General features: G+C 42.2%; 4 protein-coding genes, 1 long non-coding RNA gene and 1 pseudogene across 11 annotated transcripts in view; 3 read left to right on the forward strand and 3 right to left on the reverse strand.

Annotated features, from left to right (window-relative positions):
- The window catches only part of LOC116489249, a 4,059-nt gene extending 3,206 nt beyond the window's left edge, over positions 1–853 (reverse strand). Inside the window, exon 1 of the long non-coding RNA XR_004253255.1 lies at positions 486–853. This is a non-coding gene — a long non-coding RNA (uncharacterized LOC116489249). The remainder of the gene's footprint in view (positions 1–485) is intronic.
- PPM1K (protein phosphatase, Mg2+/Mn2+ dependent 1K) lies at positions 317–19,530 on the forward strand. Of its 2 annotated transcripts, XR_004253254.1 has the most exons (8): positions 317–443; positions 2,827–3,331; positions 3,903–4,003; positions 11,228–11,393; positions 11,911–12,055; positions 13,029–13,163; positions 13,795–14,068; positions 15,915–19,530. XR_004253254.1 is itself a non-coding variant. In XM_032187470.1 (7 exons), exons 2-7 carry the CDS (start codon positions 2,895–2,897, stop codon positions 13,924–13,926), a joined length of 1,116 nt encoding a protein of 371 aa, XP_032043361.1. In that variant the 5' UTR covers positions 317–443; positions 2,827–2,894; the 3' UTR covers positions 13,927–19,530. The 2 variants fall into 2 exon arrangements, 1 of the variants encoding a protein (XP_032043361.1); XM_032187470.1 differs by having other exon boundaries at positions 13,795–19,530.
- Positions 19,531–29,199: 9,669 nt separating this feature from the next.
- On the reverse strand, positions 29,200–216,411 carry WDFY3 (WD repeat and FYVE domain containing 3). Of its 6 annotated transcripts, none has more exons than XM_032186506.1 (67): positions 216,092–216,411; positions 175,359–175,450; positions 160,004–160,214; positions 154,023–154,146; positions 142,882–142,991; positions 141,680–141,841; positions 139,870–140,062; positions 136,960–137,146; positions 133,831–133,997; positions 130,549–131,016; positions 128,997–129,095; positions 122,376–122,569; positions 119,755–120,212; positions 118,016–118,099; positions 110,335–110,512; positions 109,081–109,295; positions 107,419–107,531; positions 104,864–105,095; positions 102,405–102,505; positions 96,284–96,502; positions 93,221–93,402; positions 91,521–91,752; positions 87,449–87,609; positions 86,755–86,866; positions 86,141–86,331; positions 84,556–84,708; positions 82,265–82,338; positions 81,998–82,159; positions 80,556–80,650; positions 78,456–78,576; positions 78,082–78,299; positions 75,839–76,029; positions 74,465–74,599; positions 72,503–72,694; positions 70,348–70,581; positions 68,714–68,813; positions 66,345–66,505; positions 65,476–65,705; positions 64,563–64,672; positions 63,532–63,714; positions 58,285–58,442; positions 56,814–56,891; positions 55,606–55,833; positions 54,709–54,762; positions 50,389–50,557; positions 50,026–50,189; positions 49,079–49,227; positions 48,694–48,814; positions 48,260–48,345; positions 47,786–47,866; positions 47,179–47,233; positions 46,742–46,861; positions 46,210–46,327; positions 44,892–44,998; positions 43,898–44,051; positions 41,315–41,406; positions 40,766–40,978; positions 39,278–39,425; positions 37,648–37,802; positions 37,037–37,195; positions 35,435–35,614; positions 34,159–34,341; positions 33,741–33,837; positions 32,381–32,710; positions 31,207–31,318; positions 30,783–30,980; positions 29,200–29,945 (listed from the first exon to the last, which is right to left on the reverse strand). In XM_032186506.1, the coding sequence occupies exons 3-67, from the start codon at positions 160,181–160,183 to the stop codon at positions 29,825–29,827; spliced, it is 10,551 nt and encodes a 3,516-aa protein (XP_032042397.1). In that variant the 5' UTR covers positions 160,184–160,214; positions 175,359–175,450; positions 216,092–216,411; the 3' UTR covers positions 29,200–29,824. The 6 variants fall into 6 exon arrangements, with proteins under 6 accessions (XP_032042397.1, XP_032042396.1, XP_032042395.1 ...); XM_032186505.1 differs by having other exon boundaries at positions 72,515–72,694; positions 75,794–76,029; XM_032186504.1 differs by having other exon boundaries at positions 75,794–76,029.
- Positions 216,412–226,402: 9,991 nt separating this feature from the next.
- LOC116488541 lies at positions 226,403–227,825 on the forward strand (annotated as a pseudogene).
- A 14,085-nt stretch (positions 227,826–241,910) lies between these two features.
- Positions 241,911–270,577, reverse strand: CDS1 (CDP-diacylglycerol synthase 1). Its single transcript, XM_032186837.1, is given in 14 exon segments — positions 241,911–244,784; positions 245,967–246,070; positions 247,857–247,976; positions 250,415–250,567; positions 251,331–251,399; positions 253,299–253,386; positions 255,202–255,284; positions 257,243–257,301; positions 258,777–258,916; positions 260,332–260,429; positions 262,867–262,911; positions 262,913–262,964; positions 263,732–263,859; positions 270,491–270,577. Coding segments are annotated over 14 exon segments (1,356 nt in total). The 3' UTR covers positions 241,911–244,654.
- A 10,877-nt stretch (positions 270,578–281,454) lies between these two features.
- Positions 281,455–283,319, forward strand: NKX6-1 (NK6 homeobox 1). Its single transcript, XM_032187052.1, has 3 exons — positions 281,455–282,103; positions 282,234–282,406; positions 282,474–283,319. The coding sequence occupies exons 1-3, from the start codon at positions 281,455–281,457 to the stop codon at positions 282,723–282,725; spliced, it is 1,074 nt and encodes a 357-aa protein (XP_032042943.1). The 3' UTR covers positions 282,726–283,319.
- The last annotated feature ends 5,039 nt before the right edge of the window (positions 283,320–288,358 follow it).

Consider the following 288,358-nt stretch of genomic DNA (forward strand, 5'->3'; position numbering starts at 1 on the left):
CTGGGAACAGACCGCAGCCTGGGCGTCTGCTGAAGCCGTACCACCGCCACCCCGGCCCAGCACGCCTTCGTTCTGCATTAGCAGCACGCTAGGGATGCCACACCCCCTGCAGGAACACAGCGTACCAGCCTGAGAACCAGGCACTCAAAGGACACCAAAACGGTTTCTCCCTTCCCGTCCTTTTTCTGTTCGGATCTCCTTCAGCTGCTCACAGCCCCGCCTGGGCCGGGCGCCCGGCGCTGACACAGGCAGGGTGTGGGCGGCGGGGGGGGCTCGGCCGGCGCCGCCGCCGCCATTGGGCCGGCGAGGGGCCGGGCTGAGGGGGGCCGGGCTGCTGGGCTCGGCGGCCTCGGGGAAGGCGGTCGGGAGCAGCGCCCTGTGTTCGGATCAGGCTGGGGGAGGCGTCGTTCGTCGCCGCCGGCTGCCGGGCACGGGAGGAGGAGGTGAGCGGTGAGGCGCGGCGGGGGGCGGCAGGGGAAGCTCACCTTATTCAGGGCGTGCTGAGGGGTTCGCGTCCCGGTTTGCAAGTATTCAGCTCAGTGGGGCGCCAGGCATGCATTCTTTCTTCTTGGGTTGCGGTGTTGTTTTCCTTTTTTCTTTCATCTCGGTATGGAGACTTTCCATCTGCCGTGAAGCTGCCACCCTGCCAAAGGGGCACCATACAGCTTGAACTATGGCTTAATCATTAACCGCAATTACTGCATGTTCTAGGCTATCTAGAAAAACTATTTTTTGTAGGTTAAATAGGTGCAGACTATCAGGATCAGATGGAGCATCTACAGCCTTGCTGCATGCACTTGGGCTGTAGCACCAGCACTGCCTTTTACAATGCCTTCATCTTGTTTGTCCCCGATAGACTTGCTCAGGGTTTGGCAACGTATCCGCTAGGAAAGTACAGCCTGTGCTCCAGCCAGCTGAAAGCCTAACTATTTACATCACGGCAGTTACAGCTCCATTTCCTATTCCTTGCTTGCAGAGAAAAGCCAGCCATTGCTGTTTGTACTTGCCTGGAGAAAAAGGACTTTTGAGAGATCTGTTTGGTGGGAATAAACACATTAATTAATTATTTTGGATTAATCTTCCAAATCATGCTGTGGATACTGGGAAGTTTAAATATAGCTAGTTTTTCATGTTCTTTCAAGCTGACGGAAGTGAATCTGAGTGCGGGTTTCCTAAGTTGGCAGGCTTTGAATTTTGTCATGCTGTGCTTCACCATACTGTTGCTGTGAGTCAAGGGCAACAGAAAATAAACAGTCAAGAAAGTAAATGAGTTATTAAGCACCCGTGAGTATAGTGAAATAAGGGTGAGATATTGCAGACATCCAGGAATAAAATGGAAGATCACTTGAAATTGACATTGGTCAGTTGCACTCAGCTGGTAGCCAAGGCCAATTTCATCTGTTACAATATTGATTCCCAGCTTGTCTGATATTTATTGAGTGAACTGTTACGCTGTAAATGATAAATAAATACATATATTTCCTCACATAAGGAAGTGTATTCAAGATAAGCCAAGAGGCATCTAGAACTATATGCTTTGAGCTGTGAATGACAGGTTTACTGTAGGCCTGCAGAAAGCTCATGTCACAGCCATCTTCTAATAAAGCAACTGCTTACAAACCTACCTTTGACTGAAAATTTCTGCAAGCACAGATTTTGTGCAGGATTTAAAAAAAAATAGTTTAAACCAGTATTTCAAAACCACAGCTGCAATTGCTGTCTGGAATACAACAGCAGGCTGCTCCAGCCCTGAATAACTGTGTTTCAGGAGTACATGTATTGCTTGCTCTTTGCCGCTGGATTACATCAGGTATTTGTGCCATTTGATGCATTAGCGTTCATCACAAGCCTGTTTATTTTTAATCCCTTCATTACAGTATAGAACATCTTTCACTTGTAATTCTGCCCTCGATAACTACCCAACACACCCACAAACATCTAGCAATAACAAGAGCAATTCCTGGCTGAAAACCTAGCAAGCTTAGTTTCAGGGATCTGGTGGTCCAGTTCAAACTTATCTGGTGCAACAATGTGGACTTATTACCCAAGGCACCCCAGCTTGTTTGACTTTCATCATGTTAAGCATTATTCTGCAAATGGTTAAATAAGATGATCTCTGTATTTTTCAGCATCCTAGATGAATAAGCATTAATCAGTTTCTAGCTGTGCTAAGCCAGCTGGTGCGTTTAATGCATCTGGACCAGAAAAGACATCCAAATAAAAGTCAGTGGAAGAACTTGGTCTCCTTGTTTCCCAAGGGATCCCATTTCAGGGTTGGGTCTGAGTAGAGAACATCAGGCCAGACAGAAAGCTCAGAGCTGCATGGGCTCCATTTTGTGAAGTTCAAGTGAGTAATTGTACATGTCTATGGATACACTCTTAGTGGTTCCTGGCCTGAAAAAAAATAAAAATCACAATTCACTTCCCGAGTCTGTTTTGACAAGTAAAATGCAAGTACTAATGAAATGAAACAGAACGTAATGTCATGTCTCTTATGCAGGAAGTCAGCTCTTGGAACAAAGTCATTATCACTCTCACTAGCTCCATCACAACCTTAGCTACCTCTGAAAATACAGGCTATCCTGATGGAGGATTCCTTACTTCGATTTATCTGCAGCATTCCTTATTAGAACTGTAGATGTCAGCTGATCTGTGTAGGATTGTTTCTCGATGAGTCATGCAGATCGTTCTGTAGTCTCTTCTAGGCAGTGCTGTGCCATGCATGATTAGCAACCTCTGACTGTGAAATTGTTTCCTGAATGATATAACTGAAAATCCCCCTTCCTGTGCTGCTTCTTTCTTGATGGATTCTCTCTTTGTTCTTAGACATTCCAGCCACTGTCTTTTATTGCTGAACGTTTGTTCGTTCCTACGATTCTCTGTGAAGACAAGTTATGTCAACAGCTGCTTTAATCCATTTGGTAAGAAACGGAGGGTATCAAGTACGGAGAGCCCTTCTGACGTCCCGCCTCTTGCAAGACGAGAAGCGTCCAACGGTTGAGTGCTACAGTTCCACCTCTGAACGTCGTGCATCCCGCTTCGATCCAGATGGGAGTGGGCGACCTGCCACATGGGACACATTTGGCATCTGGGACAATCGCATTGACGAACCTATTCTCCTCCCACCAAGCATAAAGTATGGGACGCCAATTCCCAAAGTCAGCCTGAGCAATGTGGGCTGTGCTAGTCATATTGGCAAGCGGAAGGAAAACGAAGACCGCTTTGATTATGCTCAGCTGACAGAGGATGTCCTGTACTTTGCAGTTTATGATGGACATGGCGGGGTGGCGGCAGCAGACTTCTGTGCTAAGAACATGGAAAAATATATCAAGTAAGCGTGGGTTGAGTGAACATGTGGCAAATGACTTACCGTAGAGCTTCCTTCTTTAGGGCCAAAAACGAACTGTGGATGACACGCTGCTGCTAGTCATCCTCTGTTATACAGCCACTTAGTCCGAAAGGGGCAGCAGAAACACCAGATGGTGAACACTTCCCTTAACAACAGACATGGCATCGAGTACTTCTCTGTGTACTCCCTGCCCCATGGAACAAGCCTGCAAAAATGAGAAAAGAGAATGTGATTGTATCCACCTTCCAGGAAAGGGCTGGAAACACAGAGCATGTGAATTGTCCCTTGTCAGGTGGGGGGCACTGCAATTGCTGACCTGCACAGCTTGTTGATGCTCCTCTGGAGCTCCATGTCACATGCGTGGGTGTTGGAAGAAGCACTTGATCTATTTACAAAATTACAAGATGGTGCTTCCAGTGCAAGTTGTTAATAAAACAGTATTACCTTTTCAGTGTAATCCAGCATTAATCAGGGAGGAAAGAAGTCTACAGAAGAGATCGGTTAAGGTGAATATTTCTCATAAAAAAACAGTAATTCTTTTGTTTGTTTCCAGAGAATTTCTTGCTCAGGAGGAAAACTTGGAAAACGTTTTGAACAATGCTTTTCTAGAAATAAACAATGCATATGAAAGGCATGCTCATCTGTCTGCTGACGGTAGGTAAAAAATACTCTGTTCTCTTAGAGGTGTGGGGTAAGACTATTTTCTTACCTGCTCAATAGTTTTGAACTAAGACATCCTAAAAACCTCTTGAAAACAGTTTTATTTAACATATCTTTTTTCTCTATTCACTTACTGCAAACGAAACAATTATGCTTTACCTGCATAAAAATGAAAAAGCTGTAAGAAGTCTAGGTCAAATTTACTGGGGAAGTTATTAATCTGAGTTTCGGTATAATCTTAACTGATTTTTTGTTACTATGATTCTGTCCAGAAAAGCATTTCTCAAGTTAGCAAGCAGTGATTTAAATTAGCAAGCAGCATAACTTTCCTGGGTGATAATTTTTTCATATATTTTTTGTCCCTGTTGAAGAGCTGTTATTCCCTTGAGCTGAAAGGAACACTGTCAAAAGTTCCCCTTTCTGACTTGGCCGTTGCAGTCAAGGAGGAATGTAAGCCACAATTAATACAACCAGTACTGCTTCTGCACAGAGAGAATCAACAGAGTAGCTGAGTATGAAAGGGAAAACAGCAGTCAAGAGGAAAACAAGGTTGGCTGTGGTAAAGCCAGCACTAGCACTTTTAGATTTCTTAGTCCTGGCTGTTCATCAAGTTCTCCTGTATATGTCTAGAGACTACACACGTCTGAAGTTCCAGTTAAAGCTCCTGGGGCTTATCAGGAGTAATTTGGGAAGGTCCTTGTCCCATTTCTGTCACAAGAGTTTCCTCTGCAATACGATACTACTTCAAGAGTTAGTTCACCCACTATGTTAAAAAAAAAAAAAAAAAAAACAACACCACAACAAAACAAACAAAAATCCAAACAACCAACCAAAAAACAAAAACCACCACCAACAACAAAGTGTCGCAGAGAGCTGCTGCAGATGCTAGTGATACAGCAGGTGGTTCTATAAGAGCATAAATGGGAAAAGCTTTCTGTCCAAGAAAGACATAAAACCAACAAGTCCTTTAGGAACTAAAGTTATACCATGTTTTTGGGCTACTTCTTTAAGCAAGTGAAAATAATCTATTATTGGAGTGGTTTCCTGCACTTAAAGTTCTACACAAACCTACTTAGACTTAAACATCTACTGGCAGGGCAGGAAGCGTGGCTGTTGCAGCACTATGAGGGAAGTACATCCTTCCTCTTACCTGATGCAAACTAACGTACCAGGAAAAGAAGTCCCAGGTTCTGAAATGCAGCCCTTAAAAAGGGTGGAATTTTATCTGTCAAGTTATTTTCTCCATTATATTATATTTTATAGTCAAGACAATCTCTATTATTAAAAAAATGTGGTAAAGAATCCCAAATGATTTTTGACCTATCAAGTCAGTTTCTGCAGAGCTAATGCGAGGCTTATCAGTAGAGCCAATAAGCTTTTGCATCCAAGAGTTTCCTTCCACATTATATTGGAAGCCCATTTTCAAGAAAACATCTGAATACAAGCTTATGTGCTTCACTGGATTGGGACCTTTCTGTTTTTAGTAACATGGTAATTAGTTTTATTTGTACTCCACCCCAGCCCTTCGTTATTAAGACAGCTCTTGGTTTTCCTCATTCCTGTGACCATTGTCAAGTTTCAGAGCAACTCCTTGACAAGGATGTTTGGCAACCATACTGAGTATACTATACTTTGTTGTTCTGAACACAGTTTCTGATTATAGCATTTTGTAGTTGAGACTTGAAGAAATGAACAAAGAAAATATTTGACATACAAGTTGTGCAGCAAGCTGAGCATTTTGGAACTACTTGTTGCATTTTATCATACCATTTAACTCGCTAAGTAGGGCACCTTACTGAAACAACGCAAATGCCAGCAAATTTATATAACAGCTATCAAGACATCAAACAAACCCTCTTTATTAAAAAAAGTTCAAGGTTCAAAAACATGAAGGGGAAAAACGATCATTTAACATCTGCTGTGGCCGTGTTCTGCAAAGTACTCAGCGTTTCTTAGGTAGACTGAATGCCTGCATGCTCTCACAGGAGCCAGCAGGATCTGGAAGTGCCCAGTGCTCTCGGACGGTTGCCCAGCTGGAAATCAAGCTATAAGGGAAAGAGTGGAGCAGCACTGTGCACAGACAAGTGCAGATTTATGAACAAGGCATGCTTTTTGTTTATCTTCATAAAAAGTTCAATACTCTGATGACTATTTGGTGGTTATGTTTTTGTTGCTGCTTCTGTTTTTAAAGTTACATAAGATTCAATGCTTTGCATATATCCTTGTTAGAAGACTAATTCCAAACTGATTTAGTTTCCTGGCAAAAAATCCGAATAACCGTGGCTATTCTAGAAGTGATGTTCAAGAGAGTTGCCCAAGTTTTTTGAAAATGGTGGTTGGTTGCATAACACCAGGTATCTGGGATACGCTGGATGCTCATCAAGACCAACCTCTTTATGAATCTCTGCCAGAGCTCATCAAGTGCAAAAAATAGCTTAGTCTTGTTTCCACTGATATGCCTGCCAGAGTTTGTACGCTCCTTTTCACTGCATCTGTGAAAGATACAGCACTTGGTCATGATCTTTACTCTGCTTTGAAAACATCTAACATGTGCCTGGCTGTTACAAGGACCATGATTCCCAGGACAAACCTCTAGAGCCAAAATTGCATGGATTTTGGCTAGCACAACGTTTATAATAATATTTTGGGGGGGGGGGGAGAACATTTGGCACACATGTAATAGGACTAGAGACATGTGTTGTCAGAAAATTTAGCTCTGTGTTCAAGAACACTGCTGCTTGAAGTTATTTGCAATTATAATTGGAAAATATGTACAGTAATACTTTCTTTGAGCTTTCAATAAAAAATACAGGTGTACGTATGCGTTCCAATATTGCTGCTGTGCTTGGCATGCAGGTTAACTCGTGCAGCTGGACTGCTATACTGACCTGCAGACCGTTCCAGTATCCCCTCTGACAGTTTTAGACAAAAGCATAAGGAACTTCCTCTGGCATATCAGGGATAAGCTGTCCCCCACATAAATCATTTCTCATAATTAAGAGCTCAGAGATATGCCTGAGCCTTGAAGCACAGTGTTTGATATCTTATTGGAAACTCCCTTTATTTCACTTCCACACATTCAAATATATCCAGTCACTGGTAAATCCCAGCTTATTTAACATACAGTATACAGTAAAGAGAGTTCACAATGAACAACCATATCATTATCCATGTGACAACCACTAACAGAGATGGACAGAGTTTTCTGTTACTTTTGACTGGTATAAAAAAAAAAAAAAAAAAAAAAACGTAAAAGCTGAATAGCTTTCCTGAGCAGGGACAGAAATAAACAAGTGAACCATGTGCTCGAGGCAGTTAGAACATCATTCTGGAGAAACAGGAAACAAACCCTGTCCCAGCCTAATACGGTCCTTTAAGGTACTGCAACTGCTTCTGTTGACTGCAGGCACAATCCCCCATGCAAAGAAAACAACAGGCCAGCATGCTTTCCATCGCCCTCCACATTCAGTGCACCCAACTCTAATCACATTGCTAGTCACTTCTGGAATAGCCATCTTAATAAAACTTAGTCAGGTATTTTCTGATGATTCTATATTTGAAAGGCACTCCTGCAACTTACTGAGTAAACAGCGTGCTGAGTAAACAGCGAAAGTCTTAAAAAAGAATTAAATTTAAAAAGTAGTTTTTTGTTTTATAATTCAAGCACGTGATTATTCTTTCTTTTAATATGTTAACCTGCAACACTGAGGAAAAGGGAGAGCTGCAGAAATTTTGCTTAAGTATTGCATAACATCAACAACACAAAGACAGCTTTTTTAGCCAAGGGTTAAAACTCTTATCTAATCGAGGTAGAAGATGCAAATTACAATATTACAGGGGTGTTTCTTTGCATTTTGGCCAAAGGTCAGAATAAGTCATTCAGCACCCTTCATTAAAATGGCTCCATTTTAGTTGGTACTGGTCTGAACTCTCCATTTTTGTTTGATATTTATTTTTATTAGAAAACTACCTTGAGAAAACAGATTGGGCTGTATTTTGTTCTGAAAATTTTCTGTACAGTGGCTGCTGTTACCATACATGAGACAGCTACATCTTACACCAATGTATTTGTTTGGTTGACTTAGCAATTGGTTACTTACCAACATCCCCCCCCGCCAAAAAAAAAAAAAAAAAAAAAAGCTTTGTTTTGGACTGAAGAACAACTGGTTTTGACACACAGTTTTAGTGACAAAGCAAGAGTGGCAGCAATTCCCATCCCTGGGCAAAATGCATGTGTAAGTCTCAAATATGGCCAAACTGGACTTCACACAGCTCATCAGGACTTCCTGTATACCCTGCAAAAGACCGCGTGGGTAAACCCAAAGTCACTACCCTCCCCTGTTTTGCAGCCCTTATTCTTTCATCTCCAGTGTTGCAGGTTTATTTTGTTTGAACAAAGTCCCTGGGTCAATTTCCTATTTGCCTCTGTGTACGTGTTATTTGTGGCAGACACTGTACCTGGTCAGCAGCTCTAGAACTGGAGGCCCTGGACACTATATGCTGGGCTTCAGTGGAAAGAGAGATCTGCTGAATTTTGTCCCAGGTGAAGGAGTCTGGCGGTTCCTAGCCTGGACTACTGGAAGGTTCACACATCCTCTTTGTCACATTAGTTGAGATGACTTGCAGTAAAAAATGTCCAGTGAGTGTTAAAAACCTATTGAAAGATCTTAGTTTTATAGTGATACTGTTAGGTAAACAAGATAAACCCTTTAATTTTAAAAAATGGTAGACGTGCTGATGCAATATATTTTTGTGTTATTAAATAACCTTGCAGCAGTCATAGTAAAGCATTAGAAACGTTACCCCATCCTCACTCCTTTGTTTTGGAACTGTGCAAGAGATCACATAATCCCTTTAGTCTAATTAGATCCATGTTCTTCAACCTTACTCAGATCGTGAATTGGTCCCAGAGAAGTGAGCAGGAGTGGCATTTATTTTTCTCAAAGAGCCATTTAGCTCGTACACATTTCTAAGGAATGAGTCGCTATGACCATTACTGCAATTCTGTATGGTATCTTCGATTGCTCTCAAGTACCATCCCTCTGCTTCCTCATAGCAGCTCTTTTGGCTTTGATAGTTGGCACTGTAAAGATGCAGATTCACCTGAATGACCAAATATTTGCAGTCAATCATGAATGAACGACTATGGATGGTAACCATTTCTGAAACCATATGTGTTTGTCAGCATACTTCCAAAATAAGTAATGAGATGGGAGACTAGCAGCATTAATTTTGATGTCTATATAAAATCTATTTTCTTTGAAATAAACAAGGTCGTTTTATGTAGGTTCTTCATGTCGCTTCTTTTTGCTGTTGGCTAAAACAGGTATTTTACTGTATCTACAAAAATTTCTGATTACACTGCTACTTGTTATTACCTTATTTTCATAATATGCCTCAAAGTGAGCCTGTACCAGACTAGTCCTTGCTTCCAATTAGAAGCAAGATGTCAGTGCTGACCTGAATACTCAGATGCTACGGCCATTTGCATGGTTTTGAATACAGTAGTCTGCATCGCAACTATAACGTAGTCCAAGATGTGTTCTATGCCACCATGGTGGATGTTTACCATCAACTTGTTGCTTAAGTTGGTTAACCAAGCCATCGCAGCAGTAATAATACCTGTTTTAAGTAATAACACAAGCTTAGTTTATATGGTTTTGAGAGGTTGTTTTGTTTCATGAGCTCTCTGCTTTCACCTTACAACAAGGCTCCATGCATCTCTCAGGGCCTTGTATGGTCCTATCTCAGGTTCATGCCACCACCCTGGGGGCCAGTGCTGCAGGGCCAGGGGCAGGAGGAGCGCACATGGTTGCAGCCGAGTTCTACAGAAGCAGTGGTGGGAACACCTTCAACCATTACTCATGTGAAAGTAGGAATATAAACCAGGGATTTTCATTCCTAAATTAACACAAAAATTCTCTGTGCAATGGGCTAGCTTTTAAAACCAATTTCTAGAAAACGCCAGACTACAAGAGGCTTACAGAGGGCTTTCCAAAGGGATTTGCATTGTGAATTTGTGGCAATTGCTGTTCCCAGCCAGGTGTTTTACTTACAGAGCTCAAGTCAGCAGGACTTCGTGTTCTCCAGCCAGCTCTCCCTAGCCAGCGTTGCATGTGATACTAGCTGCAAAAGTGCACTTCCCTTCAAAAAACATTGAAGTCCAAAATGAGAGCTAGGCAGTTCTTCTGGCATTTCATTCACCGCAGATAAAACCTCACATCTATTCTGAAATTAGGCAGACTGGTATTTTCTAGTTTAAGCATGTTCTTCCCCCACATCCTCACCCCTTGTAAGAAATTGCAACAAGAAAGTTTGCATTCAACAGTTAATCCAACCTGGTCGCTGAACACAGATAAGATCACTTCCTTGCCCTGTCAGAAGAGGAAGACAGCAGCTAGAGCTCTGGCTTGCCCTCTAGGCAGCAAAAATCCAAGTGATCCCACCTGTGCTGAGGGCAGATTGCCCAGAGGCAATCACCACTGCCAGGCGACCACACTTGTTTGCAATGTAAAGAAAGCAGAATGCAGCTCTGGCTTAGTACTGTGACCTCCGACAAATCTGTGTGGTCTGAAGAGAGCTGAGTCCCTTTCTCAAAAAAGCCAGTGCCTGCTGGCTGAACCCTTTGTCTCCTGTCAAACCTGGGGTAACTAGAAGTAGATTATTAATAATTCTGACAGCAACTGGAGAACCCTACAGACTGCAGTAGGGAATGATCTGGAGGTTCTCTTCTGGTGAACAACATGCAGCTACAATCACAATTACTCAGTTGCCCACTTTACCACCTAACAGAAGGAAAGAACTGTCAGCTTTATGGTGGGCTATCCATGCAGTCACTGTGTCCAGGGATAAAGACAATAATCCTGTATCTGGAGAAGAACCAGTGGAAAGTAAAACCTATTTGCTACAGGCTGAAAAGAAGCCACTGCACCTTATACTGCTTTTACTCCACTAGCCCTCTTTACATGGAGCCATGTTGTTGCACAGAAATACTTATCTTTTCCACTTCCTCTCTCTCTCCCCTACCTAAATCCTATATGCATGTTTACTCACTGTATTTTTAATAGATATATAGCTTTAGTTTAAACTTAAAAGCAGTTACTTACTGGTAACGTAGAGCACAAGTCTTTGGTTTAACCAATTGGCACTGTTACTGTCTTGTAAATGCTCCCATGCTTTAAGGCAGTGTTAAAACCTCTCTCTCTCTGATGTTTGTAGCAACTCTGATGAACTCTGGGACCACTGCGACAGTGGCCCTGCTCCAGGATGGTATTCAATTGGTTGTGGCAAGTGTGGGAGACAGCCGTGCCCTGCTGTGTCGAAAAGGAAAGGCTATGAAACTCACTATTGACCATACGCCAGAAAGGAAGGAGGAGAAGGAAAGGTACCTGGTGGATGATATTGTGGCTTCTTGGGGAAGGGCTTCAGTCAGTCTGTGCTGCTGCCAGGTTGGACCTGGGAAAAAGACTGGAGATGAACATAACACTCCAAGCTAAAGAGAAAGTGGCACAGCCTCTGTTACGTCATTTGCTTCCATTTAGGGGACTGGGTATTTGTAAAGTCCTATGCGAACAAAAACTGTCACAGCAGTAAGATCAGCATGGCTAGGACTGGGTACCGAGCCATGACCACACAGTTCAAAGACTTGTGCAAGAGTGCCAAGTGAAAGCCAAGACCTGAAGAACATACTGTGGTTCTCAGGTCAGGACAAAGCCTTCTCATTCCTTCTGTGGAACCCTTCAAACAGAAGAAAACAAATCTCAGTCTTTCCACTCAGGTCCTCAGTACCCCATCCTGCATTAGCAGAGAGTGGCAGAAACTGCAGCTAACAGACGGGGGAATCAGTAACTCAGTCTGAATCAGTAACTCACATTTGCTTTCTCTTTTGTGCCTCTGGACAGGATCAGGAAGTCTGGTGGTTTCGTTGCCTGGAACAGTTTGGGACAACCACACGTGAATGGTAGACTTGCAATGACGCGGAGCATAGGAGATTTGGATCTTAAGAACAGTGGTGTGATAGCCCAGCCAGAAACAAAAAGGGTTCAGGTAAAAGAAGGCCTGGTTAACAGGGACAGCAACATTTGGATTAAGGGGCAACATAGATATTTAAAGCATGTAGTGGTAACCACTCAGTGTACACAGGTGGAACCAATCTTTGATTTTTTTTTTAGTGGTAAAGTAATGCAAGACTCATTCTAATTAAGTTATTTCAGATTAACACTTAAAGGCAGAAGACAATTTGGACCTAGTAGTAAATTCAACCAGGAACCAGGTTAACTTCTAAATCCCAATTATCACAATATAATATAGGATAAGTGAAGAAAGACCATGTGTGATATCCATTACTGAAATACCAAGGTGTCAAATGGTTTGGAGCTTGCGGTCAGATACCTAATTTTGAGGATAATACTGATACAAAGTCATCACTGAGAACAGTGCAATATGTAAAGGGTCATACACCTGGGAGGAAAGGAAGAGGGAAGGGCAGTTACGTGCGTCTTAACATAGCTCTACAATTGTCCAGAAAACAGGTTAACAACTAGGTATTCAGCACAGCTGCATTCATGTTTGCATGAAGAAAAAAACAAGGCTCTCATCTTAGGTCATATTCTTTTTCATATTTTTCCCCAATGCCCATCCTGGGGCATGAGGAACTTTGTGTTCATTTGCTCTCAGTCCAACACAAAGCAGTGGCTTGAGGGGCTTAGGAGATGACCGCAGCACTTAATGTGTCTTTACTGAAATCCTTAGTTTAAGGAAGCATTTTGTTTACTGAGCAATGTATATAGCATTGGACTTTTGGCCTCAGTGTATTGGGAGGGCTGCTTCTTAGAACAGTTAGTTCTCATGCACAAAGAACAGGCAGAACTCCCAGAAAAATTGCTTTGCAACAGAAGGTAAAAAACAAAACAAACGCAAAAAAAACAACCAACCAAAATCAACCGAAAAAAATCAAGGCAACGGTTTTACCTTGCAGCACTCTCTCTACTGTTGTGCATACTTTGTGCCTTTATTTCAGTTACATCATGCAGATGACAGCTTCCTGGTCCTTACTACAGATGGTATTAACTTCATGGTGAACAGTCAGGAGATCTGTGACTTCATTAACCAGTGCCATGATCCTGCTGAAGCTGCCCATGTTGTTACTGAGCAGGTAATGCCAGGGTTTCTCGAAGCACCAAAGCTCTGCTGCAAAGGTAATGCAGCTGACTGATGACACAGACTGCAGGTGCTCAGTGTGCTCCGTTGGGTCCTTTTCAGCACATGGCAAAGACAAAAGCAGAAAACTAAGCTATGAAGAAATGGTTGTTTGCTCTTGGTGCACTTGTTTTTTTTTTTTTGTTTTTTTTTTTCTTTTTGTATTTCAAAGAGAAAAAAAACACAACCATGCATTCAGTAGTGAATTGAACTATTCTGGTTTACATGGCCAGTAGTCTAGTTGTCTGGCCTTTCCTTCCCAGAGTCTTGCCATATCCTTGCCAGAAACATACAGACATTTCAATTGATGCACTTAGTTCATGAGCCACAGAACTGTGCTGGACAGTAACTGCAGTTTACTGCAGTGCTGAATGTCATCAGCACAGACAGAAATGGTCAGTTTCTCACTAAGGTTCTGAATGGTGGCATATCCCATGGAAAGCTCTGAGGTATACAAGAACCTGCAGCATTAGAGATGGGAAGAAGCAAGGAAGTGTCAGGTCTGAGAGCATGCTGTCCCATGTGTCAGATACTAGTTTCCCTTTCTAAGCAAGATGATGATGCTAACAACTTGTTTCTTCTCTCAGGCAATGCAATTTGGCACTGAGGACAACAGCACGGTTGTCATAGTGCCTTTTGGAGCATGGGGAAAGTATAAAAACGGCGAGATCAACTTCTCCTTCAGCCGCAGTTTTGCCTCCAGTGGGAGGTGGGCATGAAGTCCTGCCACAGCTATCCTTTCCTGCAATAATCTGGACACAGTGTGCTACAAGAGAGCACATCCATCTGTTCATAAACTGGCTGAATGTCTTGTTCATCTCTCCTGTCTTCAGTGTTACGAAAGATGCCACCGCTCCCTCGGTGCGTAATGTCACATTACTGCTTGCAGTTGATTGCATTTTACTGTGCTTGTTTATTCAGATTGGCATTGAGGCAGCTATTTCTTTGGGTTTCTAGTCCCAGCAGCTCTTCACACCTCTTGGTTCACATAGACAAGTCTCTAGGCCTCCACCTGAGGCTGGAGCTATTGCACATTTGTTGCACACCAACCTGTATTACCTAGGACTCTTAGTTACCTGGCAGCTGTGAAAGTCTGAGACTGAGCCATGCACCATCTTCTTTGTACATTAATCCACAGGGGAACAAGCACACAGTTTTCCTAGCGAGACAAAAAGAGGTTTTGTTGTTTTCCTCTGCCGTACAGCCACCCAGAACTCCCCGTGTTTCCAGAAGGAGGTGAAACACAAGGGGGAGGTTTCAGAAGCAATTAGTCTGTGGTTATATTCTGGTGCCAGTGGCATTCAGTGTTCCTGAACAACATCCTAAGACAGTGCTGCTTTGCAGGGCTTTAGGCTCTCACTGATGTTATCTGCCATCCTTCAGCTCCCAAGAGACAGAGCAGGCTACAGCCATGTGCTGTTGGACAGAGAGGAAAGTCTCTCAATTGGGTCTAAAGCCTGTACCATCTCTGTGGACCATGCAGCAACCCCTTGCACCGCATTGTCTTTGGTGTGCCAGTGGCTTAACAGAAGCGTGTAGGAGGGAAAAAGCAGCACATTTTTTGAATTGCTGAGACTCCCATCAATTTCCATGTCCCTTTTTTTTTTTTTTTTTTCTGTTCTCCTTTTTTCCCCCTAAGAAAAAAAGAAACATTTCAAAGAGTTTTCTATTCAAGATTCCTTAGATGTCTAAGAAATGAGTTTGTTTATTATTTCTTCATAAATATATGAGCATTTTCCTGCCCTCTGCTGAAGTTTTTTTTCAGTTAGTCAGGATGTCCTGGGTCTCCTCGTGGTATACAGAGAGGTGTAAAATGCTCAAAGCAAGAAAGCTAGAGAAATGAGTGAGCATTTTAATAACGTACAGTAATCTTTGTAAGTTTGGGGGATTTGTTTCTAGTGGGTGTCAGATATTGGGACACCAAAAGGTAGTTTTGTACTTAAAGGAAATGTATCTGCTTCCCTTTCTGTTGGGAGTCTGTGTCCAGCAAGGCCAGAGCTCTGAGCCAGCTCAGCTCGCCACTGTGACAAGACTGCAGGTGACGTGTCAGTGTGTTGGCAGCAGGCGAAGAGCTGTCCCAGCATGGCTCTGTCAGACCTCATTCTTCCTCTGCTCAAAATCAGGCATGCAATTCCTGTGGCATCTGAATCACCCTGCTGTAAGGAAATAAGGGCAGAGGAAAAATCAGGCTCTTCCCACATTTGCAACAGTAGATTTTAGCTGTTTCCAACCATGCCATTTTACATACCAAACAAACCAGCCAAACAAAATGAACAGAAGTGAGCAAAATTGCCTGATACTAAACCACCTTACAACAAGGAAAAATATTTCTGAGATGCCTGGTCTGATTCTCATTTTTGAGTGTGACATAGGCATCTTCATTATTTTTAGCCCTTTGCAGGTCCAGGGTTACAACACAGATAGTCATTCCACATGTTCTTCCTCGCCTCTGGCTGCAGGCCTAGGAGCACCCTGCAGAGCTCAGCGTTGTACCGACAGCATTAATTCTCTGTGTTTAAAGAGTATGCTCATTTTGTCCCATTGCTTGGTGTATTGTATGGTATGTATAGTGTCAATATTCGGTTCATAAGTATAAAAAACTCATGAATCAGTATTTGTAAATCTCTGTTGTATTTGTTGCTGTTGCCCAGGCATCTTGAATGAGTGTGTCATTGGTTTACAATTATAATCCCTTCTCTCTCCCCAGAATTGCCCCAGCACTGGGGTTCAGTCTTCACCTGAGATCAACATGTTTCATCCTGGGCTCAGCCTTGTTTGCGTGAGGCAAAAGGTCACTTTTGATTGAGAACTTCTAGTTCCCAGCCTGTGGTAGGTTTGAAAATCGCCACAGCCTGTTTGTAGTAAAACCAGCAAGAGACAGCCTCTCCTGATCCTGAGCACTTGCAGAGAGGAAACACCTAACAGAGGTTTGGAGAGCTGTGCTGGCAATGTGGTTTTGACCCATTTGCACTGCAACCTGAACTGGTGACTCCCACTGAGGAGCTAACCTGCTGAAATAGCAAGTGCGATAGCTCTCAGCTGAGGGTTAGCCACAGCATGTAGCCATCTTACTCTGGGCAGAGGAAGGGTTAGAGTCAGTTCTGCAGAGGGAGTTGCTGTGGAGGCAGTTTTGGTGTCAAGTGTCAGACAGGCATGAGCAGCAGCATAGGGATTTGGACAAGACCCATCAACACATTCAGTGGCAAACGCCAGTATCCAGACAGAAGATGTCAAGGGCGCCGGGGGTGTTTGTGACAAGTACGTGTTTGGTTTTTTGAGCAGTACTGGATACTTGCCAAGCTGAATGCGTAGTATGAAATGCAGGCTGGTAATGAGTAACACTGCAAATAAAGAGCAGGTGCTCTGAGGAATAGCCTGGCAGTTAAAATAACTTCCAAGCATTGACCTATATGTAAAATGAAATCATTTTTATACTAACTGGAGATTTGGGGGCAATTTTTGTTTTTTCCCTGTCTGTTAGAAAATTTCATAGATAACGAAGTTGTTGGGCACTTTTATTTCCTCTAACAGACTGGTTGTCATCTCAGAGGAAAGATCCATCCATAACTGCTTCTGTATTATAGAAAGGAAGGGATAAGACAAAGCTTTCCAAAATACGAGGTGATTAGATATTACTGCCTTTATACAATCACAGGAAAACTTTGGCTACAAAGTTTATCTAGTTCAGTGTTATCTAGTGCAGCCTCCTGCTCAAAGCAGAGCTAATTTCAGAGTTATATCCTGCTGCAAAGGGGCATCTCCCGACACTGAAACGTAGTGACTGAAAGTGGATGGGAATAAAGATTTTAGCATGCAGTGCAACCTGCCTGTTGAACCACTAAAACACATTGAAGTTGAAAGATTACCAGTAGGTGAAAAACAGGCACTTTGTATAGCTACCAGTGAATTTCACAAATCAATTAGCACATGTATCTAACAGATACTAGTTGTTTTGCTCTATGCAAAAGTTAATGAGCAACTGACAAAAGACTACAAAGATGCATTTCTTATGCACAGGTTGTTCCCTGCCTGTTCGCTCTAGTTTTCTGCATCTCATTCTAAAGTAAACAAACTACCAATTAAGACAAAATTCCTTGCCAAGTGGCACAGTATTCTGCCCAGTCCTCTCTCCATTAAGCACAGAGGCACCTTCACACTGGTTTGTGGGGATTTCTGACTTCATTTTTTGCACTGCCAGACTCTTAAGTGCCAGTCAGAATCATCATTTTGTACAGACACGCCACTACCAGGATCTTTCTCCTCAACAACATCCTTGCCTTTTCCTGCAACCATGACAGTAAACTCCCTTGGGATTTAAATGGCAACTGTGCCAAACTTTGTTTTTTTCAAGGAAATCAGGCAAAACCTGCAGTGTCCTCAGTGATGGGTTCTTCAGTCATTTGACACTTCTTACTGAAGAGTCGTTCAAATAGTCCCAGCATTTCCATTTTAGTTTTGGGGCTATTTGGGCACCAATAGCACATAAACAGAGTGGGCTTCGCCAACGCCTTCAGTGGGACTCAGTGTATGGCACTGAAAATCTTTTGCATGGACTATGAAAGTTGGAAGAATCAAGTTATGTCATGGTAAACACAACTGTCTTGTCGTCGTGGCACCAGGGGATCAAATTAGCAGCACCCTGGATAATACCCAGCAAAGGAACCTCTCAGCACCTGGTCCCCCACCAGAAATACGTACTGATCTGCTCTAATGAAGGTGTGCTTGTATTTTTTTTTCCTCCCTAGTCAGCAGGCCTCCTGCTACTTACAGCAGCTCTACAAATTATCAGATTGAAGCCACAAAAACATGCAAAATTATCTTGCCTAGTAGAGGGTTTCTTTTAACCTGAGGGAATAAAAGCTAATTGTCTACAACAAAAAAGCTAATTATCTACTGTCTACAACAATAGTTGCCTATCAAAAGGGTTTATTATTGCAGGATCTACTTGTATCTTAAATTATGAATGAAATTCAACAGAATCTCAATTTGCTCTCTAGCTCTCTTTCAACTGTTGTATCAATTAAAAGAATGATTTTTTTTTCTTAAATTGTAAGCTCAACTGAACATTAAAGGTTACCTACTGAACAAACCACAGCAAGTTTTTTTTTTTTATTTTTTCCTGCCTTTTTTGAGCTGGATTCTGAACTCTGTGAGATCTATCTAGTAAGCATTATTTTCTTGCCTGAACACTCCTCCTGGAACAGTGCTACTTCTCTAACATACAGGTACTGCAGGAGGGTGGTCTGCAGGTATGGAAAAGCAAAAAATGTTGTCCAGCTTGTTACTTGTTTTTATTGTGAAGACTTGGAAGGCACAGGAGGCCTGTTGGTGGAGAATTTACTAGGAGAGCTGTTCAGACTGCAACTGGAGTTGCAGCCTGGTCTCTCTACCACCCAGAAAGTGGGGTTTCATGCTTCATAGAGGGAACTCTCTACAGTAGAACCTCATTTGCAGCCATGATAGAGGAAAGCAGGTCTGTCTGGAAGGTGATGGTAGTGCAAGAAATAGAAATGAGGGTGAGCTGTAACAGCTTATTTAATGCACTGCCCTCTTTAACAACTAGTCCTGTTTTGTTTGAAAAGTTCAGGGTTGGTGAATAACCATGTAGCACTGTTTGTGGTTGAGAGTGGGGATGAGAGAGAAATTAGACATTACTGCCTTTTATGTATTTGGGGAAATGAAAATTCTGAGGAGCTGAGAATCACCACAGGATTCTACACGAATTGGGGTATCAGATGACCTTTTCTGTCTCAGCAGGCATATGTGCTGTTGTCAAAGGCATCAGGGTTTCTAGCTAAGGCAGTTGCACAAAACAGTAGTTAAACTGGTATAATAGTCATTTCTGTTAAGGAAGATCACTTATGCACTTATAGGTCCATTGATCACGTACCGAACCAGATGAACATACATTGTAGCAACTCCCCAGCTTGGTTCTGAAGCTGCTGTTTTTAATGCACAAATACCCACTGGAGTTCCCCCTTTACCCAGCACATCAAATGCTTGGGCAGTGGCGTGTGTCATAACTTTCTACAGACAAGTAGAATTGCATATGTTCATTTCACAGTTTGCCTTAGGACTGTCTGTAATTCCTGAGGTTTGATGTTTATGTTTGGTGTAATCATTGTCCATGATTAATCTACTTCATTTTATTGAAATAATAATTTCCCTTCCCCCACCTCCCTCATTATTTGATTTTTTTTTAAACAACATCTGTCTTCAAATTTGTAACTCATATACTCAAATGTACAGTGGGACAGAAAGGCTGTACTGGAATGCTTGAAAAAGATCTTTAAATAAAGAATTTGCTTCCAGAGTTGTATCACCACAAATGTAATATTCTTTTCCCCACCGTACACTGCCAACTATTTGTTTTGTTTTTCAAGCTCTGTTGTGACTGTCATGATAACCCCAAGCCTTAACCTCTGCCATAAAAAGCTTTTGATAAGCAAAGCTATGCCTACAAAGGCATTCAGCCAGCAACAGCCCGTGCAAAGGCCGTGCAAAACATCTCTGTGCTGTCAGCATCCTCTGCCGGCTTTATTTTGTCAGGGCCAGTCCTTTTCAAAACAACTTTTCATTGGTCAAACAACTTTGCATATAACAGCAACAGCAAACACCCAGAAACTTCCATGCCTTAATGGCTGGAGAACAAGCAACCCCAGACGGCATGGAGTCTCCTGAATCACCCTTCTTTGTTCCCTCTAAACTCTTCACATTCCTGATGGCCTCATCGTTAAGAGTCTAATGTTATCTCAACCACGGGGCTTTCCAACCCCCATGGCCACATTCCCAAAATCTCCCCCTTTTTTTATTAATATCAACCATTTTCTCGACACGAATTACCACTCCATATATAACAGTAGTAAGGGTCTTGTAATCACTGCTTCAAGTAAATTTTGGAGACAGGGTGTTGAGAAACCTGGTGGACAGTTTTGCCCTTTCCTCATACCTGCCCTTTTGAAGTAGTTGCGAAATGGCTGCCAGGTTAGTCTGTAATCAGAGCATTTGTCCCATAATGAGTGTCCCTGTGACCTGCTGGTTAATTTACACCATCTGGAGAGGAAGGAGGTGGCTGTGTTCCAGCAGCACCATGGCAGTTCCCTGCCCAACCTCACCAAGATAGTAGTGGGAGAGCAAAAAAGCAGTGCTTGCTCTGGCATGGCACATTCAGAGAAGCTGGGCCGCTGGGAAGGGCTGGAAGCTTTTCACAGGAGCAGAGGGCAGCCTGCATCAACGTACTCTCCATAGCCCACCTGCACAAGGGGTCGTGGCTGATGACACATGGGTTTCCTCACTGCTGTTGGGCAAGAGCCTTGCTCTGTGTGCAAGCACAGACATACATCAATATTTGCATTCGTAACCTATGCTCCCCCAGAAGATGTTACCTGTCATGCAGCACTTTAACCTCTCTGCAGCTCTCCCTTGAACTGAATCCCTGCCCCTGGGAGGTCCCTCTGCCCCACAGAGCTGCAATGGAGCCCAAGGCAGGCATGATTGCAGCGAGCTGTCATGTCTCTCACCAACTGTGATCTTGTGCTGGAGAACTGGATGCTGGATGCCTGTTGAGGATTTTATGGCTCCAACACCAGCATTTGAGCTGCCCTCAATCTTGCAAGACACTATTCTCACGGACCCAGGTTTACAGTGGAGAGTTCACAGAAGGCTGTGGCTTTGCTATTGCATCCTTAGCAGGGCTTTTGTACACCACAGCCCCAGAGCTGCCCCCTGTGCCACACAGGATGTTGCCTTGTAGGTCTGCTCGACCCATGCCACAAGCCAGTCTCTCTCAGCCCGCCCCCCTACCCCCAACTCCCAGTACCCCTCAAGCCCCCAAACACAGCAGGAACCACATCACTGCTCCCCACATGGATGTGCTGCTTGGATGGATAAGGCTCCTTCCACCCTTCTGCCCTTGCATCCCAGAAGAGAACTGATTTAAGCAAAATAGGTTTCAGTGCCTTCCCTCTCTCCCCCAAACCCCCCCAGGAATGAAAGATGAGGCTCTAAGAGAATCACTCGGCTCCAAGACAACTTGCCACATCTATTCCTGTCCCAGCAGCTATCCTTCTCACCCAGACAGTACCCCTCTTGCCAAAACAGCTACTTGTCACCTCTCTGCACTATACAGTCACAATCACTTTTAATACTACTCTAGCTGTAAGGGCAATAATTAATAACACAACATTTTCTGAAAAGAGTAGCATCCATTTCTTTCTGCAGCCTAAGAGCGGTATTTGGTTATACTGAAACCTGCCTGATACAATGAAAAATCCAACTTAAGCCATCTCCTCCATCCCATCGTGAACTTACATTGCTGAATCCCAGACTAAAGCTTTTTGGATAGACCTGTGCGGTGCCAGGAGTTAGACTTGATGATCCTTATGGGTCCCTTCCAACTGTTATAAATGAAGTCTCAACTCAATCTGAATTTTGTAATATTTATACTTATAAAAGGTATAGAAGGCAAGTAAACAGCGCGGAGTGTGCGGGGAGTCTACGCTCCACCAACACGCACACACAAACATCAAACATTCTAAATATACAGAACATTGTTTTACATACTAAACCTGAGTATGCCTATACATACATACAACCAGGAAAGGTAACAAACAATCCTTTAAGTTCCATGACTTAACAGTCTCCATTTTCCATTCCTTTTGAGCAGTATGTCTTGCTTTAAGTTGTCAAGCAACTCAGCCTTCAGGCCTTACGTATCCCGTTCTTCCCAGATCGAAGAAAAGCGTATCCATCTCCTTTTCAAGGCCATCGAGGCCTGGGTCAAAAGGCACGTCCAGGTCACCAGGGGGTGTAACAGCAAAGGCCTGCGATGACAGTAGCGGTGGGGGGGGGGTGATGGTGTAGCAGTCAGATCAGTAAAGGAGCCCGCAGCTCCCTCACTGTCTGGCAAACCACACGTTTGTGATTGTGGCCTCACACGGCTCTTTAAGGCCTCAGAGACTGCTCGCCAGGTGCCGAGCAATTCCATTGCAACCTTGTCGGTTTTAGTTGCAGAGTCCCACACCTTGACATTATTTTGGTCCCATATTTCAGGATCATAAGCTGTCTGATTGTTAATAAGGAGAATAAACTGTAAGGTTACCAGGACAGTCTTTGTTTCTAAGGACGTATGATTCCCCATAATGCGCAGCTGCTTACCAGCGAGGGGCAGTTGTGTGCATGGCTCCACTTCTCTCAGCGTGAGCTTCTTCCCAGCTCCGCTGCGCCCATTTCCAGCAACTTTCAGTACGAGCTTCTCTGAGCAGTTTGCCGAGTTTGGCCAAACCGATCTTCATGAGGTGATCAATGTGCCTGTTCCCATCCTGGTCTCCGTTCCGCTAGCCTGTTCCTTTTCATTCCTTCTTTCTGCCTCCCCATTGACGACATAGCTTCATTACATCGCGTTGCCTTTTTTTTTTTTTTTTTTTTGTCTTGAGGACAGGCTCCTCTCTTATACCCTTCTCTCCACAGCAGTTCTTTTCAAAACAACTTTTCATTGGTCAAACAACTTTGCATAAAACAGCAACAGCAAACACCCAGAAACTTCCATGCCTTAATGGCTGGAGAACAAGCAACCCCAGACGGCATGGAGTCTCCTGAATCACCCTTCTTTGTTCCCTCTAAACTCTTCACATTCCTGATGGCCTCATTGTTAAGAGTCTGATGTTATCATTAACCACAGGGCTTTCCAACCCCCATGGCCACATTCCCAAATCTCCCCCTTTTTTATTAATATCAACCATTTTCTCAACACGACTTACCACTCCGTATGTAACACAACTTGGGATATTCTATGATTCCCACTCACTTTGAAACCAGACGGGGGCTGGCTTTGCCAAACCCTTCTCCGTGCACAGTAGCAGTCAATATCAGCATCCTTCACTTCCTCTCCCTGGTCACCAACACATGACTACAGCCATTTTTTGACAGGACCGGGTGGCCCTGGAAGACAGAAAGCGGGCTGAACTAACAGCTACCTGGCCAGTGTTCTGGCTCATGCTCAAACTCAGTTTGCTTTTACCACTTGCAGACCTTTCTCTGCTCTTTACCGTAAGCTGACCAGAGCAACCTGAGATGAATTTCACTGCAGTCAGGAGAAAAAAACCAATACATTCAAAGCCCACAGCATTTGCAGACTGAACTTCCTGTGAGCTTCATGCAACAGGAGCCCGGTAGTTCAAAGCCCTGCTTTCCCACTCCACCTTTGGTGGCGTTACACACAGCCTGGGACCAGCAGGAGATAGTGCAGCCCTAGCAGCGGGAGGCTGACCTGAAAACTGAGAAGAGGGACCCTTCAGCAAGGTGGGGAGCACCATCACTGTCTAAACTGAGATAGGGAAGAAATTAAACACAACCTGCACATGCTTTCCCTCTCTTCAGACTATGCCTCAACAGGACTTTGACTCTTTATCAGAGAAATGCAAAGTTTTCAACTATTAGGACAGTGGATGTTGTCCATTGCAAATCTTGATTCCCTTTGAAAAACGTTTTTCACTTTCTTTTTTCTTGAAGAAAAAAAAAAAAAAAAAAAGCCTGTTACACATAGCTACGTGCTTGCTTTCCATGAAAGCCACTGGAGGTCCCCACCAGAAGCTAGGGAGCGTGGCAAGCCGTACGGTGAAGTCTTCCCAAGGTCTGTGGGTTGGTGGGTGTGAGCATCAGAGCTGCTCTTGCCCAAGCCACACACCCTGAGGCCACCCAGCACAGGCAAAGACAGGGCTGGGACCCTAACCCTCCAGAAATAATGCCCAGTGCACTCCCCGGCAAACACAAGTGACCACCCGCATTGCCTCTGTCATTTTTTGGCTAAAAGGAAAAAAAGATCCCACAAGCACATAGTAATGTGTATTTTCTGTAGGTTCTGTGAAAGACAAAGTGCTCACTGTAAATAAACAGCCAAACTCCACTTCTGGCTTGACACAACTTCTAGGAAGACCAAGAGACTGCATTTGAACTCCCTTTGGGTTTATGTCCTACGCAAGTAGCCTTAAAGGCATCTGCTGATGGATGATCAGACTAGTGGTTGTCCTCATGAGGATTTTATGGGCTGCCCAGCATCAGCAGGACTGCAACTCATCATGCCTCAATCCCAGCAGTAATGCAAATCCGCATCCCAATGGAAGGACACCGCCTGGTTCAGTCCCCTACCAGCTGGCTGTTCAGCATACGCTAGCAGACTGTCCACCACAATGAGCTGAAGTGCCAAGGGAAATAGAAATTCAGTTATTAATCGAATGGGCACGGCTCAGACTAACCCCTTCCAGCTGACTGCAGGCAAGTGCAAAGGAATGCTAATCCCCCTGGTCACAGAGGAAGGCCTGCTGCATTTCCTTACACTAATAAGGACCTTCCAAAGCAGGTGTTAGCTCACCTTCATTTATCCTTGCATGTTGCTCAGCCCTACCACTGAAGTTACGGTTACGAGGGCCCTTTTTTAGGCAAACTGCAGAAGTATCTACTGAATTTTGATCAGAGGAGCTTGATTTTTTCACCAACTTTTCAGTCCGGTGCATCTTATCAGTTTCAATTTAAGGTCAAAAAAGAAGTTTACAACAGATTTCACACAACACTTCTTTCCCACAGCTAGAAAAAAGTATCTATTATAATGCACTGAACCTTTCTCAAGCCTTTCTTCTTATTTAATTTACTTTGAAATCAGATTATGTAGCCAGTTCAAATAACAATATTCACACAGAGAAGACTACAAATTAGACAGCTGTGTGGCTGTGCTCCAGTATTATCTCTCACTCCTACCACCGCTTACTCCACCAGACACTCAAGCCAGCCAGGTTCAAGATGAAGACTTTCAGCACCCAAAGCCTCATCTTATGAGCAGGGTTTCACCAAGTTATCACACAGCCATCAGTAAAAGCTTTCAAAAGAATTCATCTCCACCAGCAACAAACAAAACAGAGACTATCCCCAAAAGAACCCATAAGAGACTAGACTGAGTTCATAGGAACATACGTCTTGAAGACAGAAGAAAAGCTCTAAAATTTTTTTACGCAACTAACCACAAGTTCTTTGCATCAGTCAAAATGAAATTAAGCACAAGTTTTAACCAATCTATGAAGAGAGCTAACTCATTTTTGCCAGTGAGAAAAAAAGGTTTAAATATCATACAGCGAGAGGTTCTGCCACACAGACCATCCTGGAACTAAGGGTAGGAGGGCATCTCACCCTCCACGGAGAGGGCAGTGACCCCAAAAGAACCAGTACCCAAGAGCACACTTAAATACACTCTGAACACCCCGCCCCCACACACACACACCACCAAGCCTTCATGAAATGAGTTCACATTTAATGCAGTAAGCACAGACAGTTAGAATCATCAGTAGAAATGACTTTTACAGCCAAATAATACACTTACTGATAAATACCAAGAATGCAGCATGAGTTCTAGTGTTAATCAGCCAAGGAACACGGTAGATCCAACTTCATCAAAGCCTGGTTTTTAAGTAGAGAAAAAATGTTAGCAGCCAGCATTGCTATGTAAGTAACTACCACAGTGAAAACCCACCTTCTTTAGCATTACCAAGTCAGAAAATAGTTTAAAAATGGTTGAAGAATTAGTAAACATATATATTTGGGGATCTTAATCTGTATCTCACCAGATAAGGTCAAGTTCTGCTTTAGCAGTTGTCCTCTCCGTGAGGAAGATGATTTAAGTTTTTAATACTTCCTCCTCTTGCCACGTCATCATGGAGTTTGACTTTAATCATTCTTTACTGTCTGCCTTCCCTGGATCTATACGGCCTACTCTTATAAACACTGTCAAATTCTGCTGGCTTCACAAACTAAAATGACACTCATAAACCAAAACCAATTATACAGAGATTCACAATATCAACACTGCATCACTGTGGATGAATGTACTGGTGTTCAGAAAACAAAACTGTATCAAATGGTAGCAATTTACTCTTTCTGAGGATAAAGAAACATGGTACTCATCAATTACCACTCCCATTTTAAAAATGTTTATTCAGCTGCAAATGTTGCTTCTTTCCAACAAATGCAAAACAGCTTTTTGGTGGTAAATAGCAGTTATTTATTTGAAATGAAAAAAAATACTTAAGTACCTGAACTATTGCATTTAATCATGTATTGTAATTGTGTTACTCTACCTTTTTGCATTGGAGACAAATATACAATGAACATTCAGATATCACAGATTGCACACTAGATAGTAAATCGTCAGGCCTTTTACATAACCACCAAAAAACAGATATTAGATTCTACAATATAGTACAAAATTCCACACTCCAGTCTTAGCCAGTTATCTTCAATTTACTCCTGATGCTGTACAAATAAATGGTCATTTAACTAGGGCTTACAAGTTAATAACAGGACAAAAAAAATATACATTGTACTGACACAAAAAGTCAGCTCTGTTAATAGTCATGCAACAAGTAACCAAACTTGCTGAAATTAAAAATACTTTCTAAAAACAGTTGTAACTGCATAAATATTTTATACACAGTTCATTTACTGAAACAAAAGAAGTCTTTAAATGATACAGAGCAAATATAAGTATCTACCAATTTTATACATAAGAAAGTGCAAAATAACTTATCTAAAGTGTTTTGCTATTGAATTGATGACTGTAGGCTGGAGGCAGCCAACTCCTCTCATAAGCGTGACATTACAGTTGCACACTACATATGAATGTTAAGAGTACATGAGTAAATATCCTACAAAGAACAAGGCAGGTGAAGATGTGTGAGGTACTTGCAGAGATTACAGTCTACTGATGTTAGTGTACATGAGTATATTTTTGCGCAACAAATTTTTACATGGAAAACAAAGTATTTGCATTAGAACCTTGAAAAGAAAAACCACTCCCAAGTGAACAAAGCGGTTGCCCACAGCACCAGTTGCCAGAGGGAATACCAGCAGGTGTTTTGTTTTGTGTTTTTTTTTTTTTTTTCCCTTCCACACCTCTTACTTGTGAGAATGTGTATTTGGAACAGCTCAACCAAAGAATTAAGTCAGAAAGCCGTGGTTATCAGTTTGCAAAATGCAAATTTGAACTAAACTCTATGTTACAGACTTTGCAAGGCATAACAACCTTGATTTTAGCACGCTGACAAAAGTAAAACACCCAGATCAACAACCATACAACATGCCTATGTGGTCAAACATCATCAACCATATCACCACCCACAGCCCATGATCTTCATGAGCCTGCACTAATACTATCTGTCAGATTTTTCTTTCCATGTTTAGAGTATATCAGAGTTACTGTCACAGTAGCCCTGTTTTTATTAGGGTTTAATAATGTGGGTGTAAAAGCTCTAGTCTGTGGAAATTAATTCTTCCTTAAATTTGGTTTTGATTTGAAAACTGGAGGCAGGGAGAGGGAATCTCTGAGTACTCTCAGAGAGTACTCTCTGAGCATTTAGTAGTTGTTAAAATAGCCTTTTCTTCCAACAGAAAAAGTGTAGGCTACCAGCCTATCTTCTGAACTATGCTGGTTTTGCATCATTTTGTGAAGGGTCAAGGCAATGTTAGAGAGAACATCTGGATACAGACATTCAAACACTCCACACACATTTGAGGACTTCCCCCCTCTGGTTTTAACAATAAATCTGCCAAGGGAGCCATGCAATGTAGCTACTTCATCATCATCACAGTCCGGATCCAGAAGGATCTATTTGGGTCAGCTCATTTAATCAAACCTGTTTTTACTCTAGAGCCCTTGCACACTGCTGAGTAGTCTTTCTGTTCATTTAGGGACCTAGTATACATACCAAAACAGTAATTTATCTCATTTTACAGACCAGCACATACATAATAAACAAACTTGTATCAAAATACATATTTAACCTTCAGTGCATAAACATGTGATACCAGGTTAAAGAGTAAGTGGTCAGGACTAACAAATTATTCTCCGCCCCAGTCAAGAGAAGACAGTGTGCCCCCTTGGCATTGGCAACCCTCTGGAAGTTGCTCATGCTACCACAGAGGATCCCATATTTTCCATGCTGCAATTCCAACAATAGCATTAACCACCTGCAGTCCAGGGACCAGAGTCCACCCAATTCACTCCAGCGAAGAACAATCTCACCATCTGGAGCAAAGACACTCAATGACATTCTAGCGGAGCCACTTGTCTTCTGTTGGCTTGGGTCATATCCTTACTGTTATTTAGAAGAACCCACTGCCAACGTACCTAGATCTATATCAGTTTATCACTCATTTACAAAATACATACATATACATTAAAGAAACAAAACAAACAAACAAACAAACAAAAAAAAACACTGTCAAGACCTCCTTTGGAGAGTAGTCCATGGGCCTATCTGATGCATGTGTTCCAATCTCAGTGGATGTCCGTGTCTCTACTTTATCCCACATGTAGTGCAAAACAAGTGAGAGTAGTAAAAAACAAACAAACAAACAAAACCTGCAATTTAATTCATATTAAAACTTTAAAAATGGTAATGGAAATCTACTGCTGTCCTCGAGTTCATGCCATTTGCTGACATGTGAAGATAGCTCTGAGAAGCATTTCTGCCAGGACCAGCACTAACCTGTTTCAGAGCAACAACTATGTTGTTCCAAACATTTTTTTGCAAATAAGCTACGGGACAGGAGGTTAAATTATATGCACAAGAAATTAATTCTGTACCTGTATGCAAGCCAATTGCTATTCATTTAAATAAGGTAAAAGCTGGTTCTTGCACTGCATGAATCAGCTGCTAATGAACATTAAGTCATTAACAAAACTTTAGCTCTGACATATGTATAAAAGAGGCCTTGTTAAATATGAACAACACGAAGTGGTAAACAATTTGGTATAAAATGCAACCGAAGTGTACAATTTTAGTTCCTGGTTATCTTACAGCTAGAATAAAATATTCCAAGTACTATTTTCAAAATTTTTTTTTCTTTTGAAAAAAACAACATGTAATCCCATGAATAGCCTTTTTTTTTTTTAAATAAAGATATTGTGGGCAACAGAAAGAACAAACATGCACAGACTGGATTTTTAACTGAAATACACATAATGCCTTTGAGTTTTCTTTTTTTGTTGTTGTTATTTAAACATTCATATTTAAGTTGATAGATGAGATAAAGATGCCACACAAAGTATAGCGGTTAATCTGAAATCCCGTGTAACAGGCAGTTAAGTTCATATTTAGATAAAAAGGCCATTATATCTATTTACATATAATATAACTGTGTATCTAACTACACAGTTGCTTGCGAAGAAGGCAGATTTACAACTATCTTCTAAAAAGCCTTCCCCTCCCCTCTCGCCCCGGTAAAGGTAACTAGCTCTACAAAAACAAGACAAGAACTGATGTTTAGGATAAGTGAGGATTTTCTTTATACCATGTCAACAGAGTTAGAGGTTGACAATTCTATTATATTTGAAGTTATCAACTATGTCTTACTGGGCCTTGCTCTCACTTAAATATGCCGTTAACCTCATCATTCACCTTCCATCAACACAAATCAATTCAGTGATCCCTTATACTTTCAGTGCTTAAAAAGCAGTATAATCTTAAGTGTAAACAGACAATATTCTAATCCCTTCTGATCACAGCACAGTACTCTCATGAACTCTTGTAGTGACTTTGGGGCTGGATGGGCTCTTCGTTTGCCGATACCCTATCAATTCCTGGGCCCCTCCTCCAAACCCCGCTCGTGCTGCAAGTTGTAGAAACAGTTCTGGCAGACTCTGACTGGAGATGAAATCTTCAGACGCTTGATTTCAGACTGAAACCGACTGCACCTGTAGAGGAAAACACTGCTGTGATCTCTGGTCCTCTCCCAGACAGACCATTTTTTTTCCCAGTTGAAAAAAAAATTATCATGACTTCAAATACCAGAACACCATTCAAACAAATTCTGATGTAGAAATAGAACGCAGCCTGGCAGAATAAGGATTTAACTTGTACGGTCACCACAGCATCAATAATATGACTCTGCACGTGAGGTAGCTTCCAAAGAATCATCCTTACTATTTTTGACTCTAAGTGTGGCTGCATAGATGAAAGTACTGTCTCCAACCCCCTGGACAAGAAAAGAGACTCCCACCTTTGCTCCTGGCTAGGGGGAGCTCATGTATATCCTGTGTTACATGCTTTGCTGTCTGAGGCTGCATGTTACTGAAATCAGCATCCTTACAGTCCTGTGCACTGTTTGCATTTTGACTGTGTTGCTTCTAGACTGACAAGATGAGCTATTTGCCGAAAAAGCTTTTTGTTTGTTTTTTTTTTTTTTTTCCTTTGCTAAGATACTATGCCTAGAGTTCAAGACTTTGTCTCCCTAGATGGGCGACAGGGAACTTTCAAAACTGGCACCAGATTTCATTCTCAGTTGACACTTATTGTCAGCTGAAATCTTAACTGTTTTTTTTTTTTTTTTTTTTTTATAAAGGGGCTTATCTGCCTTTACCATCTCCTGCCTGGAAATTTCAAAGCACTGATGGTTTTTATTCATCAGTTCTGTTTTGGTAAGGGAGTGGAAAATGTCAGTCTGTTAGCAGAATTTGGTGGTATGCAATAACTTTAACCAGTCTAAAATTCTATATGGAAAAGAGTCTGCAAGAGACTTGTGGCTGACTTACTTTTGGCAGAAGAGCTGTCCACAGTTCCTGCAGTGGTGACGCCTCTCAGTGAGTGAAAACCGGACAGCGCAGCCGGAACAGCTGTCTCCCCCCTCGTCCTTCACCCAGTGATCAGCTGCAGATCGGCCTGGCTGATCGCTCACAGACCAGCTGAACACTCTGCCACGACCATCACCAATAAGAATTCTGCTGTGATCCCTGCAAGAAAAAAGAAAAGCATTCCCTTAACAACTAGAGCTCACAGACATAAACAGTTGATTTTAGATGTCAGAATATTAAATGACATTTTATGACCAAGATATCAACTACTGCTCTAACCTAAAGAACCATAGAACAGCATTATGCCAAGAATGCTGTCTGCTTCATACTACATCTCCCAACAATGCCAAAAAAAGCGTCAGGTAATCTTTTGAGAGATACTCACTTAGAGATGCCGAGTGCGGTGATTTCCGCTGGATGTGCATTGTCTTTGCGATCAAATGCTGTGTGCATAGTTAGTTTGCTTCTAAACACTAGCTGACGCTCCCATCTGTATCCTAGAAGTGAGCAGGAAGTAGAAGGTGAAAAAAAGCAAATTTGCTTATTCTCGTTTTTGTTACCCCCTTCCTCCCCAACATAACCAGACATGTGACTCTGGAGAAAGGAATAATCTTTCTCTCTCCAGAGACTGACAACTCTGTGAGACTCAAGTTTCACTCAGGGAAAACAGCTGCTCCTTGATGCATGCACAAAAGTAGAGAACACAACATAAAGCCAACAGCTTCACATTTCCCCAGGTCCAGCTGGTAGTTGCAAAGAAGGTGACATATACAGTGAAACCCAGACACAAAGCCTGACAGGACAGAGTGTTTTACCTGCAATAGCCCAGATTAATATTTCTGCCTGTGGTTCATTTTTTTTCATAACAGCCCATATCGTGCTGTGCTTTGGTTATATGACTAAAATAGCATTGAAGAAACACCAGTGTTTTGGTTACTGCTGAGCAGTACTTGCACAGTGCTAAGGTTTTCTCTTTTTTCCCCATTCTTCCTCCTCCCACCATATAGTGTACTCCCACCAATAGTCTGGGGGTATGCAAGAAGCTGGGAGGGAACAAACACTCAGCAGCTGACCCCAATGGACCAAAGGGATACTGCATGTCAGGTAACACCATGCTCAGCCATAGAACTGAGCGGAGGGCACTTTTTAGTAAAGCAGCCATTTGCTCTGGGACTGGTCAGGCATCAGTCTTCTTGTGGGAGGTGGCAAGTGCCTTTGTACCACTTGTTCTGTTTTTTCTTCCTCTTTACTTTACTTATTATACTATCCATAGCTTGACCCATGAATTTCTTTGCTTTTGCTCTTACTATTCTGTCCCCACATCCTGCTGCAGGGATGGTGAGTGAGCAGCTTAGCTGCCAGCTAGGGCAAATCCACCGAAGTTTTGCAGGGGAAAAAAAAATCAAACAAAATGCAGCCTCAGTAAATAAACTTTTCTCTTCATTGATCCTTTTGTAATTCATCAGCCAACACTGCTCAAAGCTGCAGAGACACTGCCTTTTAGGTCAATGCTGACAGCATATTTTTCTGACCAAGGAAGCATGCCCAATTTGTTTTACCTGGTTTAAGCTTGCTATAGTGCCGTGCTTCAGCATAGCTGGGGTGCGGGTGGTTAACCTGAGCATGGGGATGCATTTTTCCTTGTCCCTCAGAATAATTCACAAAGATAAAGCCATCTTTCTCATCCAAGCTGAGCTGGTCTGACCAACGCCTGGAGTCGTCAGAGCCACTGTCTGCTGACCATGCTGCTGCCACTCTATTTGATGATGACCTAGGTCTGTGGCTGGTGCTGCCTGGTTGACTCTGGCTCTCTTGAGCTTTCACATCCTGGTCGATGCACGGATCATCTGCGTCGGAGTCGCTGCTGTCCTCTTCGTGGGCTTCCTGCCCTGGATTCATGCAACAGTAGAGACGATGTCGTTAGCAGGACTGCTTATAAAGTGAGCTTTTATCCTGTTCTGCTGCTCCACTACAGACAACCCAACAGGTGCCACTACAGCACGACCAGAGGGAAACCACATGCTGAAATCTCATAGCCTTTGCAAGAGATCAGTCTCCCACCACTGTAAATACCAGCAGGAACCACTATGCTGTTCATCATTTTTTTGCACTGGTCTGTCAGAATACAGCATTCCTTAGCTGTAGGTAGTTACTACAATAGTTCTTCTGCAGTATGCTATGAAAGAAACAACGAGCAAAACTTTCAAAACTACTTTAGTTAGGAAAAAAGGTCCTCCTGCTACTAAGGAAACTTTACACAAGTAAACATCAATAGAGAGACTTGGGTTGACTGAAAACCATCATGCAGACATATTAACAACAAGCTTTGCTTGTAAAAATGCAACTGTCCCAGATGCTGATATTCCCAGTGACACTGAACATCTGAGCTTTATTTATATAACAATTACTAATGAGTATCATAGGATCCACATCCAGATCATATCCTCAACATGAAGACGAAAAGAGAAAGATGAGTTAAACCAATGTCCATAAAGCACAGATCAAGTTCTTAAGCTCACAGAAGCCAGCATTATTTGTCTGATCTACTGACAGAACATTGTGTTGTTCTTAACTCTGCTGTTGTGCTATCGTTTTATTTCAAGATAAAGAAATGTATAGCTTTGAGACGATGGCAACATACATCCACTGGGTTCGCTGACAGAGAAATAATCCAAGAAAGGACCTTACCCCCCCCCCCCCCCCGAAAATAAAATAAAGGGCATGATTACTCATTACAATATGAAACTACCATAAGAAAGGTGGTGAATGAAAACTCCAATTGTCTGTTATGCCTAAAGGACTTATATTCTCCACTGAGAGAAAAACATCTATCATCTGTTCTGCACTACATAGGATTTTACCTACATATAGAAGTGATCAGTTAAGAAGGAAATACGAAACTGTGGGTAGGAGACGTACCTATCTGTGCTTCCTGACAATCCTCTTGCATTTCCAGCACCTCCGCAGGCTCTGGAGCTGGTGTTTCTGGTACTTGCAAAAACTCCATCCGCCAGAACTGGAGGGACAGAGGATAAGGCAACTGACACATACTGAACTCTTAAGAGTTCTTCCTAGCTACTTCTAGAGTTAAGAGGAATTATGAGAATCAAACACTGGTAGCACAACAGGCAGGTCACATCACCATTTTAAGTCCTGTTTTCAAGGGGGTATAGGAAGACATCTATGCACGTGCATGAACTGTACAGGTGGAGCATACCAGTATAGGAGGACTACTTTTGATACTAGCCAAGACCGTGTCTTGGATAGACGTGACTTACCTATTTACTATTACAAAGGCATAAATTTATTTTTCCAAACAGTGATTCCTGGTACCTACCCTGACAACTCCATCTGAATGTCCCGTCACTATGACATTCTGGGTATCCCACTCATTCATCTCTGACACAAAGCAACACATGATTTGCTGGCTTCGACCAGTGAAAGTGTTCACACTTGCGGTAGGGCTGCCGTTAATACTCCATACATGGATATAAGTGCCAGCACATGATACGATATCCCCCTAAAAAGACCAGTAACATCTTCATATTTCAATACAAGTCTTGGGTTTTAATTAAGCAAAAATATAAGCTGAATTTATTTATTAAAGCATCTCACCAGGAACTTTTCAGTAGTTCCTGAGTTTGACCACCTAAAAAAACCTTGAGAACAATATGCATTTTTAAAAACTGTTTGTACAAAAGCAGACCTAGTTACAACCAGGCCATTGTATTTACAGCATATAATGAATAGACCAATTCCTCCATTTTTCATAGCAGAAGCAGCCAACAGTATATTTTAAGTACTTGCCATTCCCAATTAAATGACCTAGCTCATGGTGCCTTCACTCTTTTTCACTGATACATACTGCCTTTAATTTAATTTGTTTCTCTATTGGAAGAAGAGCAAAAGAAGGCCCAACTTCAACTAGTGCAAAAGGAATATGGTAGCTGTGGTTTACTATACTGGCAACACTACAGCAATGATGAGCAGCTAATAAACTGTACCTCTTGCTACCCCCCTCTTGGCATTTCAGCACCATTTTATCTAGATTTCATCCATTAGATTGTTCCAGATGAAGCATGGTCCATCCAGATCAGATGGACCAACTAAGAAAGGTTTCATCTCAGGCAAATGTTTTGATGCTCATGGGCACTGGATAAATGGCAAAATGCAACTTATAGGAGTTTCAGAGAGAGGAGCTCTTAGGATATGTCTGTTTCTGCTATAATTGTCACCACAGCTTCATCTAATTCACCTTCTGCTTCCTTTAAATTAAGCCTAAGAGAGCAGAAATCACTCAAGGTCACATATAATAGTCTCCTCGCTCCCATGACAGGTTTGACAAACCACTCTGAACACTGCATTAGTTACACTGCTGCCAGCACTGTTAATAAGCTCTGCCAAGCTTAAGTCGCTCTGCATGGAACAAACCCATGTGCTCCTCTGGACAAAAGATGCAGATTATTCCCTAAACCAGGTCATTCATTTTAACATGAATTATCAAGTTTCCCCATATTAACGGAATAGCCTAGTCTGCTTTTCTTCATGTTAATAATTTCTGACTCTTGCCTACTGCTCCCACCACACTTGGGTGAATGGTGCTTGTTTCTTACCGTTAATTCATTTATACAGAGTGCTGAAACTGGAGCCCTGTGACCTCGAAGCTGCGTTAGAAATGAGAGTTTATTCAAATCCCAAATGATGCAGGTGCGATCCCGTGATCCACTCACAATTATGTGATAAGCTAGTGATGCTGTTAAGCATGTGACAGTGTCAGTATGACCCAGTAATGCCTGCAAAACAGAACCAAGGAGGAATGTAGTGCAATCAGGAGAGAGCACAAAAATGACTACATTACACCTGAAGAGATTCAGGTAAAGTAAACATTAATAACCTATCAGAAGATCCAACTGGACTGAGACTGGAAGTATTTAGTTGCAACTACTTCCATAATTGAAATTAATAGGAGTCATTTTCTGAAAACAGGATTTCACTGTAAATATCAAAAGGCTCCTATTTAAACATCTGTTGATGTTTGAGAGAAGACGAAGGAAGAGAAGCCAAAATTATAATCAAAAAGTCAAGGTTAATTGCAAGGAGGAGAAAGTTACAAGCAGCTGCTTTGAGAAGACTCATCTTTTAGATTTTAGGCCTCAACTAACCATTGAAACAGGAGTCTGGAATACAGTTGGATTTTTCGCATTTATCAAGTTACAAGTCATCAGATAAGCTGCAGCGACCAGTCTTGCATTTACTCTGACCCCACTGCTGCAAGAAGATGAAAGCAAAGCAACTTAATTACACTACCCTGAAACTCAGGTTATGATGTTTTATCTTGCATAAGCAAAAAGCTTTGGAAACACAGCTTTGGACAGTCATTGTTGTAGACTACTGTTGGGAAGTTCGTTAAAAATTCTCTAAATTTCTTCTGATTAGTTTGAGCTGAAGCTTTCCACTAGGAAAAAAAAAAATCCTATTTTTAAGATGCTACCAGGAACAATAGCTCTTATAATCTGACTACATAGAACAAGGACACACACACCTAGAATACTTTGAGATTTATTTATTTTTTTGGTGGTGGTGGGTTGGTGATGTTTTTTTTTTTTGTTTTTTTTTTAATAGACACACAAGACTTCCTCTGTACCTAACTGCAACTGACAAAACCACAGGTACTTGTTTGTTGTATAAAAAGATAATGTCTTGAATTAACAAAGAAACAACAATATAAAGTTATCCTGAACAAGTATACTATGCTCAACAAATACCATATTACTGTCAGAAAGCGCAAAGTTTTGACCAAAAATGTAATTTAAACATAACAACTCCAAAAGAAAAGACAGAAGTACTTAGAAAAAGGAAAATGAACAGTTGAGACAGTCTCCTTCACTGCCATCCCTGACAGTTTTCAGATGGGGGCAGCACTACAATAACACAGATTATTTCACACAAAATACATCTTTATACTGTTGTTAACATTGCTACCCAAATTCCCTGCATCTCCAAAAAGCTCATAGTGGTCAACTATCCTCAAACCAATGCAATTCTAAAGACACAGTTTGCCAATTTTCAATGCAGATCAGTACCGTGACTACTTAGATTTCCAAATGTCTACTTGATTCACTGTTCCAAAGCTTACTGAGCACGCAATACTCCTTTCATACTTCCTTGGATCTTGGAACATAGTTTGCCTAATACGCAACTTCATTGTACTTTACCTGTTTTAGTGTGAGGGCTTTAGCTTTTTCTTTGGAGATGCCCATTTCCCACACACACACAGCTGTGCTTGTTCCCCCAGTGATAACTAGTTTGGGGTTGGGACAAATGGCACACAGTATCTGACCCCATTCTGACAAACATTCATAAACAATTACTGCCTGGAAGTAAAGAAAACAAAGAATTACTCGCAGAATTGGAACTTGGTAGGAAAAAATAAAAGCCCGAGTGCCACCCAATGAATGCTGGACCATTAAGTAACTAAGATATCGTTGCTGTCTCTTTTACATTTCCCACAAACAGAAGTAATTCCAGCTTCAGCCATAAAATGGCTCCTGACAGAACACAAAAGGTGAATTGGTGAATTTTACTGGCATTCTTTAATTTGATTTTTTGTTTGTTTGTTTTTCAGGCTTGTTAAAAATTATTATGAATTAGCTTATGTCATTCTGCTCATGTTCTCATGAAGACAACCAGATGGGGGCAATAAAACATACACAGTACAAGCAAATATTATTTCATTGACATGCAAACTAAGTTTCCATTCCTGGATTTCTTTCACTATTGAATAGTTGATTGCTTTCAGCACTAAAACCAATTTCAGATGACAAACCTTGTCTGACTCGTAGGTACCCAGTCTACAGCTGAGGTCTGCATAGCCCCAAGCAAAAGTTTTATTCCAAGTAGGTGGGATGAGAACCTTATTCTGTTCTACTGCCAGAATGCCTTTATCAGTACACACGATCTGTCCCACAGGCTCCTTGAGCTCTAGAAAAGAAGAGTTATCTTTTATTGAATGCAAAGACAGAAACTATCTGATCCCATTAAATACCTGATGCTCTACAAAAGCCAGAGATTATACAATTGCTCTGGTCCCACCTGCAATGCTGCATGAAGTATCCTTCAAGCTTAACATCGCACAGACATTACCTCTTTGACATTTCTCATTAGAAATGATTGCACCATTTTCAGCACAATTAAAATATTATTTTTTTTTTTTTTTTTTTTTTTTTTTTTGGTATTGATGCCAACATCATTTTGGGACCCTCGCTACAAAAAGACATTGAGGCACTGCAGTGTGTCCCAAGAAGGGTAACGAGGATGGTGAAGGGTCTAGAACTAGAAAGTAAGCCTTATGAGGAGTGGCTGAGGGAGCTGGGGTTGATTAGCTTGGATAAAGGAAGGCTCAAGAAAGACCTTATGGTACTTTACCATTACCTTAAAGGATGCCATAGTGAGATGGGGATTGGGCTCTCCTCCCAACCTCCAAGGGATAAGATAGGGGGAAATAGCCTCAGGTTGCACCAGGGGTGGTTTACATTGGATATTAGGAGATATTTCCTTACTAAAATGGTTGTATGGCACTAGAAAAGGCTGCCCAGGGAAGTGGTTGAGTCACCATTCTGGGAGGTCTTTGAGAGACATGTAGATGTAGAACTTAGTAACATGGTTTAGTGGGCGACTTGACAATGCTAGGTTAGAGGTTGGACTAGATGATCTTAGAGGTCTTTTCCAGCCTAGATGATTCCATGATCTTGGACAAATATTCCCACAGTCTACATTCCTAATTACTTACCTATTTATTTATCTAATTTTGCAAATACAGGCTTCCTGTTTCCTGTCCTCAAGTATAGCCCTGCTACGTTCTGTGTAATGGTACATCCTTTTCTTTTTACACAATACACACATTCATTTAAACATCTATGACATAAAACACTGCATAGGATTTACCTACCTCATGGACAATTAACTTTTGTTCACTGCAATATCACGTATGAGGTCAAAACCCACTTTTTTGGTCTCACTGCAGCAACCAACCTTTCCTGCCGACATTCTCAGTATTTGTTGGCACTGAGAAAAACAATCCTTCTGCTATAGCAAATAAACAGTGAAGCCTCTGCTGGCCCAGAAACAAAGTACTCTGAATATCCTTCAGACACCTTTGCAATTTGCTTCAAACACTTTTTTCCACATTAAAACTTGAAAAAGGTGCTTAGGCCCCATTTTATCCGTGTCTTTTAAGAAGTTACTGCCAAATGGCACAGATTTGGCACTTTCCAAGTATACTTTAAGCTAAGTAATAATAACCTTAGACCATTGTGGTATTTTAAATTTCTTTCTCTCAAATTTACAAGCATTATGAATAAAAGTTAAAACTAAACAAAATATTGAAAAACACTCTCTCATTGAAACTCTGAAAGCTCTGTGAAAGAAACAGAAATAAGTGTTGTGGTTTGTTTTACCTTTCACTGGTGCAAGAGATGGTCGTAGGTTGTCTAAATGATGGAAAAAAATCTTGTCACTTGTGGAACCAGGGGGTACAGAGGTTCCTACAACCTCTCCATTCAGTCGGCTTCTAACACGCTTTGGAGGGTGTGGTTTTTTAAAAAGCTGAAATTCATCAAAAAAATTACTTATGATCACAAATTACAGGTTTGCAAGAGCACCGTCTTAAAAAGATCAGTAGTGTCCCATTCACCTTATTAAAATTCTACAGATCAGTAAATTCTACTTAACTGCCCTCAGTGTTCATGGACTCACCACTATTCAGTGTTCATTAATAAATTATAGTAAACATTTTGATGAGACTTCACCAAATAATACAAAAAACAACTAGGATATAATGAGCAAATTATTTTTAAAGCTACCTCTAGCTGCAAAAGCAGATGACGTAAAGCAAGCAAGGATGCCAAAAGTGATTCATAAGATGATGTCGAATTCTGTTGCAGGTTTCCTCCAATAATTTCAAGTGAACTGGTCAAAATCAGGTTCTCATTTAACACCCTAACATTTGCCCTCTTGTCACTCTTATCACTACTGTACTGTTTATTTTTGCCACATTGCCTGTTCTGATATATCTTGTGGCTCCTGTGAAATCATGTGCTTCTGCTACAGTCTAGAGCTCCAAACCTGCATTTGTGTTCCCAGTGAATTGTTGAATTTATCTGTAGTTTCCACCAGGTCAAGGATTGGAAAAATTAACTCATGACATGAAAAAAAATTAACTTTTATCATTCGATAAAAGACAAATAAACAAAAAATCCTACAGCAACATCTAATTCAAGGGAAAAAAAATCCTCCCCAAAAAAATAAGAATTCAAAGCACCACTTCATTAAGTATATTAATTTAGTGTAATCTCACTTAAAGAGTACTCAAAAACTTTAAAACTGCACATAAAAGATAAATCTATGCATGAGTATTACAGGACCTTTAAGTGTCAATCCTTGTAAAGGAAATACTGAGTGCTTTTTCAACAAATTCTCTCAATAAAAGACGTGGTCAAACCCAGTATCTCCTAGAGCTGCTTTAAAAAATGTACATATAGAAATTATTTTATTACAGGATACGTCGATATACCTAAATACCAGACTTTACCTTAAAATGTTGTTTTCATTTTTCCCCTCGACATTAAGCGGTATGCTTCACAGCAGCAACGTACTCATTTTTCCCATGTCCTTTTTTTTTTTTTTTTTTTTTTTTTTTTTAAATCGAACCATAATTCATTTCACCTTTATTTTGAGAGTGCAAAATGGAAAAAAGACATTTCCATCTCATGAGCAAAGCTCAAAATTTATCTTAATTGTATCTGTTTTGGAGATGCAAATGATTCAACGTCCCTGGAAGAACATTTATGGACATACACTTCCAGGAAGTTTTGCTCCTCCTTTTCTCTTAAATGTATTTCAACTCAAGCACCATCTTGCAAATAGAAATTCTGCAAATGGTGTACCTGCTTTGGTATCTGTCCGAAGTTATTAATGAATCCTATAGTAGCTGTCTCTTTTAATGGATCATTGATGTTGTATATGTCCACTTGCCCCTCATAGAAGAGATGATGAAAGACATTTACAGCTTCAACTGCCGCAGGACCTTGCTGTTTATAGCCAAAGATCAAGTCAATCCACTCATGCAGATGTGCACTCACAAAGTCGCATTCCAGAGCCTGAAATTCAAAGTGCATACATTAAAAGTAGCCATGTCAGTCATTGGTGAAGTATACTACACCTGCCACAAAGAAAGAAGCAGAATACATTGATATATTCTCTTTTTTTTTTTTTTTTTTTTTGTTAAAGCTGAAGCACCTGTTGTCTCAGCTTACTCTCTAGCCAAAAATGAAGTGGAGTAAACACCAGCTCTGCAGCCATTTGTAACAAACAGCCATCAACCCAGAACACATGGACTGGCTGGTAGCTGTGACGGCATGAATCAAGCCAGGCTTCATTCACAGTGTAATGTCACAAATGACATTTTCTACTTCCATTATTAAAACTCAAATTACCTCCCGATGAACTCTGATAAATTCACGAGGGTCTCCTTTTGCCCACGGGGGAAGTATTACATCTCCAAGTTTAGTGCCATTTTGTTTGCAACCTGTAAAAAAAAAAAACAAACACAAACAAACAAAGATTTGGAGACAACCAGTGAAACCACATAGCAATAGCAACAGTTAATTAACAACAACAAAATTTAACACCTTTCCTTTATAAAGAAAGGCCTTTCAGACTTTTATTTTAAATACTGTCTAATTTTTAAACATCAGGCAGTAAAACCTGAAAAATTCTGACTTGGTTATTCAGGTGTGATAGTCAGCAAGAGTAGAAAATGAAGAACTCAAATATTCCTTGCAATGGCTTTTGATGTTGACAATACTAGTTCAGAGTATGCTCTTCAAAGCAAACAATTTTTCTAGCTTGGGGAGTTGATTAGATTACTCAGTTTTCTTAGTTTCACAACATAGAAGTCTGAACTCAAAACCTTTACATTTCCCAATGAAGTGCTCTTTGAACACAACTTCTTGTCTTAGTATTTCTAGTTAGGTACATTTCTTATTTCCTCTCCCTACCATAGGAAAGACCTACTGTAGCATGCAAAAGATCATGAAAACAGCCAGTCCTGTGGTCTTTTGTGGCCACTACACAATCTGAGTCCCATACTGCCAATTCAGCTTGCACAAAAGCAGCCAGTCCACCTACTGGAAGTTGATGCTCAAGAAGACGTCCATCTGGTGGCTACAGCAATCACTGCACCACAACTCAATGCTGGTCATTTTTTTTTGACTTGCATGTTAGAAATTGTTTCATGAGGTAGACATGAATAAACGCTACAGACTGAATTTTAGTGAGGAAAAATATTCTGTACTTGGCATCTGTGTGTATACAGCAGCAAACAAGTCAACTGGGTTTATTTTAAAGGCAAATAAATCCTGTAATGAGACAGCTTAACAGCAAACTGTACTGGGAAGACTTGGTGGAGCAGCTCTTTGGCTCCAAGTTTATCTTCTTTGCAATAGAAACAATCTGCATTAAACAATGACATTGTTGTTTTACCCATGGGAATGGCTACACTATGACAGTACAGTACTCATGCACTGACCCTGTCAAGCTGCCACAAACTTTACACCCAAGGACGGTGGTCATTCCTCTTGGCATGTCCTGGACACATACATTCATCACGATCCTAGAGAGATCCCTTCCCACCCAGAATATTAAGTGGTGGCATGTTTCATTTACTGAAACCTTAGTCCTTACAACTTCCCACTCATATTCATGTGTTGTCATTTGTCACTGAGAGACAATCCCACGTTTTGTACTTGCTCAGGGCAAGCTTCCAAATTTACACAGGTGCACAAGTAGTACATTTGCCCAACAGACATTCCTTGCATAATCTAATCAGGCTTTGAATGTTTTCCTATCTCCTTGTTTGGGAGAAAGGGATTGGAAGGGGACTGGGATAATTATGAAGTAACACAAACTGAAGTCTCATGCAGGTTTTTAGCTTTACAGTAGGTCAGAACAAAGCCTGTCCTACTGTTGTTCTAAATGTTGATAGAACTTGTAGTAATCAGACATATCCACCTAAAATTAGGAGATACAGAACTAAATGAACAAGACCTCAATATTTAATGGTAATGGCCACACCCTTCTGCCTGAAGAATACTCAGGAGATGTGTTTTGTCTTTCCCTACTTTTTTTTTTTTTTGCTTTTGGTTTTGTACATTTGCACTTCCAATCCCTAACAACATTTTGAGGCTATTGAAACACACCACCCAATTCATCTTTTTTGTTGGTATTAGATTCCCAGCAAAGAGCTGAGAGAAGCGTAAAGCTGCTGAGAAGAGTGACATAAACTCATTTATCTCCTATGGACAACGTCTGTGAAACTTGACTCGTTAAATAATTACTGTCACAGAAGTCAAGTGCCACATTACAATAAAAGCTTTGGAAATCTTTAAGAGGAAGTGAACAGTATCAAACAGATTTCCCAAAGACTAAAAATGGCATAAAGAAAATTAAGAGTACGGCAGCATACATTTCTCAATGCTCTAACTTTCAAAACCCTGAAAAAAAGGTTATAAATATTTTTTGGGGTAATAAAAATCTTTAGTGAAACTGAGAAATGTCTTCTTGTTGTGTTTAGTTGTGTTTAGCACTTCTTAATTTTTGAACCTTTTCTTAAGGCTTTTAAACCTAGAGTTATATTATTTCCATTACCATCATAATGCACTGCAAGACTTGAGAGATTCACTTAGCAGAGATGTATTCTTTACTGGTGATTGCTCACACCATTGTACACCGTTGATCTGTTTTGCAGCTTTGTAAGCTTCACTTAGTTAAAGCAGAGGTTTAGAATTAGTTTCTTAGATTCTTGTTATTATCTGTCACCCACACTCCAAGCACTTATTTCAAACTGCTATTGAGTCTTATTTTCTTTAATGGATGAAATCTGTGAATAATAGACCATGTTTGGTCTATTTTACATATGTGAAAGTAAAGTATATCTTAAAATAAATTATCAAGATTTTAACATAATCTTCTCATAGGAAAAATGAGAGGGACTTTTGTCATGGAGTGTTTTGGCCTACCTAGATCAAAATTGTTGGAATTGAGCAGGAACTCAGGGAGGTAGAAAAATTCCGGGATGAGCTCCTTCACGTCTGCCATGTTGTGCTTTGACGCTGAATACCAGGCCTCCCGGACACTGTGAAACATTCGGTCAGCCAGGTCAAAGTGACCACCCTGTGGGACAAAGCAAGATCATCGGAGTAGCTTGGACAGATTTGCTGTGCTGCAAGAAGGCAAACCAGAACATACTCTGCCTAATAAATACATCATAAAACATAGCATGTTTCTTCCTGTAACACAAAGAATTTTAAATGCTGCATTATTTTATGCTGTGGAACACAATAATAGTGCACAAAGTATGAAGACAGATCTACCAGATTTGAAGGAGTTTCAAAGTTTACTACTTCAAAGTTTAGTCTCTTCTGGTGAAACGCTGTGCCAAAGGAAAAAAATTATACACACACACACACACACACACATATATGTACATATTTTGCCTGGTGGCTTCTGTCCAGGAAAATACTGGAAACAATGTTTTGAGCCCAGTTACCTGTCAAACTGCCAAAAGATGCCAGGCTCTGCAAATTTTGGTTTACTTTAACACTCAGTACTGAATTGCATCTTGGGATAGAAGTATAGGTTTTAAATTTAGCATCTTTCAACACCTCCATAGTAAACTGAAGAACTGGTACAAGATTCTTGCAATGGCAAACAAATAAAGCACAATGAGAAGTGTATTTGTCTTTATAATAAAACCTTTGTTTTTTGTCTGGAGCTATTTTGTTCCATACATATTTCTAAATGTTTGAACAACATGACGAAATGTGAATTTCATTAAATCTATTACAAATAAACATCAAACATCCTAAAGGTTTTTGGACCTATCCCACCTGCGATCACTCAAGATATTTTTTCTAATGTATTTCATGAGATCAGCAGACTGATCACATTTTTCACGTAGGTCTCAAAAGTACAGCAGGAAAGCAACAGGAAATAAGGTCTTGTACTTCTTACCTGTAGCCGTAAAAAAATCTGTGTAAAAGGCTCCATCCGGACAAGGTAAGAAGCCACTATCATGGCAGATGAATAGTGGGTCCCATAATGGTAAGCTGGAGTTTCACCTGCCAAAAATTAAAAATCATCAACATAGAAGAAATAAAGAAGTTAAGTAACAGTAGGTGACAACAGTTACTGGTGACAGTACTAACTAGTGATGCATTGTATTTACTCTGTCACTTCAGACACATTTAAAATTGGCATTTGTAATTTTCATTCTTGGGAAATTGAAAACATTGTGTTTTGTCATGGCCACCACTTAAGTTCTAGCTGCAGTGCAGTAGCTTTAATTCAATGAGCTGTCCAGTAAGACTGCATGGTTACTCATTTTTTATTTTAAATATTTCAAATGTTCCAACAGTGATTTTTTTTTTTTTTGGTTGCTCTGGAATTAAAGGCTCAGTCAGAAATACATCTCAGAATTGTTGGCTACAGAATTTGTAGAGCTTTCACTGTCATAATTTCCTGGGAAAAAAAATCTTCATAAATACACATAGAACACGATTCATTTCTGAAAATGACCGTCTTAGCCACCTGCTGTTTGACCCAGAACAGCATTACAGTAGTTAAACAAGCTTGTGCTGCATATAAAAGCACAGAAAAATAACTATCGTGTATTATAGCTGTTTTGACAACTCACAAGTTTTATTTTCAATAGATTCAATAGATAAGGAAACTCTAAATGGAGAATACACAACTCAATTGCTTATCATTTGGAAGCATTACAAACTTAAGAACATAACAGTACATGTATTTCTTTTGGGGGGTGGGTAGCAAAGAAAAAGATGCTTCCTTAACACAAAAATATGCAGTAAACCAAGAAATGAAAAAACTACTGCCCTGATAACGCAAAAGTATTCATATTCCTCTGTACAATTTATTGTCTTACAGCAGCATTCAAACATTAGTCAAAGAGACAACTGACCGCATGCTTAGTATGTACATGCCCATATCTAACAATTAGTCAAGGTTTAACAGTTCTCAATATACAACTGTTTTCTCTTCAATTTTGTGTATAAAAACATGCCGTTCAGATTTTTAAAAAACAACAATGGAACAACAACATACATATCATCATCACCACCCCTTTGCGTCAATTTAATACTTGTTTCCAAGTCACAAAAAAAAAAAAAAAAAACCAACCCACCCACATGGTAGAGCTCTGTATATCCAAATCCAGAACTCTTGACTTTATAATGAAAATCCATGACTCCCTCCCCATCACATGGCAGGCATGTGCCCCTCACTTTTTCCTGCAGGATATGTTGTTACTTACCATTGGGATCTTCCCAGTCTTTGTATCGTTTCTTGTACTGGGCTAACCGGTCTTCTGTTTGAGCTCCCATGGGCTTGGCCAGGTTTCTGAATGTCCTGGGATTTGTAAGGTCCAATTCCTTTTAAAATAAAATGAACATCAATTCTATTTAAAAATGAATGCTTTCTCCATAGGCATAACATCCTTCAGGATGTAGTGCAGAAAACTACTGCAGACTTACACAAATCGCTGCAGTCTTGTACATTGTTACATGAAGGAGGAGCAATTGCCTTAGAACATGCCATGCACTTGTGCACAGCCCAATAGCAACTGTAAAATGAGGATGGGCAAGGACCCGCCTTCATGGGACAGCTAAGCACCTCTAATATCCTACTCACTGATAGCGTGGGCTGGACATTGTAAAACAGATAAAATCTAAAGACTGCAAATAAGGATAAGACTATTTTACCAAGGCAGTGCAAGCCAGCTGTAGTATTTACAAGCATCAAATGCATAAAAGTTTACTACTAAGTTGACAAGATATTTTATTTACCTCTGAATCATAGTCTGCGAGGATCCAGGGGAAGACAGGGTACTGCATAAGATCATTATATGATCTGCCCGCCAGAGTGTTTAAGTGCATCAGGTACTGAAAGTTACTGATTTCTCCTCTCTGAAGGAATACATAACAGTGTTGAACAGTTCACTTGGCAATAATCAACTAAGCTGCCAGACTTTCAAGATGTTCAGCTCTCTCCAAATATATGAAACTTAATTCAATGTTACAATGCCTACTCTAAGCTTACATTTCTACGGTAGAACCATTTACTATTTGATGATGATATCATGAAATATAACCCATTAAAATACAGAGATACATTTTCTAAAGCAGTATATTCCACTTGTTCTAGCAAGAGCATGCAACTTACATGCATTAATTATATATCGCTACAAAATGTGCAATTTAATATAAAAAGAATTTATACTTACCTCCCATCTTTGAGTAACAGATTTTTCTCCCACTAAAGTGCTAAGCAATCCAGACCTAACAGGAAGAAGAATTAAGTACATTTTCTAACTTACCAATAAGACCTGTGTTAAACCTTTACAAGACAATTCAAAGTGTAAAGATTAAAACCTGTAAATTTTTACATTTAAACAAATCAGACTTAGTTCCTTTTTGCATTAGTAGTACTTATTTTGTTTCTGAACACAGACTGACATAATAATGCACATTATCCATGCATTTCAGTGCATATACAACTAAAACTGATGGGCTGCTGTTGAGGAAAATATGTTTAAAAACTTGGACAAGCCAAATGGTTTTGGTACTCCAGTTCCTTTCAGAATGTACCTGTACACCAACAACATTAATCCTGGTAACATGTATTTATTTGTAGGAAGGTATACCAATGCTGCCAACGATATTAAAACATTTAAAGTAGCTGAACATAAAATCATTGTTTTCTTATTTATTTGGTAATGCCCAGTTTTAAACAGAGGTTGCAATACTCCCCAGGGTAACTGGACCCTAACATAAACATCATCTATTGGAAACCATTAAGCTAAAAAGCTGGTGAGGAATAGTATTGCTTACCCTTGTTCTACACTGGTATTTGGCCTCTGTCCAGACACTGACTCCGAACTGTCAGTTAGAGATGGCACCACAGCCAAAAACCTGCATCAAGAGTTAAATGGAGTTTAAGGTTAGCGTGTCTGTTCCAGGTTTGTCTCATACTTAGAACACACTTGGTACAATTAGTGATCTAATTTTGAGCAGCTACATAACATCTTCAGAAACATTGGAATAGACCTTTTCGCTCTAAACTCACATTCACTGAGTCGTATATCTCATACTAATTACGTACAGCAAGTTTGGCGTGAAGTCATTAGTGCTTCCTAGTGGCTTTTCTCTGCAAGGTACAGGATTTCGCTACAGGATTATGCAGTGTCTCACACCACTTGCAACCTACTTCTCATTGTCAGATTACTGGAGGTTCAAATATTGCTCAAAACAGATAATGGCAAATAATTCAGATTAAATATTGTAACTTTAGTTATTTTACAATACCTTTGATAAACTTTATTTCTAACCCCCTTCTGGAAAGCCAGAAGATAGTTCCGTCCATCCCCTGAGAAAACTTCAATTGCAATTGGCTGAAAACAAACAAGACAAACATATGTCACCACTAACACCTTTGCTTGTCATCTCCTGAAGGTCAGAAGTAGGCCAGTTTAGTCATACGAAGTGACACATGATTCAAACTTATTGCAACACACGCTGCTTAGTGCGGCCAACCGTTCTCTTTTCAGAATGCTACAATTCACTAATTCACACAATAAACTACAGCAAGCCAAACATGGTTCAGATCAGATGCTAGGCTTAATCTCTTAAATTTCAACACAACAAACAGTTTTCACTTGCCAAATACTCATCTGATACCTATTTTACCTTGTTAAAATTCCACAGTTGGCATCTCAATTTGAATACTGTGTCCAAGTTACCTGCAAAAGGTATCTCCTTTTATGTACTTCCTTGATATCTTCATAGGCAAAAATGCTGCACGTTCTTTTGAGTTGACTTGGACCTTGCCTTGCTCCCCTAGGTATGATAGGCTCGTGCATCCTGTAGATGGGGTATATACAGGAAAGTGATTAAAAAGAACATGAATTATAAAAGTTATTTTTTTCATCTTTGTGAGAGTCAAGTTATTGAAAGAAACTTATTTCATGATACACCACACACCACATTTTGCATTTTGTGAGCAACAGAAGAAACTGCTCCTGAGATCTTCCACAATCTGTTTTTGTAATTGACTCAAAATAAATTCATTAAACACCTGTTGTTCACCTTCTAAAGACTCATGAAACTCTTTATTAAACCACTCACTTTGGAGGCAGTGTCTCAATATCCCGTATTTCTCTGGTGGCAGTCATGGTAAATCCATCAATCACATAGAAGTGCTCTTTCCCAAAGAGAAGAAGCCCTTCGCTAGTGTCAAGGCCCTGAACTCGAGCACAGCGGTACATATGCTGAATCTAAAATGAAAAACACGCAGTGAGCAGAAGCAGGTCAGCAAGCTCAGACTCAGACCATTGCTTTGTCAGAACAAGACCTAAACAGTGCTTTATTACTTGTGGATACAACAAAAATTCTGCTATTTTTCCTGTTAATTGAGGTTGTATGTCACCTTTGTGATCATTGATTTTAAAGGTAGTTTAAATAAAGCCTCCATCATATAGAATAGATTTTTATGTTTACTGACTTTTCCACTCTCGCTTTGCTTCTTGGGCGTATTTTGCAACCTGGAGCCCTTTCAACCTCGATCCCAAATCTATTTAGTGGTATACTTCAGACAGACAGTATGAAATACTAAGTAACCAGAATAGCCTTTGAACACAGTTCATGGGGATAAAACATTCACTGTCAAAATTTTTTGGTTTTAATGATTACAAGAATTACTTAAAGTCTATTGTGTGCAGTATTTACATGTTCAACATATATTTCCTTTATGGGGTCTCATTAGGTTGACGGTGTAATAATCCTTGTAATAATCACAGGATAGCTTGCAACTTTAGTTCTACAACAGGTTGAATTCTCCACAGTAGGCAGAAGCAAAGCAAGAACGTTTCCAGTACAGGGGTTTTGGGCTCAGGACCTCTTTGAACTCAAGTACACATTTGGTTTCAAGGATGCTGCAAGAAGAAGCTGATAGAATATTAAGCAGGTGCAGCTTTAGATCAGGGAAGCTATTTAGGATGTTGATTTGTGCTTGCTACATGCAGGGCAGAAATTCCAATACAGTAAGTGCTTAGTCTGTTTGCAGTACACAGTACCTTCTCTCCTTCTTCAAGAAGTCGAAGCAAAGTTGTATTGTCAGTCTTCTCCTCTTCATCAATTGAACTCCCCTCAACAACTTGATCTTGTGATTGCTCCTGGTTCTCATCATCTCCTCCATCAGGAGCAGAGCGAGATCGTTTCAGGGGAGGCTTCACTAGGCCTGGAAAAGAAGAACAAAAATGAATAAAAAAAAAAATTGCTGTGCAAAACCTTTTGAAGTCTAAAACTGCTGATCCAATGCTAAGACAGAAAATAGAGTCCCACAAGATCCTTATGTTTATTCCAACATGAATGCAAGAGAAGATATAAAGGCAGATATATTTAAAGAGAATAGTTTGGGACAAAAGAAATGATCTAACCTCTGACTCTTGCAATCGTGTCTTCTCCGTGTTCTGGCTCCTGCTGAGTGGCTTCACCCACTGTATTTTCTTCTATGGTGTCCTGGAAGACTGCAGGGTTTCCAGAAGCTAGGCGCATGTAGTACTCCTTACTGTCATAACTTATAGCCCTCCGGTAGCGAGCAGGTTTCTTAGAAATAATTGAACACAATCACTTAGTCAGTCAACTCCTTGCTTGCTTCAGTAAACAAGCTTCAGGAACACTGTGTGCAGCACAGGGCATGCCCATGAAATGCTTTGTGCATGTTGTGGTTTAACCAGCCGGCAGATAAACACCACACGGCCGTTCGCTCACCCTCCCCCCTCCCTCTCTGGGATGGGGAGAGAAATGGGAAAGTGAAGCCTGTGAGTTGAGATAAAGACAGTTTATTAAGACAAGAAAATAATAACAACAATAATAATAACAACAATAATGATGATAATAGTACTACTAGTAATAATGCGTACGAAACAAGTGATGCACAATGCAATTGCTCACCACCCACTGACCAATCGCAGAATCACAGAATTGTCTAGGTTGGAAGAAACCTCCAAGACCACCTAGTCCAACCAATGACCTAACACTAACAAGTCCTCCTCTGAACCATATCACCAAGCTCTAAATCTAAACATCTTTTAAAGACCTCCAGGAACGGTGACTCCATCACTTCCCTGGGCAGCCTGTTCCAATGCCTAACAACCCGTTCGGTAAAGAAGTTCTTCCTAATATCCAACCTAAAACTCCCCAGTGCAACTTTAGCCCATTCCCCCTTGTTCCTATCACCGGGCATGTGGAAAAACAGACCAACCCCCACCTCACTACAGCCTCCTTTAAGGTACTTATAGAGAGCGATAAGGTCACCCCTGAGCCTCCTCTTCCCCAGGCTGAACAACCCCAGCTCCCTCAGCTGCTCCTCGTAAGACTTGTTCTCCAGACCCCTCACCAGCTTCGTTGCCCTTCTCTGGACTCGCTCAAGCACCTCCATGTTCTTCTTGTAGTGAGGGGCCCAAAACTGAACACAGTACCCAAGGTGCGGCCTCACCACAGCCAAGTACAGGGGGACGAACACTTCCCTAGAGCTGCTGGCCACACTGCTTCTGATACAAGCCAGGATGCTGTTGGCCTTCCTGGCCACCTGAGCACACTGCTGGCTCATATATTCTGCTGACTATCAACCAATATTCCCAGGTCCTTCTCCACCAGGCAGCTCTCCAACCACTCATCTCCCAGCCTGTAGCTCTGCTTGGGGTTGTTGTGCCCCAGGTGCAGGACCCGGCACTTGGCCTTGTTGAACTTCATACAGCTGACCTCAGCCCATCGGTCCAGCCTATCCAGATCCTCCTGCAGAGCCTTCCTACCCTCGAGCAGATTGACACATGCACCTAACTTGGTGTCATCTGCAATCTTACTGAGGGTGCACTCGATCCCCTCACCCAGATCACCAATAAAGATATTAAAGAGGACCGGCCCCAGTACTGAGCCCTGGGGAACGCCACTAGTGACCGGCCTCCAGCTGGACTTGGCTCCATTTACCACGACTCTTTGGGCCCGGCTATCCAGCCAGTTTCTAACCCAACGAAGTGTGCGCCAGTCCAAGCCAAGAGCAGCCAGTTTCTCGAGGAGAATGCTGTGGGAGACAGTGTCAAAAGCCTTACTGAAGTCAAGGTAGACCACATCCACAGCCTTTCCCTCGTCCACCCAGCGCGTCACTTTGTCATAGAAGGAGATCAGGTTCGTCAGGCATGACCTGCCTTTCATAAACCCATGCTGACTGAGCCTGATCACCTGGGTGCCGCATGATGACACTCAAGATAATCTGCTCCTTGAGCTTCCCTGGAAGCTCCATGAGCTTCCCTTGACCAAAGCCCAGCCCATCTCTGAGCAGCTCCACCCCCCATCCCGGCGAGCCACCCCTATATATTGTTTAGCATGACCCCAGATGGCATGGAATATCCCTTTGGCCAGTTTGGGTCAGCTGTCCTGGGTCCGTCCCCTCCCAGCTCTTGCTGCACCCCCAGCCACCACTGGCAGGACAGAATGAGAAGCTGAAACGTGCTTGGCTTGGTGTAATCACTGCTCTGCAACAATTAAAACATCAGCGTGTTATCAGCACTCTTCTCATCCTAATCCAAAACATAGCACCCTACCAGATACTAGGAGGAATATTAACTCTGTCCTAAGTGAAACCAGGACAGTGCGTGTGCAGACATACAGCAAAACATACAAAAACAGACTCTTCACTAGATCCAGTAAATCATCTAATTTGCAAGGGAGCTTTTGAACCACTGAAGTAATGATGGGTTTGCAGAAATGCCTGCTGCTAAGCCTACAACACGGAGACGTATTAAGTGTGGTCAGTATGTTATCAACTGTCACAAAAGACTGCTGGGATACTTTTGCTCTAAGATTGATAGATCAAATTGCCATTTTACCACCTTTCATCACTCCCTACAGTTCATTCATTGGACAGCCAAATTCATTGCTAGGTGTAGTTTGAGTAAAAATTTTCCTCAAGACAAGATGAAAATAAGTGGAGGTTGATATGAACTAGAAGCAGCCAGAGACCTGATTTGAAGGCTCAAAAATTCTTAATTCTTTTTTTTTTTTTTTTTTTTAATAAAAAAATACAGATTTTAAAGGCCTGCAGGCAGGCAACTGGCACAAGAGGATTATTTTAAGTGAAGTAATTCATCAAGCATCATTTATATCCTTGGGTTATCACAATGGATTATGGTATGTTTCACTATGGTGATGGTGTGTTGTTGGCTTTCTTTTAGCAGGTTAATTCTTACATTCCTCTTTTGATTATGGAGTTAATATTAGAAATCAAAGTAACCACTAAATGAGGACAAAGTCAGCAACATCACTGGAGAGGCAGATGGGGATAAGAGCTATTACACAGCCAAGAACTTTTCCAAAATTAAAACAAACTGATGCACCTGGACAGAAGAAAACTCATTGTTTTTATACTTCAGTCAAAAATCTTCTTCTCTGAGTACTATTTAATGCCAACACCTTAACTCTAGAAAGCTCAGTTTGTGAACATGCTCAGCTCTCCATCACAAAAATAATTTGTTACTTTGTAGCAATATACCCCATGAGTCTTCAAATAAGATTGAGATAATAACGGAATATCATAAATTCAGATAAATGCTTTAAATTATGTGCAACTGCAGAATATTAGTTGCCGTTTCAATTAAGATTTCTCCTTGTTCCCCTTCTGCAGTTGTAACTGCAAATACATAACATGTGATGTTCCTTTTTTTGTTGCTGTCCACCTGTTTGATGATGTAGCAGGAAACTAAGTGACCCATAAAAACAAAACAGCTTTATTACAAGTAGATGTTTGGGATGACTAAGCAATTAAGAGCAGCAACATGGAGATTCCTTATTTCAGGTCAAATTGCCTGCCCCAGAAATCCAAGATGTACAGCACTGTGATCTGATTTGCCAAGTTGGGCTCTAATAAGTCTTCACTCTTTAACACCTCTGTAGTAACGTAAAGTCTACAAAGAAAAATCCAAACTAGCACTGCTAACATAAAGAAATCAGTAACAAATTATGTTTCATTTTCTGTATAGCAATTACTTTCATTTATGTGTATTAGTTCATTGCCGAATGTAGTTCAAAATCAGTGAATGCACTGTGCACTATACTTAGTGATGGGCAAGACTAACTGCAATTTCATAGAGAAGCCTCGTAAGAGATAAATGCTTGCAGGACAGTCAGTTCCTAACAGATCTGGTACTTTTAAGGTAGGATTCATATTTTGAAACAACTGCGTACGTATCATTAACAATAAAAATGAAGACCATCAGGAATGACAAAATTGGGTTAACAAATGTGGTGCTAACAAAAATAGGCCTCTTTCAGACCGTTACGATTAGAAAGGGGAAAAACACCTGTTCACCAGGTCCCCTTTGCAAACAACATCCATTTTCCTAGCAGTGCTTCCCAATGATCATGTTGCCCATTACTAAACATGTTCCGTAGACCATTAGTTCAGACCCCAAACCACAACTCTGAACACAGTGAGAACAGTGACAGCACAGCCCAACACAGCCTGTTAGTGTGCAGCAAAGAAGTGAAGATCTACAGAAAGTTATATTAGGTGAAGGCTGAGGAGAGCACAGTAACATCTTCTAATGTGAATTCGGAAAACACCACCTTCAGGCCTGGAAATACTGAAAGAGCAAGTTGAAAGCCAAATGTAGAAGCATTGATTAAGGTTGCCGAACATGCAGGAGAAACTGTAAAAGTTGTGATTATTTTACATTCTCTCAGTGTGTGTGTTTCTTTACCTTTTGAGGAATGCCATCATCAGATGTCTCAGGAAGTCTACTTGAGAGGTCATACTGAAAACAGGGCATTAAGTATACGCATCAGAAAAAGAACACTTTTAGAAGAAGGCATGATGATATGTTCTCCGCTTTCTGTGAACTTAACTGTTGCTAAAACTATTGTGTGTCAGGTAACAAGTAGACAAATATACCTAATGGTGTAAAATTAGCTGTACAGTATTTTTTTTGTTTGTGCTTCTTAAGTACCATGGCTTTTATTCTTGATTTGAGGAAAAAAATCCTGCACGCATACATACATGCATGCCTAAAAGACACAATAAAGACTGCTCCATTTCCTCAAGATGCTGTTCCAAAGCAAAGAGAAACGAACTGCCAAGCTTTCCAAGGCCACATACATTTCTGCCCAATTAGCCGATGTTCATATTCACAGATTATCAATGAAAGAAGTACATCCAAACAAAGGCCTATAGGCCTATTTGGTTTTTGTTTTTTTTTTTTTTTTTTCAGATCTGTTTCAGTTGTTATGTAGCACTACGCCAAGAACTCATAGTGAAACCTCCCATCCATAGGTATGGCATTTCATAACCTTTTGGTGCTCATGAAGACACTTCTGGTGTTCACCAGCATGCTTGCTTGGCTAATGCATACACACCATGTTTCATGCTGGAACTGGTAGAGCTTTCCAATTCACTGTTTTGAGTGGTGAGCAGGTCAGTCCCGCCCCTAAATATACTACAAAGAATAACTGAACCTTACCAAGCATTTAGGGCTAACAGGCATGTTGGTAAACCAGCAGAGTAAAATAGGCTTAAGAGAAACTTTTTATATATAAAAAAAAAGAAGTGGATTTTACAACTGGGCATGAAATTACTCATAACAAAATGCTGAATTACTTACCAGCAAGTTTGTTTCTTGCTCAGCTTCAGGCATGTAGGGATACTGAATATAAAACATGTCATTTCGAACCATCTTCTTCCTCATTCTACAGGGACCCTCTGTCATCTCCAACATCCACTTGTCAAGATGGGAACCAATGGGGGGACCCCACAAACCTCGCTCTCGTAGTAACTCATATTCAATTTGAGACCACTCTTCTGTCACATATTTTAATGCATTCTGCTGACGCTGAATACAAAGATATTTCCATATGCATTAACAGTGATGTTTTTAAGCCTACATCTGATACAAGCAAAGTCATTTTCACTACATTACAGAAAACCTTGCAATTGAAAATTACAGTAGCATTGTATTATGCACCCTAATGCACTTTCCAGTCTCAGCTACTATAAAAGCAAGATTCACATTGTATTCCTCTAAGCATAAGAGGAAAAAAACAACAAATGAACTCTGCTTTTGATTTTTACCTATAAATGAATGCATTCGTAAACAGTAAATATGAAAAAATGTAACATTAATATACTGGGGATTTTAGGAATTGAAAAAAGATAACTTCAGATGCTCTTTCTGCCTACATTTAAACAGAAGAGGGAAACTGAACAAAGCAAAGCTTATCTGGTGGATTTTTACCTGTCACTTTCAATAACTTGAACTTCTGGGAAGCTGATTTCTTAGACTTTTAGAACACACCTCAGCAAATACTTTGAACCAAAGGACTGTGGGGATGCTTGAAAGAAAATGCAGGGTGCAATGATTTTGTTCTATAAAACACAGAGCATCATTTTTCTATTGCTGCATAATGATGTGAAAAAGGTGCCTTAAAATTGTTTGTACTACTATAAAAGTAGCATTTGTACACAATGCTTTCCCATGTCTTCTGCTTTTTTTTTTTTTTTTTTCAAGAAGCCTAAGTACTCTTTTATAATAAGAATAATAAGAAAAAGGTTGAAACATGTTAGAGCATGCAGGCTGTTTAAAACAGCATGCGAAAAACTTAAGATTTAACTTAGGTACTACTGCTGCAATTAAATCAAAATTAGCTTTATTTGACTGCATTAAAGAAACACCCCTAAATAACAATAGTATCTATATATTTAAGCATTTAATCACCAACCTCCTAATATTTTATACGCCACATACTGAGAAACAGGATCTGTACAGCCTAACATGTCAAAAATACCAGTTTCAGGTAATCCTCTAAACCATACCTCCTGATATTCCTTATACTGCATATCAACCAGGTCCCGAACCACTGCAATGTGGGTAAACATCCACTGGGAAATTTCCTAATAGGAGATAAGGAGACAGACAGAACCAGACTTTATAAATCAGGCTTAGATTTAGTTTGAATTGAAAGCCCATGAATCACCTTGCTAACTTGTTCAAAAAGACTAGCTTCCTAAAATATGTTCTGGATTAATTTCAAACTAATCCATGCAAAAATATTTTTAAGGGTGTTTTATGCTTTTTGTTTTATTTTGTTTGGTTGTTTTTAAGGCAGCAAACTCACGTACAAGGACGTTATTTATGATAAACTGGCAAACAGTTGGCAAATATTGAAAGCACATGACTAATGGATCAGAAAATTCCCAAACAGCTAAAGAGAGACAGTAGATGACAAAAATTACTACTTTTCTCCATTTCCAGGTAATATTTTGTGGATGCTGCCCAATTTGATGGAAACCTTTACAGCTCTCATCATTCTGTACTGACACACACCTGTTTTCACACCCTGCTCCCTTGCCAATGTGCCTAACAACCATTCCTGTCAACTCAGTTTTTGGGTTTCTTCCTTTTCATTTTCATGTGTTTGCCAGGAAAAAGACCAAAAACACTAAGAATTCTTTATTGTAAAGAAGTCCACTGCATGACTTTCAGACCAGTAAGTGAAAAGGCAAGCTATTTTTCAACTTACACAGGACACCAATAACTCTTGATGAAGTCAACAGCAGTTACAGCATGTCTTTATGTCAGGAATACACCTGCTGTCCATGACCTAAAGTCTCCCTGCTGTTCCAGGTGCTAATTACAGTAAGAACTCCATCCTACAAAAACTTTCAGACCCGTCTTTCCTTTGTTTTCGATGCCTAAAGTATTGTATATTAACTCCTCACAATGCCCTACTAAGTACTTTCTGACAGAAATCACACAGCTTTAACCCTAGAGTCTTTTTTCTTTTAATGCATGCAGGTTTGAAAAGCAAATGTACAATTTCACCATCACATAATGTTTTGCTGAGCTCTTTTCTGTAGTACAATAAAAATAGGGAAAAGCAGTATTTGTTTAGTCATGATACATAAAATATACTTATAAGGACTTTCAAAAAAAAAAAAAAAAAGCACATCATCTTGGCTTCCATTGAAAAAGGAAAAGCATCTATCTTGGCTTCCACTACAAAGTGGTGTGGCAAATTGAATTAGTACACAGACTAGCAAAGCAGTAAAGCATTACAGATATATAAAAGCTTAACTCTCCTTTTAAAGTTAAAGATAGACAGCTGTGCTTGCTGGATTAGGACACGCAGAAGTGAGAATGCTCAGTCTCAATATTCAACAATGAAAAGAAACGAGCACAAGATCTTACCTAACACCCTGAAAGATCATTTATATTGCAATATTTACCATAATCTCTGAACATACAATGCTGGATTTTAGATTGCATTTTACTAAGTGACATTACCTGTGTAGAAAGATTGTGTTTATTGAGCCCGCTCTCCTTCCGGTTTCTCCTGGAACCAGTTAGTTTAGAGAGGCCAAACCCACTGCTAACTCGTGAAAGTTTGGACTGTGTGGTCGGAACCAAGGCCTCCCCTCTACTGATGCACTTCTTCTCATGGGCTGAAAAACAAAGATCTTATGTTGTGGGATGGCTTTTTTTTTTTTTTCTCTCTCTCTGTTCTCACTGTCATTGCCATTTCACTAAACAGAGTAACCTTTTCTATTGTTGTTTCTTTTTTTTTTTTTTGTGTGTTTTTGTTTGTTTGTTTGTTTGTTTACTTGTTTTTCTTGTGGTTCTGGTGCGTGGTGGTTTTTTTTTCAGTTTTGGTTTTGAAGGAAAGATTCCCAAGAGAAAATCGTGTTTTAGTTTTTTTGTTTGGTTGGTTGGTTTTGTTTTTAATTTTGAAAGGAAACATGAGGAGCAGATTTATGATTCCTTTCACTGATTATCAAAACCAGGGTCTAACAGCTGTGAGTGCTGTCCTCATCTGAATAAGTGAAAAATTGGCACATAGAACAAAGTTGTCACCTCCCTTTCCCTCCACACCCCAACCAATTTCCATGTTGCTGAATTACATCCCTTAAAGACCAAGAGAGCAGTCAAAAGAAGGAAGACAATGTCAGATGAAACAGTTTCTTTCAAAACAGTTACAAAATAAAGAAATCTATACTATTTGTTATTAATGGCAGACACAAATGAAAAGTAACCCAGTTGAGCATGTCATCATTGTGCCCCTCCCTACACCCAAAAAGGGGCTGCATCATAACACTGCTATCTAGTCTGTCAGCATAAGTATGCCATTTTGAGAGGAAGTTAGGTGGGCTAGTGCACCTTTTTGTGAACATACAGCCATTCCAGTTGATTGTCAAGTCCAGAAACACTAGCATGTTTACTTTAAAACTTTAGTAAAAATCACAGATTAGTTTGGCTCTCAGAATTTTCATGTTCTCCCCACACTCATCTAATGGACCTCACTGTATATCCGTTAAATTTGATTGAAAAAAAAAAATACTTCCATTATTTTCTTCTTTTAAATCCACTACTACTTTCTCAAACCAATATATTCTCCAAAGATCCTCAACTCTGCTAAAAACATTTTATTTTTTTTTAAATACTGACTATTAGCTAGATAGTGGAAATGCAAGCAAAATTCAGCCAGGGACAAAGCATATCTAGAAATACATGGACCACAAAACCAAGTGCTGTATATTTCCAACAATGCTTTCTGTATATCCAGATTAACCTCAATTACAGAATCATTTAGGTTGGAAGAGACCTCCAAGACCACCTAGTCCAACCAATGACCTAACACTAACAAGTCCTCCTCTGAACCATATCACCAAGCTCTAAATCTAAACATCTTTTAAAGACCTCCAGGAACGGTGACTCCATCACTTCCCTGGGCAGCCTGTTCCAATGCCTAACAACCCGTTCGGTAAAGAAGTTCTTCCTAATATCCAACCTAAAACTCCCCAGTGCAACTTTAGCCCATTCCCCCTTGTTCCTATCACCGGGCATGTGGAAAAACAGACCAACCCCCACCTCGCTACAGCCTCCTTTAAGGTACTTATAGAGAGCGATAAGGTCACCCCTGAGCCTCCTCTTCCCCAGGCTGAACAACCCCAGCTCCCTCAGCTGCTCCTCGTAAGACTTGTTCTCCAGACCCCTCACCAGCTTCGTTGCCCTTCTCTGGACTCGCTCAAGCACCTCCATGTTCTTCTTGTAGTGAGGGGCCCAAAACTGAACACAGTACCCAAGGTGCGGCCTCACCAGAGCCAAGTACAGGGGGACGAACACTTCCCTAGAGCTGCTGGCCACACTGCTTCTGATACAAGTCAGGATGCTGTTGGCCTTCCTGGCCACCTGAGCACACTGCTGGCTCATATATTCTGCTGACTATCAACCAATATTCCCAGGTCCTTCTCCACCAGGCAGCTCTCCAACCACTCATCTCCCAGCCTGTAGCTCTGCTTGGGGTTGTTGTGCTCCAGGTGCAGGACCCGGCACTTGGCCTTGTTGAACTTCATACAGCTGACCTCAGCCCATCGGTCCAGCCTATCCAGATCCTCCTGTAGAGCCTTCCTACCCTCGAGCAGATTGACACATGCACCTAACTTGGTGTCATCTGCAAACTTACTGAGGGTGCACTCGATCCCCTCACCCAGATCATCGATAAAGATATTAAAAAGAACTGGCCCCAGTACTGAGCCCTGGGGAATGCCACTAGTGACCGGTCTCCAACTGGATTTGACTCCATTCACCACAACTCTTTGGGCCTGGCTACTCAGCCAGTTTATAAGCCAACGAAGTGTACAGCAGTCCAAGCCACGAGCAGCCAGTTTCTTTAGGAGAATGTTGTGCAAAACGGTGTCAAAAGCCTTACTGAAGTCAAGGTAGACCACATCCACAGTCTTTCCCATGTCCACTTAGCACGTCACTTTGTCATAGAAGGAGATCAGGTTCATCAAACAGGACCTGCCTTTCATAAACCCATGCTGACTGGGCCTTCGTCTTCCATGCCAGCTCGTCTTTGGGCACATGGGGACAGACCACTCCTAAGCCTTTAAGATTTCCTTCTTGAGGTGTTCTCAGCCTTCCTGGACTCCTCTGCCCTTCAGGACTGCCTCTTAAGGGACTCTGCCAACCAGTGTCCTGAACAGCTCAAAGTCAGCCCTACAGAAGTCCAAGACAGCAGTTTTACTGGTCCCCCTCCTGACTTTGCCAAGAATAGGGAACTCTACCATTTTGTGGTCACTCTGCCCAAGACAGCTCCCAACCACCACATCTCCCACTAGTCCTCCCATTTGTGAACCGAAGGTCCAGAGGGGCACCTCCCCTGGTAGGCTCACTAACCAGCTGCATCAGGAAGCTATCTTCCATGCTCTCCAGGAACCTCCTAGACTGCTTTCTCTGAACTGTATTGTATTTCCAGCAAATTACTTCAGAACCATTCCATTGTAAAAGGAACACGTCCACTCAATTTTAGATGAACTTTGAGTATCTGCTGTCTGAAATCATACTAATCATTCCAACAACAGTTGGCCTTTTAATATAGGCACACAGCTAATGAGCTTAACTTGTCCACCAGGTCCTTTTCCTGTAAAGCTGCTTCCAATGTTGAACTGACTTCACTGCCAAGGAAAAGTCCGAGCATTGCTGCTGCCATAGAAGTGATGTTTGGTAACACATTTCCAATTTCGTCAACCATGGGGATAGTTTGTAGGCTGCACCCGGAAATGTTCAAGATGGGTTCCCTTCCTGCCTGGCACATCCAAATCTCAGTAAGGTCTAATAGGTCACAGAATCACAGAATTTTCTAGGTTGGAAGAGACCTCAAGATCATCGAGTCCAACCTCTGACCTAACACTAACAGTCCCCACTAAACCATTTCCCTAAGCTCTACATCTAAACGTCTTTTGAAGACTTCCAGGGATGGTGACTCCACCACCTCCCTGGGCAGCCTGTTCCAGTGCCTCACAACTCTTTCAGTGAAGAAGTTCTTCCTAACATCTAACCTAAAACTCCCCTGGCTCAACTTTAGCCCACTCCCCCTCGTCCTGTCACCAGGCACGTGGGAGAACAGGCCAACCCCCACCTCACTACAGCCTCCCTTGAGGTACCCATAGAGAGCGATAAGGTCGCCCCTGAGCCTCCTCTTCTCCAGGCTGAACAACCCCAGATCCCTCAGCCGCTCCTCACAGGACTTGTTCTCCAGGCCCCTCACCAGCTTCGTCGCCCTTCTCTGTACCCGCTCAAACACCTCCATGTCCTTCTTGTAGCGAGGGGCCCAAAACTGAACACAGTACTCGAGGTGCGGCCTCACCAGAGCTGAGTAAAGGGGGACGATCACCTCCCTAACCCTGCTGGTCACACTGTTCCTGATACAAGCCAGGATGCTGTTGGCCTTCTTGGCCACCTGAGCGCACTGCTGGCTCATATTCAGCCGACTATCCACCATCACTCCCAGGTCCTTCTCTGCCTGGCAGCTCTCCAACCATTCCTCTCCCAGCCTGTAGCTCTGCTTGGGGTTATTGCGCCCCAGGTGCAGGACCCGGCACTTGGACTTGTTGAACTTCATGCAGTTGACCTCAGCACATCGGTCCAGCCTATCCAGATCCTCCTGCAGAGCTTTCCTACCCTCAAGCAGATCGACACATGCACCTAACTTGGTGTCATCTGCGAACCTACTGAGGGTGCACTCGATGCCCTCGTCCAGATCATCGATGAAGATATTAAAGAGGACCGGCCCCAGCACTGAGCCCTGGGGAACGCCACTAGTGACTGGCCTCCAACTGGACTTGGCTCCATTCACCACGACTCTTTGGGCCCGGCTATCCAGCCAGTTTCTAACCCAACGAAGCGTGCGCCAGTCCAAGCCAAGAGCAGCCAGTTTCTTGAGGAGAATGCTGTGGGAGACGGTGTCAAAAGCCTTGCTGAAGTCAAGGTAGACCACATCCACAGCCTTTCCCTTGTCCACCCAGCGCGTCACTTTGTCATAGAAGGAGATCAGGTTCGTCAGGCATGACCTGCCTTTCATAAACCCATGCTGACTGGGCCTGATCGCCTGCTTCCCCTGCAAGTGCTGCATGATGACTCTCAGGAGGATCTGCTCCATGAGCTTTCCTGGCACTGAGGTCAAACTGACAGGCCTGTAGTTTCCTGGGTCTGCCCTCCGGCCCTTCTTGTATATGGGCGTCACGTTTGCTAGCCGCCAGTCGATTGGGACCTCCCCCGATAGCCAGGACTGCTGATAAATGATGGATAGTGGCTTGGCCAGCTCCTCTGCCAGTTCCCTCAGTACCCTTGGGTGGATCCCATCCGGCCCCATCGACTTGTGCACATCTAAGTGCCGTAGCAGGTCACCAACCAGTTCTTCATGGATAATGAGGTCACCACAAGGCAAGTGCTCATGAAAAGGTGCTAAATAAAACAGTCCTCTGCCACTGTAATTCACAGGATGCTATTTGGTACACACTGACACACAAACACAGGAAGCTGCTGAGATCAGCAAAACTGTTGACTAAAGGCCCTCTGTATGGCAGAGTAAATATATCCCATACCCGGTACGATTTCACAGATGTTCAGCTATAACAGGTTAAAGTATTTACACATACTCAAGAGGTAAGTCCATACTGTAATATCCAATGCACATGGTTCCCTTTGGGAAAATCTAACATCTGGGACAGGTAAATCCTCAGTTGCACTTACCCAAATGATTTTGCCAACACTTTAAACTTGCTTCCTCAATTAAAGGTCTTGCAACAGTTATATCCACTTGGCCACGATCATTGACAGGTAGCATCACTTTGAAAACTTCTTCTAGCACCTGTTTCTTACTGTGAATCAACTCTGTCCATACTCTGTTTATAGCTTTTAAAAGAAGCTGGCGACCTGTGTTAAGTACAAGACCATAAACAGTACGTTTTCTAAGCTGCTTATTGAATTTGTATTTTTATAGTAGCAAAATGAATAGATTAAGCAATTACACTCCACATTCTTCCCTTCTTGTAGGACTTGTGAAATGCATTTTAACAACCTGTCTTTTTTATCATTTGTACACTATTCGTACACATCTAGAATTTTAAAATTCTTTCCTCTGCGAATCTGAAACACTGGCTCTAATTAGTTGCAATTCTTCTCCCATACCCATGCGTACATTAACTACACTAGATAAATACAAATCTTACAGATATACACAGTCTATATAAAAACATACAATTCCAAACACAAATAACAAATGTATTTTTTATATCTGTATACACTGATAGACACGTACGTAAATATTAAATGTATACATATAAGAAGAGCAAAACCACGATCCTTTCTTCTACCAGCTAGTTCATAAGTTTCTCTTAAGAGGAAGATCCTAATGGTTCCAGTAAGTAATAATTCAACATCTTCTAACAGTTACGTCTTAACTATGCTCCTGTAAGATTTGTCAGATAGAGAAGCATGGCACACACTTAAAAGCATCCATTTACATTGCATTCAACTCAGTACACATCAAGGAATCTAATTCTAGTTCATGTCCAGTAAGAAAAATGAAGTCCACTTGCTGTATTAACAAAACACTAGCTTATTTTGAATGTATCTGTTTTGGTGTTTCAAGTGTTTTGTTTGTTTTTAGTGTTTATACACACACATACACTCCTGCCCGAAGTGTAACTAGGGTAAAAGACTACTGAATACAATAAAGCAGCATCATTAGCAGACATCTGTGGATTCATCACTCAGATTACCTTCACTGACATCTTGATTGTAGACTCCATCTGGCTCTATATCAGAGGGGATCATGATGTGCCAAGTAGTCATCCTGGCTTCTGCTTCCAATCCAAACCCATCAACATTGCTACAAATACACAGTGAACGAACAACCACCAGAAACAAATAAAAGCGCTACAAAGAGTAACGTGTACTGCTACAGCAACTATTCATTTCTGTCCACTTGATTTCTGATGATCTGCAGTCACAAGTCAAACTGAAGGTTTTTAAAAAAGGACATGACATGGACATTAACGTTGCTGGAGGAAGCAGAAATATTTCAGGAAACACCAGTGTGGCCAAAGCCATGAATGGCAAACACTAGAGTTTTTGTGGATCATGTTTCCCAACTGTCTTGGGATAAAACCCAAGTCCTAAAACTCTTTGGAAAGAAAAATGAAAATGCCAGTCAGGCTTTTGTAGCAATGCAGACAAGCAGGTGTTACCAGAATTTGTCATGTCCATCCAATTTAATTCTTGACTTATTCGAATACATCCAATTACTAAGATACCGAATACATATTCAATAGACCCTAGGTCTAGTGACTGATCCCTTTAACTATTAATTATTTCACACCAGAGCTTCCTTGTACTTAAAAATATTTCACACTGTCAAAGCATAGTAATATAATGGTTGATCAGCACTTGTGTTAGTACTGTAAAATACCTGTTTAACAGGAGGTAAGACTGTTCTCTAAACTGAGGCTCTTCAAACCTCATTTTATTTCAAAATGTATCACTACAGCTTGCTTCCATTTCACTGACTTGAAAGTTATAAACAGTTGTCAGGAATTTGCTGACTTATTCACAAGGTGTCAGAGCTGAGAGGGAACAGGTGATTTTTATGTCACTATCCTGATTCTGGAACAAACTTCTGTCTGAGAGACTTACCTTCCCACATGCAAGTTAATCAAGCAGTGAGCTAGACAGCTGATGAACTCTTGATCATGATTTCCAGGTCCCAAAATTAAGTTTCTGTTCACAGTAAGGACCCTCAGAGAATCAAGGAGAGCCACTTGCTGAGGAACAGTTTTGTGGGCTCTTGAGAACTGATACAAGATGGTCCTGTTCAGGCAGTGATAAATAGCATCCAGTGATAGTCCCTGAGATCTTCTTTTTGACTAATAGAAAAAAAAAACAAACAAAAAGCCCACGTATCATCAGATGTCAGCTGAAAAAATTTACAGGCAGATAATCTTTGCACAAATTGATCCATGCTGTTTTTTCAAAATAGGTAGTGTCAATTCCAGGGATTTCAAGGGCCAAATTGACACTAATAGATGCTGATGCACTTAAAATTTGAACATCTATAATAATCAGCCTATTTTCATTCCCTCTCATTTCGAGCAGCAGAAGTCTTCAACAGTCTCCAATAAAAGACCACAAAGAAGCTTTCCAAAAATCTCCTGAGGTGAATTTAGGAAGCTTTCCAGGATTTTAGAAAAATAATTTCATCTAAAAGCAGTTTTAACTCAACTGTCCCATAATAAAGCATTCCACACTGACAAGATATGCTAGGAAAGCTCATTAAAAAGTGAAAGAGAAGAAAAAAAAAAAAAAGGCATACTTATGAGCTAACCAAAGACAGGCCACCAGCACGTGAACAATTACAATCTTGGAGTGTTAGCTACCCAGACTGCACAATTAGCAAAAGGCGGAATCCAAGTAGTACACAGGCTGCTAAGTGACATCACTCCATGGATTTTATCATAAATAGTGAAAATGTTTTTTCAAGTAGGCTAATAGGAGAACACTGTTACCTGTGCAATGAGTTGGATTATGAATTCCACAAGAAGTTTGGATTCTTTGTTGAACATGCCCTGCCAAAGCTTATCAACCACACGCTGTGTAAAATAAAACACATTGTTCACCAGAACGTGGTAGCTTCCTCCACTTGTTATAGGCAGAGATGCATCTTCACCTACGTAACAGCAAAATAAAGCTTCTTCAGTAAAAAGAAATAAGTATATTGGCATTAGTCTATGCTTTCTACTTCTGTAAAAGAGAAGAGTCAGACAGTCAAGCTAAAGCCTAGTCAAAAAGCTAAAGCCTTGTCATAGAATCATAGAATGGTTTGGGCTGGAAGGGACCTTTCAAATGATCTACTTCCAAATCCCACTGCAATAGGAAGGGACACCTTACACCAGACCAGGGTGCTCAAAACCCCATCCACCCCAGCCTTCAACACTTAGAGGGATGGGGCACCCACAACTTCTCTGGACAGCCTTTTTTAGTGCCTCACCACCTTCAGAGTAAAGATTTTCTTCCTTATATCCAATCTAAATCTACCTTCTTTTAGTTTAAAGCTGTTACACCTTGTCCTATCACTACAGTCCCTGATGAAAGGAGACTACAAAAGGTTTTCTGTAGTCCCCTTTAGACACTGGGAGGATGCTATAAGGTCTCCCTCGAGCCTTCTCCTCTCCAGGGTGAACAACCCCAGTTCCCTCAGCCTGTCTTTACTAGGAAAGGTACTCTAGGCCCTTGATAATCTCTGTGGCCTCCTCTGAACTTGTTTTAATACATCCATATCCTTATTGTGCTGGGTCCCCAAAGCTGACCATAGTACCACTCCAGATGGGGGTCTCACAAGAGAAGGGCAGAGGGAAATGATCACCTCCCTCATCCTGCTGACCAAGCTTCTTTTGGCGCAGCCCAGGGCATGGGTGACTCTGGGCTGCAAGCTCACATTGCTGGGTTATGTTGAGCTTCTTGTCAACCAACATTTCCAGCTCCTTCTCCTCAAGGCTGCTTTCAATCCATTCTCCGCACAGCCTGTATTCGTGGTTGTCACTTACCTATGCTGATCTTTGATGGTAAGTAATCACTGGAAATTGACAGTGAAAAGACCAAAACGAGAGGGACAGGTAACACACCAAACACCCTAGAAAATACATTGCGCAGCTTTACACTTACCTAACTTTTTGCACCTATCTAAAAGGAAAATATTTGACATAGAATTAAAACCCAACCTGCTTACTGAAACTAGTAATATCTTGTGCAAACCAGGGTGAAATATAAAAATCTCTGTGGATATTGCTACTGGCTCTTGTTTACCATTTGGAGAGGTATATTAACCATCAACATTCTCAAATGTTTCTTTTCTGGATTCATGTCTGACAGAGGACTAAACATCACCTGAGACTGTTCAAGGTAGACTGTACTTTGTGTGCGAGTACACTCAATTCACAACTTGAGACTCACCGCTTGGATTACTGCTTTCACAGAAGGATGCCAGAGAAGTCTGCTCCACATTATTTCTCACAGAAAAGCAGCAGGTACTGATTTTGCCTGAGGTTCACTTAGATTTATTAATTTCTGGCACTACTTGCACACAAAGTGGCTGATTGCATCATACATGGAAGAAGCTAGACAAAACTTGGAAGAAGAAACACCAAGGGAAACCAAAATTGTGCTCCTAGTGTACATAAAGTACTAACAAGGACTTCTATGATGAATACAGAGCAGACTGATAGCTCCTGGCAAGTCCAGCAGGCCACCATGAAATCAAAGCAGGCACCTGAGCAGAGATACTCCAACAGGCCACCTCACAATCATCTATACCCATGCTCTGCTGGGTCAGCCCATCCTACTGACATCTAGCTTAAAAGCTTTTCAAACTCTTCCTGAGCATTTCTTTGGTAGGTGGTTCAATGAAGTACTAATCCCAGACAACTTTTCTGGGCTGCTTCTACAAAAGGAAGAAAAGAAAACTGAGGTGACTTTTAAAAACCTACGTCCCACCCATAAGAAATTGACAAAAGCTCCAGATCATCTGCCAAGGCAAGAAGGACAAGAGAGATAATTCTGAGATAACAAGACTCAGTTGCATTTCTTTCTGACACGACTCAAATTTGTCAGGTTTCCATATCCAAAAGATTCACCTAATGCAATTTCTTTTTAGAAACTCTTGTTTTATAGCTTTGGCACAATTGAGACTCAGAGCGAACATGTAATTGTAGCAGTGCCATTTACACATCAAAGGAAAGAAAAAGGGCAGAAAAAAAATATGAAGGCATTAAATTTCTAACAAATTAGGTAATTAATAAAGAAAAAATAAAATTAATATATATATCAAAAAACTTTCCCTCAAGTCAGACAGACTGATAATTAAGCATTGCCATATTACCCAATAAAACATCAGCTGCAAGTAAGTGGTCCATCACGCTATCCAAAACATACGTCTGAAACTCCTTCTGCTGTGTTCGTGTTGATCTTTCAGGGGAAGCCTGATTCAAGAGACACAGTGAAAAAATAATGAGCATCTCTGAGAGAGCAAAAAGGAAGAGGAGGTGTTATAGGTGAATTTTTGTTCTTCTTAAGTCTCATGAACTATCATTTATTTTTTCCACAGTAATTTATCTCCAGTAAGTCTTGGCTCTATCTAAAAACTTAGGGATGGACATCAGGTATACATCAGCTGTATGCAGTCTTACAGTGAGCGTTACTCCAATTTCTACCCAGTATATTTATTTTCTGCCCATCTAGACCAGTAACTAACATTGAAAAACTGTGACAGATTAAAATAGCAGCAAAGCAACTGAAACAGAATGACCATGGTCTCAAATATGCTTCCCAATGTCCATGTATAAATGCATCTCTTGAAAGTTTATTTATTTATTTATTTATTTAGCTTTATGACAGCAAAGAGACACCTAGCTAACTCAGGAACTTTTAAGATTATGTATAAGCATGCTCTAAAATTCCTGCAGCTATTGAAGAAGCCAGGGAGACACATAACAAAGCATAACAAAGAGCTAAGTCATAGGAGAACATGGACTCCTGAACTGAACATTTCAAAAGACAGTCTGAAGAAGGTGTGGATACAGTAGTGCAGTTAAGCAGCAATTGAACTCCTCATTGCCAGCCTAAGCATTACGAGAATGCTGCTTTCCACACGCGTCACCAAATTTAACAGAGAGTTTAACAGAAAGATTATGTAGTAACTCCGTGAATTTTTATAGCGTATGACACCAGATGTCCTGGCACTTGTTTTTCTCTAACACAAATAAAACTGAGACATTAATATTTCTTTAGGGATTGGTAGGGATTTTATATTTTGAGCAAAACTAATACAGCTGTCCCAGGCTAATGGAAGTAAAACAAATGAATCATACTCTGCAAGAATAAAACTTGAGGAAAGCTGCAACTTTTCATGCTGCACTGTTGAACATCGACTGTTGCAACCCACTTCCTGCATTTCCAGACAAATGGAGTTAGTGACTAAGATGACAAAACAATAGCTCCAAAAAGAGCACAAAATATAAACCAAACCTTGACACAGCGTACTCAGTTACATGCGTGGCAACTAACAGAGCCATTTGACTACCCAAATGAAAGCTACGGAGTCCACAAACATAACTGATAGTAGGACTCATGTGGAGGGAAGAACACAGCGTAGAAAGAAAAAAAAAAAAAAAAACAACAAATGTCTGCTCAAAAAAAAAAAAAAATTGTCTGCTCAATCATTTCAGGTTGTCACCAATACATGCAAATGCCAGGAGGAAGAAAAAAAGTCCAGAAAGCATTCTGAAAGCAAGGCTGAGAAAAACAAACAAAAACCTCTGGTGTTTGCTTTCTTAGGTTTTCCAAAGTATTGACAACAGCAAGCAAACTTATTTATGAGCCAAGAGCGTTCCAATTTTCTAACTCTTACTTCATGACTGTTTTTAAGATTCCATTGAATGGTAAGGTGAAGATAAATAGAAATATTGAGGAGAAAAAAGGGTTACACTAAGTTCAAATCATAAAAATCAGATTTACCTCTAGCAAAAGATCTACCAGTGGAGTCTGTTTGCTGGCTGGTGTGAGACATAAGTTATCAATGATCAGTACCCGCATGAAGTCAAACACAAACTTCTTGGCAGGATGGTTAGTTAGGTACGTCTTGGTGCCAACATTGCAGTATTCTGACTGGCTCCTGTTCATGCCAGAATCAGTTGCAAAGGCTTTGAACTCTTCAGCTGGGGACCCAACTTCATCATCAAGATCAGACACCTGTGAAAAACAATATGTCAAAACTCCAGAGCTCAACAGATTAGCAGCAGTGCTTTTGCTCTTCTATCCTTTACATGTCTTTCTATGGCCATTCACTTCATATTTGGTTTCCTAATAAACCTTTTTCAGCAAGATTATGTTCAGTATCAGGTGCCCAATATACAACATGCAAAACATTCAAATTCTAGTTTCTAATTGACGAGGAAAAAAGAAATCAGTAAAGGCTCACACAAGTTACCTGAACCAGAAATCACATATCACATGGGAGATGCTTACCAACAAGAACTTCTGGAGCAATTTCTAATTTCTACGCAAGAATACAGATTCTCATAGCAAAAAGACAGAAGTTTTGAAACAGTTAGCAGCTAAAGCAGTGAACAAAAAACCACGATAGAAGCTGACTGAAAAAGGCTATCAAGTTTGTGTGATAGAGTAGCAAAAGCAAACTCACCCTTTTTTTAATGCAGTACCTTCATCAGAGTGCAATAATGAGTAAAAGCTACTTTCCCAGTACTGAAGATGATCATGTCCAAAAGAAATTAAAAGGAGAAAGTATTTTTATGTAATGCCTTCCTCCAGATACAAGAGGAGACAATGACTTCCCTGAAAAAGACTTATTGCATCACCAGCTTCCATACAAAGTAACCAAATGTTCTGAATTTTTGTCTGCTTCAGAATGAGAAAATTCCCAAGAAATGAAGAAAAACCCAAAGATGTAGACTTTCTGGATTTAATGGCACATCTGAGAAAGGCTGGAAGATCAATCAAGAATTTTCTCTCAATGCTGAACTTAGGTTAACGTGTTTTGTTGCTATACTTAGCATTTATTTCATATGGAATTGAATAGTCTACCTCATTTGGATAGACAAATGCTGGAGAAGCAAAAAGATTTGGAGTCAGGAAAGCCTTCAAATGGTAGAGTTCAAATTGTCAGACAGACAGACGAAGTTTCACCTGTGCACTTAGTACTGAAAGGACTAAAAAACTACTTGGAGATATGCAAGACTGTTCTAAATTCTTTACACAGGTCAATGCCAAGTCAGCATTACAAGCTTGAAAATGGCACTTTCCTTTCTTTTTTTTTTTTTTTTTCCTCCAAGAACTCCTATCATCTACTTCAAGTGCAAAAATCAATAATCTTATAAGACTCTTCGACATATATCTGTAAAAACTGATCATCTGTTTCTATTCATAATAGAAAAGACAGTATTTCAGCAATAAATATTTTCTACAGTATTTTATCATTATCTTCCCTAGTTATAGCATTTGCTAACCAGTCAGCTATCTGTCTTAGTGCATGGATGCTCTTAGTGCATGGATTACTTTTAGATGCCAGCTAACAATAACAGTTTATTTCTTTCCCCTTCATGGTCTAGAAATAGCAGCGCTTTTCAATAACACTTAAAGTATATGTAAATTAATAACCTGTAATAGTTCTGCTTAAAGCGGCAATGCAATCAAAGATGAACTCACACCCTTTTAGCTTGAACTCAGCAGTTACAGGTCAGATAGGAATATTTTTATTGGATAAGCTCCCAACAGAAGTAGGAGGAGAAAGCATTTTTCAATTTTATCGCATCTTCCAAAATAGAGAGGAGAAAGACAAGCTGACTCTGTCATTTTCCTTCTGTAAATCTGAGCTAATTTGATTCCTGTATATGAAAAAAATGGCCTACTAGAAAAAAAGAAATGGTATACATTCCCCCTAAAATGAAGTTTCAGGTATCATTGTGCAACAACAGTTGAGCATGCACCCTCTCAGTTTCAAAACCCAAGTACAAAATTTCCAGCCCAGCCTTTAAGACCACCCTTTTCTGCATGGCAACTAGAGCTTTATCTTCACATGACTATTAATTGGTCTATCTTCAAAAATAGCATCCAAGGGAAAAGAAAGGGAAAAAAAAAAAAAAACACAACTCACTGCATTTCCTACCATCTCAGAGTAAGGTCTTATGTTGAAAGGAAACACAGTTGCTGCCAATGCACACAGGAACTCTGGGCTCATCCATAAGGAAACGAGGTCCGGCACATTGTGATACAAATAGCGAAAGAACTGCATCAAGGTGACAGGATATTCTCGAAGCCAAGAGCCTTCTTCCTCAGACTGCCAAGGCTGGGTTGAAAAACAAACAGCACGTTAACATAGATGGCGTTAATCGAAGAATACTCATTTCAGAAGAGAGACATGGGAGGACGACTGGTAGGATCAAGTATGCCAAACACATTGTCAAACATGCAGTTAAACACATCATCAGAGATGGGATGAAATGTGATCAAACATGGTCAAGTGCTTGTTCAAAGAGAGCAGAAATGTGTCTGGTTGCCTGCTCAGTCACATGTCAGTGTCCAAAACCAGAACATGTCAAACATACCAGAGAATGTGTCACAACACATGGCCAAACAGCTGCCTAGAAGACATGACTGAAGACATGCTGTTCAGACACCTGAAGTGATGTCTGATCAAACATGAACAGACTATATGCCTGTGCATCTAACCAACATGTGACAAATGAGTTGCTAACTGTGACAAAACACTTGTCTGGGCACATCACTGTATGATAAACACCTGACCACATGTGACCAAGCATACGTATACAGTTTTTAACACATGAGCTTGCAGAAGCCATGCAAACCGCTTTTCAAGAACATATGTCCAAGCCTGTCAGACATGTCACCGTGTCATGAAATCATAAGAAGCAGAAGTGAATGACAAATGTGACAAGAAAAATGTAATGAAACAGGCCAGAACAGGTTGCTACCACATGAAGAAATGTAATCAAACATGACTAAATGTGATAAACACACGGCAGGAACACATGGCAGCCCAACACTTGACAGTAACCTCTACCTCAGCATGTATTCAAGCATGTCACAAGGAGGAGACTGAACACATCTATGTGGCTAAGAACACGTGTTCTAGGGTGATGACTCAAAATACGTTGCTAAGCATGATCTGAATCGTATCAAACAAAAACCCAACAGCACATCTAAACATATATCAACTGGTACAGAGCAACACAGCAGGGCAAGAGACAGCATGTCTCTGAGCAGGTCAAGAGCATCTGCAAAGTGGAGGACCAAAAAGGACAGAACAGGTTGCCAGCAGGACACAGAACAAGTGTCAATAGCAATGTGTACCCCCAGCACATCATTAGATATGCTTTCTACATGTGTGTACTGGTCACACCTGGATATGACAATACATGAGCAGCAAGTAGTCAATGCTTCCCAGAGGGTTTCACAAATGTGATGACCAAGCAGGTAACATCTAAACAGGTACTACTTGGGAAATGTTTCATGAGATCTTTTTCAGCAAATCAATGCTCTAGTTCCCACATAATACAAAATTTTCCTACTGAGAAACTAACTTTGACTACATTGACACTAGATTTAAAAAACAAAAAGAACACACATTTTTCTGGCAGTTAGTTCATTTCCTCCAGCATGTGGCTATTAATAGTCAGGGGACTTCTCAAGCACAAAAAAATCAGCATCTCGCATTGCTCTGAGCAGATGGGACAGTGAGTCTAAAACATTCCCCTGTGATGTTAATCAGGGAAGTAATTCAGTCATCTCTGCCAAGCATTTTTATCCTTCTGATCCCTTGTCTTGCTTTACTTGCAGCAAAACGTAAAGCTTAGCCTTTTTGTGAAAAGCACTGCTAATTTTATGGTCAGTAATATTTCCACAGATAATGAAAAACAAAATAAGATAAGAATAACCTCATTACAATGTTTTCTTTTTACACACGTATTATGAGTAACTCCCAGATGGGTTGGTTATGATAGTAACAAAAAATTCACATTTCTAATTTGGCTTCTGACCACATGGCAGACCCAAGCAATTCCATATATACAAATATGTACAAAAATTCTATTCTTACAGAATTCAGCATGCTCCTCAGCATTCCCAATAACAAGAAGGCAGCTTCTGTGCAAACACTATGTACTGAAGAGGTAATGGTGCCACACGAGGCAGGAACTCCAAATATAAATGTCCAAATAGAGTCTAAGTCAAACTGTAAAGGATGAAACAGAAAAGACAAACACTTTCTGTAGTGCAATTTGATACTGCTTTTTATTACATCTATAACACATTCATTTGACAGTGTCTAAACAGTAAAGGTTAGAGGATGTGAAAAAATTCAGCCCCTACAACTTTATGGAGAGATCACGTGTCATGAGGCACTGAAGAACTTCCTTTCAACCATGGACAAACTTAACTGCAGCTCTCACCTTCTCAAGGTATTTAAGCCTTCTGAAACAAGAAGCGACCTGTCAGCACAAATGCTGCACCATCAATACTTGCCTTTGGCACATCTGCTAACAAAACCCACATGGTGTCCCACAGGAAAAAACATGAATGAAACAAATACACTACACTGTATTTTTCAGTAATTAAACAACAACAACAAAAAGCCATTAGATGTAAGAAAAGGAAAAACTGCCAATCTCTAGCATTAACAGCTATATATTAACTGCTATATATTTTAGGTAGTTGCATTTGATTTCAATTTAGCATTGCTGTACTTCAAACACTATAAGCAGAAGATGACCTTCATGACTCTGCTTTCCCACAGCACAGTGTTGCCTGTGCTGTCTAGTTCCTCTTGAGAAAATAAGCAGGCAGAATACTTTCTGGTCTATAGTTTTCACCTTCCCTTTACCACCAAAAAACAGATGTTAGCACTGTTAGTATCTGTTCTAAACAGGTACACTGTAAACCTGGAGTGTGGCTTTTCTCCATAAAAGACTACACTAAGGCTTCCTAGGTTTCTGTTGAAGACTATTTATTTACATACAATTAAAACAAGTTCAAAATCAACCTACACAAAATGCTAATACACTTTTATTTTTCCACTGAGAACTAAGATGTCTCCCTTAAACCTTTCTGTAATAAGTACCCTGTTTTTTTCTGTAACCTTGTGAACACTCCTTAATACAGTAACTCCCTGCTCTTAATAAATAAATAAATGCTCCCTTCCATGTCACCCTGGCTCCAGATCAGACCAGAAAGAAACTAGCTTCATCTATGCCATACCAGGCTGGCTTCCACGTACTCCCACCATATCTTGTCCTCCCACTCCTGCACAGGGCAGCACAAAACAAGTTGTACTGACTTCTGTGTCAGCTGCTGGGGACTGGGGTTGTTAATCCATAATTTCTTAGATGACAGACAGAATTACACTTACATCTTACTAGATAATCCCTACCTGGGACCCCTGATTACACTGGCTGCTGATGACAGGTGCACTGACCTGCAGGTTTTCAGGCAGTTCAGTGACTGGCTGCTGCAGGAAAAGGGCCATGAGGAGGAAGTAGAGTGCAGGTACATTAGTATGCTTAGGGAGAAGGGACTGCAGGACAGGAAAGCCCGGGAAATGACATGCATCCCGGTTAATCTCCCGGACTGTTGATCTGCCACCAGCGCTCCTGCCAACATTGAACCCTGAAATAAAAAGACAAAGAGCCAACAATGTTAATAGAAAAATGCTTGCGAAGCTCATTCTTAAATCAAGTATTGAGCTCAAGAGGGTACCTCCACATAAATCTAACACTGTAACAATGGAAAACTTGCATACTGGTTATCATACATATACTATGCAATTCACTTCAGGTATCTAATTATTTAATTACTACGACAGGAAAAAATTGCCTTCCAGTACCACACCACGTAGATAACCCTGCACTATGAAGACTGCTTAATTCTGTTCCAGACACACTCAGATTCATTTGTTGACCGCTACCAGAAACTCAAGATTTTTAAGATACTTCAGCTTCTGAAAAAAAAGTTATTTCACTAGCTGAGAGGAAAATCACACCTTAATCTCTGGAATTGAGTAGTTCATTTAGGTTAACAACCAGCAATCCCACAGCTGATTTAAGTAAATGGGCTGCTGAATGATTTCCATGCACGCTTCACAGGGATCTTGCTTTAGCTGCTTTGTTACTGATCAACCAGTATGAAGCACCAAATGCTCTTATTTTTATCTTAAGTGTTGCCAGAAACACAAAACACCTTTTGTGACCCTTTTGTACTCAGTCATTTCGTTTCCCCTTTGAACATCACATAGAAAGTGCAGAAGTGCTCATTTTGCAGTAAGTACAGAGGCAGGAAGATAACAGTCTCTGGGTCAATGCAGACCGCCAGATATTTTTTTCTGATGTTGCCAGAGGTAAGGTTGGTCAGGCTGTTTTTGTGAGGCTCTAATACAGAGATGGTTCTCAGCAGAAACTGACTACTTAAAAGAATATATATGAATTAAATTCTTGCCACAAAGCCACACTTAACTCTATCAGTAAGCTTAAACAAAAATGGCTCTCAGATGGTTTCAGGAGAAGTCTCAGAGCCAATGTTTTGCAAGGCAATAAAAAAAAAAAAAAAAGAGCATAAAGATTAGGTAATCAGATAAGTCATTGGCATTTGATGAGATACAGTTTTAGAATTATCTTGTTCATCACAGTCTAGCCTGGCATCAGTTAAATTGATGTTATAATACAAAACCAAAAAGGACGACTACACACATTCTTCAACTGTGATTGCACATCTAATTTAGAAAGATTCTGTGGACTGAAGAAAATTATGTTATGGGACATTTGAAACAAATCTCAAATAAAAAAATAAAAAAGTCAGTGTCCTAAAGTATCAGTGGGATTAAAATTTTAAGACATGTGCATGCAAACTGAGAAGCATTTGTAAGATTTAAGACCTGAATCGGTAGCTAAACAACAGTTGCTACAGTATGTTAACAATACATCTTTGCACACATAATATGGTTTCATAAAAAACTCTGCTGAAACTTTTGTAGTTCATTATTGATGCAGAGAATCATGATATATTGCTTAATACCCTGAGAGATATATTATGGAAAACCAGTGCAAAGAGACTGACTTCCTACAAAGGTCTAATAACCTAATAATAATGCTCTAAGAATCCACAAAGAAAATCCTTAATAAGGGCCAAGGGGGCCAACATGAGCCCAGGAAATCACGAGAGCAAGCTAGGCAGAGGAAATGAAGGACTGAGATGATGCTTTGCACACACAAATTCCCAAGGAAGAACAAATCCCAACTGGTGTATCTACTGGCACAGAATTCACTAGACAAAGCAGCACAGATTTAAAACTGCATGATACTATGACTAATGTAACAATTACATTTTTCTTAATTAGTTTGCGTGTAGCACCTTGCAACAACACGTGTGATGCTATGCTGCCTTAGCATTTAGGTCGTTATGTGCCTGCCCATGGGGCTTACTTAACTATACATTGATGGTGACATGACACCAATTGCAGTTCAGCTATGCAGGCTTTGTGCAGACAAAAAGCTAAGACTGAACTGTAACAATATCTGTGCAATGTCAGCTGAAGGGCAGTTGCTCTCTTTTGCTTAGCAAATCTAACTCTTAATTCTAAGGAAAATGAAGGGCAACATCATCTGATCAGAGCAGAAACAACAGTAACAGAAAGGATGTATCCATCTGAGAGTTTTCATACTGTACCTAGCACAGTACCAATCTTATTGGTCAAGACTGAATCCGTCTGATCAAGCCAGCCTCCACCACTGAGACCTTCCTTAAATTTAATAAGGATGGACTGATTACTCAACAAGACCACAAGAATTCGCATGGCAGCTGTGACCGTGGTGGAATGCAGATGTTCTTCCATGAACATCATAATCCAATCAAAACCCAGGGTCTTGACCAGTTCTTCACAAGCCCTAATAAAGGGGAAAAAAAAAAATCTGTGTAAATGCTTCAACAGTTCCTATGAAATTACACAATTTAACTAGTGAATAGAGTGTGGACCGTATAATTCTCTCCTTTGAAATTAAAAACATAATATCGTTTCTAGATCTAAAGTTTTTTGTACTTACTGCAAATTAACAGCTGTCTTCTCTTTAGATGTATATAGAAGTTTCAGGAGTATATCTAAAAGCCTGTTCCGCAGGAGAATAAGGTTAGCTGAAACAAGTCCTCCAAAATCATCTTCTGTTCCTAGACATCAAGTACAAAAAAAGTTAAGCAAAATTAATGTGAATTAAAAAAAAAGAATTAAGCAAAAAAATTTTTTTTTAGAACTCCAACCATTTAAATGCTATTCATAAATTCCATACACAAGTAAACTCGATATGTTCCTACTCAGGTCAAGAAAAAGCCATGCTCTATTGTGGACAGCTTGCTATGCTTGACCTGGCGCACACTGCCAAGGAATGTTTGGTGCCCCATTATCGTTGTCACACAGCATTTGGTCGATTTGAAAGATGGGCAGAAGGATAGCACAGACAGTTATCTAAACTGAGGCGGTCCACATTAGCTAAGCCAGTTGGTTCCTGGCAGGCAGATGCATAAAAACTGACAAAGGAAAGGGTGTGGAAAAAAGGGGATTCATAAAAACTCCAAACAGTTGGCTAAACATTATGCAATCTGGGATAAAATAAAATAAAATAAAATAAAATAATAAAATAAAATAAAATAAAATAAAATATAAATAAAAAAATAAAAAATAAATAAAATAAAATAAAATAAAAAATAAAATAAAATAAAATAAAATAAAATAAAATAAAATAAAATAAAATAAAATAAAATAAAATAAAATAAAATAAAGCTAACATTTTCTGGCTTATACAAAATGTAAGAAATGGAAGAACAATTAATTTCCTTTTCAATCAAGTCAGAACCCGAAACCCCTTATCAGTCAAACACACTTCTTCCAAAATGTGCTAATACACACAGCTCAAGGTTAACTTCACTGCTATTCTTTAAATCCCTCTACTAGTACCTTACTTTATGTAAGGAGGAGCAGGTTTTCCACAATGTTAAAAAAAAATTACTACTCAAGCGGAAACACGCAAAAAAGGAAGACAGATAAATGGACACATACTGGGCCAGAGATCTGTGCCTAAGTCACAGACAAGAAAACAAAGCATCTTCAAAGGCAGCAATACAGCATAACTGATCAAGACCAATAACCTATAAATCTACTGTCCTTTGCCTCAAGCTTCCCTTAGCACTCCTGACACAGTGTGCCTTTCTCCCCATGGTTCTCTAGTGTCCCTGGTAGACAAAAAGCAGCACAAGCTCTGCTTAGCTTAGAAAAAAAAAATAATATGGCCAGCCTGTAGAGGGAACATGAATTTGGATCTCTCTCCTATACCCAAGACATTGTTTTTTACTGAAGAAGTTGTTGGAATTTCATCATCTCTGAGAATGCAATGACAGAAAGTGTTCAGAAAAAGGAGAGACATGTGAATGATAAATGTGCAGATCACCTAACCTTGTTCTTCAGGAAACAACATGAATCAAGCTAACTGTGCAACAGAAACCCTGTTCTTCTCTCTGGTCCCTGCCTACCTGCATTGCAAGAGATGCAGAAACTTAGCATCTTAGAGCACCCACTTGAGTTATTTGGTTCAAATCCACTGCTGGGTTAAATCATTTGGACTAGGGGAGACTAATCAAATCCACAACTGTAAAAGCTTCTTTCCCTTAAAGAAAAAGGTTAGAAATGTTCTCAAAAAATAAACAGAAATACTCTTGAAGTACGGATATATATACATACATATTATATATATATATATATTTAAGGAGGAAAAAAACACCTTACACTGCGTGAATTGTTTTTCCCATTTCTCCACATGTGGAGGGCACACCTACCAGATGCACCTACCAAACCATTCTCTTTTCTTTTTTTCCCTCCCCATAACAAAACTGAGATGCAAAACTGATAGGAAAGAACAAGTGGGTGAAGCAGAAGGACAACATTCAGTATTAAGTGAAGGAAAACAAGAGCGCATTAATTTTGCACCGCTTTGCATGCAATACACAAATCTCAAGTTCCACAGTTAACCTGGCAGCCATATTATAACTAAAATGCATTGCTGTTAATGATACTGTTGTACATTTTAAGTATTTAAGTACAGAAGAGATCATAAACTATTTCTCTTCTACTGCTTCTAAGGCATGCAATGACTTACCGCTGTCAAACTTTTCTTCATTGTTTATTTCCATGACTACAAACTTCTCACAGACTGCAAACGTAGGTAAAGTGGAAGAGATGAACTGTCCAAACCTTGACACACACAGAAATAACATCATGCATTGATATGACAGATGAACTCATATCTATGAATAATTTCCATCTAATGTAAAATCACAACACTAGTGAAAGGGCATTATCCAAAAACATCAACTTTCCAACACCTAAAAGCTGATAAAAATAGCCTCAGTCTAAAGTTACTCGCCCAAAACTGAAGTAATGTACAGTAATTAATAGAGTCTTGGCAGACAAGTCTGTAGTTACAGGACTTGACAACTCTGAAATTCAAGAAAGCAAATGTGGAGATACCTCCAAGTCCTAGTAAAATGAACACCACAAGTTAAAGAACAGAACAAAACATTGTTCTTCAACTTTTACAGCCGAACAAGTATTACATCCCAAAAAATCATTCATCTGGTATAACATTCACGTCTACAGCTACAGGTGATATAACAAGGTCATGGTTTTCAAGAACAAGATGATGATATACTATGAAAAGAAAGGAGACTGAATACATTCCTCTTTGTTCTGGAAAAATCCTCAACACGTCCTTAGTTACGGTAACTTATCTCAAGTTGTAAAATATGTTTCATTTTTATTTCCAGGAAGCAAAAGAAGTTATGTCAGAACACTCAGATTTGTATTGTAGAATCTATTCCATCGTAGTTTAAGCACAACATCTACACTGTTTATTCTTGAATTACTCTCTGATGCTTTCAAAAACCTTTAATTGTACTTAACATATGAACCTGAAATTATGACCCATTCATACACAAGGAGTATCTAAGCCTGGCAATATTTTATTCATTTCCATTATAATCAAACAGGAGATGAAAAAATTAAGTTATCAATGAGTTTAACTTGTTTAAAAGGAATTCAAATACTCCTGTGTGTATGAGTTGCAACTATTAATGTAATTTTCAGTCATAATTAATAGTACTATAACTGACAATCTTAAATATTTTTCTGTAGTCATAATTTAGAAAAAACATCTTTAAATTAGCCTTTAGTGAGAGAGAGTAATCAAAACTGCATTTTAACTGAAGTATTCTCATATTCCACCTGAAATAAAAATCAGTATTTAAAAGTGTTCAGTATGTCACACCAACAATGGATAGCATTAATGCTACCTGCCTGAAAAACACTACGCCAGTTTAATCATTCAGTTGTATTAGTTGAGATATAAACTGAATTTAATAGAGAAATCAAGGCATTACCAAAACTATTATACCTATGCACTCAGTCACTTAAAATAAAATATTCAGTACATAAACATTTGACATTAGGTACTCCACAATAGTATTGTCGCTAAGTACTTTTAACCAAGGTCAGCAACATAGTAAGAACACATAAGCCAGAATTAACATAGGTGTGGGCTACCTGAGCAAGTCGTAGCTGCTGGGGAAGCCTTGAAGCAAAAAGCTCAGCACATTACTAATTGCAGCAATAGTAGGCTGGGACAGAGACGTATCTCGAAGAGTCAAGAGCAGTCTTGGGATAAGTTGGAATTCCCTCATTAACTTAGCATTCTTCGCTGCTTCACTGAAGGAAGGAAGGAAGGAAGGAGGTGTCATTTGAAAACTAGAGCTCCCTCTAAATATTACCTAATCCTGGAAATCTCACCAGTACACCGGCATCAACTTATACCTGGACTCTGTGAGAAGTTCGATGAAGTGCTCAAATAATGACAGATGAAGCTCATAGGGTGCATGAAGCCAGACCTGAAATAAATAAACAACATTAAGTTTGGCACACAAATCCAGTTCAAAATTCAGAGGTGACATTTGAACTTCATACAGTGAAAGTTATGAAAAGCTTGAATAGAGTAAAACTTGTTGCCTATGTTACTATTTACCTGGCCTGATTGCAAGCCTCTCAATTGTTCCTTCTTCAAATTCACTTGTCTGTTAAACATACTAGCAAAGACTAAAGAAACACACATCGGTACCCATTGATAGTCTCCATAAATTTATTACAGTAGAATGTTAGAGTTATAGACAAAAATGTTTATCACTTTCTGGAATTCTTCTTTAAAGAGGTGGTACAATGCCACTAGCTCCAAAGGAATTATTAGAGATTTACAGCACTGATGTGAAATGCTGAATGGGACCAATATGATGATTTGGCTGAAGCAAAGATTCTCTTTGTGAAATTGACTGTCTTCTGCCAGCACTGAACTCAAGGCGTTCCCTGATTTTTGTTTTGTGTGGTGTTTTGTTTCATCCATTTTAATCTTTACCCAGAAATTTCTGCACAGCATTTTCAACAATTTAGATCTACTAGCAAAAAAAAAAAAAACAAAAAAAACAACACACACACACAAAGAAAAAAACAGCACCCCAAACTATTATTCAAAAGTAGTAATAAAATACATCAAGTCAGAAAACGCCAAGTTATAATTTAAAATCTTAAAATTGGCTTGCTATTGAAGAAAGTATAATTAATATTTGTGTTCAGGTGTGTAAGATAGTCTGAAATGAAAGTTTCCTTGCTTTTGCCGTTCTTTAAATATTATCTAAAATGATCAAAACAATCTTTCCTTTACCATGCTTAGCATAAGATTAAGAACACCTAATTTATCCAATTTTAATGAAATGTTTGGTTCACTGCTTTCTAAATACATAAAATTGAAAAATGGGAATTATAAAAACACAAGTCAGAAAGTGTGACTTCCTGATGCTTCTCAAAAAAATCTTCCTAATGAATCACAGACATATGACTTGCCTTAACGTGTGTGTGTGTGTGTTCTCTCTCCTAAACTGTTCATCCAACTTAACACCTCTACCACAAATACTACATCAGGTACATGTAAGAACTTCTATTAGATGTACATTTACTTCTGCTCATTAATAGCAAGCACAAAGAAACCATTGTTATTTAAAAGATTTGTTTAAGAATAGTTTTTTTTTTTTTTTTTAATACTGAAGAATTATTGTTTAAACAGCATTAACTTATTTCTAGTTTCAATGTTCTTTATCAAAAAAAAGAAGAAACTTGAGCAGTTTTCATTTCCTGATTTTTATGCTGTAATTGTAGTGTATTACCAATCTTGGCAATAGTTTTTTCAGTTGTGTTCAAGTCTTCTAAACTCTCAAAGTTAACAAGGCCATTTGATTTTGTTAATATGAAGGCTATATTAGATGGCAGGCATTTTTTCAGAGGGAGGACACTTTAAAGACTCCAGGAGTGCTTTTACATACTTAAATGCATATATAAAAACAGTAAAATAAATAATCCCGCGTTTTAGAGCCATTTGTGAAAAATGGACACGTGTCATTAATATCTTGTAGTTGTATCTTTTGTTTATTTGAAGTGTATGAGAATCACAACAGTTTCACTCAGTCTGTGTCAGATACAGATAATAAAAAAGGGACAAACATCAAATGGTGAGTTCTCTGCATTAACACTGTCAATCAGCCTCTTTTACACTAGCATTTCATTTTGAACTTGTCTACTTTCCCCAGTTTAAAACAAGAACACTTCAATATTTCAATAGGCTGTGCAAGCAGATTTTTAACTACCTTATTATTAACATTGCAGGAGACACATGATGAAGTGATTCCCATGTGCTATTTTGAAAAATCTACCTCCTACTGTTACTTTCAGTGCATCTTTCACACCTTAATGTATTTACTGCAGTAGAACACACAGTTAAAGGAAATTACTGTGGAATAGAAAACTAAAAAACGTCTAGAACAACAAAAAACATGAACATGCTTGGTACACATTAATGGCTTGTAGAATGACTCAAGCCATTTCAGCAAGAAAAATTACCAATAATCTTGCTGCTGAGCTTCTGTTCTGTACAATATACAGAATAGTAAGTTTGCAGGATAACAACCTCATCTGCTGTTGCTCAGTATTTAATGCATGTTGTCAGTTTACTCAAGTACTCATTAGCCAGTATCATGAGGACTTCTCTGCATAGCTTCACATACCTCAAAATCACAGAGCAGATCCTGGAAGGCAATAGAATTTGGAATAATGGAGGTCTCATGCCCACTGTCAACAGTTCCCACCAAGGAAAAGGTGAGATGAAGTATGTGACTGTTCAGAAGGGATCGTTTCTTCTTTAACAGCATCGCCAGCAACTTGAACAAATAAACAGATAAGGAACTATTACCCTATTAAAATGCAAGCACGTAATCTACGCATAATAAAGCATGGGTGGAATGGCTGCATCTCTTTTGAGAAGGCCCATAAATTACCTCTGATGCTTGAAATTTTTGGTGAAAAAGCTTGAAAATGGCATTACAGTTGATTAGAACAAGAGTGTACCCAGGATCCCCTCCAGGTCATGATAAAGTTTCTGTTCTAAACTGCAGATGGTATCTAGGCCCTGATAGTTAGGCACATGCACCTATCAGCTCTCTGGTAGTTACCCACAGCTTAAGGCAGCATGTGATACAGGCTCACATGTGTGTTCCTGGAAAGCAAGACACATGCGGATACGGCTGTCTTCAATAGACCAGTCTGCACCTCTGGAGCACCATAAATACAAATGAGAGGTACTCTGTCACTGAAGAAAAGTATCCATCACTAGATAGATCTGAATAACCCCAACTTTCTGTCCCATTAAGCGACACACTAGAAAAACAAAACAGAACAAAACTCAGATCCTTGCTACTTGTCAAAAAAGCCAAGGGCATGAGCTAAATGCTGGCTTGCTCTGCTCAACTTCACCATCCACTTCAAAACAACAAGTAAAAAACATACAATTTTCCATGACTCTTCCCCAGACTGTGCTATTTGCTGAGGTCAATAGAAGCAGAATATAAGTTTTGTGATGATCCACAGATCATTTACTATGCAAGAAACATTGTCTAGATTTTTTTGTTCAAAGTCAAGGTCCACAACAGGCTAAACAGAATATTAGGTTTCAACATAACTATATGTAGCCATTAGCATTACAAAGTTTGTAAATATGCTGCCTAAACCACACGACAAATTTTCACTTTCAATAAAGTCATCTTCATGAGAAACAAAGTTCACTGGTCATGAGAACACCTTTTTCAAGTCAATTGAATAACTCTTTTGCATAATTGAATGTACTTTCTTCACCCCAATGGAGATTTAACAGGTGTTAAGTTGGCAAGTGAACACCACCACTAATTATGAAGTCTGTGCAATCTCCTCAGAATAACAATTCTAGGAGTCTGCTTGTTTGGTTTCCTTGATGTGTCCAAATCCTTCTCTCTTGCTGGTAGACCACTGAGACAGAAGCTCCAAAGGCTTGGAGCTGCGGGCTCACATTAACAGGGTAGTACCATTAAGTTGTGCTCTTCCTTGCTATTAATGAAGAGTCAGATTCAGCAGAGCAGCTCAATAGACACAGATACATAGAAAAACTTTCCACCCTGTTCCTTGAACGCTATCCTAAATAACTCATCTATGTTCTGAGCCGAGACCTCAGCAAACTTAAGAGCAGAAACTCAGGTTACCATGACACATTCCAATGGGACTTGAGAGCACAGACAATGAAATTCAATTAGCCTGGTCTGTTTAAAGACATTTCTTACATACCTGATAACCTCTGATTCTTTCCATTTCTTTGCTGGCTAGTGGATTGCTTTTTACCACGCAGACTAATGCCTTCACAGCTGCATACAATCCTTCTACATCTGAAGCCATGGCTACAAGTCCTAAAATAGCAGCAGCTCCACCAATGTACTGCAGTATAGTGGCAACAGGCTTGGGGACAAATGTTCTTACTCCTGAGCACAGGCAGTGGAAATATATTAATTAAAATCAAGTCTTATTCTGGTATAAATTAATTGGGAGTTCAAGCAAATACTTTGCAGTCTACCCCGCTTAATTTATTAAAACAATATCACTGTATCATGACACCTCAGAAGGAGAGGTGATGGAAATTTTACATTGGAAAATAATTTATGAACTAAAATCAATTAAGTGCATTTCCACAACAGTACTTACATAAACAGAAACAAGCATCCCATATCAGTAAAAAGAAAAAAGATGAACGGTATGTCAATAAAGTATAAAAATGTAAAATCAATTTAACAATGTACCAGAAGAATCACATTGATCATTTACATGATTCATCTTCTGGTACTAAGTTCTTATTGACAAGTACTTAATGATGTTTAAACCTAATAATTCTCAGATACTCAACTCACCCAAATATCCTATCAAAGCTGCACCAATGGAGCGTGCAGGTCCATTCAAGTGCCCTGCTGAGTTATGTACCAGCTTCACAGGTGTGGCATTTTCATGAGAAGAAATTGCCAGCTTTAATGAATAAGAAAAAAAAAAAAAAAAGGAGGATGAAGGAAAGATTTTTTTCCTGTATGAGCCTGAACTCAACCTATTTTCTTCCTGTGATAGAGTGAGTAACACAAAATAGAATTAAACTATGCTGTAGTCATTAGTACATTCTCTACAGTGAAATCCGGACTCTCCAAAGTTTAAGGATGATTAATCTAATTAAAATAAAAAATCCAGATGGTTCCTTACTTAAACGAAAAACATAAACCAACACAGAGATTTCCAAAACTGAATCACAGTTGGAAGACTAAGCTATCAGTTTTGTTCATCTGCAACTGCAGTTCAGTAAGTATTGTTCAACTATATCATCTTAGTACCTGCTATCTACATTAAAAAGACGTAACACCTCCAAAAGAAGGCAAGCTACATCACTACTAGTAATTTGAAGAACAAGAATACATCTACAATCTCACCACTCTGCCCCCCACTTCTTTTTAAAGATTTAAGTCATTGTAGGCAACTCTGACAAGTACATCACTTTTCCTAGTTTCTATGAGTAAACTGACTTGAAAAGTCATACACCAACCAACTCATTTTCCAACGTACCTGTTTAGCAATGGCTTTACTATCCAACTTGTTGTAAACTTTCCTTATTTTTGCAACTGTAAATGAAGAAACCGAGAGAGCATAGAGACCAAAAGAGACCTTCTCTTCAGGTACTAAAGATACTGGAGATGGGTTGTTTCCCTCACATTTGGAATCTTTGCCTTAAAGACAGAATAAAAACTCATTTTAAAAAAGGAACTTATTTTCAGTTTTAACAGTAAAATTTGGAAGTTACATTTCAGAACATGCACAGAAGAGAGCTTTTATAGACATCTGAGATTTGATACTGCTTTTGTGTATTTGTTCACCACAGGCAAAACTAACATGATGGCGTTCAAGTCTGCTGATGGCATACATGTCTACTATTAAAGTTAAAAGACAACATAAAAAAACCTTCTCCTTTCAATAAGTTCTTCTATACTAACACATAATGGCAACTGGCAGCTTGTGGCTTGGCCAAGAAGTAAAAGACACAACTCTTCCTCATCTGAATTTTTGGCAACATTACTCCTATTCTAGATTAGTGTCCAGCCTAAGGGCTGTTTACTTTGCCATTCTTCAGGTGGAAGTGAAAGGGACTACTCAATAAACATGATATTATTTGGTCCATTTGCGTGTGACAACAGGCTTTATACAATGATTTGCTAAGCAAACTGCATATAGAAAATGGTACAAGAGATACAAGAGTGAATAAAGATCAAAAGGATCAGGCATTGCAGAGAGGTATAACCCTATCTTTTTTTTTCTTTTTAAATCTACTGCTCCCAGACCGAAGGCTTCTTGTGAGGCACTGCAAATACTACAAGCGACGGTGGTGTACAATACTTAGTGCATATGACATAGCACCAGAAAGCTTCACAAAGAGATTTGCTTGCTTCTACATCATCATTCCAAGTCAAAAGGTGTCTCCAACACCAGTGAAATATATTAATAAAATTGAAAAAGCGTGAAGTTTCCTCATCTAACACCAAAATAAGTGACAAAAATGGGGGTCTACACAATTTTTCAATACTTATCGCATCTCTGTTAAGTCTCACTTGAGTGAATTCCAAATGTCTCAGTTTCCTAAAAAATGAAATCCTAATAAAATCTTCTGTTCACAGGGATGCCCTGAGAACACTGCCGCATTTCAGCAAACAAATGAAGTAATCTATTCTCCTGAACTAACTGCTCTTTGAAGGCTCTTTACAAGGCCTGACGAGTATTGGCTTTTTAACTTCTTAGTTTAAAGACAAAAGAAATTCTCAGAAGATGGCAATCTTGCTTACTGAAATAGGGGAGAGAACTTTTGAAACAAGTACAGCACAGGCAACTAGGAAGTCAGATATAATTTACTTGGAAAGTGGACAGGGAGCAGAATGTGGCTCTCAATCCACGATGAAATGGTTGGTGACCTGCTACAGCACTTGAATGTATGCATGTCAATGGGGCCGGATAGGATCCACCTGAGGGTACTGCGAGAACTGGGGGAAGAGTTGGCCAAGTCACTCTCCATCATTTATCAACAGTCCTGGCTATTGGGGGAGGTCCCAGTCGACTGGCGGCTAGCAAATGTGACGCCAATCTACAAGAAGGGCCAGAGGGTATACACAGGAAACTATAGGCCTGTCAGTTTGATATCAGTGCCAGGGAAGCTCATGGAGCAGATTATCTTGAGTGTCATCACGCAGCACTTGCAGGGCAACCAGGCAATCAGGCCCAGTCAGCATGGGTTTATGAAAGGCAGGTCCTGTTTGATGAACCTGATCTCCTTCTATGACAAAGTGACGCGCTTAGTGGATGTGGGAAAGGCTGTGGATGTGGTCTACCTTGACTTCAGTAAGGCTTTTGACACCGTTTTGCACAACATTCTCCTAAAGAAATTAGCTGCTTGTTGCTTGGACTGCCGTACGCTTCGTTGGGTTAGAAACTGGCTGGGTAGCCGGGCCCAAAGAGTTGTGGTGAATGGAGTCAAATCCAGTTGGAGACCGGTCACTAGTGGCATTCCCCAGGGCTCAGTACTGGGGCCAGTTCTTTTTAATATCTTTATTGATGATCTGGGTGAGGGGATCGAGTGCACCCTCAGTAAGATTGCAGATGACACCAAGTTAGGTGCGTGTGTCGATCTGCTCAAGGGTAGGAAGGCTCTGCAGGAGGATCTGGGTAGGCTGCACCGATGGGCTGAGGTCAGCTGTATGAAGTTCAACAAGGCCAAGTGCCGGGTCCTGCACCTGGGGCACAACAACCCCAAGCAGAGCTACAGGCTGGGAGATGAGTGGTTGGAGAGCTGCCTGGCAGAGAAGGACCTGGGAATATTGGTTGATAGTCGGCTGAATATGAGCCAGCAGTGTGCTCAGGTGGCCAGGAAGGCGAACAGCATCCTGGCTTGTATCAGAAGCAGTGTGGCCAGCAGGTCTAGGAAAGCAATTGTCCCCCTGTACTCAGCTCTGGTGAGGCCGCACCTCGAGTACTGTGTTCAGTTTTGGGCCCCTCGCTACAAGAAGGACATGGAGGTGTTTGAGCGAGTCCAGAGAAGGGCAACGAAGCTGGTGAGGGGTCTGGAGAACAAGTCTTACGAGGAGCAGCTGAGGGAGCTGGGGTTGTTCAGCCTGGTGAAGAGGAGGCTCAGGGGTGACCTTATTGCTCTCTACAGGTACCTTAAAGGAGGCTCCTTTGGTGTGTTCTCCCACGTGCCCAGTGATAGGAACAAGAGGGAATGGGCTAAAGTTGTGCTACAGAAGATTTAGGTTGGATATTAGGAAGAACTTCTTTACCGAGAGGGTTGTTAGGCATTGGGATGGGCTGCCCAGGGAAGCGGTTCAGTCACCATTCCTGGAGGTCTTTAAAAGACGTTTAGATGTAGAGCTTAGTGATGTGGTTTGCTAATTACAACTTGCACAGATCCAATGTGCATTCTGGGAGAAATAGTAAACGACTAGCAGGTAAGTAAACCCAGACTTACTTGGTAGGTTTGACTATCTGTCAAAAAAGCCAGCGCAAACACAAATCTGCACACAACTTAATGCCATTCCCACACTTTCTGATTCAGGATATGCAAGGAGAACCATCTACTTGTCCTGAATACTTTGGTCTTTCGCTGCCTCAACACTATCTATACTTGCAATTTTTTTCCATCACCACTCTGAGGAAAACATTCACCATTAATGCTACAACTGTGTGTTCTCTTGACATACTTTGTTTCTTAGCACTCTGCACTTCCTTCCTTGAGTTGGGGATGGTTTCTCACTGGAAGAGCTAGAAAGCATGAAGGTGCTCAAAGGAAAACACAACCCAAAAACAAGACAACTTGATATGTTCCCCTTTTCTGTGTCTCCATTAAAGGTCTAGTGATATCTACATAAAGCAATGAATGTATACTGATATTGGTGAGGAGAAAAATGTCAACTGCACAGAAAGACAGGGAACACTACAGAACAGGAAAATCTTGATTGTGACAGCTCATCTTACCAGAGTCATTCAAGAATCTATTGCCCCAGTTGCACATTTCCATACCTTTTTGCATTACAATACCTTAAGTTTCAAATAAGAATACTTACAAATTGTAATGAAATCAACCAGAATTTTTCCAAATACATGATTTAAGATTATCTGCTGCACTATAATCCCTCCTGTTTCTTTTTCCCCTCACCCCTCAGTTGACTGATCTAGGCCCTACAAACAATTTATTTCAAGACAGCTGTGTTTAAAGCACAGAACAATTGGCAGATGTGTAAATAAGCATGAGTGCTATAATAAAAACTGACAAGTTCAAATGCCTTTCCAATTTCACTTTTTTACAGATAAATACAATATACAGCATGAATAATAACAGTGTTTAAGTTTTCTAACTAGTTTAAAACCCAGGTGAGGAATACCAGCACTTCTATCATACCTCAGTATCAGAACCACCAGAAAAGTATGTTACAATGGTAATTTGGATTTATATCATCCCCTTCAATAACAGCTAATCTTCTTCACATGAACAGCTTTGCCTCTCTGCTATTGCGTATTCTTTTTTCTCACTTCTTCTGTCAATATGCATGCAAAAGACTTAACTAAGTTGGATCAAGTTACATGTTACCATTGTACTTACACGGTACGTATACTGCTTGAAAGCTTCCAACATAATTTGGTCCCAGCTCATAAATGGTGCTAACACCTGGGGCAGGCAAAACATCCTCCAGGAAATGTGTAGGGCCCAAACGCCACACCAACGAAGAGAGCTGGCGCTGTGCAGGTGGTGTGCCAATATAGGCATAGACAGTGCTGACTACAGGAGGATTAGCAGAACCAGAGCCACTAGGACTACTATGAATATAGTGAAGCTGTAAGGGATAAAAATTCAGAAAATCTTAGTGAAGTCACTGAGAGTGCCGGGGTACCATCAAAAGCAAGCAGATAGATTAGAAATTCAGGCAAGCAATTTGCAAACCAGGGACATACAAATGATTGGTATGTAATGCATAGTAGCCTGACACCATATGGTAAAAGTTAGTGAAGAGCACTATCCAGAAGGTAAATGCAAAGATCAGAAGTGGCTTTCAAACATGAAGGTGTATATAGAAATACCAGACGAGAATGTGCGAGTTCTATGCTTAAAAACACTGAACAATAAGGCTGCCTCATTCTTCTAAAACCATGGTCCTTTCTGACTGTCACTGTTGTGTTTTTTTTTGTTGTTGTTTGTTTTTTTAAATCAATACTGCTACCTCAAAACCTGGTGTCCTTTCCCCCTCCTTCTTCAGCTTGTGAAAATATGCCTCAGACTATTAATTAATGCTGTTTTGTTCTCAAGTGGATACCCAATGAATTCAAATCAGTAAGATTGTCAGACAACACTTAGACAAATGTATGGATAAAATGTACATATGGATAAGATGCTGGCATATATATATATAATGGTAGCAAGAATTGTATGGGCATTTTCTATCTACCATGTTAGAATTCTATTACCAGCTATTGAATGTAGTCACATAGAGCCAGATATAATTAGTATATTATAGCAAGTAGCCTAACATTTAATATAATGCTCTATTAAGCAATTAATATAATGCTATATTGAGGTATACAAAAAAGCAAAATTTGCACGGCTAAGTATCATTCTATGTATAGCAGCACGCTAAACTACCTAATTTGCACCCCATCACAGGATTAGCTTACTCCCTCCATAATGGCCAGGTGCCAAAAACTCTTGTAGTTATCAGTTACAGGTCATGAATACAGAGCAACTGGTGGAGAGGACCAGTGCTATTCCATGATTTGTGGATGTGGCCTCCTAGTTTGTTCCAGCTAATAATGAAATACTGACCTGTACAACTGTATTTCATCCACAGTCAACTAGTAACAACATTAAACATCTCAGTGGCAATCAATTGACAAGGGCATGCTATCTCTGGGGTTGCAAGACGGTTGGGAAAGGAACAACAAGGAGAAATTTTAAAATGTCTCTTACTTTGTAATCTCCCCCTCATTTGAAAGCTATGTATCTACCAGGTGGTCCTGGAATGTGTCCTTTTTAGCTTTTTGTTGTTGTTCTAACCTAGTCGTCAGCATAGCCATGCCATACTTGCTTCACATGCAATGCACCATGCCTGCTTCCCCTGAGCACTGCACTGCTCATTCAGTATCGTGTTCATTATGTTCCCCTGTTAACACGACTATGGCTGGGTCAAAGCTGTGTAGTGAGCAAAGATTTCTTTTTGCAAGGCTCCTCTTGTTTTGCACACAAATATATATGCTCAGAGACGAGATCACTCCAACAAGTAAAAATGATCATGTCAGGATTTATTTTACCTTAACAGTGTTAACAAGCTGTCCATCAAGGTAGAGCGCAGCTGTGCTGTTCTTTAGCATGCCTTTACTCATGACCAGAAGTAGGTGATGCCACTGGCCTTCTGCAATGAGCTCACCGCAGCGAAAACGGGCACAACAAGGAAGAATTTCGTAAAATGATGATTCTTCACTGAAGTCATCAACTAAAGGGAAAGTACTACTTAGTGAGCAACAGCAGAAATGTCATTAGCCTGTTTTAAGGTTTTTATGTCATCAGACTTAATTCAAAAAAATCTACAGTGACATGTTAAAGCCAAAATTTCAGAAAGTACATACATAACAAAGTCACAAAAAAACAATTAAAATCATATGAATTGATACAATTGACAAGATAGGAATAATCTCTTAAATATTGCCTTTAAAATTTCAAATACAAGAACTAATTTTTGAAAAACCATTCAGAGCACCTTATCACAGTTCAACAGGCTGAACTTCTGCAAATACTTGCATATAAGCTGACACGTATAGTTTTGCTGGTATCAACAGCATGGTTTTTACTGGTTCCGTTGGTTTTGTTTGTTTTTTTTTTTCCTCCTATATTTTATCCAATAAAATTCTCAGGATACTTTTATACTTTTGACAATTATATTTTACTTCTCCCCTTCTACCTTCCAATTGAAATTCTACACGTAATTCCTTTACTTATGCTTTTACTAACTTTCTAATGCTACCACATTTAAGTCACAAAAAGATGTTTTAGAGAAAAAATTTACAGAAGTAGTTTGCGGGAAATAACATGCCACTCTAAATCTTCAAAGCTATTTTTCACCTAACTCACACTGTAGAGAGAAAGATACCCATACTTCTTGTACTACCTCTTCACATATTTCCCTGCTCCACCATGGCTTCCTCCATGTGTTCCTCTAAAAGGACTGCAGAGGAACCTGTGCTCTGGACCCTGGAGCATCCTCCTGCTCCAACTTTAATGTTTGCAGTTTCTCACCATTACTTTTCCTTACCCCTCACTCCATGCAGTCTTTTGCCTTTTTTTTTTTTAAAAGTGCTTTCTGGGAGGTGCCATCAGCCTGGCTAATTTGATCAGCTGTCCTGCAGTGGGGACACCATGGAGGCAGCTGTGACCATACATGGCTGGCATGGGGCAGCCTTGGCCTCTTCCCACAGAGGCCACCCCCTGGACTTTGCTTAACAGTCCCATCAGTGGTGCCTGGGCCATAGCACAGCTGATCTGAGGCGAGCAGCTCCTGCTGTGGGGCAAGGTGATGTGCATCCACCGCTCCGTCAGCTCAATCACCTACCTGTGCACCAACAGCAGGACAGGTCAGAGAGATATGCCTGCCTTTCAGCCAGAGGAACCCATTCCCAGTGTCCCAGCAGGGACTGCACATCCCACATTACTGACCACCCATCACTAATTATTCACCTACCTATACTCTTCACTATTTCCCATGTCTTTCTTCACTAATTGCTGCGGAACTATCGTCTTCTGAATATTTCAACACACTTCAGTTTTCCATACACAATTTTAAAATTTCTCTAAAACACATCCTTAGATTTCACACCAGAAGACATGATTAATTTGCAGCACTCAGGTGTGTTATTTTCTCCATTACAAACCAGAATCACCCACACTCTACTCGAAAGCAAAAAAAAAAGACAAAGCTTGAAATTTCTACACTAGGGAACACTTCAACAGAAACAGAACAAAACAAAACAAAAAACAGAAAGCAGGATCTTCAGATCTCTCTTTACTCTTTCATGTTGAAGGAAAAGAATCCACTAATCCTCTTACTTCAGTAATGGAACATACCAGGAGGACACTTGTTTCTTTATAAATAGCACAAGGAAAATGATAAGAGCAGAGTACTTAGAACTTTCAGATACAAAGATAATCTTTCCTCAATTTGTTTTTCTTCAGCCAAACACCTTCAAGTGCGATTGTTGTTCGCAAAAAGAATCCTTAAAAATGCTCTCTTTATTCTCACAACAGACTGTCAGCACTTTTGATCCCACATGCTGGCGGGCCTGTTATCTCAGTTCTTCAGGTACCGACAATCTCAGGACTTGACAGTATATCACCAACTACTAGTAACCGTGACAGGGCAGCAGCCCACCACAACATAGTACCCCTTTCAATTAAAAAGGAGTCTCTGTAGTCAGAGGCCTTCAGATCTTCTATGACAAAGGCCCTTCAAACCCAATCTCCTTTCAAGTGTTAGGCGTATGGGCTTACAAACTAAAAGCATACAGTTTACTGCTCCAATGCAGGCTAAAGCAATTAATATTAATGTAAAACTATTTAATTCTTTCTTTTAAGAATTCATTTTTTTTCTGAGAAAGAAAAGCTATCTTGCTAATGTATAGTTTTAGTTATTCCCTTGTAAAATGGGTCTTCAGCTCAAGTTTAAGGTTTTGAGCAATGACTTGGAGCTTCTGCTTAGAAGAGAAGGAGAAATAATGTCCATGTCCATTGATCATGACAGGAATATTCTATAACAGCCTGCATAGGTTTTTGGACAAATTACAGTTGTCAAGAAAAATCTTTATTATTAACTATTACTCAAAAGGAAAGAACAGATGAAGTGTATTGGTCTGGTAAAGAGTTAAGCCTAAAACTCACAGGCGGCTTCTCCTCTCCCCTCAGCTCCTCCACAGTCATGACCCGTCAAAACTGACCATTTGGTTTGGGAGCTCTGAAGAAGTACAAGGCAGGACAAAGGAGATGGCTGAACCTGAAGCCCCTGATCACACTTGATAGCTCTCACTAGCAAATTCAGTGGCCTCAACAGCTTTGCTTTGCTCTTCATAGCACTTCACTTAATTTCAGTCCATCTCAGATGACAATTGAACCTACCAAATCTTTCTGCAAACTGATCACAGCATTAAAACTTAAAGCAAATGACCGAATGCCTTCAAATAGCGGGCCAGCGAAGCTAGTCAATCTGCAAGTACTATCACACACAATTTCTACACACACAATTTCTACACACTAGACTTCCATTTAGTCTAGAAATCAAACAATCCCAATATTGTCAGGATTAACAGATGACACAATACAACTCTTACCATAATTCTGAAGTAATTCTTCTTTAGTTGAAACAATTAGTGATCGGTCTTTTGCTGAGAGGACAATGGCAAGGCACACATAATGCTGCTCTGAGGAATTTGCACGCCGCACTACAGTAAGAAGTCTGACAGGATGGTTATTAGGAGGCGTACTAAAATGTTCAATGCAAAACCAAGTTGAGTAGCTTAAACCAGATGGTGGTGGGAAAAATCGTTCACCTGAGAACAAAAAGAAAAACTCATTATTTAGTTGGAGAAGCACTACTAAGGACACCTACATGTTCCTAATCCTTTTGTCCACAACAGTTCAGTCCCTCAGTTGATACCAGTTACAACTTCTCAAGTTTTTTGCTTTGTGGAATTCAGTGTTACTTCTTTCTTTTTCTGACTGAAGCCTGGACAAAAAAATCACATCAACCTCACTCAGAGGGGTTTCACAGAATCACGGAATTGTCTATGTTGGAAGAGACCTCAAGATCATCGAGTCCAACCTATGACTTAACACTAACAAGTCCTCCACTAAACCATATCACTAAGTTCTACATCTAAAGGTCTTTTAAAGACATCCAGGAATGGTGACTGAACCGCTTCCCTGGGCAGCCCATCCCGACCCTCTCAGTAAAGAAGTTCTTCCTAATATCCAACCTAAAACTCCCCAGTGCAACTTCAGCCCATTCCCCCTTGTTCCTATCACTGGGCACGTGAAGAATAGACCAACCCCCACCTCGCTACAGCCTCCTTTAAGGTACCTGTAGAGAGCAATAAGGTCACCCCTGAGCCTCCTCTTCACCAGGCTGAACAACCCCAGCTCCCTCAGCCCCTCCTCGTAAGACTTGTTCTCCAGACCCCTCACCAGCTTCGTTGCCCTTCTCTGGACTCGCTCAAACACCTCCATGTCCTTCTTGTAGCGAGGGGCCCAAAACTGAACACAGTACTCGAGGTGCGGCCTCACCAGAGCCAAGTACAGGGGGACAATTGCTTTCCTAGAGCTGCTGGCCACACTGCTTCTGATACAAGCCAGGATGCTGTTCGCCTTCCTGGCCACCTGAGCACACTGCTGGCTCATATTCAGCCGACTATCAACCAATATTCCCAGGTCCTTCTCTGCCAGGCAGCTCTCCAACCACTCATCTCCCAGCCTGTAGCTCTGCTTGGGGTTGTTGTGCCCCAGGTGCAGGACCCGGCACTTGGCCTTGTTGAACTTCATACAGCTGACCTCAGCCCATCGGTGCAGCCTACCCAGATCCTCCTGCAGAGCCTTCCTACCCTCGAGCAGATCGACACACGCACCTAACTTGGTGTCATCTGCAATCTTACTGAGGGTGCACTCGATCCCCTCACCCAGATCATCAATAAAGATATTAAAAAGAACTGGCCCCAGTACTGAGCCCTGGGGAATGCCACTAGTGACCGGTCTCCAACTGGATTTGACTCCATTCACCACAACTCTTTGGGCCCGGCTACCCAGCCAGTTTCTAACCCAACGAAGCGTACGGCAGTCCAAGCAACAAGCAGCTAATTTCTTTAGGAGAATGTTGTGCAAAACGGTGTCAAAAGCCTTACTGAAGTCAAGGTAGACCACATCCACAGCCTTTCCCACATCCACTAAGCGCGTCACTTTGTCATAGAAGGAGATCAGGTTCATCAAACAGGACCTGCCTTTCATAAACCCATGCTGACTGGGCCTGATTGCCTGGTTGCCCTGCAAGTGCTGCGTGATGACACTCAAGATAATCTGCTCCATGAGCTTCCCTGGCACTGATATCAAACTGACAGGCCTATAGTTTCCTGTGTATACCCTCTGGCCCTTCTTGTAGATTGGCGTCACATTTGCTAGCCGCCAGTCGACTGGGACCTCCCCCAATAGCCAGGACTGTTGATAAATGATGGAGAGTGACTTGGCCAACTCTTCCCCCAGTTCTCGCAGTACCCTCAGGTGGATCCTATCCGGCCCCATCGACGTGCATACATTCAAGTGCTGTAGCAGGTCACCAACCATTTCCTCATGGATAGTGAGGGCTGCATCCTGCTCCCCATCCCCTTCCACCAGCTCAGGGTACTGGGTATCCAGAGAACAACTGGTTTTGCGCTGAAGACTGAGGCAAAGGCATTAAGCACCTCTGACTTTTCCTCATCTCTTGTCGATATGTTTCCCCCCGCATCCAGTAAAGGATGGAGATTCTCCTTAGTCCTCTGCTTTGCGTTGATGTATTTGTAAAAAACATTTTTTGTTGTCTATAATGGCAGTAGCCAGATTGAGCTCCAGATGAGCTTTGGCTTTTCTAATTTTGTCCTTGCACTGCCTCACAACATCCTATCGTCCTCCTGAGTGGCCCACCCTCTTTTCCAAAGATTGTAAACCCTCTTTTTTCTCCTAAGCTCAAGCCACAATTCTCTGTTCAGCCAGGCTGGTCTTCTTCCATGCCAGCTTGTCTTTGGGCACGTGGGGACAGACCGCTCCTAAGCCTTTAAGATTTCCCTCTTGAAGAGTGCTTCCTGGACTCCTCTGCCCTTCCGAACTGCCTCCCAAGGGACTCTGCCAACCAGTGTCCTGAACAGCTCAAAGTCAGCCCTCCGGAAGTCCAATACAGCGGTTTTACTGGTCCCCTTCCTGGTTTCGCCAAGAATACTCTATCATTTCATGGTCACTCTGCCCAAGACAGTTTCCAACCACCACATCCTCCACCAGTCCTTCTCTGTTTGTGAAGAGAAGGTCTAGTGGGGCACCTCCCTTGGTAGGCTCACTAACCAGCTGCGTCAGAAAGCTATCTTCCACGTTCTCCAGAAACCTCCTAGACTGCTTTCTCTGGGCTGTGTTGTGCTTCCAGGATATGTCTGGGAAGTCCCCCATGAGAACAAGCGCTGATGATTTCACAACTTCTGTCAGCTGCCTGTAGAACTCCTCATCTGTCTCCTCATCCTGGTTCGGCAGTCTATAACAGACCCCCGCCAGGATGCTTGCCTTGTTAGCCTTCCCGCCGATCCTAACCCAAAGGGACTTGACCTTATCATTCCCAGCCTCAAGTTCCACAACATCAAAACTCTCTCTGATATATAGAGAGCCACACCACCACCCCTTCCACACTGCCTGTCCCTTCTGAAGAGCCTGTAGCCAGATATTGCAGCACTCCAGTCATGACAATGGTCCCACCACATCTCCATGATGGCAACCAAATCGTAGCCTGCCTGCGGCATGATGGCTTCCAGCTCCTCCTGTTTGTTACCCACGCTGCGTGCATTACAGAATCACAGATTAGTGTAGATGCGCTTCAGCTGGGGCACTGCCTTCTCCCTTGGCCTTGCCATTGTTCCACCTGGCACAGCTCCAACAAGCCTTGTTTCAGCCCCATCCCCCTTCTTACCTAGTTTAAAGGCCTCTCAATGAGCCCCACCAGCTCCTGGCCTAGGATCCGTTTTCCCCTTAGAGATAGGGACCTGTCTGTAGCCATCAGGCCAGGTGCCAAGTAAAGCGCCCCATTGTCAAAAAACAAACAAACAAACAAAAATTCTGTGTTGGCACCAGCCTCTGAGCCAAGTGTTTATCAGGTGGGCTTTCCATGTCCTCTCTGTACCCCTCCCTGCCACCACGGGGATGGACAAAAACACCACCTGTACTCCCGCTCCATCCACTAACCACCCCAGTCCCCTAAAGTCCCGTTCGATAGCCTTCAGGCTTCTTTCTTCAATGTCATTGCTGCCAGCCTGGACTATCAAAAGGGGATAATAGAGGGGTGAACCAGGTTGGGAAGCTTTCTGGCAATGTCCCTGACCCTGGCCCCAGGGAGGCAGCAGACCTCCCTATGGGTAGGGTCAGGCCGACAAATAAGGCCCTCTGTTCCCCTGAGAAGGGAGTCACCCACAACAATCACCCTTCTTTCTGTCCTGGTGGAGGCAGTCCTGAAGCATGGAGTCAACTTCCTTGCCCTAGGCATCCTCCAGGGTACACTTTCTATCTCATCCTCAGCTACCAGTCTCTCAAGCTCCAGGGCCTCAAACCTGTTGTGTAAGGGCACCTGGGAAGGTGGGGCTGGTGTGGGGGGTATCACCTGCGATGACGATCACGGACCTGTCTCCATTTCTCCTCAACTCCCAGGTCCCCTCCCTCTGCCCGACGGTGACAGGGCAGGGGGTCCACCCCCATTTGGGGTGTCTCACCCCGGTACCTTCAGGCCCTGCAGGGAGTTGCTCCACCAGTCTATCTCCCACTCACACTCCCTGATATCCCTCAACCTCTCAACCTCGTCCTTGAGTTCTGCCACCAGGCAGACCAGGTCGTCCACCTGCTTGCACCTCACGCACACAGTCTCTCTGCCTCCCACAGATGGCAGCAACAGGCTCAGGCACTCCCTGCATCCAGAGACCTGAACTACTGCATTTTTTGAGCGGGCAGTCAGTCTGGGTGTGTACAGACTTCCTAGAGAGAGCACTGTGCCTGGTGGAGACCATTGCAGCTTAGCTAGCGGTAGACCACTTGTTCTTATGGGCTGGGGGGGGGGAAACGCTCTGCCCTTCCTGCTCGTCCTGCCTGTGCGAACTGCCACGCCCCACCCTGTCTGCCTGCCCTGATCTCCACACGCGCCCTGGGGGCAGCTTTTGAACGGCCAGGGAGGGGGCACTGCTGGCTGTGCCTACGCCTCGTTCACCTCCCTCGCAAGGGCTGCCGGGTCCTGGCGGCTCCCTCAAGTGGGCTCGATGCCGGAAAAATTAGCCCTGCCTATCTGATCCCCCGCTCCGCTGCAGAACACATCTGCCCCGGAGCCAATCGCCTCGGCAAGCGGCAGAAGTTTCTTTCAAAATGAAGTACATCAAGAATTGTATACTATTCACACCTACTCTAAAGACAAAAATCAAGTCTAAAGCTCAGAACACCGAAGTTTCAGTTTCCTAGACCAAAAAAAAAGGGGGGAAATAGGTCAGACCCTAAGAGAGGGTTAGTATCATGATGAGATAGGTGTGTCTCAGTTAGACCCACCCACCATTCCTTGATGAACATCTCTCTCCCACATGCACCTGACCCCTTTTTGTTTCTAGGGGAGCTCCCACAGAACAACAAAGAACTCACAGAGATCAATTACTGTTGTGGGAATATAAATGTTGTTTTTACAGTTACATTGTTTAGAAGGAAGGAATGTGGTACTGAGATATGCTTACAGTGGTAAGAAAGCTTAAGCAGGCGACCTTGTAAAATGCAGACAACCAGACTCCTTAGGACAATTAGGTGAAAATCACAGTGTTAAGTCAAGTCAGGTAAGTGAAGAAACATTACCACTTCAAACAGTAAAAATGGCAAAAGGGAACTGAAATTTAACAGGCCGGCTACTGAAGGCCATGCATTGTCTGTGAAGCATCAGATAGATTGTGAACCTGGATTACCCACTCAGTGGGGAGACAGGGGAAGGTCCTGTCATCAAAAAGTATATCAACTGTGTTTTGGAACTAGTAGGCGCGCTCTCCTGCTTGTGGGCACCCGCCATTGCAATCGCAAATAAAATTGCTGCTTCACTGAGATCCTTGCCTGAGCCTAAGTTATTGGCTACGGAGTGTTTCTCACACTGTGTAACACTAATTCCACTTTACTGCAGTGAAACTTTAGCTTTGTTTTTAATACTTAACACTTATTTCAATTAACAGATCACATTCAGTTAGCACCACAGCATACCATAATGTATGTAACTACATCTGTAATAAATTCAATAGAGTTCAGCAGAACTAAGCCACAAGGACAGCATTAGAACCCATCCCATGTTTCTTTTGCTCTGACCACTGGTACCTCAACTTGTTTTTAACACATCCAGATTCTTTACACACAAGCAAGCGCATGAAAACACAAGAACAAAAAGCAAAGGAGAACTGGCCACATACTCCTCTTTCTAACAATATGACCTTCTGCTCAAAGCCTTGTATTTTCAAGCCATCATACATTTGTATTTTATATTGCTTTTCATTCACTCAAGGGCAAAAATTGACAGCAACAGAAACATCAAGATACACAAAGGTCTCAACTATTAATGTGCAACATCCAACACCATAACATCACTTCTTGTCTTATGAAGAAATAAAAGAGAATTAAACATTATCAGATAGAAAATACTGCTAACAGTAACAAGACTTGAATACTTACCAGTTCCAATACCACTGACGACTGCACCATCAATAAGTCCTGTTGTGACAGCGTTATTGGTAGGTGCATTATGTGGAGCCAAACTTGGCAAAAACAGGCAGCTGTTAAATACAAGATGAGCAACAAACTAGTTTATCAAAGTCAGCATAACCAGAGTTTAATACAAACAAAATACAGCCTAGAAAAACATACCATAACCATATTATCACTCTCCTTGAATTTATATGGAAATGAATCCTCAAGATTTCTCCTTGTGAGGTAAGACTATCTTCAATACAGAGACTTTTGGCAGCATGTGTCTTTGGTGCAAAGGCACAAAGACTTATGCTTATGCTGCTCCACAGCATAAAATGTTCCGTCCTGCGGAACCATAACAACCATAACTCTCTTTGCAGCCTTCAAGATGTTCTGCTCTCTCTGAAAAACTCAGTTAGTTAAAGATTCAAAGGATTTGGGAGATGTCTAGAATGGTGTCCTTATTGTAAGTATGTTTACTCTCACAGTGAGGCCATGTTTTGCAGAACTATAGCTAAGTATGGTCGTTACAAGAGCCACCGCTGCTGCAGACACAATGGGAACAGATATAAGGAGTACCTCCCCTAGATACCAGAGGATTTTATGAGCCCAGAGGGTTTCACTGATCAGCCTACCCGTGGTGAAGTGAACTCCCATGGGAATCATCACTTTGTTGACATATACCCTCAGTCCATTGTTCTGGTCATAGCTATCCTCATCTTGATTACAGTTCTCATCATACACTTGTTCCTTCATCCCTGAAAATGTCATTTGCAGGGCAAGTCCCCTACCATCATTGGCATTAAAAGCATTGCAGGGGTCCATCAAAAAACTATTGACTCTGTTGGGCTCATGAACCACCCTGGGCACTTGAAAACAGACCAAAATATGTTTACATCTTTTGATTGATTAGGGCAGCCTTCATAGGTGACCCAGTGAAATTACAAGCGGTAACAGGTGCCTTATGTGGGTTACTTCTGGGTGTGTAAGCAGCAGATGCAAATCTCCCAGAGCAATCACAGTGGCAATTAATCTTGCAAGCCTAATTCAATTTGTCCTTAGGAGAAAAAGTTCCTCTCTTTTTGAGCAAATAGAGCAGAATTTTGACCAACATTTGTCTTGGAGATTTTGGAGTCCCAAACTACCCAGGCTAGCCTATGCTCTCACACCAGTCATCCCTAATAAACTGGAACTTCAGTACTCGGAAGCAACTGGTTCTGTCAAAGGCCATATCAGAACAGAAAAAGACACAAGAAAAAGAGTAACCTAAATACTAAATCTGGGAAGAAAATGACAAGAGAAATAATTCTGTCAGATGGTGCTGCTGCTGGCTCTATGAAACTGTAGAACAGCTCTGGAAAACAGATGATTTCTGCCTTTCCCAGAATTATCATAAAAACAGACTAAAGTGAAAAAGAGGAGCTGCTCTTCTCATATTAGAATTTGTTATGCTTTTGGGTTTCACACCATCTTCCATTATTGTTTGTTTGTACAACTAAAAACACCTTTCACTAAAATATTCTAGTCAAGATGTTTTCTCTTTTAATCAAGCTTCTGAACAATTCAGAACAATTACTTATCATTCAGGATTTCATCCTCAATCATCTGACTTGAGTGCACCTGACAACACTGAACTCTTTGAGATACTGTTTTTCCAAATCTCTTCTGCCCATCTATGGATCAGGTCACATGCAGTTAAGGAATACCTGTCTTATCATAATCTCAGCCTGAATTTCGACAGCAGGTCTGGAGATATTTAGTGCATAGCATGGGACAAAATGAGGATTTTAATTTTTTTCTTCTATGCCATTTTGGAAAATATTTGGCTTAAATATATGCTGACAAAGGTGTGATGTTTTAATCTTCTGAACAGTTGAGTTAAATCATGGTAGAAAAAGCAAGACATTAGTGACACCAGGTGCTACAATATAAAAGGAGTTAATAAGTGTTACATTTACATTACACCTCCAGTTAATTAACAATTTTTCCACTTATTGGGACTCAACATAGTTTCTGCTTGACATATCTATCTGCTTTTCCTGCTTCCCCATTTCCAAGTTCTTCAGCAATTTTAAGCAGGTTTCAGAGCACCTGGGCCATTAAGACATTGGATGGAGATTCTAGCAGCTACTGTGTGCAAGGGTATATTATCATCCCTTCATTATAAAAGGCGCACAAAATCTAGATCCAAGAGGGTACTATCAACATTTACATATGTATGGGCTTACACTTGCACACATGGCAAGCAAGTACTGGCTTGAAGTCATTAATGACAGAATGGAAGTTTATGAAGCATCAAGTATTCCTGTCTTTTCTTTAAAGAATTGTTTTGTTTCCAGTTTGAGAATAGTTGAGAATAGTCCCTTAAAAATTACCGTGAAGGAAGAAGATAATGAAACATGGCACTGTGCCCTCTGCTCCTCGAGAGGCACGTGTTACCTTACCCGAACCCCTCAAGAGAGGTGTCAAATTCGATGAAGGCAGGAGTAAGGGATGATCCATGAAGCCTGATGTCGTGTGGTGTTGTCATGGACACCAGGCACTTGACTCTTGTCAGGGGCACAGTGCTACCTTCTGCTGGCTTGAGCAGACTCTTGCTTATCCGATAGTGGCTGTCTTCATGCAAACCAAAGACGCTGTCTGAACCCAGACCTTCCATCGAGGTAACCATGCTATCTACAGTAAGAAGCCAAGAAACAAAATGTTGCAAAAAGGAGGCATTCACAGGCCACTGATTGGGACTGTTCAGGAACTGCTTCCAGTGCAGCGGCTGAACAATCAATGTCAGGTTGAGCCTCTTGGTTAGGAGATTGGGAGTTGGGAAGCACTGATCTTGTTATCAAACAATTCAGCTGACACCAAGAGAGGAACATCTCATATGATGGACAGCACAGCAAGTCAGCGGTAGTGCCAGAAACCGAGCCAACAACCCACCTCATTACCTCGCACCAGAAAGCATTCCTTCCACAAGCCTTGGAAGCATTCCTGTTACATGGCCTAACCAACAGGAAAATCTCTGCCTTGTGTTTATCAGACGTAACAGCTCTAAACTCAAAGTATCGGAGCTCACAATAAGCAGGCAGACTCAAAAAGCTGTGCCTAGTAATTTAATACGGTAACTGCTGGTATATCCAGAGAGCTAGCTTTGCCTTCCCTCCCCGGGTTAGTAACTTTTCCAGATCACACTGTCAGTTTTCACCATTTACTCCTCCCCTGCACTGTCATAATACCCTGCTAAACATAAATACAGAAATGCAGGGCTGACATAGAGACAATCTGAATCTCTCGTCTCTTTTCCTATATATACCTAACCTGATGACATCACACACACTGGAGGGAATTCAGTCACATTTTTCTACCTCAGAGATAGAAAAGAAAGTATCAGGGTTGCATACACAGTGGAGGGAAAGTACTGAATGCTTCTAGCTTAGCACCATCCAGGACACATGCTAGTTCCTTATAAATAATCCAAACGTTTCAATTAAAGTAGTTTTAACAATGCTTTACGACTGGCTGTATGATGACCAAGACAATGTCTTATTTATCAAAACAAATATCACATGCTTTGGAAACTTAGCAATATTCTCCTAGTACTACCACCCACTGTGTCTTTCCTCTACTACATGAGTGGCTGCTCCCAACCTTTACAACAGATAGATAATAAGAGGGAAGAGCGGGTGTGAAAGAGATCAGATAGGCCAGAAGAATCCACTGATATTCAACTCAAACAGCCCATTACAGACATTCAGGACAGCTTACAAGGCTGATTCATTTAGTATCTGGAAAACAGATGTAATTATTCTAGTGCGATAATTGTAGCTGACGAGCCATTGCTGTATGAGGAATTCTATACGACAGATAGTGACAGGAAACCCCACAAAGGTATAATGAACATTTTCACAGTGCATATGCATCTATGATCTAACAATGCCTATTGAGTATCCTGTCAAAATACATTGTTAATACCTTCTCTCAAAGTTAATTACATGAGTAAAACCAAAGCTGATTTTTTTTTTTCCCCAAGGATGGTGTGACTGTGCTTTCCATTAAAATCTTTACCACTCCCTTAAAGTGTAACATGGTTACCACATAATATTAAATATCTAAGTTTTAATACATTAGGGAAGTAAGCATATTGAAAACAAGCAATGAGGGAAAACATAAATATCTGTTACGAAAAAACAGTGAATGGTTAAAAAAGGGAATTGCTGAATTTTAAGTAATTCAGAGTGGATGCCCCCAATCCAACTTCTACCTCTTTTTGAGAAATCATTATGAAATTGAGATTCTGCCATGTTTTTCTTGTTGGGTTACAAAGAAATACGGAGAGTTTAAAACTCATTACTAGTGATGCTAATGATGACCCAAGTTCTAGAGCGTAGCTAAAATCAACACAGTTGTGCTTGCATGTAGCAGTTTCAGTTACTTTATTTGCCACTTTGCTGTACCTGTGAGAGAGGCTACACAGATGTCATGAAATGACGGGCACATAAAAGTATCTGAGAATATTTTTTCTTCTTACTGTTAAATAACTACAATTTCAGCATTTATTAAAGACCTAAAAAGCAATCTACTACCATGGAATCACAGAATCTGCTCAAGCAGGGCAACCTAGTACTTAGCCCAGGAGCACATCCAGGCAGCCTTTGAGTATCTGGAAGGAGTGGAACTCCACAACCTCTCTGGGCAACCTAACTTGTACCAGTGCTCCATCACCTTCCCAGTAAACAAGTGCTTCATATTTAATAGTTAACATTCATAAAATCAGAAATTATCATTACCTCACTGTATGTGTATGAAATAAATTACCATGGTCCCTCCATGTTTAATTCTAATCTAACTGTCCTGATGATTTCACATTCACACAAGGCTGGGGCAAAGTGAGGTCCTTCTCCATGTTTATCTATGCTTTTTTTTTTTTTTTTTTTTAATATATGTAAGTATGCAACAGAGGGATATCATTGATCATTACACAAATTTCCAGTACTTTAGCACTTACTTCTCATTTCCGGTTCAAAACTCAGTGAACTTGGTTTGTGCACTCGGTACTGCTTCAACAGCTTTTTGTCCCAAGCTCCGCAATTTAAAGGATTTCCCAAGCATAAAAATTCCCTAGGAAAGAGGATTAAAAAATTACAAATTGTATCGTAAAGATTTTAACCCAGAACGGCAACAAACCAAATAAAACACCACTCAAACAAGAAGATGACAATCTCTTGTATTAAATAGATTTTTAACCAAGAAGCTGAATAAAGTAATGAATAATTCCAAGAAACACACTTGATCCATCTGGAACAACTCAAATTTTGAAGACATACTATCAAAAGTTGCCCTTATTTCAATCATTATTTCGTTACCATTATTTCAATAGTTGAACAAAGCACCCGATTTCTTGGCAATAAGGCTACCGCATTCTTAGGGGTGAGGATCAGGATGTTCCCTGTTGCATACCCAGCAAGCTGAACTCACCTATAAGTACAGGCCACAGGCTGATGTGAGAAAGCAACCTGTGCATTGGTTAACCCATCTGTCCCATTTTAGGTAGAGGATAGTTTCGCAGCTACCAACATCTGTGTTTATGTATGTCTCTAATGTCTGTATCTACAGTTATCTGTATGATCCATATCTATGGTTTGGGGAAGATGAAGTCCCTGTGATGAGATTAACAACACGCATGCTCACTGCAGTACCACAAAATGCCACTAAAGGGAACAGACAAGTTGTTCTGGCTACAGGTCAGCCACTTAGCAGCCCCCAGGAGATTATAAAATTAAATCCTTCCTTATGCTAGTTGAGATCCAGCAAGCAATTCAAAGTATCATAATGCTGCGTGTGTACTTATCAAATGCTTCCAAATACGCTCACAACAAACTTTTCAAATGTGCTTCTCTAGAAGCAGCACGGATGTAAAAACATCCAGGATGTTTTTAAAATGTTTATACATTTTTTAAAAGATGAACTTTTCAAAGCTATGCATCACTATACATCAATTTATGCAAATTTTTAACCTAAAGCCACTTCTTTTACTTATTCCTTTGTCTGTTCTCAGAAAATGTTACTTCACAACAGAGTTTGTCCCAAGTAAGGCCAGACAGCACTACCAAAGTTGAAGAGGAGAGCAGCAAGCCCAACTCTTGCTACAAAGGCTTGATTTTTCCAGACATTTCTTCTATAGCAATCCTTTGTTCCCTTCACACAAAGTAAAGGGCCAAATCAAACAGCTAGCCTGAAACTTTTGTTATTTGAGATATTTAACATTGCACAGAATCTAGGAATCAATTCCCTTCTATGGCAGTATCGTTTTACATTCATCACGTTTCCTCTTCCTTACAACCTGGCCAGGAAAAGCATTTTGGATAGCTACTCATTATTTGCAGGAAGGAAAGAATTACAGAAGTTCAGTGCAACCTCTGTGGAAAAAAATAAACATATTTCCCCCCACCACACTCCTCCTTCCCCTGGTGCCCAACATCTCCAGGGGTACACAGCACTTAACAGAAGTGAGATGGTCTATTTAAGAAAATGTAAAACAGGATTCTGTGCCATCACTACCACACAAGGTCATTTATGCTTTCTAACAATCCAAGCAATTTACAGCCAGACAGCCACAATGAAGGCACAAGGACTCAGCTCTGCAGGAGTTCAACGGCATCTTTCTGACCTCAGCACCATTGGCTGCAGGGCCTGGGAAGCCAGTCTTTCAAACATCCTCTGAAGTGGGGGATGCAGAGAATGGTCCTCATCAGCCAGAGCAGCACTGCATCTTTGTAGAAGTCGTGCATGAAGCCCGGCTTCGCACATGACTTGCTGGTTTCGCTCCGTGTGTACAAGAGATTGCAGGATATTGGCCACTGCTAGCTGGAGGTCCAGCGCATGCTGAAAAAAAGGAAAAAGTGTGTTTGAGAGGACACAAACACAGAAGACAAATAGAAGGAAGCCTTTATGCATCATAACTAAAGGAAAACTACCCTTAAGCAATTGATACACAAAATATCCAGTCCTCAGATGCATGTGCATCTTGCAGGAGCGATGAACGCTTCCATCATTTTTTGGAAGAGGAAAAAAAAAAAAAAAATCATTGATATGAAGGACTACCACGGCCCTTGTGAAGAAAAAAAAATGGTTACTGATGGTTACTCTAACCTCTACTTTCCCCAAGAGAAGAGAGTCAGTTTAGAAGCTCTGCTTAAAGTGCACTAAATTATTTTTCTGACAGAGAAGCTATTTTTACTAACCTATCAGCATTATTATCCGTAGAAAACAAGGTATACACAACATAACAGCCAAATTAAAACCCTGAATACACAACATCTCCATGCTCATCACCAGTAGAGGACAACATAAAAGGCCTTGTAAATTCTTGTAAACTTTTCGAACTTTTTTTTAATAGAAAGTGTTCTTCAGGGAAGTCATCTCAAATATAAAACATTAAAGCAAGTTTTTTGCTAAAAACTTGCAACAAATCCTTCACATACAAACCACCAGTAGGGGTTTGGGATTGGGAGTTGTACAAAGCAGGTAGTACCATTCAGAGACAGAACTTATTCCAGCTATTTCAAACAGATCGTATGTTACCAAGCTGCAATGTCCAACCCCATGTCCTCTGCATACTACACATTAGGGCAAACAGGCACTCATCACAATGCTTGGAAGCATATCTGACAGCCATTTCAGACAGTATTTTTGAACTTATATATCTTTGCCAGGCATTTGAAAGAAATAAGCGAATCCAAGCTAACGTAAGAAAATTTCTATCAGACCTCTTCCTATATAATCAACTACATAACTTGATAATTCTGTGAAACATATTAGCTTCTTGGCATGAATTAAGTTTACACCACCTCTTTTCTACTTTCTGTAGCCATCCTTTAAACTAGTTTCTCTCAAAGCTGAAGACAGCAGATTTTTTATCTACCTCTGGGTGTGTAGTTGATCCAACAGAGGCCAGGAGATCCAGCATTGCAAGCATAGCACCAGGGTGGATAACAACTGCGTCAGAGCTTTGCACAGACGTGGAACCTGTCTGGAGTTTCACATCAGGTATGTTTTTCTGAGGGCAAACAGGAGGCGTCGAAACAGAATGATATGTGTGCCTGCAGGACAGAAAAACAAATCACCATTACAACCCCATGTATTACGAGCTTTGCATTTTATTTTATTCTTCAACAGCTGCTGTGAAGTTAGACTGGTACGCAGACATGCCTCTCCTTCTCCTTCCCTCAGGGCAACATCCCAAGCACTTTCTTCTTCTCAAACCTATTGGATGTGTTTCCCCAAAGACAACCCAGAGGACTCTTAATTTACTGCAATCAAGCGTCTTTGAGAGTCATCTGTTCCCTAGGTGCTATAAAACCTAAAGAACATAAAAGTTGCCTAATCTCTTCCTTGTTTCCACTCTACTTGCAGTGGCAGCATGCAGAAGCTACCACCCTTCCTGTTCTCTGGAAGGGATTCAGCTTGCAACATAGTAATCCCCGTTTTCTTTAACAAATACTTATAAAAGACACTAACAAACAATTGTAGGCAGCCTCAAACTAACCTACGGGAACCAAGTTTGTCTGGGTACACACTCCCGCCAGCAGCCCATGTGAAGGCTAAGAGCGTTCCAACAACTGTTACAACAATCTCGTTTTCTATCAATCTTCTATATTGCATACATAGTCCAAGTATTTATCGTATATGCTTATTCCTAAGAAGGAAAACATACATCTTATGCAACAGTTTAACTGAGAATTGATCCGGTAACTCTGTGCACAGACCAAGGTAGGAAATAAGTATTGCCTTGGGGGTCGGGTGATCTGGTGTATGGTAAGCCCTTGCACGGGGAAGTGTTGGCACTACATCAGGGGAATCTGGTGTACGGTAATCCTTGCACGGGGAAGTGCTTGGAATACACCAGGGAATCTGGTAAACTCATAGGTGCGCGGTAACGCTTGCACGGGGAAGTGCTTGGTGGTACACCCCCATTTTTCAGAACGTTAGTGTGTGGTACACTGCAGAAGGGAAATTTCTGTAGCAACATACTGGCGATGGCTAGGAAAAATGGGAAATATGAGTTCCAGGGGACAGGGAGATATCCCTGGGGGAGTGCCTACTAATAGTTCTTCCTGAAGAATGAAAAGAAATTGGAAACATAATCCCAAAATTAGAGGGATTGTAAAAGAAAAACAATTAAAAAAAGGTTAAATATTGTGTATCAGTCTGGACAAAAGAACCAATTAAGGAAACAGCAGTATTTTGACCAAAATACAGGTCTGATGAAAATTCAGGCTTTAAATTTATGTGTAAACAATAAGATTCCTTTTTCAGAGAAGGAGCCAAGTTATGCTCCCTATAATCCTAATATTGTACCTGTGACAGCAGTAGTCACTCCAGGAAAGGAGACATGGACTGTAATTAACACTGTCCCTAAAGAAGGATCGTACTCTAGGCTCTGGCAAGAATTAGAACAAGGTAGAAGATATATTGAGAATTTTGCCTTCCCTGATACTAACAGTACTAACACTAACTATGTATCCTCTTAGATGAACTACCCCCCCCTCCTTACCAGCAGAGAGGTTAGGACTTTTAAGAAGGAGAGGAAGTCTTTATTTGAGGACCCCAACAGCCTAGCTGAACAATTAGACCAGTTCCTACGACCTGACATATTATACTCTTGGGGGAGGGAATTATGTCTGTAAGTATGTTGTTTACAGGGAAAGAAATGGGAATGATCAGGAGGAGAGCTGCTATACAAGAATGGGAAAGAGCTCATCCTCCAGGACCAGGGGTAATACCGGCACGGCAGAAATACCCACTTGCCAATCCTGGCTGGAATAATAATAGTGTGCAACACAGAAATTATATAAGAGACTTGGGGTCAGAATGAGAAAGTGCTAGGGGATGAGTCCGTATATTCACCTCTGACTGGAAAGACCCTGAAATGGGGGCGGAAGCAACAACATAGGTGGACAATTTTACCTCAGGGGTTTACAGGGCCACCTATCTATTTGGGTAAGTTCTAAAAAAGATTTTGGAGCAATTACAACCTCCCAAGGAGATATTAATGTTACAAATATGTGGATCATTTTCTATTGTCAGGACAGGAGAAAACAGTTGTAAAGGAAGCTACTAACAAGCTATTCAACTTTCTGGGAAAGCAGGGCTTGGGAGTATTGAAAAATAAATTACAATATGGAGAAAGAGAAGTCAGGTATTTAAGGCATCTAATGTCTGAAGGAAAACGAAGAATAAATCCAGAGAGGATTCAGGGAATTGTTGAAAATTAAGAAAGAACTAAAAAGTTTTAAAAGAAAGATTTTTTAAGGAATCAGGAGTCATGAAGTCTGAAGGAAAATGGATACTCCCTGATGGGAGAGAAATGCTGAATAAAGTGATAATGAGGCAAATATTAACTGTTTTACATCAGAAGAGTCATTGGGAGATGCAAGCAATGTGTGATGTTGTGCTAAGAAAGTATGTCTGTGTAGGCATATACACTGTAGTGAAGCACATATGCAGAGGATGTACCATACGTCAAAAGGTAAATAAAAAAAGTCTTCTGTAACCCATCCAGAAGGGGACGGGAGCCAGGGCTTTGACCTTTCCAAAGTATACAGGTAAACTTTACTGAGTTACTTGTTTGTCCTAATTGACCGTGTGACTGGATGGGTGTAAGCTTTACTGCAAGGGTTAAAGCAGGCCTTAGAGATTGAGTGGGATTTTCACAGCCCCTGGCACCCCTCTTCTTCTGGGAAGGTGGAGCGAATGAACCAGACATTAAAGAAGCAAATAACTAAATTAGTGTTAGAAACCCAACTTCCTTGGGTAAAATGCTTACTCCTACAGGCTCAAACAGCATCAAGAAAGGATATAGGAATTTCACCACATGAGATGCTGTTCAGATTGCCCTATTTGGGCAGAAGGGATGAGATACCACAATTCAAAACAAGAGAGTTTTCTTAAGAACTGTATTCTGGGGTTGTCCTCTTCTTTGTCATCTCTCAGAACCTGTGGGTTGTTGGCTCAAACCCCACCTTTGGGATTCCCCATTCACCACCATCACCCAGGAAACCGGGTCCTGATTCGGACCTGGAACTAGTCAACTCTGGCCTGAATGGGAAGGACAATTACTAACCACTGAAACAGCCGTAAGAACTGTGGAAAAAGGTTGGACTCACTATACTCGAGTGAAGGCATCCATCGACGCTAGTACCTGGGAAGCTGTTCCTACAAAAGACTTGTTGGAAGTTGAAATTGAAGAGAAAAATCTCATAGTGGACTCTGAGCAGGATAAGAGCTTACAATTGTAAACTAACCTTTTATTTTCACAGGTAACTAACGACTGTGACTTGTGATTGAGAGAAAGGACAGACCTATAGCGAATTGCAGTGCTCCCAAGGGGGGGTTGTTACAGTAGTAGTGTACATCTTATTCTTTGTATAGATAATTATTTGGAAATATGTTTGTATATTTATTTGTATATGTATATTTGGAAATATCTTTGTATAGATAATTATTTGGAAACCTAAGGTTTGAAAATCTTTACAGGGAAAAATCGATTACTAATTTTGTTTTTAGTGATTCTAGGCCTCAGAGAAGGCCTCGGTCAATTGGCAACTTGGAAAAGGCATGACCAGATAATAGCAAAAACGGGATGCCCCATCAAAATATGGGTGACTGTGACAGAGGGTTATATACCACAAGCCGTCACGTTTGATGCTTGTGAGGTGTTAGCTTGTGGAGATTTAAATGCCCAACGACAATTGAGCAGAGAGAACAAATAACTGGGAGAGACCCAACAGCCAGATTGAGAATAGATGTACGGAAACAATCCTCTATTGCCATCAGAGAAAGGGAGAAACTCAAGGAGAAAACAGGAGGCCCTCTGAAATGTGGCAGTTCAAACATTTGAGATTCAAACAGGGTATGGGGATGTGAATGCCTGGATAGAATGGGTCAAATATACCGTCCAGAGTCTCAACTGTAGCTACTGCTATGCTTGTGCCTCGGGATGACTGATTGCCCAGATAGTGCCCTTCCCATGGGGGTGGACCAAAGACTCCCAAGGGATGCGATGTATGACTGCATTGTACCAAGAAAAGACTGCCTGGGGAAATGAGGCCTGTAAGTCTCTCTTTACTGTTTCTTGCATGATAACAATATCATGGTTCCCCCTGTATCCTCCACAGCTATAGGTAACCGTACAGCTTGCCTCTCACGGCAGGGTGTGAGTGCTACCTGGCATCTGGGAGAATTTGCCTTGTGCTACCAAGGACTTGATGGGAAACTGCTCAAGACTTGAGATCCCCAGGGGAGATCTCTGGTGGTACGGTGGAGGGAAGATCTTATGGTCCACCCTACCATCTGATTGGGAAGGCACTTGTGCACTTGTTCAATTAGCTATACCCTTCACCCTGGCATTTGAAAGAGAAACATCACAAATACCCAGAAGAAGTAAAAGAGGCTTAGGAATATCATTTGATGATAGAGTATACATAGATTCTATTGGGGTACCTAGAGGAGTTCCAGATGAACATAAAACCAGAAATCAAATTTCTGCAGTGTTTGAGTCACTGTTTTGGTGGGTAACAATCAATAAAAATGTGGATTGGATTAATTATATCTATTATAATCAGCAGAGATTCATCAAATATACCAGGGATGCAATGAGACAAATTGCTGAACAACTAGATGCCACCAGCAAAATGGCTTGGGAAAACAGGATATCATTAGATATGATGCTCGCGGAGGAAGGAGGTGTGTGTGTGATACTGAGCAACCATTGTTGCACCTTTACACCCAACAATACTGTCCCAGATGGCTCAGTAACTAGAGCATTGCAAGGGCTTACCACCCTTGCCAGTGAATTGGCAGAAAAAGTAGGCATATTTACATACTTGATTGTAGTTGTTGTAGGAGTTTTGACAGCCATTGGTTGCTGTATTATCCCCTGTGTAAGAGGACTAGTACAGTGGTTAACTGAAACCGCACTATTGAAACAAATGACCATGGAGCTACCACCTTACTCAGATAAGGTGATAATGAGGAGATGGAAAGCAAAGAAAGCAAAGAAGAAGAAATCTACCAAATTACACCTTAGAAAAAGGTTTTGCAAAAATCAACAGTTTATAAAAAAAAAAGAAAAGGGAGGAAATGTGGGAATAGAAATGTTGTTTTTGCAGAGTTACATTGTTTAGAAGGAAGGAATGTGGTACTGAGATATGCTTACAGTGATAAGAAAGCTTAGCAGGCGACCTTGTAAAATGCAGACAATCAGACTCCTTAGGACAATTAGGTGAAAATCATGGTGTCAAGTCAAGTCAGATAAGTGAAGAAACATTACCACTTCAAGCAGTAAAAATGTCAAAAGAAATTTGAAATTTAACAAGCTGGCAACTGAAGGCCATGCATTGTTTGTGAAGCATCAGATAGATTGTGAACCTGGATTACCCACTCAATGGGGAAACAGGGGAGGGTCCTGCCATCAAAAGGTATATAAACTGTGTTTTGGAACTAGTAGATGCGCTCTCTCCTGCTTGTGGGGCGCCCGCCACTGCAATCGCAAATAAATTACTACTCCACTGAGATCCTTGCCTGAGCCTAAGTTATTGGCTACGGACTGTTTCTCACAATTTATAGCAACAGGTTTAAGAAAAAAAAATTATCTGTACAAATCAATTTTCCCAAGTATTTCTACAAACTCTCTTCCACTAATGTTTCAAATGAACTTTGTGCTTGAAATACCAGGTAGGTAGAAGTAGTCGTGGTTTTCTCTTTGAAACTTAAATGTGATTGTTGTATATGGAGTGGTAATTCGTGTCAAGAAAATGGTTGATATTAATAAAGAAGGGGGAGATTTGGGAGTGTGGCCATGGGGGTTGGAAAGCATCGAAGGCTTTTGCTGTTATACCCCCTGGTGACCTGGACGTGCCTTTTGACCCAGGCCTATTGGCCTTGAAAAGGAGATGAATACGCTCTTCTTCGATCCGGGAAGAATGGGATACATAAGGCCTGAAGGCCGAGTTGCTTGACAACTTAAAGCAAGTCATATCTCTCAAAAGGAATGGAAAATGGAGACTGTTAAGTCATGAAACTTAAAGGATTGTTTGTTGCCTTTTCTGATTGTATAGGCACACTCAGGGTTAGTATGTAAAGCCATGTTCTGTATATTTAGAATGTTTGATGTTCATGTGTGCATGTTGGTGGAACGTAGACTCCCTGTGCAGCAAGTGCTGTTTACTTGCCTTTTATACCTTTTAGAAATATTTGTTTTATAAATATTACAAAATTCAGATTGAGTTGAGACTTCATTTATAACATGATTAAGTAGTGACAAGTTGTTCTGCTCTTCTATTACTCACAGTAAGCACCTTAACCCTTTTCACCTTCTTAATGCTGAGATGGAAATAAGGGCCATTTTTTTTCATGCATCCTAGCAGCGGTACTTGAGCAAAAATCTTCCGACCCACATCTGAACAAGAAAACTGTTGCTGCTTTACAACATCACCTTGAGAGCCTCAACACAAAATTTACAGGATACAATTCAAAAACCTGCTTGTGTTTAGCAAAGTTCTTCAGTCTAATGAAACCCCACTCCAAGATGCTCTGTAAGAACAAACTTCCATCTACTTTTAAGCATAAATTTTACTTGTACACGTCCTAACCATCACTATCACATCAACCTCATTAAATACACTTGGAAATTATAATACAGCAGTACAGGGAGATCCAAATTAAACTCCAAGTCGATACTCCCTATGATTCACAAACAAGCAGATGGTCAAACTGCCTGCCCTTCAACACTGCATACAATGACCTGGAAAGGGGATACCCATCACAACCAGACAATTTGTTTTTCTGTGAGCAATATAGCCAAAAGGTATAACCTAAAAGCAAACATTAATTGTATGTTTTGCACAGCATTTTAAAATTCACTAACTTCCCTATGTAGTTTTCCATGTAAGAAGTACTTTCATAAAAACAGGGAAAACAGTTCAAAAGCATTTCCCTAGGCAGAGAAAAGAACTCAAAATTCTGCCAAACTGTTGATCAAATGTTATCTACCAATACGTCAGCACCAACTGCAAAAAATTCATTTACCCATGCTTATACATTACTCGTATCACCCCGCTAAGGAGGGAAAGGAAGCAGTAGACAAGGTAAAAAGCCCATCTGACTGTTATGAATGAACACCCTAACAAGCCATCAACCTTCTGACTGAAAGTACCTCTTCCTGAAAAAAATTAGTTAGGGGAAAAGAAATCCTGCTCTATTACTTGATAGACTAGCCTTGTCTGAACTTTTTCAAGCTGCTCCTGATAATGTAATTTATATCTCCCTTAGACCACTTCTTATGCAGACCTTGTTCATTTTCAAACAGGAACTTAGCTCCAAGTGATTCAGGTGTATGGAGATATTTGGATATTTGGATATCACGTATTGGCATCACTACCTACAATTTACTATGAAACATACCTTTATGTTTATTTTACCCAGGAAATATAAAAGCAAAAACATACACCTCATAAATAATAGCCACTTAGAGAAAAATGAGAATGAAGAAACAACAGTGAGAAAACAGAACTGAGATCAACTGATCTTAAAAGGTTCAGTACCTTTTCCTGGACAAAGCTGGCGTACCCCAGGGAGAGGGGAGAGAAGTCTCATTTGTCAGGCAAGGAGGGATCTGTTCTGCACGACTACAGACAAAACACACAGGGGTAGGACAGAAAGGTTAGAGAAGAAACCAGAGGCCAAAAGCTTGTTAGTTTTCCACAGCCATCACCAATGAAGTCTTTTCTAGGATCTGTTCTTCAGAAACAACACAGACGACAGAGGACGCTACTGAGCAACATGCACCAGGTGAACACGCGGACCTGTAAAAGCATATCCTTGCTGTGTGGCATGACCCTGCAGCACTTGGTCAGTATTCGCAGAGTTTATCAACATGATCACGCTTACAGAACAGAACACTTTTACATCAGACAGCAGAAATGAAGGAAAGTAAAGCCTGAGCGAGTATGATCAATGTGGTTACGAGGTAAAAGCAACATGAACTTTACAAGAACTGAGCATCAGAAAATTGAAGAAGGGAAAAAGCAGTCACTGAAGATGACAGCAAAAGTAAAAAAGGAAATTAATGATGTAGCTTATGCCCGAGCACTATGGGATTTACTTACCCCATTGAATCCTCATACTCTACTGTTAGCCAGTATTACAATTTACTAAAGCATGTGCAATGCATTCTTAATACACATTTTTCTCCCTCAATCTGAATGTTTTAATGATCTTTCGAAATGAGAATAAGAAATTCATTTCTTTACTTGGTTGGTGATTTCTTTGTTTTGTTTTTGTCACTGTTGTTTTGTCTTTTTTAAACTACAGATGATAATTTGATACTTTGGAAGCAAATTTTGCATAAACAAAACCATTATTTTGGTATGTTACTAGTCACCTACTTGAAGAAAGCCTGACCAACCTGCAGATTTATTAGGATTTCACCATACACATTCACACCTGCCACGCTTGGAAAATCAGATCCTTGGTTTGATTCTAAATTCAATGGCACATCTTTGAGAAAATAGAGTTATGTTCATTAATTAGCTGGGGTGCAGAACCTACATATAAAGCCTATGTCTATATTTTACTTCTTAGTACCTTGTATTTTAAGTAAGAATTACCTTCAGACAAGTAAATCTTAAACACATACTTCAATATGCTTTGTTGTCATTTTTGAATCAACCTAAAAGACATGCATTACTTTTCATTCCTCATGTCAGGTGTCATTAAATTCTACCTGCTTAAATCTAGGACTGTCTCATTTTTAAAACAATCTACGACTTGTCTCATTTTTAAAACAATTTCAGGCTAGGTAGAGCTTTGTAGAACATGCCTATCCATCTAAAACAAAGTAAATTCATCATATTATCCAGTGACTTAGTTTCCAGTCTCATATATTAAAGCAAACAATAAGTTAAGGTGTCACGTTCGACAACCAATTTTTCATTTGGCTTAATAAATGCATAAAGTTCCAGTCGTTTTATATGACAAAGCAACCAAGTAGTCTGCGTATCAACCAACGGGCTGCTTGAAGTCAGCAAATATAATCACAAACTGACATCTGTATTTTAATTGCTACCATAACAAAAACATTCAACATCAGAGGGAATATTGCATACCCTTGAGAACACCAGCAAGCTAAGTCAATATTTGGTCAGATGCAGACACCTTATTCCTCTCACTGGAGTAAAGGAACAAAGAAATAGATTAACATGGGTATATAAAAGCTTGCAATGAAGACATTTGAAGGAAACTACTTAGGGGAATACCAAGGAAAAAACAGCAAAGGTCATACCTGTCAAAAGAATCTGTTGCTACCTTGTAGAGGTAAATAAAAAGTTTGCTGCAGTGTCTTAACATAGGTGAGACAGAATCCAGGGGTATTAGGTCATCCTCCAATAGTCTTTGAAATAGTTGTGTATTTGAAGGAAAGACATTCAATGGGCTTATTTTTCTTGAGTCTGAGAAGCAGCCAAGCAAGCGAACAGCATCTGCCAGTTTTTCATACTGGATCTCTGTTTTGAAGAAATGAGAGTTGGCTGGCTCGTAGCGCATTGCTGCAGTCAATGTGCAGAACACAGTGTGGAGCAGTTCAAACACTTGATTCTGGTTTACTTTCTCCCAGCCATTCTTTGGTGGTGAGCACAAAGATTTTTCCATAGCAACTAGCAGAGACGTGACATACACAAATCCACCAACTTTTCTAAAAACAGTTCTTGTGCGGTGGCTCTCTCTTAGCACAGAGAGTAGGGCCTACATACAAAAAAAAAAAAAAAAACATCAAAACAAAGAAGAAAAAAAACCCTGCAGCATTACTAATAGCTTGAAAAAAACACAGGAATATTTTCTGTTGAGATACAAGCAAAATTATTAGTATTTGTCAGAATTTGGTAATGTATCAAGTCTCCAGAGATCTTTGTAAAAGTCCATGTAATCAAGAGGTTACAAAACAAAAAGACAAAGATTGGAGGAAGAAGCAAAGCATTATCCCTAATTTAGAAATTAGATAGTAAGGACGTAAATGATCCAGCCAACAAAAAAGGCTTGACTACATCTATAATGGACCCAAAATCACCAAATAATTCTCTGCCTTACCACTAAGAGACTACAGCTGTTAGAGAGGCATCTGCTCTGCCACCATACTTCACAAACAATTTGAAACAAGAGCGGGCAAACTACTGCCTGTAGCTACAAGAAATCAAACCACTTAAAACCTTGGAGAACACTAACATAGGCTGTAAAAATATATGAAGTATAAGCACTTGGCTAGGTACTACAGGCACTCAAACACAACACAACAGCAAAGATTTAGCAAAAAAAAAAAAAAAAAAAGCACAAAAATTCTTAGATTTAGCCTCTCTCTACAATGAAACCCATAAATCTTTGAACTGAATGAAACATAGCTTTAAAAGAGCAGTCAATCAAAAATAGCCTGAAATGGAAACAAATATGTAGAAAATGTTACTGGCTGAATGAACACAAGGCCACAGTATGCGTGATTGTAGAATAATAATAATAAAGGTATCACAGGATAATATAAATACCTCTGTGAAACCAGGGTGAATGGGGGCAGGTACAAATCTCACCCAACCAAAACAAGCCAGTTGTCATGGGAAGTTTGACCCACATGTGAATAATGAATACCAAAAAAATCCTTTCTATAAAGGATCACAGACAGTAGAAAGCCATCTCTGGTACAACAAACTAGGCTAGAAAAAAATAAGTCTTCCACGGCCCAGTGTTTATTTCTTCAGAGTCATGCTGTTTTGAGGAGTAATGAAACAGACTGTTTTTCACTCCTTTGAGGGCATTATCTAATTTTCCCTGCCAAACCTGGATAATAGTTAGGGACATATCACTGCACATTTTTGGGCTGTCAGTTCCATCACCAAAGCTTCTGAACACAGGACAGACGGCAGGCAAAAACAACAACAGGTCAGACAAAGAGTCAGGAACCTTGACATACTACCTTAAATCCAATGGGAACTGCAGTAATTTTTCTCTGCCCTTAAGTATCATGAATGAGACACACTTAAAAATTAGTGAAGACACTGATATACAAAAAATGTAAAATGACTCATTTTATTACCTTTCCTTTTTCTCTTGCAGAATAATATAAGGCTGCTCCTCAGCTAGAGCAACACTGCAGCTCCTTATAACAGAGACGAACCTAAATGTGTGAGTTCTTTCCAGTAAAATTCATTTACCTATTACTACTTGCCATAGTTTTTCTACCCTCACACAATATCATCATGTTAATTTTAAAAATAGCATTAGCTATTTTGAGAAGAAATTGTGGGTCTACATTAGCAACCAAAAAAAAACGTGTAAGAAAGAACAGTCTTCTCTTCCTCCACTCCCAGTCTTCCTTTCCAACGTTTCCACTGTTTTGCTTAAAAGTGTTTTGCTAGTTTTGTTTTTGTTCTCCCCCCCACCCCCATGAATTATCAGTTACCATGATTAACATTTATATTGATTCATACCACATTACATTAGTTCTAAATGTTTAATAACAAAGCAAGTCTGCCTCAAGAAAACACAAGCTAGTGCTGAAAAAACACTTGTGTATTACATGCTTACTTTTTTCCCCATGTATTCTCAATGTATTTAACTGAATAATACCCTGCCAGAGAAGATCATCATAGTCGGAGAACCTCATTTCCTAAGGCTGATTACAAGTGATTAGCACTAAAATCACAAATTCATTCACTAGCTTTAATATCTGTGATTCTGAAAACTGCAATGGACGGATAGAAACCAAAAAATGCATCAAATGTACTCATTTTAACACCATAACTTCAGTAGTTCAACATCATCCATCCAAATCCCCTTCTCAGTGTATTCTTTTTAAAAACAAGTATTAAAAAAGGGAATGAGTGGCTTTGGAGTAAACGTCCTAAGCAATACTTCATTTACCCTCAAGATGTCCGTTTTCAGCTGCAGTTCCATAGGTGGAGCAGAGTGCATCAGTCCCAACAAAGTGCCCATATCATCATCTCCACTAGGTGATAACACCAACTGCTGAATGATCATCAGTGCGTGCTGTCGACACTGGGGATACTTCACAATGTTGTGCACACATCTCGCACCACCAAACTCCCTGAAAATACCTATGCAGATTGGGGGTGGGGATGGGAGTGGTGTAAGGATAGGAGCATAAGCAACAACAACAACAAAAAATACAGTCAGTAACAAATAACAACAAAGAACATGAAAAGCATTTAGTTTTACTTCTTAAATTGATTGACAGGGTTTTAGTCATACAGATTTTTAACAACTTTTACTGCTGTTTGCCTCTCTCAGGCTAAACAAAACAGAACTGCAATGATACTCTTCTTGCAGTGTTTTTCACTAAGGCTGCTGAAAACAAGGGTACAGTTACAGAATCACAGAATTTCTAGGTTGGAAGAGACCTCCAAGATCATCTAGTCCAACCAATGACCTAACACTAACAAGGCCTCCACTAAACCATATCACTAAGTTGTACATCTAAACATCTTTTAAAGACCTCCAGGGATGGTGACTCCACCACTTCCCTGGGCAGCCCATTCCAATGCCTAACAACCCTTTCACTAAAGAAGTTCTTCCTAACATCCAACCTAAAACTCCCCAGTGCAACTTTAGCCCATTCCCCCTCGTCCTGTCACCAGGCACATTGGAGAACAGACCAACCCCCACCTCGCTACAGCCTCCTTTAAGGTACCTGTAGAGAGCAATAAGGTCACCCCTGAGCCTCCTTTTTTTTCCCCAGGCCGAACAAGCCCAGCTCCCTCAGCCCCTCCTCGTAAGACTTGTTCTCCAGACCCCTCACCAGCTTTGTTGCTCTTCTCTGGATTCTTTCGAGCACCTCCATGTCCTTCTTGTAGCGAGGGGCCCAAAACTGAACACAGTACTCGACTTGCATCCTCACCAGAGCCGAGTAAAGTGGGAAAGGCACTTCCCCACCCCTGCTGGCCACACTGCTTATGCAAGCCAGGATGCTGTTGGCCTTCCCGGCCACCTGAGCACACTGTGGGCTCATACTCAGCCGACTATCGACCATCACTCCCAGGTCCTTCTCCGCCAGGCAGCTTTCCAACCACTCATTTCCCAGCCTGTAGCTCTGCTTGGGGTTGTTGCACCCCAGATGCAGGACCTGGCACTTGGTCTTGTCGAACTTCATACAGTTGGCCTCAGCCCAAAACATGGAGGGGGTTCAGCACCCAACCAAACCCCAAGCCCACCATGGTGCCCACCCATCCCTGTTCTAATAACCTCCTCACCGTTCCTATCACTTCAACAAACATTATTCTTTTTGTGCTAGAGTTTGAAGACTCACAGACAGAAAGAACATAAAAATGCAACAAAATCTGTATCTTTAAGGAAGACTGTTGGCTATTTTGCTTAAGGATCGTGTTTGTATTACATTGTGTTCATTGCCCAAATATAACTGGGCTTCTGAAAAAGAGCAGCCAAGCTTCAAGCACTGACTGAGCACCAATTCACTTTATCCATGAGGATTGCAGGACAGTGCAGAAGTTTTCTTCTGCCACGATCCATCTCAAGAGTGATAGAGCTTAAACAAATCATTATTCTCAAGTTTACTGGATATGCAGAAGAACACGTGCAATATTAATTGAAAATCCATTCTGAAAACATAATAAACAAGAAATGGAAATTTTTACAGAACATATAACAGGTATTTAGCACAGCATTAATAGCAAGAGTAGTGGCCTGTGCAATTACTTAAGGTAAGAACAGAGTAAGCTAATGGAACGATGCTACATTATGGCATCAAAAGAGATCATTTTCTTCATAACCGTAAATTACAAAGGCAGTTTAAATTACAAAAATTATTAATGAACTAGTCAAGACATTCACTCTAATTTATATATACCAATTTGCATGATTCATTTTCAAGTTTTTGCCTCTTGCTTTCTCTTATGTTCTTTGGATGAGATACAGACTTGGACATGGCAGAAGTAGAGACCTCAAACCCCGAGGCAGTGAAGTTGGTGGCACCTCTCCATAGGGCAACTGCAGCATCTCCTGCTGGAGTTATCTTCTGAAGAGACCCCAGGAGTTGGACTTGATGACCCCTAGAGGTCCCTTCCAACCCAGGACTATCTATGATTCACAAATAGCGAGGTAACATTTTGTAATTCCCCCGCTCTCAGTATAGATTTCTGACCACCCTGTGAATCTGTCTGGGTCTGGGGACACCTAAATTCCTCATTTGAATTTCTCTCATTAGTTACTGAATATTCAAGAAACCTTAAGAGACACAAGAGTTTAAAGCCAGAAACTAAGCTTTGAGGCTTTGAGTATGGGATGAAACAGCACAAGGCTCAATAAAGCCTGTTTGTGTGACTGTGTGTGCTGACCTAAAACCTCTGCCAACCTCTGGATACGTTACCACTGTGCTCATGTCCCCATCATACTGCACTAACAACAAACACAACTTTTCTGAGTAATGGTTTCTTACCTCTTTCTCCTGTACAGCTCTATCATACTCCTGAACTTGGAGCCCCTGATCAAAATGTGGCTTTTGAACTCTGTGGTACTTAGAAACAACATCTGTAGTGCCATACCACACCTCTGATGTGTTTCATGCACTTTCTTTCACTTCTCTTGGAGTTGAACTCAGTACTGAGAAGTAGCAAAGAGGAACTGATGTTTGCTTCCAACTTCCCTGGTGAGGTCAGGATGGCTGCTTAACAGCAAAGAGAGACCTGCCACTTATGAATTACAAGGCAGTTTCGGTCCTTCAAAGATGTTATCACATATTTACACCACTTCCTCTCATTCATCTTTAGAAATTAAACTATCCTCTTTTTTTTTTTTTTGTTTTAAACTCTCCTTATGTAGAAGCTCCCATACGTAACCTTCCCTTTGCATCACTCCTTTCTGATTGTTTTCCGATTCTGCCTTTTCTGTCATGGGAAAATCAAGGCTGAGCAATAAATGCAGAAGTGTATAATGGATTCACATGATTCACCTGTCATCTATGCTAATTTCTCTCTGGAAGCTTATTATTTCAGCCTAATTAGCCCATTTCTTCAATCACCATTGAAAAGAGTTATAAACTAAAACAACAGTATTGTGTTTTTTTTTCCTCCCCCTTGACAGGATAACTAGTTCAGTGGGTAAAAGGAAAGCAGCCTATGCAATGTATCTCAGCTTTAGGAATGCTTCTAGTAGTGTTATCCACAGCATTCTTACAAACAACCCAACAAAATAGCCTAAATGCAACCATGACAGACTAATAACTAATTGAAACATCAGCTCAGAGTTATGCCTGCTTCTCTGCTATGCCTTTCTGATTTGACAAAGGACAAACCACTGGGGGTTATCTTGAGTGTTGTGAAAAATGCCTTTGCTGACATATTAAAGAGCATACTTATCAAGTGTGTGGACAAAGCCAAGCTTGCAGACGTAAATGTTTGGTGGACAGAATGCCAAAGCCATCTCTAAAAGTGACCTCAAACAACAAGCTTGGCAGAACTTGAAAACAAGTGCAGCAGTGAAATGGCTTAGACATGGTTTCAGAGGATTGCAAACATATTACAAGACAATTAAGTCTAAATATTGCACAGGAAGAAAAATGCAAATTAATACCACAGGATATTAAGAAGGGTGCATATTGCACCTGAGACATAGCAAGAGAATATAAATCATCCAACCTACATGTGACCATTTTAAATATATTAATGATCTGCTGCTGCCCTCCAAGAGCATCAACAATAGGATAGATGACAAAGATTTCAGCTTAACTCAAAACAGAGAATGCATTGTCTGTGAGGAAGAACATCGACAAGTGATAAATCACTAGGACCATTGAGGTAGGAACACTGTATAAAAACCTTCTGGGTAGGTTTTTCAATAGCTACTCCGAAGATCTGCTCAGAATGACCTACACGCAGATGGTCAGCCTCTGCACAGAGCTAGACTATATGAATTCATGCCTTTCCAAAAGCAATATTGCTAATTTTGTTACACTTGGATAACTCATTCAAAATATACCCAGACAGGATTTTCACTCCTCCAGAGTACACTAACATGCAGTTAATTGTTCTACTCTGAATCTCAACCACTAACCATATCGGACATGTTGTCACTCAGTTCCTGGACTGCAGCAGACAGAGGAAATGTTTTTCACTTGCTTGCACTGATAACAGTCACTCTCATCCTACCCTAGCAAGATTTCAACTCCTCTGAAGGATTTGAATAATGAGACAGAATTAAGGTATGCAAGCATTTTTACCCATAAAACAAAGAACTATTATCTGCTGGAATTGCATTAGTCAAAAGCTAGAAGAAAGAGCTTTTCATTGCACATGTACTCTCCCATAAAACAGGAAAATTATAAATAAAGATGGGAGGAGAAAAACTGAAAACCTTTTTTTTTCTCCTGTAGGTCACAAATAACAGCTGCTATATTCTGATACGAACTCTAGATTAGCTTGCCAGAGATATAAACAAATCATGGATGGTTTCCTCAGTAAAGTCATTGTACGTTTTAGCATGTTATTTTGTACAGAAGCACATTTTAACTTTTAACTTGATTTCTTGTTTCATTGCTGAAGAAAGACCATAGGATTCAGATTAACACAAATACCTTTTCACACTTCCCTAAAAAAGGAGAGGAAGAGATGAAGCCAATTCTCCCTTGCTTTTTCTTAAAACACAAGACTCTTCCCTAGCACTTCCTTCTTAATCTGGAGCAAAGCCCTCAACTGGTCTATTAGAGCTGCAGAATCCTTCAGCAACCTTAGACTTAATAGCAAGAGACTCATTTTCTTGATGGTTCTTTAAAGTCCCTTACATCAAATCTGGTCTGTGGATTACAGGTACAGATCGATACCTTCACATAAGCTCTGAGGCACTTGAGAACATCTCCCTGCTCAAACACTCCCTTGAATTAAGAAAGAGCAAACCATCAACTCAATGGGATTTATTTATTTATTTATTTTTTAGCAAGCCACTATGCTTTCAATGACCATCTTGTTGGATTTAATAAACAAAGCATAGCAGACACAATGCGCATAACTTGCCAAAGGCAGGAAGCCAAAATCTGTCAGAAGGCTCATGGTAGCACAGAATCTCTTAAAATGTGAAAGACACCAACTAAGGCTTAAAGATGGACCCAATGGTTGGACCGACTCCCTACTGATTGCCTATTACTTTTTAATTTGTATTCCATTTTAAAGCAATACCTTATTGTAAATATTACTTTACCTTGAGAAATATTAGTTCACCCATCAGTTCTCTATTATGACCAACTGGACTGCTTTCCCAGCTGTGGTTATTCAGAAAAATCACTCAAGTATAAATTAACTCACCTGTATGAGGAAGAACATTGTGGGAGAAAAGCTTACAAATAAGAGCAAAACCTCATTTGTTACAGAAGTTTGTTCAGCAAACTAGTCCTACTTGTCTAGCAGCTATTGAACACTGAGCCTATATTTAGAGAAAATATTTTTCCCAAGCAAAAGCAGTAAGAAAAAAATTAAAAGCTTTCTGCTATTAGACCAGGAGCTATCGTTAAACAGCAAGTTGTCAGCTGAGATGGACAGCTTTCACAATTTTGTTCTTAAACACTTGTCATGGATTCTCATCTCTCCTACTTGAATGAAAGCAAACAAAACCAAGGGGTAGGAAGCAGACTAAACCAAGGGGTAGGAAGCAGCAGCCAGAACTGAGAAAAAGAAGAAATAAACTGATGAAAGAAGGATGTCTCATGGCCTCCAAAGCCACCTCCTGTGGCTCCTCAGGGTGGTGTCCCTTCCCTACCCCTTCTCCTTTTCTTCTTCCTCTAATACAATAGAGTAAAAGGTTTTAAGAACACCTATTACTTATATATATATATATATGTATATATATATATATATATATAAAACTTTTTTTTTTTTTTTTTTAAGTTCTAAGAGATAGCTTGTACTAATATGAGATAGACACATTGTCTGTGTCAATGTTACCATGCGTTGGATAATGAAATAAGGCATAAACTAATATAAATCTACCTCGTTTAGAGAAGGACGCTTGCAAGTGAGCCCTATTTTTATATATATATATATATATATATATATATATATATACACTGTTTTTTTTATATGAAATGTATACTTCTAAAAAAGGAAAAGCCATCTTCCATTAACAATGGCACACATTTTTAATCTGATTTCAGTCCACATGACATTGTCAACAGCAAATTACATGCCTAATTAAGAGCTTAAATTTTTCAAAATACTGTGTTAAAAATACAAGCTACCACAAATTATTATAGTATTGTTTGGGGAAAAATGGGGGGAGGTGTGGTTCAAGTAAAGAACTCCCAAGAATCTTAATTTAAAACAACCAACCAACCATCTGAAACTCCTTTATTTTATGCATTCCAGCTTATTCTACTGATTCTCTTATAGAAAGAACTTTGCAAGAAAAAAAGAATATTTCAGTGTGACTAACTGCCTGAAGATAGAAAATGAAGACTCTCTTGCCTGTACGCAAAGTTCTCAGTAACATTTTTATACATGACTTGCCAGTAGCATCTCCACTTACCTGCATTAGTGTTTGATCCTTGTAATAGTATCATCAGGGTCTCCATAACCAACAAAGCCAGCTGCTTTTGGTCCTCAAATGAACAGTTTCTTGAATCCCCTAAAAATAATTTCATAAGCCAAAGACAGTAAAAATCACTCTTTTCTAAGATGTTGCTTCATTTTTTTCCACAAATGCTTTCATTTTCTTTGTTTCCCCAAAGAAAACACAGACTAACCAAATTTCAAAACAAGTAATGTTTAGTCTACACATGCATCCAAGGGAAAGCTTAATTACAGATTGTTTGAAAATGCCCTTTATAAAAAAAATATAATTTTAACAAAAGCTTTTGAGCAGTGTGAGCTGAGTTGCTGACACTGCAGCTATATGTGTAGTTTCATATCCCCAACTGTTGTTGCTTCAAGCTACAATCAGTGAAGACTAAAAGTATCTGTCTTGTTCTGTACTGAGTACCTGCAAAGAGAAATTCTACACAACAACACAGAACTACGTCTGCATAATTACTTCAAATGTGCTTACGATTTGACAGGTATAACAGATGAACCAAGTTGGCACACAGTATTTTAAACACATTGTAACAGTCCAGAAAATAAATAAATAAATAAATAAAATACTAATAACTACCAAGCAACAACACAAGGGCAATGTCCACCCCAGGTAGCACCTTAACCAGATGACATCTTGGTCCATTTATTGAGAAGCACTTGAGCAACTGTGTGTTTTCCAACATAGTTGCTGGCAGCACAGTTTTCTACCTCTAATTAACAGCTACAAATCAACAGCAAAGCTTCAAACAATAAACCCAGGTGAAACAGCCAACAACTACAATTAAGAAAAATGTCACTGACACACATTAACTCTATTCCTTTTTGAGTAAAGGATAGAAAAAAAGCATACCTACACACATATGGCTTGCACTTGGCAGTGCTTGCTTTGCAGACTAAACAACTACGTGGCTTATCTCAGATGTCAAATCCTGGACTTGAGAACGCCAGATTTTTTTGTTGGTGGTGGTTGGTTTTGGTGCCTTTTTTTGTAATGCTCTTACAAAAATGTAGACCCAAAGTATAAAAAGAAGTTGCTTTTTTTATATATATATTTTTTATTTTTTATTTTTAACTTGGAAACAAGTTCCTAATAAGAGCACAGATACATGCTTGATAGCACTTTTAGGTGCATTTCTGAAATGCCTAATCACATTTTTTTGAGAAAGACAACTTGGTGCACAGGAGTGAAGCAGGTAGTCTATGTATTGCTCCTTCATTTTTTCTTTTGATGTAAAAATAACTTAAATATTAGGAAAAATACATTAAAAAATCATTTAAGAAGGGAATTATAAACTTCAAATGATTTTGCATTTGCACAACCTCAAGCTTCTTGCAGGACATAAAGAAAGAGGGAATCCCAGTGTGTTTTCAGGATGGCACAGCAGTCCAAAGTAGAACTCTGCTCTTATGATACACATTCAAACTTTATTGCTTTTTTCTCTTAATCACTAGCTTCCACCATCCCCAAGAGACATGCAGTAGTAAATTGGAAGAGCACACTCTACCTTGATCGTTCAGAGCCTGAGTGGGATCTTTCAGAAGCGCTGCATATTTATGAAGAAGATTTACCATCACCTCCAAAAGTCCCACCTCCCTGAAGACATCTTTAAAGATGTAGTCATGACGGGTGAATTTCAGGAGTGTCTTCATGGCTACGATGCTACAGTGATGAGAAGTGCTGGATTTTAAAAGGATGCTCACACTGATCAGTTCTTTACAGGGTATGTAGTTCAAGCTGAAGACAACAAATTCCAGCATCTCGAAGTATTTGGTCTGTACTTCTGGAAGCTTAGAAATTTTCTCTGCAAACTGAGACAATGTGTGCTGTGATTCCAAAATGAAGTAATTGGCATTGTCAGCCATATAAATATTCATGATGGCATCGAGAATAATTTGTGCTAGATAGCTAGTTTTTGCTTTCAAAAACGCATTCTGAAGGACGGAAAATGCTTGGATATTCCTCACACTGTGACCTGAATTAGGAAACAAAGTGAGATGGGAAGAAGAAAGGAAAATGAAAGTTCTGAATTGTTATAAACAATGAGCACAGTCACTAATAATGATCCATGCGCTCTAATAAGCGTGATTAAGAATGTTATCTTTTAAAAATTAAAACAGACTCTTTAAAAAAGCATTTGCATAAGCAATTATATTGCAAATCCTATGATCTACTATTCTTTCTGATATGACATCTTCATCTCTGAAACTGTTTACGCATGCAGCTAAATGAATGATCAATTCTTTCAAATGGATGAGAAAGTTGACCTATTTTTAGTATGTGCAACAGGATACAGTCATAGAGAAAAATTAAAGCCTGCACATCATCTACATGGTTCGTAAGAAAAACACATTACAGCAATAGTCAAGCATTCTGTATTTCATAATACGGAAGGCCACTATGCCCTTCACAAGTATTAGGTAGGCTACGTTTCGAAGAACACGCATCTGATGACCCTCATTAAGCAGAGCAATAAGCAACAACACAGTCTTATCAGCTGGGTTCAAAGCTAAACAGCATGCACAGCCTCTGAGCAATCCTGTTTCTTCCGCTCATTGGATGTCTTGTATGAGAAAAAGGAGGGGAGCTCCTTACAAAGAAACTTCACAGGGTTTTGCAAGGCCAGCAGAGGCCTTCCTTCAAGAGAGAGCATGCTCTTGCTCAGTTCTGGATTAGAAATTTTTATGTGAATAATCATACTGGAATCAGGTGACGGTGTAAGGGTGGCTGTGGCAATCAGGCCTGGGAATAAAAAAAACAAACTTTGGCAAGGTCAAGTACTGTTAACAATTCAGAAATTAAAACAAATGGGAGAAGTTGTAAAGCACAAAGCAGCCATATTATTAAAATATAAAGACCTCACATCTTTAAAAGTGGATCAAACTTCTCCTAAGTATCCTTAAGACCAATAAAATCTCATTCACGTAGCCCAAGAAGGCATCACTTATGAATGTTCCCTGGATTCCCCTATTTTTTCAGTGAGCAGAGCATATATTCCACTAGAAAGATGCTGCAAAGGTAACTTTTCCAACTTTTGCAAGAACAATACAACTCATAGTAAACCAATCCCATTATACAAGAAACACCTCATGACAAACACCCTTTAAAAAGTTATAAAAAAAACTTCTAACAATTAAACCTCATTTTCAATCAAGCTAAAATCAAACAATTAGCATAAATCAAAAACCTTTCGTAAAAGAAGAATCCCAATTTGTTGCACATGTTCTGTGGAATACTGCCTTATTCCTTTTTTATAAATTAAGTTGTTCAATTTAAAAGAAAACTCAATTATTCCAGTGTCTAGCTTCACTGCTTTCCCTGGTGTATTCCTCCAGAAAGCAACAAGAAACTTCCTTGAAGAACTACATGCAAAAATTTCACTTACTGGGAAAATACTAATGTTAAATTGCAGATCGCATTCATTTGTTTCTAAAAGCAGGCTTTTTACATGCTTTCTTAGTAATGAAACGTGTCGGAAAGTAGATATAGTGCTCAACAAATATGACAGGAACAGAGGCAGTGACCGATACAACTAGGTATGTTCTAATTAAGTATAAACAGTTCTTTCAGGCAATCAAGCAGGTTAATGAATTATCTTTGAATGTTACAAGGACCCCTGAAGAAACCAAATCTTCACCACCTCTACAGCGTTCAAAACCTAAAAAAATTTAAATAAAATCAATTAAGAAAACGTGTTAATATGTTCTCCAAAGAAAAACAACTTGTCAATAGAATGAAAAAGCAAGTAAAAGGAACTGATCGATGTCAGGACAAATGCCAGCAAATGAAATAAAAAGATTTTATTTTGAAAATCAAGAGATGGTGGTTATCTCATGCTACAGTATCAGAAATCTGATTAGCTTAGGAAAAAATCATTAAGTTAGAACATGGACAAATTCAACTCTATAACTATTATCTTCTTCCTCTGTTTAGCACAAGGAGAAAACAGTTCCCGTAAACAATGAACTTTCTCAATACCAGAGAAAGGAAGTGATTGTCCAAGTAACTGTGATATGTGAAAGAAACAGTGAAAACAAATCCATTAAATATAAATCTATAAAGCTAACTCTGTCATAAAAACTTCACAAGTGCCTCCAGTGTTATTAAAACCCCAAAGAAGCCCAAGCAGCAAGCTCACTCCACACAGTCACCTGCTCAATTCCAAAGTACTTATTTACCTACAAAATCAAATGGAATTTTAAGTGTCTAGAATCTTAGGTTGGTTTTTATAAAAACCTTTTCCTCTTCAGACTTAGTCAACCTTATCTCCTCATCAGAATTCACTGTGGTTGCAAGTACACCACAGATTATACCACTGTATATTCACTGCTGCTCAAAAAACATATTACAACTCATAAGATACACTTGCATGAGCTGATAAGAGCTCACAGAAGGCCCATCTGTGTGAAGGAAAATGAAAACAAAAACAAAAGAAGCACCACCAAAGCAGTGCATCAGCCTTCCACATCTGTTTAAGATCAGCCTAAAACACCATAAATCAATTCACTGCATCTTTCCACACTGATACTCTTTTTAAAATGTCCACACAGAAGCTATGAGCTCTGCAAACATCTCAGTAGAGATGTTTGACTTGCCCTACAGTCCTCAAAGTTAAAGTTTGTTCGCATGCTTCTGTGAGTACCAACTCCAAAGAAGAAGGACATATAGGACAAGCATATTTGATATGCAACCTTAGTAAAAGAACCTATACTCAACTATGAATGGTTTGTGTGGTATACAGTTTCTCTTATAATTAAAAAATACATGGAGGGAGAGAATGAACACTCACCTTTGCCCACAGGCTGTGGCACTGCAAATCCAGGTAGTAGGAAAGGTACTCCAGTGGTAACACCAGCTGGCTTCAACTCATTAACACCATATGTTGTTAAGGAAGTAATCAAATTAACTAAGTCCTTCAAAGCATCCTTAGATTCAGCCTCTTTTGCCTGTTCTAACCTAAAGAAAACAAGTAGCTTATGTTAGCAAAAGTCACTTGAATGACTTTAATCACACATCTCTTCCATTTTTCTTTATTAACTTCGAGAACATGCTTTTATTGCCCTGTACTGGCAATATTTTACATGTTCTCCATTAACATTTCCTACTATTAAGTCAATCCTTAGTAGGACTTAGTACTTATTTCCTGTAGACATTAACTTCATAAATCTTGCTGTGAACCCCAAAATCTGCTAAAAAGAAGCACAGATATTAAAAATTACCTTTACATTCCTCTTACAAACACAAAGCTTATAGGAAAATACGTAGATAGTCTGCCATTAAATAAATCTGCACTTAACCTCCTAGACTACATGTGCCACTTTCACAGTTCATATTTTGTGTTAACAAAGTGGTATCTGAATAGAAACATAAAGCCTAGAAGAGCACAACAAAATATCTTCTTCAGAAATACAGACCCCCCTCTCTGAATGCAAGAGGATAGGAACTGTAACGTCTGATCCTTGTCAGCATTCACTGCTAGCAAGTCAGTCACAACAGACCCTAAAAGAGGCTAGTAAAACAAACTATCCTCCTTTTCTTGGCAAGCCAACATGTGCTCCACCCCAACCCAGAGAAACCCAGATTATTCTCTTCCATCCACATCAACTGTTCACATGTCCCTGGGCTGGGGAGGGCAGCAAGTGGCAGCTGGGGCCAGTGACAGGAATGGTGCAGACTGTTCTCCACCAACACATCAGCCTGCACAGCACAGCTGGGAACCAGCTGAACAGAATGCCCAATTTTATACAACACATTAAAACACATCTAATTGCATACTAGCTCTTAGTCTCTACAGATCTCAGGAGACAGCCAGAGACCACAATCTCCTATTTGCTCACGCAATGCAAGATGTGTTTTTCTTCCTTGATCAATGACAGTGAGAGCCTTTCGAAGCATTCTGCATCCTGTGCCTTTTCCCCACAGTGAGACGTATGGTTGAACCTTACAGAAGCATGTGGCTCATCTATTTCCATTCCATGAATCCTCTGTACACCCTGCACTTTCACATCATTGAGTTCAAAACATATGCTCTCTTCTTTGTTCTTCACAGGTCTCCAGCAGATTCTTATTAAGTCACCATCTTCACAAGTTAGTCCATGTTACCAGCTCCCAAGCCTTTCTTCATTGTGGCTGGACTCGCAGCATCTTGCAAACGTACTGCATACCTGAAGAAGTCTCTGTCATTAGTTCTGAGCCACAACACATCCAGGGAGAATGCAGCACTATTGATGATCACTGAACAATGCCCAGGCTTCTCTGAGATGATTGCTTTTTTTGAAACAAAACTATAGTGAATTTCATGTTCGAATCACAACTTAAACAGCATGTGTGTTTTGAACTGTCTTCCATCTCCTCTACAATATACAGATTGCTAGCAAATACAACACGAATTGCTGTGCCTTGTTCATCTTCTCCCAAGTGTTCCCGTGAGGTTCTTAGCAATCAGCTCTCAAACAAGTGAGGATAAGGTATTTCTGTGATTTAACACTGTAATGATGTCAAATGACGAACTGATGTGCTGTGTGATTGTGCTCTCCTTTTTCAGAGACGCACACCCCTACTCTTCTCATACCACTGTCAGGGAATTCCCATTCTTTGGCTGAAAGGGTAAGCAAGCTCACAAGAAAGTCTGCTTAAAACACGTGATGTACAGAGGATCACTGCTGTACTTGACAATGAAATCGCTAATGATAGCATGTTCCCCAAATTCTACCTAACCTCTTGCTGTCAGTTTCTGGAAGACAACCAATTTTATGATGTGTACTGGTGTGTTTCAAGTAATATAATTCATACTCAAAATAACCATTTATACTAGAAGAAAAATAATATAGCATGTATTGTAGCAATTTTGGCACAGAAGGTAATTTATGAATCATTTTAACTGTTATTAAGAATTTCACATGCCATGTCTATGTCTGGCAACCGTAAAAAAAACAAACAAACAAAAAAAAAACATAACATCTCAAAGAACATTAAGTTCTAATACTTGGGTACCAAAAGCTAGCAACCTAGCATCCAAAATGAATGGCCAGAAAACCGGTCAGCAATGGAAGCTCATCTCAGTTATGGCTATTACAGCACTACATCTCATCATCTTTGACCCCAGTACATGATAAGATGCACACTCATCTTTCACTTCAAAGCTGGCATCTGTGTCCTGCATTTGAAAAACACACATGCGTATATCAACAGCAATGCATGCATCTTCAGAACTTCAGAAAAAAATCAGGACATATCTTAGATTTTGCACAAGTAACACAGCAAACATACTCATTTTCTCACTGTGAAAGAATAAGCGACATGTCCTTCATGAAAAAAAATAAAATCATGAGTTGTACTTCAACATTTACTTTTGGCAGGCATCACTATATTCTGTCATGTATTAGCAGGTTAGCAGTCCCTTCCATAAAAAGAACTCAAATTAAAAAAATGTGTATCCACACTGATACCCTAGTAACATGGGAGTTCTCTCCAGCACTCCGTGATGGACAAAATGGTCTCTTCTGCTTATGTACAAAATGATCTCTTCAACACCAAGTAGCATGGACGAACGTTTACGATTTTTCAGTACTTTCAATTTGTTTAAACAAAAAGGAAACAAAACCAAACCCATCAGCTGCAGTGAAAAAATATTTTTGTGAATTCTTAAAAAAAGTAGCACCAGTTGCTTTAAACACCTGCTTTCCTACAACATACAAAAAGATTGAGTAGTAAACAGTACCAATGAATAAGAAGCTAAACAATGTAATTTCATAAGAGGAGGGAAGCACATCATTTTATGTTTTGGTCCTAATGTCTTCCTTGCGTAGCAATCTCTAATAATTTATTCAGTCAAATCTATTGACCCATTCTTTAATAGGAACTCTTTTTGGAAAAAGCTCAATCATCTGTCTACATCCCTTCAAGTACTTTTGCATACCTGAGGAGGAGATCACAGAGGAAGTTGTATCCTTGCCATATCCTAAAATCATCCAATAGCGTTTGAGACACATCACTGGAATCTTTGAGAAAACAGGAAAGCCCAGCAAACATCTCAACTATTTCAAGGGGAGAAAGGTCATCAGACTGTTGCATATTCTGAACACATGTGGACAAACATTCTTTTTCTGAAAAGAAATGTGATTGAGAAATTTAGGATTTTACTGACATTAATGATTCTTTTTCTCCATTAGATAATCTTTACCTCAGGTAAGAAGGAGACTGAGAAAGCAAAACCAGATTAAAAAAAAATAATAATAGAAGTAAAGTTAAATCAGGAGAATCAGCAGAATAAAAAGAAAAATATGAACTGCTATAGTAACTCTAAAGCATCCTATTCCATACTGAAAAACAAAGTTACAGAAAGCACTGAATGGTACTATGGTACTGGTGTTAGGTAAAACTCAACACAGAAGACTTGATATGATGATTTCCTTTGGCTGCTCTTGTCAGCGATTCTTTGGCTGGCATACTTGCTTGCTGAGGAAAACGAGACAACTTGTCTCATTCTGCATCTCTCCCATGGTCCACCAATACATTCTGAAAAGCTTTCCCAAATCTGAACTCATATTTCAGGATGCAACCCTGTTTCAAAGACACTCCCTTAAATGGCTTCTTATAAATTTCCAACATTTGCCAGAGAAGTGCAAGTATCTCCAGCTAGGCCAATTACAAAAGGTCCCAGAAGATCATGTCAAAACATGAGATAATGAAAGGATGTTCCTTTGATGGGATAAAAAGCCTTAATTTTTTTCTTGAGTACATAACAAACCTCCCTGTACATGTTATCATCTCTTAAGTCAGGTTCATTTTTATCAAGAAGTGAGGGGTCATGCTGAGTGTTTTTTAAGATTTTCACTTATTTACATTATAAAGAATTTAGAGTATCTTTTGATATGCCACCCCATGTCTTTGTGGACCAAAGCAATAGGAAGCAACAATGGTAGCAGTTGCCATACATTAAATGACAGAGTCAGGATTGGGTTATTTTATTTGTTGTACTTTATAACCTTTCAAATATATATGTACACCTTCATTATAAAGTCATCAGAAGGCTGCTACAGATATATGTAAAATAACCATCACCTTTAAAATCCAATTTGAAAGTATTTAACTGATGCCTATTTTGTGCTTTTAAGAGATACTGTACATTCGCTTCTTTCTTACTGGAATTAGAAAGATGCTGCTAGGGCAAGAAAATCCACAAACTAAAATTTTCTGCCTAATATGTGGAGGCATGGTGCCGTATTTCATAAACTGACAAAAAGTTTTTGTGGAACTTTGTAAAAACTTGCTTTCCAGGGTGTGGGGAAATAGTGGTTTGGTTCTTTCTTTTTTTTTTTTTTTGTCACCAATAATGCTGTACCCCTAAAATTTGTAATAAGGCTGTTAGCTCATTTAAATAAACATTCCATTTTAAAAAGGACTTATGCATTTAGATGGTGCTACAATCTGGAAGTCCTAAATACATCAGAAATATATTATACCAAATTTCACATGTCAAATTCCAAATGCCTAAACACACAACACAGCTTTAAACAGCTGCAACAACAGTATTTTCAATAACATATTTCTTCACAAAGCTCTTTCCATGGATACTATCCTCTCTGACAACAGTTGTCATCTTGCTTTGTTTTCACAAATCCTTTACTACTAACCCACATGGCAGTAGCCCTTCCTATACAAATGACAAACAGAACCTTGTGAAGATCTATTGTAAGTAAAGCATTCCTTAAGTTATCTTCCAAAACCTCTCACCACCTTCAGTTTCCATGTTCCAGACAGGATAATATTTGTCTCAATAGTGAACCTGAATGAGTCTGGCTGATTTAGTCTATTGGTGGCCGTCGCACTGGTGGCACCAGTACTTAGAGACAACTTCTGCTGGGCAAAGGACTGGGGCACTGCTGATCCAAGGCAGAAGGCTCTAGGGACAACAGCCTTTGGTTGGGAACCCCACAGGGAAGCTGGGCTGGACCATGGGGCAGGGCACAGGCAGGCTGTTCCAATACACCATCAGTAAGCACGTGGGGGCTCATGCTCAGGTGCTGCTGTGCCCACACACCAAGCTCCCTTGAGCATTTGCTACTACCTGCATTACCCAGGTTTTGCTCTTGTTGAATATTTTAACTGTGTATCCATCTGACCTGGTCTCTTCCTGGAGAAGCAAATGTCTGTGAGAAAGAACATTATCTCTGCAATCTTCCAGATTAGCTCTCCCTGGTAAGCATAACACACCAGTATTTACTACAAGGCTACTGCAGAAGCCTACTACGTGGGCTTCTGGATAGCTCAAAATGCATCAGAAGAATGCATGGAGCTGGCTCCTCTTCCTGTGGCTTCCTCAGATGTCCCGACACTTGAATTGCCAGCCAGAGCATTACCTAAACAAGCAGTCATACATGAGGCACTGCTAGCTTACCTTGCCACTGCAAGGGACTGCTGCTGCTAATCCAAACAAGACAGGAAAAAACATCTTCCCCTTAAGGGGGAAGCAAAAAATGACAGACCTATCCATCTGCCCAATGACTGCTTTTCAATACAAATATTTACTGAAGATGCCCAAATAATAGCAAGAATTAGACAGAAAGCACATCCTTTTTTTGTCATCGTAAGCTCTACAGCAAAACATTAGGGGAAGCACTGTTGTTCAGTGTTCATTTGACATGTGGATTAAGCAGACTCAACTGCAAATACAAGTGTTTTGAAATCTTACATGCATGTAAACACTTACATAGCCAAACAAAGAGCCTGTAAGTTTTCCTTGATCTGTTATTTTCATGCCTATTTTGTAACTACAAGAATAATCAAAGAAAAAAATTATAAATTAATACTGGATAAAGAAACGTACCATGAATGTATTTCACTACATTGACACTAAGGCCATGACGTGATATGGTCATCAGTACTTCCCCTGCACTCTTCCTCCAAGGCAGATTATAGGGAGGGCACCATGAAGTTATTGCACTGAATAAAAGCTGCAGATCATCCTTTTGAGCCAGTTCTTCCGCGGGGGACACATAACTGCACAGTTTTACCAAGATCTGAAACAGGAAGTCATTAAACATCCAATATTAAAATTCTACTATTGGTATTAGTGTTTCTGACTAAACTTAGCAAAACCCAAAACTTTCTTCCATTTAGCATGCATGTTAAGAGCAGCAATGTATATCCCTCTACATTGTTTCTCAATTTTAAATTCCATACAAGCTTATTTAACAAATGGATATTTCAGGTCTTGATTCTGTTAAAAATGACTAGAAAAGCATTAGCAGAAGAGTTCAAATAAATCTCTCAGGCTGACACATCATGCTTGTTTGGGTACCAGGATATTCCTTTCTTCCAGAACCTTATTTTTCGCTGATTCAGATGTTCAAATCCTGCAGCAGGGCAATGGTTATGAGAAAAAAAACGTTAAACTCCTTCCTCCTGCAGGTAAGCTAATTGATGAGTTATTGGCAGATAAACAGCCATACCTTCTCGGCCAAATGAAAACAGCTAAAAAAACATAGCAGAAAATGCTACAGCAATGCTATAGCACTACCTGAATGTCTGTCACCTGAATTTGAACTGACAAGTTACCTTAATTAGGAAAAAATGCAGTTATGCAGCCAAAGCTGCTACGCTGTGCTCCCTTCTGTGTGTGTTCTGAAGACACTTGATGTCACAGAATCATTACGGTTGGAAGACACCTTAAATATCACCTTGGCCAACCAGCACAAAAGTCCATTTTCTATCTCCTGCGGGAAGCTGAGGCTCTCTCCCAGAAAACCATAAGAATATTTCGTAAAATTGCCTGCATCTAGAGGACATTTATACGTTAAATCAAAGTAAAAGCAGAGCCCAGGAGATATGTGAAATCTCACCTGTTCCAGCTAACTCATTTGAGAACACCACCTGATGGCCCTCAATGAGGGACAAAAAAGAGCAGAGAAGCAGCATATTGTGGGGAACTGTAACTGGTAACTTTCATCAGATGTTTGCTACACAGACACTTCCAGTTTGCACTTGGAAACTGGCAGCATGACTGTCGACCCCTTTCTAAAAGTAACTCTCAGCTCCTTCTAACAGTTTAGTCACAAGAACATATGGAAATTCCTTCACAAGAACTCTACTGGAAGCTTCAGAAAGCAGGAGTCCTTGGTCTCCCTGGCAAATTGAGGGAAAACATCTGGAAAAAAGTCTGAGGGATAACTCTAAGAGGAAATGCAAGCTAAGATGGTTCATTCCCACATTTAAATTACTCATTTCAAAATGTATGGTTTACTCCGTAATTAAACAGAAATAATTACACATTACAATAATTCACAGATTATTAACAGTACTAATCATTTTTACTATGTCTATTTCTATCAATAATGGCCAAAGATACCAAACACTAACACCAGTTTGATTAAAGCAGAGTAATAGCCAACGTGTTGCTCATTTTAAGCAGATGCATGGAAGAGTTCTATTCATTTTTGTGGATTCTTGCTGAGAACTAAAAAAACACAGGAGAAATGGGAATTCAACTTCAACTGTGCTTTTAAGAAAATCCATCTTACTCTAAGATAGCAGTTTGTGAAGAATCAAGGAAGAGTGATTTCTGGAGAAGTTGGTGCCTCAACTTGAAGCACCTCCACTCTTTCTGCAAGTTGTATTTTCAATTTTACCTTGCTTACCTGTACAAAGACTTTCTGTAGTAGTGCTCGGCGCTCTGCAAGAGGTAGCTCATTCTGTGCTCCTCCAACTACCTCAGGCACATGTGGAAGGTCAAAAAACAGATATAGACATTTAACGAGTGTGGAAGGCACAGACATTGTAGTCATGCAGTCCACAGTTTTCTGGGGAGAAAGAAAACATAGCAAAAAACATAGTTCAGCATATTACTATATTTAAAAAAGTCACACTCCTGTAATCAAGTTGACTCAAATGCTGGCATTTTCTTTTTAATACCTTTCCAAGCTGTCCACATGTCAATACAGATTCACCATCTATTCCTGAACGCATATCTAAATAGTGATCTTAAGATAGCATCATCATATATTTATGTGACAATAGCATCTAGCAGCCACAGTTAAGAACAGTCACTGCACATGACAGAAACAAAAACTGACAGTCCTTGTCAATAGAAACTTACGAATTAATTACAAAACCTTCAGCCAAGCCCTCATTAACCATCTATTCTTTGCAACAGTAGAAATGGGAGTGGGAGGACAGTCCGTCAATTCATGCACTTGCATGGCAAGAAGGTACAAGTAGGTATAAGGAGCATAGCAGAAGAAAATATGAAAGCATCAGTGGGAAGAAAAGGCAAATTGGAGTGGAGGCTGGTGACATACTAAATGCATATAAGATGACGTGCTGAATTATAATGGCAAATTAGAGCAGAAAGAATAAACCACACAGCTGTTCAGTACATTGCCACAGAACGGCTCTCTGATGCAGGCAGGGGGGAACCAAAAACAGAGGCAGTAAATGTTCATAATATCATCCGCTTGTCACTGCTATTGTCTTCATTTTCCTGCAATGCCTCCTACACAAATGGGGAGCCCAAGTATTGAGACCGAGGGATTTAGGAGCTGTGTGTGACATACCTCAGAGGCCAAGCAGCAGCATGCACAAGAAGCATTTGGGGAACAGTAATAATTGTCTGTGTAATTCAAAAGAACATTCTAAATTCATGTTCCAAAAGAATGATTTTTAGGCAACTGAAACCACAAGGAGCTAAAGCAGAAGTTCTGTGGCAGTGTAACAGAACAGGGCCTTAGCACAGAAAGCAAAAGGTAGTTAGAACATATTTTAGTGTGTGTTCTCAGAGTTTATGACTGTGGTTCTTCCGTCTTTGACCCCACAACTTTTTTTAAGCCTTGTTAAGACTAACCTGTCCCGATGAAGCTAATAAATTAATTGTGGTGAGCAGCATCCAACCTCTACTTGCTTCTTCACTTTGGTTGACCTCCAGAAACTGGACAATGGCACGACTTGCAGCCTCTGCAGTGGGCAAAAAGAAACAGAAATTCAATTTCAACGTCTGCAATATGCAAAACATCTTGTCAACAGTCCATATACTAAGCAAGAAATCAGCTCTGCAGCACTGCTTGGAGAACGGAAAAATAAATAAATAAAAAATAAAAGGACTACGTTCAGGCCTATAGCCTCCTGACACACATTTCATTCTTCCACACGCACTTGTCTTTGAAGTTACAAGGCTGCTAAAAGTACATTTTTTGGTTTCATCTCATAAACCACTAGACAGGTTGTGCAACAGCACGCAGCAACTTGTCTTTAAGTATTTTGGCTTTACCAACACAATGTACTCTGTTCCAAGCGTCTTAAGTCAGCACCACTTTGGGGGGGTTGGTGAGAAAATCTTATATTCAATTTATGGAAAAAAAAACAACACTGAAAGAACAGTATGGAGGATAATAGAAAAGGATTGAAGGGAAGATGAAGAATAACAGAAGGAATAAAAAACGGAACAAAAACGAAAAAGAAGACTAAGACCAACAATTACCGTATCCCCATCTTACTTTTTTGTTTTTTTTTAAATTAAGATGAAAATGCTAAAAACTTATGGCTGATTTTATGCAGATGGGACCACTTTCAGAATCAGCAGCCTTTCCATATCAATGAAAGACGAAAATAAGTGTTCTGCCTATGAAACAAATTATCAACACCAATAAAAATGTACAACTACAAACACGAATAAAAATGAAGAAAAAATGAAATCCTAACACATTGCTGTCTAAATACACGTTAAGATATCTGTAATGCCCGCCATAAGGACCGCCCATCATGCTTAAAGAAAATTTAAAATCATTTTTCATTAATAACTCCACATCAATCATCTTCAATGCTTCCTGTGTCAATCACAACAGAAAAAGAAGGTACATAATATTGTTTAAGAGTGGTGATAATGGAATTACAAAACAAGAAATAAATCTGCAATTGAAGAACCACCCATTTTTCTTCTTATTTTGTCTGCTTCGTCCACTGCAGATTTCCCACAATAGACTGGTGCACGAGTTCCTTCTAATGTAAATACATTTTATATGGCAAAGTACTTATCAAACTTTGAACATGGAACACTACAGAGATAATTTCCTGGAGAATCACATTTGCAAGCCTATGAACTAGCTGGTCCTAAAAGGCTTCTACTATTGTTGGATTTACATTTGTAACTGAAGTGTTACTCAAAAGAGGCTAATACCTTTCAGGATCAAAGCCATCAGCTCCTACATCCATCAGTGAATTGATGGAATGAAAACCAGTGTGTGAAGAAACACTTGTATTAACAGAAGCACTTGGATCATTCACCAGGACCCAACATGGGAAAGACAAGGACAAGCAGGAGCTTGCTCAGCAGAGGGCCACCAAGATGTGGAAGCTGGAGCACAGGCCCAGTGAGAAGAGGCTGAGAAACCGGGGCTAGTTCAGCAGGAAAAGAGGCAGCCCCAGCATCACCCAGCAGGGAAGCTATGGAAAACCTGCAACTAGGCCCTTCGCAGCAGGAGACACGTGGCTTCAGCCAAACTGGGAGAGGCTCAGGCTGCCCTACGGAGCCTCTTCCCTGCTGCATACAGCCTGGCACTGGGACAGGGCCCTGCAAGGCTGCGCTGTCTCTGCCCTTGAAGGTTTTCAAGGCCTGACCAGATGGAGGCCTGCACAAGCACAGCCCCTTCTAACAGCTGGCCTGGCTGCAAGCAGCAGGGGGCCAGAGACCCCTAAGGTTCTTTCCAACCCTTGGTCCTCTGCAATTTCCTCTTTTACAGCAGAAAGTCTAAATGATGTCTCATTCAGAAGGATTTAACATCAACTGTACTGGCATCGGTTTCATTTCCTTCTGGTGCAAATAACATGCATTTTTCCCTAAAATCTGGAAAAAAAAAACAACAACATATAATCATGTTCCTAGAAGAACACACAGTGAAAGAATGATTGAAGGCAAAAATGAACACTTGTTTCATGTTTATAATGGCTATTTTCCAAGTTTGTTTTGCAACCTTACTGGCTTACTTTTGTTTTTTATACAAACCACTGGGTTTTCTAAGTCTGGTATAAAATAAGAGGAGGCACCTAGTAAATCCCCTGCATGAGACTGACATAAATAAAAACAGCCTAGAATTTGCTCCATCTTGCTATTTCAGCCTTCAGAACTGTATCGCAGAAATGCAGGCGCACGAGCTGCCCAACGTGCCAACCTGCAGTACTGCCTGGGGAAGCAGTTTGTTTTCTAAAAGTCAGTCCGCAAAATTGGCTGGATAGTTGGGTACAAATAGACAAACTTAGAAAGCGCATTGGAGGTGCCACAGCTATATTTCCCACATCTAAGGTCTACCTTAGACGCCAGAATTAATGACAAAAGCCACTTTCCAAAATTCTCAGGGTCAACCGTGCCCAAAGCACATGCTGCTTCTGCAGTGGCAGTGCCCCACCACATCTGACCAGGAACGATGTGAGAGACCCATTCCTTTTCTACCTGTTCTCTTTTGACCTGAATACAGATAGAGTTATAGAGTTAGGCCACCAGTCTCTGCTTAGGGACTGATATAAAGCAAACAGGGTACAAACAGTCTCCTTAGGGCATGGTTTTCACAAACCACCAAGGCTTGTGGGCTCCTTTGGTATCTTTTAAAGTGAGACTGAGAGGTTAAGTATATGCTTCTTTAAGAGTTGTCATGCTACTGACATCCTCAATGGCATAGCAGTCAAACACTATAAATAGGTGCTTCAAAACTGTCGGACTTAATTAAGCACTGCCTAAAACACAGATGGCATTATGAGCACAGGAAGGAATTCTCTTGTCATCTGCTCTGAGCAAATTTGATAGCACTACCATTCATTTTTCTTGTAAGCACTAGCCTTATTTAGTTTCTTTGGAATTTTTCCTTGTTTTCAAGTGCTCAAGAAATCCTTTCGATATAATATCCTCTGTGACTGGCCCAGATGTCCTTAGTCCTTCACCTCCTGCAGAAGCAATGATGAAATCCAGCATTATGGATGTGATAACTATTAGAAACAGCAAACGAGCAAAGAGACAAAGAACTATAAGGTAATATCTATATACATCTATCTTAATAAGTCTGCAAGCATGCACGTGTAACATGGCTAGTGCCATACTGAGATCTTTCAACATTGATTATGTAAATAAGGAAGAGAGGCTTTGTAGAAACACAACAGCAGAAGGCTGTTCACACAGAAGAGATAGAGATGCTTTGTGTCCTGGATTTCAGAAAAGCAGCAAATGGAAAGCTACAGAATATAACCTATTCAGATCATTAGCATAAAGCAGCACTGCATTACAGGCAACGTTACTGCCTATAAACATAGCAGTAAGGACAAATTCAGCATTTAGTTAGATATTCTACTACAGTAGACAGAATTGTGTCATTGTACTTCTTTGTAGTGTATTGTTATCTTAAGTAGGATATTATGGGCAAAAGTCCAGGTAAGACTGATGGGAAAGATATCTGTGTATACACCAAAAAGCATGTGTGCGTGTGGGCAGGGGGCACAAGCCTTCTCTACACAAGCCTCCAAGAAGTCTCAACTACTGTGCATGGAGAATACCTGGAAACACAGACAGATACCTGGAGTTAGAGGAAAATAATAGTTTCAATTGTCATGCTAGTAAAAGGAACACCTACCAAAACCAAAATGGAAAGATGCCTTTGTTTAATCAGGAGCAGTGCTGTCATCACAAACAGCAGATACGAAGGGGCTGATGCCTTTGCCATGATACAGAACAGGAGGAATGCTGAGCAAAAGATAAACAACTCAACTGTGCCAGCATTTAGCCTCACTAAACCAGCTGATAAAAGAACAAGCTTTCTAGGATGTCTTGGAAAGGCACTGTATGGCACTACACTTGCCTCACATAAGGTCTGATAAATAGCATCTAAGATTAATTCCAGGTTAATAGAAAGTAACAAGATTCAGCAGCCATTGGTCAAGAATCACTCCTCAATGCTAACTGATCAGACTCTGCTTCCCCTTTGGAGCCACTTCACTAAATTCAAAATAGAAAGCTGTGTGAAGATAAGTCACCTACAGCGCAAGGGAAAAGAAATAACAGTGAAGAAAATAAACATGGCCACAACAGGCTAGATCACTTCTAACCTCCTCTCCTCTCCATACACAAACAGTTACCTAACATACCACAAATTCAGGAAGCAGCCCCCAGCTCCACTGTTCTTCAGTGATAAACATCCCCAACTCTTCAAAGAGAGGCAAACATTGCAAACAATGCTACCAACAAAACTTCAGACTCCCATGTGGGAGGAGCATGAAAGGCCACTGGTATAAGATGAGCTTTCTTAAACTACCACGTTTATCTTCTACCAAATGCAAGATGCACTCGAATGACACAACACACAAAGAAATAAATCTAACGTTTGCCAAATTAAAATAAATATGAAAATAGTTCTGCTGATAGGAATAGAGGTTAACTGCAATAAAAATACAAAATAAAGGCATAGTTGATAAATTAATGGAATTTAAAAATGAAAAATAAAGGCAGATATTGTCACAGGCTGAATATAAACCACTGACGTGTTTTTCTGCAATGGTTAAATATTATGATGAATATTATCAGATTGGCATCCCAATGTGTTTTTTTAACTGAGATAATGGTAGTCTTTAAGCATATTTGTTAGAGAAATGGCTAAAGAGGTTAAAATATTTTTCACTGGCTACGCAGTATAATTAAAATGGCGGGGGGGGAAATAACAATCACACAGTATAAATAATACATGAAAAAGTTACTTCTGAAGGGAAGGAGGATTATTTGAACAGTCTAGAGGCATGGTGAGATAAGCAGATTTAGCGTGACATAGTAAATATCATGACAGATTCACATAGAGCATTCCAAATATAGAATGAAACTTGACTAATATGAAGAAAGTAAGACAAAACAAAATTGAATTTAAAAGCTGCCTAAAACAGTGTTGTACACAGAGCAGCATGCATATCGAATCATTAAAAAAAAAAACAAAAAAACTTTTGAAATTGTCCTTAACAGAGGGTTGAAGTGTTCCAGCCCTACAATGAACCCTTTTCTCATTCTTCTATTTTACACCCTTCTGTGCACGTTTCACAGGTTTTCCCCACAACCACTTACATTCTGACAGGGGAAGCACTTCTCAGACTCCAGATTTCTCTTCAGTCCAGGAACCATCCTGTGACAACCAAACATTTATATTCCCTGAACACGTTAAATAACAGGAGTTCTCAGTATGTATTTTGGTGTATTTCAGATGCAGACAACGTAGGACTGACTCAGAAACCAGTTTTAGAAAACATGCAAAAAACATTCCAAGGTATCAAATCCCATGTCTGCACACCTTCCAGTGCTGAAACATGAGCAGCTGTTATCAGTCAAAGAGTATGGTACACTCTTATACTTGCCCCATTTCATGCTGTGTGTCTGAGCATCCACAACTGATGGCAGTCAGGAACACCACACCATGTTTCCCAGATTCACAGTTTGAGCTGGGGATGACAGCTCTATGCCATGATAAACGCATCAGTATCTAGAATCTCTCGGGTAGCAGGTTCAGGCATCCACTGAGACAAGAACCCGAGAAGTGCCGGGCCACTCAGCCCATGCTGCAGGGAGCAGCTCTGCCCAGCCCATGCACAGCCACCTCCATGCAGGGGATGGAGGGAACCCAGCACCAATGCTGCTGCACACCTCCAGCTTGCACCAAGTCCTGACATCTCTAACAGAGAGATGGCCCAGCCGATTTGCATTGCCATATGCTCACTTTTGCCCTGGTCATAAATTATGATAGGTCAAATACACTAGGGCACACAGCTGAAATATATACAATACACAAGTTCTGTACTTATTTTAACTTGCAGTAGGGGCGAAGAGGAACCACTTCCATCCAAGGTATGTGTTTTGTAAAATATGAAAAAAAAAAAATAAAGTGTTGCTTCCTTGCCAGCATCAGTAGCCAAAGTTGCCATTAGCAGACACATTTATTCTACCAAGATTGCAACAGTCTCTGCACTTTGTTTAAGCACTCTGTCTTTTTCAGCTGAGAGCCAGATGTACTCAATCCCAAAACCAAGGCTTATTGCAGAAGAGCCTAAATTAGAAACAGATGAGTTTGACTGTCCATTCTAGCACAGTGCCATCATGATCTTTTGATTAATTTAAACATGAAATAGCATGTACTTGTTGAAAATCTGGCAGCTAAAACTCTCAACAAAATAGAGACAACTATCTTAATTATAACCTTACCATCTTACAAAACAGGCTCGGTATGACAAAGCAAAGGAAACCATCCATGTATCCTCACAGGGACACTACTCAAGTCACCTGCAAGCCATCACTGTTGTACAGCAAACACCTCAATGTGGAAGATACTCTATCAATTTTAATTTCTTCATTTTTCTTACTGCAAGGTTACATTTGCACTAGAGAAACAGTACAGTTGAAACGGTAGTTGAACACTACAATGGCAATATTAAGAGACTGTTTAAGATAGGGTGCTGGTACAGTTTCTGCTGAATCATCTCATGCTGTTCTAAGAAAACCACTACTGTTTGTCAGGAACAACTAAGACGTGTCCATGATGGCAGACATTCACATAGCTGCTAGCATAAATATTAAAAGTCCCGATAAAAAGTTGTGCTGTGCACTATTATCAAACAGTCAGAAAAAAACAGGTAACATATATAATATCACATTCCCCTCCATAAAGTGCTGACAATAGCATTTACCTCTTCAGAGATAAAAAGCAAACTCGTTTATATTTCTTGTTTTTTGTTATCTAAAAGGGAAGGTCACTTTAATAATGATTGCAGGGAAATCTTGTCTCTTAAAAACAGGTTTGGTAATTTCATTTACTTAAAACGCAGCACTTGACACCATCAGGAATTTACACTTGGATACCAACAGAGACATTTCCTGCATAGAGCTGTTAGTGAATTTTTTCACTTATGAAAACTTTCTAGGAGATGTAATTACCTACCCTAGCTATTGAGATGCACTATAATTTTGTTTGGTAGGAAAAGGGCATTCTCAATAGGTAAGCACAATTATTTCATCTCTACCATAAAAAGTACTCTAAAACCCCTAGGTTTTCTGCTTCTGAATACTGTAGGGAACATTTGTCTAGATCTGAATGGTTTATCATGGAAGTGCACCAACAATGAATGTTAACAGCCTGTTAACTCAATGTTTACAGAGAGCAAAATGCAACTCCCTGGTCTGGCTAAGAATCACAGCACAACTTCAGTACATGGAGCAACACTAAAGCTAAAATAGTTTTATTGACTGAAGTAATAGCAATCCTGATAACCTAAGAAAAATTATTGCTTTCCTTCTAATAAAGCCATTGGTACTCATTGTATGAAATCTTATAGAAGTATCAAACTATCTTTTTAAGTCACTGTGGCTAAGTTTCCTTGTGGGGGAAGTAAAAAAAAAAAAAAGAAAGAAAAATTAAAAAAAGAAGAAAGAAAAAATCCTCAAACACAACAACAAGAAAATTTACCTCCAACATCTGAGACTGCAAGGATTAAAATTGGGCTACCTTGGAGAAACTAGGTAGAGATATGATTTAAGTACTATCCAAAAATGGTCATTCTTAACAGAATGCAACTGGCAGGCGGAACAGATGTTCCCCAGGAAAAACAGAAGTTCAAACCAACACCACCATTCTGCCTGCTGGACATTCATTTCCCCTAAATACCCCAAAACTGCGTGCTCTTGTTCCCCCATAAAGGACAGGTTTCATCTACTTTAATCTGTTAGCCATCTGGAATGTTTCCCTGTTAGTCTCTCCACTTAAAATGGAAAAAAATAGAAATAAAACCATTTGTGACTCTTGACTTCAAGCATAATAGTTAGCACAGCCTTTTCTAGCTCACTGTTTCCTTATCTAAATCCACACTGTGAAGCCAGTAGAGAATTTAAAATCACCTAGCAGGCAAAAACTTTATACTGCTCCAAAGACCTCTCCTCTTTCCACATAATAATAATGAGATAATAATAATAATAAAAAGAGAGACAAAGAGGAAAGCCTAAGGCAACATGCCTCCTCACCTCATTGCCCTCTTTTACACAGCTCCCAGCAAGTGGTCAGGGTTCAACACAGAACCAAATCCACCCCTGCCTTTTAATAAACCGAGTGAAACAGAAGCTTAGAAACATTTTCCTAGTGTTGGGGGTGATGGTGCTCATGTGTGGCTCACCGTACTTCCACAGTTTTTTATTCTCTTCTAGGCCTACAGCTCAGTTAAATGTACTGTTTTAGAACCTTAACATATCTGAAACACAGCATCAAGAGACACCTCATGCAAGATACAGCAGCTGTCCACATGCTCTTCTGTTTCCTACTATTACAGGACTCAACCTTGCTCACTCCTCTTTGTTTTTGGCGTGTTGTCCTATTGTGGAACTTCACATTCCAAACTCTGGGCAGGAAAATTCTAGCTGTCTACTTCTCTCTCTCAGCCCAAAGCAAAAGAATGCATGGTCCCTGTGAAGAACTCTATTTCAGTGTATTCACAGTTTTTCTGGATAGCAGCACATCATATTTCCCGGAGAAAGCAGTCTAGGAGGTTTCCGGAAAGCATGGAAGATAGCTTCCTGACGCAGCTGGTTAGTGAGCCTACCAGGGGTGGCACCCCGCTAGACCTTCTCTTCACAAACAGAGAAGGACTGGTGGAGGATGTGATTGTCGGGAGCTGTCTTGGGCAGAGTGACCACGAAATGGTGGAGTTCACTATTCTTGGCGAGGCCAGGAAGGGGACCAGTAAAACCGCTGTATTGGACTTTCGGAGGGCTGACTTTGAGCTGTTCAGGACAGTAGTTGGTGGAGTCCCTTGGGAGGCGGTTCTGAAGGGCAGAGGGGTCCAGGAAGGCTGGGCGCTCTTCAAGAGGGAAATCTTAAAGGCTCAGGAGTGGTCTGTCCCCACGTGACCAAAGACGAGCTGGCGGGGAAGAAGACCAGCCTGGCTCAACAGAGAATTGTGGCTTGAGCTTAGGAGAAAAAAAGAGGGTTTATAATCTTTGGAAAAGAGGACGGGCCACTCAGAAGGATTATAAGGATGTTGTGAGGTTGTGCGGGGACAAAATTAAAAGGGCCAAAGCTCATCTGGAGCTCAATCTGGCTACTGCCGTTAAAGAAAACAAAAAATGTTTTTATAAATACATCAACACAAAAAGGAGGACTAGGGAGAATCTCCATCCTTTACTGGATGCAGGGGGAAACTTAGTTACAAGAGATGAGGAAAAGGCGGAGGTGCTTAATGCCTTCTTCGCCTCAGACTTTAGCGGCAATACCGGTTGTTCTCTGGATACCCAGTACCCTGAGCTTGGTGGAAGGGGATGGGGAGCAGGATGTGGCCCTCACTATCCATGAAGAACTGGTTGGTGACCTGGTACGGCACTTGAATGTGTGCAAGTCGATGGGGCCAGATGGGATCCACCCGAGGCTACTGAGAGAACTGACAGAGGAGCTGGCCAAGCACTGGTTCATCATTTATCAGCAGTCCTGGCTATCGGGGGAGGTCCCAGTTGACTGGCGGCTAGCAAACCTGACGCCCATCTACAAGAAGGGCCGGAGGGTAGACCTGGGGAACTACAGGCCTGTCAGTTTGACCTCAGTGCCAGGGAAGCTCATGGAGCAGATCCTCTTGAGTGTCATCACGCAGCACTTGCAGGGCAAGCAGGTGATCAGGCCCAGTCAGCATGGGTTTATGAAAGGCAGGTCCTGCTTGACGAACTTGATCTCCTTCTATGACAAAGTGACGCACTTGGTGGATGAGGGAAAGGCTGTGGATGTGGTCTACCTTGACTTCAGCAAGGCTTTTGACACCGTCTCCCACAGCATTCTCCTCAAGAAACTGGCTGCTCTTGGCTTGGACTGGCGCACGCTTCGTTGGGTTAGAAACTGGCTGGATAGCCAGGCCCAAAGAGTCGTGGTAAATGGAGTCAAGTCCAGTTGGAGGCCAGTCACTAGTGGCGTTCCCCAGGGCTCAGTGCTGGGGCCGGTCCTCTTTAATATCTTCATCAAGGATCTGGACGAGGGCATTGAGTGCACCCTCAGTAAGTTCGCAGATGACACCAAGTTAGGTGCGTGTGTCGATCTGCTCAAGGGTAGGAAGGCTCTGCAGGAGGATCTGGATAGGCTGCACCGATGGGCTGAGGTCAACTGCATGAAGTTTAACAAGGCCAAGTGCCGGGTCCTCCACCTGGGATGCAATAACCCCAAGCAGAGCTACAGGCTGGGAGATGAGTGGTTGGAGAGCTGCCTGGCAGAGAAGAACCTGGGAGTGATGGCTGATAGTCGGCTGAATATGAGCCAGCAGTGTGCTCAGGTGGCCAGGAAGGCCAACAGCATCCTGGCTTGCATAAGAAACAGTGTGACCAGCAGGGCTAGGGAAGTGATCGTCCCCCTGTACTCAGCTCTGGTGAGGCCGCACCTCGAGTACTGTGTTCAGTTTTGGGCCCCTCGCTACAAGAAGGACATGGAGGTGCTTGAGAGAATCCAGAGAAGGGCAACGAAGTTGGTGAGGGGCCTGGAGAACAAGTCCTACGAGGAGCGGCTGAGGGAGCTGGGCTTGTTCAGCCTGGAAAAAAAGGAGGCTCAGGGGTGACCTTATTGCTCTCTACAGGTACCTTAAAGGAGGCTGTAGCGAGGTGGGGGTTGGTCTGTTCTCCCACGTGCCTGGTGACAGGACGAGGGGGAATGGGCTTAAGTTGCGCTAGGGGAGTTTTAGGTTGGATGTTAGGAAGAACTTCTTTACCGAAAGGGTTGTTAGGCATTGGAACAGGCTGCCCAGGGAAGTGGTGGAGTCACCATCCCTGGAAGTCTTTAAAAGACGTTCAGATGTAGAGCTTAGCGATATGGTTTAGTGGGGACTGTTAGTGTTAGGTCAGAGGTTGGACTCGATGATCTTGAGGTCTCTTTCAACCTAGAAATTCTGTGATTCTGTGATATTCTGACCAATGTGCAATTCACACTGGACATTACACAAACCTCAAACTTGTGCCCCATGCAATACCTGTGGATTTATTTGATGCTCTCCGTCGAATCTCAGTCACCATCAGTCGTGACACTTGAGTAGTAAACTGCAGGAGATCAGAAAATTTTTCTGTCATTGTACTTGGAGGAGCATTTCCAAACACCTAAAACAAGAGGAAAACAGATCAATTAAAAAAAATTGTCCCACTTAAGTGGTTCAATATAAGCTACTACCACCACCTCACTCCCCTGCAGATAATCACTACTGAGATCACATTCTTGTTTTCCTGCTGCATTATTCATCCAGGTACTGCTTCCCACAGTGCATGATGTAAAAATATATTTATAATGGAAATCATGTCAACTTACATGAATGAAGGAGGAAGAGAGCCATGAATTTTCTTGCACGACAAAAAACCTCAAGAGTTGGAAAGAATGAGATTGCACGTAATGGACTAAGGACTAGATTGCACAGTAAATGCTCCCACATGACTTCTGTTTTTAAAAGCAAATGTTTTACTATCTGCTGGACCAAAACATCCTATGGGGTGAACTCCAAGTACAGAGCATGAAACATTCCAGAAGGAACTAGGCAGCAGAACTTCTCTGTTAAGTTTTCCTTGATAAATGGACTATACCAGGAAGCCTCAGAGGTCAGAGCCTTCACATGACCCTATTCTCCTTTCCTGAGATTCTCCTTTAACATAACAGCAGAAGTTAATTACTTGATTTTTTTTTTGATTGTCACTCAATTCTACTAACTTACTCTTTATCATTAAGTATTGATTTGATGACTTAATCATTTACTGAATCACATTTAACTCTGTGATTCAGTAAATGACTCTGAGAAATTAGTTACCTCTACGGTATTGTGCTAAGTTATAGCATGTGATGTGATCTTGAAAGGAATTGTATAGTTGTTGAGGTAATTCACTTCTCATGCAAGACAGCACACAAAAAGGAGTCTCTGCTCACCTGAGGTAGTCCTTTCACTAAAACGGTCTCAGTAAATGATGTTAGACATTAGCATGATGTTAGACATTAATTATTTAAAGAAACATGAAATGCAAATTCAGTTATCAACACTTGTATCATTGCTGAAAAAGAAGAGTAGCCTCCTGAGCACCTGAATAATCTTAATACTTCTCTGTCTGCTAATTTTTTTTCCCCTTTGTGGCTAATTGCATATCCTGCAAGAGGGTCACTGATAAGCCAGGATGTGTACTGGTTAACAATTGTTTTAAAATAAACTTTTTTTTATTAATACGTTATTCATACCTCTCAGAAAGGGAATGCAATCTACAACAGTAGATTAGGACTCAAACTGCTTCACCCTCTCCTCTTACTCTGAACCACCCAGTGTGCTACTTTTGCAATTGTGCTTCTGACACACTTGACAGAGGTCACTTAGTCTAAAGAACTCCAGGAACATACACAACATTAGAGCCTACAGGGATGCAAGGTAACTGCATCACTGAATTACTTTGGAACCACCAAATTACTGAAAAAAAGTAAAAATTGTAAGAATTTAGAAGATAGAATGACCTTTGTCTAAGTTTTACTTCTTACTCTCTTCCTTAGTGTCAGTTGCTCTGGCACATTATTGAGCAGACAAAAATATTTTTCCTGCCTACTTGCATTTCAAAGCCATGTTGAAACAGAGCCAGAAACACAAAAATAAACAGTCGCTTTCCTCACTGTAAAAATAGTTTTCACCAGAAACCAAAGTGTTTCTCACATAGGAAAATGCAATTGGCATTATCAATGAAAAAGGCCAATGGGAGCCCAGAGGCTAGAGGTGGGTGGCTGTTTCAGGCCAAGAAACCTACTGCTCACTGCAATTAAAGAGGAAGCAACGTTCCACATGGAGGCAATCCACAGAGCTCCTGTACCTTTCACAAGACTTGCTTGTATAAGCTATGAGAAGTGCAGAGGCTCCGAGGCATGCCTGTTCACCGCTATAACCTAGCTAAGACTAGCCAGACTGGAGCACACATTGGCCGCTATTAGTTTATCTTCCAAGCTCTCATACTCAGACCACAAAAACAGGTGCTTATAGGCCCACAACCTGTCCTAAGCTTCACAAGGTAGTCAACAGTTAACAGGAAATGCACAGAGCTCACAGTTGCACTGAAGCATCTGCATTGTGCATTGGTATAGTCTTCGATTAAAGGCAGTAAAAACACAGAATAGGATATGAAACGTTTTACCATTGAGTTATCTTTTTAACCACCAAAAGCATGGTTCTTCCAAGAAAAACTAAACAGCTTACCTTATTCATAGGCCACTTATTCTACATTAGAATACATAGCCTCTCCATTCTTCTGTTCACTTTTTTCATATATTGCAAAAGCTTTAGTAAGACACTGGCACCACAATGCATGACACTGCGAGCTGCTTCTGAGAACATTGTTCGCATGCGTGCAGACCTCCAAAAGGAGTCTTCTGAATACTCAAATAGAGGACAACAGAGGACAAGTATTTTCTGAATTATGTATTCATTTAGTTTTTCATTGTTTGGTGATTCAACATCTCACAAGCCTTCCTGAACAATGAGGAAACAAACCCTCTATGTACCCATTCATAAACAGAACTAGCAAGCATGTCTGAGACATGCTGTATCTATAAACAGAAGAGTGATCAAGCTCCTCTGGATTTACTGATTAATAATCCTCAAAATAATCAGAGAGAACTGTATTCTACACAAACCTTCAGCCTTCTCTGCCAAATAAATAAGTAGATAGATACACAGACAGACAGAGCAAGCTTAGATGGGAAGCAAAAAAAGCATTGAAAACTCCAGGACAATATGGATATTTAATTAGCTGCCTGCTGCTGGCCATTTGGATGCCTGTGGGAAGCACACGAACTTTGGTCACCCTAACACTCTACTACATTCAGTAAAAATCAGCATTGTAGACTTGGCTTAAGGTAGTAACACACGAAGTACTCCATCTCACTTAAACCTATTAGAAGAAATCATCTACTACGCAATCATCACTACTACGCAAAGTAACTGAGGGATTCAAACTCTAAATTCAAATCAACTTATTAACTGTTAACTTTAAACGTTTGCAGCTAAGCAATATCTTTGAAAAACAAGAATGTTTTATGAAAGCAATGTCTGGCAACATTTTACCATTTCCTTTCAACACAAGTGGGTCTCACAGGAATTTAAATCTCAGAATTTAGTGTGAATCAATACTTATCAGCTTTTCCACTAAACATGTTATTATCTAAGACTTGTGAGAGAAAGAAGTATTTCTCCCCTTCTGCTTCTTTTTCCCAATCCACTTCAGAGCTTGCCTTACTGTGTCTTGTGAGTAGCTAGACTAGCACGATCATTCCAACACAATTCATACCACAGACAGCTGACACTCCAGAAAACATCAGGCTATGTAAGCCAAGAAAGCCACCACAGATCTGGTGTGTAAATCTCAAAAGAAGAAAGTAGCATTAACCAGGAACCTAAACAGGAAACCTGGAAACTGTGGAAGTCAAAATACACAATGACATTGCAATTCCTCAGCCTCTTGAACACAAGACAACAACTAAGCATTTGTACAAAAGTCAAGGAAAAAACACCCAAATAATAGGGACAGATGAAATTTGACTGACCAAGAGAAGTATTTTTTGTTTGTGCTACACTAACTGTTCACAACTGGTAACGGTTATCAGTGACTATAAAGTAAGGGAATGATTGAGCACAAATATACGAGCTTCCATCATCATGCCAAACTAGGATTCAGAATTTATATTAGTTGGAAAATGAAGTGACAATGTCTGATGAGCTTATATTTGTGCCAAGAAGGACAGCTCCTAGAAGATCAGAGATTAAAAATAGAGTTTGAGGATGGTGTTTAAGTTAAAGCCAAGTTAAAGACAAAGTTAAAGGCTGAAGCCAAATGAGGAAACAAGAAGGAAGAGGGAGAGAGACAACCACAGCTAGGATCCAAAAGCAACATATTCCTACAGAGGAACACATCTTCAGCATGAAGTTCGCCTGAGGCAAGAAGGGAACAACAGGCTGTCAAGGATTTAGAGAACTAAGAGCCCATCAACAAAATTTGGTGATGTAGGCAGTGGAGGACAGGCACAGGTAATTTGGGGAAGGAAAAAGTATGAAAAAACAGGTGTAAAATGGGACCTGCGGATTAGCCAAAATGTCCTCCTACAGATCAGAACAGCAGAAGCCATCAAAGAAGTCTAAACAGCATCTGAAACTAGTTAGGCAAGAGCTGATTTTGAGTAGAAATAAGACTTGCAGGTAATGATTTCTTTTTTCTCCAAAATGTTTGATAACAAAGCTGAATGACCAACAGTGAGCAAGAACAAACAGTACAAAGACATAAGACAACTGTAATTAAGATTCAACAGGGTCAAGAAGAAGGACAAAGTATTTCAACAAACCCAGAAACCGGTATTAAGGGTAGAAAAAAAGTGTAGTAATACAGAACAAATTAAAAGCTAAACCTGTTTTTCATCTCAAGTCTAATCAACGTCTAGAGAAAGATTGCTCTGCAGTATTTGTGCTGGCTTGCTGCACTAGTTTCCCACAAACCCAGCTCTATCACACATTGTGATTTCGACAACTAAAGCACTACAGAAAATGCAACTAATTACTACTGGGGCAAGGAAAGAACACCACCTGCACCCGCAGATTACCATAGAGCACTGCAGTGCATACAGTGGGTATGCTCTTCAGAATTATCAGCCACCTGTAACCACCAGATGGAGAATTCCCAGTATAACAGCGTCCAAGTAGCATTCATGTTCTCAAGCCAAGAGAACTCCACCGTGCTAATTTGTAAAAAAAAAAAAAAAAAAAAAAAAAAAAAAAAAAAAAGGAAGCATGCACAACAGATTACTAGCAGAACCAGCAATAAAACCTTAGGGCAACAGAATAACATTTAGGGGATTTATTCACTGTAGTATGCTGCCTAGTAGTCTGGAAATCCTATTAGTACTATGCCTTAACTAGAATTGCTTTTTCTACACAACATGAAAGTGGTTCAGTGTGCTACACCACCAAAAGCCATACGTTCAACAGAACATAAACCTTGGAAAAGAAAGCTGAATTGGCTTCCCAGGCAAGTTTTTGCCTTTATCCATGATCCCAGTTCTTCACAGTAGCATATACAACCACAATGCCATCATTCAAGAGGAGCTTGAAAAGCAAGCGTTCAGGTCACAGCAGGGAAAAAAAAAAAAAAAAAAAGAAATCTACATTCATGCATTTACTGCTCTTTCAAGAGCCTAAAACCACCACTGAAGTTGTTATGCTCACTGAAGTGGCAGAACAAATGAGTGATATGTGTCAAGAGGATTTAGCTCCTCTTAATACCAATGCCAGCGGCCACAGCCCTGTCTCCAAACAAGTTCTCAGTGCCTGAGCACTAGGGGGTAGTGAAAAATGAATGTCAATGTTCATGCAGCTATTACTTCTCCCCTGAAAAAGGCCCTTGCTCAAGTAGAGCAAATCTGACTCCACATGTAGGGAAAAGGCTACAAGGACAATCAGAAGAGAGAATTTATCATGAGAGGAGATAAAAAATTGTTCGGCTTGCATAGACTTGCAAGAGTTATTTAGAGTCAAGCACAGTGTTGGCACAAAAACAAATGGGTATAAACTTGCTACAAGTAACTTCAGGATAGAAATCACAGTTAAAAGAGGAGAAAAGAGCACAGCAGCAGACAACTTCAGCCTGAAAAAGGTCACAAGGGGTACTCTGTTCTCCACAGCCAAGAGATGACTATCAAAACTGCAAGCTCTGCAGAAAAGCTCTCTGGCAGTCCACTTCCTACTGTGGATTTCATCTCAGAAAAGTGAAAATAAAAGGAAATATCCTTAGATGGGTTCATCCACTTGCACAACACTACATGAAGAAAGAGTGAAACAAGTTACAGGATGCCAACAGTACATGTAACTTCTACTATGCTAGAACTGAAGGTCTTGGGAATACAAAATAAGAGCAGTCATTTCCAATAAAGCAAACACCTCTCACAGGTTCTCTAGCTTACCCTGTTGAACACTGGCAACATCATGTACAGTTTTTCCTCCTGTTCTTTCTGGGTCATATGCCGTGGAGGATGACAAAGCTCTGTAAAGAGGCGGCGCAGATGCATTAACCCCAGCGCATTATCCTGGGGGCTACACTCCTCCTGCCGAGGCCGGCCCATGATCCTCTTCACCATATTCATTTTGATTGACTTGCAGAAAGTCCCTCGTATCCTGTTCAGAAATGAAAACAAACTCGCTTAGCACAGCAGATTCAGACACAGCTCCATCAAAACCTTTAAACACATAGCATCCCCTCAGTATGAAGTACCATGCTGCAGTTAACACCATTAGGTAATTCTATATGCTAGGAAATTGATTAGTGTGTGCCTGGAAGATTTCAAGCTGACAAATTCCAGCAGGAAAATGTCCAAGACTCTTCAGCATAAAGCACAATTGATTTCTCTTTAAACATGGCAAAATGCTTTGGTACAGTTTATTAGAATCACTTCTGTGATTCTTCGATGCTCATTCCACAACATTTATGGAAACATTATGTGGATATTGCAAAGTACTCAAAATAACTCTAAAAATTAGTTTCATTTCTATACTTGTAATAGAACGAAACATTCCAACACTCTTGGATATCAGTCATATCAATACAAACACATGCTTCATTTTTTGCCCTAGCTTCTGCACAGTAAATAGACACAGCTGTCATATGGAGCTATCATTGATCTCACACCTCAGCTATCTGGTCTGCAGGAAAACTCCTGTCTTCTTACTCCTGAAGCACAAGAAGCTTGTTTTGAAACATCACACTGATATAATGTAGCATCTGTATGTAGCCCTGTACCGTTCTTCAAAAGAACACAGACTGAGTCTTCGGAATGTGAGGCGGAAGATCGCAAACAAGGAACTCAGAAAAGAATTGAGAGGTTCAGAGCAGGTAAATGGACTGCACACTGCGGCAAAAGGGCCTATTGTTGCACTTAGATTCAAGGGAAGGAGTAAAGGAGAACAGGAAGAAAATTTCATGTCCATACATTAAATTAGGGAGACCAACAATGAAAGGCTCAATCCACAGCCTGTGGATTCGCATATTTGATTAATCATACATACAGCACCAGAGATCACAGTGCAAGGGCACGTACTGTATGAACTTTTAATCTCAAACGTGTCCCATGGGTGAAGTAGATGGATTAGTATCATCACACGTAACCATATAATCTTACCTCTCAACCCTGTTGACAGAGCTTCAGGATCAGAATCCCCAAAGACCCGCAGAGAGTCGCGGGGCCCTGGGAGGCCTGGCTTTACATAAGCAAAGATGCAGTCACTTGTGAATTATAATGTCCACCTCTCTATGGTTAAAGACCATCAGAAACTGAAGAAGGTCAGCAAGAGCTATAAAAATTATTCAAGGGTAGAAAATGCCGTATGGTGAGAAATGTCAAGAACTTGATCTACTGAAATTATTGAAAAGAGTTTACTTTGAAGGGTCAATTATGAAAAGGAGAAGTGATGACAGCAGAGGTACTGTGATTAGAGTAGTGGAGGGAAAAGACCAATTACTAAAGAAATATTAAACTCAGAGATCAAGTCATAGGAAGAGACAGCAGTTGGGAAAAAAAAAAAAAAAAACAGGAAAAAATACCAATTACAAACAAAGATAGTGCTTTTAATACTCAAGATAATTAATCACTGATAAGAAGTATTAACAAAAAGAAATAATTTACTTCCTTAAGCCCAGATGAAATACCCTTCTGCAATGTGTTCATAAAACAGCGTTTCACTCAAAGGAAAAACATAAAATAAACAAATCAAGGACTGACGATAAACATCTTACCATAACACAAAATACAGCTTAGGAAACACAAAAAAGAAGTTAAACTTCTCTAATATTCAAGCCAGCAACCAACAGCCCATGCTGGAAATATGCATTGACTTTTCCCATTTCAAGAGAAATGAGATGGAGCTGGCTGTCATCTTGTACTGTATTATCCCTAAGAAATAGTACAAGTAATATGCTTCAGGTCAGGAAGACTCATGCAATTAAAAATGAGGAAACCAAAACTTTTCCTAAACTCTTCAGTCAATGGATACATTATGCTGAAATTGGTGGTGCCTTAATCATTAGGCTGCCTAGTCAAAAGAAACTCGGGGAGCGGCTAATCCTGTGATGTTCGAACCCTTTGTTTGAAAGGGTGTTTGTGTTGAGTCCCTCAGAGACCAGCTCACATCCTTCTCCCCATCAGGTTCTGTCCCCCCAAAGCCGGACACCCTGGATGTAACAGCACAAACAGGAGGAGAGGATTTCGTTCTCAGGAACAGCAGCTCTCTACAGCCTCCCCTCTCCATCCTGATGCCTTCCAGCAAGCCCGCTGCTGTACAGCCATACTCTTCACTACACGGCCCCAACGAGTTCCCCAAATAGATGCTCTGCTTGCAAAGACCCATTGAGTTTGACAGTCTGGCTGTCAAAGTCTTTGACTTCCTTAACATGAGTAATAAGTTGAAGCTAATTTTGAAAGAGCAAACCAAAAAAGCAGAGGCTTCATCACTCAGCATCACATTGATGGGCAGATGGCTTAATCAGGAGGGTTTGAAACAGTTCAACCCACTATACAGACCTTTTGTCACTCCAGCTAAAAGACTATTGCACGTGCATAGCATCATGCTCTCTGTGGGCCAAAATAAGAAACCTGATCAGTAGATTTCTAATATGCACAGAAAAAACAACAATAAAAGTACTGTTCTTGTAAACCACCTGTTTTCTCACAGTGCTAGGAGAAAACTCTCCCATGAGGAGAAATCAAGTGTGCAGTAACACCCCAGCCTGAGAATACTTGAACAACCCGTCCAGTTTCTGCCATTGGCTGTGAGACAGCAGCATGTTTTCATACAAGCAAAGCAGGGCTGACACATCTGAGAAGCCCTTGTGTAGGCCCGTTCGTGATGTTCTTCACTTTTCTCTTGTAAATGTACATGGGAATCATACAAGATGAGCTCATGAGGGTCTCAAGAAGCTTCACTCGAGTTAATGCAAGAGATACCTTGTACCATTCAAAATAGTTTTTCAGTGTTTTCTACTGTTAGCAGAAACTGTTGGACAAGCAGTTGAATAGTAGGCTACATAAGTCATCAACAACTTCCAAAGCATGAAGACTGACACTGTAAGAAAACCAGTATACACAAACATGCAGGATCATGAACACAAGCCCGGGTATGATAATGTACAGGTACCACTATTAGAGCTATCAAAACATTTGTGAAGGAACAAAGTAGACAAACAGAAGCTGCATGAAACGCAGACTTATTTTCACAGTAGTTATTAGAGGTCCCAGCTATGCATCTAGTTCCAAAAGGGTGTTATTTAAATAAGCAGCTAGGTAATTATCTGCTTTGTTATTACAGTCACAAACATTTCTCCAAGCTTTACAGTGGTATTACATCAGTAGCTTAAAAGCATAACAGAAATCAACTGATTTCTTTATAGATTACTATGGGAGGCCCACATAAATTCACACAATCTATCTCAAGGAGGAGAAGCTGAAGGTAAGTCTTGGTGCCAACCATCACAGAAATCCATTATGATCTATCATTTCCATACCTATTATTTCCCTCCACACTCCACCTGCTACTTCTTTCCTCATTTTAAGATTGCCTACCAGCACAGTCGATATTAACGTTCTGAAGATGAATACATACACTGTTACATACACTATTAAAAATGACCTTTTTTGGCCTTTGAAAGAAACAGTGAAGAGGTGTTATAGGCTGGGTACACATTCTTTCAATAGGAACTGAATTGGAATAATAAATCTTCTTTGCATAAAAAAAAGCATTAGCAAGAGGGGAAATGAGAAACAGAACTACCTCCCCCTTCTCCGCCCCCCCCCCAAACCAAGTTAGGACACCACAAGGAAAATGATGCACAAGAAAACTGTGTTGCTGATAAGGGGGCCATCAACTCTCCCCAAGCAGCCTGGACTGGCATGCATTCATCTCAGGAATACTGCCTGAGGCCTGCTGAACAGGACTTGGCACAAAGCCAGCATGCCAACCCAGTAATAAACATGCTCATTCCTTCACTAAGCTTCTCTTGTTAATCAACTAGTCATGTGATTACAAGAGCAACTTTTTTATTGAGAAATCCTTCTAAAAGGAAAATACCCTCAAACCCCACTCCAGTTTTTTATACTGTAAAGTATTATTAAAAACTGTTCAGGCAAGGATTTGCAAGAACACACTATCATTTCAGGAATTGTTGTTTCTTTTTTTTTTTCCCCTTTTGTACCTAAGTATTTTAAAACGTATCTCCTGCAACATTATGTTATCATGAGAAAGCTGACATTTATGTAAAAAAGCATATTAGGTGCTGAATCCAACCTGAGGAAACACTGTTCTTTTTCTGCAGGTGAAAGAGATCATTTCAGTTCAGGGGTAGTGACCAAACTAGAGAATTCAATGCAGTTTTCTGTTCCCTGAAGAAAGCTCAGATTAGTATTTAAAGATAGAATTCCTTTGTTACCTGCAACATTAAAAACACTATTTTTATAGCCAGTCCAGCCTTTATGCCTTGACATCACTGAACACAAAAATTCTCAGCACTTCAACAGACACCATGTAGAACTTGATACAACTGGTCAGTAAAAAAGACAGATACTAAACACAGACTATCAATGCTCTTTCTAGGTCCATTTCCCACAAATTATTAATGATAATGATACATTATAGCAAATGCTGAGAGAATATATTTCCTGTGGTTTGTACCCTCTTGAAGGTTAATGTTTTATGTTCACTGAAAGAGAAGGGCAACAATTAAATAACAGTGATACTTCTGACCTACCCTGCAGGGATGGGGGAAAGCTGTCTCACTAAGAATAAAAATGCATGGTTTTTAGTCCGATGTTTTTTGCTTTCTTGTTTGTTCTAGCATTATTTTAAATTAAAATTAAATTTAGCTGTGTTTTTATACCTCATTTTGTTCTAATAAGAAAGTCAAGTACTCTTTTTTTTCTTTTTTCCTTTTTTTTTTTTTTTTCTCTCCTGAGTAGAGCAGAAGAAAAAAAGCATATTTTTTTCCTCCTCTTCCATGAGACACAAGTGTAAGCTTATGCCCAGGAAGACTACATTATCACTGTGTATTCTTGTTCTCAATTAATAAATACAAACACCAAATGAATTCCAGAAATTTAATAAACTATTTCCAAGCTACAAAACTTTTGTTCACCACCCCAAAACATAAATCCTCATTAAGCAAAGTATTAAATGCTACCGCAGCTGAAAACACTATGGTTCTGACTCCACACCACAGCTCTGATTGCCTCAGTTGTCTTTGCTGCTATTTCTCCACACAAACGTCAGGATCTGTAGTGCAGACCCACTACCCATTTCAACACTGTGACTTCAGAAACTTCTTCAACTTGGTTTGAATTGCAAGAGGGCTGGACCAGCATTACCTAACCTGAGAGATGAGTGAAGCACATGCAGAGGCAAGGGATGTAATGAAAACATGGGATGTTGATGGACATCTGGGGATGACTTTTGCTTAATAAAAGAGGAAGGGCATGCAAGGCCATCCTACACAGAGCAAGAAGAGAGCATGAACGAGCAAATAAGCATGTGTGCTTTCCTTCCCTAACAGGAGCACAATTGTAATGTGAGCCTAAAAAAAGGAACCTGGCTTGGGCTGGATGCTGATACGCTTACAGCTGACTTCCTACTCTCGGATCTGTAACCAGAATAGGCACAATTCTTAGTGCTGCTTCTTCTCCAACAAGCTTTTAACAAGACTTAGGATGCCTGTTTTTCTGCTCAGTAATGAATTAATAATCAGGCTGAAGGATTGCAAAAGCCCACTGAACAAACTGCTGCTAAGTTCATAAACAGGCTATTTAGACTAACAACACATCACTTAGCATGTCTTCCTTTGCACTGTTTACTCTACATCCTTTTCATCAAATGAAATACCGTTTTTCACTTCCTCCTGAACTACAACAACTGACTCCAAGAGAAACGGAACTTAATCAGCTATAGGGAACACTTGAATGGGTACAACTAACATTGGTTTAAAACTGGCTTTTGAAAAAGGTCAGGAACATAGCACAAGTAATTGTCACATTTCTGATGCCAAATGGCACATAATAAATAGTACATCAACAAGCAAAAAGAGGTACAGAAAAATCTCATCTTTAAGGCATTTTCGACACACACAGTCCCTCATCTCTTCACAAACCAAGACCAAAAAATACAGCTGAGCTCTAAGACTACCTGAAATTCTCATGTAACTACCAGGTCCTACACAGCTTCATTTGCAAATTTCAGAGTGAAACATCTAAGTAGTTTATCTGCATGTAACGCCACATTTGATCGCCATAATCAGTTAGGATTTGCTAGCCATGAAGAAAGCCTGAAATTCCATGCCACAAGCAGCTGCTTGTTCTAGGGCATTTCCTAAGGAGAAAATGGAAAAAAAAATTAAACCATTTATGTTTTTTTAATTATTATTATTATTAATAATAATAATAATAATAATAATAATAATAATAATAATAATAATAATAATAATAATAATAAAAAACACAATTGCCACTGCAGGGCAGAGGACCAAATGAAACTCTACACATCTAAGAGAAACCTGTCTGCTTTAGGAGGTGAGGAATGTTTTTTCCAAGAAAAAAAAAGTCATCAACACTAGTCATTGATTATAATAAAGATCAAAGTATGGACTCTGTACAGGTATTATCCTTACAGGAGAGACCAGTGTTAGCACGTTCAGTTGGCCCACTGACATCCAGGCTCAATGAAGCTTGCCCATGCTTGTGCAAAGACACTCCTGCAGCATTTTTTCCGCTCCTCTGATCTTAGGGTTACAGTACAGTCTCAGGAAGGAAAGCCAGCCCTGGCTTAGTTCAACCAAGTCTGAACTAGTGCCCTGTGCAGAAGTCCTCAGGCCCTTCCAGGAGAGCAAAGGACATTGTTTGATAGGGAAACTTAGTAACTGAAGCAACAGAAACCTATACAACACAAAAATACCAGCAAGCAGAGCAAGTGCAAGCTGGCAGGAGCACAGGCACAAAAGATAATGACAAAAATAGGAGATGTTTCTCTACTGCCACTTCTTTTATGGAACACTCATTTAATATTAAAATCATCCCAAATAAGGTAAAGTTTCAGGATAAAGAGTAAAAACTTATGTTTTCAGTAGTCTCATATGGGCAGATGATTAATACAGATAGCTTCTGGAAACTAGAATTTATCAGATTGGTGTTAGCAATTAGTGTTGATTCCCAGCCACACCAGCTTGATGGCAAGACAAAATAAAAACAATCTCGAATTATGCTACGAACCTCTAGAGGTACTGCTATTAACACCTACAGGTGAGAAACTCTGGAAAAGCAACTACTGAAACAACATTCTGGTTGTGAGTCTATACTCAGGGAACTGAAATATCTCAGAAACACTGGCATTTCAGCAAAGAAAAAAATCTGAACTGGAGGAATGAATAGATTGTTCAGTATCAGGACATGACACCTAAAGCATATAAAACAATTACTAAACTGCTTAAATTAACAATGCATACTATTAGTGCTTCCGTTAAGAAGATAACCAGTGGTGATAAACTTTAAGCTATGCAGTGTCAGGCAAAGTGTACTAAATATTATAATAATCAGTATATTATAATGATCAGTAACAACTGCTAAAAAAAAAAAACTAACACTGAATGCACTATTTGTTTTCTCAATATTTTTGGTGGGCAAGTTTTAATTAATGAGCTCTCTCCACATTCCATAGTAAAATGTCTTGAGCATCTTTGAACACTTGTTTCTTCTGTCTTGTTTTCCAAAGCAATGAATAAACTGATTAGCATTAATTGGATGAACAGAATGCCAGTTACAGTCTGTCAGGAATAGAGCAGAACTGAAATTTTACTTTGCCAACCTGAACCGCATGGCAATAACTCAGGTGTGTTGATCAGAAGATGAAATGCTGCTAAGAAGCCCTTGAGAAGGGGTGGCAGAGTGGGAGAACAGAACAGCAACAGTGAAAAAAAAAAAAAAAACATGAGGGCAAAATAACCTGGAATTTGAAGAGAAACCTGTGTGCTTGGTTAGCATCCAGACATCAACCAAGGCACAAATGAAAAATGTTTACTGCTAATGCAAGAGCCATGCTCCACAATGGGTGAAGTAGCAAAGCCTTCCCTGAAAAGTTATTCTACCAGAATCAACAAAGAGCCGTTATTAGGAACAGGGATGAATACTCTGGCCTACTTCACTTTGCAAGCAACAGAGGGAGATGGGGAAGGAAACCTGTGAACTGCGAGCAAAGGGCAGGCTGTTACAGCTAAGCAATGAGGCCATATTCTAAACGTGGTGGTCCCATACAGCCTGTTCAGTAATCACAACAGTGAATATAACCACAGGACGGATACATTTCACTAAATAGTCCACCAGATGTTTTAAGCAGAGGAGGCTATTACACAAAATGGGCAAATTCTGTTTTCTTTCCCCCCAAGAGCAACCTAAAGCATCAACTATCTCTAGGATCCTAACAGGATTTTACATTCCAAAAGAACATTTTTTTTTCTGCCTTTAGGAAATCTTCACATGAAGGAACACCAAGTGGAAGCTTGCTGTCTGTGAAAACTGCCTTGATAAAGCTGCCTGCATCTAATAACCTGGAAAAGAGATGCAATAAAGTCATCCTACTGGCATGTGAATGACTGGTGCAACACGATTCAACTCTCTACTACAATAGTCAGAAAAAGTGCATCAGAAAGAGCAAAGCATCAAGGAGGGGGAGACAAACCCTCAGCCCTCCCAAAATCAGCATTAAAATCCTGGTCACAAACACTTGCTTATTTCTGAAGTGAGAGGAACTAAACAAAGGTGAATGACCACAGCTTCTCTTAAGCTGCATGGTCAGACCCATTTCTGAAGCCTCTTGTGGAGTGAGGAGCAAAGACCAAACAACAGGTGGCAAGTCTTTCCTTACAGAAAGCAGCTCGGGCTCCTCACAAACTCGCCAGAGCCTCTGCTGCTCCCTGACTGACAGGCTGAGCCTGTAGGAGGGATGCCAGGCTCACAGAGCGGTGCCGGGATGGAAATCACGGAATCACAGAATCATCTAGGTTGGAAGAGACCTCCAAGATCATCGAGTCCAACCTCTGACCTAACACTAACCAGATTTAGAGCTTAGCTCTAAATCTAAATGTCTTTTAAAGACCTCCAGGGATGGTGACTCAACCACTTCCCTGGCCAGCCCATTCCAATGCCTAACAACCCTTTCAGTAAAGAAGCTTTTCCTAATATGCAACCTAAACCTCCCCTGGCAGAAATTTGCAAGTTCCCCCCCGCAACAGTCTACAATTACTGGCAAATTCTCTGAACTTACAAAGGAAGAACTGATAAGCACCTTTTACTGGCATCTATCTGCTTATAACTATCAGCTTTTCTCCACTGAATAAGCATCAGGATAATATTAACATTACCCATCTCTCTATCTTTGCAAATTACAATGGAAATGCCAAACCACAAAAGTAAGACAAACCAAAATAACCTACCCCTAAACAAAACCAAACCAAAAGAAAAATACAATTGCAGATGGCTTTTCACATAGAAAGGCATGTGAGATGCCTTGCCATCTTCTGTTCATGACAACCTCCCCAAGAGTCTCCGGACTCTAATAAAGCATGAAGTGATCCAAAGTCTTATCGTTCCATGATATCATGTTCCTTAAAAAATGTAATCTGAAGACCACATTGTTCTTCCTTTAAAAAGATGACCACTGTATGATACAGAAATTTATATATGATGATGAAGATTCTTAAAATATGGGCATATTGCAGGACACGGCTCTTCTGAGCTAGTGTACCACATCAGAGCCACAAGACTCCAGTCCCCCATATGTCCAAGTGCCACCTAAGCGATTAAACAGCTACAAGTAATTAAATAATCTGCAATGCAGATTAAAAACTGCAGACCCGTAAAGCAATACTAATTGCTCAGTAAATGCATTCTTCAGGTTCTCCCCCGTTCTTCATTTGAGTACTTAGCACTGCTGAAATTGGTTTCTGGTATTCACTTGCAGACTGGCTAAATGGCAGAAGGGGACACAGATATTCTTGGGCAATAATGTTGGTCTCTCTCATACAGAGAGAAAACAGCAACATAATCTCAAAACATTCCTGCTTATCTAATTTCTTTATCACAGAATCACAGAATTTCTAGGTTGAAAGAGACCTCAAGATCATCGAGTCCAACCTCTGACCTAACACTAACAGTCCTCCACTAAACCATGTCACTAAGCTCTACATCTAAACGTCTTTTAAAGACTTCCAGGGATGGTGACTCCACCACTTCCCTGGGCAGCCTGTTCCAATGCCTAACAACCCTTTCGGTAAAGAAGTTCTTCCTAACATCCAACCTAAAACTCCCCTAGCGCAACTTAAGCCCATTCCCCCTCGTCCTGTCACCAGGCATGTGGGAGAACAGACTAACCCCCACCTCACTACAGCCTCCCTTGAGGTACCTGTAGAGAGCAATAAGGTCACCCCTGACCCTCCTCTTCTCCAGGCTGAACAAGCCCAGCTCCCTCAGCCGCTCCTCGTAGGACTTGTTCTCCAGACCCCTCACCAGCTTCGTCACCCTTCTCTGGACTCGCTTGAGCACCTCCATGTACTTCTATGCCCTTTATGCCAGCACTAATGAGTTGGTATACATACTATTTACCATAACTACTTTCAACACTATTTTTCTTATCCTCTCCTTTCCCCATATTCTTCTCCTGGTTAGCAATAGTGCAAAAATTGGAGTTGCATTTCACAGTAAATAAATGCTTTCTTGAGAAAAGTTTAAGAAATACGCCACAAGATAAAATAGGACAGCTAAGAATCCCAAAAGAGTGAGATTCTTTTGAATAAAGAAAAAAGCAAGCCTACTGCAAGCAGATATAGACAAGTTACTATTGTAATATGATGTTTTTCTCCAACACTGTTTCATTTCTAAGAAGTGTCCAACAGAAGCTGATTACAAATCCTCACAGCAGGACTACTGCACTTGAGAACAGCAGCTTGTATTGGCTGCATTTTGAAAACTCTTCACATGACCAACTTAAAGACAGTATTTTCTTTCTGAGATAGAACACTAGGTCTAATTTACCTGTTTTTCACTTACTTCTTAACAGTCAACAGCCTAAACAGCTAAAAATTATGCACAGCTAGTTAAATATGCATCACTGTACTTGGACTGGATCTCAGCTTGTAGTTAATTTCAGTTTCTCTTTATACAAGTATGGACAACTCCAGAAGAGACTGGCAACAAGAGATAAAGCTTACCAGCAGCACTTCATGTAATTACATGTTAGTTGGGGATGAGGTGGGTATGTGGGGGGTGTTAATGCCAACAAATGCCAGTAGCTTGTATTTGTTCAGTCTTTCCCTACCTGGACTTCTTCACACTGAGCACAAGCATCTCAGCTTTGGGATCCTCTCCTCCAAAGGCATGAGGTGCAGGGGACAGGATGCTCTGCTGCGGGCCCCCCATGAGCCCCCTGGCTCATGGCTGGGTGACACCTGCCTGCGAGCACAGGGCTCTGCCACCACATAATGGGCGCTGCATGGACGGGCAGAAACAGGCTTCCTCCGCTGGCCTCCATCCTGTCATGGCCACCTTCGGGAGCAGAGGCAGCAGCAGAAGGAGCCGCACAAGGGCAGAAGGACAGCACTCCTGGCCGGGAAACACGCCGCAGATGAGAACCATGCACCACAGCTTGCAAGCCCATCTGTACGGCAGCATTGCCTCCCCTTTTCCTCATCCCCAAGTAAAGGAAAGTTACTGAAATAGCAGTTAAAATAAACTGATTTATTTTGGAAAAAATAAAACAAGTAAGATGGTGTGTAATTTCTTGTTTTGAATTCAATTTTCTATATTTATTTATGCACTTACTATTCCAGCTTGCAATACTACTTGTATGCACAGCATCAATAACTATGCAGCAGCTGATTTAGACTAACACTGACAATTTTTGTGCTTTTTAATAAAAAAAAATATTAATTCAGGTGTTATCATTTCCCAGAGAAATGCACATATCAATATGTTTACTCATGTAATGTCTCCCCACTTTACCTGCTCATTCCTCCAATAATAACCTCAGGTACAGAAAGTAAATTAGGGCAGAAGCCACAGCTTCCTGAAAACACTCTTCCAGTCACTGGATATCCATCTGTGCCACAGGAGGTACTTGGATTATTATGGATCAGAAGAGGGCTATGGCACAAAGCAGAGAGCTGCAGTCTCTTGCTGGCACTTCTGTCACCTATCACACAAGCAGTGGAGTTGATGTGTTTTTGTTTTTTTCCTTTTTCTTTTTCCTTCTCCTTCAGGTGACCTCTTAGCAATGCCAAAGAATTAACATGATTTCTTACAAACTCTCAATCTAAAACTGCAATATCGTGTTATGATATGCTATATATGCTAATGATATGTTATATCATGTTTTGTTGTTATTTCACATGGAAAAATTGCTACCCATCAGAGTTTGGCCTCCTAGCACTTGGAATAGTTATTGCTGCACCTACAGCAACATGCCTTAGAGATTTCTTCAGGCAGATTTTTGTGTTATAATGGAATCACAAAAACTCTCAAGCTAGGTTCACTGTGCTTCCAAATTGTTTTAACTAACTGGACATAAAGACTTACCCAGGTACTGCCTAAAGCTCACCCTGCACAGACTATTGCTTATCAACAGTAGCTCCTCCCATACCTTCTACTGGGGACATAAGATGCGGCACAGATCATGCACAGCATCCTCACTCTTCCAATTATCCCTCTGGTGCACAAGGTGTCTGCAGTCTATCTAACTTAATTTGCAGTTTTGCCAAGAAAACTTTTGCAAGGATACCAGAGAGAGAGAGACATATTCCAAAATGACAAATAGAACAGCAGCAGGGATTACAGAATCAGAGAGCATCATCTCCATGAGATTAACCTCAATAGAGATAATTATCCCCTCGCTGCACTTCACATCTGTAAAAGATTATGGCAGCACCAATAGACAGGAATGCGTCAGACGGTCTTTCAGGCATTAGTCCATCAGTAGCAAAAATTATTGATGCAATGTGAAATATTGCTGTTTACCTCAAAGGCAGTCAGTAAATCCATCTTCCAGCAAAAACTGACAACTGTGCAATGTGTGCTGTGTATGCAGAAGCACAGCATGCAAACGTCCCTTTCCATCACTGGGAGGTTAGGACAAAGCAGCACGCCAGACTTCTCCAGACCCATCCCATATAGAAAATGTGGAGGTTGCTATCTTATTCTATGAAAGCTCTGTAACAATACAATCGTTCCTCCCTGGTGTTACATTTTTGTTCTGTGACAGACTAAGTGAACTACTGCCAATCAATAAACGTTAGGTCAAAGTCCTATAGGCAAAAAGGCATAAGATGCTGAGTGAAGCTCTGGCAACTCCTACAGCAACCTAGCAAAAAGGATGCTTAAATCATTTTTTCCCTCACACATACATCCTCAGCTAGACAAAGAAACACATGTACCATGAGCACCCCATGCAGTTCTTCTCTCCCCTGGCTCCACCCTTCATGACCCTCCAGCAGCTGCTGGGCAGCAGTCCGGGTTCTGGACCATGCACGCAGAAACGCAAAAGGAGAAGCAAGGCTGCAGCAGCAGCCCACCCGCGGCTTCAGGAGTCAAAACAAACTGCTTGAGCTGTATTGCACAACACAAATAGAGGGAGGCAGCCCTGGCAAGCAGGCAGGAAGAACTGCCCACTGCATGGTGCCTGCCTTCTGCTCTGACACAAGAAGAAAATTCCTTGACTTCCACATGTGCATCTCTGTGATTTCCAGAATCCTCAAATTAAAATGCATAAAAGTTAACATTTAAAAAGTTAATGACATGTCGTGGTTCCGCTCGAGTGGGCAGCCGAGCTCCACCACAGCCGCTCTCTCACTCCCCCTCCTCAAAGAGGAATGGGGAGAAAATATGTGAAAAGGGGCTCAAGGGTTGAGATAAGGATGAGAAAATCACGCAATAATTATTGTAACGGGCAAAACAGACTCGGCATAAGGAAATAGTAAGATTTATTGCCTATTACTAACAAGCGAGAGAAGTGAGAAAACAAAGGAAAAAGCAAACCAAAAGCACCTTCCCCCCCATCCACCCTCTTCCACCTCCTCCCCCCGAGCGGTGCAGGGGAACCGGGGAATGGGGGTTATGGTCAGTCTACAGCACTTCTTCTCTGCTGCTCCTTCTCGGTCACTCTCGTCCCCTGTGCTGTGGGGTCCCACCCACGGGATGCAGTCCCTGATGAACTGATCCAGCGTGGGCTTCCCACAGGCAGCAGCTCTTCCAGAACTGCTCCAGATATGGGTCTGTACCACGGGGTCCATCCCTCAGGAGAAAACTGCTCCAACCTGGCTCCCCTACGGGCAGCAGCTCCTGCCAGATCACCTGCTCCTGTGTGGTCTCCTCTCCACGGGCTACAGGTCCGGCCCGGAATCTGCTCCGGCAGGGGTCTTCCACAGGCAGCAGCCTCCGTCGGTGCAGGGCCACCTGCTCCACCGTGGTCTCCTCCACGGGCTGCAGCATGGAACCCTGCTCCACTGTGGTACTCCATGGGCTGCAGGGGGACATCCTGCTTCACCATGGTCCTCACCACAGGCCGCAGGGGACTTCTGCTCCGGCGCCTGGAGCACCTCTCCCCCTCCCTCTACACTGACCTTGGCACCTGCAAGGCTGTTCTCTCACTCCCGGCTGCTGTGTGGCGCAGCGTTTTTTTCCCTGTCTTAAATATGCTCTCACAGAGGCGCAAACAACATCGCTTATTGGCTCAGATCTGGAAAACAATGGGGCCCTTCCCAAACGTGGGGCAGCTTCTAGATCTTTCTCACAGAAACCACCCCTATGGCTCCCTGCTACCAAAACCTTGCCACATAAACTCACTACACGACACCACCTCCATTCAATAGTAGGTTTCAATGCTTTCTGTAATTACTAAAGGACAGCAAAGTACCATAAAAGAAAAGGACATGGGAAAAAGAGGCCATCTAACTCACTCAGCTAAATATACCTAGGTTTCAGACAGTGCCTGACTTACTGTGCTACAACAAATAAATATCAAGCGATTCAAGTCAACCAAAAACATGCAAAGACTTCTACATAAATCAACAAAAGCCTTAATTTTGGTTGAGTAGAGCAACTTTAAACCATCAGCATTCAAAGTATGCCTATATTACCTCTTTTTCTATGACAGGCAAATAAATCGGTTCATACAGAATATGTTAAAGAGTGTGACAAATTACAAATCTAAAGCCAATTTTCATGGAAGCACTTAAGCATTGCCATCACTAACCTCTACAGCATTCCTGGGATCAGGGCAAACAGCTTCAGAACAGTGCCCATTCCTTTTTGAGGTTTCTCTTCAACACCAAAGCTCTTTGTTCGCTAGAGAAAGTAAGATGAAAACAGGTTAGAATACAAATATGTCAAAGAAATCAGAGCTCTGCCATTTTGAAATCAAAGATTAGTTGCTCCTAGAACAATTGCAGTTTCACAAAGCTAAGAAATGTTTAAGTAACTCCTGGAAAAGGAACTGTAGCAAACACGAAACTGACACTAGCATTATCATCCCAGTTTCATTAAGACATTCAAAGCACACAAACTGCTGAAAGAGTTCCTGTCAATTGCAAGGCTGGTAAGTAATGCAACAGCCACTGATCAGCAAGAGCACCCTTCTGAGCAACTAGGCGATTCCTCATCATTATAGGAAGGGAACAGGAACTAAACTGAGCAAATGTGACACTACTGAACTGAACTGACTTTCCCTTGCCTTTCCTAGTTTTTCTGCCTCATTTTGCAGAGGTATAAAATGCTTATTGGGTCATCTAGGATTTCACAAGTGGATGCACACAAACCAGCAACAGACAGAGTCTCAGCTCCTCCCTGTGTGGCTCCAGCAAGCAATCACATTGAGATGTTCCAGCTAGCCCAAGTCAGTTGATAGAGGCAGCAAATATAGCTTAATTTGCTGTTGCACCTGGCAAATAGCTGGGTACCTTGGTGATATACTGTGCCTTGGTTAACTAGCTATGTGATAGCAGACTTATTTCACCCGTGATTCCTATCTGCTAGTTTGGCAGGCAGTAACACAGGTGTTTCTACATTATGGTATAATTACAATACAGACATATCCTAAATGAACAAGGAAAACTTAATATAATTAAAAAAAAAAAATCTATGTCGTTAATTTTAGTTTGTATAGTAAAAATAACAGGGAAGATCTAGGGGGAAAAAAAAGAGCAGTCAGAAGAAGCAACCACACTATCACTGTACCTTAGAAAGGCTTTGCAAAAGAGGTGGCATTAATGTGACTCATTGCCTGGAGAAATCTTGTATATGCTAATAACTACAAGTTTTGTTACGACACTTGTATGCATCCAAAACTAAATTAACTTGCTAGCAGCCCCAAGATTTCAGCATCAACAGCCAAACCAGTCAGTTCTCTTCTAACTTAATCCTCCATCCCCATAAAACCCCTGCTACTCCTAGCATGGGAAGGGAGCACCACTTGGGACTCTTGGGAGTTTTTGAACTGTGTTTATTTCAGGTAAGACCTGAAGCCCTTGCTTGCTGAGTAAAGCCTAGCTTTCAAAAGGGCACTTGTACTTTAATCTAGGAAGTGGAAGAACAGACTAGAAAAAGATAGTGGCATCCACCCACCGAACAGGAAGCCAAGTGTATGAGTTTAATTTCCAGTGGGATGCATTTCAGGCACTGCATGCGCTCACCCAACAAGCATGCTCAACAGCATCCTCACAGCTTCAGATCATCTGCACCTCCCCTTCACAGCCACAGGGCAGCCACTTACAGTTACCATTTCAGGAGGTCAGCTCCAGCAAAACAGCTGCTGTTTGACACAACCTTTTTCTGCTACGGACTATGAACTACATTAAATACTATCCACATTTCTCCGACACGGTCCAGCTCAAAGCAAGTACCCTGTGGCTTTCCAAACCACTGGCCTCTGCAATGCTTGCGCCTCCCAAAAAGCAGGGCGTGAAGATGCGAAGCAGATGCCATCCTTTCAACCCAGCTGTGTATGTCTGCACTCTCCTGATAAACTAAGGCCAGCATACTGCAGATACCGCAGAACCTGGTCTTGCGTGCATCACTACATCCATGCTCCCAGTTCATGCAGTTCTCTTGGACACTTCTTCACCAGTGCCAAAGGCCAGGCTCACACCAGGCCCAGGGAGAAGTGGACATCCACAGAACCACCCAACAGTATCCTGGCCTTGTTAAAAGAGGGAAGGCCTCCCTCTTTTCATTCCACCTGTCATGCCACCGCTCACTTATATGCCACCATCTTGCAACTGTTTGTAGGAGAAACATCAATTGACAGCCTGCACCAAACACTGCATGCACATCAAGTGTGAACCTAGAAATTGGACTGCAAAACTCTGGCGTGCAAGAAATAACGCGAGCAATTTTATTTTTACCTCCACAGGAGCCTGTAAGTACTTAAACTAGCGGTATAAACAGTTGTCCCTTCTGTCATGGGAACAGTTACTGGGACTGGGTCAGCAATAAATCTCAACACAGATACTTCACTGCAGTTTCTATTACAGCTTCAACTGCATTTCACTCTCATGAACTTTAGTATATCACAAATAACCTCTTAGGTTCAAAACCATAGATTTTAAAATACAGACATAGCAAATCTCCTGTATTGGCTCCAAATCAGACCAGACTACAATTATGCCAGCTTTAATTAACACTTACTATATTAGCAAATCTCAAATGACCAGTTACACTACTAGTACCCAAAAACCGCAAGCTTACTTGAGCAGAAATCAAAGGGCAGTATCAGCAATTCCTCCAGCTTAAGTTTATTAAAAAAAAAAAAAAAAAGAAGAAGAAAAAAACACAGTTAGGAAGTGAAAGCATGGAGACAGCTTCTACCCCCCTTCCCCCCTTCCATATGCATTGCTTACTTGGTGTAACAGAAATAAGAAGAAATCTTGTGAGAGCACTAGGGAACCAGTCTTCTAACCAGGTCTGTGAGAACCAATCTGCCCAGTTTATGAATATTGCCCTCATACACGTGGAATATTTTCTCTCTTTAAATCTTGATTCCCCTACACTCACCCTGCTTCCATAGTATAAGTTCATCAGGGCCACAATGGCCTGAGAAACAGTTCATCACAAAATGAGACCGCTCTAACCTGCAGTCCCAAAACTCACTAGAATGGGGCAGGAGAGGCTGTGTAAACGTTGTTGACAAGAGCTAAATGCTTTCCTCGGTGCCAGAAGTAAACCACTCCTCCTTTAATTACATCAAATCATTTGAGCACTGGCCAAGCTCAAATTCTCTCTGTTGTCATCAGCAGAATTACCAAAAATGAGTTCAAACCCAACGGTACACCCCATGTATTTTACAACAACAACAAAAGGAGCAAGGCAGCTCAGAAACTTTTCAACCTTGAGTATGCCAGGATGCTGACATCAGCAGAAGAAAGGTAACTAAGCCAAGTAACTGAAGAGCTCATTTTTCAGCCTCCTAGTCACAAACAGTGATGCTCTGCAAGTGCCTAGCAGAGTTCAAGCCACATCAGGCTCCTCACTTCCCCCCCAAAATGATGCGGCAGGCTCAGAAGCATCCCACAACATAGAGAGCAGAGTCTGAACGGGTCCTTCAACTGTACTACGCTTGGACAGGAACCGTGCTGCAAACTCTGAGAAATTAGAACCATTTCTTTCCAGTCTCAATAGCATGGCCGATCTTGGTTACTTCCCACTTGATGAAACCTCCTCTGCAAAGGATAAACACCTCTGGGAAATCTAATGGCACATAAAGTGCAGAAAAGAAAACCTATCCTTTTTGTTTCTGAGAGATGTGTGTTCTCCAAACAATCAAGACCCAAGCTGACCTGTCTTACCAGATAGTTAGGGCACTCAGCCAAGAGGCCTGTGTACACCCTCCTGACCCCACATGTGGAGCACACCTCCTCTGACCACATGGTGAGCACACCAGGGGCAGCACGGTTGCTCGCCCCACCAACCGTCCCATGCACTCTCCTCCACAGCCGGGGCACAGGACAGGCCCGGGAGCTCAGGCTGCTCCAGGCAGGCGGCGAGCACACAGGCAGCTCCTCGCTTTCCCACTAGCAGCCTGCTCAGACCCCAGGTGTCCCAGAAGTTGCTGAAACCCAAAAGGGCAGAGAAGCACAGCAAAGAACCAAGGTAGCCATTTGGCACTAGGTGCCTTCTCATAACTATTTCAGAATTGTATAAATAGCTATTACATCATGAAAAACTAAGTGATGAGCAACAGGTACTGCCAAATGCCACCACATCTCCACCTGCAGTGCAAAACAAATACCTTAACGATGCCTCAGCCACCAGAACACATCTGCACTTACGTACACATACACAGTGTGCAAGTCAGCAGACACCAGCACAACCAAGAAGCCCCATAACCACGTCCTGACTCTCAGCCACTTCATTTTCATGACCCACCACTGAACCCTGGCAGCAAGCACATCCATTGTTTTCCAGACCATTCAGAAAAAAAAGCTTGAGTCACTGAAAACACCTCCACTCCCACGCCAGCCTTACATAGAGCTCCCTGCTGCACTGAAGTGCTTCTTTTAAGTTTAAAGGGTTAACGTATTTTCAACTGTCTTGCCAAAACATAATATTAGGGTGGCCAGCTTGAGCATAACTGATAAAACCTCAACCGACACTTCACAGTAATTATCACCAAATTTAACAAGTATTTTCTTTTTCAGAAGAGTCCTGACCTATGGGCATTCCTTGAAGAGTTTTTATATGTAGTCTGAATTATTATGTAGGATTACAATTATTATGCAGGATTATTCCCCCCACCTGCAGCAGAGGAATAAATTTATTTCTTTATTTAAACTAGGCAATACATTGAGTCAGCATGCATTACAGTAAACACAATTTTTGTTATAAACATCTTACCTTTTGTTAAAACAAGGTGTATAGAAAATTGAACTTGAACTGCTGCACTTCCCAACATTGTTCTTTAGAATTGATGGCAGTAAGCATAAACCCATTTTTCATGATACAGAGTCAATTTCTGATTTGGATAATTTCTCTAAGCAGCCACTGCTTCCTTCCCCTTGTTCATTTAAGTACTTGGCTTGCTAAGACACAAAACATTTGTGCTCTGGCACCCCACTAAATATTCTACCCAGAGTTTTAGCTGTGTTTCTATTTTTATTTAGACTAAATATCTCAGTGCTTTCTAGACAGCATTTCTGAAGTTTCACAAATAAAATACACTTTGCTTGCTTCCCTTGCCAGACACCCTGCAAAAAGATCTGAATAAAAAAATCTCAGCAGTCTCAAATCATTTGGTTCCTGGAAAGAAGTAAATTGAGCAAATAACACCACAAAATCCACTCATGTTTCCCTCTCACTTCTTAAATAAATAAATAAATACAAACACCACAAAGGTTTCCAGCTTAGCTGCATTCCCCTCACTTAAGATATTTTGTGAATATTTCTCTGTGGAAAAGGTACATTTAGTTTATCAAGTAGTTACGTACCATACTGGTACATACGTGCTTACGTAACATACAATATAAAACTAAGAAAGCATCAAATTTCTTCTGTTACACACTACAGGCACTCAAGAGAAATCAATTCAGATCTCAACAGCATTTTTTCTACCTATTACCATGTTCTGCCAAGTTACACAAATGACGTACATGTTATGTCAGAGAAATGTTTTATTACACATAAACAAAGTGTTTCAGCAAGAGGTTAACAAGGCATTGATGTTGAAGCCTAAATCAGCTGCTGATAGAAATTAAATACAGCACATGAGTGCTGGTACTTCTTGTTCGAGAGAGAAAGATCTGCTTCTTACTGGAAGAAACAAAAGGGAAGACAAGCATCACATCTGATGTAAATCCAACTTTTGCCCATTATAGCAGAGGTGTGCATTCAAGCACTTGCTCCTTCACATGGTGAACCACTGGCACACTTTCAGATGCACCACCAGGGACATCAATGCAAAGCGCATCTTCAGCCAGATGAGGTGAGAGGTCAGCACCATGCGCTGCCAGCCAGAGCTGGTATCCTAATTCTCACATAATTTATTTCTTATCATTAATGAAGGTAACAATATTTTTGTGCTGTACACAGAATTTGAGAGAAGGGATGTGAATGTGAACATCACCTTCCCTATGTACCTCCAGCTCCGTTTATTTTAATAGCAGGATTAAGTTGAAAGTTATTTCCATCTGGGAAATTATTTTCCAGAGATTTCCCTCTGGGAAAGAATAGACCTTAAAAGTCCATAAGAAGGTCAGCTGTGTTAGGTAAATAACAGAGCAGTTCAGTCCCTGGCTACCTCCAAAGCCCTCGTTCTTAACGTTTTCTCATTCACTAGTGCTGCTAAACCAAACTCTGTCAGGAACATAAAGTACCTAGGTATTGCTACAGTGTTCGGCTTTTTGTTTTTAAACCCAAGTGTTTGCACTCTAGCCATACTTCCAAATGAATATATACTTCCAAATTAAGACTCCATTAACCTTCCCTTGCTCAAAAAAAGATCATAGAATCACAGAATCATCTAGGTTGAAGAGACCTCCAAGATCACCTAGTCCTAAATCTAAACATCTTTTAAAGACCTCCAGGGGTGGTGACTCAACCACTTCCCTAGGCAGCCTGTTCCAATGCCTAACAACCCTTTCGGTAAAGAAGTTCTTCCTAACATCCAACCTAAAACTCCCCAGTGCAACTTAAGCCCATTCCCCCTCGTTCTGTCACCAGGCATGTGGGAGAACAGACTAACCCCCACCTCACTACAGCCTCCTTTGAAGTACCTGTAGAGAGCAATAAAGTCACCCCTGAGCCTCCTTTTATCCAGGCTGAACAAGCCCAGCTCCCTCAGCCGCTCCTCATAGGACTTGTTCTCCAGGCCCCTCACCAGCTTCGTTGCCCTTCTCTGGACTCGCTCAAGCACCTCCATGTCCTTCTTGTAGCGAGGGGCCCAAAACTGAACACAGTACTTGAGGTGTGGCCTCACCAGAGCCGAATACAGGGGGACGATCACTTCCCTAGCCCTGCTGGCTGCACTGCTTCTGATACAAGCCAAGATGCTGTTGGCCTTCCTGGCCACCTGAGCACACTGCTGGCTCATATTCAGCCGACTATCAGCCATCACTCCCAGGTCCTTCTCTGCCAGGCAGCTCTCCAACCACTCATCTCCCAGCCTGTAGCTCTGCTTGGGGTTATTGCATCCCAGGTGGAGGACCCGGCACTTGGCCTTGTTAAACTTCATGCAGTTGACCTCAGCCCATCGGTGCAGCCTATCCAGATCCTCCTGCAGAGCCTTCCTACCCTTGAGCAGATCGACACATGCACCTAACTTGGTGTCATCTGCAAACTTACTGAGGGTGCACTCGATCCCCTCACCCAGATCATCGATGAAGATATTAAAGAGGACCGGCCCCAGTACTGAGCCCTGGGGAACACCACTAGTGACCGGTCTCCAGCTGGATTTGACTCCATTTATCACAACTCTTTGGGCCTGGCTACCCAGCCAGTTTATAACCCAATGAAGCATGCACCAGCCCAAGCCAAGAGCAGCCAGTTTCTTGAGGAGAATGCTGTGGAAAACAGTGTCAAAAGCCTTACTGAAGTCAAGGCCCACTGACTGGGCCTGATCTCCTGGTTGCTCCATGAGCTTCCCTGGCACTGAGGTCAAACTGACAGGCCTGTAGTTCCCCAGGTCTACCCTCCGGCCCTTCTTGTAGATGGGCGTCAGGTTTGCTAGCCGCCAGTCAACTGGGACCTCCCCCGATAGCCAGGACTGCTGATAAATGATGGACAGTGGCTTGGCCAGCTCCTCTGTCAGTTCTCTCAGTAGCCTCGGGTGGATCCCATCTGGCCCCATCGACTTGCACACATTCAAGTGCCTTACCAGGTCACCAACCAGTTCTTCATGGATAGTGAGGGCCACATCCTACCCCCCTCCCCTTCCACCAGCTCAGGGTACTGGGTATCCAGAGAACAACTGGTATTGCCGCTAAAGACTGAGGCGAAGAAGGCATTAAGCACCTCTGCCTTTTCCTCATCTCTTGTAACTAAGTTTCCCCCTGCATCCAGTAAAGGATGGAGATTCTCCCTAGTCCTCCTTTTTGTGTTGATGTATTTATAAAAACATTTTTTGTTTTCTTTAACGGCAGTAGCCAGATTGAGCTCCAGATGAGCTTTGGCCCTTTTAATTTTGTCCCCGCACAGCCTCACAACATCCTTATAATCCTTCTGAGTGGCCCGTCCTCTTTTCCAAAGATCATAAACCCTCTTTTTTTCTCCTAAGCTCAAGCCACAATTCTCTGTTGAGCCAGGCTGGTCTTCTTCCCCGCCAGCTCATCTTTGGGCACGTGGGGACAGACCACTCCTGAGCCTTTAAGATTTCCCTCTTGAAGAGTGCTCAGCCTTCCTGGACTCCTCTGCCCTTCAGGACTGCCTTTCAAGGGACTCTGCCAACCAGTGCCCTGAACAGCTCAAAGTCAGCCCTCCGGAAGTCCAATACAGCGGTTTTACTGGTCCCCCTCCTGACTTTGCCAAGAATAGTGAACTCCACCATTTCGTGGTCACTCTGCCCAAGACAGCTCCCGACCACCACATCTCCCACCAGTCCTCCTCTGTGAACAGAAGGTCCAGAGGGGCACCTCCCCTGGTAGGCTCACAGCTGCGTGAGGAAACTCCTCCACACTGAAGGAGGAAAATGCATCAAGGCAAACAGTTCAACTTCTCATAGATCCAGCCTACAGGTTCACATCAGGAAACAGCAAAAGTGACACAGGAGTCTATTGAAATTTACTGACACTATATTGACATTTGTTACCACAGACTGGTTAAACATTTCTTACCCAAAATTACTCTGTTCATCTTCAACTTAAAAGAGAAAATGACCCTCCATAACTTGGTGTTACACCTGCTCTTTCCAAAAGCAAGCATAACACAGAAAGCAGGGAATGCAACAAAAATGATGCCAGCTGGGGCAGGCAACAACCCTACACCCCTCAGCTAACCACCACCACCTAAAACACTGTTTTCTGTGTGTGTAAGGGGAAGATCTTAACTGTAGTGATCTACGTCACCAATGCCTCTGCTGTATGACTACATTGCCAACAACTAGTGGTTTCCAGAAGGGGGGAAAAAAGCAAGATATTCCACCCTGCATCAATATGCCAAACCCAGTGCCAACAATCAAAACATAGACACCTCCAAGCTCCATGCAGATGGGAGGACTCCAACAAAAGGAATCATAACAACCAATGATTACAGCTACCTTACTAGATACAACTGCTAAGCATCGCTCCTTGCCATTGAAGTCACCCAAGAGCTAAAAGCCATTAAAATACAGAAATCTTGAGATCGTATTCTTGCAGCCAGACAGGCACTGTGACCTCCCACACCTTTGCAACATCAGTTATGTCTTACCAGAAAAATTCTAGCCTTCTATGGGTTTTGCTTCAGCTAGATTTGTCTCAACACTGTAAAGCCCTGAGAAGATACATGTGAAGTGCCAACAAGTTGACTAAACGGAGCCATCACCTTACAAAAACTGCTAAATTGCAGCTGTGTTGATGTCTCCTCTAGAAGCATCCTATACACAGAGAGGCAGAACAACAGAACAACTTGAGCAGTTTGGCACAAGGTACACTTGACAAGCAGTTCAGCACCAGCAACTCAGATTGTTTTTAAAGCAAAGTGATTACAGTCATGGAAACAAACCCAGTTTTGTTCAACATAAGCAAGTTCTGTTGGAGACCTCGAGTCTAGCTTCAGTGTTAGCACAGTCATTTGGAAGAGTCAGGAAGATCTGATGCAGTCCCTCATTTCTGTGCCACTGGAAAGAAGAAACACTTCTTAAGTTGAGCATTTATGATAAGCCAAGGCCAAAATTACACTGGAAAAAGAAAACAAGAAAATTTAGTGTACACTTTAAGTTCCATTGCTCTTTAATTACTTCCTAATTAAATTTACATGCTTTGATAATATCTACTTTTACAAACTGATGCTCCAAATGGAAATAAATGCTAATTTCCCCTCAAAATGAACCATCAAAAACTTGTACATTTAAATAAGTTATTGAAGTTAATTTAAAGTTGTCTTCAGAATATTTTCATGAACTGTGTTCGATCCCCAGTTTACAAAACTCTGCCAAGGATGCATTAATCCACCATCACTCATCAACTGTCTTCTGCGCTTATTAGCAAGAAACGTGCTTCTTGAATAAATAATGCAGAATCTGTCAGTATTTAAAAAATCACCACCAGATGCTCCCTATATAGACATGTTCAACTGACTTGCACATCACTTGTAACATTAAAATAAAATTAATTACAATGCATTAAGTAAGCATTATCTTTTTATGAAGAGGTTTTCAAATTCAGTAATTAGGTCTTAAAGTTAGAGCACTGATTCATATTACGGAAATATTGGATATTCTTTACGCTTAAGTACAGAACAATATAGGCTGGAAGGCATCTATGAAGGTCATATGGTTTAACCCTCGTACAGATCAGCTTAGATCAGGGTGCTCAGAGCCATGTCCAGGTGAGTTCTGAGCATCCCTAAGATGTATTACCTCTCTGAGATGCATGCTCCAGTGTTTTACTACCCTCACGCCGTTCAGTTTGGCCCTAGTTATAATTTACTTCGGTGCAGCCTCGGTCAAGTGCCTCTCACCTATCCCTGTTCCTCTTCTAGAGGCTAAGGACAGTCAAGCTTTCTACAGTGGTCCTCTCTTCTGAAATAAAGATTAGTGACATACATACTGGGAGCTGATCAGATATCTACAGACAGGCCCTTAATTAGATCAATTAAATATACATTCAAATAGCAAGTCTGTGTTTTTCTTTTGCGTATGAAAGAATAAGATAAATCTTCAATGTGCTAACATTTTCCTTCATCAAATCTGAAACAAACTAGTGAAATAGGGAGGAATTCTCTCTTTATTTCAGAAAGCTAATGCCTTACTAATCCCTTAGCTCACTACAGGAATTTATACATAAACCTTTTGGATACAGAGACAAACCCTGATTATCTGAATCGCCGGTATCTACATTTCTGAAATCTTAAGGTCAGATATGTCCCCTGAGGACAGATGCTCTGGCAGACCTTTGGATTTCAGAAACTAATTTGATGATAACAGTTGTAACTCAATTTTAAGTGCTATATTAAAATGCCTTGGATCAGAGTGGTGAAGTTTTTCTTTGTTCTAGTGATAAGTGTTTAAGTTGTTCCAAATAGTACACACAAACATAAATAAAGATTTTCCCTCTTGATTAGTGTCAACACGCTAGTTTGCTCAATATAGTGACACTCGGTGGTGTTATATTACATAATGTAATCAATATATCACTCTATCATCCCAGCCATTCACTGGAAACTCATATTAGCTTTTATTTACTTTAATTAATCACAAAGTTACCATCTCCTAACAGGACTGAAGGCTGACCTATATTAAAAAGCCCCAGGCTGCTGGCAAACCAAAGATGGAGCTACGCTTTTCACAGCAACACATGGTGGAAAGACAAGACAACAGACACTATTTGAAACAAAAGAGGTTAAAACTGAGTGTAAGGAGAAATTCTCTTCACAAGGATGCAGCCCTGCAAAGCGGTGCTGTCTCCAGCCTTGGAGGTTGCAATGCCCTGCACAACCCAGTCCCCTCACACAGCTGGCCCAGCCACAAGCAGGAGCTGTGACCATGGACCTGTCAAGGCTGGTTCACTTGAACCATCTTGAGATTGTCTCTTCCAAACTGCTATGTGGGGATAGTGGGTCTCATGTCCTGAGTCTAGAATTCAAGGTGCAAAGTCATTTGACTTACTGGCCTGTTTTCGAAATCTCTCAGTTTCATAATTTCTTCCATGCATAATTTCTTTCTGCAATGACTGGCTATAAGCTCTTCAGAAGGGACAGGCAGCACAGAAGGGGTGGCGGTGTGGCTCTCTATATTAGAGAGTCTTTCGATGTTGTAGAACTCGAGGTTGGGAATGACAAGGTCGAGTCCCTTTGGGTTAGGATCAGCAGGGACAACAAGGCTAGCGTCCTGGTCGAGGTCTGCTATAGACCGCCGAACCAGGATGAGGAGACGGATGAGGAGTTCTACAGGCAGCTGACAGAAGTTGCGAAATCTTCAGCGCTTGTTCTCGTGGGGGACTTCAACTTCCCTGACATACCCTGGAAGCACAACACAGCCCTGAGAAAGCAGTCTAGGAGGTTTCTGGAGAGTGTGGAAGATAGCTTCCTGACGCAGCTGGTTAGTGAGCCTACCAGGGGTGGCACCCCGCTAGACCTTCTCTTCACAAACAGAGAAGGACTGGTGGAGGATGCGATTGTCGGGAGCTGTCTTGAGCAGAGTGACCACGAAATGGTGGAGTTCACTATTCTTGGCGAGGCCAGGAAGGGGACCAGTAAAACCGCTGTATTGGACTTTCGGAGGGCTGACTTTGAGCTGCTCAGGACAGTAGTTGGTGGAGTCCCTTGAGAGACGGTTCTGAAGGGCAGAGGGGTCCAGGAAGGCTGGGCGCTCTTCAAGAGGGAAATCTTAAAGGCTCAGGAGTGGTCTGTCCCCACGTGACCAAAGACGAGCTGGCGGGGAAGAAGACCAGCCTGGCTCAACAGAGAATTGTGGCTTGAGCTTAGGAGAAAAAAAGAGGGTTTATAATCTTTGGAAAAGTGGGCAGGCCAGTAGGGAGGACTATAAGGATGTTGCGAGGTTGTGCGGGGACAAGATTAAAAGGGCCAAAGCTCATCTGGAGCTCAATCTGGCTACTGCCGTTAAAGAAAACAAAAAATGTTTTTATAAATACATCAACACAAAAAGGAGGACTAGGGAGAATCTCCATCCTTTACTGGATGCAGGGGGAAACTTAGTTACAAGAGATGAGGAAAAGGCAGAGGTGCTTAATGCCTTCTTCGCCTCAGTCTTTAGCGGCAATACCAGTTGTTCTCTGGATACCCAGTACCCTGAGCTGGTGGAAGGGGAGGGGGGTAGGATGGGGCCCTCACTATCCATGAAGAACTGGTTGGTGACCTGGTAAGGCACTTGAATGTGTGCAAGTCGATGGGGCCAGATGGGATCCACCCGAGGCTACTGAGAGAACTGACAGAGGAGCTGGCCAAGCCACTGTCCATCATTTATCAGCAGTCCTGGCTATCGGGGGAGGTCCCAGTTGACTGGCGGCTAGCAAACCTGACGCCCATCTACAAGAAGGGCCGGAGGGTAGACCTGGGGAACTACAGGCCTGTCAGTTTGACCTCAGTGCCAGGGAAGCTCATGGAGCAGATTCTCTTGAGTGTCATCATGCGGCACTTGCAGGGCAAGCAGGCAATCAGGCCCAGTCAGCATGGGTTTATGAAAGGCAGGTCCTGCTTGACGAACCTGATCTTCTTCTATGACAAAGTGACGCGCTGGGTGGACGAGGGAAAGGCTGTGGATGTGGTCTACCTTGACTTCAGCAAGGCTTTTGACACCATCTCCCACAGCATTCTCCTCGAGAAACTGGCTGCTCTTGGCTTGGACTGGTGCACGCTTTGTTGGGTTAGAAACTGGCTGGATAGCCGGGCCCAAAGAGTCGTGGTGAATGGAGCCAAGTCCAGTTGGAGGCCAGTCACTAGTGGCGTTCCCCAGGGCTCGGTGCTGAGGCCGGTCCTCTTTAATATCTTCATCAAGGATCTGGACGAGGGCATTGAGTGCACCCTCAGTAAGTTCGCAGATGACACCAAGTTAGGTGTGTGTGTCATAGAATCATAGAATCACAGAATATCCCGAGTTGAAAGGGACCCATAAGGATCATCAAGTCCAATTCTTGACATCGCACAGGTCTACCCAAAAGTTCAGACCATGTGACTAAGTGCACAGTCCAATCTCTTCTTAAATTCAGACAGGCTCGGTGCAGTGACCACTTCCCTGGGGAGCCTGTTCCAGTGTGCAACCACCCTCTCTGTGAAGAACCCCCTCCTGACGTCAAGCCTAAATTTCCCCTGCCTCAGCTTAACCCCGTGTTCCCACGGGTCCTGTCACTGGTGTTAATGGAGAAAACATCTCCTGCCTCTCGACTCCCCCTTACGAGGAAGTTGTAGACTGTGATGAGGTCTCCCCTCAGCCTCCTCTTCTCCAGGCTGAACAGGCCCAGTGACCTCAGCCGTTCTTCGTACGTCTTCCCCTCCAGGCCTTTCACCATCTTCGTAGCCCTCCTCTGGACACTCTCCAACAGTTTCATGTCCTTTTTATACTGTGGTGCCCAGAACTGCACACAGTACTCGAGGTGAGGCCGCACCAGCGCAGAGTAGAGCGGGACAATCACCTCCCTTGACCTACTAGTGATGCCGTGCTTGATGCACCCCAGGACACGGTTGGCCCTCCTGGCTGCCAGGGCACACTGCTGGCTCATATTCAACTTGCTGTCTACCACGACCCCCAGATCCCTCTCTTCTAGGCTGCTCTCCAGCATCTCATCGCCCAGTCTGTACGTGCAGCCAGGGTTTCCCCGTCCCAGGTGCAGGACCCGGCACTTGCTCTTATTGAACTTCATGCGGTTGGTGATCGCCCAGCTCTCCAACCTATCCAGATCCCTCTGCAAGGCTTTTCCACCCTCATTCGAGTCCACAACTCCTCCAAGTTTGGTGTCATCAGCAAACTTGCTCAAAATACCTTCTATTCCTACATCCAGATTGTTTATAAAAATATTGAAAAGTACCGGCCCTAAAATGGAGCCTTGAGGGACCCCACTGGTGACCGCCTGCCAGCCTGACGCAGCCCCATTTACCATAACCCTTTGGGCCCTGCCCGTTAGCCAATTGCTCACCCATCGTATGATGTTTTTATTTAGCTGTATGGTGGACATTTTGTCCAGTAGGATTCTATGGGAAACCGTGTCAAAAGCCTTGCTGAAGTCCAAAAAGATCACATCAGCTGGTTTCCCTTGGTTCACCATACGGGCGATCTTATCATAAAAGGAAATCAGGTTAGTTAGGCAGGACCTACTCTTCACAAACCCATGCTGGCTGGGACCAATGACTGCTTTGTCCCCCAGGTGCGCCTCAGTAAGTTCGAGAACCATCTTCTCCATGATTTTACCAGGCACTGACATGAGACTGACAGGCCTGTAATTGCTAGGGTCTTCTTTCTGACCCTTCTTGAAAATCGGCACAACATTTGCCAGCTTCCAGTCTACCGGGACCTCTCCAAATTCCCAGGATCGTTGAAAAATAATTGAGAGAGGTTCCGCGATGACGTCCGCCAGCTCTTTCAGCACCCGGGGATGAATCCCATCCGGACCCATGGACTTGTAGGGATCCAGGTGGAGTAGCAAATCCCGCACACGTTCAGGGTCGGTTGGGAGTTTGTCATCCCCACTGTCCCGGTCCTCCAGCTCAAGGCACCCTGGGTCCCGAAGCCCATCATCGGCACTGAAGACAGAGGCAAAGAAGGCGTTAAGCGTCTCTGCTTTGCCTATGTCATTGTCTGTGAGGAGACCTTCCCTATCAAGGAGCGGCCCTATGTATTCTTTAGTTCTCCTTTTTCCATTCACATATCTAAAAAAACCCTTTTTATTTTCTCTCACAGACACAGCCAGCTCCAACTCTAGGTGTGCTTTGGCCACACGAACTTTCTCCCTACAAACACGAACAGCATCCCTGTATTCTTTCCATGACACCTGGCCCTCCTTCCAGTAGTGAAACACTCTCTGTTTCCGCCTAATCTCCATTAGAATGTTCCTGGTCAGCCACGCCGGCCTCCTGCCCCGCCTGCCTGACTTGCGATATTTAGGAATTGCCTGATCTTGTGCTTCTAGGAGGCATCGCTTAAAGAGTGACCAGCACTGGTGGACATCGAGGCCTTCAAGAGCAGTTTCCCAGGGGACCTTGCTGACTAGTTCCCTGAGCAGCCTGAAGTCCACTTTCCCCATATCTAGGGATGAGGTTTTGGTGGCACTTTTCCTTCTGTCACCATAAATTTTGAACTCAACCACTTCATGGTCGCTATGACCGAGGCGGCCACCAATCACCACATCTCCCACCAGACCCTCTCTGTTTTCTTTCAACAGGTCTAGGAGGGCACCTTTCCTAGTTGGCTCCGTTAGCACCTGCACCAAGAAGTTATCATCTAGGTGCTTCATGAACCTCCTGGACTTGCTCGTGTCAGCCGTGTGGCACTCCCAGTTAACATCTGGCAAGTTGAAGTCCCCCATAAGGACAAGGGGAGTTAATCTCGAGGCCTCTCTTAGTTCTGTAAAGAATAATTTATCAGCGCTATCGTCCTGGCCAGGCGGTCTGTAATAGACTCCCACTACGACATCCCCTTTATTTGTTCGTCCCTTGATCCTTACCCAGAGGCTCTCAACTTTGCCATCGCCGACCTGAAGTTCGGCGCAGTCCAGCCCCTGCTTCACATACATCGCCACCCCACCACCTCGCCTACCCTGCCTGTCCCTCCTGAAGAGCCTGTAACCATCTATCGCAACACCCCAGTCACAGGACTCATCCCACCAGGTTTCGCTTATGCCGATGATGTCGTAGTTGCGGGACTGAGCCAGGACTTCTAGCTCATCCATTTTATTCCTCATACTGCGTGCGTTCGTGTAGAAGCACTTCAGGTGCGTCTCCTTACACTCAGTACCTTGTGGATCTGACCGAAGGACCTCACTGGCACACAGCCCCTCTGATTCTACCGTACCATCCCTTAGGTCTTCACCAGCGTGCCTGGTTTTAGCCCCTTCCCCCTTCGACTCTAGTTTAAAGCCCTATCTATCAGCCCTGCCAACTCCTGACCAAAGATCCTTACCCCTCTCTGAGAGAGGTGCATCTGCTCAAGGGTAGGAAGGCTCTGCAGGAGGATCTGGATAGGCTGCACCGATGGGCTGAGGTCAACTGCATGAAGTTTAACAAGGCCAAGTGCCGGGTCCTCCACCTGGGATGCAATAACCCCAAGCAGAGCTACAGGCTGGGAGATGAGTGGTTGGAGAGCTGCCTGGCGGAGAAGGACCTGGGAGTGATGGCTGATAGTCGGCTGAATATGAGCCAGCAGTGTGCTCAGGTGGCCAGGAAGGCCAACAGCATCTTGGCTTGTATCAGAAGCAGTGCAGCCAGCAGGGCTAGGGAAGTGATCGTCCCCCTGTATTCGGCTCTGGTGAGGCCACACCTCAAGTACTGTGTTCAGTTTTGGGCCCAACGCTACAAGAAGGACATGGAGGTGCTTGAGCGAGTCCAGAGAAGGGCAACGAAGATGGTGAGGGGCCTGGAGAACAAGTCCTATGAGGAGCGGCTGAGGGAGCTGGGCTTGTTCAGCCTGGAAAAAAAGGAGGCTCAGGGGTGACTTTATTGCTCTCTACAGGTACTTCAAAGGAGGCTGTAGTGAGGTGGGGGTTAGTCTGTTCTCCCACATGCCTGGTGACAGGATGAGGGGGAATGGGGTTAAGTTGTGCTAGGGGAGTTTTAGGTTGGATGTTAGGAAGAACTTCTTTACTGAAAGGGTTGTTAGGCATTGGAACAGGCTGCCCAGGGAAGTGGTGGAGTCACCATCCCTGGAAGTCTTTAAAAGACATTCAGATGTAGAGCTTAGCGATATGGTTTAGTGGGGACTGTTAGTGTTAGGTCAGAGGTTGGACTCGATGATCTTGAGGTCTCTTCCAACCTAGAAATTCTGTGATTCCAGCTGTGATCAATATCCTTCAGCTTCCTACGCATTCTGTCAGTTTTTAGGAGGAATGGTAATCAATCTTTCTACCAGTAGGCATTCCATCTGCAATGGGGATCAACTGCCCGATAGATAATGGAAAGGCAGCTGTGCTTCCAGGCCAGCAGCACTAACCTACAGGCATCCTGTGATCAGCACCCTCACCCAAAAGTCCAGAACAAGGCTTCACATCAGTCACAGTATGGAGCAGTTGGTTCAGTACTACACAGCCCTTACCCAGGTGATGCTGGGGGGAATTAATAGCTTTGCAGAGGAAGCTGGGTTGCTGGTCTGCGAGACAGGCCCTTCTGGTCAGTGACTTTTGACTAGAAGCTTTTAAGGGCATATATTCCAAGAAGTTGTTTCCTCGCTGCTAAATAAAATGCTACTCTTCTTGGAAGGTCACACCTTGTTTTGCTAGTTTTGCCAGCTCAGAGTCAAGGCAATGAACAGCCTGACCACTGATCATCACGTATGTAAATGTTCATGCATATGCTGCTGTTCAACGTTGCTTCACAGCACTGGGTGTAGAAATGGCTGCAACTGAGCAAGCCGAGGGTGATGATACACACAAATCCTAAAAATAAAAGTTTCCTTACTTGTTCTACCACGTGCTACACCAGAAATCATCAGCTTTGATTTCAAAAGCACTTGTGCAGCTACACAAGGCTTCAGTTTCCCAACAAGCATCGCCAGACTAAAGCAATACCTAATACTCCAATGACCACCTAAGCCTGAAGTGTAAAATCAGAGGAGTGTCCAAGGGAGAAGGTTGTCTTTTCATTTAGCAACCCCCAAGTTGAAGACTCCTACTGCCTTTTGGGGAGGGTCAGATCTAACCATGCTACTCATTACTGGCACTCACTTTATTTTGTATTTATTTTGCCTTTTCCTTCAACCGAAGGAAACTAAGGTGCCACCTATCAAGGCCTAAAGCCAAGTAAGAACCTATGTGGAGTTGCTCTGAAAGTCATCTACAGAAACTCTATAGGATTCTATAGAATTTCTGCACAATGTGTTTCTTCCTTCTTTTATGCAAAGTAGCAGTCAGCAGTTTGAAAGTGGTAGTCTAACTTTCTGAAAAGTACTTCACTTCCCAATTGGGACATACCAAAAGAAAGCTGAGATGCTGGGCTTTGATTTGTTCAGGTACTGCAACTAACTTTTAACCATGTGCGTTTATAAAAGAGTCTCCACACAGTGGATCTCATGATGTTAAATTCATATTCAAATTTCAAACCTACTTTCCTTACTGCCTCCCCTTGACAAGCCTCATTTGTTCCTCATTTCATTCACCAGCGGCCTCCTCCCCTTTCCTCTGAGCTGTTATAAAAGACAGATTCCTGGCCCAAGTTCTAATGCACATTTTTGATCATTATTACCTTGGATCAGACTCAGACCAGTAAAAAAAAAATATCCATTTTTATTCCCCTGTTCTCTGTGTAACTCAATATATACTGCCCAGCAATCCTAAAAAGTGCAAAGCACGATAATGCAGATAACATTTAGTTTCCAATATTTATTTCTGTTAAAGCATATATTCCATACCAAGAAAACATGTTCTGCCAAGATTCCAGACATGTATGGCATAACAAAATATGGGTGAATTAAAATCTTTGCTTCAAAACACAAGATCTCTAAAAAGAGATTCAGCAAGAAGTACGTTTCAGACACAAATGGTTTCAAATGGGTACATTTTGACACAAAGAAAAAAAAAACATCACTGAATGACCCAAGTCAAGAAAACATCACCTTCCAACCTGGAATTACGATCTGTCTTCTGACATCCACTAACCTCACTACTTGAGAGGTCTGCATGGTCATCACCAAGAGAAATGTTAAGGGAAATGTACCAGCAGATGAACAGTTCAGCTTTCCACTGTTCAACAACAGCTCAAGATTTCCATTGTTATACAGTTCTCCCTGTTAACACAGACACAGAATCACATCTTAATCAGTCATTAAAGGATTTGCAGTTATAGGGTTTGTGTATGTGTGAACTTCAAGTTTGGGCCTGAAGTTTTGCTTTGGTTGGCTGGGGGGCTCCCCTCTGCATTTTTTTTTTATTTTATTTTATTTTTTTTTGCTGATGGAAGGAGAGGGGACAACTAATTCTTCAGCAGAGGAATGCAGCAGCTGACTTGGTGATACAGTTCCTTCCCCTGAATGTATTCTTACTCAACTTCCATGAAATGTATTTTGGAGAATCTGTTCCTCCTTAATCTGTGAACCCCAATCCTTTCTCTTCTTTAACAATTTCCTTCTCTACTACCCATCTGCAGTATTTAACAAATGAAAAAAAAAAAATCCTCTGTCTCTTCTACAATGAAAAATCACCACTTTGGTTTTGTTCCTGATCAAATAATTAAGTGGAAACCAGCTTTAAGTAGCACGATCAAGTACTACTCTGATAAACAATTATTCTAACATCTATTTAACTGGTAATATGAGTGAGATTTACAAGAGAGAAGATGCAATGGACTAATACATTTGTTCAGTCCCTCTTTTAAGATAATTAACATTATGGATATGTTCTTTGTAGTTAGTTATGTAACAAATTTGAACCACGCTCCATAACAGACTGATCAATGAAGACTATTGAGTATGAATAACCTGTTCTTCATTTCCAATGTCCCTTTCACCCTAAAATCAGTGCTAATCCTTACCTGCAACTTGTCAGAAGGCTGTATACAAATACCCCTTTAATTGTCTTCAGCAGAAAATAAAATTTCTACTAACCAAACTCAACAGCACACTAAGGGTCAAGAAAAAGCAAAGATTGTGACAATTACAGCTTGGAAAATAAATCATCAGATTTGAAGAACAAAAATTAAAACATCCGTTCTCCAAGGCAGCCAAGAAGCCACTTCCTCCTGAATTGCTCAACTTCTAAGATTTCTGCCTCAACTGCTGACTATTTTGGACTCAGTATAAAAAGCAAAAAAAATAAGTTACTATTCCATATCAGACCTCATGAAGTAGATCACCATGATCAAACAGTTTTGCTCTCAAAATTATGCATGCTTTGTTGTATTCATTAAAACTGCTGTATAGTGGTTAAATCCTTACTGGGGAGCATTACCAAGAACCATAGGTAAAAGCAGACATATGGAAGCACAAAACAAACCGTATCACAACATCTTTTTTCAAATAATCATCTTTTTCTCTTGCCACAGACAAGGTAGACAGAGACTCCTTTTAAGTCACTCAACTTGAAATTTTGAAAGAAAAACTATTACTTTTTCTTTCAGTGAAGTTCTTATGCAAGTTTCTGAACCAGCAATTTTATTTCAAAGTATATCTGACATGCATCACAAGTCCAAATGAAACCATACATACCAAATTCCATTTCACTGTCCTTCAGGAGTTTGTTTTGGTAGCTGTAAACACCGTATGAACAAATTTGCCACAAAGAAGCTTTGTACAGGACCATAAGACCACACTTTGTGGCAGGTCTTTATGAGCCATCAAGTAAGTTAAAGACTGATTTTAAAATTCCTTCAATTACTGCATCAAATAAATTTTGTAACAATAATACAACTGGACTTACGGTGCTAGAATTGTGGGGTTGAGGTGTGAGTTCTAACACAGTCTTCACCAACTGCAGAAATAATGGAATATTCAAGTGACACGTGGCCATAAAAAATTGATTGAACTCACTTAGCTTGATAACTTCTTGAGAACAAGACCCTTCTCGAGAAGCAAAAGATAGAAAGCCAAAACTGATGTTTCTGCCATGAGAGATTTGGGGGTGGAAGTACAAGTGGAAAGGATTGAACAGACGTCACACACCGAGTCTTGTAGTCTCAAAAGAGAATGTCTTCTGTACATAGGGTCTCTGTAAAGCAAACTGAATCATACTTTCAGTAATTCCAACAAGACAGCTCAAGCCAAGAGGACCACCATTTCCTGAGTGGTAGCACTTGTGCAAATCCTAAGACAACTTGTCATCTACTCAAATGCTCATCCATGGTACAGACACTGAGCAATAAAACACACCCTGAGCAGTCCATGCAACTCCTTAGCAAAACACTTGCCATCTCAAAAACGTCTTTAAAGCCTTTATGCCCAAATTACTCCCTGGTATAGGGCACTAAGTGCTATAGCTGATTTATGACTGATATGGATCACATTTGCTATAGAAATATAAGAAATATAGCAAGTCAAGTGCTGTACAAATGCACCATTTTTCCTCCCCTATCAGGACCACACATGCTCTGTTGGTCTGTAAGTGGAGTCTGGTGTGATGGGTTACAAGGGCCCCTAGTCCCATCAGCCCACACCATACGGCCACATGTCCCAACACGACCCACTCATGGGCACTCCAACTCTGTGTAACCCCAAAACAGAAGCAGTATGACATAAAACTGTGAGCTGAAAATCAAGTGCAAATAGGGTGAGATTTACAGCACTTTTCCAATTCACTTAGCATGTTATTGTACTGCAGTGGTTGCATTGCCTTTATTACACCGCAAGAAGATCACCCATCTGTAAAAGCATGAGATTTACAACTACCACATCTTATGCACAGTACTACTGTACATTGTCTGGTGCTCTGAAGCAGGGCAGGAGAGAGATGTTGAAAATCAAAATATCTCCCAGACCCATCCTCTGAAGGATTAAAAAACAACAACAAAAAACACATCTACTTACTTCATTTTAATTTCATGAAAACAGGAAGTCGTAACTTTTGACCTTTGCTTAGGCAAAGGCTGTTTGCAGTAAAACTTGACTTGGATCAAAGCAAATGCCTTTATTTATTTAAATATTTCTATAAAGTATCAAGTGATTCTGTCTCATGAAAAAATAAATTTCTCTATACATTTTGTAGTTTGAATAATACAAAAGGGCAGTTGCATTTTGCAGCATACTGAACTCAAGAATAAACCCAAATGAGACACTGACACTGGGGAGAACTGGAAACAGCAACACAAGCAAGAAAATAACGAGTTCACCAAAGCACTAGGCTATGGGGGGAGAAGATGATTAAAGCAAAGAAAAAACAACAAGGCACAGCCAGAACACAAGCAGCTGGTGCCCAGGGAGTAGGAAGGACTTGGGCTCCACAATAACAGGATCAGTTGCATAATCCCTGCAGCCTGAGAAGTTACACAATGTCCACCCCTCTTCTCATCACAGAAACAAATAAGCAACCAATACATCCTTTCAGTGCACAGTGCCAAATAAATCAATTACCACATGTTAAATACTACTCAAGACAGGGGCCTCTGTAGTTTCAAATGCTACTTTTTAGCTTACTTGAGCATAAACCATTAAATTCCATGTTACTCCTTACTAAAAATACCTTCTTTTCCCTAAAAACATGTCCTAATGCCACTGCCAAGCCACAAGAATTTACCACCAGCTTTTCAAGCCCTACTCTTGCAAGACACGTTCATGCTGCAGAAAGCTGTATGCAAGGCTAGGCTGCATGGAACAAGACCTGTCCTGTCACCACAGAACTCTGTGAATTCTGTGCCTGTTGTGACATTTGCACTGAAAAATCCCAAACATTAACACACCTGTTGCACCATGGGTGGATATTGTGCAGACACTTAGAGCACAAGTAGCAAAACATTTGTAACAGAGATGAAGCAGTTTAAGAGGAAGCACACACAGACAAAAAATGACCAGTGCAGAGGTTTTCCTAAGTGATTGTGTGTTGTACAGACCCGTACACTGTGGCACTGCACACAGAATGAAAGAGAGGTTTGCCTCAAGTGTGAAAGACCCTGAATATGCTGCATGCTGATTAAAAGGCAGTAGACTTTTAGCTTGGCAGCACTGAATCAATTAAGATAATTCTGGCCTAATTACTGTTCTCTAGTTAAGGACTGGAACCAAAAGAATACAAGTTTTATCTCCCAAAATCTGCATTTCTCTATGATCATCTCTCTTCTCCTCTCAGTCTTGTCCATTTGGTTCTTCCTACTTCTGGGTCAGAAGGTTTACATCTTACCGCTGTGATATGGGCTCACAGCCCAACACTGCTGCATTGCAGAGTCAGCAAAGACATGATGCAGTGATATTTTTGAACTTCTTTGGATATGAGAATAGCTGTCATTGCTGCCAAACCCTGAGAGCCATCCAGACACAACTCAGAGACCCCACGGCACTTCAGAAAAAGTAAAAACCCACAACAAAGATGCTGAGGAGGTTGTCTCTGCCATTTCATGTCCTGTTGTTATTTTCTACTTCATGCCCTAATATCGCAGAATTCTCTGATTGTGCAAAGAGACAATCATTTGCTAGCCTGCTCATCTCTACTACCCCAGGCAACAGCCTCTGTTCAGCAAGGATGACTACCAGCAAGAATCACAGGCATCAGAAAAATGGTAGAGAAGCTATTCAAGCTCCTCTCAGAAGAGCAGATACAGACAGGCTCTGTGGGAGACACAGGATGACACGTGAAAGGAAGGACTGCCAGCACACCAACTGCCCAGAGACTATGCTGACTACAGCGAACACCCTGCTTCCAGCCAAACCATCTCCACATTCACTCCACTTTCACTTCATCACCGAGTAAGGAGAAATGGAAGTTAAGCTAAGGCCTCTCTAAACATATGGCTGTCGACTACAAGCCATGCCTGTAAATCTTCCTCTCTGCACTTCCAGAACACAAATCAACTTAAACTTGTTTGCTCGAGGTGAGTCACAGTGGTGTAGTACGATGGTCTGTTTGGCTGGACTGCCCTTGTTTTGCTTCAGCGAGTCCTCAGGGAAAGGTTCTCCCTCACTTCCCTCCACCCCGCTCTCCCAGTGTCTCACTGCACTGCTCACAGCACAGCAAGGGCTCAGTTCCATTCCTGGGAGTGCTCTGCAAGGCGCTCATGCTTGGAACCTGACCTTGTGCAACAGCCCCGAATAGGAGCTGGAGAAGACGGGGATTTGTGCTTACAGGAGGTAGCTCAGCAGCTCCTTCTCTAACCCAATAGCCTGCACACCAAAGCTGAGTGTGTCTACCAAAATAATTCCATTACAAGGTAACTAGTAGTCTGCAAGTTCTCTTCCCTCCCAAAGTGTCTCCTAACTGCATGTAATGGACACAGCAGTAAAAAGCAAGCCACCTCTCTGCCACACAACTCTCTTGTTGCTGCTACACCTGGTGCAGACTGTCCTGACCAGCTACAGTTTCAGAGGCAGTAACCATGCCTTGGTGACATTTCAGCAGCAACTAGCACCATAGCAAGGAGTAGCTCACTTAGAACTTGGCTTTTTCTTCATATAATGGATTGCTGCAGCTGGTAACAATCCAATCCTTAAACCCCCTTATCATGAATACACTACGAAGCAGCATAGGTTTGCCTGCAATATCTTGACTGTGAATTAAATAAGCCACTTATCTTCCCTAATGCTTCCCCAACAACTTGGAATTTCAGTTAAAGACCTGTTCTGCACCCAGTGCCCCTTGTACCAACAACGATCCGCAGCCCCCTCACTCCCCTCCTGGCAAACACCTCAGACACTTCCCACTTCCAGGACTTAGGCAGCAGCCAGGGCAGCCGTTCCACACATGTGGAGCAAAGCAGCTCAAGCCCACTCTTAAAACAGTTCTGTGCACTAACACTAGCGCCACTGGAACAGCTAGTGACATCTGAAGCATGATAAAACATGGACAAAAACAGGAAGATCTGATAAGCTCTGTCCTCTATTGCTCCTCTTCCTTTCTTTCTTTTTTTTTTTTTTTTTTGGCTGCTAAGGAAGGAGAAAAGCCCAGAGCAGTAGTACTCTAGGACTCCAGCATTCAAAAGCTGACACACTTCATAAACTCACTTACAAGACAGATACCCGAACATGAAAAAACAAGTCAGTCAAAAATCTCACAGCTAAGCTTTCAGTATTGTTGAGTTACCCACTTCCTAAACCACAGGAAAATAGTTTACATGAAAATGCGCAGCTTACTAATAAGTGTACACATCTGAAAGACCATTAACTTAAATGACTCACTTTTTAGCTGTCAAGGGTTGTTCTGTAGTTGATAATTTCCATCTCAACAGCTTTATGCAAGTACGATCTTGGTTGCCATTCCCTTAGATGCTGGTTTTGAGTATGTGCAGAATGCCATTACTTCTTTCCCAGCACTGTAGGGCCATCCTCAACATCTGTTTTGATTTTGGACAGCTAGGTACTCTAGGCTAGATGAGATGATGCGCGCCCTGTCTGGTTTAGTTTATGAGCTGTTTATTTAAACTCAGTAGCTTACTATCAGCTATTAAATCCCACAACTCTTCAACTACCATTTTTAAATGAATAATGGGCAGAAGATTAACTTAAACTCATCACAAAGCCCCTCCTAAGCCACTGGTGTTATTGCTTTTTAAATATAAGGTTAATTTGTCTTTAGACTTTACAAATATAGTCAAAACCTGTTCTGTGTCCTAGAAAGGTTCCCAAGTCAATTAAAAATCTCCTTCTGTGAAGGGGATAGAAAGGAGCAAACCAGAGAGGAGAGAAAAAATTGTAGAGTAATTGTGAGCACAGCCATTATCAATCATGTGGAAGGAAGATAAGATTAAGATGGCAAGTTATGTATCCAGAAGAATAAAAGAAGAAACATCTGGAAGACAGACTGCAAGTTTGAGGACGCACAGGTCCAGAAAACTCATCTACTTAAATCACTAGAAGCTCAAATACACTTGTTAAATTCCAATTATTCTTGCTTTATAACCATGAAGTTTAGCATAGAAAGAGGTCCCCCAAAATAAAGCAGCACTAGCACACAGCAATAAAGGAGAGATAAAGATTTTTTTTTTCCCCTTTAAACCACTGAAAGGCTTTTGCCAGCTTTCTCAGTAGCATACTCTAGGAAATCCCAAAGCTTACTCTGTTTTAGCCTAAGAACACCACAAACATGAATGTACTATTTCCAAAACTTGTCAAAGCTCAACCATTACTCCCCTGCCCAGCAAAATAAACAAACCTAAAACTTTCATAGAATCATAGAAACATGAGGTTGGAAAGGACCGACAAAATCATGTAGTCCAACCGTCCTCCTGTCACCAACAGGACCCACTAAGCTACCAAATCATATCTTGTAGCACCTTGTCCAGGCACTTCCTGAACACTATGAGGGACGATGGCACCATCACCTCCCTGGGCAGGCCATTCCAGTACCTGACCACTCTTTGAGAGAAAAAGTTTTTCCTGATACCTAATCTAAATCTTCACAGGTGCAACTTGTGGCCACTTCCTTGAGTCCTATCATTAGTTATCTGGGAGAAGAGGCCGATCCCCTCCTCATCACAACCTCCCTTTTGGAAGTTGCAGAGAGCAATGAGGCCTTCCTGAGCCTCCTCTCCTCCAGCCCAAACACCCCCAGCTCCCTCAGCCGCTCCTAACAGAACTTGTGCTCCAGACCCCTCACCAGTTTTGTTGCCCTTCTCTGGGCATGCTTCAAGGCCTTGATGTCTTTCTTACATCATCCCCATGACAATGATTTAAGCAAGTCCTGATTTTGTTTCCTTGGGTTACTTATCTATATAGAAAAGTGAACTTCTTGAACTTACTGATCATCCAACCTATGGGCAAAAGGGAATCGATCCAAATTCTTTTTGTCTGTAACTATTATACTGATGACAATTTACTTGTCCATGTATATACTCTGAAATAAATCTAAGGGCAAAAAGAGTTCCGTTTTAGAAAAAAAAATACGTTACTTGTAATGTCAATGCTACCCCACAGTTGGATAAACACAAATCCATCAGAAACAATTCAGAACAAAAAGAACCTAACGCTCACTGTATTTTCACTTTGCTGCATAGTGATAATTAACAAAATGTCCATATTAAAAAGGTGGGGTCGGGAGTGGTAAAGAGCATTAAGCAGGGGCTCAGCCCGTCACCTCCATGCTGTTGTCCATAGTTTCTCCCCTCCTCTGAAGCATTTCCAGGAGGAGACCAAAGAAATACCTCCACAGCAATCTTGTTCCAACCAATATTTTGGCATTACTGTAGTCCATTTGCTTTAAAACTGAAGCCCAATGTACTGTATCACCAACAGACATCTAGAAAGTCCACAGAAGTTTTAAAAAAAATATTTCTTTTAAGGGCAGATCAGGAAGGCCATATAATTGAGATTATGACAAAGACAAAAACAAACAAACAAACAAAAACAGCAGGAAAGGCAAATGAACTCCCTGACAAACCAAGACACAAGCACACAAACACATTCTCTCCCTTGCCTCATCCCTCTATCATGACCTAAGCTTTTTGAATGAGCAGAATATCTGAACAAAACAAAAAAAGGAGGTAAAAAAAAAAAAAAAAAAAAAAAAACACTTGTTTTATTTCAAGCACTCCCAGGACCAACAGTACCACACATGGCAGACTTGAGGGGCACATGCCACAAGAAAAACACTAACAGGCAGAGGTTGAGTTCTCTTCCTCTTGGCAAGCTAAGACAGTCCCTTTTGCCCTTCCTGTCCAGACATGCCAGCACACCACTTGGAAGCAGCTGAACAGCTTAAAATAACGTTGATGTAGTAGAGTGTGTGTTTAGACAGCACCTGCACCTCTATCAGAAAAAACAGTTACTCTACAAAACAGCAAGATGTGCCCAAGAAGGACTGGGAAGAAGGGAACAAGGGGCAGGACACCACTGACCAGTGAGATGGACAAAGGAAACAAGAGCAGGAGCAATAACTTGGGTTAACAGAGGAGCATCAGAGGTGTAACACAAACATCCCCTTCCCCAATTCCACAGCATTTTCCTCTGATGAAATGTCAGGGGGCAAAAGCTCTGTGCAAGTCCAAATGAGGCCAACTACTACTATTTTCTAGAGTAAAATGGGGTGGGGAAAATAAAAAAGAATATTGCATGAAATCGCAACGCCATTTTCTTTGGCTCTCAGGGCACTGGCACAGTCTCTGTAAACAGCCTTCCAAGAGCTGCTCCTGCACAAATAGCACCACTCTTTTTCCACTGCCAGCTCCCTGCCTTGGTGACAACACAACAGGCAGAGTGTAAGAGAAATGCTTTGTTTCAGTACTAAGGGGACCTCATATTCCACAACTGCCTGTCGTGCTTAAATTTCCAAACACCAACAAATACCTGGAGTACTTGCCTGCCATGTAGCAACTTAGGAAACATCAACCTTGTTGAGACAAAGTTGTAGGTGACTACAATATTACTGCTTAGACAAGCTGTTTTAACTTACATTTTACAGACTTCTTTCTTGAAGACATTTTTGTTTGCTATTTCATCCACATCATTAAATTGTTTGGCTTGAGACAAACTTGGTCTCCTAACACGGATGTGTTCATTGACTACTCAAGCTGGTATGCCCTGCTCAGCATCATTAAACTGCCATCTTCAGCTCAGCAGCTTCCCTTCAATCACATGAAAGGCACACCAGGTCAATAAGCTAATGCAAACAATAAACCAGCAGAAGACAGTAACTCATGCAGTACGCTGACTTACCTGGATGGTAAGCAAACTCACTGTCAGCCTGGGAATAACAAGCTTAGGACAGTGATGATCAGCCATGGCACATATCACTTGCCATTCAAGGCTTCTCCCTAGCACTTTCATAAGTGCATTACATCTTAAAAAAGACACTTGGATTCCACTGAAAGGTGTTGGAAGCAGTGCAGCGATGTCTTACTGTTTGTGTGGAAAGATTTCTTGCTATGAAAACTATTACAATGATCCCAAACCCACTGAAGTGCCAGATCCTTCATAAGACAGTTGTTTTTAACTAGGAAACGACAATACACAGAAGGAAAAGATGTCATATATTTCGATGATACTGCTCCAATACACATTTTTCCTCCTTCTCTGGAACTTAACATGTTCTTGGTCCCTTCCCATCTCCCTTTTCCATGTCATTTTATTGAAAACCATGTAACTTACGCTGAGCTAATTATTCTTCAAGACGCAGACCTAAGACTTCGACATGTAGATTGAGGCCTTGCACAACAAAATAGCTTATTCTTATTCTCTGTTGTAAGTGGGATATATTTTGAGACAGCATTTCATTTTTAGCATGAGCCAGCAGCCAACCCTGAAATTTAGCCATCTTCTTCCCAGCCCTGTTTAAAATACTGTTACATTTTGGGAATCCTGTCTCAGGAAGATTCATTATGAACAGTATAGAGAAGAATGAGAATCTTACTGACATCAGAATACTTGAGCATAGAAATAAAAAAAAGGCAAGGGAAGGTGAGACTACCCAGGATGTCTCTGTAAGAGACAGAATGAAGTGGCATTAACGCAACACAGAAAATCATGTACCGATGTATCCTGCCACAGACTGCCAGTTCATAAATAGAAGAGGGAGACACTGAAAATGGAATGCAGGAAGGATAAATCAGAATAAACATATGTAATGAAACTCACTACTGCTTTTGCAGGGTTTACTATCATTAGGGAAAAGCATTACTCTTTTACTGGACACAACGAATGCTGCCATACCTCCAATCAACAGCTTTAAAAACAACCATAAATCCTCACATGTCGAGGAGACAGGTTGCTTAGGCAGCAGCTTCTTCTGCGGACAATTTCACTTATCAGCCACAAAAGCTGTCCTTCCTTGATCCTGTGAACTACTTGCTAGTGGCCACTGCCAGACTAATAGCATACCATACTATATTATTTCCTTGATGTGCAAAGCCTGGAAAAGTGTACTTCTAAGCACTAAAGCTCTATTGACACTGTTCAGTCTGTCTAAGCTTTATTCTGACAGCACTTGATGAAAAAGCTGGAGGGAAACAGTAAACTGCATTTTTAACCAAGTGCTCAGAGTTACAGTCAACTGACATACATGAAAAGAGAATCCTACAGCCCTAGCATTTGCTTGCCACTCTGCATTTTTGTTCAGTTCCTACAAAAATACTTAATTGTAAATAACCAAAGAAATGGAAGGGGGGGGAGGGAGGCATCATGAGAAGGAGTTTATTCTACCATTTTTACTTTTGATTGCCAGATTTTACTTGTTAACCAGCAAACTGGTCGTGGCCATGTCAATAGTCGTTAACACAAGAGAAAGACAAAAAAGAACAATTTTACAAAATTCTTCAGTGTATCTGCATACAAACACCTCTTCCCCAGTATATGTAAGTGGTAGCAATACTTGTATTAATGGGAAAATAACAGACAAAGAATAAAGGTCTTTCTCAGGCCTCCATTTTCTATTCATGTAGACCAGGAAAATAAAGCTACAGAAATTGCTGGAGAATACTTTTCATATATGAACATGGAAATGCTGCTGCGCACCAATGGTGCTTTTTTATCTTCTGAGCTACCAAGACCCATAAATCTTGAGCAATACGTCTCTTCTAGAAACCTGGGTTATTCAGAGACTGATTTTGCCAAATGCAATCAAATGCTTCAACAAGCAAGTATTAATTCTGACTGATGTTCCTGATTGAGCCTCCACCCCCTTACTGATTAACTACATGCTCATCCCTTTGAGTGTGAACCCTGAGTAAAGTAAAAGGGTCAGAGGACACCTGGTTTATAGTTAATTTGCTTAAATTCACAAAGGCAAACACACTTGTAAGGACACCTTTATAAAGGCCACCTGTGAAAGAGAAATAACAATACAAAAACTGCCTACATCCCTCTCTCTCTCTTCACACACAAAGAAACAGTGTCAAACTGGAGCAGAATCTGATACCACTTAGTACTACTTTGCACAGAAACAGTTGTGCAGACACTATTTCAATAAAGCTCCTAAAATCAACGTCCCTTCTCTCATAGACTACAGGGAACTAAAGAACAAGGGATACTTTCTGGTTTTGGACACACCGTTGGGCCCTTTATCGTAACAGTTTCAAAGGCAGGTTAACTTCTGTGGTAACCTAACATGGAGCTACTGGGAAAACGAACCCAAAGCAAAAAAACACATCCATCAACAGGGACCCTGAACTGTCTGAGGCACGGGAGTTTCCCCTCCTTCCTACTCAAAGGCAGCATTCAGAGCAGACCGCTGCAAAAGGCAGACCACAAGCAGATAATCACTTAAGGATTTCCACTTCTCCACCACAACCCTCAGCATGAAGCAAGGGGACAGACCTGACCTGAAATCCTCTCAACATGAACAGCTACTAAAGATTTCAACACTTTTTTTTTTTTTTTTAAACAATTGAGACAAGCTCATTCTTGTGTGTTGTGCTGTTACTGGCTTTCATCTTTTTAATTTGAAATGTCTGTCCTTATAGAAACCCACAGGCTGCAAGTTCATTGCCTAGGAAAGTGGAGGAATGAGGCTGATGTAAGAGAGCATGGGCAGGAAAGACGAGGACAGCTTTCATCTTTCAAATTGGTTCTGCCTGTGCCAGAGGAAGGTAAGGCCTCATCTTGGTATGTTGTATGCCAAATCCAAGCCAAAAGAGAAACATCAACTACTGTGATGAGATGCTGTCCAGATCTCATTTTAAAAAGAAAAACAATTTAAAGACACACACAGTTTGATTGAAAATGTTCTTCCAAGGATGTGACTCGTAAATACATACACCTCCCCTGCTTTCATAAAAAAAAAAAAAAAATCAGATCATTGTGTGCATTTTACGCACATACATATACACGTGTTTCACTGAAGTAAAATTGGGTTATAGCTGCCGGTGGTTTAACTGACCACTAGGTTCTGCCAATTCACACCAAGGGCCTAGGCAAAAGAACAAGGAAAGCCAGTTCTAATACAAGCATATCCAAACTTCTTTCTCCTTAAGTGTGGAGATACCCCCAGTTAAATTGCAAAGATTTCTAACAGACAGCAAGGAAATTTTTTTTTTTATTTTTTTATTTTTTTTTTAACTCTGATCCAACACTGCTAGAAACACGGTTACATTCCTGGTAAGAAACTGAAAGCAAAATATTTCTGTCTCCAAAAGTTACTATGGTCAGAGTAACAAGCGTTGCCGCTCTACTTTTCAACTCTAACACTGAAAAGCTAGAAAAGAGACTCCCTGGTTACCTCATGACCCACTGAAAGCCTAAATTAAACATTCTTCACTAGCTTATCCTCCTTCACCACTCAGAGCTGTGAAAAGAACCTTTTGCAAACCTAATTAACAAGCAAATTAGCATCCTCTTAGATCATGTCCACTTGGTTTTTACATTTCTATTGTTGCTCACTACAGAACTACTGACTTAAGTACAAGCATTTGAACTGTGATACATCACCTAAATTATTTATATGCCTATTCCATGTCACTGCTTATAAAGACTGTTTACTTTTGTCTGTTCAAAGATGCATCCTTTCTTCTGCAAACCCAAAGAAACTCCCCAATAAAATGAATTTCACTTCTCCATTACTTTCTCAGATGGGAAACCAATGGTAACAAAACCATTGCCAGCTCTGACCATATCCTTCTAAATCTCATAAGTGCCACAGCCCAACTCCTAGCATTTTGCCATGAGAATATACCAAATCTGTTCTAGCTCTCAGAGTTGTGGGGAAAACTTGCGAAGACTCAAAAGACAAAAAGGAAAGTAACTTATTCCATGTTTGTGATGCTTTAAAAGCCACTGCTTAGGCAAATCTCACAACTTAGGGTCTGCACTGTGACGTACCAACTCTTAGGTTAGCAATCCAGAGAACATCAAAAGGCTAAACTTTTACAGTAAGAAATTCACTCCACTTACTTTGTCATTCTAACACATGGTACATTCTTTACTGCGTGCACTCATGCAAATACAAAGCAGGGCCTTGATCTCATCCATGGCTCTCTAATGAAGACCTGAGAACCTCCATAACATGCCATTAGAAATAAATAAATCCTGTCAAGAACACAGTTGCAGAGAGGAGGCCTAAGACCACAAGTGGCACTCTGAATGGTACAGAGGTGAGTCTTGGTGCAGAAACAGTAGAGAGCAGCTGTTCTGTTATTATCAGCCTGCAGTGAAAGCCGTCTTCTTTCCTGTTCCCAAGTCAGAACATCAAAGCCCACCCTCTCCCATTCCATCAAGTTTCAACAGCTTTTGGAACTAAAACAAACAAACAGGGGAAGAAGAAAGGTCTTATAGGATTATTCTACTGTCAGAACAGTGAGGCCCTGGTTCAACAGTAAGACAACTTGAACAGATAAACAGGCTTACAGCATGCAGACTGAGGGAACTGAAAATTCCCAGCTCCTTATTCCCATTGCTCTCCTGGCTATCCTCAGACATCTGCTTTGTTTCATTTCTGCAAAAAATAAGGATAACTTCTAAGCATGACACAGTAACAATCACCCCCACCAGTTTTCTGCACTCAGGGTGCAGAAGCAGTGTAAACCAGCACGGCCACTGAAAGACTCTCTGAATAAAGCCAAAAGAGCTTCCACCAGTGCAGTACAGAAGACCTGCTATGAACAACCCAAACAGTAGTACTGCAAACCAGTCTAAAATCACAGAATCAAAGGGGTTGGAAGGGACCTCAAAGATCATCGGGTCCAACCCCCCTGCCAACACAGGTTCCTCAGAGCAGGCTGCCCAGGTAGGCATCCAGACGGGCCTTGAATACCTCCAGAGAAGGAGACTCCACAACCTTCCTGGGCAGCCTGTCCCAGTGCTCCATCACCCTCACTGTGAAGTTCTTTCGCATGTCGGTGCGGAACTTCCTGTGCTCTATCTTGTGGCCATTACCCCTTGTCCTGTCCCTGCAAACCACTGAAAAGAGGTTGGCCAAATCCCTCTGCCTCCCACACCTCAGGTATTTATACACATTGATGTATCTTGGATGAGATCTCAGACCGGAACAGAGATGGATTCTACCTGATTTATCTTAGGTGTACCCGCTTCAGGTATTCTAAACAGTCCCTCTCCCTTTTGATATTTTCCATCATCCAAGCACTTGAAATCTCTTCTTATAAAGTTCTCCTACTAAGACAAATGGATATTTTGTCTTCTTTTTGATTGAAAAGCACGTGCAGTCTCTAGGTATGTGTTTTGCTTTCTGTTGTTGTTGTTTGTTTTTTACTTTTTTTTTTTTTTTTTTTTATAATTTTTAATACCATGTGCTTTCTGCACCCTGAGCATTCTCTTAGCCCTGCAAATTCTCTTCCTCTTTCCACAATGTCAACTTATTTGAGTAAAGGATACACTTACAGTGCCAAGTAACCAAGCAGAACTTCAGAAAGCTTCTGCTGTACCAACTCCCTCCCTTTCTAATACAGTTCATCTGTTAGCTTACGTTTTGGTTCTTGGGAAGAGTTATGGCCAGCAAGCAACATCTATGTCTCACAGTGGCATTCAAATTCAGCCCACCTTCTGCAGAAACACACCGCCAGCTACTGCTTTACACAAACCAAATCAACCTGCTTTGAATTATAAAAAGATCTGTAACGGCTTCACTGGAAAAATAATACATCTGGAAAATTAAGAACATAAATCGTGATTCATTTGCACCCACAGTCCATCTGGCAAAGCGATATTGGAAGAGATATAACAGCAAGACAATCCAGGTAGAACTACCCAGGGATAAAAAATAAGTTGTACCCTCTGATACTCAATGTATTGTGATACCACTGCCTGTAGTGCAAGATGAAGCCAGAAAAACCTTTTGCTCAAGAGCTCCTCATCCACCTTCTTACTCCAGTCACTTTCCCAAAAGTGAAGAACCCTAAAAAAACATCAGAGAATAATGCAGAAATATATTCCACTGCTAGACATGTACCTAAGACTTTCCTACAAAATTATCAGTGCTGAAGGTTTTGCCTTTATGCATTGGCTAATTTGTCACAGCAGCTTTGAGTTAAGCACTGATGTTGGTAATTCTCCCCCTGCTATGAAACCCTTCAACATAAAGCTTCAGACAGATGCAAAACAGAAGCTGCAATGTCCATTTGAGAGGAAATGGATGATTCAAGAAAGGGAACAACTTTTCCCATCAGCTACGGAATTATTCTAGTAAGTTGCTGGAAAAAAATAGGCAAAAGCAAGGTCTAAAGGGTCTGACTTCTCTAAATTAGTATAACAATTGAAATAAGAACTTTAAGTTAGGCATACAACTGCTATATACCCATCCAATCTGAAAGAGTTGGACTCTTAGATACTTCTAGCGTCGTATGTAGTTTCTCTAGAGCAGGTGAGAAAGAGATGAAATAAAAATATCTGGAAAATCCACTTCTTTGACTTGTCTTTGAATTTATTATTGTCTACACACTAAGTTAGCCACTCTGCTCAGAGCTTTTTCCTTGTGTTGTAGTAAGATGCATGACATTTAAATAACAATATTTGCAGAAGTACAAGAACTATACATGCATGTCTCGTTGCTATAACTGAGATGCATTCATGTCATACCTTGCTCCTATATTCCTTAATGTTTACCCCAAAATTTAAAGCAATGTGCTTTCATACCACTCAGAATTAACTCATCATTCATTTCCTGTATGCATTTATTCTTTCCAAGCACAACAGCACACCATTGCTTTCAAAACATCGGGAAGATCCTTTTTACACGTGACAGTAAGTTCTGCAATTTGTTCCTACTCTGCAATATGACAAGAACATTTGTAGTCACATGCCTAAGACAGGCAGAAATCCTGCACAGGACACCGATGAAACACCAAAACTAAAAAAAACAACCAAAGCTAATTTCCCTTAAAAGAACCTAAAAGATGATGTCTAGCTTGCACAGGAGCAATCCACTTTCACCTAAATGCCAAGCTTTTTTTCCTCCTCCAAATCTCAATATGGACAGTCCTACTTCCACACTCAGTGTTGCTCAACATGTTGGGGAAAAAAATAATTAAAAAAGGTTCCTGCTGTTATCAAGACTCCAAGAACGCCAGCACAACTTAAAACAAACAAACAAAAAGCTATTGCACATTCCTGCTCGGAACAGAAATCAAGAAAATTTGCCCCAATGCAGTTAGTGGCAGAAAACAAGACGTGTATGAAACCATCGGTCACAAAAGACTTGAGGAAAAACAACAAACACAAAACCACATCTCCCAGACAATATTGAGCAAATTCCATAGAAAAAGAAGTGAGACCTGTTCTTCCTTCTTGGCAGGCACCGGACAAAGCTGAGCTTTGCCCCTCTTCTGCAAGCCATGGTGTGGGCCACGAGCCCCATCAGCGTGAGCCCCTTCCCTGATGGAGAGCAACACCTGAGCGAAGGTGCAGCCTCCCCACCAGCTGCTGTCTTTGAGTCCACTTTTCTAGCAACTTCTAGAGGGAAGCTTCTGATTAACCAGAGCCCTCAGGAATAGGAGGCACACTGAGCTGGGAGAGGGCAATGTCCAACAGCCCTCCAGTACCCCTTGGCTAAGTCAAAGACCAAGCAGAAAAGCCCAGCTCCTGCAGCTCATGGTTCTATGGTTTAACGCTTTAGATAATCCAATCGTAGTCCATGTGCACATGAAGGTCATTCCCCTTCAACACTCGTCAAAAATTATTTTTTATTACATGGCTCTGAAACACAACCTTCTTCACCTCTAAAACACAACAATTCTTCACCTCTAAAGCTCTGATACAGTATAATTTAGATTATAGATCAAGAAATACATGTATATGCAACAACTACACCACAGATCTTCTAGCTTCGCTTAAATCATCGTCCCCCTCATCTGATGGGTGACCCAACCGCAGACAGCCTGCAGGTACTCCATCATCTGCAAGCGTCAAGAAAGGTGGTGTACACACTGAGCTGTAACACCTCAGGAGAACAGGGGATACAGCCAACAAGCAAAAGCGTGACGTACTGCAAAGCAAAACATAGGGTCTTTGCCAGACACATGCTTGGAAGACCTGGCCACACAAAATGTATTCAGTCTCACAAAGTTTGTGGGGTCATCCCTGCACTACCACCTGAGCCAAGATGCTGCTCTCAAGCCCACACCGATGACTACAGGTAAAGAGAGACAAGTGGCTAGCAGGATTTCATGTATAGCACCGGATGCTTTTGCACAGTCACACAGGAATGCAGAAAACAGCAACACCGTCTATGTTGTCTGTGGGGCAGCTGATTAAAACAAGTATTTATAGGAGCCTTATAATTATGTCACGTATTATCCAAGTGAACAAGGTGTGAATGGCCAAGCAACAGGACATAAAATGTCAAAAAGAAGTCAACAGTAGCGATACAAGAGTGCAAATGTTTATTTCAAGATGAAAACTGCAAAACAGAGCACAAAGTTAATGAAGCCTCTTCAAGAAGATGTGCCAGGCCTACACGAGTGTGATGTACAAAGGTTTAGTTATGACTAACGTTGTAGCTCCTTCAGAATATATTTTCTGAAAGCAAGTATTTTCTGTAAACAATCAGCATTGCCAACAATTTGAAGCAATGAACACTGTAAGTATTTGTCACAAGCCGGACATTTCAAATGCTTTATTACTGCCGTTAGCAACAACACCAAAAAATAAAAAAGAAAGAAAATAAATAAAAAATGAGCAAACTAGTGAAATTAAAAGCTTTATTATAAAACTATGCAGAAATCAATTTTCTTCCCTACACACATACATGGAAGCTGTACTATGGACCAATAACACATTCAATTTACCATTTCAAAATGCAAATTTTGTTATGGTAATATTATAAAAAGAGGTTTCCACAATTCTAACTGTCAGGAAGATGAGCACTGGGAGGTACATTAAGAACAAGATAGACAGTTTCTCACAGCGAACAGCAATCCCCCCTCCTCCTCTTGAAAATATTTTTATTTTGAACAAATGATCTAAGACTTCCTTAGAGCAGGATGTCCTGTAAGTCAGAGGCCACTCCTGAGCCATTATTTCCAGTATTTTGCAATAGGAACTTCAAATCACTTACGAACAGGAACAGAACTGCTGATCAGCATCTGCACATGAGTCCTGCAGGAATTTTACAAGGGACACACTACTGGCTTTTCCTTGCATAACTCTGCTTAGCATACCTTCAGAAACCCACGTAAAACCCCGTAACCCAACCCTACAAAACACTTAACATTGATGTTTGGGAGGTGAAACACAGCTGGATCTCCAAAATTACTTAAGTCTCATGACAGTCCTAAGCATTTCAAACAGTAAGCAGACCATCTAACCCACGCTCATCATGTTCTCTGCACAGTAAGCATCCCAGAATTTTTACCCTTGAAGAAAACTAGGAAATAGTTAAAGGAAGGCTTGCAGATGTGAAATAAGTTGCTAAAGTCTTCTAATAACAACACGCATCTGTGCATCCTGAAGACAAGTTTGCCATGTATGCTATTTCTGACAGTTGCCCTCCAGTAACCCAGAGCTAAACAGACAGGCTTTCATACCTACCCAGAAGGATGTTAGGGTACTTTCTCAGCTGATACAGGCAGCAAGATGAAACAACACAATGCAGCTTCCTAAATTACATTTGTTATTTCCAGGTTGAAAATATTAAGATTTTTTTCTTAGTACCTTCTCATTGCTGTTCTCAAAGCAAGAGATAAGAGTGCTTCCTCTCCACAGTAGCGATACAACGCAATACTATAGAGTGGCTGATCTTGAAAGAGTAAACAGTCTACTAGAAAGATGAACTCTCACTTAAACCTTGAGCTAGAAATACTGTAATACATTTCTAAACGCTTGCTGAAGATATTAAGTATCACCACACCACTATGCTGACCTTGCTTCAATTTGAGTTGAGTATATCACCAGCTTGCTAAGAACTGCACTAACTGTAGCCATATAACCCAAACCACACAACACTTTTACTCCAGGCTTATCAGCTAAAAGTTGCGAATGGGAAAAGCAAACAAACAGGTCCAGCTTCTGGCCAAGACATACCAAACTATGGAACACCATTCACTGACAGATAGTCTGCTCTAGCACCTTAGGTATTTCCGGCATTCTTCTACCCCAAATATTTTACTATCAACATTATTCAGCACTGCAGAGCTGGCTCTAACGGAACTAAACAGACCCACAGCACAGGAGTGCAGATTCCCGCTCCTGATCCAAATCTGCACCCAAAATTAGATTACCAGCACTTCTTTATCAAGAACACCGAGCAAAACTTTGTATTAACACAGTTGTACGTTTCTAGTATGAAAGCCAGGAATTCCACGAAGTATTTGCCTTTATAAAGATACCTGTCTGTAGCCTAAAAACATAAGTAAGGAGTTACTCGTCTTATGGCAATTTGTCAACGCAGGTAGCAATAAACCCGTTTCATATTTTCTAGTGCTACGAGTCTACCAGAATTACATAGGATGTGAGAAATACTACAGAAACACCAGTTCATGCAAACTGTAGTCTCCGCACATAGTCAACCTCAAGGTACCACTGCTTGCATTATCTGGCACATCACCAAGAAGTGCCACAGATGCCATCATGTTGGCTTTCTGTAGAACCAGCCTAGATTCATAAGAGGCCATGAATGCAGAAACCTCACATAGCTGTACAGCTGCTCACGGGCAGTGTAGGTGATGAACCCTCTCCAACCACCACTTTTTGGAAACTGTCGTTAGGGAGGCCTGTCACACACTTGTGATGGGCACAGGGACATGCATGGGCATGTAGTGAAACAGCTCTGGCAGAGTTCACAGGTTAACCAATCATTCCTACTTAATGCAGTGTGCAAAACTGACTTCTCCTAAGAGGAAACCTACCATTTTCCATGTGAAAATTAATCTTCTAGTATGCAGAAACCTTGTCAGAATCTTACAATGGCAAATAACCAAAACTCAATTAATAATAATAAAAAAAAAAAAAAAGCCCAGAACAAACAGAATCCTTCAGAGAATCCTTGGGAGTCGCTCTCATTAACCAAAACATTGCGTTTGGGCCATTCATGAAACTACAGGTCAAAAGAAACACATTTGGCTCTCTGCGCTGTTTCTTATCTACACCTGCCTCTCTCTACACTGTCACCCACAACCACAGCAGGAAACCACGTCCCTAATCTTTCAAGGTGAACACCACGCGGGGACTCGGCACCCACAGCTACCGAGCAAACATCGCCAGCGACGCGGCTCTCCCCGAGGGGCGAACAAACGCCACGCTCGGGGGGCAGCCGGCCCCCCACGGCCGCTCGGCCCCCCGGCACCCACAGCCGGCCGCTGGGGACTGCGACTGTCGCACGGCGGGGCGCAGGGCTCGGAGACGGCCTCCAGATCAATAAATCAGAATAAAGCGAGGGGAAGGCCCGCCGCCCCCCGGCACAACAAAGGCCGCCGGAGCGGTCCGGCGCCGCCGCCGAGCTCCCTTCAGGGCCCCGCAGGCCGGAGACCCCCGCGGGCAGGGAACACGGCGACAAAAACGAAGGGAAAGGGGCCGGGGGCTGGGAGCGGGGGGCGCAGCGGCAGCCATCGGGGGCCGAGGCCACCTGCGCCCCGGCATCCCCGGGGAGCGGGCGGCCACCACGGCCTGCGGCCGGGCCGAAGGAGCCGGCAGGCGGCGGGGGGCCCACGTAGGGGCCGGCGGCGGAGCAACAAAGCGGCGGGGCCCGGGCAGCGGCGGGCACTCACCGGGCGGCGGCACGGAGCTCCGAGGGGCCCGGCCCTGCCCGCCGGGGCGGGGGGGGGAGCGGCGGGCGGCCCCTCCTCTCGTCTCCGCAGCTGCTCTCACTCACGGCGCGGCACGGGGGGCCGCGGACCGGGCCCAGAGGGCGGCTCCCCCGCTGAGGCCCGGGCGGGCTCCGGCGGGAGGCACCGCTGCAGCGCGCTGCGGCCGGGGTCGTCGCGGCCCCATCAAGGCCGCGCCGGGCGAGGCGGGGCGGGGCGGAGGGAGCGGGGCCGCTCCCCGTGGCGGCCGGTGGCCATCTTAGTCCTCCTCCTTCTCCGCGGTACCGAGTGCCCCCTCCCCGCCCGGCTGCCAGCGCTGCCTCCTCCCTCCCGCCCTCCGCTCCTCCTCCTCCTCCTGGCTGGCTGCGGCCGCTGCCGCTCCCGTGCTTGGGTTTGGTTTGGCCCGGCCGGCCCAGCAGAGGGGCTCGGTAATGGCGGGCGGAGGGAGCGGCGCCCCACGGGGCTGCCCGCGCCCACCTCGGCCGGGCGGCACCGCACCGCCCCGGCGCTGTCCCCACTCTCTCTGGGCTGTAGCTGTTTTTCAGTGTATTTGCGGACTATTAGCTCGATTTTTAGCAGCTTCGGGGGCCCGTGGAGTCAAGCGGCGAGTTACGTGCCTCCCCCTCCTCCTCAGACACCCGCCGCCCCTTGTGCCCCTCTCCTCAGCGCTACCCCCGGCGCCCAGCAGCCTGAGGTACAGAGGAAAGGCGCCTGCACGTCACCTGAAAAGAAGTAAACAGGTAAACATAAGACAGAAAGAAGTCCACTTCTATTTGGGGCTGAGGCGCTTTCCCTTAGTCTGGTCGTACGTGCACCGAGTGTCCCTGCTGTGGTACACAAAGGGGATTGTGCATTTGAGCTGTGCAAGAGAGGAAATATTTTATCCATATGACTCAGATGTTTAAACATAGATGTTAATCTGTTCTTAATTAAGCCAGAAGTTTGGTTAAATCCCTAGAGCTGAAGGACTCCTTTGTGCCAGCTAGACAAATTGTCCGTTTAAAGTTTAACTAGACACACCAACTACAGTGTCACCTGGGACCCAGAATCTACTCAGATTCCTCATGGGGAAAGGTAAAGACATGTCCACGTGTGACCACTTAGCATTCTACCTTGTTCCAGTAACTCCTCACTTCCTTCAAGATGTCAGATATTAACAGCCATTCACCTCCTAGCCGTTTACTTTTTTCATTTACAAATTCACAGAATCACCTGGGTTGAAAAGGACCTCAAAGATCATCTAGTTTCAAACCCCCTGCTCTGGGCAGGGTTGCCAACCACTAGAGCAGGCTGCCCAGAGCCACATCCAGCCTGGCTTTGAATGCCTCCAGGGATGGGGCATCCACCTCTCTGGGCAACCTGTTCCAGTGCCTCGCCACCCTCTGAGTGAAAAACTTTCTCCTAATTTCTAACCTAAATCTCCCCATCATAGTTTAAAACCATTCCCCCTTGTCCTATCACTATCAACACATGTAAACAGGCATTCCCCCTCCTATTTATACACTCCCTTCAAGTACTGGAAGGCCACAATGAGGTCTCCCCAGAGCCTTCTCCAAGCTAAACAAGCCCAGTTCCCTCAACCTTTCTTCATAGGAGAGGTGCTCCAGCCCTCTGATCATCTTAGTGGCCTCATCTTGGAGTCTTCACAGAAGGGATTAAGTAGGTACTTGGTGAATCTGGCTCCAGGGTTAAAAGCAGTAAGAAATAACACGCCAACTACCACAGACCTTTGTAGTTTATGGGTAAACAATCACAAGGAAGCAGGAAAATTGCCTCTTAACTCCACTATCATGACTTAAGTGGAACTGGGTACTCTGTTATACCTGAGGTCTGATTGAGTAAACACCATTTACCCTATCTTCCTTTTCTAACAAGTAACATAAAAAATACAATTCCACTTAACATTTTCACTGCCTTGAGGGAAGGCCAAGCTGAAAGTTGGCAGTGTTGCTACTACAATGCTTCCAAGGACAGTATCTCAGTGCATGGAAGCAACATGGATGTTTCATTTACAAGCCTTAAAAAAAGAGATCTCCTTCATTAGTGTGCCATGAAAATCTTTAAGCTAATATGCTATGCATACCACCAGACAATTTCCCCCCCCTTGGGTATATCTTCATTCTGCACTGCAGCAAGGGGAAATCACAGATTTAATCAGCTTGTTTCGACAGTAATTTCATTTACTATGCAAGATAGAGCCTACGAACAATATATAGCACTTACCCATCACAAAACAAACACATCTCTCTAATGCATGTGTAGGAGGATACTTGCATCTTTCGTATGTAAAGGATTAACACCATTTATCTTAGCCAGCTCCACTGAGTAAGAAACAAAGCTCACAAAGATGGTGCTGTTCCTAAGTCTCTACCAGCAGAGGTACCTTAGTAGGAAGTCACAAAAAATATTCCAAAAGAGCAATGGGAATTGCAAAGACAGCTGTATGCCAGATAAAAGATTTGCTGCGTGCCAAATTATATTGCTTTTTTCTTCTCGTGTACTTAATGCTACTTGCATTTCTATTTATTGTCCTTATGTTTTGGTCAGTTGTCACAGTTCCAAAATAAATAATGGCAAACTGTAATAATCCATACTGAGTGATATCAGACTTTTTTTTTTGTAAACCTTCTCAGTATCTCCTCTCCTTTCACAAAGCTCATCTTGGCTGACTGCTTTCTCTTCTCTGAGAAGGTGCTAGTAATCACAGTGGTATAATTAGACAAAAAGTATTTATTTTTCCATTTTGCAATGCAACTGTGTGCAAGGGTTTCCATTCATCATTATAAACTGTAGAGAGGTATTTTTCTCCTTTATTAGAAGGTCATTTTCATATTTATTAGAGGTCATATGTGTACACCTACAGCTGTCTTTAAGTGATGAAGTTCTGCTCAGCTTTCAAGTGAGATTCCAACATAGTTGTATTGCATTTATTTTGTACATCTTGGGCAGCCAAGTTAAATCTGTCTTGTTGGCATATAATAGCTGAAACCAATGGACAGGCAAATCCAGAACTGGAAAGAAATTGGCATGAAAAAAATACACGAATATTGAGGGAATTTTGCCCTTTTGTTAGAATATTTTAACAGAAGAAACTAGGACTGATTTCCAGGTTACATGGCTTAATGTGTTCATCATACAGGGTTCTCATGACTAGCTTTGAGAAATGCTTCTCCCTGCCTCCCTCCTTCCTGTTTATAGATAATTTTAGTATTAAATAAGAAGAGAAAGGGTGGAGTTGCAGATGGTCTACCATCCAGGCCCTGTCCTATGACACTCATACTGAATTTGGCTGAAATTTGGAAAAGTAAAAAATCCCTTGTTGCATATGTTTTTTTAGAAAAATGATTGGCTGCTTGTCAGAAGTCCATAAATTAAATAATCTGCAAATAGTCTACCAATGAGCTCATAGCATTTGTAAAGCACTAGCAGACTTACTAACCACAGCAGATACACCAGCAACCCCAAGGAGTGACAGCATACTAATGAAAAAAACAGGGCTACTCCTCCCTTAACCTCTGGGGCTCTACAATCCATCCCCTTCTTGGATAAAGAGCCTTTCTTTTCTATTGTCTGTTGAAGGCTTAGAGTCATACAGCTTAAGTGAATACACATTTGTACCATGGTGCTGCAGGTTCATAGTTCAAGGGTGGTGACTTACGAATACAACTTGTTACAGTTGACCTTAATTATTTTTCTTCTCTGACAAAAACACACTGCAAAGGCAGCATTAGATTTATAAGCAAAAACAGGGGGATGAAGGGAAAAAGGAGAACCAAGGACTGTGTGACTAAAGAATTCCCAGCCCACAAAACTTCACTCCATGTCTGTAACTGTAGAAGCAAGCATAAGTTGCAAAGTTCTCAACTACAGCAATTCCTCCTCAACTCCTGCCTCAGATTACTGGGAGGGGGGGAGGGGGGAGAGCGTGCTACAGAATTTACAAGCCTAGTGATGCATAACTAGTGTACAATAAAAACGTTATTGGAAAATGTGAAAAATACAGCATTAATAGAAAAGAACATAAGAGTTACATTGTACATGCATGCGTATGGGAAAGAGCTGGTAGCTAAAATGAAATCAAAATGAAAGCTACTTAATATTCTGAGAATATGCAAAGTGTAGAGCTTGGAAACAGATTTACTGTATGTTATTTTTAAAGTGCATGTATGCTACCGTTTGCTATTGACTGTCAGGCCTGTACAGCCAAAAGGCCTGTATTGTTTTCAGGCCACATCAATGGGACCCCATAGCTACAATGAAAGCAGGTGATTACAGACAATGTCTGGTTCCGTGGAGGTCTTTGTGGCTTCAAGAACCTCAAAGCATGATGATCCCAGAGAGAAATCTGAGAGGATGAGATCACACTGTATGAAGGAAAATGCTGCCATCTGGTGCCTCGGGGAAAAATGAAGTTTGTCTTCATGGTATGCATCACTTGCAATCCTGTAAATGCTGCTGTGTGGGTCCTACAGACCTCAGGTTTTCTTTTTGTTATTAAAAGATGTTACCATTCTGTGCAGCATAGCATAGACTTTCTTGTGAAGCCATACACCAAATGTCATAATATAGAGGTTGAAAAGTATACTGTATGATGGTCTGCCCAAAAAAGAAATATCATTATTTATTAATGTAGCCTTTAAGGCAGGAGATTTTAGCAAGAATAATCAGAGGCAACATCCCTTGGGCCCAAGAACATACACAGTTTTCAGCTAGATATTCATTTTCTCACCAAAAGATTGTATGATGCTCTTTTATATCACAAATGCCTTTTGTACATCTTTTACTGCTGTGCATGAGAAGAGACTTAGAACCAGTACATTAAATTTGAAAAAGAACCAAAAATCTGCTCTTCACTATCAGGTTTTGTGACAAATTTCAACAGAACAATGATTTCTTGTGGTTTTTTTTTTTTTTGTTTTAGTTTGCTTGTTTTGCAGAACTGACTTTGACCTTGATAGTAGGTACTAGAAGCTGTGCAATAATTGTTTTACCTTATGAGCATTGTGGAATCTCTTTCAGTCAGTACATGTCAGAGGTCCTGGAAGACACAGGACAAGGCACCTAAACTGTTCATTTTTATGGTTTGGCTCTTACACCAGCCTGTTTCTGACTGTTGTTTATACAGCCTCAAAGGATGTGCCAAATACATGCTGAGACATTCCACACTTAGGATGAGGGAGTGTTATTTTCATCTGTGATATTTTTGGTTTTGTAGGCTTTCGCAGAAAGCCATAATGGCAGCTCAGGGAGACTGAAGTGACTGATCAAATACAAAATACACTTTTCAATTCTAGAAGTAGCAGAGATAAAGATGCTCTTTCTGTGAACTTAGATTTTTTTTTCTCCCTTGACAGGGCTCAGGAAAATTCCAAAGCCTGCAAGTCAGCTTCCCACTGGAAGACAACCAAGTGAGGTAAGTTACATAATTTATTTCTTAAAAATGTGTCATTTTTGGAACAAAGCAGTCACAAAACCACAGGCATGCTATCCATTCTTCCCCATAAACAAGCTCCCACACCATCATCTATTTCCCAGGAAGATGCTCTACTGCTAGAATGACTTCAAGTGCACTGAGTAATCTACAGGCCCTGCAGCCTGACAAAGAGTCTTCCAAAGCATTTAGTATATACCTTTGCATAACAAAGAGAAGGAATATTTACAAACTAAGAAAAGCTATTTCTAAAACTATATCTAAAGGGTCTTTCTTGTAACGCCTGCCTTAAAATGTGCTCTGCTACTTCAGCTAAAGCATCCAGTTTATCAGAACTCAGTGCTTACCATTTGTCGTGGTTTAACCCGGCTGGCAGCTAAACACCACGCAGCCGTTCGCTCACCCTCCCCCCTCCCTCTCTGGGACGGGGGAGAGAAATGGAAAGTGAAGCCCGTGAGTTGAGATAAAGACAGTTGAATAAGACAGGAAAATAATAATAATAATAATAATAATACAATGATGATAATAGTACTACTAATAATAATATGTACAAACAAGTGATGCACAATGCAATTGCTCACCACCCGCTGACCGATGCCCAGCTTAACCCCGAGCAGTCCGGCCCCCTCCCCCCAGCTAGCCACCCCTATATATTGTTTAGCATGACGTCAGATGGTATGGAATACCCCTTTGGCTAGTTCGGGTCACCTGTCCTGGGTCTGTCCCCTCCCAGCTCTTACTGCACCCCCAGCCTGCCTGTTGGCAGGACAGAGCAAAAGTCTGAGGTGTCCTTGGCTTGGTATAAGCACTGCTCTGCAACAATTAAAACATCGGGGTGTTATCAGCACTCTTCTCATCCTAAGCCAAAACACAGCATTCCACCAGCTACTAGGAAGAAAATTAATTCTGTTCTAACTGAAACCAGGACACCATTTCTCTTAAAGTGAGGGATTGGTGCAATCAAACAACTTCTGACATCAACAGTTTTTGTTATGCCTAACTGCAGACCACTAGTTGAAGTCCATACAGACTCCTACCTGTTATTATGGGCAATTGATTGTTTGCAGTGTGACCATCTCAGGCTGTTTCTCACTGGCTGTTCTACTCAGCAGAATTTTGCTAAGTGTGCAGAAAATCCTGAGACAGAACACTTTTAGAACATGCTCATTTCCTACCTCACACGGTGACTGCTTTTAAAGCTTGTAAAGAGTGGATAGCTAAGTGACCAGGAATATGTTGATGCAAAAAGACCACATGGAGACCAGGGTTCCTTAGGATCAGTAACCGCTACTCCTTTATTGATGACGTAACTTCAACTCTTCTGTTGAAGATAGGCTCCCTTCTTATACCATTCACTCTACAGCAGTACTTTTCCACTAACTATTCATTGGTCAACAACTTTGCCCAGCAACAGCAAACACCCAGCAACTTCCATGCCTTAATGGCTGGAGAACAAGCAGTCTGAGACAGCAAGGCATTCCTGAATCATCCTTCTTCGTTCCTTCTAAACTCTTTACATTCTTCATGGTCTCATCATTAAGAGTCCGATGTTATTACCAACCATGGGGCTTGTCGATCCCTATGGCCACACTCCCACAATATGTTATTTGAAAAAAATACTTTTTACTCAATATTATTTACTATAACATTTGGAAACAACAAGCCAAGTTAACCCTTTAGCTGAATTACCAAAATTCTATGCAAAATAAAAGGATTCTTGGGGAGCTACGCGAAGGTTGATGTCACTACTTAAGGCTGTTTCAAAACTTTTTCCATGCTTCAAAACTTCCAATTTAATTTCTAGCCACAGGTTATTTACAGCCATTGTATAGACATTTGTTCCTATAAAATTAAGTTTTTATTAAAAATGGAGCTAGGTCCTCATATTACTAACTCAGCATTGGAAGAACTTAGGGTTGCTTTCTGTCAACACCATCAGAATTGCTTGTGAATACATAGACAAAGTCTGCATCTTTTAGATGCATACATAGCTTCCTGTAGAGAAGCAGTAATTTCTTTGACAGTCCCCTGTCCGTGAACAAATCACAGAACTTGAAGCTTTTCTAATATTATTAGCTGTGTCATATAAAGATAGTTTTAGACAACAATGAAAAATCTTGTCAATGCCTGTGGCAGCCTCGTTGACTGCAAACTGCATTGTCAATCTCCCTTCAAGTTGCAGTCTTGAAAGAGCATTTCCTTTCAAACAGAAGTTATTTTCTACATGTTTTCAGTCTCCAAGTAGAAAAAAAGTTATCACCTTTGATAGGGGATCCAGAGGGTTGCCTCAGTATCTGAGCTTTTGATTATTGCACCAGTTGATGATCATTTTATGTAGTAGATGGCTACGTGGCTAAGGGAATCCATGTGAAAAGTGAGTAGAGTGCATACAGAATTCATGAGAAGGCTTAAGTCCACTGTAGAGATCCACATCTCTACTTAAATACTCTTCCCACTTTCTCAACACTTTTATAGACTCCTAAAAATACCAAGTTTAAATGTAGATAGCATCCAGTGTCTAGAAAGGCAAAATTTTAATACGTATAAGCTACAGTCACCAGTATATTTGTGTGGTCTCATGAACAACAAAACACTGTCCTATTTGTAATCGCAGGTTTCTTGGTACCTTTCAGATGGCTCTATTTGATATCCTCTGGTCCCTGCTTCCAAAATTCCATGGGATTTCATTACGACCCCAATTAGTTTCCCTGAACATTCTAGCTACCAGTATGCAGTCATCTCTCAGAATACTCGCACAGCCTCCATTGCAGGGCTAACAGATTTAATGATAATTTATGTTGCAGTTTCCACATATAATTTAAGTTATGCAGACTGATAATTATGTTAACATAAAGACAGATATTGTTGATGGATATATTCCTTTAAATATGCAAAAAATGTTATCTTCAGTTGCAAGAGAAAGCAAGTCACTCTTGGCTTGATACAGTTTCACCATTCTGACAAACAGGTCAACTTGCTTTTGGGTAAAACGCTTTTTAGTAAGTGAAATCAATATTTACCCAGCACTTCTTGAAGAAACCACACACAATTGCATGTCTTAGTGTCATGCATAACTGTCCCCAGATCAGTGCTTGGGTCTCAGCTTCCTAATGCTTATTCTTTGTATTTTCTATACAAAAATACCACCTAAAACAATAAGTTCTTTTCTAGACACCTGATCACAAAAGTCCTATGTAAAATGTAGGGATTTGAAAATAAACACATGATCTCAATCACAAAGTTTACAATACTACACTCAGAAGCAGAGAAAAAAAAAAAAAAAAGGCTTGATGCATTTGGCTGATCAGAACAGCCATGCAACTCTGATGAGTGAGTGGGGTTTGAATGCTGCCTGGCCAGATGTACATGCACTGCTGATTTTATTCTGTAGCTAACACATAGCTTTATTTATTGCTAATTCATAACATTTCTGATAATAAGACTCATCTAGAAAGACAACATTTTCCATGCTCTTCTTTTTACATCAAATGATCAAAAAGCACACAGTGGTTCCCATGTCAATCACCACATCTGTTTACCTTTCCTCTTCTAATCCTTTCTTCCTCAAAAGACCATATAATTTTGTATATTATCAGTAGCAAGAAACCAACTGTAAAACTCTTTAGAATTTGAGGGACCTCTGACAGGAAAATAGTCCTGAGTTTTATTAGATGTTCCTTGTTACTGCATGAACCAACTTTTTTCTCTCAAAAGATCAAATTAAACCTGAAAAACAGTTTCTTCCCACAAGCTCCTCCTGCTGGTGTTGCCTCCTCTGAAGGGTAAATCTTGACTCTCAACAAATGATCTTTCTTCATCATTTCCTCTTATTTTCTCCAAAGAGAGGAAACCACAAGCCCTGCAACTTAATTTCCATTTTCAGGCACCAAGTAGAAAGGCATGGCAACGTACTCTTGTCAAGTCATCAACAGGAAAAATTGCTGACTGTCAAAACCAAGCTAAGAGCAATTCCTCTAAGCTCTATGTTTTGATAACTGGGAAGCAAAGTGGCCAACAGAGCTTAAAAACGAATCTCTCTTGGGTGCCTAATGGAAGTATTCAGAACACATGTCAAAAAGGTTACAGTTTTGAGGAGGCACAGGAGGTAAAGGAGTGTTATCTATAAGGAAAGTAATTAACATCATATCCAATTGCTTCTAAAGGTTACTGATGTGGACCTGTAAGGACAATGCTTTTGCTGTGCTATTGCCATGTCAGATAAAGAAAGGTTCTGCAACAAAATTATTTTTTCCCCCGCTAAAAAACATCTCTTTAGGCAAAGAGGTCTGACCCACTCAGCTCTTCTCATCAAAGCAGAAGAGATAAGAAGTAACATGTGCAGATACAGCTGTTGCAGTAATTATCCAGCATTTTCAAGAATCATTTTCACTCAGCAATAAGGACCACGGGGTAACATGTGTTGGTCTCTGCTGTCCAAACTAGCTAGTTATAGATGCTTATCTTCTAATTTCCTCTCACCTGGGCATCACAGCTCCTTCTCAAACATACCTGATAGCAGGTTTAAGCATTGGTCCAGTACCTTGAACCAGATGCTACTAGAAAAATATGTGTGACCCATTTGGTGATAAACTAGAGCTGATTGATATGGTGGTGCACTAAAGGTAACCAGGTGTTGTGGTTTAACCCGGCCAGCAGCTAAACACCACACAGCTGTTTGCTCATCCTCCCCCCTCCCTCTCTGGGATGGGGGAGAGAAATGAGAAAGTGAAGCCTGGCTAGAGCAAGAGGAAGTGGGAACCAGTAAGGAGGAGCTGTTAGGCTCAGACGGGCCTATAGAGAGCTGTGCGTGATCAAAAGGAACACACCGATCAGAGTCTGTAACTATGCCCGCTAGCCTCCTGCAGCATGTGCAGATGGCTCTGAAGCTGTATAATGTCTTGCACTGGAAAAATAAAGGGTCTCCAGTTCTTGACTATCCTGGAGTCTGTGTTGTCATTCCCTTCAAATGGTGACCCCGGTGTGATTAGGACTACAGCAACGCTGCACGAGCATCTGAAGGGAACCCAACTGAACGAATCAAGCTTGCAGCTGGACTTCAGCTTCAATCCCGGGACATCACCTGAAGGACAGGTGAGCGGCTGGGAGCAAATCTTTCTGCAGAAGAAGAGGCTATAGTAAATAGTTGCATTATTATATATATTATGTAGTAAATAGTTGCATTAATAATGCAACTATTAATAAAAAGGGGTGTAAAATATGACCCATTTAAGGTAAAGCTACTATTGAAGTTTTTGCAAAAACAAGGGGTACCCTCGACGGCCTCAGCTGTATTCGATGTAAAGACTTGGGAACAACCCGGGGGAGAAAGTGTGGAAGGCAGCATCAAGCGGGGATGTGACCACCGCTGAGGTTATGACTACAGGACGCCCGGCAGGGCAAGAATGGGCGCCGGGGCCATGCGGTAGGAGATTCAGAGGCTGCCCCCACCCACCAGGGCAGGAGAAGACCAGGATCAGGGTGTAGTAGGTGGACAGAAGATTATTAATCAGACATTTCTTTCTCTTTCCCCAATTACTGCTTTGTCAGGACAAAATGTAGAGGGAGATTAAAAAAAAAAAAAAAGCTGGAAGAATTTCTGAATTTTAAACAGTTAAAGACATCTCTGAAGGAAGCTATTTTGCTAGACTATTATATTGCCAGATTTTGGTGGGCTAAAGAAGAGAACTTCAGTCTTGTGTAGCTCTCAGGATTCATGGATCTATTAAACTTCCTGTTGGAGAGCCTCCATGACAAACATATGACCTTAGGAGATAACATAAAGGAACTTGGAAAAGCAATGGCTGGAACAGGAGAAACTATTCAGAAAGAAGTGACGACATCCATGGTGACATGGATGTCTTCAGCATTGAGCAAGCCAAAGCAATCATTGATTACTTGAATATCAGCAAATTTAAACCCTATAAATTGTATGAATATCTCTTCCACAGTCCTAGAGAAGAACTTGTGATAAGTAATAAGTATGTGATGGAACTTGCCCCACCTGCAGTTACCCCCTTCCCTCCTTTACTGGAAGAAGGTGTGCCTTCAGAAAGCTGTGCATCATTGATACTATTGCCAATAGCTGCAGAGATGGAACCCAAGGGACCTGATCAAGAAGGTCACCTGGAAGAACCCCGTCCAGAGGCAGAGTCCCTTGAGGCAGGTGCTGTGGCTGCTTTCACTGTTGAAGATCAGAAGTCTGCAGTGGATGGAATCCCAAGTGAAATTATTGCCAACCTTAAGGCAGAGATAAATGAAAAGCTGTAAATGCAAGAAGAAACTTATACTTTGAGAACAGAAAAATTAAAAAGTCGTAAATAACCAGATAAGAAAGGATATTTTGCTGGAAGGAGAATACATAGAAAGAAAATGTAATTTTGAGGCATTGCAGACACAGGAGAGAATTTAATTAACATGTAATTATACACTTTTTTCCTATAGTTATTCATTAATAACATGTATGTTATTTAATTTCATTTTTTGCTAAGCTTTTAAACTAGCTTCATATGTTATACTTCTTTATTTCCACCATACTAGAATTGCATAAAAGAAGAGTATGTACTTTTACAGTCTTCCCAGAAAGAATTCTTTTTGATTTCCATAGATTTTTTTTCTGGAATACATGTAATGTTTCATCTGAAAATGTATTCCCTATTCCTCTGTATGCTAACATCGTTCCATATTTTCTTCAGACATTATAGAAATGTTGTAAACACAAGAGGAATCTAACTACATAATAATTGACAGCAGAAGAACTGGTTTAATGTCTGTGTTTCAAAATAGTAAACTATACTAATTGCTATGTTACAGAACTCTTTGCTATAGAAAGCATGTTAAAAACAAGTCATGCTTTCAAGTACAAGGGCTGGATTGCATATTTAAGGGAATATTTAAGAAACAGAATATTTTATTCATTACAATTTTGTATTTGTTTCTCATTAAGTAAAATGTTAGGCTTTGTTTCACTTCACCCACATATTTATGGTGATAATGGAAAACATTCGCAAGCCTGACTCATCCAGGCAAAAATGACAGTAACCTGAAATAATTTGCCTAAAAGGCCTTGCATGGGTGTGCTCCCTGGTTGTGCTCAGAGCTGAGAGTACAGGCAGAAGGGGACATTGGCTGCGTGTTGTTCATCAGAAAGAGCTCCCAGAATTAAAAGACAATATTCAGTAGCTGCATTTGAGTGCCAATAACCTGGAAGTACTCTTTAAAGTGCATGTCAGATGTGTGGGCACTGGACCCCTGTTAAGCAGGCAGAATATTTTAGTTGGTCTCAGGTGTTGAGAAAAATTCTTCCCGTTACATGATCAGAAGTAAGCTCTATAGCAAGTCACTAAAAGTTTTCTCCATTTTTCTATCCATCATGTGCCAGCAAGTTAATAAGAGCTTCCTTTCCTCTATAAAAGCTAACTATTCCAATTTGAATTGTGAGGTAACTCATGAGGAATTATTGGTTTATCCTAAAAAAAAAAAAAAAAAAAAAAAATCCTTTAAAATTTCTAAGATTCATGGTTATGTTCTGCAATGTTTTATTGCTTTGAAATATGACTTTTTTTTTGTCATGATAACTTTCTAAAGTCAAAAGGACCTTTATTTTGATACATAAATTAATTTCCCAGAGCATTATGCTAATGTCACAAGTTTCCCTGGTTTTGAACTCAAAGGCGTGAACATAACTTCTGAAGAGAACTGTCTGTATGGAAGGGGAAGAGTATTTCTTAAAATTTTTGCTGAAAACATTACTGTCAATTTAGCACTTCAGTCAAATCTGATGACTACAACATTCTTGCTACATGACAAAGCAGAAAAGGAACATGATGATTTATGTTAGGACCAATGCTAAACAAAGGCTTTTGCCCATATCTCTTCCTCTCTCCCCCGTATTTTGTAGAACTTCTGGGAAATTTTGAAGTGCTTTGAAGATGAGAAGCTGTATATGAACATCAAGTATTACTGCAATAATTTGTTAGCAGTTGCTCTTAGTACATACGCATAACAGCTGAGGTACTGCAGAAATCCAACATGGAGTTCAAATCCTACAAACCGTACTTGTAGCTCTCTTCCTGCTGACTAATAATATTTGTAGCTATCTTCCTGCTGAAATAACACTACCAATAAAAACAGCCTCAGGGATTTATATATATATATAAAATATTTTTTTTTGGAAATGGGATGAGGGATAGTTGAGACTAAAGTGAAGGCAGGAAAATGAGCAAAAGGTGAACATGACATCTCTTCAAGCAGTCAGAGTACATGCTCTGACACAGCATGTGAACATCAAATTGAAGAATCCTTTAATGTCTTCAGAATGTTAATATGAAATGCAAAACGTCATGTTTTGGATGGATGAGTAGGTACAAAATGTTCCGATGCAATATGGTGCATTAAGAACAGTCTCCAGCCTGTATTCCTGGCTTTTCCATTGGTTTAAATCAGGTTTGCTGTTTTTAAAGTCTCACGTGTCATGTTGAGTTACTGCTGTAGTTCTCTCTACAAATAATCATACTGTCATTTCTGGGACCTACAGTTAAGGTTTTTGATTTTTTGTTTCACTACTGATGTGACAGAGTTCTTTAAAGTATACATACTTAACACAGTTCTTAACTTAACGAGTTCTTAACAAGTTCCACCCTACAAAGCTCTCAATTTAAATCAGGCAGATGTAGAAAAGAAGAAAGATGTTACATTCTGCCTTCTCTCCCAAATAGGCAAGGATGTTCCAGGGGAAAAGGGATAGAAGAAACAGTATAGTTTTTCCTGTGTAAGGTATAATATTGATGCTTTTTCGCATCTGCATGGTAAAATCCTGGTCTCCTCTAGAATTTTGTAATGAGGTAGTGAATCTAGCTAATTTAAATATTGTACTCTCATGTCTTGAATAGTCTTAGCTGGCTTCTTCAGAAGGACTTGGGTGTTGTTTCATCCCCTAATACTTAAGCGTTTTTCTGAGAACAGACTCTGTGGACCTTATATGCCACCAAGGCACCACAGAGTTGCTTCAAGTTTAGGGCTTAATCTTTTAAGACAGCACAGCAAACTAGGGCCAAGCACGCTGTCCAGCTTGCTGCTTTCTTTCTGGGACTTAACTTTTTTTCTTCCACTGGTTGTAATATAGGAAAAGCATCCTTTCCCAAATAGGCTTCTGAGAAGCTCAGACAAGTGCACATGGATTTTCCCCCTTTCCACCTGGTCTTCTGTAATCTCCAATTACACATGCAGGGAGGCTGCAGTCCTCTGGTGGCTCTGAAGGGTCTCCCTTCTTGCAAGCACCTGCCCTTAGCCCCGCCCCACCCCAAAAGAGAACAGTCCTGGTGCCAGGAAAGGCTGCTGCAGGGCTCAGAGTGTTGGATCAGGTGCACATCTTTTGGGGGCCACCAGGTGCATGCACTCTGCAAAACTATCCCTGGGTCCTGGGCTGCTTCAGAGCAGCTCCAACCCCTGAGCACCACCTCCAGAAACTAACATCCAGAAAGAAATTGTAAGATAAAACCATCTTGCTACAGGCTCCCATTTTGAGGCTTTTTTAAAATGCCCTTTGAACCACAATGAGTATTTCTTCACTGTTTCACAACTGAACAGGCAGATCCTGCGTTAGGGCTGCAGGTTACAGACAGTTTTCTAGAGGGGACCTGGCCACAAATAAGAGGAGGTCATGGATGTCTGCTCTGAATCAGCAAGTAGCTGCACAACCGAACTCCATCCATTCCTCCCTTCTTGTCTCTGAAGGAAAGGCCCTATTCTGAAGGCAGCAGGAGCAGGAAGAACAGGCACACAAACAAAAATAGGTTTAATTTCAACTATCAAAATGTATCCAATTTGCTAACCCAGGCAAGAATTCTCACTTCAAATATTTTATACATCTGTTACTGTCTCATGATCCAGGTTAAAGTGTCATTTCTCAGTTTTCTTTACCTTGCTGAGAATCTTAGGGATTTTTGCATCATTATGTGTTTTTAAATTTAATTTAAAAAAAAAAAAAAAAAAAAAGCTATCCTCACAAACAATATGTAAAAGGCATGCAAGTATAAAATAACCCTTATACTAATTGTTAGATAGACATGAAAGATACCAATATACCTGATTTATAATGCATTTTTCTAAAAAAGAGAAAAGAATTACTGGAACAGGAATGTGAGAATCAGGATCAAGCAATAGAAAAGTTGCACAGCATTTACAAAAATAAGTGGCTATATTAACTCTTAGAAAAGCAATAGTTTAGGCAGTCTCCACTCAAAGTATATTAGAACCACAGTTTAAGTGAACAGTATTAATAACCCAACTGTACTATCACCTAGGTCAAGTTTAGTTAAGAAGCCTTAACTCAAACAGTACTATCATATCCCTGATAAATGCAAGTTAAAAATCTCTAATAGCATCCTGTTCTCAGGAGTTTCAGTGTTAGCTCAAGTTAATTATGTTTAAACTATTTCTCTTTTGGTGTACTGATGAGATGATGTGCATCAGACACCAAAGAACAAGAGCAAATCACAACTTGATGCTGCTTACAGTGAAGCTGCCACACCATTGCACTGTAATGGACTTAGCCTGCCTGTGTTAAGGACTATATGGTTAAAGAAATACAGCTCAATTACACTGACTTCCTACCTCTTAAAACTTGCTTTCCTTAGGCTTTTAACACTTGCACATTCCAGATACCTTCATCTGGCAATGGAAGAAACAAAATCACTGCAGCTTCCCTCTGGTTTTGCTCATGGCTAGTCACACTTACATCCCCAGTGACTGCAAGTCCTCAAACCTGAGAACGTAGCAACAACTTAGTTTTGCTGTTTTTCACCCCAATGCTGGTGATTCATGATCACTGTTTGCTGGAGCACGCTACTAGTGTAACAGCGACAAGTTAATGGCAGTAGCAATTTTTTTTTTTTTTTTTCTCTTCGCTGTCACAATGGAACTTAGTGCAGACTGGGTCTACAGTCAACAGTTGCACTTGGGCACCAGAGCTACAACAGAGCGTCATCTCTTGCCTGGTGAAGGCTTCAAGCATAGGAGTAAGTGTATACATTCAAAGTAATTTCTGGCTACAGCACAGTTAAAAACAGCTAATTCTTAAGTGAGACAATTAGAAAAAGCATTTCTTGGCCAATATTCTTTTTTTATTTTTCAGTTGTAATTGGACCTTCCAAAGGGAGAAGGGGCAGGAGTGGCAAAGTGTGGAGAAGATCCCTCTCAATTAAATCTCTCATAAAAGGAAGCTTTCAAAAGTTTTAGCCTAGGAGAATTCAAATTATCAGGCAGCCGGGACCTCTTCCACATACTAGAGGTATACAGATGCTCCAGCCACAAAACCCAACCAAACAAGCACAAACTGGAAGAATTTGTCCAAAGTTAGTGTTATTGTGCCACTGTGAATAAATCATCCTTGTGTTAGAAACATGCCAAATACCTATACTAATTCAAAAGCAGACATGAGGTACACAAAAGGAACTTGTCTGATTCTGACAAATGCTTTACTCTGAACTTCTGCAGCATGTGAGTTGCTACAGACTGTAAATAAAAAAGCATTTAAAACTTTATCCTAGAGATTTACAGTTTTTAATTTGGTGGCTATAGGCAATTACATCTGCATCAACAGGCACTTGTGATGGACAGCTATATGCAAGTTTCCGCTGAAAAACGCTCATAAGCAGCAGCATAGGACTACAAGATATTTTTTGTCTGTTCTCTTTCTGTCTCTATTTAAAAGCCATAAGGGGGCAGGATTATATTCACTCTACATTAGATGAGTTTAGCATGATAGCCTTGACACTGACAAGTTGTTTACAAGAACATAGGAGACCAATAACAGGTTCATTTCCAGCCAAAGCATTGGAGGGAATCATCCTCATTTTAAAGTGAGGTCAAATATGCTGACACCTACAGCCTAGTGCTGGTGTCAGTGCCACCCTAGCAGAGGTAGGATTATCTACCACTACTTTTTTGTGCTAGCAATGATCTTCTGGTTTTATGACTGGAACAGCGACTTGTGTCCCAGCCAGCAACATTCTTAGGCTTGAGAGCTCCTACAAGTGTCAGATTCCTGGCTTCTTTTATACAATTCAATCGTGTTTGTCTTGGGATACAAAATGTTTGTAAACGTACCGTATTTAACCTGTGTGGATGAGCAAAGAGCTCATTGATAAGATTGAAAGGAAGATGAAAGTTTATGAAATGTGGAAAAAGGGCCTATCCTCTTGGGAGGAGTATAGAAGTGTTGTCAGGGCCTGCAGGGATGCGACAAGGAAGGCTAAAGCCCAACTAGAGGTGAGGCTTGCAAAAGAGATAAAAGATTAAAAAAAAACTTCTTAAGTATGTAAACAGCAAAAGGAAGTGTAGAGTCCTGCACCTGGGAAGGAGCAACCGCATGTATCAGTACAGGCTGGAGAGGAGCTCTGAGGAGAAGGACCTGGGGGTCCTGGTGGATGACAGGTTGACCACGATCAAGATCAGCTGAAGGCTTGGTGTTTTAGATGTTTTGATGTTTTAGATTAAGCCTGATTAAGTTAACATACAAACTCAAGTTAGCAATCTCTGTTGCATGTTTGAAAAGCTAGGTTCTCAAAGTATCTTCCCAGTTGCTTTTTCTCAGATAAGCAGAAAAGTTGACAGGGCTTTAAATGCATAAATTCAGATCTGTGTTCTCCAGGATTCCCACTTGGCCTCAAACTAACCCCAAAGGTTTTTGTAGGTAAATCCCTACAGACCTTCACATTAAAGCTCCCCAGCATCATCAACTTCTGTGTCTGGGAACACTCAACACCTGGGTCCTCCAGCAGCCTGAGGATCAGCCTTCAGCTCTGCCCTCATCCCAAACACATCGAACATGCCTACCAGGCCCTGCACATCCTCTCCTCTGGAGGTCCTGGGTGCACAGGTTCTGCCGCACACTCTGCTGATACCAGCTTTTCCCAGAAGTGAGGAGGAAAACCTGTTTTCTTTGGGAGGGACTCCCTACACAGAAATGGCACTGGGAGCTGAGACCAACACCCAGACCTTTGGAGTTGAATGCCTTGGCTTGTGGACTAATTAGATGTCCAATTTCCTTTTCCCTGCATCTCTGATTTCTACTACAAACAGCCCCTGTGGAAAATGATGAGGGCCTCACTCCCAACACAGTACAGAAGCAGCCTGTCCAACAGTAAGGAGACCTGCTGCTCTAACCCCTGTGTGCCAGAGTGAAAAGGAAGTGATAGCTGCATTGCTGCCCCTCTCCCATGACTTGAGAAAATAATGATCCCTGCTTGGCTCAAAAAAGACAGGAGTCTTCTCTCTCATCATCAGCAGGTGCCACAACAGATTTGTAAGTTGGAGCAGCAAAAACCACTGCATTCTGTCCTGAGGTAAGGAGCCTAGAAACAGAGGGTTTCTCTAAAATGAGAACAGTTATCTGGAACTGCCTTAGCCAGCTCCCCTTTCTCAAGCAACTAGTTCCTACATGTATTTTGGAACTTACCTGATGGTAATCCTGGCATTCCTGAAGATATTTCTGCTCTCAAGGGGCTTCTCCCCAGTGGAAGTTAGAGCCCACTAAAGCACAACTTCATCTGAGAGAAGCTGTCCTTTCTGGCTATCATCCACGTCACTGCTGGATGGTCCTCAACAAGGTATCCCACCACCATTCAGCCACCCTTGCATAGGAAGGTTGTTCTTAGGAAGCAAGCAGCGGAGGAGCCACACTCCCACAATAGCTCCTACAGAGGTGCTGTGCTGCAGGCCACCTGTGCTAGAAGGCCCACTGCCGTGCCTGTGAGGCCTGCAGCTCTGCTCCAGTCAGTGTCCTAGAGAAGCCTCATTTTATCTGCTCTGATTTCCTGAGCTTGATTGCAATGCAATAGCTTTCCAGGTGCTTCTTGTTTGGAAAAAAAAAAAAAAAGTAAAAAAAAGTTTATAGGGAAACTGCATAAACAGTAGTTCAAAGAAGAGAAGATCCAGTGTTAAAAAGGCACACACCCTACACCATCAATTTGACTTCTTTTCCCCTCTATCTCTGCTCTAGCATCTGTTTTCAAGACATTGATTGTTACAAAAGAAATGTATATAATTATGTAATTTACATAATGTTTGCAGATTTTCCACATGAGGTCTTGAAATAAAAGTAACAGCATGTATTTGATCCAGCAGCAAGTTTATAAAGCATTTCTTTTGAAGGGAGAATGTTGAACACATTCCTGGAAGTACACTAAATTAATCTGAGACTTTTGTTTTTGTTTTAAAGCTCCAAATGCCACCATCCCCAGTGTTTTGACAATCTGGCAGCTCCCAAAGCTCTTCCCCTCCATAGCAGCTGTTGCTCACAGGTGAGGTCCTCCACTGCAACACAGCCCAGCCCAGGCCCCTGCTGCTGCCCACATGGGTGGAGCAGAAGTGCCTGCTGACCTCACAAACACCAACAGGCCTGAGGTGGAGCACCTCCCTGCCAGATGCTCTGCCCTAGCTGCTTACTTGACTTCATTTGTATGTCTTCTCTCCAGGAAACAACTGTTCAAATCCAATTTCAAATCCAATTCAAATCCAATTTTGAAAACATCTTCACTCAAATATAAATGACCAAGAGCAATGCTCAGTAAAGCTTTGCAATGCTACAGGACTTGTAAATAAACCACCACAAGCACACAGAGCAACCTAATTAGGCTTGCCCACAAGGAGCAATGTGCTTCAAGTGTCACAAGCACAAACCCAACATTCTGAAGGGCTTTTTTTTGGAGGAAATAGATGATATTTTCCTGTCAAAAAAAAAAAAAAAAAAAAAAAGCTAGGAACTGTAACTGTGTGCCCTTACTGCTCTCCCTTCACAGTCCTGGGCTCCCCAGCCCCTTTGGATCAAAAGCATGCCACACAATGAGCAGGTCAGGCACAGCACTGATAGCAGACATTGGGCTGGGGTCCTTGTGCCAGTCAATGTTTCAGGCACATGCCATGGAGAAGGGGGCGAGGAAGAGAGAGTGACAGAAATGTCAGTCTTGTGATACCTGCTAATGCACAGATTGTCAGTGTCACCTCTTTTCAGATCAGGGCAGAAGATCATAATGCTCAAAACCGCTGAGTGGCTTTTACTGGATTAATTTCTGTCACCGAGTAAGGGTTTCTAGAAATCTGCATGGTTTCCTCGTAGCTTGTTTTCTCATGTTTCTCCTGAAGCCCCAAAGAAAATGAGAGCCCAAATTCAGAGAAAGAAAATGATGACATGAAGTTCTGTTGCAGACTGGTTCAATCTTACCGCCTCTCTATTTTTAAGAGCTCACCCCTCACATACATTGGTACTATCATAATCTAAGACAGCCTGAGGGAAGAGGCTGTAACTGTCTTCAGCACAGATCAGCAGGCAGCTTCACCATCTTGCTAAGGCCACCCTGGGGCACAGAGTCTCAGTCGTTGGAGCTCCCAGTCCTCAACATGGATTTTCCATGCTATGCTCTGACACTGAACAGCTTCTTGTTCTTGGCTACTGACACTACAGGTGGCCTCAGTGCAATAAAGCATCTTTTTGGCTGCTCTGTTTGCACTACCTTTCCTGCTAGCAGCATGACTCATGCCATACCTGTGACAAGGAGGCTGCTGGCTTGGCGGTGAGGTGTGCCACACAAGAGGCGGGTCTCTCCTGCTGTGCCATTTGCGAGGGAACTGCTGGGAGCACAAGGCGCCTCTCTCATACTGCCTGCCCACCTGCAGCTGCCACGCTGCAGCTGCTATCATGTTCTAGGCTAGCTGAGGGTTTGCTCAAGCTGTGACTTACTGTTGAACTGACATGGCATTCCTGTCGTAACTAATTACAACCCTGCTCATCTCATACCCTCCTCTTAATAGCCCTTTACAAAACTCTTATTTCAGTTCCCACTGTCAAGCCCTGTCTTCTCCAGGCAGGCTCTTAAGACCTTACCAGGCTCTCTGACAAGCTTCTCTAGACTTCAGGTTTAAACCTTCCTCGCATCATTCTAATTCCCTATAAAGAACACAGTCTGCATGTCTCTTGTAGTACTGTGCTTCAAAGCAGACTGGACACCACTAGCAAGTTGAGTAAAGCAGAAGAATTATTTTGTGCACCCTGTATATTCTACTCCTGCAGCTAGAAACCAGACATTCTGCTACAGCTGTCATTTTTTTAAAGCAAACAAGAAAAAAAGCAAAAAGCAGTACCACTACAAATACTACCCCCAGCTAACTTGCAGTCTCACTGTACCTCAGGAAAAGAGCAAGAGACACAGTTATAGGCCACCTACACCCTGCTTCAGTGCAGCTCCCTGTCCTAAATAACTTTTCCATCTTTTTAGGTTGCTCCCCTCTACTGTGCATGTGCACGGTCGGTGATCTGCTCATCTTCGCCATCACATTGTAAACTAGCACACTCAACTGTGTGGTCTCTCCAAGTCCCTGGTAAGTGTACCTGACCACAGATATTTTCCTCACTGGAAACTTCTTTACTTGGAAAACTGAAGCAAGATCTGCAAATGATCTGCTGGGGCATTACACAGGTGAGGTCTGGGAGCAGCTCAGTGGGCTACCCAGCAGCACGTTGCCTTACAAATAACAAGGGATTGCTATTGACACACATGGTCCTACTGAGAATGCTGTACAGAACCCAAACATGATTCTGGGTCCAGCTGCTCTGCATAGATACTGCCTAAAATGCTTACAGAAAAAGAAAAAATATATATATATTTTTTTCAATGGGATGGTTTGTTTTGTTAAAACAGACAAACAAATAAGCAAGAGTTAATGAAAGAGCTGTACATATATTGCAGAGTGGTGACCACAAAGTTGTGCAGATAGGTCCACAAGGCAGAGTCACTTGGAAGTGACAGACATTTATTTAATCTGCCCCTGCTGTGGATGTTTGAGTGTTATGAACTGAGCCTAAAAATGAGGAACAGTTAGGCAGGGGAAGGAAAGTAAGCTATAAAGGTGGCTGTACTTAAGCTGACCAAGGATTCAGCTGTCATGTGCCCAAAAGTGATTGTAGCCAAACAGCAACAAAAGCATATGACCAGAGCAGGTACGTAAGGAACACTGAGTGCTCTTCTAGCCTTCCATAGCTTTCAGCTCATCCTCAGCCATGTGGATGTGACAAATTGTCTATGTGGCTCAGGTGTAACTCAGATTGCAACTTGGTAGGTGGGGTAAACTAAAGTTAGTTCAAGCTGTGCAGGGGTGTGATAGCCTGAATGATGCTGCATAAAGAACAGGTAGTGCACAATTAGGCACTGATTAAATGCAGATGCGCTGCATTTCATCTTGATTTTCGTCTTCAAAACAAATATGAGACAACTGAGCAGAGCCTTGCCTTCATCTTAGTCACTGGCAGTAAGAGAGGACCTCAACTACGTTTTTTTATTTTTTTTTTACAGTTTCTTTCTGACTTTGTAGTCCAGCTCTGAAACATGTTTCAGTGAAGCTGGACACCGCATGGTACAGAGTCTGATGGCAATTGCTTCTCTGTATGTTGTGCTATCATATATTTGCTCGGTATGACAGTTTGTCACACCAGGAATGAGGTTAAAGTGCATGAAGTCACACACACCCTTCAAATACAAACAAGGCCCAGTCATTAGCCATAGTTAGGTGGTTAATAAAAGCCATGATTGGGCAACTAGAGCTCTCACTGTGTTTTCTTTAAAGGTGTGCTCAACACTTGCCACATATCACAGTTTCCTGTGATCAAAGAGTAGAGTCCTAACAGCAGAAAAGAAAAATGTGCCCTCTTATTCTAAGAGCTGCAGGTGGGATTAGTTCAAAACAAGGTCACTTCTGAGTGGTGGCCTGGCCACTTTCCCTGACAGCATTGACCATTGAAGTCAGCGAACTGCTGCAGCAGATCCACATCTCTCCCTTGTGTGCCTTAGGAGGGGAAAAGCAAACAAGTGGACAAACATGAGAGATGGTGGTGGCAGCTGTGGACCTTGACAGTGAGGTCTGGGCCCCCTGCTCTTGCCCCTGAGGAGCTGGGTACCCAGCTTCAGGCTGCCTTGCCTGCTTTGAGAACCAGGGTGGAGGAGAAGGGTGTGGGAGCAGCTGTCCCTGTGCTGGCAGGGGCATCCTCTGAGTCTCATGGTTGGAGTGAGGGTGGCCAGGCTCCCGCAGGAGTTCTGGGCTGCTTGGGTCTTGGTGCTATGAGAACTGCACAGCAAAGAGCTGCAAGTTGGCAAGATAAAACCAAGTCACGAGGGTCGTTATTGTTGTTTTTTCTCCCTTCAGATGACTGCAGAATATTACATGTAAGCAAATTGCTGGTACTTAAACTGGGCTGATGTTTCACAGCTCTATTTCTCTATGAGAATATGTTGCCTTTTCATATTCCCTCGCAAGGGCTATGTCTGTTCTTCTCAAAGTCCTAAATAAACTCTAATATTAGGAGATTTTCTCACCTGTTCCTGTAGAGAACAAGATGTGTTGCAGAACTTTTCCTAACAAGCATCAGTGTTCAGAATGCATGGTGCAATCTGGGTGGCAAACAGATCGTAGTTCCTGTGGTGTTCAGCAGCACGCCTCTGTGGGTGTCACCAACATTGCAGCCTGCTTCTGGAATCCTGTTGGCTACAGGACTATATCTAAGTTTTTACAGTTTGAAATGGCTAAAACATGGAATTGAATTTCCATTTTATAACTGAGAAAAAGCAATTATACCTTTTGCAGGTATATTATGCTTTATTATGCTTTTTGCAGGTTCTTGTTTAATCCGGGTAAAGAGACTGTGTGAAATAAGGCTTATTGTTGTGTTAGGACAACACAGGTCAAAATGAAAACAAACAAACAAAAAAACAATTCCTTCTGCCAGAAATGCACAAAAAAGGATTACCTGTTCTGTCAGGCTGCTTTGCTGTGCTGCTGTCCCTGCAAGCAGCTCCTCTCATCTGCCTCCATGTAGCACAATTTCAAGTGTCCATTTAGCATCTTGAACCTTGTCCTCTCGAGGAGCAGACCAGCACTGAGTACTGTTTTGGTGGAACACACCTAGTGCCTCAGGCAGAACTGATTTCAGTTCATTGCTTCCAGGACATGGATAATCCTTGTGGGGCCCTTCTAATTTAGGGTATTCTATGACTCAAAAACCTGTACTAACCACCTTGGCCATCATTGTGAGCCAAGTCAGCTTTGTTCTGTGAACACACCCACTTTCTTGAAAGGTTTCTGTCTGTTAAAGGTAAAAATTTCATTTTTTTCCATACAAGTAACAGACAACAGCATTCAGACAGTGGTGGGGGGGGAGGAGAGGGATGCTTCCAGGGACCACCTGCAGCAGAGGCAGGACAGACTAAAGCCAAAGAGGGGCAGGATCAAGCTCAGACTGTGGATGGAAACAGAGCTGTGCCCCTCTGAACTGAAGCCCCTGTTGTCCCCTCCATGTGGAAGAAGGTGCTCATGGACACATGGTGAGTCTGCAGGTGAAAGGCCTTAGATCCAGGACTGAAAAAGGCAGCAACAGGACAAGAGGAGAACGGCAGCCACCAGCTGCCATCCCCTCATCCTCACACACTGCACAAGCTGAGCAGTATGTGCCAGCCACACAGGGAGTAACACATGGGAAGGGGGATTCAAAACAGGACAATTTCACAAGTGCTACCACCCAAGAAACTGCAACACTGTTTGCATTTGCCAAAGCAGAATGTTGCGGAGTAGACAGAGCTGTCCAAGTCCTCCCTGGACATGATCCATAGTCCTCCTGCTGCTGCACCCTCCCTTCTCTCCCATTTATTTTCAGAAGCTGGGAGCAGAGCCAGGAAGGCATGCCCAGAGCAGCCTTGCCCAGTGATGTGATATTGGAGCACAGACTGGAAGATGTCACACACTGTGCTTGGGCCAGCACAGCTTGCCCATTGAGCAGCACATGGCCCACCCCTCCTGTGTCTTCTCTCTAGCTGAGGCAGTGGCCTCTAGTAGTGCTTGGGAACTGTGGGGCGGGGGACCAAGGGAGCCACTATCTGTCCTTGTTGCCTGTGGCAGCCTCTTCCAACATCTCACTAGACACCTTCAGAGACCAGAGGCAGCAATGTTTCCTACGTTGAGGAAAGTGAGCCTAGAGGGCAGTGACAGCATCACGTTCCCCTTTTGTCAGGTACAGCTCACTGCAGTAGCCAGGCATAAGCGTGCCTTGTGTGTCACGTGCTTGGGAGGAAAGGATGCTGCATTAAACTGGGTACCTGTGGGAAGAGATGGCAAGTTGGCATGTGCTTGGGCAAGAGATGCATCATAGAAAGTGCCTGCAGTAACTGCCTAGGACAGCCCCAAGTCTTGACAAATAAATAGGAAATTATTTGCTACCTTCATTACTGAGGATGCAACTTCAAGGAAGAATACAGTTTTGTTAAGAGATTGCTACCTGCTCTGCATAGAAACCAATGAAACAATACAACATGAGAGGATTTATATTCTGGTTTTATTTTTACAATGCCTGCTTCAATGAAAGATTCAACAAACTAAAACATACATTATATGCTCAAAACATTTACAGTATTTACAAATATACATTTTTTTTTTGCTCAATAGGTAATTACAGCAACTTGTGACAGAAGTACAACTGAAAAGAATCACTGGTGCAAAAGTTAAACTGTCCTGTTGATCACATTGTAGTGCTTGGACTAGCAAAAGTAACAACTGGGATAAACATGTTCTGTAGCAAGCAAATATAATTGTCACTTCACAGTGACAGTTCCTGCTGAGTTGTATTTACAAAGCCTAAGCCAGCTGAATGCTATTATTCTTTCTACAAAAAGCTATGAATGAGTTCAGAAGTGATCTCTTCTTCATTTTAATATTGAACAGCAGAATTGCTGTGTTGTACCTTTTACTGTGCAAAAACATAGATTTCAAATGGTCTGTTGTAATAAATGCTCAAATCAATTTAACTTCCTTAACTTTACACATGCTATAAAATTACACTAGAAAGTTCAAGTTTTAGAAACAACGAATACCTTTTAATATATATTCTTTTTATTTTACTATTTAAACACAGGATAAAGATATACCGGCTCCAATAAAACTGTGCTTTTTTCATAAGCAACTCCAAGAGTCCCGTGCACAACCAAAGCCTCACCAACAAGTTTATTTTTAAGGTATGCTACTTGGTCATCCTCACTGATGCACACACCCTTTTTCTCTCCCTTCTTTTTCAAGCACCTTTCCACACGTTATTCTTCCTGGCTGTGCCATCTTTTAACCTCTGGCTGTATTTCTCTTCCGGTGGAAGGGACAAAATGCAGTCCCTTCCAATTAACAGCCCAAGTGACTTGGCCACTGATGGACAAACAGCTTACAACATTTTTAAGAGCCAACCTGTTTCAGACTGTTCCTTCAACATAGTCCTGCTGCCTCCAGGTCAGACATAGAAAGTGCCATAAAAAATCTACTTCTGTCAGACACCTGACATAAGCAGAGATTACTCTAGGGCCAGATTTCCATTTCACAGCCACGTGCAGGAGTGCTTCTCCACACACGTGCTGTACACATGGTACTGTGGCTTAAGTGCAAAACAGAGCATGCGATGTATTCATATGCATTGTATTCAACAGAACCAGTCTCAAAATTACAGATAGAGCCTATCATGAATCCTAGTTATTTTCTCCATGATTTTATTCTCAGGTACCACCAACTATTTAAATTTTTCACCTTTTATATGTGTGTATACACACACACACACCTATTAATGCTATATACATATACACACATACAAATACAGACACATGTAGCATTAGGATGTTCACTGCATTAGAAACTTATTTACAGTTGGTTGAAAAATGATACTGAATCAAATTACAGTATACCAAAACCAAATTGGCATTTGTGCTTTTTGTTTATAAAGGAATCATTTTCATTGTCTCAAAAAAAAATTTAATTTGCATTAAGACTTATCATGTGATAAAATAAGTTAGGAAACAACTAGGACTGAGAAATGCAGAGTATCAGCTTTCCTCATCTGTCCCATCAAGTCTACAGAATAACTGCTTCCTTTAAAAATTCTCCATTCAAATTCCTGTGGTGTTGCCCAGGCTTCCTTGAAGATTCTTGGTAAATAGCAACATGCAAAAAAAAAAAAAACAAACATGCATCCTGTCTTGCACCATGCACATCCATGAGATAAAGGTTTCTGTCTTCACTCACTAACATATTAATAAAACAGGACTTCAAAGTGCTTTTAAAAGGGAGAAAAAAATCCCCATTCTACACAGTAGTAAAGAGGCACAAGGAATAAGGCGTGAAATTACGTCTTCAGACACAGACCATCCTCTGGAAACCAAGATCTTAAACTCCAAGTTCATCTAACTCTGTTTGCACATTAAGAATTCCATTGTTAGGTAATTGTTAATCCTGGATGTACACACTTGCTTATAACCCATAACGTTCATTTAAAAAAAAAAAAAAAAAAGGCAGCTCTGCAGCCCAATCAGCTCAGCTGTACTTCAGTAAAGATACTTCCCTTTTGAAAGGATGAAATAGTTTCATAAGAAAGCTTATTAGTTAAAAACACAGTTAAGTTTAATCTTCATAGTGATGTAGTAAATATAGGAAGCCTCATAGTGCAGTCTGTAAGGACTGTTTTGAACAGGCAAATGTGTATTTTCTGGCCAATTGTGACTTCAGCACCTGGCTAGATAAATGATCGACTGCCAGCCTCACCTGTGTTTTCACTTCAGCAACCACTTAACACTAAAAAAGTACTGCTAAAGCATACAATATTAAAGAAGTCATCAAAAACAACCAGTGAATTTAAAATTTTTAATAAAATTTGCTGGCTATATAGCTTATTTTGAGTGTGGTCTTACTGTTCTCATCCAGGACAATTTAAAAAGGAAAGTTAGCTTTTTAAAATACAAATCTTGTCAGGCTGGGTACTGAGGAAGGCCTGGTACCATCCACTGCAGGAAATAAAATACATAAACATATGTACTGTTACTTTGCAAGCTGTTTAATTATTTTAGGAGTAACAGATCTTCTGTTTCCTCATGGAAAGTCACAGCATTCGTGTTCCTTTCAGGAAAGAAGCATTCACCTCTTCCAGACCATGAAGTATTCTTCCTTCAGGTACCATCTTTGTGCACATTTATAGTGCTTTTCCACAGACAGCTTCTAAACAGAGTTTTCACATTGTGCTTCATTTTGACAGACTATCCTCTCAAAGATGGCTGCAGGATCCCTTTTTCAACAAGATGAGATTTCAGGGTTTTATACACATTTAGTTGTTGCTCTGGCTGAAGGACCAACAGCTGCTTCAGTAGTTTGCTGGGATTTGGACCTCTGTCAATGAAAAGTTTTTCTGATGAGCAGCAGCTCTAAAGAAGCTTTTAGACAGCCTTCCATTCCCCCCCTGCTGCACAAGCAATGAATTCCCATTTTTGGGGGGGATACTAAAGTATGGATATTTTCTGCTCTAACCATCCCCTCAGGATGCATGGCCAAGCATCACTGGGAAAGCACTCTCCTTAGCCAAATACAAACAAAAAGAGAAAAGCATTGCTTGTATGTTCTGTCAAATGGGGATATTAAGAAGGTTTATGACAAAGAAGATTGACTTATTTATTCTTTCTTACTATACTCACATTCTTCATCAAAAGGGCTTTTTTAGTTTAATATCCATTGCTAGTTTAGCTGTATACTACCAACTAAAAGGAAAATGGTCCAAGTCAGGAAAGAAACCCACCAATTAAACTATACTCCTCTAAATGACAGGAACCTATCAGCCCCATTTTCAGCCACTTATTTACAGCGTAGTTTTACGATAGACCAAACATGAGGCAAAGAATCTGTAACTTAGTTATCTCATGATTATTTACTCAAATGTATTTATAAAACTAAGGGCACATATGAGTTTGGCTACCTCCAGTCCCTTACCTTGAGTACCCTTTCCCTGGGAACTAAAGCAATTGCAATACAATTGCCATTCCCACAATTTCTTCTTGAAAGCTGGTGTGAGATGATGAGCATTGTTTTTAGTAAGTCATCTACTCTTTTTACCCACAGTAAAAAGATAGTCTCTCCAACAGAAAACCTCAAGTCCAGCCACTGAGAAATACTGAAGCTTGTGGGAAAAAACTGCATCCTCAATATAGAGGCTCTTCAGGAAGCAAAAAACAGTAAGCAGATGTTACAGCAAACAACCCTCCTGCCAGAACCCCATCCTGATACCTCCCTATTAGTAAATTCCAGCAGAACTTGTACAAGGCTGCAACACAAAAACTTGTTGGTACTTGGGTTACACAGGTTACTGTTAACACTCTGGGCATAGCTTGAACATTACACTAATCTTACAAGGGCACACAAATGTGCATTCTTAACGATTTTTGTATTTGAAGTAATTGCATAGAACAGATTTAGGAACAAATCCTACTATTATAATGGTGCAGAACACAACTTGGACTGCAACACAGTGGTACCGCACCTATCCAAGTGTATGTATTTTGATTTTCAAAAATCCAATACCTTATGAAACTGGTGATGTAGACGTGAACAAAAGTGGCCATCAAGTACTGACAGTCAAAGCGATCCATTATGCCACCGTGCCCAGGGATTGTGTCTGCAAAATCCTTTTGGGTTTGAAGGACAGGGAGGAAAAAAAATCATGTTAACCGATTCAGATGAAACACACTCATCAAGCATCACTTCACAGCGGTGTTTTAAGGCCGTCATTAAGCTATGGTTTTACTGTGTTAAGCATAAAGTTAGAAAGAGCCTCATTGCTAAAGAAGTTTTTAACTGCCAAGGTTTGTCAAGGAATGAGAAAAAAAAGGAAGCAAGATGGAGTATTCAAGTCTGCACGTACTTGATTCCATTTTGAGGCAACCGTCTCAAGCTAATGGTTGTTGTTTCTTGCCTCTTCAGGATCTGATTCTCCTCTTTATGGCTTTTCTTGCATTGTCTACTAGCAGCTGGTACTGAAGCACTTACTTCAGTACTGAAGTTAAGTATCTACTTGCTTCCAGCCAAGTGGTAACTTGAGAACTCTTTCCACTGTCTCCCACTGGCTTCACAAGTTGTGTGGCCCATTCACCTGCTAGTTTTGTCACTGGATTCTTGGTAACATTAATTAAAAGCCATGATGTGCACAAGCAATATAAATACATTGAATGGCATCACAAAGCCTTGTCATTAATAAATCACTTGTTTAAAAAACAATAATAATAATACTTGGATGCAAGCAATAGTCAGTATGCCAGCTTTGTGTTACCTGACCTTGTCTGTACAACAGCTTTATTATTAGTCAAGTGCCCTCACACACCCTTGGTGTCATTCATGCTCACTTCTGGACCTTTGTCAGGTGAGCTGACTGCCAGCAATAGATACAAGCCCTGTGCTTATGCTGCTCCAGCAGGCATGGACTGCATACACGCACCGCCTTTAATAACAACCACACAATATCCCTGTCCCTGTGATGGCCCTTTGGCTGCAGTGTGTTGTACTGAAATGACTGCTTTTCAGAAGTATCATTTTCCCCAAAAAAAGCCTTTCTTCACACCAATGTTCCTTTGCTGCTGTGGCTAACAGGCATGACAGAGCACAAGGCTGTAGCCAGAGAGCTGCCGGACAAGCTGCTTGGACCAGCGTCAGGAAAAGGATCAAGTACAAGCACGTGTATGAGAGTTCAGCACAAACAGGTTTATTTATATGCTTCTGTCCAAAGCATGTGCCAAAACCAGTGGACACAGGGAAGAAGAGCAACAAGCAACAAGTTCAGAATTACAGCAGTCCTACAAAGACATAAAGAAGGTCAGGAGAAAATTTGGGGCTACCCTCTTCCCATACTCCAGCTGCACTTAATGCCAGCCAGGGACACTACTGCCACAAGCGACAGCACACACCTTGCAATAAACAGAGGTTAGCACATCACAACATTTGCCAGTACACGTTCTTGTACAAGGCAGCGCTGCATTGGCAAAAGCAGCCCGACACTCATGCCCAGGTGAGCCTGACATGTCAGCATCTGCATACAGCATAGACTCTGTAGGTAAAATACGGCCAGCCATAATTTGAAGGGCAAACTGCTGTCAGCAATTGTTAGGTTGCCACACGTGTCAAGTGTAATTATCTCACATCTTGTTCATCCCAATCACTTTAGCAGCATGACTGAGAAGAGTAATTATCAACCAAAATGCAAACCTAAAATAAAAAAGAAATTGGAACAATATACCTGTATCTGATAAAACAAAGTGCTGCTACTGATGCTTAAAAACAGCTCAAAGATCTTCCTAGAAAGACTAGGTACTGCACTCAATAAATGAAACAAACAAACAAAAAAAAACCAACCAACAGAACAAGCACTCTCATTCAAAGAGACAACCAAAACACTGCCAGCTTACAGAAGTGATGACACACCTTGATTTTGAAAGCTCTTTTAAATCCACTGGCGAAGAATCCTCCAAATGGCCCAATTAGGGATGCAAATGTTGACAGGGCAATGCTGTGCATCTGGAATGGGTACATATTCACCGTTTCCTATGTGAAAAATATTTCAATGTTTCATTCTAGGCATGTTTCAGCTCAAGTATTTGACAACTGGGCTAGTACAGAGCAAATTTCCACAAAGCTTCACCCTTTCCTAATACAAAAGAATACTTTTCAGCCAAGTCCTTAGTTAATTGTATGGAATATTATCTTCCCCAGCCTAATCTTCCCCAACTCTGCTTTTCCAGATCCATTTCCTATAAAGAAAGGAGCTTTCCAGTAATCCAACGATATTTCTGAAGACCAGGTGACCCAGTGCTCCCTAGGCACTGGTTGCTGTCATGCAATTCACTGTCACAGTTGCTCCTTTCAAGTGCTCTTACGAGACAGACGGGAATTTTGCCCAAGTCTGCAATACTGGCACCGTGCATACATAGGACAATAATGGGAGATAAAAGTTTAACCTCTGTTAATGTTTTTGTTTTACATTTAACTATCTATTGTTCCCCTCATTCCGTCCACAGACTTGAAATTTCTTTTGATCTATTAGTTTTTAGGGATAAGAGACTTAATTATCAGGAAGGAGAACAGATGAGTATTGCCAAAGATGATAATCAAGGTAAGCATTTATTTTATTTTACTTTATTTTGCAATTTTGTTTTGGGCCCTTTCAAGTCAATGGCACAGGCTGCAACCTTGAGCACACCTCACCTGGCAATTCTCAATATACAACTCCTGGAGCTGAAAATCCCTGAACCTTATGTTTCCCATCTGCATTATGAGCAACACTGACTACCTTCTGGAATTATTTCGACTTCCTGTAAGTATTGCTAAAACCAATCCTGTTCTCAAAAGGCCTCTTAGAGATTAGCAATAATACTTGCAAAGTGTATGTGCAAGCACTGTCTGCTTTAGGGGGTTAATTGACATCTCCCTACCAGACTATTGCAGAGCTGACTGTTCCCTTCTCCTCCCTTACCAAAATGTATAATGAAACTGGACAAAATAAGACTTCTCTCAACCCAGACTACACACTGACTTTATGCAAAAACAAACAAACAAACAAGAACTTTTTACATTTGCCATCAACGCCACAGTTCCTGAAGCAATGGTACACACACTCAGCATGAAAATATCAAAGCTCCCTCCTGATGCAGTCTTGCCTTTTTTTTTTTTTTTTAAGTACCACCTGCAGCCATTAATCATTTGCAGTACTCAGTTTTTGCAAACAGCAGCAACAATTTCCCACTTCTGCCTTCTTGTTACATGTGAACTTTTCTCACTACGTGTTCTACCCGTGTAAAAGCAAGCAAAACCCAGTGTCTTTCTCAGCACTGTCTGTCACAGCTCTCTGTGCTGAGGCAGCAGAGCAGGGGAGTGATGCAGAAGGCATGTGCCAGCTGTTCCTGTTCTGCGTTCATCGCAGTCACCTCCTCTTTGCCTTCAAGGAGAGATAAATATGCATGGGGGTGTGCATCTGTGCACATGTGTGGGCATGCACATGTGTGTGTATAGATGTATATATGTGCTGCTAAGTGTGGGCATGTGGGTGTATGTGTGTGTATGGGCATGGGTGTGCATCTCTGTGTGTATTTGCATAAGTACATGTATGTGATGTGAGTGTATTTATGTCTGGGGGATGCATGTATGTACGTGCACACATTTATGCACATGGATAGGTGTCTGGTTGTGTGTGGTAGATGTATATATGTCTGGATGGGTGGAGCTGCATGTGGGGGTCTGTGGGCGTATAGATGCATGTGTCTGTGCAGAAGTGTGCGCTCCTCCATGTGGGGATATCTATCTGTGGGATGGTGAGGGGGTGGCTGTGTGTGTACATAGAAACAACTATATAACGAATCATTTATATAAAAATTGGTCACCTATACAAATATGTAGATATGAAAACCAGTCCGCATGCATTTCTATCAGGTCTGTACCTGTGAGAGTTCCCCCCACGCCTGTGACTCAGGCAGCAGTGCTTTCCCCCAGCAGGAGTGATGGTTCAGATCCTGTCAGGTGAAGATTCAAGGTGTCTCTTGCCACAATGTGCAGGCTACATGCACAGAAAAGGGTTGGCGACTCCATTACAAGCACAAATCCTATTCTAACTGCAGCTGCACACTCACTGCAAATGGAATCAAGTTCTACTAACGCAAGTATTTAGCCTTACTACTAACTCAGGCCTTTACCAATTTTCCACAAGATTCTAACAGCTTACCTGAATGACATGCAGTACAGTGAACAGCATCATCCACTTCCTGCACAAATACCGGCAATGAGAACAGAGATGTTTCCTCGTGTGGCTTCAGCAATGCCTTTCCCTGATGACCTCCTCCCCATGTGAGCAAAAGTTCATAGTGTCAATTCAGTTCTTATCCCTCAAGACCTACCTACGTTCATGTACCTTTCTAAAAAGTTTTTATAAAAGTTTTCAAGCTGGGAATTACAATTCCAATTTTAATTAAAACCTTGATTTTTTTTCTTACCCATCCCAACACAGCCCGAAGCAATAGTGGCACCGAATACTTCTTCATCTGGAAGAGCTCCAAAGGTTCACACTCTGTCACAAATCTATTGGTTTCACTCTTATATTCCACTGGGCAGACAAAGTACTGATGCTGAGCCAAGAAATAGGAAAACTGGAAAGCAGAAGAACAACTCGTCAAATATGCATTAGTTGATACAGTCAAAAATCATACTGTAATTGAAGGCTTTATTATCTTTTGTAATAAAGAGACCCCCAATGGAGTAAAATCAGCCCTCTTTTTAAGTTGGAGAATGCCTCAACAAGGGAGGCGGATGCTGACCTTCAATGCCTTTAGGAACCATTTCCCATCTTATTTTTCTTTTCCTATCTCTCAGGCTCCTATCTAGTGAATATTTCTGCACTGTAATATCCCCAAGCATTAACTACTCATTATTTCTTTAGAGTTCACTTCTCCATTCAATCCTGAACTACTGCTACTACAGAGTTGTCACCTATAAGTTCCACTGATCTTGTTGATAAGTTACATATAAAAGCAATTATTTTATGTTGCTGCTTTCTTCTATGCATATCATTGGTGTAAAGCACCTGTCTAAACCCATGGGCATTCTGTCAGGAGAAATTATGTGTTAGGATGCAAGGCAACAGCCTGAAGTTGCACTGGGGAGGTTTAAATTGGACATTAGGAAGAATTTGTTCACAGAGAGGGTAGTCAAGCCCTGGAATGGGCTGCCCAAGGAAGTGGTGGGGATATTTCAGAGCTGTATGGGCATGGTACTAGGGAACAAAGCTTAGGGATGAGATCTGGCAGGTGAGGTTGGACGTGATGATCTTGAAGGTCTTCTCCAACCTGAATGATTCTATTTACTGAGCTATTCTACATGAACCTATGCAAGAAAAGTTGTGTTGTTACTTACAATGAATCCAAATACAACTGTGGAGATGCCACCTCCAATGAACCCTTCCCAGGTCTTTTTGGGAGACAGCTAGGCACAAGAGAGAGAGAGAGAGAGAGAGAGCTGCATCAATTGCATCATTGAACTTTTTTTTTTTTTTTTTAACCACCTGGACCTTGTTTGCAGTAAGCTCCTACTTGTGAGCATGTGCAAGTATCAAACGCTGAATGTCACTGGTTGCAATCTCTGAGCACTATAGATAGAAAAGCAGGGCCAGGGGCAGGCAGGGAATCTGCCAAGGTTGGACAGTCCTCAGGAGATGCTTGCTCCCTACTTAAGATGGGCAAAAAAACACAGCATCTAAATGCAAGCATAGAGAGACCAGCATAGCAAGCTGTTTTCTTCATCAAATTCCATCAGGCTTCCTATCTGGGAGCAATTTATTATCAGATCCAACCAAATACACCAAAGTTAACATTGCAAGGACATGAAAATAAAAATTTGTATCTTTCTGTAGGGTCTTGCAAATACTACCAAAATTGGAAGATTAATGCTCGAGCCCTTCTCAGTGCTACATCAATGAGACCAGATGAGGAACATTACATAAAGCCTTATTTCAAGCAACAGTTTTTGAAGTAGTATGCAGTTTAGCCAGCACGTGCAATCCAAAAAGAAAGCAGCAATATTTAATGATGTAACAGACCTCAAATTCATCATACTACGTTGATATTACATTCACAGAATCACAGAATTGTCTAGGTTGGAAGAGACCTCCAAGATCATCTAGTCCAACCTCTGACCTAACACTAACCAGTCCTCCACTAAACCATATCACTAAGCTCTACATCTAAATGTCTTTTAAAGACCTCCAGGGGTGGTGACTCAACCACTTCCCTGGGCAGCATGTTCCAATGTCTAACAACCCTTTTGGTAAAGAAGTTCTTCCTAAGATCCAACCTAAAACTCCCCTGGCGCAACTTCATCCCATTCCCCCTTGTTCCTATCACTGGGCACGTGGGAGAATAGACCAACCCCCACCTCACTACAGCCTCCTCTAAGGTACCTGTAGAGAGCAATAAGGTCACCCCTAAGTCTCATCTTCTCCAGGCTGAAAAACCCCAGCTCCTTCAGCCACTCCTTGTAGGACTTGTTCTCCAGACCCCTCACCAACTTCGTCGCCCTTCTCTGGATTCTCTCAAGCACCTCCATGTCCTCCTTGTAGCGAGGGGCCCAAAACTGAACACAGTACTCGAGGTACAGCCTCACCAGAGCCGAATACAGGGGGACGATCACTTCCCTAGACCTGCTGGCCGCACTGCTTCTTATACAAGCCAGGATGCTGTTGGCCTTCCTGGCCACCTGAGCACACTGCTGGCTCATATTCAGCCGACTATCAGCCATCACTCCCAGGTCCTTCTCCGCCAGGCAGCTCTCCAACCACTCATCTCCCAGCCTGTAGCTCTGCTTGGGGTTATTGCATCCCAGGTGGAGGACCCGGCACTTGGCCTTGTTAAACTTCATGCAGTTGGCCTCAGCCCATCAGTGCAGCCTATCCAGATCCTCCTGCAGAGCCTTCCTACCCTCGAGCAGATTGACACACGCACCTAACTTGGTGTCATCTGCAAACTTACTGAGGGTGCACTCGATGCCCTCGTCCAGATCATTGATGAAGATATTAAAGAGGACCGGCCCCAGCACCGAGCCCTGGGGAACGCCACTAGTGACCAACCTCCAACTGGATTTGACTCCATTCACCACAACTCTTTGGGCCCAGCTACACAGCCAGTTTTTAACCCAATGAAGCATACGCCAGTCCAAGTAATCCCACTTTGCACTTAAAAATCCCTAGAAACCAGATAAATGATGTGTTTTCTAGCAAATGTCTAACATGCAGTACAGCTGAAACTACTGACCTCTATAAACATAATTTTGAACAAGTATCAAAAATGCTGTGAACTGTAAGAACCTGTTGCTGAGTCAAGTACATACCTTAATTAACGGAGTTCTGCCAAAGAAGAATCCAAAGATGTATGCGGCAATATCATTGCAGATCACACTTGAAATGGGCACCAGAAACCTAGAGAAAGATGCACAGAAAGTTTCAGAAGTGGGAGGGGGTAGAAGGTGCCTGAACCTAAACACAGAACAGAAATAACTTTAACTGAAACAGCAGCATTTTTGGTTGGGAATTTTTATCTAATATTTAGAAACAATTATGTTTCATAATATGTTCACTTAGTTCCCCCATAAGCAACATATTGAGCTATACTGATGTTCGTGTTCAGCCAATACAGACTGGTAGAGATCCACAGTAGTTCAACTTATAATTTCATTTTATCACATGAGCTTAAAATGTCAACAGGTTGGCTTTTTCTATCAGATTGAAGACTAGTACCACTTAGAAAGAAATCAGCAGAAATAAACATGTTAATGTTACTGGTAACATCAAAGCAAGCAAATCCCTTATAAAGTTCAATGATACCTACATTTAAAAAAAGAAAAACTATTTTCCTTTTCTTGCTCGTCAGTTTGCAGCAGCCTGTGATAGCTTTTTAAGTGGTCTCTGCATGTAAACATCATCTGACTTTTCTACTAAAACATGTTAACCTCTTTTTCCCTTTTCAAAGCAGAAATGTATTAGTAAGATTGGAGTCAGATTCTATGACCATCTGCCAAATTGTCTGGTGCAATAGTAGCAGAAATGCTACTAAGAAATAGGCAGCTAGCTCAAAAACTAGGTTCACTGTTTTACATATGTACAAGTTCACCATGAAAAGAATTTGTTCATACAAACTCTGTCAAAGGCTTTTTTTTTTTCCAACTGTGAGCATGTCTTTTCTGTAATGATCTTCCTTGTTGAGAAAAGAACAAGGAACACATGAAGTATTATGTCCTTCGAAGTACACATTATCTTCCATGTTCTTCTTTCTGTCTCAACTCGCAATTTACACTCTCCCTAAAGAGGTGTGGGGTGTAAAAACATGACATCTCGTTAAGGGAGAAGTTTTAAAGTCATCAAGTTTAACTGCATCATCAGAATTTAATATGCAGTGGGAAGTGAGGCATTAGGACAACCAAAAAACAGTCAAGATTTACATTCTGGAGGATTTTGTTTTGTTTTGTTTTTAGGTCAACTGACTTTACCTGTACATACAAAATTATTAAAAACACTTCTCCCTTTCCCAATATACATCTTGCTCTTGGAGACTACCATTAGTTAGCAAAAAAGGGTAGTCTGCTATCATTTCACCTGAACTTCATACGGACAAGACACACAGTTTAAGACCACCGATACCTGCCACTTCACTTGCTGGAACTATTCTGCTTGCTTGCTAAAAACAGAAGAGAACACATTTCGAGTTACTTTGAAAAATCCCCAGCGTGTTGTTTTTAACCTCTAAGGTTTTCATGTCCTTGAAACCTTCTGGAAAGAAGGTCTCAAGCTGGACTCCTGACACCAGATTTGATCTTCCAAATTAAATGGTTCCATTTCAGTAGGACTGTAGAACCTGAAGCTCCCAAGCAGCTGAAAAGAAACTGCTGCATGTTCCCATCTTCACCAAATGCCATGGGAGATAGTTGACCATACTTGGGATTAACCCTGATCCTTGCACATAAATGAAGCAGTTGTTTGAAACTACCATACTTGTGGCTGCCTATCAAGCTTAAGGGGTTTCTGCCCACTGCCCTATACCCCTTATGTCACTGCTCCCACCACCTCCGATTCCCCCTCCAACTAAGCATGGATGCTTCTTACTTGGTGCAGCTTCGACTGCTCTCGTGGTTATTCCCTAACTCCCTAATTAGATCTCTCCCTAATTAGATCTGCTATGTAACAGAGCCAACCTTTCAATGCAATAGTTACAAATTAGTTTGTTACTTTTTCCCTTACCAGATCATGCCTTCAAAGAGATTTTGGATGACTAGATGAGATTGAGTTACAGTGATCAGCAAAGTGACATGAGTCCATGCGAACTGTTAACAATGCAACAACACAACAGTTAGTGAAAACACCAATCAGTACACCTCCATCAGTACTGGCACGTCAGCTAGAGGAGCCCTGAGGAGCTCACAGGTAGACCAGATCTAGCAGTAAGACAAGAGATGCATGCATACGGTACATCACAATTCAGCTGGCTTTCAGAAGCAAGGACCGAAACTTTAAAAGGTTTCCCCATCGTTTTCCTTTACCCGGAATTTTTTAACATGCAGTTTAACTTCCAATTTAGTGAGACATATACCTTCAGCATGAAAGCAGCAAAGAAACATAAGCAATGTGATATTCTGCATATACATACGTAAAAGACAAGTTAGAACTGTAACAATAAAATGGCAATGAAGAACTCATGAAAGAGTCATGTTACACAGATGTGGATATCATGACAGAATACTGGTCCTCTTAGGAAAGATGGAATTTCTCAGGATAAGTGAAAACTAATTGTTAATTTTTATGGGCATGGCTATTTCAACTGTCAATTTCACCAATACTACACAGTGTACCTAGTGTTTATTCAGTAGCAGCAGTATGCAGTAAAGTGGTTTCCAAAGCTTCTACATTACATTTTGCTTTCCAAAAACTCACAGATAAAGACCTGGTCATTTTTCCAGGCAACACTGAATTCAAGCACACAATGGCTGTGCTAGTTAATACTCAGGATGTCCTACTTCCTTAAATTTCCTTATCATGTGTGCTTTCCTATGGCAGCCAGCATCTACTTGCAGTTAAGAAACCTGAAGAGTCTGAAAGCAGGTGCAAGAGCTGACTCAACCTTCCTGAAAATATTACCTGCTGGTTAACTAAAGCATCTCTGCAGCAAAACATGTATTAATCATACAGTGGTACTGAAAAACCAGTGCAAAACAAATGGCTTCTACTCTTCAGTCTCCGTCCCCTGTTCCCTCCTCAAAAAAAGGTTCCCCTCTGTTCTACTGAAATTCTTCTGTAGTCACACCTTAATGCTTTCTGGACAATCACAATGTTAAATGACTGACTACACTTGTTTATCCTTCCTTTTCCAGGGAGGGGGGGGAAGAGGCAAGAGAGGGGAGGGAAGAGAGGGATATCAGGGAAAAATATAATTACCTTGTGCCAATTCAAAGATAACGTGCTTTGTCGATTACAAAACCAAAATCACCTCTCCCCAAAAAGCTGCATCTCCCCCCAGTGAAGCAACTTCTCCCACAAATAGGGTAAATCATTTTTGAATATAATTTCTGTTGTTTTTTAATGCTATAGTGCTCAGCTAAGTCCTAGTCCAAAATGAGGGACCCGCAGTGGTAAAGTGTCACCTAAGGCACTGTAGAAACAAAGGGGTTAACTGCAGCCACTGACCTTTAAGTAATCTTTAAGGTTGCACAACACCCTGATCACTCAAGTTCTTTAAAGACAAGTAGTACTGCATTACTGTTTTACTGTTGCTTCTGATCATTCCTATTTTTAATCAAATTTGGGAGTCAGAAACACTGGTTTCTTACTGGACAAGAATGATCTACTGGGGCACAGCACGGGGCCAGAACAACTGTTAAGTGTCACAGACTCCAACTCCTGTGCAGGCGTTCAGGTCAGGTTTCCATCCTAGCACTGCAATGGAGCCTCTACAAAGAGGTGCTTGAGACATCAGAACCATGTCCCACCCCATGCCGAATGTGTCTGGCTTCCAACCTGCACGGAAGGCGCACGCACTCAGAGGGAGCCTCTCCCTTGTCCACCTGCCACTACAGGAGCAGTGTCACAGTGTGTACAGGGCCTCGCGCAGTGAAAGACTGCTTTGTGAGATGATAAGAAGCCCCAATGTATAGGTAGAGACACCCAACAGCCCAACATCACTTGGTTTCACACCCCCACCTTCCAAGGTATTTTATGAACGTAAGGACATGACCCTTTCTAGTGATATATGTACGCAACTGACCAGGGCAAAGTAGGTAATACACACCATATAAAACTGCAGACGGTAGTGTTTCTTCACTAAGCTCAGAACAAACATGCAGAAGCCTGTAAAACAAAGCAAGCATAGTTTGTACTATTGAATGTGTAATTACACTGAACCACCATACACCAATAATTCTCTTCCCTTGGAGCAGTCTCCAACCTGCCTGTTTGGAGCACCTACTTCTGTTTGGTAACCACAGGCAGAGAATTCTTCTCACTAGAGCATAAGATTTTATTGACATCAGTAGGAAGCATCCGTTTCATTACTTACAAGGTCACATCATGGACATCAATTTTAGGGGATGAGACCATCAGGTGCCCAAAGCCAGACCAACAAGCTTGATTTGAATGACAAACAGGAAATAACCTGAAGGTGAACACCAGCTCACCCCTCTACCCCAGAGAGGCACACAGCTGCAGGCAACAGAACCTTGAGGCATGCTGCAGAGTGCAGATTCCAGGGAGACATATCACCCCTCAACTTGGGGGGCATGCGGAGTCCCGGCCTTCCCTATGACAGCGCCCTGCAGGAGCGAGGCTGGTGGCCACCCGCAGGACCCCTGGCCTCCCACTGGGTATGTGGCTGCTGCCTGCTCTCCCCCTCCTTGCCCTTCAGCAGCCATGAGCATTAGTTGTGTTAGGTTCCTTGGGGAGAAGCTGGCTGGAAAAGGTCAGATTGCGTCTTGCAAGGCTGGTTGCTAGTTTGTGATCTAAGCATGAAGTAGAAGTTTTGTCTGGTTTACAAAACAGTAGCAGTAGACAAAGTTCTTTATGAAGATCAGGTTTCTTCATCTATTTTACAAATACTTGCAGTGTGGCAGTCTCCCCATCTCTTAGGTCAACCTGAGTCTTCAGCTGATTACTTTTAAGGCTAAAGTAACATTAACGTTGTGTTTCTGAAAGCCGCATGGACTGCATTTACTTGTTCACAGAGACAGGAAGGAGGCTGTTAAAGAACTCTTTCCCTGGACTGGGAGGAACATTTATCCATGAGGCAAGCAAAAGAGTATCTCACAGACAAAATAAAGTCTGAGGCCTTTTGAATAAACACTTTACAATATAATCACACACCTTATTGCTGTAGCCCTGGCAGAACACTTACACAATAAAGCATTAACCCATCGCAGTAATGACACATACAAGCCGTTTCCTATCACAGTAACAACAGCCATAACCCATCACAGTAATGACACATATAAGCCATTTCCACAAACTGACAAACTACTCTTGATACATTCAGGTACTGAACCCAAATTCTTCTGCTATCAAAATTAATTCATGTTGACTCTTAATGAGTACTATTAGCTCAACCTTCCAACAAGCATCAACTGTTTTTTAGACTACTACCTTCTTCTAGGTGAATGCAAAATTTATACTTATATTTTGATGATAAAAGTGTAAATTTCCTCCAACAGCACCAGAAAAAGAGTAATAGAATAGATAGAGCTAAGAAGCTTTTTTCTTAAAAACAAAGCAAAACAGGCACAGAAACAAATGCAGCACACTGTTCTTCCATTTCTGCCATTTCCTTCACTTACCTGCCAGATAGAGTGCAAAAGATATAAACCTGTGGTAACGAATTAGAAACTGAAGCTGTTCTCTTCTCTGAACAAATGTACCGAAGTAATCAGCCACAGTTTCCCCGTAAAAAAAGTAGTTGACACACAGCAAAAAGTACCTGAAACAGACAAGAGGCAGCTGTTACTTAAACAAGGTAATACATCGTGTCATTCATTAAAAACAAAAACAAAACAAAACAAATCAAACAAAAACAACAACAACAACAAAAAAAAAACCCTCTCCCCTATCCTCCCACCCGACACACAAAAAGAAAACCCAAAAGGTGGAAAGTGGAAAAGGTTCACAATGGAAACAAAATGCAAGTACCATTCCATTCTTTCACTTTTAGCAAGCAAATTTTGGTTGTTTATTTCTTCTACAGCAACCACACTAGAAAAACAGATATTGCAGAAATCCTTTCATACAGAACTACTTGTGCTCCACACTTGGGCAAGTCCTTTTGAGATATTCTCAAAGTACAGAACAATATCTTGCATCTGTTCAACTGAACAAAACTTTGATTTTAACTAGCACGGCAACAGAAAAGTTGATTTTGAGCTCCATGTATGCAGGTGACTGTGGTTAAATGCCAAACCAGACAAAGCGGTACAAGGTGCACATCCTCTAAAGATTTTGGCAGGACTGCAAGTCATAAATACCTGATTCTGTTGCAGCAGTAGATCCAGAACCCACAGAATAATACAGACGATAGACAAGTCCTACTGATAACCCAGGACTGAGCAAAGGGAACCAACTAGCTTGTACAGAGAGCTGACAGAATAAATTGATATTTCACAGTAAAATTGCTTCTAAAAGTGAGAAGCAATGTGACAAGAGGCAGGAGTACCTTGGATCACTTCAATTAATTGAACAAACAAACAAAAAAATAAAATAGGTCAGGTCTGAACAATTATGTCCTCAAGCACCTTAGAGACAACATGTGCCCAATATCCTCCTAAAACACTCCCTCTTAATCAAATGCCTTCATCTCTCCTCCCAGAACTCAGAAGTAGAAAATCTTTTCCCCAGCCCTACAGAGCCCTGCATAAGCAGGGCATTCCCACAACTATCTGGGATTTGCCAGTAACATTAATTATATCTTCTGGCTATCAAAAGATCCCTTGACACCTCTATTTATTCACTCCTGTGATTGCGATTAAATGCAAAATGAGTGAGGATTTACAACTTGTACATGATGATTTTAGTTACTTATGCATGAAAAGGAGCACTTCAAAGTAACTATTTGGTTATTTTCTTACACAAAGGTAAATACAAAAAAAAAAGTCAAAGCTGTTCAGATAATACTGATCAGGTGATTATTTGGCTATGCACATTTTTAGGTAGCTTTCAGATGTTTAATTCTGACTTCAAGTATACATACATGCACACAGAGAATCCTGCAGTAGAAACAGATGTCAAGTTTTCCATGTGTACACAACCTACAAAGCTATCCTTGCACTACAACAGGATACAAAGAATGAAGAGACTTAAATTTCAAATCTCTACTTATTGATGGTCTTGTTTGCTACTCACCAGCTGAGGGATCTAAACCATGGTAAATCATAGGAGTGATAGACTCTGTAACCTATAGTAATGATCTCATGGAAACATTTCACTTGGATGCTCAAGACCTAAAACAAAAAGAAAAAAGCTATGCAGATACACTATAGTTGTTTCTTGAAGGCTGTGCGGAGTACTGCAACCTGTGTTAAGGGGAAAAAATTATTCTGAATCCAAATTCCATGCAGAAAGAAGGCAGCTTCCAAGCAAGAACACAGGGAAGTACAGTTGTTGAGAAAAGGCATACTGGGCTAGCTGCAAGAAATCCCTCCAGAAATAAGGGAAAGCTCCTTACTTTTCCTCACCAAAGCAGTTTGGCAGCAGGAAGTAAAAAATCATTTCCTGTAAAGAGTAGGCTCTTCTACTACTTTTGGTTACATTTAATTTTTCAATTTAAGCAAAATTTTCAAAGTCCAGTGGAAAAAAAAAATGGACTCTGCAACAGAACGTGGACAGCCAAGTCTTCCATCTGCAAGAGCCTCATTAAGGGTAAGCATGTGCTGCTAATTAGCACTGATGAGAAGAGGCACTGCTCACCTACCGCAGGTCCAAACGTCACACCCTGCACAGCCTCCATGTTGTTTGTCATCTCATACTGCTGTGCTTGTCTGTGCAAGTCTGTAAGTGTGTCCTGTGAGCTGCTGCACTCTGAAGGTCTCAGCCAGTTCACCTAAGCCGTAGTCACCAAGGAGATGACCTTGCCCCAATACCACATATTTCCAAATATGGGTCAGCAGTAATCCTGTGCAGAGGCTAGAGGATGAACCTACCTACACCAACCATGCATATCATCACACCAGGCTTTGCAGGATTTCTCTTAGCACATGCGCTCACGAACACATTTCACCTTGCTCAACACGTAACCACAGCCTATAGGGTATCACATCACCTTAGCGAGTTAACTTTGATGTCTGTCCGTCTCATGCTCTCTCGTCTGATTTGTCTACATTATAAACCCAATCGCTACACAAAATAGCACCAGTAAAGGATTACGCCTTAAAGTGGAAAAGGACATTTGGGGATGAAGGCATGGAAACTTGTGCGTGTTACCTCCAGACAAATGTAAAGTATATTCTCAACCTCTGATACAAGTCTTACAGCTTCTCTTCCCAGCTTAGCTGGACTTCCCTACAAGTCTCCAAACATTTTCCATCTCAGTATTAAGATTTGGTTTTGGCACAACAAAAGCTGTGACAATTTAAGTTATGTGATTCCAGTGAAATAAAATAATTCATGAGCAGAACTGTTTTATTCCTCCATTCCTTTTTGCATGGTAACAAATGTCAAATTGAGAAACAGTTGATTAGAGAACCATTCTGAGTTTTGTTTTATAGTCAAAAGGAAGAGTTCTATATTATTTCTATACTAGCTTTTTGGTTCATCTCCCGGCAGCTTTGCCCATGACTGCAGTCTTCGAGCATACTATGAATACACCAAATTGAACTGCAAACTGTTTGTGCTCCAGTTCTCATTCTGGAAGTGTTATACTAAAAAAAAACATGTGAAAAATGCCTCTACAATGACCTACACTGTAATGAAGCTTTGTTTTGTTGTTTCGTCATACACTCAAAGACATCGTCCACCAATGAAACTGTGAATTACAAGCTTGTGTCATTCTTCTGACAACAGGAAATACAAACTAGACTCATTCAGACAGGGACTCTAATACAGGCCATAATACTGGTGAACAAGCATTCCGGTATCTCAAGACATTACTGTCCAAGAGTGTTTCAGAGTAGGCATGGGGAAAAAAAAAAAAAAAAAAAAAAAAAAAATATTTTGCAAATTTAGTCAAAAATCAAAGCAGCTACTCACAAGCATTAATTTCAGTGTTCTAGAAGCCACATCCCTGTTTGTTGCTTGTCATGGCTGGAAAAAATAGTTAAACCATTACTCACTAAGAATACCAGCCATAAAAATGATGGGAAGAGGTAGTATGCAGTGTGTATGAATGTTATGATGATATTTGTTCAATTCATGGCCTAAAAAAACATTTTATCTCTGCACCTTGGACAGGCACCTATCTCCATTCTATGGATAAACCCTAGAGAGCCCTGGAGAGAAGCAAGGAAAGAGAAGCAAGGAATTAACAGAGCATGAGTGAGCAAAGTCTTTTAGAGCCAGGCACTGCCGGCAGACAAAAGCTGCTTGCTTTTCTCAGCCTGAAAAATGGAACTCTCTTTCTGTGTATTTCAAGCAAGTCTTAAAGAAGGTATGAGAAGGTAGTGGGAACAAGCCAAGCAAATGAATGACATTAATCTCAAACAGTTCTTTACATCGAAGCTTATAACTTGTTTGTTTAATTCCTACCTAATTTAAGTAGCTGAGAAGGCCTTCATCCACAAGGTCCAATTGAAAACTCTTCCAATTTTTCAAGAATACTTGTATTTACCAAATTAAGAGACAAAATGTCTTCTGTAATGTCTGCACTTGACTTCCACCTATTTCTTATGCATGACAAGGAGATGAAGTAACTCTTGCACAATAGAAGATTTTAAACAAACTTACCAGAAGCATCAGCATGAAAGATCCCATGTATATTATCAGAAAAAAACACAGAAATCATAGCTAGAGTTAGAATTCCACGAATCCACCAGTTCTTCCATCTGCCAAGAAAAAAGAGAATAAAAAGCAACCAGTAAGAATTAAATATAATGGCCACTTCCTTCCCTAACCAAAGACTCAAGTAGATGGTTACCAGAAGGAAGACCAGGCATCTTGCTTAATAAGACACATAGTAAGAAACACAGAACCAAGCAGCCAGCCACCTCACGAGGGGACACAATAAAGAAAGCCAAGTGAGCCATCTTTCCTCTTCCCCATCCCTCTCCTCCCCACAAAATGCCTTCATTTGCCATCTAATGCATCAGCCCCTCCTTAAAGGTGCTGTGAAAATACATCATGATCCCCAGGGAGGGTTTCACAGCAGGAGCCATGGGGAACCAGCCACATAAAGGCTTACCCATGAAAGAAAGGCTACCAGGAAAAAAGCATAGAAATCTTTGAGGACTGGCAGACAAAACCAGGGGATTGCTGACTGCCTATGTTAGCAAAGCCGCTGCTTTGCCAGGTAAAGGAATATCTGTTGATCTTATCTGTTGATACATAGACTGAACCACCACAAATGTTTATCTAAACTGTAGCTAAACATTGTGGCAATTCATTTAGAAATGCTCACATGGGCAATCTTCAGGTCCTATGCAAAAAAAATTGCACTAAACAGGCTGAAGCATAAACATATCAATCATGATATCAAATAAAAATTTAGTCTTTAATTTTCATGTAGATCAAACAAAAATTAAAACCTCAATACAATCAGTAATGATTTTATTCAGCAGCTCTCAAATATGAGAGCTTGTTTGTTTTACTATACCTGGCAGACAAACCCGACAAAGCCCTTCTGAGGATTTCTGGAGTGCTGTCTATTGATGAAGGAACATCTGGAACATCACAATCATTTCTAAGATCCAAATCATCAAGTCTTTCAATCAAATCTGCTTCCTATGACCAACAACAACAACAAAAAAAAAGGCAAAGCACACTAAACAAACTCAACATGCAATAATATTAGTTATTTCATAAAATAGTATGCAGTCACAAGCTTATGTCTTACATGGAGATGCAGGAATTATCAGTTCCTCAAGTCAAGACAACTATGATGTAGTACTTAAACTATAAATACTGCAGTAACACTGTATTGGCATGTAAATACTATACTGACATGTCTTCTAAGGCCAGTATTCAGATGCTGTAACATGACCTGCCATGTTCAAGGGCACTTGACACCCTCTGCACTCTTTCTACCCACCTACATAAGCATAGGGGATCTATGTTTCTCAGAAATACTACGAGTGACATAAAACATGGGTTTAACAAAAATCCCCAACTCTCTAACGTACTCCCTCACCTTCATTTTAACTCATCTTCTATGGAAGAAGGTCACGGCTTTTCTGGTCTTGTTGCATGAAGAAACTAAATGGAGTACCTGACAAAACAGTTCCATTCCAGAGCAAGAAGAGGTTGCTGTCACAGTCTCTCATATTTTTATTGTGGGGAACTTGATCAATCCAGCTTGAAAATACATGATCCAAGAACAAACTATAAAGTGACCAGATATGCTATGGACACAATATTATTCAGAATAATCTCTTGGTATGACCCCAGCATGGCATTGTTTCTTCACCATTCACTCATGACCACTCAGGAACACACCTAGACAGAACTTTCAGCATAGCAAAGACAAAAAATAGGCGGTCTAGTGTACAAATTCTCATCAACAGTGAGAGTGAACTGGCAACAGGTTTTTTTTCCTCCCCTCAGTAGCAGCTAACACTGAATGTGCAGATTTACTTCATCCTTACATGACCAAATGCTTAACTCTTGGCAGTTGGAATGCTGCTCAGCTGTAGCACAGCAGGGAGCAGCAGAGCTGTCTTTGGCAAGGGCTGAGTTTCCTCATGACCTCTTGGGCTTGCCTCACCTCCTCACCATCCCAAACAGCCTGCAGCCCATCCTACATAACCAGCTTCATCAGCTCCTAACAGCTCTGGGGACCATGAAGTTACTTGGCTGACAAGGAATCTTCTTCTGGAGCTTAGGCAGAAAAAAAAAGTGTACAGCTGCTGGAAGCAGGGTCAGGCAACGTGGAAGGAATACAGGGATGCTGTTCATGTTTGTAGGGAGAAAATTTGTGTGGCCAAAGCCCAACTAGAGTTGAAGCTGTCCAGGTCTGTGGAAGACAATAAAAATGACCTTTTTAAATATGTGAATAGAAAAAGGGAGGACCAGAGAAAACATAGGGTCCACTACTTGATGGGGAAGGTCACCTCACAGACAAGGACTTAGGCAAAGCAGAGACGTTTAATGCCTTCTTTGCCTCTGTCTTCAATGCTGAGGATGTGCTTCTGGACCCTGGGCGACCATGACGGTGGGAATGACAAACTTCCAACCAGCCCTGAACATGTGCAGGATTTGCTGCCCCACCTGGATCCATACAAGTCCATGGGTCTGGATGGGATCCATCCCAGTGTGCTTAGAGACCTGGCTGACATCATCGTGGGATGTCTCCCCAGGGATGTAGCCATGGCACCAAGCCTGCTGGAGTTCAAGAAGTGTTTGGACTGTGCATAGTCATATGGGCTGAGTTTTTTGGGTAGACCTGGATGGAGCCAGAAGTTGGATTCAATGATCCTTACGGGTCCCTTCCAACTCAGGATATTCTGTGATTCTATGAACTGTACTCGAAACCTTTTCCACCAGTGCTGTACTGTGGTTTCTAACTCTTCCTCTCTTTCCAGCCTCCTCGTCCCAGATCCCTGTGGGCTGTTTTCTTTACTTGTTTATCCTCAACCTATTTCCACAAACAGGTCAGCTTTTGTTTCCAACTTGTCCTTAATACTATTATTTTCTTCCCGAGTCTTGAATATTTTTGGCATTTTGGAAGAGAGTAGACATACCTCCAACTCCGCATAAAAAAACACCACAGAACTAATAAGGCCTACAGTCCAAGCCATCACAGGGTTACTCTCTTTATAGCCTTCAGCCTTTCCTCTTAATCTGCTGGCCTTTGGGAAGCTGGGCTTGAACATAATCACAGCCTCAGCAGCTGATGACCTCTGGGAGTAACCTACACCTAAAAGACAAGGCCTGCCAAGCCCCAGTGTCCACGACCAAGGCTGTGCCCCAAAGTTTGCCCAGCAGCAGGCTGAACTGGGAGAGGTTTGGGTCAGGGGCCTGGTGGGCTCAGTAGCCTGGCCCGTGGCTGGGTGGTGGCAGGAATTGGCCAGGGTGTTGCAGGCCTGGCCCCGGCCTACCCTGCAAGCCCAGCACTGGAGGTGGTATGTAATTAATGGGCATGCCTGTAATTAATGGGCATCACTGTACTGCAAGTGTGGCCCAGGCCTCAGGGAGGCTGTCGAAAATGCAAGTAACAAAACAGGGATTCATGTGCTTGCAGCCTTAGTATTCAGACATTTTCTTCCAGTGCTGTAGTACTATTCCTTAGGAAATCAACTACAGACTTTATAATGAGAAAGAAGAGGGGAGAGAGGGCAGACAGGGGAGAGCCGGGAGAGCCACAGGCCTTTTGCAAAGTCACATTCCAACCACTACAATCTGCACCTGAGTACAAAAAGCTATTTGTACAGAACTAGAGGACACTACCTGACTGCTGATAACGGGCAGTAATCCTGGCCCTAAAACCACAACTTAGAGTCTTTAGTATTAATCCTTGCTTGTGCATAGCAGAGGTGCTCTCTCCCTTAAGCATGGAGAACTATGGAAAACCCCAAGTCTTTTGATGCATGTCGGGCTTTCAGTATTGCTGCACATGGTTCCATACTCCATTGCTGTTTAAGCAGTCAAAATACATATGCTTAGTTTTATTCCTCTGATATGTAATACGATTTTCACTTATGCTCCTAATGAGAACCAATTTTTTAGATTTCCCAATTCTAGCACCTCAGTTGTGGCATTTCTCAGAGCACCTGAACCCGTTAAAGAACAAGTCTTCCTGTGCTCACCTAAGATGTATTTCTCAGTAGTTTGCTGCTGCTACAAAGGACTTGGGGCTGATGCAGACTTCAAGTTTTATATGGCTGCATCTGTTTACCTTTTTTTTTTTTAAGCTTTCATTTGCTAAACAACTAGTGGGGGATAAACCATGAACTGTATCTTAAATTTACCTTTGCACCTTACCTCAACAATGACCTTGAGTACTTGATTTTCCATTTCATGCTATAACAGCCACAAACGTTTCCCGAATAAGACTTTTAATTTGCCAGGTCAGAGGCCAAAGAGGAAGCTGTTGACTAAAAGCTAACCAATTATCATCTCTAGCATAAAAAGTGCTGTAATAACCCCATCACTGGTGGACAAGCTTTTCTTATTATTTGTTTTCTTAGTTATATGATCAATTATAAACATTTCAGTTTATAGCCAGGAATAACAACAATCACTGCAACAGTAAATGCTAACATAATCACTACAAATGCCCTCACAAAGGAAAAAGAAAAAAAAAAAAAAACACATCTACATCAGTCTTGCAATTTCATTTTGACCTTGTAGATGCAGTTTTGGAGCTCATTATAAAACCCAGCACCCCTTCCTTCCATTCACTAGGTCTGGGATTAGGCGAAGCAGAACACACTGTAACAGCCTCTGTATGAGGGATGACAAATGAAAAGCTATGGTTTTCATGCTGTGGGTACCCATTTGCACATTTTGCCAAGGTTAAGCAAAACCAGCCCAAGTTGCACTCTGTTAATGACTAAGACACCTTACACTTCTCTTCATTTGAAGGCTCACGCTCCTTCCAAAGAACCCATCTAATCAGCTCAAAAAGGACAAATCCAACAAGGCTGAGATGATGCAGGCCTGATGAGTACAGGGAAGAAGGCAAACCTGACAATTCCTTGGTCACTACCACAAGCTCAGCACGTAACAAACACATGTAACTGACACTACAATCCTCATCAGTTTCCAGAATTTGTCAGCTGCCCCAAAATGAAGGTGTGTTTAGTTGTAGGGATTTGTTTTTATGTCACGTTCCTAAAAAAAAAAAAAAAGAAAACACAGCAAGCCTTCCATCCTTAAGCAATAATTTTACTGAAAGGGTTGTTAGACATTGGGATGGGCTGCCCAGGGAAGTGGTTGAGTCACCATCCCTGGAGGTCTTTAAAAGACATTTAGATGTAGAGCTTAGTGATATGGTTTAGTGGAGGACTGGTTAGTGTTAGGTCAGAGGTTGGACTCGATGATCTTGAGGTCTCTTCCAACCTAGAAATTCTATGATTCTGTGAAATAGTTGGCCTTAAAAAGGAGGGCCTCAAACAGTCAGGAGACTGTGCCTCCCCAGCAGGAGGTCTGACCAGGAATTAAGCTTCCACACGGATTTCTGCTTGCTTTCCAGCACCTACAAAAATACAGCCATGTGTCATGCATAAAAACCCCAGATCTGTGAGCCTATCATCCTCCAAAATAACATATGTTAATTGCCATTCCATACCACACATTCTTCACTGCAATTATCACGTGCTGAGCAAACCATGCACAAAATTGTTCTTGTTACTAAGGCACTTGCAATATTCTGTTAGTACTGTTTTTTTTTTCCAGGACACACTAAGAAACTCACAGGTAGACTGCTAATATGTTTTTCTCAGACAATACAGCATCACCTATGTTAAGAAGAAATCAAGACAGACATTTTCCAACAACTTATCTGGGGAAAAAAAAAATGTTAAAGCAAAATAATTTAGTTATTGTCATTTTACCAGTATAAGGGTTACTTTAGTTTTCTTCTCCAGTACTGACCTTTCTGCAGTCTCTACCCCAAGTGTTACACTGAAGTCAATAGTTCAGTGAGAGCACCTTGGAGCATATTTCATGAGATGTACCTTGATACCTTCCTCTTAAGTCAGGCTATCAAAGCATCAGAAGATCCTGAATGATAAAACCTTGCTTTTCCAAGCTGTTAAAAAAAGTACCACCACCACCACCCTCCCCCCAAAACAAACAAACAAACAAACACTTTCAGAATTGTTCACATGTAATCACAGACTTAAACCTTCACCTCCTTTTCTACCTACAGCAGTTCTCATTCACCACCACTTCCCCAAGTTACGGTTTTGGAAATATCCAGCCCTTTGGTTATCTGTGAAAGTAACATAGCTAAATTTTTCTGTTTCTTCCAACACTGCCAAACAAACTGAAGTTATTTGTGACAGACTCTAATGCTCTACTCTAACAAACACTGCCATCAGGATTTTCATGCAACTCCAAGTATTTTAACAGCAAATCGTGTCTCTGGGCAGCAGAGTACTCATGAAGGTATGTTGACATTGTTAGTAAAAGCATGCCAGGCACGCTGCAGCAAATAGGACAGGAAAGACCTCGAGATCTCTCCTGCACACTGTAGCACAACACAAAGCAACAACAAACTCATAGAATCACCAAGGTCCACAGGGCAAAGGCAGGCCAACAGGAATTCTGCAGCCATCAGCTTGGCAGGGCTGCGAGCAGCTGAGGACACAGCCTTGCGGAGCTCGGGACGTCGGGAAGAAGGTTCACAAAGGGCACACCATGTTCATGCGAAACCAAAGAAGTTGCCTTTTACTTGAAAGTAAGGAAGTAGAAGTGAATACTGAACTTTTCTGCGTACCACTAAGAAAAAGAACTGATCGGGGGTGGAGAAAAAAACAACTTTACTTAAATTCATGTAGGAAATGAGCATCTCAGGACCTAGTAAGCATAACAAGAACAGTATCAGCCTACTGAAAATAGCAACTAAAAGTCCAAGAGATAAAAGCCTCCCGACATACTCGGAGTTCTTGGAGCTCTTGCGCAAACACAGAGCACTTCTCTACCTTGGCAAACAAGGTGCTTTCACAAGCACGTCCCTTTTACCTATCTGGAATACTGGATGAATCGGGTCAGCAACAGTTGCATAAGTACTGAGCAGTTTCCATGCGGAAGGAGACGTCCAAGTTTTCTGCTCTAAGTATGGGAAAGGGTCATGTTTCTCAGCTGTGAGGTAGGAACCAGTGGAAATGCACTGCATCACAGCTACCCTGAGCAGCTGCGGAGGAAGGGGCGAGTTTCAGGCCCAATCGCCATGCAAAACAGGTGATCTGCACACAACCAAGCGAAACTCACTATTCACATGCTGGAAAGAAAGTGAGAGGCAGAAACAGACAGACAAGCACCTACGGATATGTGTAGTGATGCATCTGTGAATCCTGATGTCCCAAATACTTTCCATCAGGTCCCCTACTGTATACTTTACCCAAGTTCTCTCATTTAAACGAGGCCCAAACTGCGACCTACACAACACTCAGCACAGAAAGCTAGCTTATCTTTCCAGCCGGCCAAGGGCACTACAGACAGCTTAATACGGAAAATAAATCCTTGCTGTCATCTTACTGTGCAACACCTCCAGCAGACACCCAGAGGGTGCCCGCCCGACACAGCGCGGAGCCCCCCGGCCTGGAACGGCTGAGGCACGGCTCCTGCCGAGGCGGCCGCGCAGCGCCAGGGCCCCGCCACCCCCAGCACCCGGCTGCTGCCTGCGCCCCCCCCGCCCCGGCGGCCGTTACCATGGCACGGGCCGGCCCCAACGGCCCCGCCGCGCCCTCACCTGGTCGCTGCCTTCCTCCTTCTCCTCCTCCTCCTCCTCGCCGTCCTCTTCGGGGGCCGCCCGCCACCGCCGCCGCCGGGCCGCCATCTCGGGGTGGGGGGGGGGGGGGGCCCGGCGCAGGGTCCCCGTCCGGCGCCGCTGGCGTCCCGCGGCCTCTCCCAGGTGCGCCCGGCGCGGCCCCGGCGCGGGGCGGAGCGGGGCGCGGCAGCGAGCGGGGCGCCTCCCTGCGGCCCGGCAGCGAGCGGCCTGCGGGTGGCAGCGGGGGGTGGCGGTGCCCCCTCGGCCCGGAGCGGCAGGGAAGGGGCAGGGGGAGGAGGAGCTGGGACAGCGGGGGCAAGCAGCGCCGAGGGGTGGGCCCGAGAGGGAGGAGGGCAGGCACGCGGCGTGGCAGCGGCAGCGGCAGGGCGGGATGAGTCAGGGCGCTCGGGGAGAAGGAAGAGCACCTGAGCGGCTGGTGACAGTGGGGCGAGGGCGTGAGCAGCCCCACGGGCAGGGCCGCGACGGGACGGGGAATGAGGGACGCAGAGCGGGTTGCGCAGGGAGCAGGCAGGGCCTGGCCCCGCTTGCCTCCGAGCCGGGCGCCCGTGCAGGTGCCATACAGCATCGCCCACGGAGTGCCTGCTGTGCGGGGCTGAGGGAGCACTGCCGAGGCTGCCAGGCTATGCCACGGCACGGCCCCGGGCCCAAGAGCTCCGTGGGGCTGGGGCTGTGAGAGCAGGCTGGGAGCAGAGCCTCTGCTGCTGCCCTGCGTGCGTGCCCGGAGCCCTTGGGTGCTCTGCAGCACAGCTGGTTGGACTGGTCGGGCGGGAAGCGCCAAGCAACACCCTGCTGCTCAGGTTCCCCCGGGCTAATTACCCGATTTACCTGCAATGTGGATATCTCCCAAATGTTTAGGCCCTTCGTGGGCCACGCCTGCCCTGCTCACCCATAGCACACAGCTCCCCACTGTGCACCTCGACCTGTGCACAGAACAGGGAGTTCTCTGCAGGCAGGCACAACGCTAAAGTCCCTGCATCAAAACACTTACATAAGCCCTGTGCTGAAACACGTGCGCAAGCTGTGCTTGTGCACCCAGCAGAAAGCAAAGCTGGCACGGGGCTGCTGTATCCTCTGCACACCATCAGCAAGCCCCTGTTGCAGGAGAGAAGTGGAGCAGCTCAGCTCCCTTCCTGCAGCAGCAAAAGCAACCTGAGCAAACCTATCCCCAGCTGGCCGTGAGGCTGAGGAACAGAAGTCACGGGGCTCAGAGTGCCTGCTTTTAACATCTATGTGTCTGCATGCTTAGGGGAGCCCTATCGCTGGCAGTCTTGGAAACAGAAGTTGTTTGCAGCTTTTGCCTGTTTGAGATACATTCCTACATATGCACAGAACACGGGACACATGGAAAATGTTGATACAGCATTGACAGCTATGTCAGACGATGTTGGCAAACAGCACAGTATCCCCCCAGGTCACAGTAATTATGAACAGTACTATAATATGCTGCATTTAATCAATTTACAATCTTGCCCTATTCCTAGATCATTACAGAGAGATACCCCTATGCTAGAGAAATGTGGAGAGCAGCGTTTCACACACCAGCCTCCAATTCTGCTGAGCGTTTGATCACTGAACCACAAGTCCACAGCCAATGCTGCCGCGCACTCCCCTGACACAACAAGGACCAAACCGTGGGGCTGGGGACCATGGGTGGGAGCACTGCACCTGCGCCGGGGTGCTCAGGAAGTGCTGGAAGCCGAATTCCAGGTCAGAAGCTGGCTGTTACACAACCTATGTGCTCAAAGGTGAATCCACCTCCTCCAAAACCAAAACAAAACAAGAGTCTTTTTCTTTCCTCTGAATTAATGCAGTATGAGCTCTAATGCTGTCTTGCTGGTGTGAATGTTTGTTGACAGACAGCAACACTTTGCCAAGGCCTCCTGAATAGGATTGTCCATATTTGAGTAATTTTAATCCACTGACAGCACCACATTGTTCTTTTGGGTTTAGCTAACATGCCTAATAACCTCTTTACATTTGCTAGTGTGGCATAAAAGCATCATAGTCCCCAGTATTTGTGACTGAGTTACTTGCTTGGTGCTTGCACACTTGAACTTTATAAAGTAGGATACTTGTATGTCAAACAAACAAACAACAACAACAACAAAACATAACAAAACGGAACAAACTGGCCACAGTATTTCCAAATTAAGCACCAAAGTCTGAGAAACACTGCCTATTGACCACTATGCAAAATCTGTCTGGTAACACCTTTACCCACTGTGGCCTTCTGTTTGGTCCAGGTGGCGGTGCACTGCACAATTACATGGGTATTCTTGATCTCTCCTCCATACCATAATTCCTGGGATGCTATTTCTTGCTCCCAAACGATGCTTCAGACGTGTTGGGTGTCTGGCAAGCTGCTGCTGTTTTTGAATGTGCTTGCTGCAGCCACCTGAACACGCCATGTGTTTGGACATTCCCTTTCTGTGTGACGTCACGTGCACCGCAGGCTGCGTAATCCATGCAGATTTGGTCTTTAATGCAAACATCTGTTGGGAATACCGTAACTTACCAGCCAGGAATGCTGCACTGGGCTCGCCACACTGCTGGCAGGGCTGCCTCCTGCAAACAGAGAAGGGGAAAGACAGGGGTGAGGTGATGGGAAGCAGTGTGAAGGAGCTGCAGCAGGGTGGAGACTGAGGAGGTGGTTGGGGGCAGTTGTAGGCTGGTAGGGAAGGGACTTGGGGCACAGCCTGCAGATACCTGCCAGAGAAGCTGGCCCATGAAATGTAGCACGGATGGAAAGAGCTGTTTTCTGCTGAGTTCAGCCTAAAGCTTTTGGAGAAAGTTCACTCTTTATGTGTTTTTGGTAGGCCAGCTTCATCTTCTCAGCCTCTGCTCAGGCACACAGCTTTTCTTCGTGTAGCCAAGCACTGGGGGCACAGCCTCTCTCAGCACGTGGTGAGCAGCCAGCACCACTTCTGTTTGCAGCAGACACACTGCCTCCTGTGCTGGGTAGCAGCCCAGGCCCTGTTTCCAGCAGTGTTTTGCCTCTTTCTTACACCAGGGGAATAACAGTTCTACAGTTTTGGCAGCAGCTTCTCCCACCCTCTGGCCAGCATGGCACTTCCACATGAACTGGTTACCGTTTGCTGGATTTGCAGAGCACCAAGCACAGCTCACGCTTGTCTGTGCTCTCTGGCACTTGATTTTGTCCTGTCCTTCTCATCCTCCTTTCCCAATGCTTTACGCCATCTCATTTATTTGAACTTCAGTACTGCCCTCCCTCTTACTTTTCAGTTCATAGGAAAGGCTGATGCAGGGTATGAGGAGGCATATCAGCATTAATTTTCAGCAGTTTGTGAAATATCACCCTCTTTTGCCAGCGATATCATCTTATTACCTTATCTCAAGGGACAGAGAGAGCCTTATGGCATGCTCAGAGTGTATATTATAAGTGGCAAGCAGTCGGCAGGATGCAACTAAGGCAAATGATAAAAAATGACAAAAACTCCTGATCTGGAAAGGCGGCCCTGTGAAGTCCTGGTTTGCTGTCATTTTGCTGTGGCAATCCTCAGATCTATGCACTTTCTGTGCTTCACAACGGTGCTCCTACACATGCACTTCTGGGAGTTTCCTGGCAGTAATCTTCCACTGGCATAGTCATAAAAAGACACTAGCAATTATTAACCAGTTATGCCTTTTGCTATCTTTGTCACCTTTCTCCAGATCCTGTGAAATGGAACCACACTATATAGGACTCTGAGCTGTTTACTAGGAGGATACGGACTGAGACAAGTGCCTCGCCCCAAACAGCCATGAAAACACAATGCAAACTACAAAGACAGAGACCTGAGGCTCTTCTGTGTTAAGCTGCCAGGATTGGGGTAGAAAGCCCCTCAGCAAATCCTGACTAATGACTCATGTCATTACACCACAGCACTCCTGCTCCTGACCTCACTTCTATGCCCTGGAAGTCACCAGCACACAGGGACAACTGGCTGCAAGCCGTCTGCCTCTTTGCCTTACCTTCTGGAGTTCTGGAGAGGCAGTTGTGGGAAAGCGCTCCATCCTGAAAAGAACTTCTGCAGGGAGCCCCACCTGCAAAGCAGGCTGGGGAAGCAAGCACCGATCAGGCCTTGCTCTGAGCTGAGGGGGGAGGAGGAGCGGGCCCCCTCCAAAGGATGGGGTGCAGCTGGGACAGCACTGGCTCTGCCCCCAAAGTTTTCCAGCTCCCTCGGGGGCAGCTGGTCCTCAGGCAGGAAGAGTGAGAGCTAGATGTGGATAGAGGGCCACCATGCCAAATGGGTTTCTACCACTTCTGCTGTCATGCAGGACAGCTGTCCACATACCTGCAGCCTGCACTGCAGAGCCCAGACAAGAGGAGTCAAGAACTGTACTTTCCAGCTCATGAACTCTCTGATGCAGTGCTTTTTCCATGCAATTGCAAAGTAAAGGCACCACCTGAGACCCACCATTTGCCAGCACAAGAAGACTCTCTTTCAGCCAGCTGCTGTACCCACATGCTCAGAAGGTGCTTTCTGTATGGCATCCCTCATGGCACCACGACAGCTAACCAAAGCTGTCAGTGGCAGAAGCTATCTCGCAACAGGAAGGCATTGATAACCTGTGTGCAGGTACCTTGGGCATGGTATTCCAGCCACGGCATTCCCTGCTGCCCTCTCCTGAGCACCATGAGCAGCTCGTGCCATCTGCAGAACATGACTGCTACTGACACCAGTGGTGATGAGAAATTAGAAGGAAAGGATGAAGTTGAAGAGAAGCAGGAGCCCGTAGAGGTCACCAAGAAATGTGTACAAAATAGCAGATTTCTCTGCACGGCAGGTCACAGAAGTGTATTGTATCCCAGGAACTGTTGGCAATGCCACTGCAAACTGAGGTGGGCTAGGAAAGTGCTCCTTCTGGCAACAGGCTTTTTAGTACAGGAGAAAACACAAAACATGGAACAACCCTTCTCTACTAAGATCTGTCTTATTACAGAGCAATCAGAACATCTGTCTCCCTGCCTCCCTTGGCAGCTCCCAAGCCCCCCAGAGTTCTCTCTGCCTTCCCCATCACACCTCTGCAGCACGGGTCTGGCCTACATAACAAAAGTTGACACAGCCGTTGGGGATGATATGGTGCCCCGGGGTCTGCAGGGCTGGATAGTGCCCCATGTCACAGGGACAAGAGCAGAAGCTGCCTCCTGCAACTCCAGCAAGGCGTGGGGAAGCGATGCTGCACCCCTGCCGCCCCTGCCCTGGCCAGGAGCAAGAGCTCTTGCCCCTTGCCTTGTGGCACAGCAGCTCCTGCTGGCACAGGGCAGGAGAATCACCTTGTGCACTAATAGAGCTGCATCCTCCGTTAAATCCTCCCTTGCATGCAGGGTACAGAGATAGTAGTAGATATCTGCACGATGCACTATGTACAACATCCTGTGATGTAACATATCCCCTTTACAGTAGCCTTTCTGGGGAAAAATTGCTGCACTCCAGTAAAGATGTGGCCCGATGGGAGCCGAACAGAGTGGGAAGAGAGGCAGTGGGGTGCCGGAGCTGGAGCGCGGCCAGGCAGAAGAATTAACTACGTTATTGTTGCAAAAAGCACCCTGGGACCTCTAACGACCACAAGCGGTCAGGAGCCGGCTCTCACAGCTCACCTCCAGACCAGAGATGATTTATAACACCAAGGGGGAAGTAAAAGCTTTACCAGAGCAGTCCGTGCGCAGCACACATTAAAGGCAAGGAAAACGCAGGACTCTCAACTCGGAAAACCAGAGACGGAAGCACACGAGCCAAGAGCAGAGCGGCTGGTGACAGCTCGCTAGGTGGAGCTGCGAGAACAAGGACGGGGCAGCAGCCCCGCAGCCCCACGGAGGCGGGGGTGTCCTCCCGCCACTGGAAGCAGCTGGTGCTGCTTAACGAAGGAAGCACAATCTTTTCTTAAAAAATAACAAAAAACAACGCACACAGAAGTAACCTTACAGAGTCTGCTGCTGCGACTAATTTTTTTTTTTTATTATTATTATTTTTTTTGCTTTAGCTTGAATGTTCAAATCAATGCAGCCCCGTCAGCCTTCGATGTGATGGAAAATGATGAAATAAGATTTTATAAAAATCATACAAATATGCACATAATGATAGCTGCTGCCGCCACTTCCTCTCCTCCCCCCCCCCCCCCCCCCCCCCCCAGTTTAGATAATCAATTTAACGATTTCCAGTTCCCTGACACCGGACAACCCTGTGCCAACAATTTCTAAGCAGAGTGCTCTCTGCTGATTTCCATGGGGGCTGTGTAAAGATCGATGCCCAGAGATGGCCTACTGTACACTCGTTTTCCTCTCAGAGTGAAACAAACTGCACAATAGCTCCAGCAATGCCAGTTAAATTTCCATACAGTTTTGTTGTTAATGTGAATCCAAAGTACAGTCAGACATTAGTTTTCACCCTGATGCGTACCTGGTAATCTGCATGGAGGCAGCACAGACATGAACTCCAGAGCTGTGTCCAGACCCGTGGGGAGTGGTGGTGGGGAACATGCCTGGGGGGTGGCTGGCCCGCGGGGGGACAGCTGGTGCCTCCTGTAGGGCCTGTGTTGGTGCCTCCATCCTCTACCTGTGCCTTGCATGCATGCTTGCCATGTGACTGGATGTTCTGCACAATGAACTGCAGTGCAAAGCAACCAAAATTGACTTGGGAACACAGCAGCTGGACAAAGAGAAATGGCAGAGATCGAATACTAGGGCTCTTACACACGTGGCCCATGACGCATATGAGTCTGCATGACTGTTACCTGCAGGTTTCTGCAGTGGTTTCCTAGGCCAGTACCAATACAGTGTTTATTTATTTATTTACTTTTTATTGTTGTTGTTAATACATAACTGTTTTTCATAATAAATTTACAAAACCATTGTTTGTACTGAGGCTTCGCTTTGGCTTGCTTTTGAGCAAAGCTCAAAGCTCAAAAGTAGCTGAGGCTACTTTGGCTTGCTTTTAGGGGGGCCAGATGATAAATGAGGACCAGGCACAATCACCAATCCAGAACACTGCTCCAGCCGAGCCCCATTGTCTGGGCCTAACCCTCTGCGTGCACCCCGTCCCTGTTAGGGTTCCCCAGTGCCACCTGGATGCAGAGCGGGTCACTCCAATGTGACCATGCTGTGGGTCACCGTGGGCACGCCAGCAGCAGCCCCTGGCTGCGCTCTCTACTTCAGTGAACAGAGAGGACGAGCCATGGCACCTGCAAGCCCACCAAGGGAAAGAAGTTTTCTGTGTACCCCCGCAGTGCCTGGGCACCCAGTTGCTAGCTGCGCTGCCCACTGGCACCGGGCAGGAGCACACAAACAGGAGAGTGCCAAGAAACCCTTCATATGCTGCGGGACTGAGGACACAGCTTCTCTTTAATCCTAGCTTCCTGGCTTTCCCCCAGGCAGGGATCAGTCCGGACCAACGATAACAAACAAAAAGTAAAAGTAACTATTCTGCTGCAGCACCACACATTTTCCACACTCCAGAAAGGAGAAAAACATTTTGCACGACTCAGGAGTTGTAAATATATTTCTGCACCACGTTTAAGAAAAGAAACACTGAGGCAGCGGCTGCCATGAAGGAACCCCCAGGGACATGCTGCTCCTTGCAACGCTTGTCGCAAAGTGGAGCAGGTTCTGCTTCCTCTCGATCTCACCAAAACCTCGGCCTCCGGTGCAAATTCCTGCCACCGTTATTCTGGATGCGCTTCGGCACAAATGGGAGGCACTGCTCCGGCCGCGATGCGGGGAGCACGGCGCCACAGCAGCAAAGCAACAGTGAGGCGTCCTCGGGAGTGACACGGAACCCCGGGAAGGGCACAGGTCTCAGAATCTGTCCCCGGCTGGCAGCGTGAGGCTGCTGCCCACAGAACCGACCCCGGCGCGGTCGGGCTGAGCGAGTAATGCAGAGCGGTGTCGCTCTGAGGCCGGCGTCTCCACCAAGCCCCCCGGCTGTCCTCGGCACGGAGGAGAGGCAGAGAGGGCTGTACTTCGGGAAGCCCAAAACGCTTGCTGCCCCCGTGGTAAGGAAAGAAACGGGGGCGTCCGTGCCGCGTACGGTGCTCCCCAGAGGTCTGCACCCGAGCACGGCGCCTCCCGAGCTGTGCGGCACCGCCGCCGCATCGCCCCCTGAGCCCCCCACCAGCTCCCAGGGCCAGCCCTCGGGGGGCCGTTCAGGCCGAAAGAGGCAAAGGAGAAGGTCTCCTGGGGGTGCCGGTGCAGCCCGCGGGGACATTTCCCCGAGGGGGCCCGCAGCCGGGTCACCATGCAGCGACGCCTTTCGCTTGGGCTGCCGCCGGAGCCGGGCGCGCCGGGGCAAGGCTGCAGACGGTACCTCTGACCGGTACCGAAAGTGCCGGCTCCCGAAACGTTTTCTGGCCGGCTTTGCCTCGGTTTTATCGCCCAGTGAGAGAGGACTCAGAGGGTGGCGTTTCGTGCGTGGAATTTTAATTATAATTTTATTATATTTTAGTGTATTATTGGCTTACAGTTTTGTAGTCTTACAAGAAATTTCTGTTTCCACATCTCCATTAAACGCCTGATTCATTTCTTGGCTCCGGTAATACTTCACTAAAGAATCACTGTTCCGCATTAGATAAATATAAGACCGAGTGTGATTGACCTATTAACTATTTTTAATTAGCTTTTACTGTTCCTCAACTATCCCGTGTTTCTGAAGAAGCAGAAAGAGAATGAGAGTACCCCCGTGTCACAGAGCTAGCCCACGGACCCAGGTTATTCGCCAGACTTGGCAGAAGTCTGCTGCAGAGAATCTTACAACATCACAATTCTTCTGCTCTAGCGGATGTCATAATGGACACATTTGCAGCTTGAATTATGGGCGAGAGTGAACATTTTTCAATCTTTATAGCATTTTTATGCTCTGCCTTCCTTTTTGGTAATCAGATCTTGATTAAGAGTTGGAATTAGCACCCAGAAGAACATTAGGATTTCCTGGCTCAGCTCCTCTCCCCAGCCTAGGGCGGACAGCAAACGACTCGGCTCCTTTTCAGCGTTGCTACAACAAAACGGCCTCGAAGTCCCCGTCCATCTCTTGCAGAAAGTAGCCGGCCGCTCGCTCGCACCGGGTCACACACGGTACCGGCGGTGTACTTTATCTGCTGAACAAAGCAACGACTCCGCGCAGCATCCGCTCCCTCCTGGCGTGCGGCACCCCTCAGGCACCTGCACTCGCGACCGGCACCGCAGGAAAACAGCAAATGACCGAGCCCAGCCGTGCCGTGCCGTGCCAAGCCGTGCCGTGCCAGGAGAGGGGTCCCTGCCCGGCGGGACGGCCGCTGCTCCAGCCGCGGCGCCTCCGTCCTCCCCTTTCCTCCCTCTCCCTGCCGCCGCCTTGCCCCGCTCCGCTCACTGCCCCCTGCCCCTGCCCCTGCCCCTGCCCCGTCTCTCGGCAGGACCCGGGGGCTGGAGGCAGCGGGAGGGAGGCCCCGCCGAGGGGAGGCCACGCCGCGGGCAGAAGGCGGCCGCCGCTCCGGCCCCACTCCGAGTGGCCGGGACCGGGCACGGGGGGAGAAACGAAATCACCAGGGAGAAATTTAAAGAAGGCAGAGGAAAGGATTTCAAAAGAGAAAAAAAAAAAAAAGTAAAGGCAAAAAGAAGAGGGAAAAAAAAAAAAAAAAAAAAGGAAGGAAAAAGTAAAACCAGAAAGAAACGAAAAAAGACAAGGAAACAGACAAAGACAAGTAGAAAACAAAAAGTGTAAAGGAAAGACAAACGTAGAGAAAAGAAAAAGCCCAAAAAAACAGAAAAAAGGGAAAGGAAGGAAAAAGGAAAAAAGGAAAACGGAAAGAGAAACGAAAATAAAAAGGAAAACGAAAGAAAAGTAAAAAAGAAAAAAGAAAAAGACAAATAAAAGAATAGGAAAAAATGGAAGGAAAAGAAAAAACGAAAAGGAAAAATAAAGGAAAACGGAAAAGAAAACGGAAAAAATAACGAAAATGAAAGGAAAAAAAATGAAACGAAAAAGTAAAAAAGAAAAAGGCAAAGGAATAAAGAAAGGGAAAGAAAAAAATAACAGGAAAATGGAAAAAAAAAGGATAAGAAAATGAAAAAAGAAAATGAAATTAAAAGAAAAAAGAAAACGAAAAGGAAAAAGAATAGAAGGCAAAAGAAAACGAAAAGGAAAAAGTAAAAGGGAAAGAAAAATAAAAGAACAAAAAACGAAAAGAAGAAAGAGGAAAAGGAAAAGAAGGAAAAAAATCGTGGAGGAGAAGAGAAGAGAAGAGAAGAGAAGAGAAGAGAAGAGAAGAGAAGAGAAGAGAAGAGAAGAGAAGAGAAGAGAAGAGAAGAGAAGAGAAGAGAAGAGAAGAGAAGAGAAGAGAAGAGAAGAGAAGAGAAGAGAAGAGAAGAGAAGAGAAGAGGAGGAGAAGACAGGAAAAGAGAAGGGGAAGAGAGGAGAGGAGAAGAGGGGAGAAGAAGAGGGGAGCAGCAGGGCCAGCCGAGCCGCCACGGGCTGTCAGGGCGGAGCGCACGGCGGCCCCGTCCCGGCCCGTCCCGGCCCGTCCCGGCAGGGCCCGGTGGGCAGGTCCGGCCGCCGCCCCGCCCCCGCCCGCCGCCGCCGCCGCCGCGCCCGCTGCCGGCCGTGCCCCCGTAAAGGAGGCAGGGAGCGGGGCGGCGCGGCAGTGCGCCCCGAGCCGCACCCGCAGCACCGCGCCGAGCCGAGCCGAGCCGAGCCGGGCCGGGCCGGGCCGGGGGCGGGCGGGAGGGAGGGATGCGGGGCGCCGAGGAGGACGAGGGGGCGGCGGGCAGGGCCCCCGCGGCGCCTTGAGCCGCGCTCCGCCGGCGCACACCCTGCGGCGCGGCCCCGATGCCCGGCGGGGCGGCGCTGGGGCGCGGAGCTCCCCGCTAGGGGCGGCGGGCGGCCCGGGCTGGATGCCGGCCATCGGGGCCCCGCGGCGCTAGGTCCGGCCGCGGCTGCGGCCGGGGCGGCGCGGGGATGCTGGCGCTGGGGCAGGCGGACGGCGCGCCCCGGCAGGGCGCCTTCCTGCTGGGCAGCCCGCCGCTGGCCGCCCTGCACAGCATGGCCGAGATGAAGGCGCCGCTGTACCCCGCGTACCCGCTGCCCGCCGGGCCCGCCTCTTCGGCCTCCGCTTCGTCCGCCTCGCCGGCCTCCGCCTCGCCCTCACCGCCGCTCGGCTCGCCCGGCCTCAAGGCGCCGGGCGTGGGCCCCGGCCCCGGCCCCGGCCCCGGCCCCGGCCCCGGCCCCGGCCCCGGGGGGCTCCCGGCGCCGCCGCAGCTCTCAGCCGCCACGCCGCACGGCATCAACGACATCCTGAGCCGGCCCTCGGTGCCCCTGCCGGGCGCCGCGCTCTCATCCGCCGCGCCCTCTGCATCGTCGGCGGCGCCCGCCGGACTGCTGGCCGGGCTGCCCCGCTTCGGCAGCCTCAGCCCTCCCCCGCCGCCGCCGCCTCCGCCGCCGCCGCCCGCCCTCTACTTCAGCCCCGCCGCCGCCGCCGCCGCCGCCGCCGTGGCCGCCGGGCGCTACCCAAAGCCGCTGGCCGAGTTGCCGGGCCGCACGCCCATCTTCTGGCCCGGCGTGGTGCAGGGGCCACCCTGGAGGGACGCCCGCCTGGCCTGTGCGCCCCGTAAGTACCGCACCCCGACCCCGACCCCCGGCCCCCAGCCCCGCACCCTGGTCCCGCTGCCGGTCCTGCTCCCGGCCCCGCGTTAACGCCGCGCCCCCGCGCGTGCCTCTCTCTCCTCTCGCCCCGCCAGACCAAGGCTCGATTTTGCTGGATAAGGACGGGAAGAGAAAACATACCCGACCCACTTTTTCTGGCCAGCAGATTTTCGCCCTGGAGAAGACGTTCGAGCAGACCAAGTACCTGGCGGGCCCGGAGCGCGCCCGGCTGGCCTACTCGCTGGGAATGACCGAGAGCCAGGTCAAGGTGAGGCGGGCGGGGGGCGCCTGGGGGGGTCCGGGTTAGGGTGCCGGGGCTGAGGCGGTGGCTGCAGGTCTGGTTCCAGAACCGGCGCACCAAGTGGCGGAAGAAGCACGCGGCCGAGATGGCGACGGCCAAGAAGAAGCAGGACTCGGAGACGGAGCGGCTGAAGGACGCCTCGGAGAACGAGGAGGAGGATGACGACTACAACAAGCCGCTGGACCCCAACTCGGACGACGAGAAGATCGCGCAGTTGCTCAAGAAACACAAGCCGGGCGGCGGGGGGCTGCTGCCGCCCCCGTCCGAGGGGGAGGCCTCGGCCTAGCCCCGCGCCCGCCACCGATCTCGGAGATGTACAGATTATTTTTGTAGACTCTGCGCGCCCCGTGGCCGGCGGGAGGCCGGGGGCAGAGCACGGAGGACTGCGACTATCCAGGCGCCGAGCGGCACGGAGGGGAGCGGCGGGGCTGCCCGGGTGCCACGGTGTCTCGGTGTCCTTGGGTCCCGGCCCCGCCGGGGGTCGGCTCCTGGCGAGCAGAGCGCTCCCGGCCCCGGCGCGGCTCCGCTCCCTGGCGAGCAGCAGAGAGTGAAACGAAAAAAGGGAGAAGGGAGAAGCCAGCGCGTGGACAAGTAGCTGGTGCGAATCGTCACAACCACTTTCGGTCAAAATATAAAATTCATTTAGTTGCTGTAATTGAATTTAAGGTGTGTTTTGTTTTGTATCATACGGAATACTATAGAATGTAAATTGTTTGCTTTTTTTAAGCCGATAACGATGACATATCGTGATATAGCGTCTTAACATTTATTAATTTATATTAAAAAGATTCGGTTTGTAAAGAGAAGAGCCCCGTGCACGCCCCGTTCCGTGTAATGCACTTTCTGTTCCTGAGCCCACCCAGATAAAGCGATTAAACACGCACCCTGCCGCCGTCTGCTGCCTTCTCCCCTGGGGCCGGGCCGGGGACAGGGCCGGGGGTCGCGGGCAGTCGGGGGGAGCAGGATCCGAGGCTGCTCCTAGCTGCTGCGGCGCGGCCCCAGCAGGGGTGTGGGGCCAGAGGCGAATTGCTCGGGGGGTTCACCACCGGGTGCTCGGCTTCGTTCAGCCCGGGGGAATTGAAATTCCCGACCAGCCCCGGTGCCCGCGAATTGCAGCGACCATTGTAAGGCAGGGGCACAGCAGACAAACTACCCCACGACTGCAGCGCGGGGGCACGGCGGGCAGCGGGCACCCACCGAAATTGCAGCAGGGCAGCAGATCGCCCCCGACCCTGCCCGGGACCGGACCGGGACCCCATCCTGCACCTCTCATCCCTCCCCCTCCCCCCCCCCCCCACTATCCCGCGTTTAATGAGTCGCCCGCATCCTCATCACCCCAGCATGGTAATTGAGCAGATCTATTAACTTGTTACACTAGATTTGTTTAAAGAGACTATTACACAGTCATTTAATCAATTTGTTACACTGGAGGTCTTGACTTATGAGACACTTGCCGTATGATTCCTTAATGACTGAATTAATTTGTTTTAATAAAACCAACATTGTGTACAAGCGCATTTCAAGAAATGTAATTTTGGAGACGGAACAGTCCAATGCTTCATCTGATTAGGTCTTTTCCATGGTTTATCAAAGTCTGGAGTTGCCGTCATAAACTGCATGTATGGGGTATTTTTCTTTTTTATAGCGTCATTAATTTAATATGGATCATTAGTTCTTTATACACATGCATGTTCTGACAAATGTACCCAATGAATAATGCACCTAATGCGTTCGGGCTCAAATGCATCATGCTGTAAACAGAAACCGCTGCGGAACGAGCGGTGGCGGCGCAGACCCCGGAGCCCGCCCGGTGCAGGCGCTGAGGGGCCGTCGGGGTCCCGCGTTCACCCCCGGCCCACGGGAGCAGCCGCTGCAGCCGCTCAGCCCCGGGGGCTCGCCCGGAGGCAGCACCGTTACGCGGCGGGTCACCCGGCCGGTCCAAGGTCGCTTTAATTCTGGCTGGAGGTTAATTGGATCACTGCATTAAAGCAGGGATAGACTGCGCTCAGCTTGCCCCTAATGAGGACAGACAGGCTTTTTTTGTGTACCTCTTAACCGCTCCGTGCCCGATAGGGCTCCGGGGTACCTATTGGCAACGAAATTTCGCTGCCGGCTCCGCAGATCGAGGTGCGGCAACTCCTCCGGCTTGGTGCCGGCAGAGCACAAGTGTGCGGTGCTGGGCCAGTGCTCCTTACTCTGTGCTGGGGGGGCTGCGCCCTCCAGCTTGCCCGGCCGTGCGAGGCCAGGTGGGGCGAGGCCAGGCGAGGTGCCGAGCCCCGGGTGCCACCACGGTGCCGGGGGACCAGCCCTGGCAGCCCGCAGCCCTCACCCCACCGCCGTGGGCACGGGTGCGCTCTGCGGTGTGCCCCGCTGCCCGGGAGCACAGTGCCCAGCCTGGAGAGCCTTGCTCAGCTCTCCAATGCCGACTCTTCCGACGACGTGTTGCAAACAGTCGGGGCAGAAGGGAGCACGGGCAGGGGCGCGTCACCCCCCGGAGGAGCAGCAGGGACCCCTGCCTCTGCGGGCAGCCCCGCGCCGGCTGCGCGTTGCTCTGGTGCGGACTCCTCTCTGGATGGAGCTGTTCAGCTGCTTGTCACTCACAGTGGCAGAGCCGAGCGGAGCCTCCGCACGTCCCTGCTTCCTAGAAAAGCAGCCGAGCTGCTGGGCATCCAGTTACATGACACTCCTACCCCGCAGCTCTCCCCGGACTGCCGCATAATTCCCAGCAGCAGCAGCAGCTTTCCCAGCTTCTCCTTCCGAGAAAGTTCTCGGAGGTCCCAGACGAGACCTCCATCCACATTAGAGGGTATGGAGAAAGATCTCGCCTAACAGATATTTTCCTAGCAAAATTCGTTTTGTAAGGAAAATTCCAACTCAGTTCAATATCCATGTTTAAAACTCTGCCAGATGTCAGGCTGAAAATATGGGCTTGCACTGATTATCAGACTACAGGTACTGGATGAACCACACACGGGGAATGGTCTGATTTAGGTTTCCAAAAATGCCATTGCACCGTAACACCGCCTGCACTGTACACGCTGTAAGTGGAGTTGTTTTCCCTGCTGCTCTGATCCCAGCCTCACCAGGAACACCGCCAGGCGTCAGTGCAGCAGGTGACTCGTCTGAGAGAGAAGTGAAAGACAGGCAACTTTAGAGCTGATGCACCAGACAGAACAACGAAAAACCTCAATTCCCTGAATTATTTCCCTATTAGCAGCAGGAAGCATGCATGGCACAATAGCACATACTGAGACAACGACAAAAGAAGCAGTTAGAAAACTGTCCCTTCTGTGAGTACTTCTCGATACCAGACACATCTGTTGAAATCGGGATCAGGTTTGTCAGCTGCTTGTGACTGGTGAGAGGGCTATGTTTGCTGGGTAATTTATTTATAATAAATAATACAACTTGCTCTGAGGACCCAGGCAGGTGCCTGCTTGCCGTGGCCAGAGAGCCCCTGACTGGATTCCCCCAGACACCTTCCTCCTTCTATCCACATCGTGCCTTCCATGGCAAGGAAAGTTCTCATGTCTGAGAGAATAACCATACATGTAAACTAAACCTTGACATATCCAAGCACATCCCTGTACACATCTTTATTTGAATAGCTGTTAATTGCCAGTGGTCCCCAAGGAGGCCACCAGGAAGAACGTTGGGAGCCCTGCTCATAACCCAGCCGAATACCTGGCTATTTAAGGTACTCTGGAGCTGCATGAATCAGAAAGAAAACAGCTCCCCCTACCCATTTTATTAGAAGGCAATAAAATCTGGTGGTGTCTCATTAAATTTAATGAGCCTTCATAAAATAACCATTATGCTGTGGAGGTAATGAAAAGAAGAACTATGGTGGTTAGTAAATAAACCAGCAAGGGTGATGCTTTTCCACGTCCCAGACACCTACCAGGTATCAAACAGGTACACAACTCTGGGTGAAAGATGTGATCTCAGATACCCTGCACCCACTGGCATCTTCTGTATCCATGTTGTGTTCTTTCTGTCCCCTCCTCCCCTATGGCATCAGTGCATTCGGTGCAGCGCCGTTTGTTTTCTCACTGCTAGGCTGCACTCCTGCGTGCAAAACAACAACCATGGGGGATGACAATTTCAAGGACTTGATGCAAATGCTCAGGGGTAGCCACAGATTCTGTGTCTCCCCTCTTCTGAAGTTTCTCTCACAGCAGCGATCACTTCTGAAACCATCGCTGCATAAGTTCCCTCACTTGGAACAAATAGGTGCCACCCCATTCTGCACATGCTTGTGTCACGGTGACAGATGAACTCAGATTTAAAATCATGGCCCAAATTCCAACTCTTACTTGCCCAGCTCACACATGCCCTGGAAATTGTGAAGTTTAGCTGATTATGGGATCAACTCCCCAGGGAGTTTATGAGTGCCCATTAAAAAAGCAAGAGGAGAAGCTGAGCAGAGGCTGGCATACAGTGCCAGTGTTTGCTGTGGGAACTTCACCTGAAACTGCACAAGGCAAGACTTCAGCATGGTGTTAGGACTGTTCATGTGAGCAAACGAGCAGGAGGTGATCTGCAGAATCACTTCTGCACCCCTGCCTCCTTCTGAGACTCGTCTTGCTCCTCTTGCTGTTGGCAGGTTACTGCTTTGCTTGCTGGAGCTTGCTTTGCTTTGCTTGTGGGTGTGATGTGTCACAGCTAAACTGTAATGTCCTCAGAGTTTACATGTATTTCTGGTTTTCACTGTGGCACCCAAACACAAACACTGTGGCACCCAAATACTCTGCCCCTGTTTTTTTGTGTGAATGCCTCACATGCGATCTCAATGTGGCTGAGCAACACTGGGGCAGAATTTGTGCATTTCCATGAACTTACTCAGATGACTCTTTTCCAGAAACTCAGCTTCTGTCTCTGACATGTCCCGAAAGGACTTAAAAAGGAAAAAAAAGATAGGACAGGACAGGACAGGACAGGACAGGACAGGACAGGACAGGACAGGACAGGAAAGGAAAGGAAAGGAAAGGAAAGGAAAGGAAAGGAAAGGAAAGGAAAGGAAAGGAAAGGAAAGGAAAGGAAAGGAAAGGAAAGGAAAGGAAAGGAAAGGAAAGGAAAAGGAGTAGGTTTGCCTGTCTTTGTTCAGGAAGAGCTACGTACAAAAGTGGGATGTGAGATTAGTAACGTTATTGCTGTATTTTGGTTCCTGAAATGAGCATGGTGGACAACTTCCCAACCTTCTCCCTGCCAAGAGATCTTGTAGGAGCGGTAACCTAAAAACTACCTGGGGTCAAAGCTCCCTGCAGCCTGTTCCCCACACTCGCCCTGTGGCTTCTCCCCTTCCCCAGCCCTTCAGCTGACTCAGAAACCACTTCTGATCAGACCAGGCAATGCCTCTCTTCTATGGTGGAGGCAATGTAATTTTTGTCAAATTATAAATATTACAGACCTATTCCTTCCCTCCTCCTGCTGCAGCAGCTCCTCAAGACATGTAAACCCATAGTGTTATTGCTCCCTAATCTAGTTGAGGTGATGAAATGGTGCCAAAACTCTCACTGCAATTTCATTAGCATATTCATGAGTCGCACTTTTGCAGTGTTGCAGAAACAACACAAATTGGTTTGTGAATTGTGAACTCCCCCTTCTTCGTTGTCGCCATCGTCATCTTTTTCTTCAGAATCACAAATTGAGGATTAGCAAGGCAAGTGTGTGAGGGTGACTTTGGGACCCGACCACTCAAGTCTGGTGATGTACCCCTCTGATTTTCACTGTAATTTCTTCCCTTGCCTGGCACTGGTGTGCATGCTCTGTTACCAGAAGAACAGGGACTGGGGCAGTGGCAGGGCTGCAAGCTCTGAGGTTCTGACAGGGCTGGTTAGCCAGCACAGCTCTGTCTCCCCACTGCTAAAAATGCTAACAATGTCACTTGCAGAAAGGATGAAATGCAGTGGGCACAGG

The sequence above is a fragment of the Aythya fuligula genome, chromosome 4 (assembly GCF_009819795.1).
Source record: "Aythya fuligula isolate bAytFul2 chromosome 4, bAytFul2.pri, whole genome shotgun sequence".
NCBI classification, from domain to species: Eukaryota; Metazoa; Chordata; class Aves; order Anseriformes; family Anatidae; genus Aythya; species Aythya fuligula.

Excerpts from the sequence above, each read along its gene's own strand:
- PPM1K (XM_032187470.1), top strand. The coding sequence starts at position 2,895 with ATGTCAACAGCTGCTTTAATCCATTTGGTAAGAAACGGAGGGTATCAA. Across the intron at positions 12,056-13,028 it reads CAGAAACAAAAAGGGTTCAG|TTACATCATGCAGATGACAG; the intron begins GTAAAAGAAGGC and ends CCTTTATTTCAG. Across the intron at positions 13,164-13,794 it reads CCCATGTTGTTACTGAGCAG|GCAATGCAATTTGGCACTGA; the intron begins GTAATGCCAGGG and ends TTCTTCTCTCAG.
- WDFY3 (XM_032186504.1), bottom strand. The coding sequence starts at position 160,183 with ATGAATATGGTGAAGAGGATCATGGGCCGGCCTCGGCAGGAGGAGTGT. Across the intron at positions 107,532-109,080 it reads CTGCAGCCAATGGTGCTGAG|GGAATTTTTATGCTTGGGAA; the intron begins GTCAGAAAGATG and ends CCTCTTTCCTAG. Across the intron at positions 86,332-86,754 it reads AGCTTTGATAGGATATTTGG|GAGTAAGAACATTTGTCCCC; the intron begins GTGAGTTGAGTA and ends GCCTGTGCTCAG.
- NKX6-1 (XM_032187052.1), top strand. The coding sequence starts at position 281,455 with ATGCTGGCGCTGGGGCAGGCGGACGGCGCGCCCCGGCAGGGCGCCTTC. Across the intron at positions 282,104-282,233 it reads CCGCCTGGCCTGTGCGCCCC|ACCAAGGCTCGATTTTGCTG; the intron begins GTAAGTACCGCA and ends TCGCCCCGCCAG. Across the intron at positions 282,407-282,473 it reads TGACCGAGAGCCAGGTCAAG|GTCTGGTTCCAGAACCGGCG; the intron begins GTGAGGCGGGCG and ends CGGTGGCTGCAG.